The sequence below is a fragment of the Podarcis erhardii genome, assembly GCF_964252035.2.
Source record: "Podarcis erhardii genome assembly, chromosome: 12".
Lineage (NCBI taxonomy): Eukaryota > Metazoa > Chordata > Lepidosauria > Squamata > Lacertidae > Podarcis > Podarcis erhardii.
The window spans coordinates 40173735-40453119 of record NC_138513.1 but is presented as its reverse complement, the minus strand read 5'-3'; the positions used below and the strand labels follow the sequence as shown (position 1 = coordinate 40453119).

The 279385-nt window shown below is 43.7% G+C and overlaps 5 protein-coding genes and 4 long non-coding RNA genes across 11 annotated transcripts; 4 read left to right on the top strand and 5 right to left on the bottom strand.

Moving 5' to 3' along the window:
• Positions 1–38207: 38207 nt before the first annotated feature.
• Positions 38208–39254, bottom strand: TMEM158 (transmembrane protein 158). Its single transcript, XM_081834703.1, has one exon. It carries the CDS (start codon positions 39180–39182, stop codon positions 38295–38297), a length of 888 nt encoding a protein of 295 aa, XP_081690829.1. The 5' UTR covers positions 39183–39254; the 3' UTR covers positions 38208–38294.
• Positions 39255–98857: 59603 nt separating this feature from the next.
• LOC309325658 (uncharacterized protein) lies at positions 98858–106686 on the bottom strand. The gene is made up of 8 exons (XM_081833879.1): positions 106659–106686; positions 104887–105055; positions 103944–104042; positions 102176–102245; positions 101809–102007; positions 100990–101142; positions 99762–99819; positions 98858–99114 (listed from the first exon to the last, which is right to left on the bottom strand). Exons 2-8 carry the CDS (start codon positions 105052–105054, stop codon positions 99007–99009), a joined length of 855 nt encoding a protein of 284 aa, XP_081690005.1. The 5' UTR covers position 105055; positions 106659–106686; the 3' UTR covers positions 98858–99006.
• A 199-nt stretch (positions 106687–106885) lies between these two features.
• Positions 106886–177923, top strand: LARS2 (leucyl-tRNA synthetase 2, mitochondrial). The gene is made up of 21 exons (XM_081882005.1): positions 106886–106992; positions 110166–110421; positions 110870–110998; positions 114666–114757; positions 115676–115736; positions 118649–118738; positions 121447–121590; positions 132393–132500; positions 132891–133050; positions 137082–137186; positions 139201–139316; positions 140887–141170; positions 144471–144569; positions 146127–146264; positions 150191–150294; positions 152091–152273; positions 155637–155806; positions 159693–159770; positions 162382–162493; positions 172743–172870; positions 177237–177923. Exons 2-21 carry the CDS (start codon positions 110188–110190, stop codon positions 177414–177416), a joined length of 2715 nt encoding a protein of 904 aa, XP_081738131.1. The 5' UTR covers positions 106886–106992; positions 110166–110187; the 3' UTR covers positions 177417–177923.
• On the top strand, positions 170750–171849 carry LOC309325833. The gene is made up of 2 exons (XR_014150055.1): positions 170750–170958; positions 171010–171849. It is a non-coding gene; the product is annotated as an uncharacterized lncRNA (long non-coding RNA).
• Positions 175268–177230, bottom strand: LOC309325798. Its single transcript, XR_014150017.1, has 3 exons — positions 177057–177230; positions 175890–176730; positions 175268–175745 (listed from the first exon to the last, which is right to left on the bottom strand). It is a non-coding gene; the product is annotated as an uncharacterized lncRNA (long non-coding RNA).
• On the bottom strand, positions 177773–186127 carry LOC309325823. Its single transcript, XR_014150045.1, has 2 exons — positions 186098–186127; positions 177773–178351 (listed from the first exon to the last, which is right to left on the bottom strand). It is a non-coding gene; the product is annotated as an uncharacterized lncRNA (long non-coding RNA).
• Positions 186128–203769: 17642 nt separating this feature from the next.
• LIMD1 (LIM domain containing 1) lies at positions 203770–244425 on the top strand. Of its 3 annotated transcripts, XM_081882062.1 has the most exons (10): positions 203770–203900; positions 204637–204797; positions 204982–206482; positions 225998–226099; positions 234726–234793; positions 236784–236846; positions 237775–237905; positions 239397–239448; positions 241276–241344; positions 242676–244425. In XM_081882062.1, exons 3-10 carry the CDS (start codon positions 205003–205005, stop codon positions 242811–242813), a joined length of 2103 nt encoding a protein of 700 aa, XP_081738188.1. In that variant the 5' UTR covers positions 203770–203900; positions 204637–204797; positions 204982–205002; the 3' UTR covers positions 242814–244425. The 3 variants fall into 3 exon arrangements, with proteins under 3 accessions (XP_081738188.1, XP_081738189.1, XP_081738187.1); XM_081882063.1 differs by lacking the exon at positions 204637–204797; XM_081882061.1 differs by having other exon boundaries at positions 204637–206482.
• Positions 244426–245586: 1161 nt separating this feature from the next.
• Positions 245587–278970, bottom strand: SACM1L (SAC1 like phosphatidylinositide phosphatase). The gene is made up of 20 exons (XM_081882111.1): positions 278724–278970; positions 271769–271866; positions 270192–270266; positions 269465–269592; positions 268761–268910; positions 267914–267973; positions 265615–265648; positions 264193–264294; positions 262506–262591; positions 262088–262174; positions 260738–260806; positions 260578–260657; positions 259204–259302; positions 255847–255985; positions 255231–255300; positions 255061–255133; positions 253445–253538; positions 252806–252898; positions 249577–249634; positions 245587–247639 (listed from the first exon to the last, which is right to left on the bottom strand). The coding sequence occupies exons 1-20, from the start codon at positions 278762–278764 to the stop codon at positions 247503–247505; spliced, it is 1773 nt and encodes a 590-aa protein (XP_081738237.1). The 5' UTR covers positions 278765–278970; the 3' UTR covers positions 245587–247502.
• Positions 255993–257096, top strand: LOC309325801. The gene is made up of 3 exons (XR_014150020.1): positions 255993–256851; positions 256942–257017; positions 257053–257096. It is a non-coding gene; the product is annotated as an uncharacterized lncRNA (long non-coding RNA).
• Positions 278971–279385: the final 415 nt, after the last annotated feature.

The window sequence follows — 279385 nt, the reverse complement described above, 5'->3', positions numbered from 1 at the left end:
ATACTGCTGCGGTGGGAAGGTAAACGGCGTTTCTGTGCACTCTGATTTCTGTCCTGGTATTCTGTTGCGCCAGAAGAAGTTTAGTCCTGCTGGCCACGTGACCCAGAAAGCTGTCTGTGGACAAACGCCGGTTCCCTTTGCCTGAAAGCGAGATGAGCGCCGCAACCCCATAACCGCCTTTGACTAGACTTAATCCAGGGGTCCTTTAGATTTACCTCTTTTATTATTATTCCCTACTCCCTTCCCATGGATAGTGTTTTCGAGGTTACCAGCATGAGTTTGACCAAACTGCGGGAGGCAGTGGAGGACAGAGGTGCCTGGCGTTCTCTGGTCCATTGGGTCACAAAGAGTCGGACACGACTAAACGACTAAACAACAACAACAACAACAACAACAACACTCCCTTCCCTAGCCCCTGGATACTGTGTGAATTTTCCTAAGTATAGTTGCTCGGTTTTCACTTGGCCCCCTTCCTCCTTTCCTTGCCCTCCCCTTCTTGCTCCTCTCTCTCTCTCTCTCTCTCTCTCTCTCTCTCTTAGAATCATAGAATCATAGAGTTGGAAGAGACCACAAGGGCCAGCGAGTCCAACCCCCTGCCAAGCAGGGGGTTTCTCACTCTTTTCTCTTTCTCTCTCTGTCGCTCCTGCATTTTCCTAGCTGTTTTTAGCTCTCCCTTCACCCCTTCCGCTTGCCACAAAAAAAAGTCATGAGGCAATTTTGACCTAACGAAAAAACATGCACAGTCATCATCAGTAACCAACTGGGTGACAGAGTGCATGATTAATGGAAGTGTTGTAAGGGGGATTTTGGAGGTATGGAAGAGACATCCGCGGTCATCTGGTTCAAAAGCCCTTCTTGGTGCCAGCATCTGTCATGTCCAGAGCCTTTCCTATCCTGGAAGAATATGGTCTGCTGTGATGGGAGCAAAGAATGCTCATTTATCAGGCAGAGAGTCCAAAGTTCTTTCGCTGCCTATAAGCTTCTAAAATAAGGGGCGTGTTGTTTACATTATAATAAACACAAGCTGCCGAAATAAATGAAATGTACAGTGGTACCTCGGGTGAAGAACTTAATTCGTTCCAGAGCTCTGTTCGTAACCTGAAACTGTTCTTAACCTGAAGCACCATTTTAGCTAATGGGGCCTCCTGCTGCTGCCGCGCCGCCAGAGCACGATCTCTGTTCTTATCCTGAAGCAAAGTTCTTAACCCGAGGTACTATTTCTGGGTTAGCAGAGTCTGTAACCTGAAGCATCTGTAACCTGAAGCGTATGTAACCCAAGGTACCACTTTACCATGATTTACAGTAGGAAAGGGGGTGGTGGAATATCATGTGAGTCATTATCCAACCTGACCTGATGTACTAGCAAATAGTATGTGGTTTTGTTGAGTTTTGACTGAGCAATATCTTGGGAAAGAGAGGGTGACTTTAGATGTGACGGGGAGGCAGAAAATGCAAGTTCCTTATGCTGCCCTGCCTCCTCTGTGCTTCTCTGACAGGCCTAAAACAGAAATTTGCCATCTCTTCCTACCACTCTTGCCCCCAAGTAAAGGTAAAGGGACCCCTGACCGTTAGGTCCAGTCGTGACCGACTCTGGGGTTGCGGCGCTCATCTCGCTTTACTGGCCGAGGGAGCCGGCGTTCAGCCTCCGGGTCTTGTGGCCAGCATGACTAAGCCGCTTCTGACGAACCAGAGCAGCGCACGGAAACGCCGTTTACCTTCCCACCGGAGCGGTACCTATTTATCTACTTGCACTTTGACGCGCTTTCGAACTGCTAGGTTGGCAGGAGCAGGGACCGAGCAATGGGAGCTCACCCCGTCGCAGGGATTCGAACCAGCAACCTTCTAATCGGCAAATCCTAGGCTCTGTGGTTTAGCCCACAGCGCCACCCACGTGCCCCCAAGTAGACATGTGCAAACTGGCATGTTCTATTTCTAGAAGTTCTGCTTCTGCTGTGACCTTAGGGGAAGGCATAACTCACTGCCACAGAGCATCTGTTTTGCATGAGTAAGGTCTTGCGTTCGATCCCTGGCGTTTCTTGGTAGGATAGGAAATGTCGCCAACCTTGATGAAGAAGCTAAAGCAGTTATGATACATTGGGCTAGAGATTTTGGTTACAATATTCAACTTTCATCTTGGAAAAAGTTATGGAAAGAGGAAATAAAATTTAGTGCATGCTTCTCGTTGAAAGAAAACTATATGAAAATGATGTGTTGTTGGTACTTAACACAGAGTGAAATTGCAAAAATGTACAAAACGAGCTCAAATTTATGTTGGAAGGAAGGTGGACGTGTGCACTGGTAAAGTGTTTCAGGGAGATGATATATAATGAATTTTAAAAAATGTTTAAAAACACATTTGTTAAAAAACCAGAAGCCTTTTCGTTAGGTATTGTCAGGGAACTGACATCCGAGCCAGTAGTGGAGGCAAGGCTCCCAAGCGATGCCGGAGAAGGGCCCAGCAGGGAGAGAGGGAACTCATCGACTGGGGAAGGAAATCAGCGTAACACCAGGGATAAAGGGGGGCGGATGGGGGAATCGGCGAGGGGGCTCCAGGACTCTTCACCGGAGACCAGCGGGGAGAGTACAGGTCCTCCGCTACCCACACCCACCCTGCGCAGAAGACTTCCGCGCAGGGAAAGTAGGTGTAGACTTGGCGTCAAAGAACTCTTTGCTGGAAGAAGTTCAAGAAACGCCCACTGACGGATTCTGCTAGCGACTGAACAGCCACGAAGTGAAGGGCTGTCCAGCCAGGAAAAGGTTTAACCAGGCAACCTAGCCAGGAGTGGCGGCAACTTACGCACGAGCAACCCCATATAACCATTACAGGTATAATAGGTGAAGAGGTATCAAGAGAAGATAAAAGACTTCTTATATATGCAACAATGGCAGCGAGAATGCTACTAGCCCGGAGATGGAAGGAAGAAGTACCAACAAAAGAAGAATGGCAGACGAAACTGATGGAGTATGCAGAGATGGTGAAACTGACAGGGAAGAGCTGAAACCAGGAAGATCAAGTATTTTAAAAAGACTGGAGTGAATTCTTAATTTGTTTAAAAGACCACTGTAAACAGTTAAATCATTGGCAGGGATGTAATGACACTTGTAATGTGGAATTAATTATGGGTATATAACAGATGGACAATGGTAAAAGATGCAGTGATTTTAATCTTTAATATGGAACCCATGGAAGGAGGTCTGAAGGTTCAAAAGAACCTTTTAATGTTTGAAATGGTGCAGTTAAAATGTATAAAATTGTGAAAAAAACCTATAAAAATATTTAGAAAAAAGAAATGTCCCCAACCTTGAACCCTGGAGAGCCATTACCAGTCAGTATCATCAATACTGAGCTAGGTGAACTAATGTCTAAGGAACTAATGTCTTAGATACTGTCTAAGGCATCTCCCTAAGTGACAGAGAAATGGAAGTCAAAAAGCCCAAGATACTGTGGGAGATAGTAGTCAAAATCCAACAATGCATATTCTTGCTGGTTACCGGTAGTAAGTTTAGGCACCAACAACCATAGAGCTGTATTACTGATAGGCAAAGACTCAGCTCATAGAAATGTAATTGGTAGAGAGGGCTCTGTGTGATGTCATTTCCCCTCCTCTACTGGGAGGGAAGGAGCCTATCTAATTTCCTGTTCCTCTCCTCCCCGCCCCCTTTGTCTTCGACCAGCCATGAAGGAAGACATGCCTTCTGCTAGCTCTGCTTTTACTGTAAATGTAAGTATTTTACCTGCATGTGAAGCCACTGAGTAACTTTGGCATGTAAATCACTGGGTAAGTCATCATTTAGTGACTCCTAGCTGAACTTCTGAGTTGTTTCCATGGAAAAGCATTGAGTATGAGATGGTGTCAGGTGAAAGATGAAGCTCTGCGTGAGACAGTGGCTCTTGGGTTTCTGCACATTATTAAATGAGCTGCTCCGTCAGTGAAGGCTAGTTGCGTCGCGAAATTAAAGTCTAGGCTGTCAGGTGTATTTTTAGAAGAAGAAGAGTTTGGATTTGATATCCTGCTTTATCACTACCCTAAGGGACACGGGTGGCGCTGTGGTCTAAACCACTGAGCCTAGGGCTTGCTGATCGGAAGGTCGGCGGTTCGAATCCCCACAACAGGGTGAGCTCCCGTTGCTCGGTCCCTGCTCCTGCCAACCTAGCAGTTCGAAAGCACGTCAAGTGCAAGTAGATAAATAGGTACCGCTCTGGCGGGAAGGTAAACGGCATTTCCGTGCGCTGCTCTGGTTTTGCCAGAAGCGGCTTAGTCATGCTCTCCACATGACCCAAAAAAACTGCGGACAAACGTCAGCTCCCTTGCCCAGTAAAGCGAGATGAGCGCCGCAACCCCTGAGCCGTTCGCAACTGGACTTAACTGTCAGGGGTCCTTTACCTTTACCTTTAAGGAGTCTCAAAGCGGCTAACAATCTCCTTTCCCTTTCTCCCCCCCAACAAACAGTCTGTGAGGTGAGTGGGGCTGAGAGACTTCAAATAAGTGTGACTGGCCCAAGGTCACCCAGCAGCTGCACGTGGAGGAACGGAGATGCGAACCCGGTTCACCAGATTACGAGACTACCGCTCTTAACCACTATACCACACTGGCTCTCAGATTTTAGATCATAAGATAATGCAAATTTTCAAATAAGGGAGGGGGAGGCAACCTAAGGTCCATGGGCCAAAAGTGGCCCACGGGGGTTGTTTAACCAGCCCATGAGCCACCCCCAAAGCAAACCGCCCACTCAGAGAGTCCCCACGCGCTGCGCTAAACAGGCGCAGCACGGCGTGGGGACTTACTTCTGTGGTGCCAGAAATCATGCCTGCACATGCTCAGATGCTGAAATTCACATCTGTGCAGGCACAGGCGCCAGAAATTGCGGCCGCGTGTGCGATCAAGCCCACAGAGGGATCTCGTCTGGAGTGAACCAGCCCAGGTGAGGTAAACCTTGCTGACCCCTGGATAAGAGGAAACACCAAATCTTCTTGATCTCTGGACATAATTCTGGCTCTTCTTTAAGCATTAAAGGGAGGTACAGAATATCACTTCCTTTAGCTTACCGTTTCTGACAATTGTCGATGAATAAAATCTCTCACCTTTTAATGAACACTGGAAAATGACAATTAAACTTGACTTAAAGCAGCAGAATGTGGGAAATCGTTCTAAAGTAATGACCCAAGAGGTTGAAATATATTGTAATTACAGGCAGCAGGACGACAGTGAGCAAAGGGTAACTTTTTACATGCAGGAACAATTACAGATTGTAGGAAGTATTGGGCTGGGTAATGATTTCTCAAGGGAACAAGCGAAACGCGGCAACTTGATTAAAATCGGGCTCAGAAGCATATTAGTGCAATTTGGAATATAAAGATTTATATCAGGGCTAAGAAACCTTTGACCATCTAGATGTTGATATATCCTAACACCCATAAGCTCTAGCCAACCTCGCCAATGAGAGCTGGAATCTACCAACATCTGGAGGGACATTGGTCCCCCACCCCCTGCTTTTTATACAGGATATTGTCCAAACAGTGTTTCCTCCAGCTGTGAAGTGCTTGGATTTAAGCTGTCTGGAGAGCCCTCTCCACTGGTGTGTGTGTGGCATGGGAGCTACATCATTTTCTATGATCCCATGTTGCTGAGACCATTTATGTGAATTAAATCACACGGCTGAAACCACTTGGAGAAGTCACACTTAGGCTGGCATCCTTTCTGCTGGAAAGATGTTGACCAGGTGGGAAAGAGCTGCGTGACTGGTCCCACAAAACAAGCAGTGGTTTCATTCATACACACTTTCCAGTGGCACGGAATCACACTGTATGGAAGCAGATCCCATGAAGTTTATGTGTATATGAAGATGGCCTTAGAAGGTTTGTGAGATGGGATGTTTGCCTTTTCCCATGGTTCCATCCCGTGCCATTTTGGTTAATTGATTTGTACATGAGATTACTTAAGCCAGTTTAATGACTTTGTTACTCCCCTCTTGCTTTTCTTTAAATGGGGGAAGGGATGCCCTGCATTTGTTATATCTATCTATCTATCTATCTATCTATCTATCTATCATCTATCTATCTATCTATCTATCTATCATCCATCTATCTATCTATCTATCTATCTATCATCTATCATCTATCATCTATCATCTATCATCTATCTATCTATCTATCTATCATCTATCTATCTATCTATCTATCTATCTATCTATCTATCTATCATCCATCTATCTATCTATCTATCTATCATCTATCATCTATCTATCTATCTATCTATCTATCTATCTATCTATCTATCATCTATCTATCTATCTATCTATCTATCTATCTATATCTATCTATCATCTATCTATCATCTATCATTTTATTTATAGTTTTCATCTATATACATTACAACAATTATTCAACCATAATTTTAACATCTTCGACTCCCTTCCCCCTCTTTCTGCAGTTCTTTACATTTATTTTGGTCTTTTGCTGCATCCTCTAAATGATCTTAACTTATTCTTTTATTCATCTATTCTCATATATATCTCATTTTCTACACTATTTACTGGGTTATTATCATTGAAGGTTGCGTTTGCAGTATCTTAATGTCCTGTTTCACTGTCTCTTTTCAAGGGGAATTTATTAAATTTTTTTTCTTTTCATTTCTTGTAAAATTTCTTGTTTTTTTCCTGCTCTCTTATCTTTCTCTGGTTCACGCTTAGCTGTATTAATAATAATAAAAAAAACCTACCGCTTTACTCGCATCCCAAACCACCTTTAAATCTGTCTCATGGTTTAAATTAATTTCAAAATAATCCTTTAAATTTTTTGCCCCCTTTCCTAAAATTTAATACATTTTCATTTCATCTCCATCTCATACCTGTTCTTAATTCCACTATTATAGAGTTGTGGTCTGATGATGTTCGTGGTATCATTTCTACCTTCTTTACCTTAGTATACAAGTCTCTAGAAGGCCATACAGAGTCTATTCGGCTTGCAGAATTCTTCGCGCTCAAATAAAATGTCTATTTTCTATCTCTTTGGGTGTTTTTCTCTCCAAATGTCCTGCATTTGGGCTAGAAAAGACTCATCTCTAAAGTCCTTGACTGACGTTGTAGGCAGTGTCATTGTTGACAGTCTGGAGTTGGATAGACCAATGGTCTGACCTTTGTTCCACCTCCCTAAGTGTGGCCGGTAGCACCATGATGTAGAAATAACCACCTTATTGAATTGTCCTGCATAATTTCCTGTACAAAAATACTAGAGCCTGATGAAGTGGTAGCCACGGCAATGAATGACTGAGTTCCTGTTGCAGTATTAAGCTTGTTTCCTGAGAAAGAAAGCCCAATGGAAATTAATGGCATCTGCTTCCAGTAAATAAATTTGTAATTGGATTGATGTTTTAATAGAATTGTGTCCAAGGCTGCAATCTTACAGTAATTCACCTGGGTTTAAGTCCTAGTGAACACAGTGGAATTTGCTTCTGAGTAGACACATAAAGGATTGCCCTGTAAGGGTTACTTCATCTGTGTCTTTCATCTCCTACGTTTAGCTAAAAACTGTTAAGGGAAGAGCACAAACAAGGTTTATAGCATGGGTAGACAAACTAAGGCCCGGGGGCCGGATCCGGCCCAATCACCTTCTAAATCCAGCCCATGGATGGTCCAGGAATCAGCGTGTTTTTACATGAGTAGAATGTGTCCTTTTATTTAAAATGCACCTCTGGGTTATTTGTGGGGCATAGGAATTCGTTCATTATTATTATTTTCAAAATATAGTCTGTCCCCCCACAAGGTCTGAGGGACAGTGGACCGGCCCCCTGCTGAAAAAGTTTTCTGACCCCTGGTTTATAGAGTGGTGCAATCCCTCTTCCCAGGGAACTCTGAGAACTGTAGTTCTGTGATGGCAGGCTTCCTCAACCTTGGCCCTCCAGATGTTTTTGGCCTACAACTCCCATGATCCCTAGCTAGCAGGACCAGTGGTTAGGGATGATGGGAATTGTAGTTTCAAAACATCTGGAGGGCCGAGGTTGAGGAAGCCTGTGTGAGGGGAATAGGTGTCTCCTTACAACTCTCAGCATCTTTAACAAACTACAGTTTTCAGGATTCTTTGAAGGAACGGTGAGTCTTTAAAGTGATATGCTTTAAAGGTATGGTATAATAAAGGAAGGTTGGACATTAGGAGAAAAGTTTCAATAGTAAAAGTGAAACCAATCTCTAGTGGGGTGAGGTCTTTGTTGAAGTCTTCCAACAGAAGCTGAACAACAGGTCTGTTAGGGATGCAGTGCTCTAGTTCTGAATTTTTATTGTTTATTTTGGAACAGATGCCCTGCCGTCCCCCCTCTCTGATTCTGTGAAAACAGCTTGAGTGCAAATGTGTTTGCAAAAATGGTTTCTGGTTGCACTAGAGCAGGGGTAGGCAACCTAGGGCCCGGGGGCAGGATGCGGCCCAATTTCCTTCTCAATCCGGCCCACAGACGGTCCAGGAATCAGTGTGTTTTTACATGAGTAGAATGTGTGCTTTTATTTAAAATGCATCTCTGGGTTATTTGTGGGGGCTGCCTGGTGTTTTTACATGAGTAGAATGTGTGCTTTTATTTATAATGCATCTCTGGGTTATTTGTGGGACATAGGAATTCGTTCATTTCCCCCGCAAAATATAGTCCGGTCCACCACAGGTCTGAGGGACGGTAGACCGGCCCACGGCTGAAAAAAGTTGCTGCCCCCTGCAACATATTCCTGGTGACTTGAACTACACATTTATATGGTGCAAATTGTGGTTAAACCTGGCTATTCACCCGTGCCATAGGGTGCTCTTGCTGCTACAGATGGCAACTGTTGAACTGATCTGGGCCCTCAGAGCAAGCCCAAGACTTTTTGCTGCCTGAGGCGAACGGACAAATGATTCCCCGCCCCTTAAGACGCATAGAGCCGGCCAAGTTATTTTGGTACCTGAGGCAGAAAATCCCACAAGTGCTGTCCCTGGCAATAAAAATACAATGCTAATAAATTAAATGACAAGTCATTTGCTGCTGTTTCCTGACACTGAAAATCATCCGCCTGAGGCAGCTGCCTGATAAGTCCATGCCAGACTTCCAGAGTTCAAAAGGCTTCAGAGCACTTTTGCAGCACCGTCTTTCAGGCCAGCACTGCTTTCATTTCAAGAATACAGGCAGCACTTAGCCCAAAGACTAACATCTTTATTGTTGTTGTTGTTTTCCCAAAAAAATTATTGATTTTCACAAAATTAAGAAACACACTAACAAATAAACAGACAAACATAAATCATAGCCTTACTGAAACTAAACTTCTTAGCATTGTTAAGTGACTTCCTCGTATCCCCCTAGTTGAATTTCAATGCAAATCATTTTAACGGTTTTCCAAATCAAGGTTCTTATAATCTTAACTTAATCACTTAACATCGCTCTTTCTTCCCAATTCAGCATTAAACAATAATTCATCACGTTACTTATCTAAATCCTAAGCCTAACTAGTAATTGCAAGCTTTTTCCAATTAATTTAACTTAACATATTTAGCCAAAAAGTCATTAAATCTCATCCATTCTTCCTGATACTCCTCCTCATTCTGGTCGCGGACTCTTCTGGTCAGGTCGGGTAGCTTCAAAAAGTCCATCATCTTTATCTGCCAAACATCTTTATTGTTTATTATTGTATTGCACCATTCTGCGTTTGTATCATTAAATAGTCCCCCTTGAAGCAGTGATGTCTGTATGTTCTGCTTTCACCACAACGCTGCTGTTGATCAGACACATTTTACTCTCTGGGCTGGAGCTCAAATGGTCCCCAACCAGGGCCAACACTTTAGACCGGGGGTAGTCAACCTAAGGCCTGGGGGCCAGATGCGGCCCAATCGCCTTCTCAATCTGGCCTGCGAACAGTCCAGGAATCAGTGTGTTTTTACCTGAGTAGAAGGTGTTCTTTTATTTAAAATGCACCTCTGGGTTATTTGTGGGGCATAGGAATTCGTTCATTTCCCCCCCAAAAATATAGTCCGGCCCCTCACATGGTCCGAGGGACAGTGGACTGGCCCCCTGCTGAAAAATGTTGCTGACCCCTGCTTTAGACTAGCACAGCAAGACACCAGTTTCTTACTTCATGTTCCTATTCTCCCTGCTGCACTTTGTTGTATGGTAGATCTGGCACTGCACAACAATAATAATGTTTTTTTAAAAAACTCCCTGCTGTTAAAATGTTTGTCAGCATTTCAAAATTCCTGCACAACAAGCTGTGAGTGTGTATTTGATTGAGGCCTTATTCTGTGCTTTTACTTAAAAATATAACTCCAATAGTAGCAAAAGTCTTAAATTAATAATAGATTGGGTTTTAAAGTAGACGGATGATGATCCTTTACTAGGCATTAGTTGGGGTTTGGAACTTTCTGAGATTTATTTTTCCCTTGTTTTCTTTTCCGACTCCATGTCTGAGACAAGGAACGAGGCATCATTAAAGAGGATTACATAAGAGGAATGGCACCTTCAAATCTGCAAGACTTGAGCGCTGCTGAGCTGCAAAATTGCTACAAACAACACTTGTTCCCATTGTTCCCTAATGCAGCTGAAAATCCCAAGCTTCTTCGCTATGGCTATTACAGGAATCGTTCGCATTTACTGAAATCGTTTATACCTTTTTCTCTTAGAAGCTTTTCTATTTTGGAGGCAACCTTTACCTGCTGTTAAAATTCCAAGAATCTGTATTTCCTACGTGTTGTTTATAGGAAGATCGCTCAAGCCTTACATACAGAGGTTGAGTAGAACTGGTTTGTGCGCAACTTGTCTACACATGCACTGCTAGCTTATGTAATCGCTGATTCTTCCCCAGAGACAGGAGTCTTGTCACCCTAAGCCAACAGCACAGGGTGGAAGGACTGTAGCTCAGGTGTGGAGCACATGCTTAGCATGCAAAGGGTGCCAGTTTTAATCCCTGGCATATCCCGGTAAGCGGCTGTCAGGTAGACAATACTGAGGGAGATTAACGAATAGGTCTCACCTTATATAAAGCAGATTCCTGCACTCAGTGCATAAAAGAAAATGACTGGGGCAACAGTCCTACTTTTGTTCTCGAACAGCTTAGTTGTCGAACAAATCAGCTCCCAAACGCCGAAAACCCAGAAGTAAGTGTTCCAGTTTTCTAAAGTTTTTTGGAAGCGGACGTCCAAAACTGCAGCCAAACTGGAAGCCATGCCTTGGTTTTCATACGGTTTGGGGAGCATAGCTGTCAACATTTCCCTTTTTTTAAGGGAAATTCCCTTATTCTGAATAGGAAAGGGAAAAGTTGACAGCTATGTATGGGAGTCAAACGGACTTCTGGAACAGATCATTCATTCCTTTTTTTATTTGTATTCCGCCTTTCCACAGTTAAAAAACAATGCTCAAGGCGGCTTACAGCATAATAAGATTAAAAAAGGTAAAGGGACCCCTGACCATTAGGTCCACTCGTGGCCGACTCTGGGGTTGCGGTGCTCATCTCGCTTTACTGGCCGAGGGAGCCAGCGCACAGCTTCCGGGTCATGTGGCCAGCATGACTAAGCTGCTTCTGACGAACCAGAGCAGCGCATGGAAACGCCGTTTACCTTCCCACCGGAGTGGTACCTATTTATCTACTTGCACTTTGACGTGCTTTCAAACTGCTAGGTTGGCAGGAGCAGGGACCGAGCAACAGGAGCTCATCCCGTCGCGGGGATTCAAACCTCCGACCTTCTGATCGGCAAGTCCTAGGCTCTGTGGTTTACAAAAGTCATAAACAATATATAAACCGCAACAAAAACATACACAACCAAATGGGAAACAATTTCCTCATAAATCAAAATCTAAAAGTAAGAATACAGCATTAATCTCACAGTTTAAAATGACATAGGTAAAAAATAACAGCAATTTAAAACAAAAACAAAAACAAAACAGCCCTCAGCCCAGCAGCGACAGCAGCCCTTTATAGAGCCCATCAGGCAGGTGGTGAGTGGCAGGACTGGGGCCCTCAGGCGCTGAGCAAGGAATTAAGTTCGAGAACCAAGGTATGACTGTAATTTCCTCCATCAATGAGAGAGAGACTGTGTTTACTCCAAAGTAAATCACATTATGAGTATTCTAAGCTATAATAATAATAATAATAATAATAATAATAATAATAATAATAATAATTTATTATTTCTACCCCGCCCATCTGGCTGGGTTTCCACAACCACTCTGGGCGGCTTTCAACAGAATATTAAAAACAGAAAAAACTTCAAATTTAAAATACTTCCCTAAACAGGGCTGCCTTCAGATGTCTTCTCAAAGTCAGATAGATGTTTATTTCCTTGACATCTGATGGGAGGGCGTTCCACAGGGCAGGTACCACTACCGAGAAGGCCCTACCTTAGATAACTTACATTTTTTCCCATTCTTTTGTAAAGTTTTTGTCCTCTTGGTTTCTGAGTGTTCCTGTCAGTTTTGCCATCTCAACATAGTCCATCAGCTTGGTTTGCCATTCTTCTCTGGTAGGGAACTTTGTCTTCTTTCCATCTCTGGGCTAGTAACATCCAGGCGGCTGTTGTTCTGTACATAAAAAGTCTTTCCTGGTCCTTTGGAATGTCGGTACCTGTAATTCCTAATAAAAAAGCTTCTGGTTTTTTAAACAAAAGTTATTTTAAACATTTTTTTTTTCATTTTGTTATATATCATCTCCCAGAAAGCTTTTATCACCACGTATGATAAAAGGTATGGGACGCGGGTGGTGCTGTGGGTAAAACCTCAGCGCCTAGGGCTTGCCGATCGAAAGGTTGGCGGTTCGAATCCCCGCGGCGGGGTGCGCTCCCGCTGCTCGGTCCCAGCGCCTGCCAACCTAGCAGTTTGAAAGCACCCCCGGGTGCAAGTAGATAAATAGGGACTGCTTACTGGCGGGAAGGTAAACGGCGTTTCGTGCTGCGCTGGCTCGCCAGAAGTGGCTTTGTCACGCTGGCCACGTGACCCAGAAGTGTCTCCGGACAGCGCTGGCCCCCGGCCTCTTGAGTGAGATGGGCGCACCAACCCCAGAGTCTGTCAAGACTGGCCCATACGGGCAGGGGTATCTTTACCTTTACCTTTATGATAAAAGGTACCTTCTTTTTCTTTACATTTCCAGCAGATATGTGTACTTGTCCTATACATCAACTTGTCTGTCCTTAAGCAGCTGTGCTGGCTTCTAGCCTGTCCCTGACCCTGCTGCAACCACCGTTTCAAACCAGGAGCATATATTCTGAGACACACCCTTCTCTGGTAGTCTAAATTTACAGTGAGAGCACTGATTTTTCTACTCTGCCCCAATCCTTGTAAGACATCCTTTTGTACAGGAAGCTGAGAATATAATAATTGTGAATTCAGAAGCATGGGATCTTAATTTACATTGGATTAATTGCATGGCATGCAACAATGTGGTCTTGTGCGTCTGTAACGTAAGAAGCTCGTAAGATGATGAGGCAAGCCTTAAAGAGAGGATGTGATGAAAGAGGCCCTAACGGATGCAGGGTTTGCTCAGAACACAAAGCATGTTGCTTATTTTGCAAGCCGCCAGATGTAAAATGCAGAAGTTGTAGTCCGACGGAACGCTGCGGGGGTTTTCAACCTCAAAATATTCCTCCTCGAAGTTGCTGGCATTCAGCTGGAGAATTGGAGAGATTTTGCTTTAAATGCCGATTGAACTAAAATTCTTCCCCATCCCCAATACAGATGTATATGTCCCTCAGGCTCTTTTGCAGTCTTTCACATATATACTGGTACAATCCTCCATCTCTCAATCTGTTGTGTACACAGACACTTTATTGAGCAACCACCAGTCCAGCAATAATGAAGCAAATGCCCGCCACCAGCTGCATGAGACTGGTAGGTAACAAAGAACCATGTGAATGGGCAAATGCCCGCTTTTCCTTCCTCTACCACCATCCCCTCAGCAACCACAAACTTCTTACGAACACACAAACCACGCGAACAGGTTTGGAATCAGGACTGTTGCTTCCTACCCACCAAGTGCTTCTTACCTTATAAAACACTTTAAAAATGTTTATTCCCATTTCAACAGTGCAGACACATTTTTAAAGCTACGGAAACACCCAGCTACAGTCCACCAAGGATTATCCTAATGCAAGTCTAATCCACCCTCCATTATTTGTTGCAGAGCTTTGGGGGTGGTAATTTGCTCTGGATTTGCTAGTAATGTCATCTACAGTGGTGCCCCACAAGACGAATGCCTCGCAAGACGAAAAACTCGCTAGACGAAAGAGTTTTCCATTTTTGAGGTGCTTCGCAAGACGAATTTCCCTATGGGCTTGCTTCGCAAGACGAAAACGTCTTGCGAGTTCTTGCGAGTTTCCCCCCTTTTTTTCCTTTTTCTAAGCCGCTAATAGCCGCTAAGCCGCTAATAGCCGTGCTTCGCAAGACGAAAAAACCGCAAGACGAAGAGACTCGCGGAACGAATTAATTTCGTCTTGCGAGGCACCACTGTAATATCTAACCAGAGAGCCACTTCATGTTGCCGCAGGAACAGCGTTTTATCTCTGCTACCTTCTCCAGAAATGTTCAACCCAGAAGGCATTTAAAGAAGAAGCAGAAACTCATATCTGATGATAATGATGATGATGATGATGATGACGACAACAACAACAACAACAACAACAACAACAACAACAACAACAACAACTTATTATTTATACCCTGGCCATCTAGCTGGGTTTCCCCAGCCACTCTGGGCGGTTCCAACAGAATATTAAAATCACACTAGAACATCAAACATTAAAAACTTCCCTAAACAAGGCTGTCTTCTAAAAGTAAGATATTTGTTTATTTCTTTGACATCTGATGGGAGGGCATTCCACAGGGCGGGTGCCACTACCGAGAAGGCCCTCTGCCTGGTTCCCTGTAACCTCACTTCTCACAGTGAGGGAACCGCCAGAAGGCCCTCGGCGCTGGACCTCAGTGTCCGGGCTGAATGATGGGGGTGAATGCTCCTTCGGGTATACTGGGACAAGGCCATTTAGGACTTCAAAGGTCAGCACCAACACTTTGAATTGTGCTTGGAAACATACTGGGAGCCAATTTCAGGACCAGTGTTATGTGGTCCCAGCGGCCACTCCCAGTCACCAGTCTAGTTGCCGCATTCTGGATTAGTTGTAGTTTCTGGGTCACCTTCAAAGGTAGCCCCACATAGAGGGCATTGCAGTAGTCCAAGTGGGAGATAACTAGAGCATGCACCACTCTGGTGAGACAGTTAGCGGGCAGGTAGGGTCTCAGCCTGCATACCAGATGGAGCTGGTAGACAGCTGACCTGGACACAGAATTAAGCTGCTCCTCCATGGACAGCTGTGAGTCCAGAAGGACTCCCAGGCTGCACATCTGGTCCTTCAGGGGCACAGTTACCCCATTCAGAACCAGGGAGTCCTGGTCACACAGGACCTTCACCACCTTCACTGGTTCTGACTTAAAAGAGAGGTAGAGCTGGGTATCATCCGCATACTGATGAACACCCAGCCCAAACCCCCTGATGATCTCTCCCAGCGGCTGTATGTAGATGTTGAAAAGCATGGGGGAGAGGATGGAATCCTGAGGCACCCCACAAGTGAAAAGCCAGGGGAAGATAGGCCACCATAGCTGTTCTGTGGTGCAACATGCCATCCATTCCTAAATAAACAAGCTTTAATCATTCCAAAGGACCATCTCTTTCCCCAACCAAATATTGTATATCCATCCTGCATAAAGAACTGCAGAAAAAAACACATCATGTGGCTTCTTTAAAAACTGTCCACCATGTGCATGAGGGATGTCAAGTCCTCCCTTGAAATGTACTCCGAGTCGAGAGTGGATTTCATGCTCTTTATTCAGCTTATAGTGGTGAGGAGGAATGGAAGTTCCCCCAGAATGTCTGCTTTATATATTATTTACACAATGGGCCCCACGTGATTGGCTAATTCCGGGATTCACCTGTAGGCCAATCAGGTTGCAGATTCACTTCCACCTGGAGCTGGATTGGGTGGCTCCTGTGGCCCAATCAGACTGCTGCATTCTGGACCCTATTGTTCTAGGACCAACCAGACTGCTGCCTTTTGGATCCTATTCAATTCAGTACATAACATCCCCTTTACATTGTGTCTGCAGTTAGTATAGATTCCGCCCCGCCCCCAATATCGGGATATCAGCTCTGCTCAAGGCATGACGATTTTCAGCAAAAATCCAGGGGGAAAGTGACTGACAAGGACAAGAAATATCAAAAAGAGAATAAATGTCCACACAGGAAGAATAATGATACAGTATGAGATTTTCACTTGCAGTGTTTATAAATTATTTAATGTGTTAACACAAATAGAAGTCAGAAATATTGCAGCTGGTGTATAAGGGATTAATATTATGATGGGAAGGTAATTGAAATTAATAAGAACGCAGAAATAAAGTAAATCATCAAACCAGCTCCTAAATTACATAATTTGGTATTGGAATGATTTGTATTTGGAATTGTATTTTAATTGGCATTGTTGTAATGAGGCTTTTATTGGATGTTGTGACTGAAAACTAATAAAAATTATTATCAAAAATAGATTTTTTTCTCTTCCTGACAGACATTTGAGTAGTTGATTGGCTTGCTCTAAAATGATTGTGAAATGTTCCCAGGATTACCTAAGTGGGAACATTGATTGCTGATTATGTTGGAATTCCAAAATGTTCTCTCTCTTTTAAACAAATACCTTGAAGGCATGTTTATCCCTGAATAGAGCTTTGTTTTACAAGGAATGCCAAAACTCCTGCCAACCCACTAAAGGCTGGCATAGAACCAAGATTAGTCATGAGGAAAGCTTGGAATACGTACATACAGCCATATCAGCCATCGTCAAATTCATTTAATCCAATAACATCTACATCAGTGACATACAAGAAGAACAACATGAAAAAAACAATACAGTTGGATGAGAATTAAAATTGAATTAATGAATCAATTTATTTTGATCACTGACCAGAATGGAGAATTTAAATGTAACATACACCCCCCACAAACTACAGATTTGGGTTGTCTCCTTCACAGTCCCTGAAAATTAGAAGATTGGTGTTTAGATATTAGTTTTACTTATAAATCTCAGGAAACCACAAATATAGAATCAATTCCTTATTGGAAGCATCTTCATTTGGCTCATCCCATGTCCCCAGTAACACTAATTAAAGGATTGGTATCAATTCTTGTTATTAAATGAATTGCTAGGAACACCATCTCCCCAAAAGTTGCCACTGGGAGTGGAAACATGTATTTTTATGTTTTGTACAGAGGCAGCATTTGGGGGACAAATTGGGGTTGTTGTTGTTTAGTCGTTTAGTCATGTCCGACTCTTCGTGACCCCATGGACCAGAGCATGCCAGGCACTCTTGTCTTCCACTGTCTCCCGTAGTTTGGTCAAACTCATGCTGGTAGCTTCGAGAACACTGTCCAGCCATCTCGTCCTCTGTCGTCCCCTTCTCCTTGTGCCCTCCATCTTTACCAACATCAGGGTCTTTTCCAGGGAGTCTTCTCTTCTCATGAGGTGGCCAAAGTATTGGAGCCTCAGCTTCAGGATCTGTCCTTCCAGTGAGCGCTCAGGGCTGATTTCCTTAAGAATGGATAGGTTTGATCTTCTAGCAGTCTACGGGACTCTCGTAGAGTCTATGGTGCGGGAGTCTCCTCCAGCACCATTATTCAAAAACATCAATTCTTCGGCGATCAGCCTTCTTTATGGTCCAGCTCTCACTTCCATACATCACTAATGGAAAAACCATAGCTTTAACTATACGGACCTTTGTTGGCAAGGTGATGTCTCTGCTTTTTAAGATGCTGTTAATACATGATAAAAACATTGGTATAGTGCCACCTAAAGATAATTGTGAGAGTAGATTCTTGATTCAGTTCAATTTTCTTTATTGCTTAAATTATTTTTAAAAAACACATTTTTTAAAAAAGCTAACATAAAATTCCCTCATCTGTCTTTAATCACTTAGTTCTACTTTGTGCAAATTTGTTCGGGATCGTATACAGTACTTCATTGCAAAGTAGACACACAAAGTCAGTGGTGTAGCAGACAGAGTGTTGGGCTAGGATATTTTTTATTACTATGTTTGTTTTGTTTTGTTTTATGTTTTGTTTTGTTGTTTTGTTTTGCTTTGTTGATTGAATTTATATACCGCCCCATTACCCACTGGTCTTAGGGTTAACGGAATACGGAATACCGGAAATTTATTCAGGGTCAAATTTCCTCTCAGGAATTGGAGCTCACTCTGAGCTCCATTAGAGGAAAGGTAAGTTTTTTTAAAAGGTGCTCAATAAATAAAGTCTCCTGTCTGTCTGTGTTTGTTCAGATTCAAGCATTCATAAATAGGGAGATGGAAAAAAATCAGGGCTAAAGTTGCAATACTATACACACCCCTACCTGGGAGTAAGTCCATTGAAGCCAATAGGGCTTATATCTGAGTAAATAAGTGTAGGATTGCGCTGTAAATATGAACAACCTTGGAGTGCATTCAGATGTGGGGAATATTGCATTGGTTTTCCTGACTATAATGCTAATGCTTCTGTCTTGTTTTCTAATGCTGTTTTCACATGGCCAATACCTGTTGTGTTATGGAATTGTGGCTTTTTGACCGATATACTGGCAGGTCGCATTAAAATTTCATTAACACCAGTTGGCAAAGTGTGACACGACAATGAACGTAACTGGATGACATCACACATCAGCACATGCCCCAAATTTCATCAGTTTACTTCCACGATTTTCTGGGTTAATGATAATAATAATAAATAATAATAATAATAATAATAATAATAATAATAATAATAATAATAATAAATTTTATTTATACCCCGCCCTCCCCAGCCAAGACTGGGCTGAAGGCGGCTAACAATCAATAATAAAAACAATCAATAATAAAAACAAGTTGATTAAAATACAACTTAAAAAACAAGATTAAAATAAAACATTAAAATGCAGCCTCTTCACAGGAGGAGAAAGGAAAAAAGAAAGAGGGGGAGGGAATCGAATTGATTCTAATGGGGCTTCAAATGGATTTTTTTTTACAATCTAATGAAACAGAAATGAGTGTTAAACATACGCTATATTCGACTGGAAGTAGCTTTTACATCACGTGAAAGCTGAAATACAATGCAGAAACAAACATTCATGGAAACAGAATAAATTACTTTGTGAATGCAGCCAGTTATAATAATTTTAAGGTCTTATGTATATAAAATAGATGTTCATAAATGTACCAAGCAAACCCATACAAATATGTAAACCACATGTCTGGAACCCACAGAAAAGTCCTGAAACCATTTTCTCTCTCCCAAAATGACCTCAAATATTTCTCTGCAAGGCCGAAGGAAATGGGAAATCTCCCCATTGTCTCTTTCACAAATCCTGTCTTAAGGGCACATTTAGGATATGAATAGGGTGTGAGCCTGTGGCCTGTGGCCTGTGACCTGGATTCAGGAACTGAGTAACAAGAGTGGCCAAGCTGCCCAGGTAATCCAATCAGGTAACCTGGCCGACAGGAAGAAACAACACACCCAGATTTACACCCCTTCTGTGATGGATGTATGATGTTTTTCAGGGTGGTCTTGAGCTACCAGGGTGGGCAATTTCAGAGTCTATATAAGGGCTTGCACACCTTTGTCCTGTGTCGTCCTCTCTCCGTGTGGCAGGAGCACCCTGTTGCAACAGCTTTAATAAAGGTCAGGCTTATAGCTGCTTTGCTTTTGCATATCCTGGTCTGGTCTCTGTTCATTTCCTGATCAGTTTGAGCCTAAAAGGTACGCTCTCTCTGAAGGTCCAGTCTTCCTTAAGAAGCTGAACCCTTAGAAGGGACCCCATTTTTATTCTTATTTCAAGCCAGCGTGGTGTAGTGGTTAAGAGCGGTAGACTTGTAATCTGGTGAACCGGGTTCGCGTCTCCGCTCCTCCACATGCAGCTGCTGGGTGACCTTGGGCTAGTCACACTTCTCTGAAGTCTCTCAGCCCCACTCACCTCCCAGAGTGTTTGTTGTGGGGGAGGAAGGGAAAGGAGAATGTGAGCCGCTTTGAGGCTCCTTCGGGTAGTGATAAAGCGGGATATCAAATCCAAACTCTTCTTCTTCTTCACTCACAAGCGCTAATCTCCCTCCACTAGCAGTGACACACTTGCAAATACAATGGAACCTCGGGTTGCAGACGTAATCCATGACAGAGGCATGTCCACAACCCGCAGCATTTGCATCCTGAAGCGCCGCGTCTGCGCAGGTGCGATTTGGTGCTTCTGCGCATGCGCAAAGCATAATGTAATGCTTCTGCGCATGCGTGAGCGGCGAAACCCGTTCCGGTACTTCCAGGTTTCCCGTGGTCCGCAACCCGAAAACACGTAACCTGAAGCGTCTGTAACATGAGGTATGACTGTATATTCAAAGCAGCCTCTGAATTATGACAAACGTGGAAATCACTTTAAATGATGCTTCCCCAGCCTAGCACCTTCTTGATGTCCCAGACAGCAAATCCTTTCTGTTCCAGGCAGCAGAGAGTATCTGGCAGTTGTAGACCAAGACATCAGAAGGGCTCCTTTGTTGTTGTTTTTTTGTTGTTTTTAAATAATATTTATTAAGATTTTGGAAATTACAAAAAGAAAAAAGAAAGGTTAAACATACAAAGACAAAAACACTACATAAAACATTAAATTAACAAAACAAAACAAAAACAATTAAAAACACTTCCAATATTTTCAATCTTAACTTTCATACACTTGTTTCATTGACTTCCTCAACGCCTCCCTTTTTGTATTCCACTTCAATTAACTATTTCAGCAAGTCCTTTCCATCTTCATCTATTTTCTATCTTATAGTTAGTTTTAACATATTGTAACCTAGTTTTTTCCCTTTTAATGCATTAACAATTTATCTGTACCTAGTTCCTTCTAACATTTCTGCCAAAGCCATATAGCTTCATTCCACCTTTTTTCTAGCATTCATTAATTTTACAATATTTCCGTAAATAATCTTTAAACTTTTTCCAATCTTCTTCCACCGACTCTTCTCCCTGGTCTCGGATTCTGCCAGTCATTTCCACCAGTTCCATATAGTCCATCAACTTCATCTGCCATTCTTCCCGGGTGGGTAAATCTTGTGTCTTCCAATACTTCGCAATGCGTATTCTTGCTGCTGTTGTTGCATACATGAAAAATGTTCTATCCTTCTTTGGCACCAATTGTCCGACCATGCCCAGGAGAAAGGCCTCTGGTTTCTTCAGAAAGGTATATTTAAATACCTTTTTCATTTCATTATAAATCATCTCCCATGTACCTTCAGTCTCATTACATTTCCAACATTTATTTTCAGGCAAGTGGTAAATTTTTGCAAGCTTGACTGGTGTTATGTACCACCCGTAAATCATTTTCATTACATTCTCTCTTAGGGCATTACATGCCGTAAATTTCATACCTGTGGTCCATAACTGTTCCCAGTCAGCCATCATAATGTTATGTCCAACATCTTGTGCCCATTTAATCATAGCAGATTTCACCGTTTCGTCCTGAGTATTCCATGTCAACAGCAAGTTATACATTCTTGACAGATCAGAAGGGCTCCTTTGTTGGGAGAGGCTGTTTTAAAGCATAAGTTTTAATTCAAACGATCTGGCTTCCCCAGACTTTAAATCGCAGGCGTTGCGTTCAGTTCCCATCTCTGTTGCCGCACAAAGTGCGGCTAGAGAGTTGATGGTGTTAAATGCGTTTGCACGCTATTCCAGAGCACAAAGGATGATTTGGCTCCTGCTAAAGGCAGGTTGTCTAGGAAACCAGAGCTAAAGTTGCTATTCCAGACCTGAGCCAGAGAAGAGACACATTACTGAATGCCACAAAAAATGCCTATACTGTAGGTGTTTTGAATTATGGTGGGGAAGAGTAAAAGGATCAGATTTCATCTAAATTGTATCCAAATGTGAAATAGGACTTACATTGTCTACTGCCTTGTGATCTTTGGATGAATTCTAGCATAGTAATTTAATTAGCAATAACAACAACAACAACAATAATAATGTAGAAATGCTAAAACAGGCAATTAGGGGTGAAACAGGGTTCAAATTGCAACTTGGAGCATTCAAATTGAGCATTCACATGCTGTTTCTTTCCACCATAGCTGTCAACTTTCAGATTTGAAAATAAGGGATCAGCAGCCTCACCTGTCCTGGGGACAGTCTACGGGAAATCTAACAATCCTGGACAGCAGCGGGAAGCAGCGGGAAACGGCGCTGGGATAAGGGAATTTCCCACAAAAAAGGGGAAGGTTGACAGCTGTGTTTCCCCCCCACACCCCTGTCACTCAAGATCTTGCTCCCAGACATCATTATAGCATCTCTTCCTAGACCACATGGTTTACTTACGTCTCAGTCCACATGACGTGACACTACCCTGTCTCTCCACAATATCAAACCAAATACACAGTATGTTGAAGCACAGGTGGTGCTGTGGTCTAAAGCTCTTGGGCTTGCCGATCAGAAGGTCGGCGGTTCGAGTCCGTGCGAAGGGGCGAGCTCCGTCCCAGCTCCTACCAACCTAGCAGTTCAGAAGCATGCCAGTGCAAGTAGATAAATTAGTACCACTGTGGCGGGAAAGTAAACGGCATTTCCCTGCGCTCTGGTTTCTGTTACGGTGTCCCGTTGCACCAGAAGCGGTTTAGTCCTGCTGACCACATATCCCGGAAAGCCGTCTGTGGGAAAATGCCGGCTCCCTCGGCCTGAAAGCGAGATGAGCGCTGCAACCCCATAGTCGCCTTTGACTGGACTCAACCGCCCAGGGGTCCTTTTTCCCCACACTGCCAAGTCTGTAACTGACTCAAAAGGCTCCCACATATAGGGTATTTATGACACATGTCTGTCTTGAGAGACAATGGAGTGTGTCTCTGAGGGTGAAGTTAAACCATGGTATTAGCAGCACCAAAGTGACCTCCCCAGGGGCAGGCCTGGGCAATGTGTAAGGAGGTTCTGGGCTGCCCAGATTACCAAAGACCCCATTCTTGGCCTTGCTGAGAGCCATCAAGCTTGGCTGCAGGAGTTGCTGGAAGGAGACGTTCAAGGCACCATCCAACTGTCTTAGGGTCTCTACTCCAGGTTACTGTACTCCTTAGCCTTTTCTTCTCCTGAAGATATCCCACAAGGCAAAAAGAGTTTGGATTTGATATCCTGCTTTATCACTACCCGAAGGAGTCTCAAAGCAGCTAGTATTCTCCTTTCCCTTCCTCCCTGAAATATCCTCGGAGTTGAGAGTGGATTTCATGCTCTTTATTCAGCTCATAGTGGTGAGGAGGAATGGAAGTTCCCCCAGAATGCCTTATATACATTATTTACAATGGGCCCCACGTGATTGGCTAATTCCCGGATTCTCCTGTAGGCCAATCAGGTTGCGGATTCCCTTCCACCTGGAGCTGGATTTGGTGGCTCCTGTGGACTAATCAGACTGCTGCATTCTGGATCCTATTTTTCTAGGACCAATCAGACTGCTGCCTTTTGGATCCTATTCCACTTAGTACATAACACTCGCCCAAGCACTCTGTGAGGTGAGTGAGGCTGAGAGACTTCAAAGAAGTGTGACTGGCCCAAGGTCACCCAGCAGCTGCATGTGGAGGAGCGGGGAATCGAACCCGGTTCACCAGATTACGAGTCCACCGCTCTTAACCACTACACCACACTGGCTCCCAGAGGTTGAGGATCAGAGTTTTCCTTCCAGAGGGGCTACTTTCCCAGGTTGACGAGCCCCATCAGCCTCCAGAAGGACTACTGATTTAAATGTAGCATATATCCTACCTTTCAGTTTCTTAAGGCGACTAACAGAATAAATCAAAATAAAATTTGAGCTCGTAATTTTAAAATGGAGTAAGCAGATATGGTGGCCAGAAGCATGTGATATGGACACCTGTGGTTTAACTTGCTTGCTGGAGTTTCCCACACTAGTCTGTCTGAAACAGATATCTTCCTCTGCATGTGGCAGTCCAGTGGCCTGGGCTGAGGAAACTGACCTGTAGATAGCTTATATATAATGTTCTCCTCAGCAGTTGGGAGGGTAGCACTGAACTCGGAGGTTTTCCGTCTCTTAAATCTAGTTTCTAAATTTTCCTGTCATCTTTTTGTTATGAACGTTTTTCTGCTATCCTCATATTTTGATAGCTTCGTGTGTTTCCCTTTGGATTGCTGATGTCCAGAGAATTCTGTTCAGTACAGAACAGTTCTTTATAAAATCTGGCATCTAAGCATTTTTGCCCGAACATCAGGCTGGATTTCCAAAATCTGGGATTTTAGAAAGTATGGCATTCAAGTGGAAATTTGCATGTTTCAAAGGAGGAAAAAAAGCCCATTTCATGGCAGAACAGAATGTTCTCTCACCCCCCACTCTCGGCTTTTAGAGGGTGCTTCTATTGAGGAGGAAATTATAGCTAGCTGAATAACAAGATACTGTGCCATAAGAGAGTTTTAGAAGCATAGATAGAGACTCTGTTACTGTAACAGTCATGTGTGTCCTTAAAAAAAAAAAAGTTCATTGGCAGATAAAGACTCCCTATGATGCAGCTTCAAAATTGCTCTGCAAAATACAAGTAGTCACATATTAATGTTTGCTGTAAAGTAGGAAGAAAATGTAGCCTTGGAGCTGGATTTTGATTACAGTATGAGTCTCTCTATAATCATACCCTGCAAAGTCCAATTGTCTAATTGGAGAACAAGCAGCGCTTTGCACATTGCACTCTGGGAAATAAGCACTATTGAAATGCATGCTGGGAATAACAGTACTCTTAATTTCTCATGTTGGTCATTATTTTCCAAACAACAATGTTCCTCATCTTACTCTGCCTCTAATGCTATTGGCGGGGTTTTACATCGCCGGCACCAGAGCAGCTAATAGCAATGGAATTGGTTGCAATTGCTTGAGGTCCACAAATCTGAGCAAAGTGTACATTTGGCAAATAATTATTTACTAAACATAGCTAATTTGTATTTCCATGATACGGATTTGAAAGAGTTTTGCTATTTTCTGTTGCTTCGTTCTTTGTCTTGGCGTGTCTTTACGTAACCAGGACTCTTTCAAATTTCAGGGAAAGGGAGAATTTTTTTAAGGGAGAAGAAGAAAGCGATGTTTAGAGGCCTGCTGTTCAAAATTAAGGCAATTGGGAGTGTGCTTTAAAATGCGTAATTGCAGAAATGTTACCGACACATGTTGAACAGTCCTTGTAGCAGCCTCTTCGCAACTTTATACCTGTCCTGTCTCGCCAGAAATTTGAGTTATTCCGAACAGAAGTAAGTGCAGCCCTCATCAAAAACTCTGTGGGGAAAATACCTGAAAATGCCATATTTTATGGTGTTCAGTGAACATAGATCTGTTACCATGGAGATAAGTTTGACAAAGAGTGATATGCATGATGATTTGCAGGCACCATCGCTGAAGGAGAGCAATCCCTACTTGTGCAACTCCTGACCCTCTTACCTTAAAAGAAAGAAAAAACCCACAGCAAGATAACTCACATTCTCCCTGCCCTTAATTTTATTATTTTCATAATCATCATATTCTATATACATTTTAGAAACAAAGATTACCCATGTTTATCCCCATAGGCCCCAGAAGTACATTATAAAAGCCTGTACTTTTGTAAATAACAGTATCCATCTGCAAAACATGTTGTTATTATTTAATCCACAAAATAGTAATAAAGCTTTGGGACTGTTCTTTGGCTTTCTGGAGTATTTGTGAACGTAAACCTCTACCATTCCTCTTGCCAGTCTCTTTTTAAAAATAATTTTTTTAATTGATTTTCAAAAATAAAGAAAGAAGAGGAAGAAAAAGAACAAGAAGAGAAAAAGAGTAATGTTACATCAAAATATCATAGAAAATTCCACATATTGAGATTGCTCTGAATCTCCTGACTCCACCCCCCCCATCCCCTCCTTGGGTCCTCTGATGTGTGTGAGAAAAATGAATGCTTAGGGCATTCACCAATGCTCTTTAAAGTTATGCATCAAGTGGTTGGGGAAATGATAGCAGTTTTCTGGGAGGAAGGGTCTCCAGTAGTTAGGGGAAGCAATCGTCCTATAATGGTGTAAATAACATTGAAGAGTAATGGAGCCCTGTCATTCATTTCCAATTGTAAATATACACAATGCACATCTTATTAACTGAATTTACAGTTGGAAAGTTATGGTCATTGGTAAGTTGAAATTAAAACTATAACCCAATTATATTTGCTCTTTCAAAACTCGATTTTCCTGATCTGTAGGCAGAAAGTAAATCTCAATTAAATTGATGTTTGCTACAAATACAAAGTGTAATAAGAGTACAAATATTGTCCACTGGCTATTCAAACTGTTATTGAAGTGCATATATTCATGTTTATGATCTGAATACTAATCTGGGGATATCTACAATAAAAATGAAATTAATAGAATTGAGCATTGCCTGAAATCATTGCAGATTTCTGGGTCGGTGGGTGAGAGACACAGAAAAGCTACAGGCTTGCGAGGTGTGCATATTTTAACTTCAATGAAGTGTCATTCCCCACCCTAAAGTGTGGTTTGGATTAGGAACAGTTGCATGTGAAATGGCTCCATATAATTTGGGGAATTTAAGTGTAATTGTGAGCAACAATGATACTAGAATGATGGGTGACTCTAGTCTCTAGCCCTATTCAAGAACTTACACTTATACATTTCTCTTTTTATATATGATAATTTTTATTAAGTTTTCCATTTAACAATCCAATCATATCACATTAATTATTCCAAAATATACCAATACATATTATATAGTCCGAATATTTTGCCAAATTTTAAATTTTGTTGGGGGTTCCCATGTTTCGAGCTCAGTGAGGATCCAATCATTTAATATTTCTACTGCTGTTGATGTTCACAAATCCCATCTTCCAGTCTTCTTGTTGTTATCATTTTTCTTCTTAATAACCTCTGAGTTGTTTCCGCAGGCGAGTTAAACCAAACATTGTTATATTTCTGTGTGAACTTTGTAAGGCTCTACTTAAATCACCACACGCTGATCCAACAGTCCTGCTCAAGCAGCAGGCGCCATTTTAGTCTGTTCCGATGTAATAAAGTCTAAGTGTCTGCTCATTAATTTTCCCAGACCAGTTGCACCATAAATCAGTCTTTTACACTTATACATTTCTCATTATGGAGATGGAGTTACATACCACCTCTTTCCTCCTGCCTTCTGTGCTGGGCTCTTGGGAACACAAAGGAGGGGTCTGTACCAGCAAGCAAGCCCAAGGGTCACCCAATATTGTACAGTACTCACCTAGTACTGAAATGAATCCCAGCTCCTGTTTTTGTATAAAGCAAGCCGTCGTGTTTGCAGTTCCAAAATGCCAACGCGTCGAAGGGTTTGCGTGGCCCTACTCAAAGTGTTCGCTGTAGGGGCCGCCTCTACAACACTTAACCTAGCATCCTCTGCAAGGGAAGCGGGCAGAGCAACAATCAGAAGCATAGCATGGGCTCTGGCAACCCACGCTATGCCACTGGCAACAATAATACCCTTGCTTCCCTCTTGATCAGTGATGAGGTCCCTGTGCCATTCCAGCATGGCTGACGGTCAAGGACAGTCTAGTGCAGCAACATCTGGGAGTTCCCTATTCCTGTTCTAACTACAGAGGGTGACCAAACCAGGTTACCTGTCCCTGTATAGGCCCACATAAGACCACTTAGATCACCTGGGGAAATTCTACTCATGGCACCCTACAGAACACCATAAGGCAATAACCCAAGAATGGGCATGTTCTGCTATTGCTCCTGCATTATGGAATGAACTCCCCTCTACACTATAAGGAACAACAACCATTTGCTGCATCAGATGCGTTGGAAAGACTTTTTACCCAGGCTTTCCCTGATCCATTAGATCGGACTCTGTTTTGTGTGTTTGAATCCCCTGCTACTGCTTCATATACTTTTATACACTTTTATCCCACTGTTTTTTATTGGTTTTGCTGCACTTTGGTTCTAAAGAGAGCTTACCCCACTAAGAGATTTTTTTAAAAGATATTAAATAAAGGAAATAAACCTGCTACAGCTGACTCAAAGCAGCCATGTTGCAAGGGATAATTGAGAAATTTTCAAAATAGTATGGAAAACAATTCTGATGTTTCCATCCCTCTTTCCACTGCATTGCTAACCCCAAAATTTCCTGCGATTCCACACAGAACCAGGTTTGATGAAGACTGTGTTGCGGTGTTTTATTGTTGATATACACACTCCCAATACATAAGACAATGGAATATACTGGACATATTCTTTCATTGCCCACAAACCTGGACGTGTAAATTGAAGTGGTATGACATATCCTCCACAAGCATTGTTCTGGGTACTGAAATGCACAGATGGGCTCCATAAACAACAAAGACAAGCCGGCCAAATTAACATTTGCAATCTGTAGCAACATCCTCGGTTTGTTGTTATTAATGGTATGCGCATTCGCAGTGACGCTTTTTCAACAATGGCTCAGAATGCCACTTGGTGTGCAGGTTTATTAGTAAATGTGGCTGCTTTTCTCAATCCATGCATACTTTAGCCATAAGGTTTCAGAAAAATATCGAAAACAATTTATTCAGTGTCAGTAGTCCACGTTCCCAACTTGATAACATGGTAAAGGTAAAGGTACCCCTGACCATTAGGTCTAGTTGTGACCGATTCTGGGGTTGCGGTGCTCATCTCGCTTTATTGGCCGAGGGAGCCGGCGTACAGCTTCTGGGTCATGTGGCTAGCATGATTAAGCTGCTTCTGGCAAACCAGAGCATTGTACGGAAACGCCGTTTACCTTCCTGCCGGAGCGGTACCTATTTATCTACTTGCACTTTGACGTGCTTTCGAACTGCCAGGTTGGCAGGAGCAGGGACCGAGCAACGGGAGCTCACCCCATCATGGGGATTTGAACCGCTGACCTTATGATCGGCAAGTCCTAGGCTCTGTGGTTTAACCCACAGCACCACCCGCGTCCCAATAACACAGTAAGCGGAGGTAATTAAAAGGTGGATTTATTTCAAAAACAAACAGATAGCGCCGGACAGCTCTAACAAAGCCTCCGGCACCATTACTCAAGATGACCCTTCTGAAGACTCCTTCCGGTGTTGACAGAAGATATTGAACTTACGACCCTTACGTCTCTTGTTTTGCTTCCTATCTAGCAGCCCTCCAATTCACCGTCTCTTTGGACATAGTGAATCAGGGCCAATCTCTTCCTGTTCTGAGAGGCTGTCTCTGAGACTGTTTGTTTGTGCCTTTTTGTGCTTCCTACGAGCTTTGGCTGTGCTCCAGCCTGCTCCCAGCTACTGCCTCATCAGCCAGCCCGTCCAGGTCAGGAAGAGCTGAAGTCTGCAGCTGCCGGCTCTCCCCTGCCTGACTAACATCTAAGCCTCTCTGTTCCTGGCTGCTTTCTGCAGTTGTCTGCAAACCTTTGCTGGAGGCAGGCTCATTCCTGACATTCAGGTATCATCTTTTAATAGTTTGATCTTAAAATATTCTGCCCCGCAAGTCCTTACATTTGATCGCAGCACCTGCTGATACACACATGGCAGTCCAATTACCACTTTGACATTTAAGATAAGTGTCAGCCTGTAAACAGTTTCCACTTTCCAGGGATTATAAAAAGTAGGTGTAAGGATGTGTCACTGAACCTGAACATTAGGCTGATTGGCCAAAATCCTGGAGACCAAATTAACAGATAAACTGACAAGCTCAAGCTCTGTTAGACCGGATCTCATTTTCTTGTCTTAAAAAGATGTACCACGGGCAGCCCAATCTTATATGCTTATCTGGAAACAAGTCCCACTGAATCAAGTGCAATACCCTCCAATATTTCTCTATTGAAAATAGAGATGATGATGATGATGATGATGATGATACCCCACCCATCTGACTGGGGAGCTTCTAACACATAAAAAAATATAGTAAAACATTAAACATAAAAAAAAACCTTCCCTATACTGGGTTGCCTTCAAATGGCTCAGGGGTCGCATAACTCCATACCCTCCAATATTTATCTGATGAAAATAGGGACGTCCTAAGGAAAAGCGGGACATTCTAGGATCAAATCAGGAACCGAGACGGCTTCTGTAAATCCGGGACTGTCCCTGGAAAATTGGGATGCTTGGAGCGTCTGTAAGTGTGCAAGAGATTGCTGCCTTCGTGGGAGAGAGGAAAAAGGATAATGGCACTTTCCCAGCCCTGTGTAGAAATAAAAATGCAGATATACTGCTACAATATGAGACAACCACTGCCTTTGCAGCCCTTCTCCTACTAAGGACCTCTGATTAACGGAAGAAGTGGGCATTTAACTAAGATGAAGGGCTCTCTACAATCATTTTGCTAGTCAGATGTAAAAGATACAAAGGGCTTGATTTAATGGCTATTGCTGTACTTGAAACATCAGCAAACTGACTAAACTTTCTGCTTCTGTTCTAACTGTTAAAAAAAAAGTCTGCAGCAAGGTCTTCCTGATGTTTTTGGTCTTCAATTTCCATTGACTTCCATTTGCCAGCATGGCCAGTTGTCAAGGGTAATCCAGCAACATCTAGCAGGTCACAGGTTCCCATCTATGACCTTCACATAATGGTCCATTTTTGTAATGGGGTATGGGGTTGCTTGTGCGTAAAGCGCAAACTGCTCCGAGCTGAGTAGTTTGGACAAAACTGCCCCCCCCCCAGGCTGGACAGTCAGTACACCATGACTGTCTCAATCACTGGAAGAATCCGTCAGTGGGCGTTTCCTGAATTTCTTCCAACATAAAAGTTCTTTCACACCCAATCGTCGCCTCCCTTCTCTGCGTGAAAGCTGTCTGCGCAGGGTGGGCGTCCCCAGAGGAGGTCCTGTGCTCTCCCCGCTGGTTTCACTGGAAGAGTCCTGGAGACTTCTCTAGCCGCCCAGAGTGGCTTCTCTAGCTTCTCTAGCCGCCCAGAGTGGCTGGGGAAACTCAGCCAGATGGGCGGGGTATAAATAATAAATTATTATTATTATTATTATCTCCGCAGCTCCCTCGGACTCCCCTTTCTCCCTGGTGTCACCTCTATCTCCTTCCCCAGCGGAAGCGTCCTCTCTCCCTTTGCTGGTTCCCTCTCCAGCATCATCATTAGGGAGCCTCTGCGCCACCCTTGGCTCCAATGGCAGTTCCCTGACAATTTTCACATAGAGTGCCTGGTGGCACTGCAACACTACAAACATGAGCAACGGTGAGGCGTGGGTATCTTTCTCCCACTGCCCCTAACCCTGAAGACGGAGATTGGAAACATCAGTTTCTGCTTCTAAACTAATTTAGAGACCCCAGTGGCAAAGTTCCTAAGTTCAGGCTGTAAGATTAAACTCATTTGCCCCCTTCAAACAAGCCAGGATCAAGCCATAGTTTATGATGCTGGTTTGTTCACAAACCATAGTTTAAACAAACCATAGTTCTCCCAAAGTTGGATGTAGCAGAGCACTTGAAGTAGTTCAACAGTGAAGTGTATGCTCCTGCGTTCTTCTTCAAGGCTATGCTTCAATAAAGCTAAAGGTACCCCTGACCGTTAGGTCCAGTCACGGACAACTCTGGGGTTGCGCACTCATCTCACTCCATAGGCCAAGGGAGCTTCCGGGTCATGTGGCCAGCATGACTAAGCCGCTTAACCAGAGCAGTGCATGGAAACAACTGTTTACCTTCCCGCTGGAGCGGTACCTATTTATCTACTTGCACTTTGACGTGCTTTTGAACTGCTAGGTGGGCAGGAGCAGGGACCGAGCAACGGGAGCTCACCCTGTCGTGGGGATTCGAACCGCCGACCTTCTGATCGGCAAGCCCTAGGCTCTGTAGTTTAGACCACAGCACCACCTGCATCCAATGCTTCAATATTCCCCCTTTAATAAATCTTTAGTTAAAACCTCATCGTTTCACTTGTGTTGGTGCCCATCTCATGCCTAAGCAACAAGAGCATTCTGAGTGAATTGGTGGCAACGGAAAAATTTAAGAAGCACAAATATTTGTGTTTATACGTAAAAAGTGAGGTTTAGCAACTGGTTTCCCTGGGAAACATGAATATTCTTTCTAATGCCAGTATGCTGTAGTTCCTCTATGTCTGAAGAAGAGTGAGGTAAGGGGGTGCTATTGGATTGTTGTTTTTATTTTTATTATATATTTTGTGGTCTTATATTTTGATTTTATTCTTTGAATTGCCCTGAGATCCCTGGGTATACGTAAAATATCTATCTATCTATCTATCTATCTATCTATCTACAATAATGACCCAGAGCAGAATAATTTTTCCTGTAATGGGGGAAAGATTTGTTACCATTCCATAAACTAGATTTAAATAGAACTGGCTTCAACTAGATACATGGGCTAGTCACTTTCTAAAGCAGAGCTTTTCAAACTTTTCATGTTGGTGACCTAGTTTTTAGACATGCATCATTTTGTGGCACAGTAAATCAGTTTTACTAGCAAACTGGAGGTTAACAGAACCCATTTCCAGCTCTGGGAGAAATGCAGGGAGTGTTTGTGCAACACACTGCAGCCGACACACTCATGTGTCACGACACAGTTTGGAAAGCTCTGCTCTAAAGCAATGACCTTTATCCCAAGCTGGCATGGACAGTGCAGGAGACAATTCTGGACTAAGACTCTTTTAAAGTTTTCTTGAATATTCTCTTTTATTTTTCATATGAACACCACTCCTCGCGCTAGACTTCAACCAATGAAGTAAAAACAAAACGATCTTGTTAAATCTAACTCATCTACAAAAGATGGACTGTGTTGTTTTGGGCACATACAGAACATAGTAGCAGTGGTGGTGTTTTTTTATAACACCCTACTTGCCATATGTCCGGGTTTTCCTGGACATTTTGCCAAGTCAGCGAAAATCCACCTGGACATCATTTTCAAGCACATTTCTTAGCTGTGTCTGAGAAAATCCAGACACATGGCAGCCCTAGCAAAGGTTTTATTCATTATGTCTTGATATTTCCTAGTGCCACTTAAAGAAAGCCTGTTCTGCAAGCTCTTGGGTCTGAGTAAATTATTGCATGGATCCCTTGGTCCGGGGTCCCCAAACTAAGGCCCGCGGGCCAGATAAGGCCTGAGGGACTCGTTTATCTGGCCTGCGGCGATCCCCGCTGCCACCGCCCGCTCTTACTGGCGCTGTGCTGTGCGGCTGCCCACTTCTGGGTCAGAGGAGAACTGGAAATAGCTTGTGCGCATGCACATTATTTCCAGTGCACATCCGGGTCGGAGGAAGCCCGTGCACATTCACACAAGCTATTTCCGGTGCTCCTCCGACCCGGAAGTGTGCTGGAAATACCGTGTGCATACGCGTATGGGCATGCGCTCCTCCGCCCTCTGGCCCGCCACGCGATCGGCGCTGGAGACACCGGCCCGAGGCGCAGTAAGTTTGCTGACCCCTGCCTTGGTCTGTTCAACACCACCTTAAAAGAATTGTACGGACAATGTGATGTTGGCATATTATGACTCTCCAGCTTACCTCCTTTTCAGGGAACTGCTTTATAGAAAAAAATACTTTTGAACATTTTCACATGCAGTATTCTCTTGGGACTGCAGTTATTAGGTTTGCTTGTTCGCTGTCACCGCTGTATTTCTTTGGTCTTGATTTACTTCTTCTGCTTCGAGACATTTCCTCCACAACAAGGACATTTCAGTCCACAAGGCTTTTCAAGTAGATACAGTTCTCTCTTTTTGCTGTGTGCAATATAAACCTTAATGGGACCGTGACTCATGACTGAACCTGCTGGCAACTACTATAATAAATACAGCCAATTTCCTCTTATTTAATAAGCTTTGTTTTCTTCTGGTTTTGCCTTCCGTCTGTTCAAACCTTAATAAGCCAGGACATAATGATTGCGAGGGGAAGGGCCCACTTCTTCAAAAAAACAACAGCACAAAATTGTTCCTACCTTACATGGAAAATCCCCTACCCCTCTTTTCTTTTATATTCCACTTTTCCTCTAAAGCAGTGTTTCCCAAACTTGGGTCTCCAGCCGTTTTTTGGACTACAACTCCCATCATCCCTAGCTAGCAGGACCAGTGGTCAAGGGTGATGGGAATTGTAGTCCAAAAACAGTTGGAGGCCCTCAAAACAGCCTTACCAGGTAGACAAGACTGACTGACCCAAGGCCACTCAGTCAGTTTCATGGCTGAGATCTGAACCCAGGACTCCCAGGACCTATTTCAGCTCCCTGACCACTGCACCACACTGCTGTGTTCATCCCCACTCTTGGCTGCTTCTCATGGGTTGTGCCTGATTCTGTACTTCGTTACACCTGCTTAGACTTACTGCACTCAGTAGAAAAGAGGTGATCCTCTGCTTCTGTACTGTGGGAACTGAATAAAGGAATGGAAGTAGAGAGATGGCAGGCTTTATTCTGAGAAAACAGTTGAAATGAAGCCTAAAATCACAAGAGATTTCCATATATTTTTGCCCACACAGCCATTTGTGATATTGTAAAGTGCTCTTCTTGAAACAGCGCAATTTGCCACACTTCAGTAAAAATAAATAAAAAAAAAAGAAATGGAAAGGATGAAGTCTAAAGCAGCTTCAATACTAATCAGCCAGCTTCACTGAGTTCTCCTCCCATGGCGATGAGGGTATTGTTTTGTTGTTAGACGATGGAAAGGACATTTATCGCCAAATCTTCTCTGCCCACTTCTCACTTCTTTTTGCTGTTTATGCCCTTTCCCCTCCAGCCTGCTTTCTTTTGAAAAAGGCAAAGAATGACAGTTCTTCTGTTTTCTGTTGCTTATTATCGTCTTTAGCATTCTCATTTTGTATCTCTCTAACTTAATATCGCTTAGCAACACCAAGTCGTCCCTCAGTAAGCTGACACGCCAGTTTTCCCAGGGAATACTGTTTTATACTGAGCAAAATATAATTTAAGCTGTCATTTTAACGAAGGGCCATTTAAGGAAAGTGATTTTCATACAGGCATTTGATCTGCACAATCATGCTTTAGGGAACTTTTATCAACTCAAGTGGGTTTTGAGCCAATCTTTAGTGTTCTAAATCCAGATTACAAAGTCACTTTTTGCAAGGTTTTCCAGGATGAGGCTAACTGATCTGACTCTTCCTGGGATAGCTCAGTTGGTAGAGTGTAAGACTCTTAATTTTGGGGTCATGGGTTTGAGCCTCACATTGTGTTCTTCTACAAAACATTGTTTACTTACCTACAACCTGACACTATGGATTTATACGTACTCAGAAGTATTGTGGCATTTGGTTGTTTTTTATTTCAAAGCGTAATTAGCACTCCAGCCTAAGCACTAATGCGGGCAGTTCACCAAATTAAATGGAAGTTCCAACATGCAACAAATCAGGCTGTTAGTTTTACCCATGAAAGGTGGAAGATAATCGTAGGTGACAAACAGTGCTGTTCCTTTGAAATTCAAAAAGCACAGTCCAGTTTCACTGCAACATTTTTACTTCATTGGACTGTACCCTAAAACTACACAAGTTTATAATTTGCATTCGGAATTTAGAAGCTTCCAGGAGGATATCTGTCTATTTAGTCTGAAGCAAATGCCATTTCCTGGGACCCTACCATTTTAATTTTTGGATGCTGATCAATCAACTCAATTATAGAATGTGAAATAAGCAAATTGCTTGCTTTTCTTACGTTCTGGTAGAAGGATGCAAATAGCTCTAACACTTGACAGATTATAATCTGGTTAATTAAGAACACATGCCTCCCTTACTATCAATAGACTAATGGATCTGCCAGGTCTGAAGATTAGGTTGTCTGTATAGTTAAAGCTATGGTTTTTCCAGTAGTCATGTATGGAAGTGAGAGCTGGACCATAAAGAAGGCTGATCGCTGAAGAATTGATGATTTTGAATTATGGTGCTGGAGGAGACTCTTGACTCAGAGTCCCATGGACGGCAAGAAAATCAAACCTCTCCATTCTGAAGGAAATCAGCCCTGAGTGATCACTGGAAGGACAGATCCTGAAGCTGAGACTCCAATATTTTGGCCACCTCATGAGAAGACTCCCTGGAAAAGACCCTGATGTTGGGGAAGAATGAGGGCACAAGGAGAAGAAGACGACAGAGGACGAGATGGTTGGACAGTGTTCTCGAAGCTATTAACACGAGTTGGACCAAACTGCGGGAGGCAGTGGAAGACAGGACTGCCTGGCGTGCTCTGGTCCATGGCGTCACGAAGAGTCAGAGACGACTAAACAACAAGAAACATCCCAGTCCAGCTGTCGTCAATATGTAGTCAAGTCACACAAAACTGTTGAAGCTTGATGTATCTGTACATCTTTGTTGTACATATATCAGTTCAGATAGAAATCAGATTATCGCTGTAATGCATATGGAGGTGTTTATATAGGCGCACCCATATAATTTTGGCTGTTTCTGAATTCAAAAAAAGCATGTTTGTAGGAGCAGGGTTAGAATCCATCCTTCACTGCTACTTGCAAAGATCTTTTCTGGGGTGGGAAAACACTTCAGTTCTCTACCAGGAGTTTCTATTCTCAGTTTACGTAGCTGTGCTATTAGAAGGTACTCTAGGATCGATCTTGCAATCCCTTGTTAGCATATGGCACTATCAAAGTACGAGGGCAAACCAAGGACAGGATAGTAAGTGAAAGACTGTCCTCTTAAACTAAACACTATTTTAAAAAGTTAAATTCTATTTCTCCAAAAAAAAACAGTTCTCGAGGTGGCTCACAGTATATATTCAATTAACAATTAAAATAGATACAAGCATGAATGGAAAGCAAGTTTCTAAGTCCTCTTCGTCTCCAGCAAATGCCCCTCTGCAGCTGAATCGCCTGGCTGTTGAAGAGGGTTAGGATGTCCTCACTGGGTAGCCACTACAGAGGTCTCTCACAGCCCTAGTCCTGTTGGCGTTTGGTGGAGCAAAGATGTTAACTGCCAATGAGTTTTCACAGAATGCAGCAAAACTCACTTTGAAATTAAATCTGGTATTAGGCGGTGTCTTGGGGTCAATCACAGGTCAATGTGTATCACCATTTAAGTTGCCCACCAAGACAATGCCCTGCTTTTTTTTGCACTGCGTTATTATTGATAGTAGCATAAAAGATAGGTGAGTCCCTGCCAGAAACTAGGGATTGTTTAATCCTTTGAGCCACTCCATGAACTTGTAAATAAATCAGAAGTTAAAGTGAGTTCAAATGTTGTGACTTGCCATTACAGAAGAACTGAGGGTTTAATTATATTGGGTGGGTGCGAAAACATGTCTTAAGCCTTTTCCGTGCTGAGATTTGTGAAGTCAACCACTCTGAGAAAAGCAGACCAAAGTCTTAAAACGCTTCGACAAAGAAAAATATCTGTATTCAGAACCCAGCAGAATTACAATAGTAACCACACATTCTCTAATAAGAAACACACACATTGTAAAAGAGTGTTTCAACTCCCGGTTCTTCAGGAACAATATATATTGTATTAGCAAGTTTCAACCCTGCCCCAAAAAAGTTCCCTCTTTTGGTAAATAAAATCTTGCAGAGACAAAAGTGTATTCATATACAAATAAGTACTCTGACTCACAGCTACTTGCAAAGGGTTTGTGTGTGTGTGTGTGGTCTTTACTAAAATACTGACTTAAAAGAGTTTTAAATATAAAGCCAATACACAGGTTTTGGTCATTTTTCTAAAAAAAAAAAGATATGACTTTGAGCACACCAGAAATAGATCTATAACTCCCTTAAGTGAGCAGGGGAGGGGGGGATGGTCCCCCAAAAATCCCAGCTACAAGATTTCCACCCAAGTCCACTCTCTTCAGCACTCCACTTCAGCAACAGAAGATGGCTTTGCAGTGATCTACAAACTAGATTCCTTTTCAACACTACCCCCAAAAAGCATAGCAAGGTCAGTGCCCACATCAGACGCCCATCCACGGCAACGGATCCAACCCGAATTAGATCAGGAAGCGAGAAGGAGGCAGGGATGGGGCAGTGGTGCCAGATGACCAAATAGCCAGAGTTAGGCACCGGCCTAGGGCCCCCACGCCTTTTAGGGGCCCCGAGATCAAAACAAGATTGATTTGATCTCAAAGGAAACTGACAAATCAAGCTTTCAGAGTTCAGTGTTATCCCACTAGAGGGGACGGGTGGCATCCATGACAATGGATACGACCAGGATTCGACCAGGAAGCGAGGAGGAGGAAGAAGCAAAAGGGAGGCAGGGGCGAGGCAGTGCTGGATTGAGAAATAGGCAGAGCAGGCCCCCCACGCCTTTTAGGGGGCCCCCAGATTGATTTGGATAATGGCTTTCTGAGTTCAGTGTTATCCCACTGGGAGGGTTGCAAGATTTCGATCGCCGATGGGCCTCTTCGGGGTTTCATCCGGTACTGCATGGGGGTCATTTGGCGGCGGCTGCAGCTGCTCCAGATGTGCTTCCCGAGGCGGCGGCGGCGCTCCTCCTCTGCTCCATGCCGTTGGGCAGGAACCCGGCGATGATGGGCACCGGCCAGATGAGGGCGGCCACGCTCCACACGATGATGACGAGCGTCATGAAGCAAGCCACCAAGGTGGACTCGATGGGCTTTCGGTTCATCCTCCAGCCGGGGTCCCCCTTCAGCTCTTCCAGGCTGAAATCGAGGCAGCAGAAATGCAGCCGGTCGCCTTGCTGCTCCGGAGAGGGCAGGGAGGAGGAGGAGGAGGAGAGGGCAGAGGAGGAGGAGGAGGCTGCGGCGGGCGCCGGGTTGGCGACCCCCGAGCGGAGGCGCCCCACGCGCCTGCCCCGGGCCCAGCTGCAGCCCACGCACAGGCGCAGATCCTGCTGGACGCCGCCGGCCGCCAGCCCGACGTGCTCGATGAGCAGCGGCGGCGGCCCCACGCGGTGGAAGGCGGCCGAGAAGAAGGCGCGCCCGCCGGGGCCGCTGGTGGAGAAGAGCACCAGGTCGCACTGGAAGCCCAGCGGGCTCCAGCGCACCAGCAGCGAGCTCAGCATCTGGCGCTGCACGCTGATGTTGCACGGAGGGTCCTCGCGAGGCGGCGGCGGCGGCGGCGGCTGCTGCTGAGGCGCCGGAGGGCGGCGGTGGGGCGAAGGGGCCGCCGTGGCAGTGGGGCGCGCTTCTTCCCGCCCTCCCGAGGAGCCCGCCAAGGGCGCCGAAGAAGAAGAAGAAGAGGCGTTGAGGGGCGGCAGCGCCAGCTCGGACTCCGCAGCGGACCAGCCTCGGCACGGAGGCGCCAAGGCGGCGGCCAGCAGCGCCGGGAGGAGCAGCGCCAGCGGCGGCGGCGGCGGCATGGCTTAGAGCAGCACCCGGGGAGGCTGCATGGCGCGGCTCGTGGCCATGAGGGAAACGCGGAGAGAGAGAGAGCACGCTTCTCCCCCCCCCCGCCCGGCCCGGCGGAGAGAGGGCGGGAAAGCGGGGAGGAGACGAGCGGCTGGCTGGGTGGGTGGGTGGGAGCGAGCGAGGCGGGCGCCGGGAGCGACTTCGAGCCGCTTCTTCTCTGGCGCGCGCGCTGCGCCCGGAGCCGCCTCAGCCTCGTTGCGCCCGGCGCGAGTGGAGTGAGGGGTCTTCTGAGGGGGGGGGGCGGCGCGCTCCGTTCTCTCGCCGTCACTCCCTCCTCCTTCGCCACAGGATTCCCCTTCTCTCCCTCAGCCGGCGAGGATTCCCCCTTCTTTCGTCACTCCGAAGGATCTCCCTGCGCGCGCGCCCCACCCCACCCCCGCTCCTACGTGAAGCAGCGAAGTCCCTCGCTTGTCGCTCCCCCCCCCCTCCCCACAAAAAAAGAGGATCATTTCGCCTCACTGTTTTTCCATTTAGTATTAAATAGCGACATTTGAATTTAATTCTTAAGACCTTAACAGACGAAACCTGGTCATAAATATAAGCACCAATTCTGTGAACTGACCATATTTCCACTGTTATTTGTAGCGCAATACTGCTTATAATGTCGTATTTCATTTATAAATTGCTTTCTGGTCATTGACCGTATTAAAGATATTATTATTATTATTATACATTCACATCACCATTATCCACTTTACCGCTTTGGCTTTTCAGAGCCTATCCACTTCCTTCCCTCCCGCCTCATGGCTTTCAAAATTGTATCATTGCATTTTGTAGGTTTTCCAGTTCTAATTACACTGATTAGAAAAGAGCTCAAAATTCAAATAAATATAGAAAATTTCTCATTACCGGTCTTCAGACAACGCTGCTAGTGATGTTAATTGCTTATAATAATATTTCAGGTATCCTACAAATTTACTCCAGTCCTTTTGGAATACTTGAGCATGCTGGTTTCAGATTTTTCCTGTCAGCTTCTCCAGTTCTGCAAATTCCATCATCTTCATCTGCCACTCTTCCAGCTAGGGAGTTTGTTCATAGAGCAGAGTACATCCCCCCTTTTAAATAGCAGAAAGCTGGTTGCAGATTCGTTAGAATCTCGTTTAAGTTCTATGATTCCTGGTAAGACCCCTTTGATTCCCTCCTCAAAGAATAAAGACACAACAGTCTTCCTTTAAAAGTAATAAATTTACTCACTTTCAGTCATAGCTGTCAACTTTCAGATTTGAAAATAAGGGATTGGCAGCCTTGAAAATAAGGGATCAGTAGCCTCACCTGTCCCGGAGACAGTCTACGGGATATCTAACAATCCAGGATAGCAGCGGGAAGCAGCAGGAAATGGCGCTGAAATAAGGGAATTTCCTGCAAAAAAAGGGAAGGTTGACAGCTATCCTTTCAGTTCACACTTGGATCCCTGAAGGCAGGCTTTAGCTTAGAGTTACAGAAGAGGGTTTGAGTTCATCCCATATGGGAACTCCCCTGCATGTCCACTCTAGGCAAACAGGAAATGTTGTATTTGACTGCTTATGTTACATCTCACACCTTTCTATATTGCTCATCTTTAATGCGCTTCTCTTTTGCACGCCAACCCTTGTCCGCCTCAGGGACACCCCCGTCATCTTGACACCACAGTTGTACAACCCCTGGACTCACTCACTCCTCCATTAACGAATATAATATTTGCAACAGAGCAGACCATTTGAGAGGATGTCAAGAGGATGGAAATTTCAGGCACTGGTTCCTCTCCACACACACACACACAACTCCATGTTCCTGTAAAAAAATAACAATTAGTGGAGCAGTGATATCTTTAAAGATGGTGTAGGTCTCTGGGGTATACAAGTCAACTCCTAGGGGCCAAGGTCCTTTTGCCCCCCCCCTTAAAATATTTCAGGGGGCTGGGCACCCAAAATTGATGGGCATTGCCATTCAAATGGTGTGTGTGTGTGTCACATCATGTGATCAATTATGCTGGGCAAGGCTTCCCTGCCTCCCCCCATATTTTAGTCACATTGACACACCTGGAAAAAGGTCAGCAAAGATTTCTGACTCCCAATTGTTAACCAGTGGCTGCTTCTTCTCCTTTGGCAATCACTCGTAGCTGAGCATGACTGTCCATGAACACGGTCTTAACAGTGAGTCCATAAGTGACAGTGGAGGCCAATTCTGGATCCATGCATCCTTCTGCAGTGGGGACATAGGTTTCCGGGTGGAAGTTGATCATGGTGAGGGTTTTCCAAACATGCCTTCCTCTTAGCACATTTCTCCCTTTCATCCTGAGTTCAAGCATCTTCAACGCCCACAACATGTTTGGTAAAGGCTGCTCTCCGGTTGGAGCACTCGCAGGCCAGTGTTTCCCAGTTGTTGGTGTTTATACTACATTTTTTTAGATTTGCCTGGAGAGAGTCTTTAAACCTCTTTTGTTGACGCTTTCCATTTTTAAGTTCGGAATAGAGTAGTTGCTTTGGAAGGCGATAATCAGGCATCTGAACTACATGACCAGTCCAACAAAGTTGATGTTGAAGAATCATTGCTTCGACACTGGTGATCTTTGCTTCTTCCAGTACACTGGCATTAGTTCACTTGTCTTCCCAAGTGATGTGTAAAATTTTTGGAGACGTTGATGGAGGAGTTGGAGATGGTGTTTATAAGTAGTCCATGTTTCACAAGCATACAGTAGGGTTGGTAGTACAATAGCTTTGTAAACAAGCATTCTGGTTTCCCTGCGAATGTCACTCAAACACTCTGCACTTCAATCAGGAGAAAGCTGCACTCGCAGAGCTCAGGCGATGCTGGATTCGGCATTGTTATGTACTGAAGTTCTCACCCTGGGCCAGCAGGGGGGTACTGTAGATAGTTATGCAAATGAAGGATCGAAAAGTGACATTCAGTGATTGGATAGTTTTGTATGCAAATGAAGGATCGAAAAGTGATGTTCAGTGATTGGATAGTTTTAGAAAATGGCAACAGTTGCATTGTTCTGGAGCTCTATATAAGCAGGCTGACTGAGCTCCTCAGCCTAGTTCTGTTCTGGCATCTGAATAAAGAAGAGCTGTTTAAAGAATCACTGTGTCGTCTGACATGTTCGCCCACAACTTAACAGACATTGACATTGACCAGTGGCAACCATGACATAACAGACCATCCATTACGTTGCTGAAAGGAAGAAAGCTGGACCGCCTAAAGGTGCAGCTTATACTTTATAGAGGCCTTGATCCCTTCTCATATCTGACTACTTTGTGTTTCATAGAATCATAGAATCATAGAGTTGGAAGAGACCACAAGGGCCATCGAGTCCAACCCCCTGCCAAGCAGGAAACACCATCAGAGCACTCCTGACATATGGTTGTCAAGCCTCTGCTTAAAGACCTCCAAAGAAGGAGACTCCACCACACTCCTTGGCAGCAAATTCCACTGTCGAACAGCTCTTACTGTCAGGAAGTTCTTCCTAATGTTTAGGTGGAGCTTCCTAATGTTTCAGTGAGCTATTGTGCTGAGCACTGATTGATGGATTGTGTTATATGCCGCTTTTGCACAATGAGCTGTGGCCAAAGCAGCTTACAGCAAACACTCAAAACTTCAAAAACAAATATACAAATATGCAGTGTCTTTTAGTTGCTTACATTTGTTTAGAACTGCAGTACAAAAGCTCTAAATAAAATTAAAGGAATTGTCCTAAAACCCTGACCCCGCACTAAAGTAAGCTGTGTGCAGCTAATGACATAAGTAGACCTGATCCATGTGGGTGCCGATATAAAAAATAATGGCCACTTTGCTTTTCCCTTTGGTCTCTCCTGCCAAGAGCTGAGCCATGGTTTGGCTTAGTGTTATGTTTGAACATGGCTTTGTGTTTTCTCTCTTTCTGGACATTCAGATAGTGATACACACTTGGTCTATTGGGTCTTTTGCCATCACCCATTGCTCATCAAGAAACTGCCTTCCAGACTGTGTTCCTAGACTATCCTGAGACTTTTCTTCTTTTTCTTTTTTTGCAGATTAGGGGACGACACAGAGAGATTTACTTCAAACATGTATTTAAAGGAGATAATTTTAATGTACATGCAAATATAACCCTAAGCTATCATGGCTAATAGGCATTATCTCCACAAATTTAATTAAGCCTTTAACAGCCACTTATGCTCATTTCCGTCAGAAACATCCTGCGGAAATGAATTCCATAAATTAATTGTTCATTAGATGGAAAAACTGTCTCCTTTCTGTTCTTACCGACCGTCAGAATCACTGGATTACTTGAAATGATCATGTCCTAAGTTCAAACACGTTTGCTACCCATTTATGACTTTGTACATTTCTTGCTAATACATATGGAAATTGTTCCTTGCACTGAACATCCTTGCTGCTTCTTTCAGTATCTTCTTCAGTTCATTTAAATGTACAACTTTGTCTTTACATCGTAAAGCTTTGCACAGATCTGACAGGTGCAAAAGAGACACAGAGGCCAATGCAAGTTATCTATTAATAACCGATGGCTGGCGCTTCCCTCGGGATAGGGAAAAGAGCTGAGTGACTCTCCCACTCCTCCGAGACTTGGCTGAGGCTTGTAGAAGAGCAAGTTGCAACCTGCACAGCTGCAGCTTAAGCCCATCTCTAGGCTTGGACATCAGTTTTTCTGCAGATAAGCTCTTTCCTGCAGGAAGAGGGAAGGAAAGAAAGAAACAGGTCTATCGGTTTAAGAATGCATAAGTGACTTAGCTGTCAACTTACAGATTTGAAAATAAGGGACCAGCAGCCAAAATAAGGGACCTGCGGCCTCACCTGTTCCAGGCACTCCAGTCTTCCTGTCCTCCTGCAGTCTGGTCAAACTCATGCTGGTTGCTTCGAGAACACTGTCCAACCAACTTTGTAACCAGAGGTTCAACTGAATAGAATCTGAATCACATGCACCACAAGGCCTATGCAGCCTCAACTTAAGATGGCTCCCCGGCCTGGCTTTGCACTGCAAAGTTTGCAGCAGCACGTGCAACAAAATGGCGTCCAGCATTCAAAAACCCCCTCAGCTTGCATTAACTAGCCACACACAAGGCATGCAAGCTCCACCCCCCAGTCATTCTTAGACTTCTTATTGGGTGAGCAACACAGCCAAGCAACACAGTTGGAGCCTCCCTCCTGCCTGGCCGGCAGGGAGGGAGGGAGTGGAGCTGCTTCCTTTGAAATTTAAGGACATAATTTAAGGGACATCTATCAATACGGGACAGCAGTGGGACATGGTGCTGGAATAAGGGACTGTCCCTTCAAATAAGGGACACTTGACAGCTATGATAAGTGACAATTCAGCAAACTCTGTATATTATCAGATAGCCGAGGATACTTGTTTCTGTATGGGGGGAAAATGCCGTAGAAGAATGCCTTCACGACTTTGTGGCTTTTCTTTCTCTCAAACAAATCTGTTTCTGAAAAGACAGCTTGTTGTGAAATATATTGTTCAGAAATGATAGTTCCAGGAACTGCTAAGGATCATACAGTCCTATCCTTTGCCTTGCAGATTGTACATTCATTTATGATTCATCTTTGGAGCCTCAGAGCACTAGAACAATTAATTCCAGCATATGAGATTCAAACATGCAATTAATTACCAGAATAATAACATTGGCAATTGAATTAATGTTAGACTTACTTTAGTAAGGAAGCAATGTTATAATTTTTGTGCTCTTTTGGACATATTTCTTTGTAGCGGAAGAATTACTCATAATTTCTTCTTCGTAACCTTCCTCACAAAGCTCTAGAAAGGTACTCATGAAAGGATTATTAACAATACGGGACAAAGGGCCTAAAAGCATAGAATTACAGTATTATCTATTTTCCAAGAGTGTAAGAGTAAGGGCGACTTGTTCTATAGGTTGTGTGAATGACCAAACTTGGGTTTTGCATCACTTAATATAATGCTTATCATAAGGTTGATAAGCAGGTTGCTGACCTCAACCTGTAGATTTTAAAGGAATTTATTGGACTCCATACATTTGTATTGATAAAGTAGAAGTATAATACTTTCTGTGGAATTTCACTGACTGTGGTTAGCATAATAATTTGAAGGCTTATGTAATTACTGCAAGATTCTCTTAATGAATATCTCCCTAGCCTACCCAACCCTGACACACTTTTCTAGGAATGAAATAAAAGGAAATTTTGCCATGAAACAAACCCATTTTCGAACTGCCTGGTGAATAATTTCACTAATATATATTTCATCATCTCAGAACATAAGAGCACAAGATCAGACTGCTCGAACAACAGATCTCTCATCTGAGAGCCTACCAGGCATGTCCAAAGTCCGTTTTGGGGGCTTAATCCGGCCCGCCGGTTGGTTTAATCCGGCCCCTGAAAAACCTCAACAACTTCAATCCTAAAAAAAGGTTAACAATTTTGGTCAGCCCCCACGGCCCTTCCCGTCATCAAATCTGCCCCTCTTTGAAAAAAGTTTGGACACCACTGAAGGGTTAGAGTCAAAGAGTTCAAAAGAAGCAGAGAAGGGGGTGATGGATACTGACCCCCCATGCTGCTTCCATTGGAAAAGGGGCGTGGTTTAAGCAGCCTGGTTGCCCTGCCCCTTCCCATTGTGCCCTGCCCCTTTCCCTGCAAAGTGAGTGCAAAATGCCCTGGGGGGCAGTAAGCTTTGTAAGTACATCTTTGTAAGAAAAAGAAAAACATACAGGCGATACACACTTCATGCCAAGATGGCTTGCGTTGTGAAAATAAGCAATTGCATTGGGATTTTGTCATAATGGGTTGAGATAAAACAAAACAAATTCCTTCCAGTAGCACCTTAAAGACCAACTAAGTCAGTTCTTGGTATGAGCTTTCGTGTGCATGCACACTTCTTCAGATACACTGAAACAGAAGTTTCCAGACCCTTCTATATAGTGAGAAGGTGGGGAGGGGTATTACTCAGAAGGGTGGTGGGAATGGGTGATTGGCAGATAGCTGTGATGAGCCTGTTGACGACTCTTAACGACTGCAATAGGTCTTACAGGAAAAAGCAAGGGGTGAAAAGGTGAAAAATGGCTTTGTCATGTATAATGAGATAAGAATCCAAGGTCTTTGTTCAGACCAGGTTTCTCCATGGTTTTGAGTTTGGTGATAAGTTGTAATTCAGCAGCTTCTCTTTCCAGTCTATTTCTGAAATTCCTTTGTAGTAAAACAGCTACTTTGAGATCTTGTATAGAATGTCCTGGGAGATTGAAATGTTCTCCTACTGGTTTCTCTGTCTTGTGATTCCTGCCAATCACCCATTCCCACCACCCTTCTGAGTAATACCCCTCCCCACCTTCTCACTATATAGAAGGGTCTGGAAACTTCTGTTTCAGTGTATCTGAAGAAGTGTGCATGCACACGAAAGCTCATACCAAGAACTGACTTAGTTGGTCTTTAAGGTGCTACTGGAAGGAATTTGTTTTGTTTTGACTATGGCAGACCAACACGGCTACCTATCTGTAACTGGGTTGAGATAAGTGTGAATTCCAATTAAGAGTATCCATGGAACAAATGCCTTAATTGGGTAGCAAATGTTTCCTGGCGCTGTTCCAGGCATTCTCTTAAGTTCAAAGATTCCAGCTGAAGTGCTCCTTTTAAGATGCTGCTTGTCGTGTGCAGAGCTTATATTTCAAAATAGTCACTTATCAATCAATTAATCAATTGATTTAATCAATTAAATCAATTAAAAAATGTGTAAACTGATCAGTCTCAGCAATCAATGGATTGTGTGTTGCAACTGGCAAACCTCATTATTTAAGAGAGCACTCCGGTCTATCAATGCACCAAGGAGGTTCAGTCACCCACTGTCTCTCATTCACTTGAATGGAGAAACAACCTTTAGTTATTTCACAGCTCAGATCAAAATCCAATTAACAATTGGTCTTTTCAGTCTGCAATTAAGGAAATAACTGATTTACAGTGACTAGATGACACATGCGTTCAGCTCTCACCTTAGTGGATACCAATTTACACCTGTGCAAGTGAAAGAAGAATGTTTCTTTGATGTGCCAGTGAAGGACAGACTTAATGTAACCCCTTCAGCAACAAAGTTCATCCTCCTCTTGTTATGCAAATACCCAAAGTGATCAAGAATTGAAAAACAGAAAGAGAAAAACATGGCAAGGACAGATTTTTCTTTTCTCTGAATAGCTTGTTATTCACAAGGCACTAGCTGCTCTCCAAATGCACTATTAAGGAAAAATGTGTGGTTATCTAAGCTACAATAACTGACCATCTTTAACTTCATTTGTTTGAATACTTTGAAAGGCTGGGCTTATTATGGAGCAGCCTTTAATTAAGGCTGAGACAAGTTTACTCGATTTTAATTGCAAGTTTTTAAAGTTGTCGGTGGGGGGTTTTTTTTGCCTTGACTTTTTCAGTTAGCAAAGCAAATTTAGGATTCTCACACATTCAGTAATTTCCAACATGAATATTTACACTAATGAAAGTCCTAAGTAGGCTACAATGCACATTCTCACATTTCAGAAGTGCATTTGCTTATTTTACTAAAATGTTGGGAGTGTGACAGCTAGACAGCCCTGCCTTCTTTTAGCATACAGTGGGCTTTGGGGGTACTTTCAGGTGGGCCTCAGTGCCACTACCCATCCAGTACCTTCTTATTTGCCAGTTACAACCTCTGCATCAGGAAGATTTTGGGCATCAAATGGCAGGACAGAATCTCAAACAAAGTTGTGCCTTCCCAAGCCCACATTCCCAGCATGTTCGCACTCCTGTCTCAGCAACATCTATGCTGGCTTGGTCATGTCCACAGAATGGAAGATAGCAAGATCGCCAAGGATGTGCTCCACGGGAAGCTGGCTTCAGGCACCAGGCCTGTTGGCAGACCAACTCTTGTGCTCCAAAGGGCTGGCACAACATCAACCCCACCATGTGGGAATCCCTTGTAGATTACCACAGTGCCCAGAGAAAGTCACGTCATGTATCTATAGCAGTAACCAGAGGAGGAATGAACACTGGGAGCAGCTCAGAGAGAAGAAACACCATCATGCATTCTCAACAGTACAACTGAATGCCTTCACCTGCCCCAGCTGCAACAAAACATGTCTCTCCGATATCGGTCTCTACAGCCACAGCAGGCACTGTAATCAGGGCCGTCTTTAGCAGATGTGGCGCCGGGGTGCAAATATCCGCCCAGCGCCCCCAAATTACCACGGATAGTGTTGGGGTGGCCATAGCTGCACACTGCCAGCCATGGGGGTAGCGTAATTCTCCCCCATGCCGCTGCAGGAGAGCGATCCTCGCAGAGGCTTGGGAGTGAAGTTGCGCGCCCGCCAGCCATATGTTTTTGTATGCATTTCCATGCGCTGCTCTGGTTCGCCAGAAGCGGCTTAGCCATGCTGGCCACATGACCTGGAAGCTGTACGCCGGCTTCCTCGGCCAATAAAGCGAGATGAGCGCCGCAACCCCAGAGTCAGACAGAACTGGAGCTAATGGTCAGGGCTCCCTTTACCTTTATCTTTTTACAGCAGCAAGACTGCTATTAGCTAAAAATTGGAAATCTCAAGAAATACCAACAGTAGAAGAATAGCATATGAAGATGTTGGACTTTTTGGAGCTAGCCGACCTGACTGGAAGAATCTGCGATCAGAAAGAAGAGATCAAGAAGATTGGAATAAATTTAAGAACTATTTAGCCAAATATTGTAATATAAGATAATTAGAAGTCACTTGAAAATACGTATCAAATAGGCTTAGGAATAAAATAATGTTTTGTTAAGCATTATGGATTTTGAACACCAAGAAAAGACTAGTAAATTGAGGTAGTTAATTTTATTTTCAGAAAGAGGATATTGGAGAGCTGTTACAAGGGGATACAATGAAATTCAGTTAGGGGGGATTTGAGGAAGTCAGTTAACAATGGAAATTAAAATGAACTTTAGAAGGAATATGTGTTTATATTTTTCTTTCTTTTCTTTTTCTTTTTTAGTATTGTAATGTGTTTTCTTTTGTATGTTCTATATGTTATACTTGTTTAAATCAATACATTTTATGAAAATTTTTCAGCGTGGCTGGGGAAACCCAGCCAGATGGGCGAGGTATAAATAATAAATTATTATTATTAAATTATTATAGTGTGATATCACAGTCCTCTAATGGCAGAATATGTTGAAGAGGAGGCACTTCATAAAGGAGTAGCATTAACTAGATAAAACAGGGTTAACTGATAGCAGGCGTTTAAGGAAATAGAAAGCTTTGGAGATCCAGGAGAAAAAAATCCAGAATAAACTCATTTCTCAGAACAAACATATTCACCTTGTATGGATCTTTATATCAAATCACAGAATGGTAAGGCTCAATTATAATATGGCGTGGTATGTTATCAGGTAGTTGGAAATGTCAGAGGCCAAGTCTACATTTTAGGGGCATGCTTAATCCAAGGCGTCTTGTTAAACTCACACAAGCAAAAACAGGAATTGACAATAATCCTCTGCATTTTTATGGCATATCAGCAATGTCTAATTAGTCCCTGTGGGATTTCCAGCACACCATGACAGCAAGGTTATACTGACTTCATTGGTGCACTACAACAGAAAAGATAATCCAACAGAAAGATAAGGGCATGATAACTGGCCAAATGCTAAATAGAAATATTATTTTCCTGTTGCTTGTTGTTTACGGTACATAGCAAATACTAAATACGTCGTGTCAGAACTTCCATACACAAGATCAGAGATGCAAGGCAGGGATGCTGTGTTCAAATTTGCCCACCTTAGTACTTTCAATAAAACGTTGAGCTCAACTTTTCCGTTTGTTAAGGGTTTCTGGGAATTTGTTAAGGGTTTCTGGGGATAAACTACAGTGCTCATAATTTTTTTTGGGGGGGGGGGTTTAAAGGTAAAGCATGTTCATGGCCTGCTGGTTATTGAAACTGTGTTCAAATGACATTAGCCTGAGTCCATATCTATCCTGTACAGGGCCAGCCCAGGACGTTTTGCCACCGAAAACACTACCTCCATCCCATCCTCTACAGCCCCCCTCCCAGACAACAGGGAGGGACGGTGAGCAGGGTCTCTCGATTCCATAGTTTCTTGAGAACTCCAGGTGTTTGATGCCTTTTTCTTCATATCAGCCTCCACTTGAAAACCATCTGCAACTAAGACGAGGTGTGTACAGTGGTACCTCGGTTTACAAACGCTTCGGGTTACAAACGCTTCAGGTTACAGACTCCGCTAATCTGGAAGTAGTACCTCAGGTTAAGAACTTTACTTCAGGATGAGAACAGAAATCGTGTGGCGGCAGCGAGAGGCCCCATTAGCTAAAGTGGTACCTCAGGTTAAGAACAGTTTCAGGTTAAGAATGGACCTCCGGAACGAATTAAGTTCTTAACCAGAGGTACCATTGTATGTTTGTGATAGCCATTGCACATGTGCAGATGACAGCTTCACGAATAGGAGTTGGGGGCATGCCAAGTGTCTCTATTTTCCAGGGACACTCCCAATTTTAAAGAAGCCATCCTGGTTTCTGATTTGATCCCAGAATGTCCCACTTTTCCTTAGGATGTCCCTAATTTCATTAGAGAAATGTTGGAGTTATACAACCCCAGCGCCAAGGAGATACGTAAATTACAACCTTTAGAAGACATCTGAAGGCAGCCCTGTCTAGGGAAGTGTTTTTTGAAAATGTTTGACATTTTATTATGTTTTTAAATATGTTGGAAGCCACCAGAGTGGCTGGGGCAAACCAGTCAGATGGGCGGGATATAAATGAAAATATGAAGATGATGATGGAATAGGATGATCCTATTTTCATCGGAGAAATGTTGGAGGGTATGGCATGCATGCACAGAGAATGTTAACAGGCAATAAGCATTGGGTGAAGACATTTCCACTTCACCCAATGTGCCTTGGAATGCAGAATGGGCTGCATTTTAAACCATTAATGTGTGCATAGCCTAATTCCCTTTGATCAAAACTACTTATTTTTTATTTTTGTTGAAAAACAAGACTGGGACCCTGCTACACTTACGTGGATGGAATATGTAGTTAGCTTAAAAAATGGGGGGAAACCTATCTTCTCCCTTTTGATTGTTTATCAGAGTCAACAGAATCTTTCCTAGTGGAGAGAATTTAGGCCCTGTATTCCAAAGATTGGTGATATGATTCATGCAGTTAGCAACAAGGCCTAGGGATCTCTCGTGGGAGGGAAGGTGCAAAATATATGCAAGATGATTTCCACGGTTTATGAATACATATTTGAACACATTATCGTTTGCTCTTTAGAAAAAGCTCATTACGAATCAAATCATCGTTTCTTATTTTTAAATCATCGTTCTCTTTCTCTGGAGCTAAAGAATGCAGCTGACGATTATAGATTGAGCAAAACAGTTTCTGGGAACAAAGGTGGGAGAGACGCTTTTTTTTGTTAACCTTTACAGATTTCGGTTCAGCACAATCCTTTACATCTCTACTCTACTGAATTTAATGGTATTTGCTCCCAGGTAAGTGTGTACAGCCTAACAGTGCAATCCAATACCCACGTACCAGGACGTAACTGGGCCGTATATCTGGGCAATCACGTATAGGATTGCACTGGAAATGTATTATTGAATCTAGAATGAGCTGAAAACCCCACCATTCCCACCCAAAAGCTATGCAAGGGAGGTGAGGCGGCACAGAAACATAAATCAAACTTTTTCTGCTGTTATGCCCTCAGCTCTGAGATGCCATCTCATGGCAATGCAGGAAAATAATTTCATTGCCACATTCAAATCTCTACTCGCCCATGTTAAAAACCTGCTTCTTAGCCTAAACTTCCTCATAGGGTCATTATGAAACTACTGTATTTTTTGCTCTATAAGACTCACTTTTCCCCTCCTAAAAAGTAAGGGGAAATGTGTGTGCGTCTTACGGAGCGAATGCAGGCTGCGCAGCTATCCCAGAAGCCAGAACAGCAAGAGGGATCGCTGCTTTCGCTGCGCAGCGATCCCTCTTGCTGTTCTGGCTTCTGGGATTCAGAATATTTTTTTTCTTGTTTTCCTCCTCCAAAAACTAGGTGTGTCTTATGGTCTGGTGCATCTTATGGAGCGAAAAATACAGTATATGCTCCTAACAAGCAGAAAGCTGAATTCTTCAAAACTATAGAAGAGAAACTGTTTGATATTTGATAGCAAATTAATAATGATGGGTGACTTTAATGGTGTGGTGTCCCTAGATTTAGACTGATCTATAAGAAAATCAGACTCTAAAGAAGGGAAACTACCTAATGCTTTCTTTGACATGGTGGACAACATGGATCTAACTGATCTTTGGTGTCTCAGACACCCACTGGTCCGGAAATCCACTTTTTTCTCAAACGCAACAATTCTTCAAGGCCTGTTATGGGCTTTGAAGGACCTGACAACTAGAGTAAAAAAGGTTGAGATCCAACCAAGGACGTTATCAGATCACAGTGGTATTCTGATGACCATGGCAGGCTAAATGATGCGATACTACATCATATAGAAATTGTTAATAAGGGAATATATTCCCTACAAGAATTTTTCAAACCCAACCTTAATAAAGGAACAGATCTAAATATGGTTTGGGATGCCAGTAAGGCAGTAATGAGAGGCTTTTTAATCAAAAAAAGTGCATGCATATACACCCCCCCCACCTCCACACATCACAGAGGCTTGAATTTTGCTAGCCCAAAGATGGAAAATGAGCGAGATCCCTAGTAAGGAAGACTGGCAACTTAAGATGATAGAATTTGCAGAAGCAGCAGGTTTAACATAGAATAAGAGGGCAAGAAGAATCTTTATTCAAAGAGGAGCGGAAAATTTTTACTGAATATTTAGAAAACAATTGTGTACAATTGAAAACGCTGGCAGTGTTTAGATAAATTCAACAGTATGGTAAATATTTGAAGGATGTAAAATGGAGAAATGATTAGATTTGCTATAGTAAAATATGCAGGAATGATGATAAGTAAAATGAACCATGAAAGGGGAAGGAGGGAAGTAAATTGTTACATCATATTATGTAAAATGTTTATTTTGAGATGTATAAACTGAAAAATTAATAAAAATTGGGTTTTTTTAAATGCTAAATAATTTTATTTCATTTTTAACGGGGATGGGGAAGGGATGTATGTAGGAAGACACTTTGGGGAGATTTATGCCTTTACAAAATGAAAAACGTACATTTGTGGGAGTTTTTTTTTACAAACCAATTCAACATATTCTACCGGTGAGAGCAGTGCCAACTTGGCAGGAGTGTCCAGCTCTTCTGCCCCGCATGCCGCTGTCACCCAAAGCTCATCACATGTCAATCTCCTCGTCCCACTTGGCGGCGTCAGGCAGCTTCATGTTTTACCACATGAAATCAAGGAACGTGGAGGCCTGCAGTAACCGGCCCAGCCTCTGGAAGTGTATGGTAGGAGAGACTCCACAGCTGCTTTGATCCCTTCGTATTGCAAGAGGCTCTCTGACGTCTCATGCTTGAGGAGGGTTTCCACCACTGCCTGAGCCTCGAGGTAGTTTCACGAGTTTGTGTTCCACGTGATGGAAAACTTTAGCACAGCCTCTTTCTGGTCTTTCCGAAGCTTCAGGAGGTTCTTTCCCAAGTCTTCTTTTCCATTAGCCTCCTTAAGAATAGCAGGTCCGACCCAGAGTGATCCAGCACTGTCAGAGGGTGGGGTGTTGGATGAGCAGAGGCAGGAAGAAAAAGAGGTTGGGTAGCAAGAAGGAGAGCAGTGAAGAGGCCTAGGAGTAGAGAAGATGGACGTACTGGGCTGACTGTATCTTCCCAGGAGAAGTTAGGGGTGGGGTGCCTTTGGGTAGTGATGTATGGAAGTGAAAGCTGGACCATAAAGAAGGCTGATCGCCGAAGAATTGATGCTTTTGAATTATGGTGCTGGAGGAGACTCTTGAGAGTCCCATGGACTGCAAGAAGATCAAACCGATCCTTTCTGAAGGAAATCAGCCCTGAGTGCTCACTGGAAGGACAGATCGTGAAGCTGAGGCTCCAATACTTTGGCCACCTCACGAGAAGAGAAGACTCCCTGGAAAAGACCCTGATGTTGGGAAAGATGGAGGGCACAAGGAGAAGGGGACGACAGAGGACGAGATGGTTGGACAGTGTTCTCGAAGCTACAAACATGAGTTTGACCAAACTGCGGGAGGCAGTGGAAGACAGGAGTGCCTGGCGTGCTCTGGTCCATGGGGTCACGAAGAGTCGGACACGACTAAACGACTAAACAACAACAAACAACAAGCCTTTGGGTGCAGGGTGCAAGCTGCTCCTTCTCAAAGTGGCTTGCCCACCTGATCTCTCCTGCTGCCTGCCCACGCTCTGCAGCAGAACCCACACGAACGTCCTTCCCCACATGGAAGCCACTTGTTAAGAAACACCCCTGCGTCTCCCAAGTGACCTAGAAGCAGCCTGGCATTAAAACAACAACAACCAGCTAGGTAAAACAAGAAAATCTTTAATAAAATAATAATAATAATAATAAAAGATTTCAGACAGGATCTCTCCCAGTCCCACCAGGAGATGCTGAGGTGAGACTGCCCCTTCGCGGGTTTTTCAGCCCCGGCCGTCGAGGTGGAGAAGGGGAAAGGGAAAGTGGGCGTCGGTCGGGACGTGCTGGGGCTGGGCGTCGCCATGTTGGGTGCGCACAAAGCATGCTGGGCCAGAAGGGGGAAAAGGAGGCTGAGAGTGGTCGTCAATGGCAACTCCAGTCGGCCGCTTCCCCTTTTCCTGTTTACGCTGGAGTCTTCTTTGGCTTGCCATGCCTGCGGGCTCTCTTCCGGCCAACGCTGCCAATGACAGATCTTAAAATCTTGGTGTCGGTGAGATTCGGAAATCGCAGCACCTTGCGCCTGCTGGACCTCCTGAGCGGAGCGGGTTGTGTCTTGCTCCTAGTGAAGTAGGGCGAAATGTGAGGAGTGTTGCAAGCCGGTGCAGAGGCAGAAGGTCTGGCCGAGATGGTAGAGCACGGCTCCTCTGCCAGGGGCGTCTTCCTAACCCAGTGGAACACCAGTATCATACGCCTCTTAGATGGGTTGGACATGCTGAAGAAGGTGCTGGACCGGGGGTGACTTCAAGACCAGGGTGACTTCAAAGCGGAGGACGCAGCAGGCAGTTCCCTCTCAATGGGGCCAAATCCAAGGAAATGTTAGCTCCAGTCCTGTTAAATCGATCCAGCAATTAGGAACGTTAAATAAGGAATTAATTCCTCAGGCAGTATGAAAAGACTCTATGTGGCTTTTCAATAGCGGGGAGCTCCCAACTACTGCCACTGTTGACAGCCTGTTGCCCCTTAAATCTGCTTGAATGGGTTATGTCACAATGGTTGCTTAAGCCTTCATCAGGTGTTTGTGAGCATGAAAATGCTGTTAGGAGTTTCAGCAATGAAGGCTCAGGCATAACACACTGTTTGAAAGTCTGAACATTTCCTCTTTTTTAAAAAAAATACCAAATTTATATACCACTTTTATAATTTATATACAAATTATTAGGAGAGTAAGTTAAAAATATACTGTAGTTTATTAACTTATAGGCTAGTTTACATACTTCATTCCTTCTTCTACTTCTATCCCACCTTTCCTCCACAGAGCATATACACTTCGGCCTCCACCTTCTCCATTTTATTCTGACAGCAATATTGTGAGCTAGGGCCAAAGCTCAGTGGTAGAACAACTGCTTAGCATGCAGAAGGCATCAGGTTCAGTCCCCAGCATCTCCTGGTGGGACTGGGAGAGATCCTGCCTGAAATCTTTTATTATTATTATTATTATTATTATTTATTATTATTATTATTATTATTATTATTATTATTATTATTTTAAAGATTTTCTTGTTTTACAGAAGTATGTGTAATGTCTCTCGTATTTTTTCCATGTAAAATTTTTAGAAATCAGTTTCATTTGTTGAAACATTGGGGGGAGGTGTAGGGGGGGGGAAGATGGGGAGGGTTGGGTGGCGATGTTTCTATTTTGCTTAATGTATGTAGGGTTTGGTGGCAGCGTTGCTCGTGCAGGTTCTCTGCTGTTCATAGCCTAAGTTACAGGAAAAAAGGGGTGGGTGGGTGGGTGTGCTGTGGTCGAAACCACTGAATCTAGGACTTGCCGATCGGAAGGTCGGCAGTTCGAATCCCCGTGACGGTGAGCTCCCGTTGCTCTGTCCCAGCTCTTGCCAACCTAGCAGTTCAAAAGTGCAAGTAGATAAATAGGTACCGCTGTAGGGGGAAGGTAAATGGCATTTCCATGCGCTTTGGCACTCGTCACGGTGTTGTGTTGCGCCAGAAGCGGTTTAGTCCTGCTGGCCACATGATCCTATACGGCCTAGGACCCTCGTACCTACAGGACCGCCTCTCCTGGTATGCCCCACAGAGAAACTTATGGTCTTCAAAAAAAACATCTTGAAGGTCCCAGGCCACAGAGAAGTTAGGCTGGCCTCAACTAGAGCCAGGGCTTTCTCAGCCGCGGCTCCAATCTGGTGGAACACTCTGTCACAAGAGACCAGGGCCCTGCGGGACTTGACATCTTTCCGCAGGGCCTGCAAGACAGAGCTGTTCCACCAGGCCTTTGGCCAGGGCACAGCCTGACTCCCTCCCTCGGCAATCTTCACGGAGCTCTGGCCCAATGGTGGCCAGTGGCTTTAATTTAATTAATTTTATAATGAATGATTTTAGAATGTTGTTTGTGCTGTACTTTTGTACCGTTTTATTGTTGTTAGCCGCCCTGAGCCCGGCTTCGGCTGGGGAGGGCGGGATATATATAAAATTTATTATTATTATTATTATTATTATTATTATTATTATTATTATTATCCAGAAAGCTGTCTGTGGACAAACGCCGGCTCCCTTGGCCTGAAAGCAAGATGAGCGTCTCAACCCCATAGTTGCCTTTGACTGGACTTAACTGTCCAGGGGTCCTTTACCTTTTATCCTTTTTGCATGAAAGAATGTAGACTTGCCACCTTTTCTTACATTGCCACATGGGAAGCTGCTTAAGAGATTTCTACTCCAAACTCAGCTTTTTCTGCATCTTGACACACCTGGAAGTTGTTCTCCAACCAAAACAAGGAAGTCATCTTGCTTTTCTGCCATCGTGCTTTTGTGGTGATATGGCAGACAGCAATAATGCAATAACTGTGGGGGAACATTACAGAACAACTCTTAAAACAGACAGTCTAGTATAAATCCCACAAGTTTTTCCCTCTGAGAACCTGCTTACCATTTAGGGTGCCATGATTTTGTGCTGAGATATCGCTTGGAAAAAAGTGCTTTTTGGGGGGATAGCAATCTCATATGGCACGCCATATTATGTAAAATGTTTATTTTGAGATGTATAAACTGAAAAATTAATAAAAATTGTTGTTGTTTTTTAATGCTAAATAATTTTATTTCATTTTTAACGGGGATGGGGAAGGGATGTATGTAGGAAGACACTCTCGGGAGATTTATGCCTTTACAAAATGAAAAACGTACATTTGTGGGAGTTTTTTTTACAAACCAATGCAATAACTGTGGGGGATCATTACAGAACAACTCTTAAAACAGACCATCCAGTATAAATCCCACAAGTGTCCCAGAAAAACCAGGACATCCCTTTTTTCTCTCTGAGAGCCCAGTTACCATTTTGGGTGCCATGATTTTGTGCTGAGATATTGCTGGAAAAAAGCACTTTTTTGGGGGGGGGGGGGAATAGCGATCTCACAGGGCACGCCAAAACACACCTTTTCGGGTGTTGTGAAAGCAGATATTTTGGGGCTCCATGATGTCTCACAGGTCACATGACTCGCACGGACAGGAAGACACCTGTCCCAGTTTTGGGATTCAACTTGTTGAAGGATATGACATGTCAATGACATGTTGCAGAATATCTTCCCCCCCGCCCAAAAAACACCCCTCCACAACCCACCAGTCTGGAAGGGCTCTTTGAGTCAAAGGAAACAGACAAATAAAAGTGTTCTGCTGCAATGTAATGGTTCTGTTTTGCATCTCTCAGTGCTTTCATATGCGTCTTTCCTTGCCAGTGCTGTGCATGGTTCTCAAATTACTTGTCCCAGCACAGAAAACAGATTGTGAACTATTGCTGCAGACAGCTTGTCCTTTCATGTTCTGCATCATGCAGAACAGAAAGTATTTGTACTTTGAGCCTGAAAGCGATAATCGCTTTCTGATCTGCAGCTGTTCCTCTGAGGAGTTCATCCTGCTCCCATCTTCCCCCTCATAACGCTTAGAATGATGCTTTCCTAGTACCGATCGGCCCATTTCTGTGAATTTGTTGTTCAAATTCCCAGCACATGTGCTTTGCCACCCTGTGTGAAGGGGGATCTATGGCTCAGCGCATGTTTCGCAGTCATATTTTAATGTCATATAAACATTAGTAGAGGGAGGGATATTCTTCTGGGGGGTAAAGCAAGGTGATGGGTTCTCTTTCAAAGCAGTTCATCGTTTTGCAAGGGCATTCATTGCACGGCTAGGACTTTGCTTAAAGGTTGAAAACAACTTGCTTCGGTACTTAGATGGCATCAGAAATTTACTAACCTCACAAAGCAGAATTTATGTTAATATTGTGCCAGTTAAAGCAAAGTTTATGCCATTAGCTGTGATTAGGTTGAATCAGCTCTGTTAAATATGACTCAGTAATGCAGATCCTCTGGATAATAGCATGTGTGGGAGAACCACAGGTAGAAAATTATGAGAACCTGAGACACTGTTAAAGACCTTTGACTCTTCATCTAAGCCAATTAAGAGTTCAGGCTGGGATCTTTACTACAAAAGTGTTTTGAATGGTTTGCGTATCTTATGTAAAGCAAACACTCGACAAGCAAGGGGTGGATGTATCCATATCATATGTTTTTCTTGTTGGTGCAAAAATATATATATGTACAAAAGGAGAATTCCCTGGGTGCCAAAATCCAGGTTTGGGGCAAGTACTCTTCTGTGAGAGAACCTCAGATGACAAAGTCACAAAATATGCAGCAAAGTAAAACATAGAGATATAGGTTTTTAGACGTTTAAAATATGCCCTCCCAAGAGAGTTCCAAAGTTTCGCTTTTCCCCCAGCATAGGAAACTACTACACATTTGGCAAGTTTAAAATTGGTTTACTTACACAGGTATCCCCAAACTCGGCCCTCCAGCTGTTTGGGGACTACAATTCCCATCATCCCTGACCACTGGTCCTGTTAGCTAGGGATGATGGGAGTTGTAGTCGCAAAACAGCTGGAGGGCCAAGTTTGGGGAAACCTGACTTACAAGCTCTTCAAATGTCAGATTCATGTGCTTTTCCATACATCAGTCAGAAAAGTTGCACAGGCAGTAAAACTTAGCTTAGTTACAAAGTGGTAAAAGTTCCTAGATTCCTGGTACAGGAATTCAAGAGTGGAGCAACCAGCTCAAACCTCCTCACACACTGAGTTTCTCAGGTAGACTGGGGAAAACAATAGGCTTGATTACCTATTTCCTCCCAAAGTAAGGGGAAGTGACATAGCTAAACCTGACAGGACAGTTGACTCTGTGGTATTAACCCCTTCATGCATTAACTAGACTTAGGCATGTTGGTTATATGAGGCTGATTTCTGAAAGCCCAGGAACATATTTCGAAGTCCTTTAGACAATAATTCAAGCTTGCATTGAGTGTATGATTCAAATGTGTTAAATAGTGCTATTATTCAATTTCTTACCTTCTCTTCATCATAATGTCCCCAGGGCAGGCTACAACAATATTAAAACACAATATTGAAATCAGTTAAAACACACAATTAACATGTATCTCCTCCCCCCTACCCATGCCTCACAACCACTTCTAAATTCCCATTATGTTAGAATAAAACACACATACACACACACACACACACACACACACACACTTCAGTGTGCCAGCCTTTTTGTTAAAAAGAACCACTCACTTAAATCTTAGCACCATCATGACTTCAGGAACAAAATGGAATTGCTTGGGCTGCCCTGCTGGTAAAAAACACATTTACTGGGGAAGAAGTGAGATTTAGCTGTAGATAAGGATAATCTATTTTTAAAGGTACAAATAATAAAATGAGCATTTTATAACCGTGTACTGTACATATTTAGCCAGCCGCCCCCAGACTACACAGACTATATTTTTAAAAAATGAGAAGAAGAAAGAAAGAAAGAAAGAAAGAAAGAAAGAAAGAAAGAAAGGATGCTGTGGCAACCAACGTTAGTCCTGGTGGGCTTTTGTGGGCTCATGTGCTGATGTTGGACCTGTTTGTCACTGCTGCCATCACCTGCCACTTTCTGGATGTCCATAGGTGGGTGATGGACTTTAGCTCAGAGGTCCAGTCTTAGCTGCACCACTGACCAGAATACGAGGATGCAGCAAAGGTGGTATATGAGGGGCCGTAGGTGGAGCTTCTGGTCAATCGCAATCAATTTTTTTATCCTGCTATGGCTGTATGCTAATGCAATAAAGGTTTGATTGATTGGTTGATTCTGGTCAATCGCGGGTAAAGCGTCACAGAAACATTGTCTTACCTCAGACAACATAACTATAAAAAGGTAAAGGGACCCCTGACCATTAGGTCCAGTCGTGACCGACTCTGGGGTTGCGGCGCTCATCTCGCTTTATTGGCCGAGGGAGCCGGCGTACAGCTTCGGGGTCATGTGACCAGCATGACTAAGCCGCTTCTGGAGAACCAGAGCAGCGTACGGAAACGCCGTTTACCTTCCCGCTGGAGCGGTACCTACCGTATTTTTCGCTCTATAACACGCACCAGACCATAACACGCACATAGTTTTTAGAGGAGGAAAACAAGAAAAAAAATATTCTAAACGAAACAGTGGATGTATGAATTTTGTGGTTCATGCTGTGGCCACAGACATGTGATCTGACAGTGAGTTTGGAGTAGCCCAATGCAAAAATCCTGAGGATCCATGTGGATCCATGCTTTGTAACCATGGAGGAGGGACGGAAGGGGAACCATGGATCCTCTGCTCACGACTGCAGCAGATCCCCCCCGCCACCCGCAGGCATTCGCTCCATAACACGCACAGACATTTCCCCTTACTTTCTAGGAGGAAAAAAGTGAGTGTTATGGTGCAAAAAATACGGTATTTATCTATTTGCACTTTGACATGCTTTCGAACTGCTAGGTTGGCAGGAGCAGGGACCGAGCAATGGGAACTCACCCCGTCGCGGGGATTCGAACCACCAACCTTCTGATTGGCAAATCCTAGGCTCTGTGGTTTAACCCACAGCGCCACCCACGTCCCTAACACAACTATACACAGGTGAAAATTAGCAAAGATGTATAGAACTGCTTCAAGTGTTTGTTGGAAATGCAAGGAGAAAGGAGGGCACATTCTACCACATGGTGGTGGACATGCAAGATAACAAAAGCATTCTGGGAAATAATTTACAATGAGTTGAAAAAAATGTTTAAAATAACGTTTGTTACCAGAAGCTTTTTTGCTTGGTATTCTAGATACAGAGATTCCGAAGGAGCAGAAACGACTATTCATGTAAGTGACGATAGCAGCGCGGATACTACTGGCCCAGAGAGGGAAAGAAGATAAAGCTCCAACCAGAAACGAATGGCTGGTGAAGATGATGGACTACGCTGAAATGGCGAAATTGACTGGGAAAATCAGAAACCAGGAAGACAAGAATTTTAAGAAGGAATGGGGAAAATTTATAACGTATTTAGGAGAACACTGTAAACAGCTAAAAACTTTGTCAGGATTTGAGTAATGCTTGTAATATACGAAAAACTATGGTAAAAATGGATTTTTTTTTCTTTAAAAAAGAAAAGAAAATAAGAGAAGCAGTTGGGGGAAAATAGATTGATAATGGTAACTGTAGAAGGGCAGAGGGGAGTTGAAGGATTCAAGGAATCTTAAATGATGATGTGGATGTTTCTTTGAATTTAAATTTGTTATGAAATACTTAATAAATATATATATATATTAAAAAACTATACACAGGTGAAATGCTGACTAGCTAACAAGGTTCCCCTTGCTGCTTTTGGTGACCCATCGCTGCACATCTCATCCAGCAAAATATTCAGGCCACGGGGAAGGGATATAATTAAGCGCATTGTGGTTGCTAAGCTACAACCTTCCTTGATCCTAAGCGCTCCTGCATTGACCTATAAGGTGAATGCACAACAATTTCTACCTCCTTCTCCTGAGTGCAGCAACAATACCTTCAAATGGAGATTTTTTTTCATTATCACAGTTGGTATCTGTATTGGATGCTGTCAGGGACTGTGCTGAGGAGGGCTGCACTGAGAAAGAATGGTGGGAGCCACCCCGTCCCCCCTGATCCTGAATCTACCCAGGAGCAGGCAGGAGGACAGCATAGATCTGGAACAGCGGTTTGCAGAGGGTCATAGTTCAGAAGGCAGTAGCTGGGAAATACTGGATGGGGAACAGCTAGGAGAAGAAACACTAGAAGGGAGCGAGTTAACAGATTCACAGTCTCTGGATAGTATACAGTGGTGCCCCGCAAGACGAATGCCTCGCAAGACGAAAAACCCGCTAGACGAAAGGGTTTTCCGTTTTTCGAGGCGCTTCGCAAGACGAATTTCCCTATGGGCTTGCTTTTCCCCCCTTTTTCTAAACCGCTAAGCCGCTAATAGCCGCTAAGCCGCTAAGCCGCTAATAGGGATGCTTCGCAAGACGAAAAAACTGCAACACAAAGAGACTCGCGGAACGAATTAATTTCGTCTTGCGAGGCACCACTGTACATCCCTCTTTCTCCAAAGACCCAGAGAGCTCAGAGAGTGTAGGAACAGAAAGCACAGAGGCTAAAAGCTCAGGTTACAAGACGTAGGAGTGACGTAGATTAATAGGGACGGAAGGGGGAGTGAGCCTTAATTGGGAGCACCGCCATTTCTAGGAGATGTGTTCTTTTTTATCTCACTGTGATTATTAACGAACTAACTGGTAAAACATTTCTTTCATTTGATCTTTTTATTTACTGCCACAGGGGGAGGAAGCCAATTCCCCAAAGCCTGACAGATGTTGTTGTTAATTTATATACTGCCCCATACCTGCAGGTTTCAGGGGCCGAGGGGTCTTTGCACCCCCCCCCCACTAAAATATTTGAGGTGGCTGCCCCCAGTTGTTGGGCATTGCCATTCAAATAGTGTGTGTGTGTGTGTGTGTGCACGCTGCATCATGTGATCAATTATGTGCGGTGGGGATTACCTGCCCCACCCCTAATATTTTATTCAAGCTGGCACACCTGAGGGGATGTGAATTGTTCTCATGTATCTCCTGCTGACATTGTTTTAAAAGGCTCATGTCTATATATAACGGGTTTTTCAAACTGTTTTGTATATGCAGCTGTTTAACTGTTCTAGATAGATATAACTGTTTTATACATGCTTTTATTATGGTGTAAATTGCTTCAGGATGCCTCAAGGGAAGCAATTCATGAATGAAATAAACAACAACAACAACAACATTGTCAGACAAAATTGAAGTTTGCTTGGGGGGGGAAAGTAATTTTGGGGTAAACTTAGAACACCCCTGCACCGATTTGGGACACAATATCCAGCTTTCAGACTGGGAAAGGTTATGGAAAATTGATTTGAAATTCATGGTGTGTTGTACACTGAAAGAAAACTGTATGAAAGTGATGTACCGATGGTATCTGACTCCCAGTAAGTTAGCAAAAATGTATAAGACAGCTACAAATATCTGTTGGAAATGTAAAGAAAAGGAAGGCACCTTTTATCATAGGTGGTGGTCTTGTAATAAAAGCATTCTGGGAAATGATATATAATGAGATGAAAAAAAACAAAAACAAAAAGAGCCTTTTTTTATTAGGAATTATAGGTGCTGATATTCCAAGGGAGCAGAAAAGACTTTTTATGTATGCCATGACAGCCACTCGGATGCTGTTAGCCCAGAGATGGAAAGAATCTTCTCTACCAGAGAAGAATGGCAAATTAAACTGTTGGATTATGCAAAAATAGCAATGCTGACTGGGAAACTCAGGAACTAAGAAGACCAAAACTTTTAACAAAGAATGGGGAAAATTCATAATTTCTCTTGGAGACTACTGTAAGCAGATGAAAATATTTGAGGACTGCAATAACACTTGTAATGTAGCAAGTACTATGGAGACAATGGAGTTGTATAAAACATAGATTATTTGAAAAGATGCAGCAAAAAAGGTAAAGGGACCCCTGACCATTAGGTCCAGTTGTGACCGACTCTGGGGTTGTGGTGCTCATCTTGCTTTATTGGCCGAGGGAGCCGGCGTACAGCCTCCAGGTCATGTGGCCAGCGTGACTAAGCCGCTTCTGGCGAACCAGAGCAGCGCACGGAAACGCCGTTTACCTTCCCACCAGAGGGGTACCTATTTATCTACTTGGACTTTGACGTGCTTTCGAACTGCTAGGTTGGCAGGAGCAGGGACCAAGCAATGGGAGCTCACCCCGTTGCAGGGATTCAAACCAGCGACCTTCTGATTGGCAAGTCCTAGGCTCTGTGGTTTAGACCACAGCACCACCCGCGTCCCAGAACAGGTTTAATAATAGGACCCATGTGGGAAATTCCTGGCTTGGCAATTGAAGAAGAGACAAAAACTAAATACGGTGACAAATTTAGAAGTGGACGGAAAGAACATTAACAATCCAATTGAAATTAGAAGAGATATTAGAGTATGAAAAGGAATGGAATATGGAATTTGTTAAAAAAAATTGGGAAATAAGGGAATGGAGTTGCTGACGGGATAATGAAATTAGAATACAAAACGGTGAGGTATGAGGAAGTCAGGGAAATTAGGTTGAGAAAATAATTTTTGGAATTATACTTGTTGTTTTTTGTTTGTGTTTGTCTTTATTGTAATTGTTTTGTATTGGTATGTTTTAGGGGAAAATTCAATAAATATTATTCAATAATAATAATAATAATAATAATAATAGGACCCATGGAGGGAAGGTGGGAAGTCCAGAGATTCGGAGGAATCTGTAAATGTGTATGTGTATGATTGTATTGCTATAATTTTATACTTGTGAAGCCAAATAAAAATTATTTTTTTTTAAAAAAAAAAAAAGAACATCCCTGCACTGTCCCAAAACAATCCTGTTCTCATAGAGGCCAGCCCAGATGCTTATAGGAAGGAAGCTGGCAAGCAAGACCCGAATGCGACCATACTCTCCTCATCTTCAGTTTCCAGGCAAGTCACATTCAGAGACACCCTGCTTCCGACAGTGATTGAACTTGCAACTAACAAGATTTCCATGCAACTAACAAATCTTTTTGCATAACCAACAAGAAAAGCAACACTTGCCAAACTGTTCTCAGGACCAGACAGAGTTCAAAATAAACAGTACCGCAGTGCTTGTTTTATTTATGCACATATATTTTATACAAGCTATCAGAATTGCAATGTCAAAAGCACATCTTTTAAAGAACAGTCTGTTGCAGCATTATCCCATCATAGAGTCAATTCATACCACAGCTGGCTGCGTTTTGATCATCCAAAGCATTCAGCAATAGCTTTTAATACATTTAGCTAACGTTTCTATATTGAGCACACTTGAAATTCATCCTGGGCCAAAAAAGCAAGACAAGGATAATGCTGCTATCTTAAATCTGGGATGTGGGTGTTTTGGGCACACAGATTCCCCCCCCCCCCAGATTAGATCAACAATGCCAGCTACAACAAATTGGCACCTTTGTGCAAATTGACCCCCCTTAACCTGGAATTAGCATATGCCCTCCAACATGTCTCTGATGGAAATAGGGACGTCCTAGTCAACAACAAACACCAACAATTTTATTATTCATACTCCACCCTTCTGACTGGGTGGCTTCCAACATATATAAAAATAATAATAAAACATTCAGCATTAAAAAAACCTTCCCTATACAGGGCTGCCTCAAACACTTCTGATCTTACATTATGTGAGAGACATAGCAGGTGAAGAGACAGGGGAAAATGCAGTTTTAAAAAATATATTGGCTGCTTCTTTTTCATGTAAATGCTGCCTCTTTCCTGGCACCAGGCATCTTCTAAACCTCTTTTGTGTTACATTGATTTCTCAGCTCTGAATAAGGGTAGGAAGTGAGTGAGCAGCATTTTCTTTCTCTTCAGCCACCCCCCTCTGCCACCCTGCAGAAGGTAAATAATCTACATTTTTTCCTTGAATGCAAGAGATTCCCTGCTGTTTTAGAAAAGGGTGAGAGGGAAATGATAGAAAACGTGTGAAACTGTAAAGGTTACAGGAACGTGAGTGAGAAGAGCACAGGCTTAGATGTTCAGGTCTCTTCATATCATATTTTTTAAAAGCACAGGAGCAGATCATGTTTTCCTTCCTGTTCCCCGAATTGCAATAGCTTTAAGAGCCAGTTGTAAATACATAACATAAATGCAACATAAATGCATGTCGTAATCTACAAAACGGTTGCAGATCTCAAAACTTGCCCTATTTCCACAACTGTCAGTCTTATGAGCATTTATTGGGGTGTTTAAAGGGGGTAGCCCCCTCCGCCTTGACTTCTTTCTGGGGAGAATAATTGGCGATGAAACAAGCTATATCTTTAACTTATATGCAGAATTCATCATGCGAAAGGCTGGACTGGATGAATCCCAAACCAGAATTGAGATTGCCGGAAGAAATATCAACAGCCTCAGATATGCAGATGACACAACTTTGATGGCAGAAAGTGAGGAGGAATTAACCTCTTAATGAGGGTGAAAGAGGAGAGCGCAAAATATGGTCTGAAGCTCAGCATCAAAATAACTAAGATCACGGCCACTGGTCCCATCACCTCCTGGCAAATAGAAGGGGAAGAAATGGAGGCAGTGAGAGATTTTACTTTCTTGGGCTCCATGATCACTGCAGATGGTGACAGCAGTCACAAAATTAAAAGACGCCTGCTTCTTGGGAGAAAAGCAAAGACAAACCTAGACAGCATCTTAAAAAGCAGAGACATCACCTTGCCAACAAAGGTCCATATAGTTAAAGCTATGATTTCCCCAGTAGTGATGTGTGGAAGTGAGAGCTGGACCATCAAGAAGCCTGATCGCCGAAGAATGGATGCTTTTGAATTATGGTGCTGGAGGAGACTCTTGAGAGTCCCATGGACTGCAAGAAGATCAAACGTATCCATTCTGAAGGAAATCAGCCCTGAGTGCTCACTGGAAGGACAGATCGTGAAGCTGAGGCTCCAATACTTTGGCCACCTGATGAGAAGAGAAGACTCCCTGGAAAAGACCCTGATGTTGGGAAAGATGGAGGGCACAAGGAGAAGGGGACGACAGAGGACGAGGTGGTTGGACAGTGTTCTCTAAGCTACTAACATGAGTTCCAAAAAGAGAAAAAGAAAAGCACATACAGCTGAAAGGAAGCAGGAGAGCATTCTTCCAATGTTCTCCTTCAGTGCTACACATTTTGAAAGGAGCAGGAGCGAGGGAGGCCATCAGCCGCACAACATCATGATTGTGGAAGGAAATATGAACCCCTGTGACTATGTGGGCGGCGGGGGGGGAGGGAATAACAAAAGAACCAGCTGCATGCTTGGGCTTAAAACGTGGGGCTTTGCAGGAGAGATTCCAGCAGGAGAGATTCCCCAATAGCAGAGTCTAAACACACAAAAGTCAAGTAGCAATATAGCATTAGGAATATAGATTGTTAGGCCCTTTAATGTCGTTTAGTCTGTTTGCAACCAGCGCTTCTCTCATCCCACCCTTCTTGCAATGAACTGACCACACACCCTGTTAAGTAAGTTTAAAATCCTTTACTTACAAACGCCTCAAAGATCAGATTCATGCATTTATCCAAGCGGCAGCAAGGAGACCACAGGCAGTTTTTATTACAGATATCAAATCTAGACTTCAGCAAAGCCCCATGCCTGGCTCATAGAATCCACAGGAGCCTGCTTAGTTGTGCGGTGTCATTTTGATAATAAATAGACCACGACTGCTGACAGTTATCTTTAAACTAATGTAAAGAAAAGGGCTGGACACACGTCAGTGAAGGAGGAGAGGGATCATCCAACAGAGAAGAGAAATGGGCAAAAATTGCATTCACTGCAAAAGGAGGACTCCCTGTAGAGAAAGGTGATTCACTGCCCACGCTTCTACTTGCTTATTCTGAGATTTGGGTAGAATCCAGAGTAATATAATTTGTTGTGTGAGTTCTGTTGTATTTTGGGTTTGTTTTTTTTTTACAGTAGGCTCTACACCCCAGTGTGAAAGGTAGAGAACATTATAGATTTGTGCCACAACTCCCACAGAAATTTGAGAGAATGAAAAGGAGAGGTACTGAATTCATTAGACATCAACACCTTATCTATAGCAACAGAGAGAAAGACAACAGTGACATGACTTGGCTATTGAAAAGGGAGGAAAGAAATGGTTTAAATAACTTGTACTGATAGTGCATACCCTCCAACATTCCTCAGATGAAAATAGAGACATTTCTCACACACACCCCCACTAAACATCCTCAACCCCATTTTGGGTTGTCGTCCCCCCCCCCCGGAAAGGGGGCTTCCTTCCATCCGAGAATCGGAGCTTGTCGTCACAGGCAGCCCCCTTCAACGGTCTCCCACCTGGCAATGCCAAGAGTCCGGGCAATATGGCACCCAGGAGATGGCAAGGGATGGTTGGATCACATCCCACAAGTAAGTGAGGCTGTGGGTTTTTATGGCGCCCCCTAGGTAATCCCGCCCACCCGCAGACATCTGAAGGTAGCCCCGCATTCGGAAGTGTTTTTTTTATATAATAATAGTTTTATTATTTGTTCCCCTCCCATCTGGCTGAGTTGCCCCAGCCACTTTGGTCGGCTTCCAACAAATAGAAAAGCATTATGATTATGATTATATATTTAAACTTTATTTAACAGTCAGCATTAACCTACACAACAATACAGAACGATACGATATATACATCAGCAAACACTAATTTTACATATATCTACTTTACAGAAAAGGAAAGAAAAAGAAGAGAAAAGAAGAATAAAAAAGATTAAGATAAATAAAAGTAACTTCTGATTATTGCTTTCCCAGTTCTTATCACGATTACTACTTTATTATTTATCACCCTAATTTTGCAAGTATCATTTTCCATTCTTTATGTACCTTCTGCATCGGATATCCTCTAACTCTCCCTGTCATTATTGCCAGTTGTATATATTCTATCATTTTGATCGGCCATTCGGTTTTTGTAGGGATTTTTTCACTTTTCCAGTTCTTTGCTACCAGAATCCTGGCTGCTGTTGTTGCAGACACAAAGAGTGGCCTGACATTTTTTAAAAAATTCTGTTGACATACTGAAATTAAAAAAGAAGGCCACTCTTTATGTATGCAACATACATAATTCTAATAGCAACCTATTGGAAAAATGAAAATACACCTACAAAATCAGAACGGCAAGTTAAATGGTTAGAGTATCTGCAAATGGCAAAAATGACAGGGAGGATAAGAGGATATTTGACGCAAAAAGGTAAATCAAGAATGGATTATATTTAAGGAATATCTGAAAAATTGCCGTGACAGCAAAAAAACTTCCTGGCAGATCTTGAATGAGTCTTGCAATATATAGATAATGTATGCAAATTTAATGTTTCTATTTAATTTAACTCCTTTTTTCTTTTCTTTTTTCTTTTTCAAAAAGATTTAAGAAAATAAGATAATAATATGATACTGTGTAAAATACAACAAGTGTAATTTAGGGTTTTAGGTCTTTTTAAAAAGAAAATCTTGTATTTTTAATCTTTGGTTGTATGGGAAGGGACACAAAGTGTGTACATTGTTGTATAATTAGTGACATATGTTTAATAAATATTTGTTTTTAAAAAATAATCTGTTGATATTATTCCTACTAAGAAGGCCTCTGGTCTTTTTATGAATGAGAATTTAAGTAACTTTTTAATCCACTGTATATAGTGTCCCCAAACTCTCTAATTTTCATGCATTCCCACCACATATTCAAGACCCTAGACTGTGCTTTTATACCAAACTTCCTTTTTTCCCTGTGTATATTGTAATGTTTTATTGTTGCTATGGCTATCGGCTAGCGTGAATAAAGTTTCTCTCTATCTCTCTCTGTGGTGTGGTGGTATTATTATTACAGTGGTGCCCTGCAAGACGAACGCCTCGCAAGATGGAAAACTCGCTAGACGAAAGAGTTTTCCGTTTTGGAGGTGCTTCGCAAAACGAATTTCCTATGGGCTTGCTTCGCAAGACAAAAATGTCTTGCGAGTTCCTGCGGTCCCCCCCCCTTTCCCCCCTTTTTCTAAGCCGCTAAGCCGCTTATCCGCTAAGCCGATAAGCTGCTAAAAGCCACTAAACCGCTAATAGCGCTAATCCGCTAAGCCGTCAATGGGCTTGCTTTGCAAGACGAAAAAACCGCTAGACGAAGAGAATCGCGGAACGGATTCTTTTCGTCTTCCGAGGCACCGCTGTATTATTAATTGAGGTTATATACTGCCCTATACTGGGAGCTCTTAATTGTTGCGCTGTTTTAATGTACTTGTACATTATATATTTTAACTATGCATGTTTTAAACCTGTTGTTTTACTGTAAGTTTTAATTCCAGGTAGCTGTGTTTCTGCAATCATTTTGAGTGTCATTTTGCTGTTGTCCTTTCTTAAGATACTATCTCTGCCTTGTATGGAACCAGTCTAGATGACTCTGTGAGCCCCCTTCCAACTCTGTGATTCCATGAGTCCTTGACTGTTTTGGTATTTCTCCTTGGAATGAAAGTTGGTAGCTTGATAATAAATTATTAGCAGCATGGTACCATTGTGTAGTCGACAGCTTTGCATGCCCTTTCTTGGTAGGACCCAGCCAGAACAGCACCCTCTGCAAGGCTGCTGAATTCTGCACTAGCTGAAATTTCTGAACCATCTTCAGAGGCAGCCCTACGTATAACACATTGCAGTAATCTAACCTAGAGGTTACCAGAGCATAGACAACAGTAGTTAGGCTATCCCTGTCCAGATAGGGGTGTAGCTGGGTCACCAGCCAAAGCTGATGGAAGGCACTCGGGCCATTGAGGCCACCTGAGCCTCGAGTGACAGCAAAGGATCCAAGAAGACCCCCAAGCTACAAACCTGCTCCTTCAGAGGAAATGTAATCCCATCAAGAGCAGGCTACCTCTCAGCCATCTGGTCTAGGGAACCACCCACTTGTTAGGTTTCTGTGTGTTGCCACTGTGCAGTGCTTGGAGTCACAAGACTCTGTTTTGCATTCCAGACTGTTGGAAGTCTCACGGAAGACAGGAGACGGATGTGATGTTACTGGCTTCTCCTGTTCCTTTGTTTTCCCGGTTGCTCTCTGCTTTCACAGAGAGAGGATGTATTTTCTGTCTGCGTAGTTAGAAAGAAAACTCTTAGCAATGTAGCTCACATTTCTCGTCCTTCTGCTGTTTTGGATACTCTGCTGAATGAGGGAACATGCCTGGAGCCTTATCAAAGGCTCAGGTCGTTAATCATCGTCAGAGGCAATTCCGGAGGATGAGCTTTTCCAGCTCGGTCGTAGCGGAGGCTCCGACACCACTAACAGGGCCTCTGTCTGATCTGGATTGAGCTTCAGTTTTGGGGGGTCTGGGGCATGTCCATTAAACTTTGATTAGTTTAATGTTAAGTAAACGTCCAGTGCGCTTCCAACGCCATAAGTCTTATCTCAGCAGCGAATTTCGTGCAGCGGCTGAAGGAGGCAGGAGAGTCAGTACCTTTTATAAATGAAGAATCCTGGAGCAAGCACTTTGGAACTCAGGGAAAAACTTTATTCACAAAAGCAAAAAAACCCTGGCGATAAAGCACACATGCTTTTATCTCCGGCATAAAGAAAAACTTTACTTTAAACTTAACTCATATCAGCAAACACGCCCATGGCCACAAACTGAGTCTGCGAGTCAGGTCAAGGGGGGAAGGGGAGAAGCATGGTGAACTGACTATTTATACAAACCAACTCACATTCCTGGATGCTTAATGACTTTCAGCTGCTCAGTGATTAGAGCGACTTGTTACCTCTTAACCCTTTAAAAAGGTAAAGGTAAAGGTACCCCTGCCCGTACGGGCCAGTCTTGACAGACTCTGGGGTTGGTGCGCCCATCTCACTCAAGAGGCCGGGGGCCAGCGCTGTCTGGAGACACTTCCGGGTCACGTGGCCAGCGTGACAAAGCTGCATCTGGCGAGCCAGTGCAGCACACGGAAACGCCGTTTACCTTCCCACTAGTAAGCGGTCCCTATTTATCTACTTGCACCCGGAGGTGCTTTCGAACTGCTAGGTTGGCAGGCGCTGGGACCGAGCAACAGGAGCGCACCCCGCCGCAGGGATTCGAACCGCCGACCTTTCGATCGGCAAGCCCTAGGTGCTGAGGCTTTTACCCACAGTGCCACCCTTTAGTACCAATTAAATGGGAGGGAGAGAACTTGACCTCAAAGGTGGCTGCTTTTCCCTCATCTCCCAGGTCCTAGTCCAACACGGTGCACTGAAGCTCTCTCTTTTTCATTTTACAAGATTTATATACCGCTTTATTGTCACAAAACCTCAAAGCTGTTTGCAAAAAGAATAAAATGATAAAAACCATCAGTTAAAACACATACACACAGGCAGGATCCCATTGCTGGACTTGATGAGAATGTGCCACTTTTACAGATCTCCAGAAGACGACATCCTCTCCTGCGACCCACAGATTGGTTCGAGAGATCCAGCGGCAGCCGGCACCCCCAGGCCTTCCAGCCCACCAGCACATGATTCCTTCAGTAGGACACCCGAGAGAAACGTGGATCAGGGCCTCCAGGAAAGTCAGATTCAGGATCCCCAGGCAAGAGAGCAGCACAGTCTGAAATCCGGTATTTTTCCATGGATAAGACACCCCCATGTTTAAGATGTCCCCTTTATTTTGTTTTTATTTAGATTAGCTTTTTAGCTCTGACATTGATTTTTGTATTGCTTTTTCCAAATTTTCGTTTCATCTCAAAAAATAGCTTTGTAATTGAGGGTTTACTGTATTGTGGTTTATGTTTTGTATTTGATATATATGGGGGCACCAAACTCTTTAGAGCGCTTAGGGCCTCTAAAGGTCTTGATCCAGCCCTTAGTGATGCTGGCTAGCAGCCCTGAAAGCCTCCTCTGCTCCTGCCATAAGATTTGGGGTCATCACAGCTGGGGAAAAGATCTGTCCACAGGCCACATAGGAAAGCCGGATTCTGGAGAAGGATGCTAGGGAAGAAAGTGGCATGCACTGAAATAATTTGCCGCTCAGGAGCTGCCGGCTTTCAGTAACAAAGGCGCTCGGATTTCCTGAATTTTGGGATCTGCCTGGTAATTGTTTTTTTGCCTTTCTCTGTGCAGAAGGGGCAAGTGAGAGCCGGCCTCTCCGGGGCCTGCTCAGGTGCCTGAAAGAGATCACTGCATGGGGCCCCAGTCCATGCAGCCCCTCGTCATCCTGCAATTAGAAAAGATTTCCCCCAGTGGTTTTATTTGATCTGTTTCCGGTATCTGGCATGATTGAGGCCATTATAAGTATTACAGCATGAACAAACGCTCAAAAGTTCCAAAGATCAGCGTATTGCAATGATGGCGTTTTCGCACCTCTTCTTTTAAACCTACCAAAAAATGTCAGATTTTTGGATAGACATAGCAAAATCAAAGCCTTTCAGAGTGACTTTCATTCCCCCCCCCCCCCGGCCATTCTTAATTTCTTTGTCCATTTCCCCACTAAAGCAATGCTCCATATTTTGCTGAACCAGTAAGCTTTTGTAACTGGCTTTCATAACTTTCCCGAATTGTGCAATCCTCAACCTCACTGCTGCAAACTTTGCTTTTTAAACCTATTGTAATGGTTATAAGGGGTTGCTCGTGCGTAAGTTACCGCCACTACTGGCTAGGTTGCCTGGTTAAACCTGTCTTGGCTGACAGCCCCTTCACTCCGTGGCTGTTCAGTCGCTGGCAGAATCCGTCAGTGAGCGTTTCTTAAACTTCTTCCAGCACAAAAGCTCTTTGACGCCAAGTCTACGCCTACTTTCCCTGCGCGGAAGTCTTCTGCGCAGGGTGGGGTGGGCAGAGGAGGACCTGTGCTCTCCCCGCTGGTCTCCAGCGAAGAGTCCTGGAGATCCCTCTCCAATTCCCCCAACCGCCCCCCTTTATCCCTGGTGTTACGCTGATTTCCTTCCCCGGCCGATGAGTTCCCTCTCTCCCTGCTTGGCCCTTCTCCGGCATCGCTTGGGAGCCCTGCCTCCACTTCTGGCTCCGATGTCAGTTCCCTGACACTTATGTTGTTCCAGGGGGAATTATTCAATACCACTAGTTTGGGTGGGAGTCTGGCTCTATATTTCCCCTCCAGATGTTTTGGACTGCAGTTCCCATCAACCCCAGCCAACAACTTGAACACCCAAACCCTTATATTACAGCTTGAGCTGCAATCTGTGTCCTTTCCACCGTAAGTGTGGGCCTGTTTCTCTATGACATCATTTTCAGGAGATGGCACTGAGGTCTCGCCATCTGCATAATAGCAGATTTCAAGATCTTGGTCCTCATCAAACCTCTTGTGTGTGAACATCTGGTTTTCTGTATTCCACCCATGGTTCTGTGTTTGGACACCAGAGGCTTACTTTGTGTAGCTACAAAGTGAGAAGATTGTGGGGGGAAACCACTCATGAACCAGGAGCTGTGTAGGTAGCGACACCCAGCTGGTGGATATCAAGTACAAATTTCCATCCTTAAACTTCTTGCATAAAAATACCCAGAGTATAACTAATATTTCCTGTGGCATTACATGAGCATATGGATTTCAATTTTTCTAACAGTGCTTTTGCTCCTGAAGCTGGTTGAAAGCTCAAAAACATGGTCATTGTGGGACTCAAGGAAGGCATGACAAACAAAAATATTCCTTAATACATTCTGGTGTAAAAGCCAATCTTATGATTTAGAGGGAAGCCTGTGTTAGGGCTCTCAATGCCTGGAGCTTGCAGTCTTTATTACAGGTGTCAAATCTAGACTTCAGCAAAGCCCCATGCCTGGCTAATAGAATCCACAGGAGCCTGCTTAGTTGTGCGGTGTCATTTTGATAATAAATAGACCACGACTGCTGGCAGTTATCTTTAAACTAATGTAAAGAAAAGAGCTGGACACACGTCAGTGAAGGAGGAGAGGGATCATCCAACAGAGAAGAGAAACGGGCAAAAATTGCATTCACTGCAAAAGGAGGACTCCCTGTAGAGAAAGGTGACTTACTGCCCACGCTTCTATTTGCTTGTTCTGAGATCTGGGTAGAATCCAGAGTAATATAATTTGTTGTGTGAGTTCTGTTGTTTTGGGGTTGTTGTTTTTTTACAGTAGGCTCTACACCCCAGTGTGAAAGGTAGAGAACATTATAGATTTGTGCCACAACTCCCACAGAAATTTAAGAGAATGAAAAGGAGAGGTACTGAATTCAATAGACGTCAATACCTTATCTATAGCAACAGAGAGAAAGACAACAGTGACATGACTTGGCTATTGAAAAGGGAGGAAAGAAATGGTTTAAATAACTTGTACTGATAGTGCATACCCTCCAACATTCCTCAGGTGAAAATAGAGACATTTCTCACACACACCCCCACCAAACATCCTCAACCCCATTTTGGGTTCCCTCTCCCCCCCAGCAGAGCATTTCCTATCAAACACCAACAGGACACAGCACACATGCTCTCCACAGTCCAGGGGGAAAAAACCTTAATCCAGATTTTATTTTATCTTATTCTCTGGTAGATTTCCAAAAAGAAAAGCACACACCAATAAATGGCTCTCTCTTATGGGAGAGCATGTTTATCCCCATTCTTTGGATCTAGGATCCAGCCAAGTCGTCGTTATTATTATTATTATTATTATTATTATTATTATTATTATTATTATATTTGATATCCCGCTTTATCACTACCCGAAGGAGTCTCAAAGCGGCTAACAATCTCCTTTCCCTTCCTTTCCCACAACAAACACTCTGGGAGGTGAGTGGGGCTGAGAGACTTCAGAGAAGTGTGACTGGCCCAAGGTCACTCAGCAGCTGCATGTGGAGGAGCGGAGACGCGAACCCAGTTCCCCAGATTACGAGTCTACCGCTCTTAACCACTACACCACACTGGCTCTCCATATAAAATGGTATTATATAAAATGGTATAGAAATAAAATAAAAAAAATAAAAATTCTCGTGGAAAGTCTGAAGCAAGTTAATTCATCCCAGGCCTGCTCTCTCCTCAGGGCAGTCTTTAGCACATGCGCCACTGGGGCGCTCCCAAATTTAGTACAGCCCCCAAATTAAACATTATTTTCTTAATAATTTATCTGAACAAATTTGAACTGTGTTATGAAACTAAAATGCAATTTGCAATGCTTCACTCGGGGCCAGCGGCACCTTTGACACGACTAATCTCACGCAGGCAGGCAGGTGGCGAAATCAGTCATGACAAAGGTGCTGCTGACCCTGCCGCTACCGCATAGCAGCTCAATACAACACGTAACATAATATTTTGATGTAAGAGTTAATTTCACGTGCACGGTGCCATTGAGAATGACAAGCGCCGTCATTGAGTCTGACAAGCGCCGCCGTTGTGAATGACAAGCGCCGCCTCGTCTTTGGTAAATGAGCGCACAAAGTCAAAAGTCCTTTAATGAAACAGTAGGTATACATTTCGGTAACACCTAGGTACAGTGGTACCTCGGGTTACATACGTTTCAGGTTACAGACGCTTCAGGTTACAGACTCCGCTAACCCAGAAATAGTACCTCGGGTTAAGAACTTTGCTTCAGGATGAGAACAGAAATCGTGCAGCGGCAGCGGGAGGCCCCATTAGCTAAAGTGGTGCTTCAGGTTAAGAACAGTTTCAGGTTAAGAACGGACCTCCGGAACGAATTAAGTACGTAACCAGAGGTACCAATGTATTTTTGTATTTTGTTTTTCTAGCTTGATCAAAATTATTATTTCATAACAGGTAGATAGTTAAGAGCTTAGGCGGCTTCAGAGGCGGGCGCCCGGCGGCCCCAGAATTTGGCGCCCAGGTGCCCCACACCTCTTGCACCCCCAGGTAAAGACGGCCCTGTCTCTTCTCTGCTGCATGGTTTAGTCACGGAATACATTAATTTAGTTCAGAGCCATATTTCCCTCCCCTCCCTTCCCTCCCTTCACCTCCAAATTAAAGATGTGCCAGAGAGATGGTTTTTAATCTGTTGCCTTGGAGTTTAATTTGATGCTTCCTGGATGCTGTATTATTATATGAAAGAGTAAATAGCAGCAACTATTTACTTTCTCTGTGCCTTCCATTATATCTGGCACCTCTGCCCTTTCCCTCTAAAACAAATAAGGTTCATCTTTTGAGTCTCGCAACGCTTTCCCAACCCTTGTAATTGCCGTTACTTACCTCAGAGCCACTCATGTCCTTGTTTCTGTTTCCTAAAGGCTTTCGAATGAAAGATCGAAGAAATACAGTACATTAATGTGTGCTTCTGCTTTTCATGCCCCTCGGGGAAGTGAGAGAAAATAAACGCATGAAGTAGTAAGCACGCCCTTTTAAGGGTTAGGCTCAAACACCGTTTTAATTTCCACACTATTGGAAATTAAATGACCAGAGTCATTGTAGGAAATTTAAATTTATGGCAAATGATGTAACCGTTTATTAAATATCAGTATTAAAGGAGATTATATATTTGTGATCTTTTAATGATTAATGTAATCATTAAAAAATGACAATGAAAAGAAGAGCATTTTTAACCAGAAAAAATCCTCTCAAATATCACACTTCCATAGTTCATATTCCAGTAAATAACAAAACACATCCAACTCTCAGAAAACTTTGTATTCCTTCTGTGTATCTAATCATTCAGTTTATCCAGTTCTGCAATCTCCAAACATTTCAATAGTAACCATTCCCAAGTAGATGGAGCTTTTGGATTCTAGTTACATGACTACACTGCTGCTGCGGCGGCGGCAATTAACAAAATCTTAATTAAACATTTCAAATCTCCTGGGAGATCCTCCATCCAGTTAACAAAATCAGCACCAGAGGGTGTCTGAACCCTGTTGTTGCTATTATTGTGCAAGGGATGAGGGTGGCACTGTGGTCTAAACCACTGAGCCTCTTGGGCTTGCCGATTGGAAGGTCAGCAGTTTGAATCCGCCCAACAAGTTGAGCTCCCATTGCTCTGTCCCAGCTCCTGCCAACCTAGCGGTTCGAAAGCACACCAGTGCAAGTAGATAAATAGGTACCGTTGTGGTGGGAAGGTAAATGGCATTTCCGTGTGCTCTGGCTTCTGTCACGGTGTTTCCATTGCGCCTGAAGCGGTTTAGTGATGCTGGCCACACGACCCGGAAAGCTCCCCATGTCCACTCAAAGAGCTTCAATTTCCAGAAGTCCTTGGGAAGAGGGATTGACTGTTGGGGTTGGGGACCATTACAGTGCAAGTAGATAAATAGGTACTGTTGTGGTGGGAAGGTAAATTTCTGTGCGCTCTGGCTTCCGTCACGGTGTTTCCATTGCGCCAGAAGCGGTTTAGTGATGCTGGCCACACGACCCGGAAAGCTCCCCATGTCCACTCAAAGAGCTTCAATTTCCAGAAGTCCTTGGGAAGAGGGATTGACTGTTGGGGTTGGGGACCATTACTGTTTTAAGTGGGGTGATACTGTTTTAAATGCTTAGTGTAGATAGGGCCTAAGTGAGGAGCTGAATATCAGATCTTCACCCATTTCCCTTCCAAGATAATGACACCCAATTCTGTTTCCCATCACAGTCTAAACTTTCACCTCCATCAGCATTTTATAGTTTTTGGCCCACAAACTATTTCCCCCAGGTTGTCTGCTGCCTGCCCTACCATACAGGGCCCAGGGTGTCAGACAAAAGGATTTTTTAGTGAAAATAATGAAACCATGGAAGTATCCAGCCACACCCGCGTTGGACCATTAAACCCTGAGGTTAAGAGTCTCATGCTCTACCCCAGCTGCTTGCACATAATGGAAGAGTGCAGCAGAACAGCCCCTCTGTAGAGAGGTGGCAACCTTACAGCCCATTATGCAGGAAAATGTCAATTGATGCCTGTTATGTACTGAGTTGAATAGGATCCAAAATGCAGAGTCTGATTGGTCCTAGAACAATAGGATTCGGAATGCAGCAGTCTGATTGGTGCACAGGAGCCACCCAATCCAGCTCCAGGTGGAAGTGAATCCGCAACCTGATTGGCCTACAGGAGAATCCCAGAAATAGCCAATCATGTAGGGCCCATTGTGTAAATAATGTATATAAAGCAGACATTCTGGGGGAAATTCCATTCCTCCTCACCACTATGAGCTGAATAAAGAACATCTCGACTCCAAGTATATTTCAATGCCAATGAAAGCTACTGCTTAAAGAAAGCCTTCTTGGTTTTTTAATAGCTGTGAATCAAAGGATGCCGTGGGAATCTACCCCCACCTACCAGGATACTGACATGGATGATTTTTTGAAAATAGGGGCACTCAGGTGGGGTCTTCCGTGCCAGGTGTTGGGGAGCCTATCCAAGAGTTGGCTCTGAGCACACAGCACAGGCTTCCTGTCTCCTCAAAGCCAGTAGCAATTTGTGCTGGCTAGCCACCAATAAAAATCAGAGGCAGAAAAGAACCTAGAGTTCTTCATCCGCCTCTGCTCCTTAGAATGAAGTGTTCTGTGAAAGACAAAGCTGTGTAACACACACACACACACACACACCGCATCATACCAATGCTAGGTATGTGCGAAGGTTGCATTCAGATACCATCTGTGCTTGTTTCTCTGCAGTCAAAACCTCCCATTCCAACGAAAAAAATTAACTCCCTCACTATTGCTGCTGCAAACAGTTACCAATGCAGCATAAAGGGATAACTGAAGAGAGGCAAGGTTATTTTTAATAATAATAATAATAATAATAATAATAATAATAATAATAATAAATAAATTTATTTATAGCCCGCCCATCTGGCTGAGTTTCCCCAGCCACTCTGGGCGGCTTCCAATCGAGTGTTTCTGTGCGCTGCTCTGTTTCTCCAGAAGCAGCTTAGTCATGCTGGCCACATGACCTGGAAGCTGTATGCTGGCTCCCTCGGCCAATAAAGCGAGAAGAGCGCCACAACCCCAGAGTTGGACCCAATGGTCAGGGGTCCCTTTACCTTTCTAACTAGCAAACATAGGGCTAGGTAATACATGAAGGGGGGAAAACCACAGAGCTGTGTTCCTAGACTGAGTTAGGTCACGCCCCTCATCTGGAAGGAAGGAAATCAAGTTTCCTCCTTTGTTCATTTTGTTTCTCACCATGTGAACTAGAAGCTCAGACCATACGTTTAGAGCTATTTCAGCATATTTTTGTATCCCAAAATTTCTGCCTGTGTTTACTTGCTGCTGCATGGGTAAATGCATGAGCCCATGGACCTAGGCAAGGGAGGGACAGCTGCCCCCCCCCATCAAGAAAATCAATTAAAAATACATAGCAAACTGAGGTTCTGCCCCCACCCCTAACAAAAGGCCTGCTCCCCCTAACAAAAATCCTGGCTATGTCCATGCATGAACCTACCTTTTGGAAATTTGTAAGTAAAGAATTTTAAACTTACTAAAGTGTGTGGTCTGTTTAATGCTAAGAGGGGTAGAAATGGAGAAGCTTTTTAGCATACTGTGACTTTAAAACTCTGCTGGGGGCTCTTATGGGAGAACATGTTTAGCCCCACTCTTTGGATCTATGATCCAGCCAAGTATTTTATTAATTATGATCACAAGGGTGATCTATATCTATTTTCTTCCACAGGACCCAGGGTCAGGTTCTGTATAAGGTAGCATGCTATGTTCCTATGTGTTTGCTGCAAACAATGCAGAAATCATAGGAAAAAACGTTCTGTAACCAGAACTCCAGGAAAGCCCAGTTTAATGAGTAGGTTGACATGTTTATTCATTTAGGCTTAACTAGTTCCTGTTTTAACTAAGAAAATGTAGAAGGCAGCTGCAATATGTCAAGCAGCTGGAAACTACCCAACCAGAATTATTCCAGCTGAGAAAACGTTAAGAATTCCCAAACAAAACAGCCGCGCTTATTTTTTTCTTTGTTTATTAGAACATCATATGATATATGCCTTTTGGCAAGAAAGAACAATTTTACAATCCTGAAAGAAGAAGGGAATATATATATATATATATATACAAGCGGTACGTTTGTTCAAAAGGCAAGCTGTTGATGAATTCCAGTCCCTTTGCCACCTACTGTCACATTTTAAATTATGCAACAAAACTAACTAATTTTACTGATAAATTATCAAGGTATTAACATGTGCAGAAGCAATTCAAATGCCTGCTCAGAAGCCCTCTCTGGAGACTTTCCCAACCATTTTCAGTATTCTAACACGTACAGTCGAATCCTGCTAATTAACCAAAGTGCCTCCAAAGATTTGAACACTGTACCAAATAGATGCACAAAGCTTGGGTAATTCATCCTTAGCTGTGATCTTTGTTTCCTTTTGATATTTTAATTCCCACCCCTGCCAGTGTCACTCATTTTTTATTTTTATTTTTAAAGAAAGCTGGTAATAGCTGGGACCCTCAACCTGCTCCCACAGTGATGCTTCTGCCAAGCAGGAGAGAGGAGGTACCATTAGTGATTTCCGCCATCCACCTACAGTTCCTTGTGCTCCCCCTCAAATCTGGTCCAGAAGATAATAGATACCTCCTGGGCTACTTGAGAGGTGGCCTAAGGTGCTGTAGGAGGGAGAACTGGGTATGTACTGAATTGAATAGGATCCAAAATGCAGCAGTCTGATTGGTCCTAGAACAATAGGATTCAGAATGCAGCAATCTGATTGGTCCTAGAACAATGCAGCAGTATAATTGGTCCACAGGAGTCACCCAATCCAGCTCCAGGCGGAAGTGAATCCGCAAACTGATTGGCCCACAGGAGAATTCTGGGATTAGCCAGTCACGTGCGGCCGATTGTGTAAATAATGTATATAAAGCAGATATTGTGGGGGAACATTCACTCCTCCTCACCACTATGAGCTGACTAAAGAGCATGAAATCCACTCTCAACTCTGAGTATATTTCAGAACTGGTGATAAATATCTCCCCTTGCTGCCATCAGGATTCTCGGGTCCCCATGGATCTTGGTTCTGCCCGTGAATCCAGGGAATCTAGTTAGCATCAAAGCCATTGTGCTCAGAATCACTACCATTAAGGATCTGTTTCCACCTGGCTTCTTCCCATGCAGTCACAGCTCACACCATACATTTAAAGCAGTATGATACCACTTTAAAATATCATGGCTTCCCCCAAAGAATTATGGGAGCTGTAGTCTGTCAAAGGTACTGACAGTCAGGGGTGGCCCGATACACTTTGGTGCCCGAAGCAAAAATGGCTCCTCTGCCTACATCACGATGGAAGGCATGAGGCTCTCGCAAATAATAATAATAATAATAATAATAATAATAATAATAATAATAATATAATTTATTTATACCCCGTGTTGTGTATTGAGTCAAAGGATTTTATATCTGTATGATTATTGTCTGTATTTGCATGAGGGTAAAGTAACTGCCTTTTGGTTCCAGAGGGTACAGCTACTATTGGTTCATTTAAGCTGCTGTATTTGGATCCTCTGTCTTATTGGTTGCCTCCAAAAGGCAGGACTGTGATTGCCTGATATTGTTCCCTCCAAAATGTATCCTTTCTAGCGAGTTCCCTGTCCCTATAAATGTAGCTCTCCCCTCCTCAAGTCTCAGTCTTGTTGCTTTTAATAAAGAAGTGTTACTAGAGAACTGTCTCCAGCATATTATGTCAAGAGAGCTGAAATCACAAACCCCACGTCACAACAACTGGCGACGAGGATGGGATCCGGAATGCTGAGGAGCGGTTAAACGCAGCCCTGCCTCAGAGTCCGGATTGTAGCTAAGAACAAGACTCACTGGCCAGCTGAGAAGACGACCCTGCCCACAGGACAATGGAGAGTCCAAGGGTATTGGAGCCCTTCCAGCCATCAGAGCCCCACACGTGGGAAGACTACGTCGAACGCTTCGAGTTCTTTGCAGTGGCTCAAGGGATCACCGATGCCAGCAAAAGAAGGGCCACATTCCTGAGCTACTGTGGGCCTGAGACCTTCAAGCTGGCCAAGGCATTGCTTGCCCCAGCAAAGCTAAGTGAGACATCTCTCAAAGATATTCTTGCCTGCCTAACAAGCCATTTAGCGCCTACTGAGACCAAGATGGCCCAGCGGATGGAGTTTCATAAGAGGCAGCAGCGTGCTGGGGAGTCTGTATCTGCATTTCTAGCTGAACTGCGGAAGCTCGCTCAGCACTGCGACTTCCAAGATCTGGAAGAGACTATCCTGGATCGGTTTATCGGTGGTCTGAGCAGCAAGAAAGCCAGAAGACGCATCGTGGCTAAAGAAGAGGTTACCCTTGCTTCAGTCTTGAAGGAGGCCACCGCCATGGATAATTATGAAAGAGAGGAGCTTGATGCCAGTCGCAGGGCCCCTAAGCCACAGGTAGAAGTTGCGCATGCCATGGAAGAGCTAGAGGCTACTCCGAGCCAGAGCCCAGTCCGTGGGGTCGAGTCAGTGCGTCAGGCCTGCACAGTGCACAAAGATCACCGAGGCAGGTGCCCTGGTTGTGGCGGAAACCATGAGCGGAAGAGTTGTCGTTTCCGGGATGCTATGTGCCGGACGTGCGGAAAGACAGGTCACATTGCCAGGGTCTGTAGATCGGCGGCGTTGGGAGCGACAGGAGCACCTAGACTGGAGCATCGCAGATCGCCCACAGCAAACCATGTTCTAAAGGACTGCCACTACATAACGGAGATCAACGGGAGGGTCGTGCAGTTTCCAGCGCAAGGCAAGGCACACGTCAAGGTGAAGATTGAGGGTCAGCTGTGCGACATGGAGGTGGACTCCGGATCTGGATTCACTATCGTGTCGGACCAGACCGCGAGGACATTCTTCCCCAGGGGTAAGTTGCCCCCTCTGGAGCCCTTCCCGGCAACTTTGCAGTCATACTCAGCGGGCCGCATCCATGTCATGGGAATGTGTGCCGTGAGAGTACAGTTCCGGGACAAACAGGCAGTACTCAAACTGGTGATTGCGAAGGGCAGTCGCCCCAGTCTCCTGGGCACTGACTGGTTTCCCGCCCTGGGACTGAGTATATCAGGGCTTAATTCAATCCAAACCTGCCCTGAGATGAGCGAGGCATTATGCAAGGAATTTGCTGGTCTCTTTAATGGAAAACTGGGTTGTTATAAAGGGCCCCCAGTTGACTTCGAATTGGACCCTGGGGTGGCCCCAATCCGACTCAAACCAAGGCGAGTGCCATTTGCACTGCAACCCAAGATCGAAGCAGAGCTGGAGAAATTGGTCAAGCAGGGAGTTCTCTCACCCGTGGACTCCGCTAAGTGGGAGACTCCAATTGTCACGCCCCTTAAAGCAAATGGGGAAGTCAGGATCTGTGCTGATTACAAATGTACTATCAATAAGGCACTCAGGGGAAACTCATACCCCATTCCAGTCGTATCACATCTGTTGGCTAAACTGGCTGGGGGCAAGGTGTTCGCCAAAATTGATCTGGCGCAAGCTTACCAACAGCTGCCAGTAACCCCACAATCAGCGGAAGCACAGACTATTGTCACACATAAAGGGGCGTTCAGAGTTAACAGATTACAATTTGGAGTTTGTGTGGCCCCAGGGATTTTTCAAGGGCTCATGGAACGCCTGTTAAGAGGTCTGCCGGGGGTCTTGCCATTTTTTGATGACATTTTGATTGCTGGAAAAGACCCACAGGAACTGGTTGCGCGTGTCCGTGCAGTGTTGCTCAAGTTCAAGGAGGTGGGGTTGCAACTAAAAAAGGAAAAATGCAGTTTTGGGGTGCCAACTGTGGAATTCTTGGGGTTTAAAATTGATGCATCAGGCATCCACCCCACAGATGCTAAGGTTAAGGCCATCATCGAGGCACCACGACCACAGAACAAGACGGAGTTGCAGTCATTCCTGGGACTTATTAACTTTTATCATTCGTTCTTACCCCAGAAAGCTTCGGTAGCTGAACCATTACATAGACTGTTGCAGAAAAAGAATGTGTGGCGATGGGGGCAGGAGCAGCAGAAGGCTTTTGACTCCTTGCGAGGAATGCTGAGTAGCAAGAGCGTCCTTGCTCATTATGATGAATCGAAGCCGCTGGTCCTGGCATGTGATGCCTCTCAATACGGCCTGGGGGCGGTGCTGAGTCATAGGGAACCGGATGGGTCGGAAAAGCCCATCTCTTTCTATTCCCGTACGTTGTTGCCCACGGAGCGCAACTATGCTCAAATTGACAAAGAGGCACTTGCAATTGTGGCAGGAATCAAAAAGTTCCATGATTATGTGTACGGTCGTCATTTCTCCATTGAAACGGACCACAAACCACTGTTGGGGTTGTTCAACCCGAACAAACAAACGCCACAAATTCTCTCCCCCAGAATGTTGCGTTGGTCTATATTCCTGAACGGGTTCCAGTACACCTTGACCCGTGTGCCAGGAAAACGGTTGTGCCACGCTGATGCGCTGAGTCGATTGCCTCTTCCTGGCGGGAGCAATGAGGATCCTGCTCCAGCGGAGCACATAATGATGCTGGAAACACTTCCGGGGGCTCCTGTAACGGCTACTGATATTGCTGAGAAAACGAGGAAAGATGCTGTTCTCTCCCGTGTGCTCACTTGGGTGGGGAGGGGGTGGCCAGGTGGTCCGCATGAAGACAAATTCAGGCCTTATGCGACAAGGCAGCACGAGTTATCCATGCATAAGGGTTGTCTCCTGTGGGGAGATAGGGTGATCATCCCAGCACCACTGAGAAACAGGGTTCTTGAGACGCTTCACATGGGACACCCGGGAATGGTCAGGATGAAGTCGCTAGCCCGATGTCATGTGTGGTGGCCTGGAATGGACCAGAACATAGAACAATGGGTACGAACATGCAAGGCATGCCAAGAGGTGCGGCCAGAAGTGGCCAGAGCACCAGTTCACTGGTGGGAGCAGTCCAGATCTCCATGGAGCCGGCTGCACTTAGACTTTGCTGGGCCATTCCAGGGGAAGGTCTTTTTGGTTATCGTTGATGCATATTCCAAATGGATAGAAGTGGCGATGGTCCCTAGCATGGCATCAGCTGCCGTAATCAAGGTGTTGAGGCAGCTGTTTGCAACCCACGGGTTACCTGAGACCATTGTATCAGATAATGGGGCAGCTTTTGTATCCCAAGAATTCAGGGCATTCTTGGCTGATAACTTCATAAGAGGGGTCACATCCGCGCCCTTTCACCCATCCTCCAATGGGCAGGCGGAGCGCATGGTAAGAACAGCCAAAGAATCCATTGCGCGCTTAATGGAGGGTAACTGGTCAGCTCGCATCGCGCGAATGTTATTTTTGCAGCATGCGACGCCGTGTACTGCGACGGGCAAGTCGCCAGCTGAGCTGCTCTTGGGTAGAAGATTGGTAACGGTGTTGGATTATGTCCACCCGGATAAAATGCCAAACCGTAATTCAAGAGCAAACCCCCAGGCTGAGACTGACACAACAAGGTATTTTGCCCCTGAAGATCTGGTCTGGGTGAGGAACTATTCACGAGGTTCGTGGTGGGTGGCTGGTGTGGTCACCCGGGCTAGTGGACCTGTGTCCTATTATGTGACCTTGGAAAATGGGCAAGTTTGGAAGAGACATATAGATCAGCTGAGGCGCCAGGCGCTCAGCAGGGAGGAGTCTGATAATTCATCCCTGGCTAACGACGCAGAGTTGCAAGACCAGAGTGAAAATGGCCCAGAGGTGCAATCACCAGGGGCTTCAGTAAATGAACCAGGGTCTGCTAGTCCTCAGGATGACGAGGTACAGGTAGGGGACCCTGAGATGTCTGGGACTCCATCTGTTCCTGACGAAACCCCTAAAGCAGCACCCCTACCACTGGTGACACCCAATCCAGAACCGGCAACACCTGTTGTCAGGAGATCAAGTAGAAGTTGTAGGACCCCACAGTACCTGAGAGATTACGTCTGCTGTGCTCACTAGGGGGGGAGGGGTGTTGTGTATTGAGTCAAAGGATTTTATATCTGTATTATTATTGTCTGTAATTGAATTAGGGTAAAGTAACTGCCTTTTGGTTCCAGAGGGTACAGCTACTATTGGTTCATTTAAGCTGCTGTATTTGGATCCTCTGTCTTATTGGTTGCCTCCAAAAGGCAGGACTGTGATTGCCTGATATTGTTCCCTCCAAAATGTATCCCTTCTAGCTTGTTCCCTGTCCCTATAAATGTAGCTCTCCCCTCCTCAGGTTTTAGCCTTGTTGCTTTTAATAAAGTGTTACTAGCATATTATGTCAAGAGAGCTGAAATCACAAACCCCACGTCACAACAGTCATTTAGTCGTGTCCGACTCTTTGTGACCCCGTGGACCAGAGCACACCAGGCACTCCTGTCTTCCACTGCCTCCCGCAATTTGGTCAAACTTATGCTGGTAGCTTTGAGAACACTGTCCAACCATCTCATCCTCTGTCATCCCCTTCTCCTTGTGCCCTCCATCTTTCCAAACATCAGGGTCTTTTCCAGGGAGTCTTCTCTTCTCATGAGGTGCCCAAAGTATTGGAGCCTCATCTTCACGATCTGTCCTTCCAGTGAGCACTCAGGGCTGATTTCCTTAAGAATGGAGAGGTTTGATCTTCTTGCAGTCCATGGGACTCTCTAGAGTCTTCTCCAGCACCATAATTCAAAAGAAACTCAGAATAGCAGCAAATAATTCCCAGCACAGCAGTATTAGCTGAAGGGTTTCAGGTATTTGGGGCTGGTTTTGGTGGGGTGAGATCTGTAAGCAGCGTCCAAAATTAGCCAAGCACAAGGCGATTTTGCAAATAGTGTTGTTTCTAAATCTGGGGTGATCCGGCCTGTGAGAGTAATGGCCTATCGCAGCAAGTCTTCCATAGGTTATGTAGATCCACAGGGTCTCTAAAGAGCAGTGGGAACCAAAAGAGTGATACATGGCAAAACTGACGTCTATCACGTGGCAGTTGTGTTGCTGTTGCTGCAGTGGTGTAACAAGGGTTACCAGGGCCCGGGGCCATATGGAGGGGAAATGGATGGAGCATAAATGCACATTCAACTGTCCAATGGCATCCACACCACCTAGGACGTTGTAGCCGCAGAGATAAGAAAAGAAGAGTCATTCTGTTGTCTGGAGAGGTCATTTCCTGGTTTGCATGGAGACGCTGTTTTCAACAGAGCCCAGCAATGCAGACATGCAGCTATACAGTGGTACCTCGGGTTACGTACTTAATTTGTTCCGGAGGTCCGTTCCTAACCTGAAACTGTTCTTAACCTGAAACACCACTTTAGCTAATGGGGCCTCCTGCTGCTGCTGTGCCGTCAGAGCACAATATCTGTTCTCATCCTGAAGCAAAGTTCTTAAGCCGAGATAATATTTCTGGGTTAGCGGAGTCTGTAACCTGAAGCGTATGTAACCCGAGGTACCACTGTATTGAGGCAGCACCAGGTGTTTAAATTTTTGCGCCCCTAATAATTTTGAGCCCGGGGCAACAGCCCCTGTGGCCCCTCCATGTTATACCACTGCATACAGGAGACAACCCTAGATACACGGGGAAAGTGAGGCAGACACATGTATTAGCCAGTCTTCAGGAAACTGTGGTGTTATAGTCATATGATAAGGAATGTTCATCCTAGTTACAGAATATCTTGCCCAGTTGTCTGGAAGAGAATCTCTCTTCCAGAAAAAGGCTGTCAAAACAGCTGTTCCCTCCAACTGCACATTCCACTAAGGAAAAGACTTATTTGAACGTGGCATGAAATTCAATAGAGCCCTGTGAAACATTGTTGGAAGGCCAGCAGTAAAGGAAACATGGAATGCAGGGGTGCTTAATATGGCATTTCTAATAAAGTGATTTTTTTTAAAATCCACATTAGCTTAACCGTAGCACAAATATCCATGCCATCCAAACCTTAGGTCGTGTCCTTTTATTTCCAATATCCTCTCATTTCTCAATGCTAGCCACTCCTTCATCCACATTAAACAACAAGCTGCAAAATACAAATTTAGATTTGGTACACTCGAACTGTAAGTCATTAGCTATAACAGGCATTGTTTGGAACAAAAACATCATTCTGGGCAATATATCCATCTTTATCACAGATATTCTACCCAGTGCCGAAGTTCTGCCATTTATTAGACAGACGAAAATGTGGGTAAGAGTCATTTAAATCAGCCTGGTTTATTTTTATGCTGACAATTCCACTTATACCCGGATTTACTTTGCAACCAGACAGGTGCTTTCAAATCTAAAGTTAGCACAATGACCTTTTCCATACAATAATAAGCTCTTCTCCCTAACTAGCCAATTGCAATCAAACACTGGCAATTGTATCGCCTTTCCCATGGGATGTGAGCTCTATCATTCCCAAAACCTCTTGCTTGAAATTTGCATTTTCCATTAACAGTTGGCAGCTTGAAGACAATAATAGTCTCCAACTTCAGCTGCCACAAAAGACTACAGTAGCTGCAACTTAAGGATAGAATTTTCTCAGGGAGGGGGCTCAGCAAAACAAGATAATAGCACGCCCACTTACAAGAAATAATGCAGGAACAATTCACAAGTTTATGATTGCAATTAACCAAGCTATGGTTTCCATTTTCTGCCAGCTTCCATGGTGCAGGAAGATGTTCAGATTGCTCTGCCCAAGTGAAATCAACAGGTTTTATCTCAAGATTTCAGTCGCTATAATTACGTTTGGGCAGCGCTAGAACACAAATATCTACTTTGGACAGCAACACTTAAATTCAGAACTAGAGAGTATAAAGGTAAAGGGACCCCTGACCATTAGATCCAGTCGTGACCGACTCTGGGGTTGCGGCGCTCATCTTGCTTTAATGGCCAAGGGAGGCGGCGTACAGCTTCTGGGTCATGTGGCCAGCATGACTAAGCCGCTTCTGGCAAACCAGAGCAGCGCATGGAAACGCCGTTTACCTTCCTGCTGGCGCGGTACCTATTTATCTACTTGAACTTTGACGTGCTTTCGAATTGCTAGGTTGGCAGGAGCAGGAACCGAGCAACGGGAGCTCACCCCGTCGCGGGGATTCAAACCGCCGACCTTCTGATCGGCAAGACTCAGCATATGAAAGCACCAATTTGAGATTTTCCCTTCACTTAAGCCACTTCATTGTCTGCCTCTTACACTTTGAGCACCCCATCACACAGGAAAATGAGGTTGTGTACACACGCCTGTTTACTCTGCACCCAGTGTGTTCCCACCACTGGTTTGGGGGGAGAAGGTAAAGGACCCCTGGACGGTTAAGTCCAGTCAAAGGCAACTATGGGGTTGAGGCGCTCATCTCGCTTTCAGGCAGAGGGAGCCAGCGTTTGTCCACAGACAGCTTTCCGGGTCATGTGGCCTGCATGACTAAACCACTTCTGGCGCAACGGAACACCATGACGGAAACCAGAGCACACAGAAACGCCATTTACATTCCTGCTACAGCGGTACCTATTTATCTACTTGCACTGGCGTGCTTTCAACCTGCTACGTTGGCAGTTCTGTCATGGTGTCCCGTTGTGCCAGAAGTGGTTTAAGTCATGCTGGCCACATGACCCAGAAAGCTGTCTGTGGGCAAACGCCGGCTCCCTTGGCCTGAAAGAGAGATGAGCGCCGCAACCCCATAGTCGCCTTTGACTGAACTTAACCATCCAGGGGCCCTTTACCTCCTTCTTTTTTTACGTTTTTTTTTTGGGGCGGGGAGCATACCACACAACGTTAACTGTCAATATGAACAGGCAGTATGCTGCAGTGATAAAAATAAATGCAGTAGTATTTTTACTTTTGGGGAGAGGCACTTGTGAGGTTTTCTAGCCTTGGGTCCTATGGACCCTGACAGGTGTGAGTGGGTGGCTATCATTTGCTGTTTTACCCCAAGCCGGCTTGCCCTGGGGTGGGGATGGAGGTGCAGTTTTTGACAGTAGCTATGTGTCTGCTGAACCCCATGCTGAGTTCTAGCACCTGCTGTGTGCGTGGTTTGCCGCAGAAAATCCAGCCTGGCCAGGAAACAGACGGAAACCCCCATCCAATTTAATTTCTCTGCTATTTGCTTTTCTCCGTTCTTTTACGCCACCCTGCCATGTGTACTTATCAGAGAGAGAAGGTTGAACTTTATTTAGCATGTCTATTCTCCTCTTGAAAAGGTTACTCTACTTTTATTTTCACTGCGCGCTGTGTGCCATGCAGGTGGAAGGACGGGCAAGCTTGCTGGAGAGGTTTTCTGCCACAGTACAGTCGTACCTTGGAAGTCAAATGGAATCTGTTCCGGAAGTCTGTCCGACTTCTAAAATGTTCAAATACCAAATCGTGCTTTCTGATTGGCTGCAGGAAGCTCCTGTAGCCAATCAGAAGCCGCAGAAGCCCTGTCAGACGTTCGGGTTCCAAAAAAACAACAACATTCACAAACCGGAACAATCACTTCCGGGGTTGCAGTGCTCAGGAGCCAAAATGTCCGAGTTCCAGGGCATTCGGGATCCAAGGTATGACTGTATTGCCTCCCCTACATTCTCGGCTCCAACCTAATCTAGATACATATATCTAAACCAAACCCATATTGAGTGCAGCTACCCCACTGCACTGGGTCATAGCTGTCAACTTTCAGATTTGAAAATAAGGGATCAGCAGCCTCACCTGTCCTGGGGACAGTCTACGGGATATCTAACAATCTGGGATAGCAGCGGGAAACAGCGCTGGAATAAGGGAATTTCCCGCAAAAAAATGGGGAGGTTGACAGCTATGCACTGATTATGGCTGGTCGACACGAGTGTATTTTATTTGATCCAGCCATTAAGCCAGAGGTTCAGTAAGTCAGCTATCAATGCTGATGGTGCTGCATTGCGTAATGTCAGGTTGATGCACAGGAAGATCGCAGCCTTCTGAGATGATCTGGCTGGCATGCATCAAGAGCCAGGAGGAAAGAACAGAAAGAGAGATGGGGCAGGAAATGGTTTGTGGGGAAAAGGCGCCTACACCAGCCATCATTGCACCACTGCTCAGAATGGAAGAGAGGGCAGGTGTCCAATCCTGGCATCCAATGAAATCTGGGCATGTTTGGCAGCGGTGTTTAGTGTAGCAAATTCAGAACCAGGCAGAGGGCCTTCTCGGTAGTGGTGCCCTCCATGTAGAACACCCTCCCTTCAGAGGTCAAGGAAATAAACAACTATCTGACTTTCAGAAGGTATCTGAAGGCAGCCCTGTACTGTATTGGGAAGTTTTTAATGGTTGGTGTTTTAGTATGTTCTGATATATGCTGTGGCTGGGGAAACCTAGCCAGATGGGCGGGGTATAAATAATAAAGTTGTTGCTGTTGTTGTGCGAACAGTAACAGAGCAAAAGGAGCAAACAGTATTTTATGCATTGTGGATTTTTGAGGGCATATTTACTGAGATATTTCATAAATGCCATAGGAAATGGTGGCAGGTGCAGTGACACCTCCAGGCCCCTGGCTGGTGACCCAGTTTCAGCTGAATAAAGTCTCGGTTCTTTAACCGTCCCATTTACCAATACGGAGAAAGGGATGAGAAAGGAGGCGGGAGTATACCATGCTTCAAAATGCTTTTGTGAAGAAATGTGAGGATTTTTGATGGGACAAGGGCAAAAGGGAAAGCTAAGATAAGAAGCAGAATGATATGATATCATAAATAAATGAATAAATAAATAAGTAAGTAAGTAAGTAAGTAAGTAAGTACCTCGTGGAAGGTGCTGTGGTCTAACCAGTGTTTCCCAACCCTGGGCCTCCAGCTGTTTTTGGACTACAACTCCCATCATCCCTAGCTAGCAAGACCAGTGGTCAGGGATGATGGGAATTGTAGTTCAAAAACAGCTGGAGGCCCAAGGTTGGGAAACACTGGACTGAGCCTCTTGGGCTTGCCAATCAGAAGGTCGGCGGTTTGAATCCCTGCAACAGGGTGAGCTCCTCTGCTGCTATGGTTTTGCCAGAAGTGGCTTAGTCATGCTGGCCATATGACCCGGAAAAACTGTCTGCCTGTAAAGCGAGATTAGCACCACAACCCCAGAGTCGTCTGCGACTGGACTTAACTGTCAGGGGTCCCTTTACCTTGCCTATCTGTCTGCGTTGCCCCAGTCACTTTGGGCAGCTACCAACATATATAAAAACATAACAAAACATTAAAGATCGAAAAGCCTTTTAGTGACTGTTGCCACTAGAATCCAGAAAGGACAAAGCAGATGTAGAAAATCCAACACCAGGATTCTCCCAAAGCCACTCGTACACTTGATATTCTTATTTGTGAGCATTCATATACAGATGCCTCAAGAGACCAGCTGACCTTTTGATCTGCACACTTAAGTTACTGAAGATTAGGAAGGCAAAGCTCAAAGCTTAAGAAGCAGAGCTTGTCATGTTTGGAGAGATTTTCCTTTTCCTCCCTCTCCTATGTACGCAGCATTTTCCTATAAACCATTCTTATTATGTGCACTAGCATCATCCATGCCCACTCTCAAATCCTTGCCTCTCAAATCCTGCTACCCAGAGTACCACTACGGCCATTCTGCCGTCACCTTTCAGAATCCGGAAGTTGCTTGACCTTTTTCCTGTTTACAGACGGATCGCGGATTCTGCACTCCCTGCCCCTGGTGAGGACCAGGGGGCAGGAAGCTCATTAGAAATGCCATTCAAATGTATTAAGGCCAGCAAAGGCAGTTTGTCAGCTGTGCATCCTGGTTGGTACAGTTAACTATAAAGACAAAAATGCATGTATCAAAACGCGAATGACAGAGCTCAGCAGTACGACTCAAACTATCAATGAGCACACTCAAAAAAATAAAATAAAAAAAATACACTGAAGCCACTGTGTTTTGTGATAAAAACAAGTATTGAAAGCTGTTAAAGCCTAAATATTCTTTTTTCAGTTTGTGTTCATTTTATTTTTTTCTATAATTTTTGTTAAATTTTCTGTTTTACATTTTAGAATATTCATTTAAACAACCTTAAAATATAAATGACCTCTTTCCATGGTTCATTTTGCATAACATAAACCCCTGCATATTTTACATAAACTTAACCATTCAGTATTCCATTATAACATACATCAAGACTTATTTACATTGTTGAATTTATCTTAATGCTGCCAACGTTTTCAAGTTTACACAATTTCCCCTCATGTATTCAATAAACATTTTCCAATCTTCTTTAAAGGTATGTTTTTTTGTTCTCTTATTCTATGTCTTAGGTCCGCAAGCTGCGCATATTCCATCAGTTTAAGTTGCCATTCTTCTTTAGTTGGGACTTCACTCGTTTTCCATTTTTGCGCTAACATAGCACGGGCCGCAGTAGTGGCATACATAAAAGGTAAAGGTAAATGGAACCCTGACCATTACGTCCAGTCGTGACTGACTCGGGGGTTGCGCGCTCATCTCGCTCTAAAGGCCGAGGGAGCCGGCGTTTGTCCGCAGACAGCTTCTGGGTCATGTGGCCAGCATGACTAAGCCGCTTCTGGCGAACCAGAGCAGCACACGGAAACGCCGTTTATCTTCCCGCCGGAGCGGTCCCTATTTATCTACCTGCACATGACATGCTTTTGAACTGCTAGGTTGGCAGGAGCTGGGACCGAGCAACGGGAGCTCACCTCGTCGCGGGGATTCAGACCACCGACCTTCTGATTGGCAAGTCCTAGGCTCTGTGGTTTAACCCACAGCGCCACCCGCATCCCAGTGGCATACATAAAATAACCTTTTTTGACACCCGGGAATTTCCGTCTGAATTATCCCCCCAAAAAAGGACCCTGATTTTTCTGGGAAAGTACTTTTAAATATTTTTTTCAACTCATTATGAATTATTTCCCAATACTCTTTTACCCTTTTACAGGTCCACCACATTTGATAGAACGTACCCTGAGCCTCATAAATATTCTTCTTTGGTTGAAATCTCTTCCTCTTTCCATTTCTGTGCATGTAAGATTCTGGCTTCAAGTTGTTGCATACATAAAAAAATTAGTCAGCTTCTTCGGAACCTCCATCCCAATTTTTTGTTGTTGTTTAGTCGCCTCCGACTCTTCGTGACCCCATGGACCAGAGTACGCCAGGCCCTCCTGTCTTCCACTTCCTCCCACAGTTTGGTCAAACTCATGCTGGTAGCTTCAAGAACACTATCCAACCATCTCGTCCTCTGTCGTCCCCTTCTCCTTGTGCCCTCCATCTTTCCCAACATCAGGGTCTTTTCCAGGGAGTCTTCTCTTCTCATGAGATGGGCAAAGTATTGGAGCCACAGCTTCAGGATCTGTCCTTCCAGTGAGCACTCAGGGCTGATTTCCTTAAGAATGGATACGTTTGATCTTCTTGCAGTCCATGGGACTCTCAAGAGTCTCCTCCAGCACCATAATTCAAAAGCATCCATTCTTCGGCGATCAGCCTTCTTTGTGGTCCAGCTCTCATTTCCATACATCACTACTGGGAAAACCATAGCTTTAACTATACAGGCCTTTGCCAGCAAGGTGACGTCTCTGCTTTTTAAGATGCTGTCTAGGTTTGTCTTTGCTTTTCTCCCAAGAAGCAGGCGTCTTTTAATTTTGTGACTGCTGTCACCATCTGCAGTGCTCATGGAGCCCAAGAAAGTAAAATCTCTCACTGTCTCCATTTCTTCCCCTTCTATTTGCCAGGAGGTGATGGGCCCAGTGGCCATGATCTTCGTTTTTTTGATGTTGAGCTTCAGACCATATTTTGCACTCTCCTCTTTCACCCTCATTAAAAGGTTCTTTAATTCAAACGGCTATGGGTGTTTTGAGAATCACCAATTTAAATTTATTATATATCAGGGCTGCCATATGTCCGGAAAATCCTGAACATTGCCAAAATTTGGTTGCCGAAAGTTGCATCCGGGTGGAAATTTTGGCAGCCGTATAATATGTCTGGGGAAACCCGGGCGTATGGCAACCCATTGTGTAAATTAAATGCTCATGTGCAGCATAGACATTCTCATATACCCACCACTCAACTGCCCTGGGCAGGCAGCCTCCACCATAGACTCCACTGCCATTGTGGTGGACCTCTGCCAACATGGTATTCACAGAAGTGGGTGCAGCACATCCAGATGAAGACCCCGCACTTCCGTCAGCCACAGTGAGGCTGCGATGCAAAGATTGTGCAGGCAGAAGTGCAGTGGATCGGGAGGAAGGGGTGTTAAAAAGAGATGGGGCAGGCCTTGACAGAAAGAGAGCTCAGACCAGGTGTGTGGTGGGAGAAAAAGGACATATCAGGAGGAGGGGGTGATTAAGAGAGGGCAAAATGTCAAAATGTTTTTGGGATACAATCATACCTTGGAAGTCGAAAGGAGTCTGTTTGGCTTCCAAAACGTTCAAAAACCAAAGCGTGGCTTTTGACTGGCTGCAGGAAGCTCCTGCACCCAATCCGAAGCCGCGGGAGCCCCACCGGACGTTCAGCTTCCAAAAATAGTTCGCAAACTGGAACGTTCGCTTCTGGGCTTGTGGCATTTGGGAGCCAAAACGTTCAAGAACTAAGCTGTTCGAAAACCAAGGTACGACAGCATTTGGCAAAAAAAAAAGGGGGTCAACAACTGTTGTGTCCAAATTTTCACTTCCTGAACTATGGCAACCCTATTATATATCATTTCCCAGAAGCCCTTGGCCTTTTTACAGGACCAGCACATATGAAAAAAGTGACCCTTCCATCTGTTTTCATTTCCAACACATAATTGATACAGTCTTAAGACATTTTGGCTAATTGATATGGTGTAAAAGAGCACCTATGCGTCATTTTCATATAGTTTCCTTTCAAAGTATAACTGGCAGTAAATTTCATATCCACCTTCCATAACTTCAATCATGCAAACATATCAATGTTATGCCCACAGTATAATCTTAACCAAATCATCTTTTGTTTCCCATTCTAATAATTTCTACATTTTAGAAACCAGTTTTTCCTTTACTCTCCAACAATGTCATTTCAAAGTCTGATCTTTATAGGACAGAAAAACTAAAGCCCTTCTCTCATTACCCTTTTAAGAGTGTTGGATCCACTGAAATACTCTTCCTGAACTCATCTGTAGTATTAAACCAGGGCCTACAGGGGAGAAAACTGAAATTATTTCCTATAGGAGTCTCATCCCTTGTCTGAAATTAGAATAGTACCACCACAATAGGTGTACAGGGTGACCTAGACCGTGTGACATTTTAGGAGTGGTGTGGGAGGAGTCCACATTGCAAAAATTAGCCTTTGGGGCCTTTAGACAGCCATTTTGTGTTATGCCATGCCCTCCAGGGTAGCCAATGTCTGACTGACACCCACAGCGCTATCCAGCTTCCGCATTTGTCTCCAGATCTATGCCACTTCATAATCCAGAATCTTGGCATTCCATCCACAAGCTTTCATCAGAAGCTACAGAAGATGTGCAAGTACAAGGCATATTCCATTGTCAGCTTACCTGTTCAGTAGGCCTTTTGGATGAAGCAGTTGTGAAGAATAGGGAAGAGGTAGCCTGGAGCCATCTGCTATGAAGCTGACAAGCTTTCGGTGCAAAAATCTTAGCTCCTATTGTTAGACCATTCTCACAATTTTGAAAAAAGGGAAACTTCCTATAGCGGGCGGGGGGGGGGGAGGGGCCAGGAAAACCCAAACTATTTTTGGGGAAATAAGAAGATCCATTTTCATTTCCCTGTACCAGTTGACATCCATTCCTTTCGAAGTTAACTTGTGATGCAACTTTTGCAGGGCTAAAAGGCAAAAAAGCACATAGTCCTGGCCTCATATTAATAAGTGAGAAAAGTTTTTTATTAGTATGGAAATTAAATAAAACCAGTGCTTTTTAAAAGTATGTATAATTCACTTGGCTTTGGATAGCCACGAAGAGCTTACCCTGTGAGCAATGGAGATACCACTCAAAACTTCAGGCATCTTAAATATTTAGTATCCATTGTCTTCAGTCTAAAACACCTACAGCGAGTAGCATGTGATACAAAAGCCCTCTTTCCCTCATACTCTGGATTTATGTTGTCCATGGATGATGGACCATCAAGTCTGATGGTCAATAAGGCAGCTTCCTAAGTTACCATCATAAACAGTGAAGGCCACATGGAACTAATAGATTTAAGCAGAATCCCATTGTTAAAATGTTTGGTAACAAACAGGAAGTTGCAGGCTTTCACAACTGTAAAAAAGAAAGACGTTTGCTTTTGAAACCTGTAGTAGACAGCGCCTGCATGTCTGCAAAGGATCCAGCTGCTGCAATGGGACTAGCAGAAAGTTGCCTAGAATGATCACCCGGTCCAAAGAACAGGTGAAACAAAATAAGGTGTTCTGGAAGTCTTAGAGAGCAACTGTTACCTAGCCTTCGGGAATACAGTGGTACCTTGGGTTTTGAACGTACTCTGTTCCAGAAGACTGTTTAAGTTCCGAAACGTTCGAAAACCGAGGCACAAAGGGCAGTCTGCCAATTTAATAGAGAAAATTGAGAAAAATAACATATACACTCAGCGGAAGCTGTTAAGACTTCTGAGGCGTGTTCAAAAACAGAAGCATTTACTTCTGGGTTTATGGCATTCAAAAATGAAACGTTTGTCGATGGAGACGTTCAAAAACCAAGGTACCACTGTACTTCCTTCAAAAAAGGATGCTAGGCCTTGACGCAGAACTGTCAGCCAGCAAATGGGGAGGGAAATCAACAGGCTAAACAGTCTTTTCTGTTCAGAATATGGTGGCAGGAATGATCCAGTATTTATTTTCTATTACGTTTATTACAACACATGAAAAAAGGTTAACAGGACACACTGTGGACTAGATAAAAACATTTATCTGGTTACTATCATAGAGCTCCTTGGATCTCCCTAGTCCGTTGCTGCCAGTTCCAACTTTCTAGGTACTCCTCATCTCTCAAAAGGAGCTGGGGAATGAACAACCAAAGGATGGAGGGGACGCAACACTCGGTCCATGCCAAGCTCTCCACTGGCCATCTGGGAAAGGATCCCATCCACCTAAATGAAAAGAAAAGGGAAATGGGCAAAAGGTTGCCATTCACAAATGGAACAAATAATACTCTCATTCTGGCTCAAGAAAATCACCATTTTATAGTTCAGACTGGGGGAAATAAATACAGTGGTACCTCTAGTTGTGAACGGGAACAAAAATACAAAATACAGGGAACCAAATACGGGAACAAAAATACTGAATAGAAAATACAAGGAACAAAATACGAGAACAAAAATACAAAATACAAAACGATCGGCAAATGCAACCATAAAATAATTTAGCACCTTATGGTTGCAAGTTAAAATTTCTGTAGATTGCATTTTAACACAGAGGTCTTCTGTTGTTGTTGATCAAGGCTGGCAAATTATTTTGTGTGTATAAATCTGTTGCTTAGAGTGGTATACCCAGGCACATCTTTGTTGTTGATGATGCGTATTTGTCTCTTGATTTTTCTCCCAGGAACTCAAGTCCATGGACACTGTCTTCCTCTTCCCCCTTTTATCTTCCCCCAAAGCCTGTGTGGTGGGTCTTTTCCTAAGCACCCTTAGCATAGATCACCCTTTTACCACCTTTCCCGCACCTTGGCCTCTCATCCTGCTGCTGCACAACTGCATTTGTCTGATGGATGCCAGCACTGCTGCCGGGGACTCACCCGCTGGGCATAAGCCTGGTCCTCTTGGGGCTGGTACAGCTTTTTTATCTCAAAGGTCCTGCAGAGCCACGGGAGGGTGGAAGAGAGATGTTAAGCACTAGGTAAGTGGCAGGATGTAACCTCACTGATCTATCCTAAGCTAACTCCCCTCTACTACAACAACCATTTCCAAGCAAAAAAAGGGGTGTGTGTGGAGAAGAGACCGACTTGCCATTCTGCACACAAGGTCTCAACTGTCTTATGAAAGAAAGAGGAGCCACTAATAATAATTTAATAATAATGATAATTCATTATTTATTTATATTTATGGGCCTCCCCAGCCACTCTGGGCGGCTTCCAACAGGATATTAAAAAAACACACACACACACACACAAAAATCAAACATAAAAAAACTTCCCTAAACAGGGCTGCCTTCAGATGTCCTCTAAAAGTCAGTTACAGATAGGTAGCCGTGTTGGTCTGCCATAGTCAAAACAAAAAATTCCTTCCAGTAGCACCTTAGAGACCAACTAAGTTAGTTCTAGGTATGAGCTTTCGTGTGCATGCACACTTCTTCAGATACACTGAAACAGAAGTCACCAGACCCTTCTATATAGTGAGAAGGTGGGGAGGGGTATTACTCAGAAGGGTGGTGGGAATGGGTGATTGGCAGATAGCTGTGATGAGCCTGTTGACGACTCTTAACGGCTGTAATAGGTCTTACAGGAAAAAGCAAGGGGTGAGAAGGTGAAAAATGGCTTTGTCATGTATAATGAGATAAGAATCCAATGTCTTTGTTCAGACTAGGTCTCTCCATGGTTTTAAGTTTGGTAATTTCCATAGGGCAGGCGCCACTGTCGAGAAGGCCCTCTGCCTGGTTCCCTGTAATCTCACTTCTCACAGAGAGGGAGCCGCCAGAAGGCCCTCGGAGCTGGACCTCAGTGTCCGGGCTGAACAATGGAGGTGGAGACGCTCCTTCAGGTATACTAAGGCGTTTTCTGATCACTATTCATTTTATCTGCAGGACGTGTGTGAAAATCCAAGCTTCTCCTGGACAACGCACAGTTCTCAAGTACCAGCCTTTCTGAAACTTCACATAGTTCATGCATCGCCCACTGTCCCATCCATCCATCCCCCAAAACCAAAACCAGAGGCACTTGATCGCTTTACTGAAAGAGTCAGGCTCCGTCATATTTCCCCTACATGTATATAGTCTGGAAAAGGCAGCTCTGTGGATTCTTTATTCACCTCCTTCTGTCTTTAGAGATGTCTCCCCCTGCAAGGAATGATGACTGAGACATACTCCCCCGAAGAAGGGTCTGGCCCTGGGACAAAGTAGCCCGGTTTCTTTTCATTTGTATTTGCAGGCATGTGGGACATCTCTTTGGCTTCTCCCTGTTCCTGTGATGGTGAAACAGGAACGGGTTAAAGGTGGAATGGGGAAGGGGATCCACAAGAAGGAGAGGAGCCAGCGATACCACGCTCCTTACAGGGTCCTTGCTGAGGGCTCACATTCATCCAGTCCTTTACCAACTGCACTGGCTCCCGGTGGAGTACAGGGTCAGGTTTAAGGTGCTGGTTTTGACCTTTAAAGCCCTTTGTGGCCTAGGACCCTCGTACCTACGGGGCCGTCTCTCCTGCTATGCCCTACGGAGGACCTTAAGATCCACAAATGACAACACTTTGGAGGCCCCAAGTCGCAAGGTGGTTAGATTGGTCCAGGGCCTTTTCAGTACTGGCCCCGACTTGGTGCAACACTCTGTCACAAGAGACTAGGGCCCTGCGGGACTTGACATCTTTCCGCAGGGCCTGCAAGACAGAGCTGTTCCACCTGGCCTTTGGTTTGGACTCAGTCTGACCCTTATGCTTCCCTCCCCTTATGCTTTTGATCTATGGGCTACTTTTAAAACGAGGCTGCGTTTTAAATTGCATTTTAACCTGTATTTTAAATTGGGTTTTTTTTTTCTATTATGTTTTTATTGTAATTTTACTGATGTTAGCCACCCTGAGCCTGGCTTTGGCTGGGGAGGGCGGGGTATAAATAAAATTTATGATTATTATTATTACCTGAGCACACAGCTCTCACAGATGTAGTTGTCGGAGAAGCCATCAGGGACAGGGCTCGTGAGCGGGGTCAGGTGAAAGGGGAGAATGTTCTCCCCATCCTGGACGCACACAGAACCTCCGCGGAGCAACAGAGGAGCCCAGCTGGACACGGGGTGGTACAGCACCATGCCGTGAACCACACACCAACCATGGATAACATCTAAAAAAAAAGGAAAAGTAGGGCCGGCTTAATCTTGCCCATCTCAGCAGGCCTGCCTTCACTGATATTCTTCAAACCCCGTTCTGCACAGCCTCAGATTCCTCCCACCGGTCTGTTTTTAATTTCAAGACTTAAGTAGAGCCCCTTCCTTAAAATAAAACTAATCACCTGCTTTCTCTGCGGAGGGCTCAGTTTTTACATCCTTGGCCAGGTCCAGAGGAGGGACTGTCAGAGGGGTCTGGAAGGGGGGGGGGTGTTAGTGTTAGTGACAGTTCAGCTTCACCCCTTCACTCTCAACTTTATGCTTTCCCTCATCCCCTAAAACCATGACTCCCCCATGACTAAAGTAGGAAATTTCCCCTTTTTCTTTGCACTATTTTGGACACTTTATCATATGGTTACCAGATTTTTTTTCAATGAATCCGAGGACCCTTTTTTTTTTTTTTTAAGCTGAGTAGTAACAGGGAGTCAGTAGTGGGGATGGTGAGGCAAAAGATCCAAAACAAGCACACATGCATATTGTATAAAGGTGCAAAGCCCTTCTTTCGCACCCTGTGAAACATATATGCACAGGGTTTTTAAAATACTGGGCAATGGCCGCCCACCCACAACTCCCGAGACTCCCCCGATCAGTCAAAACAAAGGGGGCAGGAGATCCGTACTGCTGGACGTCCCCAGTTCCCCTTCAGCAGCGGCGGCAGCCAGCAGCCTGGAGCCAATCTGGTAGTGCAGTTGGCTCTGGCTGGCTTCAGGAGCTGCTTGCTGCCGTGGCGCCGGCCAGTTTGCCTCCGGGAAACCTCCATATCTTGTGCGCAACACATCATATGGGAACTTCTGGCGAGGAAAAATGGCGGGTGCCATGGCAGCAAGGAGCTCTTGAACTAAGCTGGCTCTGGGCTGCTGAGGCTGCCACTGCCATGTTTCCTGGGGACAGACTTGCAAATCTGGGGACATTCCGGGGATGGAATTTGTCCAGGGACAGATTTGCAAATGCGGGGACTGTCCCCGGGAACCAGGGATGTTTGGTAACCCTACTTTATCAGTTCCTTTCTACTCCCTTCAGCTTTCTTCCACCTCAGAGGTAGGGAACCGTCAGCCTACGGGCTAATCCTGGCCCGCCAGGGGTTCAATTTGGCTTGCAAGGCCATTTCCCCCAAGCCACACCCATCTGTCAGTCAGCTGATGTACGGCAGTTGATGGGCAAGTTCAATTCTGCACATGCGGCCAAAACTTTGCTGGCCTTTGGCTTGCCAAGCCAAGGCCTGCAATGGCATTTGTTCCAAGGTTAACTCCGCAGATGAGCCTATAGTTCCTTACAATGCACCTTGGAAACTCCACAGAAGGCATTTTGACGAGCAGGATAACCCACCTGTCAATCATGTAATCCTTCTCTGCATTGCTCCTAAAGGTTTAGGTTGCTGCACACTGCCTTGACCTGATGTTTTGCAAGGGAGTGGTTTATAAATACTTTTCCAAATAAAATAAACAAATAAAGTCACAATGACGTCAGGTGCTTGACTGGTGGGATGTCTCAGCCACCAGTCAAATTTGGCCTGTAGGGAGGAATCAGATAAAGATCTTGCCCTAAGAGCCAAGAAGGTTCCTCACCCCATGTTCTACCGCCACTGTTAGAGGAAGTTTGCTTCTGGAAACCAGTTGTTTGGAACTGCAGCTTGGGAGAGTGCTGTTGGACTCAGATCTTGCTTTTGAGTTTCCCATTGACATCTGGTTGGCCAACAGAGTGCTGGACAAAACGGGCCTTTAGCTTGATCCAGCAGGGTTCTTCTTATGTTCCATTGCCCTAATTTTCTTATCCCACCCAGAAACCAGGATCTTATTTCTAACATAGACTTGCATTTCCCCACTCCATCCGTGGCTGATCTATGCAGCATATGGATATCTGAGGCCCCACCATCTTTGACCTGGAGCTACTTACCTCAGGATCGTGGAGAGTCACGTCACTCTTACTTGTTTCTTCTGCTCTTGGCTCAGGGTCTCTGTGAAAGGCTTTCAACCTTTCCACAAGTTCTGCGTTCTGGGCAGCAGGGTGGGGTCGGGGACGGGTGGAGAAAGGGAAATAAGTATGTATTTAACCCTAGATCTGGGCCAGTTCCAGGTTTGAGACATTCCTGGGCACAGTGGAAGAAGGCTTGCCTGGCAAGAGAGGCTTGGTAGCACTGGGAGCAGTCAGCTCCCCACAATGCCACAAATTGGAGGGCATTGTGGAAAATAAATATGGCAGCTAGCTGCACCTAGTGAGGACACTGAGCTGGGAAAAGATCATACTGTATGTCAGTGTTGGGCTGTGACAGGGCATTCGGCTCCCAACCCAACCAGGTAAATGATGCCAGTCTATTTATCAGGGATAAATTATGACCACAGGTTCATAATTTAACAGACAGAATACCAAAGGAAATAAGGAATAGGTAAGAGGAAAGCAACCTTTGGAGTAGCTGCTCACTGTTATTATTAATTTGCTACTCATCTTCCTCACACGCATCTGAAGGTGTTGTACAAGACACAATAAAAACAACTAAAAGGCAGCAGAAATATTTAAGAAAATAATGTAATGGAGATATATAGCCAAAACCCATTCATCCAGCTGGGAAAGCATGTCGGAACACAAAATGTCTTTAATTATTAGCAGCTAGATATTGCCACAAAATGTATTCTGCCTTAGGCTGAGAGAATGGCTGCTGCTGCTTGTGAATAGACAGGGCTTCCTGGACTGAGAAAAGATTTCCTTCATCACTGTTCACAATGAGGATATAACCAAACAGAAATTTGGAAATGTGCAGTCTCTTTTCCCACTTAACTTCCAATAGTAGGATGAGGACAGGGCAGGAAGTTCGGTATGAACTGTGGTGGCGTCCCCTCACCTTCCCTGTAGCACGAAGGCCAAACTTCTTACACCATTGTTGCAATTCCGTCCTTTTCAAGGTGTTGTAATCCAAGGAAGCAGAACCACACGAAGAGTCCCCCTTGATCCTCATTTCAGGAGGAGTCTTGGATGCCAATTTGACAACTCTGCGGCTCTTTCGAGACATCCTAAGCCAAGAGAAAGAGGAAGAGAGAGAAATAGAGGGAAATAGTATAGCGAGCCTCCATCTCTCCTCATCCAAGGTGGTCAGCATAAGGCAGCCTTTCTCAAGCTCAGGTCCTCAGATGTTGTTGGACTACCCAACATCCCTAGCTAGCAGAACCAGCGGTCAGGGGCATAGCCAGGATTTTTGCTGGGGGGGGGCAGAGCTGAGCTATCTGCAATGTGACTGGTCAGTTAGTTAAATATTTTTATTTATTTACTGGATCTGTCCCCCCTTCCCCTCTGGCTAGGCTCCACAGGGGGGAATTTGATTGGGGGGGCAATTTGAGAATGAGTTATTAACAGTGAATGGCTTTTTAGGCTTCCTCCATGTGAACAGGAGCTCCTGTTTTGAATAATAAGAATTATATGTCACAAGGGAGGGGGGTATTAGGATTTTAGAGATGCTTAGGTGGGACATGGCGCAAAAAAAATGTTGGGAACCACCCATGTTAGCAGTCTGGGGTGATGGGAACTGTAGTCTAAAGATGCGGGTGGCACTGTGGGTTAAACCACAGAGCCTAGGACTTGCTGATCAGAAAGTCGGCGGTTCGAATCCCCGCGATGGGGTGAGCTCCCGTTGGGCGGCCCCTGCTCCTGCCAACCTAGCAATTCGAAAGCACGTCAAGTGCAAGTAGATAAATAGGTACCACTCCAGCGGGAAGGTAACAGTGTTTCCGTGCGCTGCTCTGGTTCGCCAGAAGCGGCTTAGTCATGCTGGCCACGTGACCCGGAAGCTGTACTCCGGCTCCCTCGGCCAATAAAGCAAGATGAGTGCTGCAACCCAGAGTTGTTCGCGACTGGACCTGCCTTGCCCCACCCTCCGGCCCTGGGTCTCCTCATAAGGAAGCTGTGCCTGGAGGAAGAACTGTGAGGGGAGAGACTCCATCAGGCAAGGCCCCTTCCACCTGCCTTGCTCTACCCTCTACTTCTCAATATGTATTGTATTGTTTTATGTACTGTGGCTTGCCGTTGTTTAATTGATTATAGTTTAGATATTATTGTAACTGTTGAGTGTATTTCTATTTAACTTTTATATGTTGACATTTTTATTTTATACTATTCTAATGATTGTTGAATGTTACTTTTTTGATGGAGGTTGCCTATTTTAAAGTTATGTTTTATTATCACATTTTTGTATTGCTTTAGATTGTTATAATATGTACATTTTTTGTTTCTTCAGCTTGTAAACCGCCTCGAGTATTGTAAGATAGAAAGGTGGTATACAAATTAAAAATGATGATGATGGTCAGGGGTCCCTTTACCTTTAGGTGGGACATGGCCAGAAAAAATATGTTGGGAACCACCCATGCTAGCAGTCGGGCATGATGGGAATTGTAGTCTAACAACATCTGGGGACCCAAATTTGAGAAAAGTTGGTACCATGGGCACAACCAGGATTTTGTTGTGGGGAGGCGGGCAGAATCTCATATTTGTATTGATTTGTATTGATAGGAAGAAAGGGCAACGGCCCCCTCTTGGCTACTACGCCCTTGGCTGGTACGAGGCGCCGCTGAACTACAATTCTCCCTATCTCTGATCAGGGGAAATGCGAGCCCCACAACACACCAAGAAGGAAGAGCACGTATGCTTCCGCCCCACCAGTCCAACTCACCTGGCGCGCGGCGCCGCCTCTCCCTGCGAAACGCTCCGCAGCGGCCGGAACCTCCTTTTTCAAGCGGCGCGCGCTGCCCCGCCCCGCCCCGCCCCGCCCCGCTCGCCAGCTGGCTCCCCGCTGGGCCACGCCCCCTCGCCGCCGGGTTGCCCGCGCGCCTGCGCACTCGCGAGGAGGGCAAAGATGGCGGCGCCCTGCCGGTCCGAGGCGTGAGGGGGACACACATACACGCGAGCCGCCCCTTGGCTGGAACTCGGGCCCCGAGCCGCCTTATCTCTTTTCTCTTGGGTAAACAAGCACGGGGGGGGGGTTGTTTCACGGGCACGTCTCTAGGCGGCTTGCAATAGACATCAGCTAGGAATTTATTATTATTATTATTGTTATTGTTATTATTGTTGTTGTTGTTGTTGTTATTATTATTATTATTATCATTATTATTCTATTCAAATCAAATATCTTTAATACGGTCAATGACCAGAAAGCAATTTATAAAAATGACATTATAAGTAGTATTGTGCTACAAATAGCAGTGGGAGATATGGCCAATTCACAGAATTGGTGCTTATATTTATAACCAGGTTTCGGCTTTTAAGGTTTTAAAAATTCAGTTCAAATTATATTATTATATTATTATTTTGGGGCGCTTTTAAAGTTGCAGTAACTCCCCCCCCCCCGGCCTTCGTCTGAAACGGGGCTGCGGTAAGGAGGGGGAGGGAAGCGGGGTGTGACAGGATCGTGTGCCCCGTTGTGGTACTGGAAACAAAATTCCTTGGTTGGGATAGATATGCGCTCAAGAGGGGCCCTTTTTTCTTTAAATAGGTGTATTCCCGCCCCCACTTGCTAAGCTGCTATTTGGAGCTTGAGGGGGGAGGGTCGCGGGTGTTTAAAACAAAACGAAGCAGATTCCTCAAAGGTGGAAACCTGCTGTGCATGGGATCCTTTTCTCTTCTTTTTTTTAAAAAATTGATTTTTATTAATTTTTCATTAATAACACTCCAATGTGGGCCACATTATTACAATATCAAATCATTATACAATTTATAAAGGCACTTATATATTCCAAATTAAGCAAATTGTGTTCCTGTATTCTGGTCCTCCGGAGATAATCATTCTTAAGTCCTGCACGTAATTTCATATAAGATCCAAATATAGCAATTCTGATCTTAATCCTTTCTTCTCAGCCACTGTTGTATTGGGATCCTTTGCTCTTCACGTGTGGGGCAGATCCTCTGCAATATAATAATTTATTATTTATACCCCGCCCACCTGGCTGGGTTTCCCCAGTCACTCTGGGTGGCTCCCAACAGAATATTAAAAACATGCTAAAGCATAAAGCATTAAAAATGTCCCTAAACTGATAAGAGTTTTCCTCCTTGAACCTAAATCTTTCATTTGAGCCTAGGCTTAGCTCATAGAACCTATGTTTCAGTGTTGGAGTTCATCAGCTATCGCTGGAGTCAGTGAATAATAATAATAAGAATTTTGTTATTTATACCCCAACCATCTTGGCTGCGTTTCCCCAGCCACTCTGGGTGGTTTCCAGCACATATAAAAACGTAATAAAACGTCAAATGTTAAAAACTTCCCTAAACAGGGCTGCCTTCAGGTGTCTTCTAAAAGTTGAGTAGTTATTTATCTGTTTGACATCTGATGGGAGGGCATTCCACAAGGCGGTGCCACCACTGAGAAGGCCCTCTGCCTGGTTCCCTGTAGCTTCACTTCTCGTAGTGAGGGAACTGCCAGAAGACCCTCGGAGCTGGACCTCAGTGTCCAGGCTGTACAATGGGGGTGGAGATGCTCCTTCAGTTATACTGGCCTGAGGCCGTTTAGGGCTTGAAAGGTCAGCACCAACACTTTGAATTATGCTCGGAAACGTATTGGGAGCCAATGTAGGTCTTTCAGGACTGGTGTTATAGGGTCCCGGCAGCCGCTTCCAATCACCAGTCTAGCTGCGGCATTCTGGAGTAATAATGACTTTAATTCAAGAGAGTCCAGTAGCACAGCGAAGATAATGACACACAGTGGTGCGTCTTTGGTTTTTATGGGCTTCACTAGATAGCTAAATTGTAACCCAAAGCTGGTAGCTAGAAATATACATAGGCAAAGAGGGGGAGATAATAAACTGGCCAAAAGGCATTTAAATCCCAGAATCATAGAATTGGAAGGGATCCCAGGGGTTATCTGGTCCAGTCCCCTGCAGTTCAGGAATCTCAACTACTTCATTTTGCTTTTAAATTGTATGCCACCTTTCTATATTACTATACGCAAGGTGGTTTACAGCAACAAAATAAACAACAAAGAACACACTCCCTATTATAATAATCTGATCCTATACAGAAAGTCATAATAAAACGTAAGTTTAAAATGGAACATGTAAAATAAATATTCAATAACCTATTAGAAAATAATACTACACAATAAAATTCTCAAAATATCAGCAAATAATGAAACAGAAATTCACTCTTAACAATTACAGTAAATAATTACTAAACAATAACTGCAAGTCACAATGCCTAAAATACCGCAATACATTCAAAACCATGTAAAAGGATCAAATTGAGAAACAAAGACGCACAACTTATAAAATTATTATTATTTTTAAATCCCTGAACTCCTCCCTTCCCGGCTGCTGCTTCTGTTCTTAAAGTCATGGCCTGAGAGAGGCTGATGGCTCAGCTAGTCTTGATTGAGGGTTGGGGTGACAAGGCTCTTTCTTTGCACTTCCTCGCTGAGGAAGCTGACTTCTGCTGAATTATTTTAGAGTATTTCTGTAGGTTTTCCTTTGCTGGGACTTTTCCAAACAACTTCCAGACAGGAGCACTCTGCTTAAAAACCTCTAAGGAAGGAGAGCTCACAACCTTCCGAGGGAGTCTGTTCCATTGTCAAACAGCTCTTTGCTGTTCGAAAGTTCTTCCTGATGTTTAGTCAGAATCTTCTTTCTTGTAACTTGAATCCATTGGTTGGGGTCCTACCTTCCAGAGCAAGAGAAAAGAAGCTTGCTCCATCTTCCATGTGACATTCCTTTAGATATTTGAAGATGGCTGTCATATCTCCTCTTAGTCTCCTGTTATGCAGGCTCCTCTTATCCAGGATTTCACCTGTATTGCTTCATTTTAAAGAATAAAGACACATCAGTTTTCTTTTCAGAGAGGTTTCCCATAATAAAATAGAAATAACACTGGCTACTATGCTGTCATACAGCAGCAAACAATATCACGGTTCCGAACAATAAGACTCAAAATTCATTTTCCTGCCTCTGCAATCTTAGAAAAGTTTTCATGTGCCTCTTAAAAGCACAGAGGAATGCAACCTCATCAGTCTATTGAGCCTACTGTTGTCTTTAAATGCGATTGTTTTCATTCCTAGAAGCCTTAAGAAAGGAAAACACTATTTTGTTAAAATAGAGAACAAGGCTGCTGGTTACCACAATTAAGTTAAGATCATTCCATTTTTTCTTACAGGGCTTTCAACAAAAGCTGCAAAATGTGGTTCATTTACCAGAGATGTCTCATGTGTCCCAAACACTGGAGAGGACAATTAGATGGATCATTCAACCCAGTTAAGTGGGAGAAAAAGCTAATTCCAAGATTCATTCGGTCCATATTCAGCGAAACCGGGAAGTGGGAAACAAGCTATAAAGTGGAGACTAGGAGGGAAGTTGAAAGCTGGTGGCATTCCAGAATAAAGGAACAGTTCGACCAAACTTCAGAAATAGATGTAAGGATTATGGCAAAATTGAACATGCGCTCTTGAATTCCTTTTGTCCCCCTGTATTAGGTGCTCTTAAGAAAGTTAATGGCCGTATACTGCGGCACAGCTAAATGGACTTAGGATTTCGCCCATTGCATTAAATATAATAGCATATTACCTGCTTCTCAATGGAGGTGTCTTTTTAGAATATTGAATTAAATTATGAGAACTTGTAATTTAATAAACAAAGTTTACTGCTCATAAGAAAGGTGACATCCTTTTTGTTGTTATTTTCTGATTTGCTGGTCAAAGTGCAGTCCTATTTTTAAGATTTCTTTAAAAATTGGGGGTTAAAGACAAAAGCGTGATTTGTAAAAAATATTAAATGTAAAAAAAAAAAATGTAGTTTAAAATTAAACTCCCCCCCCCCAAGTTCTATCTTGCATACTTTATTTTTGCTTATCATTTTGTCTAGAAATCAAGGCAAAAGTTTTATGTCCTGTCAATGTTTCCATATCCTTCTGGGAAGTTGCATATGGGCCATGTTCGAGTCTACACCATAAGCGACACGATAGCACGGTTTCAGAAAATGAGAGGATTTCAGGTAACTATTGACATTTGTTTGGATAATATTTCAGGTGCTTGGAAATGAGTGGTCTGTTTCTTCTGAGGACAGTCAAAACACACTTAGGAACAGGCCGAGCCTGAAACCTTTATTTAATGACAGCTAATCACAAAGCACAAATTGGGAGGACCTTAACGAGATAATAACGGAATTAGGGGCTGTGTTATAAGTAATTATTCAGCATATTCCTCGCTTCAGATTGCTTGTGGTGTTCTCTGCCTCTCTACTCCACTCCGGCCCTTTCTGCTAAAAGTGGCATACTTATCCTAATATACATCAACCTGGGCATATAACAAATACTTCTTCTGCATAGGTAATGCCTGATTAAAAAACTGCACAATTTGCAAACTTGCCGTATTTTACAACTAACTGGCACAAGAGGGAGAGCAGACAAACCAGGAGAGGGTGGCTTTGCACCATCCCGGTCCCTGCGTGGTCTGCTTTCCCAGCCGGCAAGAGCATGTGTTTGCACTGCAATAGTTGCTTGACCTGTGTATCATCTGTCTGCAGGCAACAGTGTTGTTATAATTTGTAGTGTGTGTGTGTGTGTGTGTGTGTGTGTGTGTGTGTATGTATGTATGTACTAACCGAGTGAATGCAGCTGGGGTTGGGGTGTGGTCCAGGGCCTGCCTTACTATAACAGCAGCCCTGCTGCAGGCAGCGACATCAGCCACTTTGGGGAGATGCAGGGGCAAAGGTGTGTCGTGCTGTCAGTCAGGCTGGCTATAGAACTGTAGGCTAGGTGCTGCTTGAGACAGTCCTGTGACTCTCAACCGGGGTGAGAGCCTGGCTGATGGAAAACTTGGTTTGTTGGAATAACCCCTGAGTGTGAGAGATAGGGGGAAGAAATCTTGACTTCTTTGGGAGCAGCAAACTGGAACCTGAGGTTTGGACTGTTTCTTCTTGCAGCAAGAGGAGCTAAGCAGGAACAAAAGAGCTGAGTGCAGTAGCACACAGGACATTGTAGTTAATGCAAGACAGGAGCCATAGCTTAGCACAGGGGTCAGCAAACTTTTTCAGCAGGGGGCCAGTCCACTGTCCCTCAGATCTTGTGGGGGGCCAGACTATATTTGGGGGGGGGAATGAATTCCTATGCCCCATAAATAACCCAGAGATGCATTTTAAATAAAAGCACACATTCTACTCATGTAAAAAGACCAGGCAGGCCCCACAAATAACCCAGAGATGCATTTTAAATACAGTGGTACCTCGGGTTAAGTGCGTACTTCATTCCCGAGGTCCATTCTTAACCTGAAACTGTTCTTAACCTGAAGCACCACTTTAGCTAATGGGGCCTCCTGCTGCTGCCGCGCTGCTGCTACACGATTTCTGTTCTCATCCTGAAGCAAAGTTCTTAACCCGAGGTACTATTTCTGGGTTAGCGGAGTCTGTAACCTGAAACGTATGTAACCCGAGGTACCACTGTAAAAGGACACATTCTACTCATGTAAAAACACACTGATTCCTGGACCATCCACGGGCCAGATTGAGAAGGTGATTGGGCCGGATCCGGTCCCCGGGCCTTAGTTTGCCTACCCATGGCTTTGCATGTGCAATTGTGCCCTTTGTCTGTAACAGGAATAGCCCACGTGGGTCCCTCTGGATATGGCTACACTATCTCTGATCATTGAATATGCTGCCTAGGAGATCACCACTTTGGTTATCCCTGATTCATGCTGGCATTACTTTAGCCGATCAGCTAAAGGTTGTAGCCCTAATACAAATTCAGTAGACTTTCTTACTTGCAGATCTATGCTACTGGATGACGACGCCAGTTCCAGCAGCGAGGAATAGTGATTCAGAAACTGAGGGACTGGTGGGAGCATTCCATATGTTGCCTTCTACATTTGTATTCCCCTTCCCCTTTGCTGCTTACAAATTAGGAAAAGAACTGTCTCTGTAACTTTGCCCACCATATTTTATTACTTGAAATTGAAGCATTGACACCCTCAGTTCCAGCGCATCCCTGGTCTTATTTGCACTCCCATCTCTTTGAATGCTGGCCTGTCACAAGTTCAGCAAAGTGCATTTTTATAACACCTTTTAAATCTATTCACAATCTGGAGCTAAAAGACACTTGGAAATGATGTCTCTCCACCCCCAACCCCCCAAATGTATCTTGAAGGCTACATTAGTCTCCATGGTAACAGATAAATACATCTGCTTCTGAGATTAATCTATGGATAATTGAGAGTAGGCTTGAAATGGTTTTTTCCCTAATGTATTTTGTTTCAATACGGTTAACTCTACAGTAACAGCTAAATACATCTGCTGCAGAGACTAAGGAATGGGCAGTAGTCCTTCTTACACAAAGGTCCACAGGATGTATATTTATATAATATACATAAGTGGCCACAGATTTGGGCTTAGTGTTCTAGTCAGCCATTTTTGTACCTTGTATTTCCATTATCCCTTTCCCAGGTCTTTCTGGCATGTGCAGAGAATTCAGAAGGGGGGGGGTGTTTTATGTCTTTGTCCTGGAACTTTACAGGGTGTGCTTCACTCCATCTATTAACATGAATATTTATTAAGATGCTAAATGAAAGCAAGGCACCGCTCAGTATACAAGCATTGGCTAAGAATAACCAAATCTGGCATGCAAACTACTGTTGGCACCTACTTGATGTGCAGTGGAGAAAACCTTATTTGTGAGGCTTACAATGCACTTTGAAATGTTGCTCATTAAATACTCTTCCTCAGTCTCTTGCGTTGTTTCCCTGGAAGTGTGAGATTGACGCATTAGCAGAAAGAAGGCCTACTAGAACAATAACTAATACTTCATACAGTGCTTAATATAGCAAGATCACACTGCAAATTTGCTAAGATGCAGGTTAAATACAATAGCTAAAGTCTGTTCAGGTTTTTCTCCCCTTGCAAATACAGGCAAAGTACTGTATAAACTTTCCATTTAATCTAATCTAATGTGGTGTTTTTTTTAGCATAATCAGTGTAGGCTTGGGCCTCACAGTCGAGTGAACTTTTCAAAGACCTGGAGATGTGTTTGCCTATCCTTGATAAATAGTAATTAATTCCTGCTGGGAATTGCTCTAAAAGTTTAATTCTAGCTATCTAACGTGCTTTACAGTATTGTTGCGCTCTTAAAACATTCATTGTCGTAATAGCAAAGTCTTCAACAGTAAAGTCTTTAACAGCACCAATGTCACGTCACAATAGAAGTGTTAATAAAGGCACTTTGCTCTGCTGGATACAGTATTTCGATAAATATATCTTTTAATTTCATATAAAACATATATCTATTTTAAGTTATGCTTTGTACCTATTTTAAATCATAGTCGTGATGTGCTCTACCTCTGCTCTTTCCAGCTTAATCAGATCTAATTTAAGTCCAACTCCAACCTATTATTATTAGTTAAATTTGTATACAGTACTACCTTTTTTTGGAGAGGTGTTATGCATGCAGAGTACACGAAGGGCAGGCTTGATTCTTACTAGATTTTTTTTTTTTTAAGTATCCTGTACATTGCGCTTAAAGCTAAATTGTTTGTGACAGGCACAGACTGGATGATTCAATGAAATAGCAAAGATGCTGAATTTTGAAAAATGCTTCATTATTTTGAGCCCTGGAGGTGTTGCTAAATCCACTCTGGAAAGTGACAAAGGGTGACATTTCTTATTTTTGTTACAGGTGATAAATCCAATGGGATGGGATGCGTTTGGATTACCTGCAGAGAATGCGGCAATTGATCATGGCTTGCATCCAGCAGACTGGACACAAAGGTGTTTGTTCTTCTTGCTGCTTTATGCATGTGTCAGTTCTGAAGCAGAATATTGCTGCTCTTGCTCCTTTCCATGTTCTTTTAGCCTCTGCTCTACAGAAAATACCCCAGGTTAGAGAGATAAGCACCTAGCAATGTCTCTGTCATTAGAACAGTGGTGCCTCGCAAGACGAAAAGAATCCGTTCCGTGATTCTCTTCGTCTAGCGGTTCTTTCGTCTTGCGAAGCAAGCCCATTGATGGCTTAGCAGATTAGCGCTATTAGCGGTTTAGCGGCTTTTAGCGGATAAGCGGCTAAGCGGCTTAGAAAAGGGGGGGGGGGAGGAAGAAAAAAACCCGCAGGAACTCGCAAGACATTTTCGTCTTGCGAAGCAAGCCCATAGGAAATTCGTTTTGCGAAGCACCTCCAAAACGGAAAACTCTTTTCGTCTAGCGAGTTTTCCGTCTTGCGAGGCATTCGTCTTGCGGGGCACCACTGAATTTGTCTATAACTGTGCCTGGTACCAACACCTAGGATTGTGCATACTTTCTCTAGCTCATCAGGTATTAAGCCATGCTTTCTCTTACATAGGATGATACAACTGTGTGAATGCATGAGGAGCATCAGTTACACACTATGTATGTAGGAATTTGCAGCTCACTCTTCCCATATTGGACCAGAAATAAGATTTTTTTTCTTAAAATTGTGTCACTCATATTAATATTAAAAAATGATTTGGTTTTAGTTAATCTGTAATTGAAATGGGGTTCAGTAAGTAGCAATCTGGCAAAGGATTTTTATAAAGTGAATGGTGGATGAAACTCTGAGGCCGTTTAAGTTGACCCAGTGCAAGTTGGAGGAGTTTAGGAGCCTTTTCTTGGGAGCAGTTGTCTCTGAAATATTCTTTTCTGTTTAAATATGGATTTTATTTTGTCTTTCAGTAATATTCGGCACATGCGAAAGCAGCTTGAAGCGTTAGGCTTGTATTTTAGTTGGGATCGGGTAAGCTTTTTTTCTTTTAAGATGTATACTTCATGAAACTTGCCGTATTTTTTGCTCTATAGGGCGCACCTGGCCATAGGGCGCACCTAGTTTTCAGAGGGGGAAATCAAGGGGGAAAATATGATTCCCCCCACCCCCAGCTCTGGGAGCAGCGGACAGGCTGCACGTAGCCTGTGCACTTCTCCCAGATCTTCTCCCTGCTATTGCGGGAGTTGGAGGAATTCCCCCATCTCCCGCAAAAGCCCACAGGAGCCGCGCACCCTTTAAAGAGCGTGCGGCTCCTGCGGGCTTTTCTACCGAGCTTGTGGGGCTGGCGGTGAAAGCAGCGCTTGTGGGGCTGGGGGGAAAGCAGTGCTTCCCCCCACCGCCAGCCTCCAAACCAGGTCCGGGAGCAGCGCGAAGGTGTCGCACGCCTTCCCACTGCCTCCCGAGAATGTGAGGCTGGCAGTGGGGGGAAGCGCTGCTTTCCCCCCAGCCCCACAAGCGCTGCTTTCACTGCCAGCCTCAAAGACCAGACTCTCCTGGCTTCAGCGAAAGCAATGCAAACCCTCCGGAGCGCAGGCTTCGGAGGCTTCGCGTTGCTATCGCTGAAGCCAGGGAGCCTGCATTCGCTCCATAGGACGCACCAACATTTCCCCTTAATTTTTGGCGGGGAAAAAGTGCGTCCTATAGAGCGAAAAATATGGTAATTGTCTGTGCATTATTGAAGTGTGTGTGTTATAAGTGTTTCATATCGTTAACGTGCATGAATTTGAAGTCATTTTTAAGAAAGTTCTTCTCTAGGATGAGTTTACTTACTATTGTTGTTTAAACCTCCTAGTTTCTTGTCTCCAAGTAACATACGTTGATAAAAATGTACATAATTGCATTATACCATAGACGAGGGCAGGAATTGTGTAACACATTAATATTCCGTACAACATTTTAAAACACACACACAAAGCGACCCCCACATAATAATGGTGGAAAATATTGGCAGCACGCTAACAATAAACAGAACAATACACCCACCCACTCACCAGTGGACAAAAATAGAAACTCAGCGCTGACATCCCCTCGCTAGCCGAGGAGTTATGACATGCTTTATGACTTACGATGTGATTATTTGTTACACGAAGCGCCATCAATGTGCATGACCCTCTGTAGGGCACAAACGGACAGGTCCCTGATGCAAGGAGCTTACAGTCTCAACACAGGAGAAGCAGTGGAGGAAGGCGAGAGAGGTGGGGGCAGGGCTAAAATAAAGAAGCAATATGCAGCTGTTCGTTGCTTGTACTGGGGCTGAATTGCAGCAGGGAATGAGAACTAGGGGGCTGAACTGTAGGGTTAGGAGAGAATGAGTGATAATGATGACAATATTATTTCTTAACCTACACCAGGGGTCAGCAAACTTTTTCAGCAGGGGGCCGGTCCACTGTCCCTCAGACCTTGTGGGGGGCCAGACTATATTTTGAAGAAGAAAAAAAGAACGAATTCCTATGCCCCACAAATAACCCAGAGATGCATTTTAAATAAAAGGACATACAGTGGTACCTCGGGTTACATACGCTTCAGGTTACATACGCTTCAGGTTACAGACTCTGCTAACCCAGAAATTGTACCTCGGGTTAAGAACTTTGCTTAAGGATGAGAACAGAAATCGTGCTCTAGCGGCAGCAGGAGGCGCCATTAGCTAAAGTGGTGCTTCAGGTTAAGAACAGTTTCAGGTTAAGAACGGACCTCCGGAACGAATTAAGTACTTAACCCGAGGTACCACTGTACAGTATTCTACTCATGCGGGCCGGATTTAGAAGGCAATTGGGCCAGATCCGGCCCCTGGGTCTTAGTTTGCCTACCCCTGACCTACACACTGTGCCTTGCACAGTGCATGAGATTAACAAAGGGGGAGCCCTGCCATCAGGCTTGCAGTCTAAATAAGCACATGAGGCAAAAGGCAGAGTATAAAAAATGGCCAGAGAATCACTTGGTAGCTGATCATTTGTGTCACTGGTGAGAAGCTCGACTTGTTTCCTCTTCCCTGAACCTAGAAATCTGTTTGTGCTGTTATGCTTTGCTCACAAGTGATATCAAGCCTCTATCAGAGTTGCACTTTAGTAGGCAGTGGTGGCCGGTGCCCCTTGGTTCTTGTAGAGCAGAAGGGCACGGAGGCCAGCAGTCGTTGGAGCCAGAGTCAATAGCAGGCAGAGCCAACTATTTCATACCTGCTGAGCTCTGTGATGGTAACACTGAGACTGACAGCCAGTGCCAACCCCTTGAACTGAATGTAAGTAAAGACAGCAGGCAGTTGGAAGCTGGCTAATGACAGGCTGAGGTTGGTGGGCAAGTGCCGCATTCACACCTCATGAAACAGTCTCCTCTGTTAGTGAATGAACCACTTAGAATCATCGAATTGCAGGGAGACGTCTAGACCTTCTAGTCCAATCACCTGCTTGATGCAGGAAATCCAGAGTTGGTGCATTCTCCCAGCAGGTGGCTCATCATTGTCTGGTTCCATTGTCACACTGCTCTTGCCTTCAAGAATGTCGAACCAAAGTGTACTCTCTTGTCACTTACTCCCTTTAAGCTTGAGAGGATGTGTCTGTGCTGCCTGCTGTAGCCCTATACATCGAGCCCAGTAATATAAATACGCTGTAAAGGCTTTACTGACTCTGCCAAGAAACTTACATTGCCCCCTGCTCTCAAATTGTGAAGCAACAGTGTATGGGTTTAGGCACACTTAAAACTGTGACAGATTGTGGTCATGGATTCCCCTATCTACTTAAAATGGCTTCCTTGATTTAGTGGGTGATATAAAGGACTGCTGTATATTCATTAGAGTGCACACGGAATATTGAATCAGGTGGTCATCTTTTGAATGAACCACTTATTGTTCTGAGGAACCAATACTGAAATTGCTCTTATTCTGTTTACAGGAAATAACCACTTGTTTGCCGGAGTACTATAAGTGGACACAGTATCTTTTTATTAAGCTTTATGAAGCGGGGTTAGCCTATGAAAATGAAGTAAGTTGAACTGTGTCTTTTTATATTATGGATATGCCTTTAAAAGCTTTGGGTGATTATTGCTTGTGTGGTGACTTTCAGACATACAGCTGTAGAAAACTGTGTGTGTGTGTGTGTGTGTGTGTGTGACAGAGAGAGCGAGAGTGCCTGTGGTGTTCTATGTTGCATAAGATGATGATTATAAATTTTTCTACCCCCACTCTTCTGAATTACTATTTCCAAAGCAGCTAATGATGCAATCAAGCAAATAAATAAAACACAAACAAAATAATGATAATGATAATGATAATAATAATAAAAAGCAAATAAAAATAGCACAACAGTAAAATCAAGAATATAAGTTGTCACAGAAAACCAATTTAACCAGAATTTTGAAGGCTAGCGTGTCCAGTAGGCAGGGGCACTGCAATCAATAAAGCTTTCTTCCTGGTTTCTGGTGCCTCAGCTTTGAAGGAAGATGAGCATCTGGAGGAGGGCATTGGCAGACATATAGTGGGAATAGATGGTCCTTCAAGTTCCTGGGTCCCCAATACTTTAAATGTGAGCATCTGCAATTTGAATCAGCTTGGAAACAGCCAACCAGCCAGTGAACTTGTTTGAAAGCTATTGAGAGATTATCTGACTAGCCAGTCCTTGAACTAACAGAAACGTTCGAACCATCTTCAGAGGCAGCCTCATATATAATGCATTTCAGTAGTCAAACCCAGAAAGTAATGGGAAGCCAGCTTGCTGTGGCTGGTTTAGTTCTGTGTCGGTAATAGTAACCTATATTAATGTGACTCTTGTGGGCTTTGTGGGATAATTTTTTTTTCTGTAGGAGGCTTTCTAATTTGGCAAACGAATCCCTTCACTCCATGGACTTCAATGTCCCAAAGGAGGTCCTACATTCAAAAAGCAATATTCTTCCATTGCTGAAATCATTGGGGGACCTTTTTTTTTTTTTTTTGTTAATATAAAGCTATGTTAGTTTTGGAAGCGAAGATATGCCAGATACATGCTGGAAAGAATTGGGTATTATTTTTTTCCCCACAGCAGGACATGCACATGTAGTCATTCCTGTTATAGGAGTCTGTGGAAGTGAGGCTTTGCAACAGGTCAATCTCATAAGCCCTTGAGCAGTAGTGGGTGCAGAAGCCAAGGGCAGGATTTTTTCAGTCTGTCTAGGAATCTAATTGCGAGGCAACCAAAAAGACTTGTCTTTATAGGATGTCTTCTTTTTATATACACACATCTGTAAAGAGAAGAGTCTGTGAAGGAATGAGTTTTAGAAGCAAGTGTAAAGGATGATGTGGTGAAGCAGAGAATGACTTAATTTGAGTGCGGGATCAGTCGTGCAAGCTCTTTTCAAAGGCAGAGTTCAACTCCGCAGCGTTCAAAAGAGTAGAACAGAAGTAACTCCTTCTGAGAGCATGCGGATTGCGTTTGCTGTCCTCCATTGCAGACTGCCTGCTAGCAAACTCTGTGACTGATCAAATCATACTATGCAATTCGTAACAGATTATTCCGCTGCGTAAAAAAAGTAATGTTTTAGCCCCACAATGTTTTGCTAGCAAGCTGTCCAGTGCTTAATTTGTCCAATTCCTTTTATTAATTTTTTAAGAACAGTAAGAAGATACCTCTCGTCTCAGGATATAATTTTAATACCACAGTATTCTGTGTATATGTCCATCTGCTGGCACCCTCTGGAACAGCGTAGGGGAGAAACGTCAGTGAGCCACACTCCTCATGTCTGAGTAGAGCTTTAGCTCACATAAACAAGGCTATGGATCCAAACCAATGCTCTGTTCAGTACTGAACAGAGTGGGCTTTTAATAATACATGTAACCTTTAATTTCCCTTGGAAGGCAAAGGTTAAGATGCTGCTGCTACAGGAGAGATGAAAGGTGCTTCTGTTCTTCTATGATACATTCCCATTCATTTGGAGTTGGTTTAATTTACATTGTTACATTATCCTGCCAGCCATCAGGTAATACACAGAAGGCTGTGCATTGTACAGTAGCACCATGATACCTTCTTCACAGTGGTAATGTGAACAGTGAGATCATTTGTGTAGGAATAACTTCAAATATGGCTCTCCTCATTTATCTGTTATCAGATATAGCAATAGAAATGCCACTTGAACCACCAAATCGTTTCTACATGACTTACCTTCTCTTCTTAAAAATTATTTATTAATTTTATTTCATAAAATTTGTATATTTTCTGAATGTATAAAACCTCAAAGCAGTTTAAAACATGCTGCCAAACAGTATATTTGTGTGACTAATTTGTATACAGTAAGCCTGCAACTTATGCGCTGGGGATCGCGCCCAAAGTCAAAATTGCATATAGTGAAAACACATTTGGTGCAGTGGCAGGTGGGATTGCCAAACTTCTCCCCCCCCCCAGATGCCTGCCCACTTTCTGCACATTTTTTATTTAATTTATGTTTTTGCCAAGTGTGTATAGCTGAATGTGCACGAGTTAAATGCGTGTAAGTTGCAAGCTTACTGTATCTTCATCCAGTGAATAGAAACAAAGACATTTAAAAGGGCATCAGATGTCGATCAGCCAAAAGCCTGGTTAAAGAGGAACGTTTTCGCCTGGAGTCTAAAGGTGTATAATGAAGCGTATTGTGTACCCAACAGCCCACTAATAACTCTGCATTTTACTGACATGCTTATTAATGCCAGAATTCCCTCTCAATTTGATTCCTGGCATCTTTTTAGGCAATGGTTAATTGGGACCATGTGGATCAGACTGTTCTTGCTAATGAACAGGTGGATGAAAATGGCTGTTCGTGGCGTTCGGGAGCAAAAGTGGAAAAGAAATACCTCAAACAGTGGTTCATTAAAACATCTGCCTATGCAAAGGTGTGAGTATAAATTATTTTGCAGAAGAGACCCTCCCGTCAAAGTATTTTTCCCGATCTGTAACAGGCTTGTAGGTTTCGGTGGTATGTAAGATCATTTTCTCTTCCTGCTGTCGATAAGTGTCTGTCATTATAACTACGGTGCCATTATAACTACGCTGCTACAAAAATGGATAGAGTTACATCATTATAATGTAACTACAGCACCATTTAGTTTTGGCCTGTTTCACCTTTAAAGAACATCTTGTGATGTAAATGTGTTCAGCTGGCAGGTCACGCTAACATAACTTTTAGTATAATCCAACGTTTCCCCCCCAGGTTTGTTCTATTTGGACAAAAACATCTTTCTGAGCGTGAAAAAGAGAAACTGAATATGTGTGATGCATGAACCTTTTTAGAACTATTTTTCTTGGCAATATTTTTTCCCCTCTCACTGTGACAAATCGGGAAGATGACTTGACTTGTAAAACTGCAAATACAAAATTTAAAATAATTTTGGAGTAAAACTTCCTGAGCGAGTACCATAAGCCCTGTCAACATTTCACAACTTTACTTCCTTCTACAGCCTCTCCAGTGCTTTCTACGGTGATTTTAACACAGTGGCGTAGTGTGGGGGGTGCAGGGGGGGCCGGCCGCACCGGGCGCAACATCTGGGGGGGCGCGCTTGCCGCCTCCGGAGTCGCCGAAGAGCCTCGGGCACAGGCTGTTGCAGAGCCCCATGTCTCGCGGAACGGACGAGCTGTGTGCACGTCCGGGCTGAAGGCGTCTGGCAGGCAGCGCAAATTACTTGCCTTGCCCCGGGTGCTGACAACCCACGCTACGCTGCTGTTTTAACAGTTAGGATATGGGTGGTTTAGTCAGTGTAGGAGCCATGGGCTGCAGGTGTGTGGCCCTTTTCTCTGGAACGACTAGCCTAAGAGACAGCTACAAATCAAAAGTCCCCAGTTTGCAACTCGATTCTGCCATGAACTCACTAGGGAGCCTTAAGGAAACCTTTTCCTGACTTATATTATAGGGTTGTTGTAAAGATTTCAATAAGATAATGCATGTGAAGCTCTTTGAACACTTGAAAATGCTATACAGATCTTGTTAATGGCACGAGACTGCATGAAGTTCAAGGAAAGCCTTTAGCACGTTGCTTACAGCCTTTGGTGCTTTCATCGTCTTTATATGTTACGGAGAATTCAGCTCGGTTATGTATCTGCTCTGTGTCGACATAATCTTCTCTTTACTGGTTATTTTATTTTTGCTACCTTTTGCTAAAGCCACATAAGTTATGCTCAAGTAGTTATGCTAACTATGTGCAATTTTTACTGGATTTCGGTGTTTTTTTATTTTATTTTTCAGACTTTTTTAATAAAAAAAGAGTCTAATATTAATTATGTATTTTAAGACTGTAATTATTTTGTTTCTATAGTTACAAGAATAATGTATGCAGAATCCTTGAAAAGTCTCATACTTCACACGGGTTTCTGCTTGGTTATACAGTATTTGTATTGAAAATACTCCCATTTTGTCTTAAAATCTAAGAGTTGCTTATTTTGTTGCAAACTCTATGGGAGAATTTCTTTTATAGTTACATACATACACAGACACACACACACACACACACACACACGGGGGGGGCGTTAATGTGCATATTTCTGTCTAGCCCTCTGTTGTTTAAAGTTGAGGGACACATCCTTCATTACTACTCACTGCTAGTAGTTCACTTACCAGAAAGTTGCAATCAAGGATCTGAGTGGCTCTGAATTTGAATGAGCAAGTGCTCTCTTCTCTGTTTGTCAGGTATGAAGAACGTGTTTCACTTGAGAGCTGTATTCTGGGATTTTTTTGGGGGGGGTGCATGCTAGTGGTGGGCAGAGCTAGAGCCCAAAATCAGTGGATCACCCCATTTTCTTTCTCACTCTCTGCCACCATATTCCTCCTCCTTCCCCTTGCCCCCTGCATCATGAAATTAGGCAAGGTATAGGCCATTAATTCAGCAAATCAAATAGGGAGTTGAAAATCTGTAGCAACTTTGCTCTGTTTATGAGGATCAATATGTGAATGAATGTACAAGTCTGGGAGGCTAATGGAAAATATCTAATTCCTGAAGAGCCCTTTGGGATGGTGATTTCATAGTACACCAAATGATATAGACATAGGCAAACTCGGCCCTCCAGATGTTTTGGGACTACAACTCCCATCATCCCTTGCTAACAGGACCGGTGGTCAGGGATGATGGGAATTGTAGTCTCAGGTGTAGCCAAGGTGTGTCCTTGGTAAGGAGAGGCCTTAATCCTAAGTGCTGGTACAGGCAAGACACTAAGGAGAAAAAATGGCTAGAGAGGAGCAAGGTGACTGTGAGTTCCTCTCCAGGAGCCTCTCTAGGAGTGAGGAATTGGTGCTGCAGTCTTGCTAAGTCAAGGACTGGTGAAATAAGTTTGGTGAAATAAGTAGGGCTTATTGCACAGTAAACTTGGGTGGGATTGTGGTATAAATCTATTTAAATTCAGCTGTTTGTCAATTAACTGTCTCCACGATATGGTAGCCCCATCTTGTGGAATGAAACTTATAGTTCACCTCTTCTCTCGCAGTTAAAATCAGACTCATAGCTCTTTCGTAGACCATCTGCTACAGGTTGTAGGTCAGGCTGCAGACTGTGATATAAAAGGTGATAGAAAAAAATTTTCTAGGCTATCAGATAGCTTCACTTCATTATTGTCTTACAAAGAAATATTGTATGGCGTTTGGAGTGGTCATTTTTCTGATGTTCGCCTTGTATTAGTTTTTCAATTGACATAAGAAATTAATTTAATGTGATTACTGTTAAGCTTTAAGGCTGTATATATAATGCCATGATAGTGTTAAAATTCTTATTTTCAGAGCAGGGTTTTTAACTATGATAAAACTTTTTTTCAACCTGGTGTTTAAGGAAAGGGGATCTTTGGTATTCATCTCTCTGATAAATGATACATTTTTCTCTTCCATACACTTCTACTGCTCATATTGTTTACGTGGGTTCTCACAATGCAAAGATCCTGAATAGAATTTGAGCTATTCACTTCTGGACACAAATCTTTTCTCTTTGCAACATCTCAGATCTGTTTTCAATCTAGGTCATCCTTTTGCTAGATTTGCCCAGCTCTATAATTCCCTCATCTCTCTGTCTCTTAGCAACTGGTGCTGTTGACTGCCACTTCCAAACAATATCAAAATTTCCTCTTGTGTTTCTGGATTCTCTTTAATGGATGCTCATCTTCATAAATTTAATCATGGGCTGTTCTACTGCTGCCTCTTTTTGTAACGCTCAGTTGTAAATGCAATTCTTGTTTCTCCACTGTTAATGTAAATACGCTTGTCATATCTGAAAAGTTGGCAAAAAAATCCCCAACTTTTAAATTGTTTTGTACATGAAGATTTAAAGGTTTTTGCTTTATTTTTCTGTTATGAGTTACAGTTTCCTTTTCCTGATTTACTTAACATATTTGCATTAGAATCTGTAAGGTTGTTGCTTTTATTTTTGGATGCATTTGTCGCCATACTATCTACTTTGGCCTCAGAATGCTCATTTCTAGAGCTTTTTTTTATTCTAATAAGGGGCATCATCTCAGTGCTATCTTGCTTTGCTAAACGCAAGCTCATTTTTTGACCGGCATTTTGTTAACCTCAACTCAATTGCCTTCTTCACTAGTGCTGCTTCCTTGCTATCCTTCCTTGAGATAGGAGTATTGGTTTGCTATCTAGTTCCAGCCATTCTAAATTTTGGGTATTTTTTCCTGTGGCCCAGTTCAGAGAAAACAATCACAGTCTAGTGAATCATGAACTATCAGTCCAGTAACCATCCAGTAATGTTCCTATACACTCCTCCTTCACTCCTTAACTCATTGATGTCTTAAGCCACAGCTTTCTGTGACTTCTGAACTGTGGTTTAAGGTCTCCCTCAAAACCAGGATTCTGGTTTAATTGTCTGACTCATAAGGGATCCATGAAACCCAAATTTCCTGGCTTGTATGTCCTGGGAAACTGTGGTTTAAGAAACCAGGCAAACTTTCCCAGAGCTTGGGCACATGAGGACAGGAGACAGTAGAAATGGCAAGGAAGTAGTATATGGGACACACTGATTGTTACCAGGCCAAGAAACATGCTTTTTTGGGGGGGGGGGACCAGGACCATTAATGTGGCAAATACGTATAATGTCTATTTTGAAAAAGGACAATAATGTTATTTCTATATTCTGTCTGATTACAGTTTGGCACTGCAGCAGCTAGTCATGAAATCTGTTCCCAGAGCAATATAAACTCATCTCTTTCCTTAATTTTTTTTTTTTTTTAAATCTGCATGTTTTAAGCCTTGTGAACCCATTAGTATTTTGAAGCACCATTTTAAAACACGGCTTGTCTTTTTCATGAATGGGTCACTCCTAGCCTCAGAATAGTCTGTGCAGTGTTCTGACTTCTTGACTCACCTTTTCACATAAAAGCTTGGTGTTGGCTGTGGCTTCTGCTTTTACATACCCCTGCCCGATGGTGTGGATTGCTCTGACATTCATTATTTTCATTTCTGAGAACAAATTATGACTTGCTGTTTCCTTTGCTCTCTTAGTAGATTATGTGAGTGCTTCTTACTGTTGATTTGCTCTTAATGTGTGCTAAATTCCATTGTAACCTTTAGCTACATCCTTATTTCTCCATCAGACTCATTTCCTTATAATAATAATAATAATAATAATTTATTATTTATACCCCGCCCATCTGGCTGGGCCTCCCCAGCCACTCTGGGCGGCTTCCAAAAGAATATTAAAATACTATGATACATCAAACATTAAAAGCATCCCTAAACAGGGCTGCCTTCAGATGTCTTCTAAAAGTCTGGTAGTTGTTGTTCTCTTTGACATCTGGTGGGAGGGCATTCCACAGGGAGGGCGCCACTACCGAGAAGGCCCTCTGCCTGGTTCCCTGTAACTTGACTTCTCGCAGTGAGGGAACCGCCAGAAGGCCCTCGGTGCTGGACCTCAGTGTCCGGGTAGAACGATGGGGGTGGAGACGCTCCTTCAGGTATACTGGACCGAGGCCGTTTAGGGCTTTAAAGGTCAGCACCAACACTTTGAATTGTGCTCGGAAACGTACTGGGAGCCAATGTAGGTCTTTCAAGACCGGTGTTATATGGTCTCGGCGGCCGCTCCCTGTCACCAGTCTGGCTGCTGCGTTCTGGATTAGTTGTAGTTTCCGGGTCACCTTCAAAGGTAGCCCCACGTAGAGTGCATTGCAGTAGTCCAAGCGGGAGATAACCAGAGCATGCACCACTCTGGCGAGGCAGTCCACAGGCAGATAGGGTCTCAGCCTGCGTACCAGATGGAGCTGGTACACAGCTGCCCTGGACACGGATTTAACTTGTGCCTCCATGGACAGCTGTGAGTCCAAAATGACTCCCAGGCTGCACACCTGGTCCTTCAGGGGCACAGGTACCGCATTCAGGACCAGGGAGTCCTCCACACCTGCCCGCCTCCTGTCCCCCAGAAACAGTACTTCTGTCTTGTCAGGATTCAATCTCAATCTGTTAGCCGCCATCCATCCTCCAACCGCCTCCAGACACTCACACAGGACTGTCACCGCCTTCACTGGTTCTGATTTGAAAGAGAGGTAGAGCTGGGTATCATCCGCATACTGATGAACACCCAGCCCAAACCCCCTGATGATCTCTCCCAGCGGCTGCATGTAGATGTTGAAAAGCATGGGGGAGAGGACAGAACCCTGAGGCACCCCACAAGTGAGAGCCCAGGGGTCTGAACACTCATCCCCCACCACCACTTTCTGAACACGGCCCAGGAGGAAGGAGCGGAACCACTGTATGACAGTGCCCCCAGCTCCCAGCCCCTCAAGACGGTCCAGAAGGATGTTATGGTCGATGGTATCAAACGCCGCTGAGAGATCCAGCAGAACCAGGAAACAGCTCTCACCTTTGTCCCTGGCCCGCCGGAGATCATCAACCAGTGCGACCAAGGCAGTTTCAGTCCCATGATGAGGCCTGAATCCCGACTGGAAGGGATCCAAATGGTCCGCTTCTTCCAGGCGTGCCTGGAGTTGTTCAGCAACCACTCGCTCAATCACCTTGCCCAAGAATGGAAGATTTGAGACTGGGCGATAGTTGGCCATCGTGGCCGCATCTAAAGATGGTTTTTTAAGAAGTGGTTTGATAACCGCCTCTTTCAGTGGGTCTGGGAAGGCTCCCTCACGGAGGGAAGCATTCACCACCCCACGAAGCCCATCACCCAGTCCTTCCCGGCTAGCTTTTATAAGCCAGGATGGGCAAGGATCAAGGAGACAGGTGGTTGGTTTCACTCGTCCAAGCAGCCTGTCCACATCCTCGGTGGTAACAGATTGGAATTGATCCCATGCAATTTGACTAGACAGGACTCTAGCACTCTCCCGCCCCGGCCCTGCTCCCACGGTGGCGTCTACCTCTTCCCGAATCTGAGCGACTTTATCTGCAAAAAACTTTGCAAAATCATTGCAGGAGATCATGTGGCCCGTACTGGGCCCCGATGTAGCAGGTGGTTCCGCTAAATTGCGGACCACCTGAAAAAGTCTCCTGCTGCTGTTTTCTGCAGATGCAATAGAGGCGGCGAAGAAAGTTTTCTTCGCCGTCGCTACCGCCACTTGGTAGGCTCGACATTGAGCTCTAACCTGTGTCCGGTCAGCTTCAGAATGAGTTATCCGCCACCGGCGCTCTAGCCGTCTCAACGATTGTTTCATTGCCCTCAGATCCGTGGAAAACCACGGGGCTCTCCGGGCTCCATGCAATCGGAGAGGGCGCTTCGGAGCCAAACAGTCAATAGCCCTGGTTAACTCCACATTCCAGCGGGCCACCAGGGAATCAACTGAAAGGCCATCAACATGGGATAAAGCATCCCCTACCACTCTCTGGAAACCATTTGGATCCATTAAGTGGCGGGGGCGGACCATCCGAATCGGTCCCACCTCCCTGCAGAGGGGAAGGGTCGCGGAGAAGTCCAGTTGCACCAGGAAGTGATCTGACCATGGCACTTCTTTTGTTTCACTTTTAGTTAGTGTCAGATCACCAACATCCGTAGAGGTAAACACCAGGTCCAAGGCATGTCCGCGGCTATGGGTTGGGCCAAACTTATTCAGGGACAGCCCCATGGAGGCCATGCTTTCCACGAAGTCCCGAGCGGCCCCTTGTAAGGTCGTGTCGGCATGGATATTAAAATCCCCTAGGACAACCAAACTAGGCGTCTCCAGGAGAACATCCGCCACGACCTGAAGCAGCTCGGGCAGGGAATCCTTGGTGCAGCGGGGAGGTCGGTACACCAAAAGGAATCCTGTACTGCCCCTATTGCCCAACTTCCAGAACATGCACTCAGAAAACTGGGTCTTCCCAATAGGACGCCTGGTGCAAACTAATGACTTCCTAAAAATCACTGCAACCCCCCCTCCCCGCCCACAAGGCCTGGGTTGCTGTGCGTAAGAGAAACCTGGTGGACAAGCAGCGGCAAGAACAGGCCCATCTGCTTCATTCAACCAAGTCTCTGTTACACATGCCAGGTCAAATCCTCCATCCATGATCAGGTCATGGATGGCAGTGGTCTTATGAATCATTGACCTGGCATTGCACAGCAGCACCTTCAGGTCATGTGGGTATCCCTTGCTGATTCTAGTATCCATCTGGTCAGGACCAGACCTGGAGGCAGGGATAGTCCTCAGACAACGACTAAACCTGCCTTCTCTGTAATGACATGGTCTGGTCTTAGCGTAACTCCTCCTCCTACCCGAGATCACTGAGATCGGTTGTCCCAACGCATCCCCCCCTGTGGAACATGCCGCAGCCATTTTGTTGGCTGGGACCCACTCCCCGGCAGCCCTGACCCCTCCCCTTAAAAACAAAATAAGGCATTAAAACAATAAAAACAAAACAAAAAAGAAACCCCAAAAAACAATACAAATAAAAAACTGTAAAAATTACAATCCATCAAAATCAAACAAATTCCCAACTAAACATCCATCCCACCCCCACCCCACCCCTGCATATACAATAATAATAATCACAATAATAATAATAATAAAGAAATAAAAAGGAAAAGGAAAATTTTAAAACATTTTAAAAAGAACTCTGCACCCCTCCGGATCCCCCTGGGCCGCAGCAGCAGTGACAGCAATCGTCCCTGTGAGGCCTGTCAGGCCCCGCCCCGGGCCAGATGGTGAGTGGCAGGAGGAGCAGGGCCCTCAGACACCCAGCAGGAGAGTCCTCCTGGGCAGCAGAGTCCAGCAGTCCTTATGGGCCTTCAGGCCCCGCCCCGGGCCAGATGGTGAGTGGCAGGAAGGAGCAGGGCCCTCAGACACCCAGCAGGAGAGTCCTCCTGGGCAGCAGAGCACAGCAGTCCTTATGGGCCTGTCAGGCCCCGCCCCGGGCCAGATGGTGAGTGGCAGGAGGAGCAGGGCCCTCAGACACCCAGCAGGAGAGTCCTCCTGGGCAGCAGAGTCCAGCAGTCCTTATGGGCCTGTCAGGCCCCGCCCCGGGCCAGATGGTGAGTGGCAGGAGGAGCAGGGCCCTCAGACACCCAGCAGGAGAGTCCTCCTGGGCAGCAGAGTCCAGCAGTCCTTATGGGCCTGTCAGGCCCCGCCCCGGGCCAGATGGTGAGTGGCAGGAGGAGCAGGGCCCTCAGACACCCAGCAGGAGAGTCCTCCTGGGCAGCAGAGCACAGCAGTCCTTATGGGCCTGTCAGGCCCCGCCCCGGGCCAGATGGTGAGTGGCAGGAGGAGCAGGGCCCTCAGACACCCAGCAGGAGAGTCCTCCTGGGCAGCAGAGTCCAGCAGTCCTTATGGGCCTGTCAGGCCCCGCCCCGGGCCAGATGGTGAGTGGCAGGAGGAGCAGGGCCCTCAGACACCCAGCAGGAGAGTCCTCCTGGGCAGCAGAGCACAGCAGTCCTTATGGGCCTGTCAGGCCCCGCCCCGGGCCAGATGGTGAGTGGCAGGAGGAGCAGGGCCCTCAGACACCCAGCAGGAGAGTCCTCCTGGGCAGCAGAGTCCAGCAGTCCTTATGGGCCTGTCAGGCCCCGCCCCGGGCCAGATGGTGAGTGGCAGGAGGAGCAGGGCCCTCAGACACCCAGCAGGAGAGTCCTCCTGGGCAGCAGAGCACAGCAGTCCTTATGGGCCTGTCAGGCCCCGCCCCGGGCCAGATGGTGAGTGGCAGGAGGAGCAGGGCCCTCAGAGAGTCCTTATATTGAATCTCTGCTCCTGTCATTTAGCTAGAATTTTATTTAGTGATTTGTGTGGGCTTACTAAGCTCTCACAAAGTATAATTTCTGCTTCTTTTCTTTCCACAAGATTGGATTGCGTGCCCATTCCATTAAATTTACCCCCAGCGGTCAACCAGGTGCAGACTGACTTTAGTGGCCAGTTTGGTGCTAGCATTAAAGAGCAGCCAATTGTCTATTTTTGAGGGGTTTTTTTCTTTTTAAATGCTATAGGGCAATGATAGCCTTACAGTTGTTATAGTGGTCACGGGTTATGGGAATTGGTGTCCTCCCGATCTTGAGGGGCTACATGGAGGCCGCCTCTGCTGTAAAGGGATGCCCCAAGCACCAAAAAGTCTTGGACCATATCTTTTGCTCTTCTTTTGCTTCTTTCATCATGTGTTTAATGTTGAATAGTGTCAGGACATTATTCAAATTCCTTATGCCTTTGTGCACATCATACATTTAAAGCACAGGCACCTGTTCCCCCAAGGAATCATGGGAACTGCAGTTCACACCACAGAGCAACAAATCCCATCATCCTTAACAAACTGCAGTTCCCATGATTATTGGGGGTTGGGTGTGGTTTAAATATATGATGTGTCTGGGATTATTATTATTTTTGTATTACTGACTGTATTCATGCAGTTTCTCACTGAAAATGTACAGTGGTACCTCGGGTTGCATATGCTTCAGCTTACAGACTCCGCTAACCCATAAATATTACCTCGGGTTAAGAACTTTGCTTCGGATTAAAAACTTTGGGGTGCAGCAGCAGCAAGAGGCCCCATTAGCTAAAGTGATGCTTCAGGTTAAGAACAGTTTCAGGTTAAGAATGGACCTCCAGAACGAATTAAGTACTTAACCCGAGGTACCACTGTACTGCATTTGAGTGACCCAGGACATATCTGTGTTATTTCAATGGTTTCACTGAAGGCTACAGGACTCAACTCATTTACCTGATCCTTGGCTTATTCCTTTTATTTAATGGGCTTGAGTTTGAACTGCTTTGCCTTTGTAAAAACTGCGCAAGGCTGGTGTGTTCCATATTTGTGGAGACTTTTTTGAGCAAGCACTTAGTTTCTTCAAACGTAGGATGGCCATCTATAGAGAAGAGCCAGGGTTGGGCAACCTTTTTTTCTGTTGAGGGTCACAGATAATCTGTCAGAGGTCACACGTTGACTATGAGTGAAGCCAGATCAAAAAAATACATGGACCCCTTTTTTCCTACCACCCTCTATCGTCTCTCCCTCTTTCTCCTCACCCTATAGGCTACTATGGGAGAAACAGATCACTTCTACCACAGGTCTGAACTGATAGTTTGCAGGCAGCTTTTGAAATTAGGCTGAAGACCATATGAGACCACAGATTGCTTTATAGCATACCATGCAAATTCTTGGTGTCATAAGTCAGGGGAAACAAAGCAAATCCCCCTTAAAAAAAAAGGAGTGGGAGAATATTCCTTCCTGTCAGGTGGAGAATGTGTGGAGGAAGAAGCAGAGACAGGATGGGGCAAACATCTTCCACCCACGTTTCAATGCCGACCATTTTCTCTGTTTTTGTTGCAGGCTTTGCTCGATGGTTTGTCAGATCTCCCCAAGTGGTATGGAATAAAGGAAATGCAAGCTCATTGGTTAGGAGACTGTGTTGGATGCTATTTTGAGTTCATGCTAAAGGTGAGCAAGTCCCTTCTTGGTGATGAGATATTCGTGCCATAATCTGCAGGAGACTGAAAACCATTAGGAGTAAAACTAGAAATGTTAGCAATTACCTGTGGGAGGTGGGTGCAAATGAAGGCTAGGGATCTTTTAGTCTGCAAGGCTGTTTTGCTCAGAACACATACCCCTGAAACCGTAAGTGACATTGGCGTGGGGCATGCAGAGACACGGCTGGATTGGCTGTGTGACTGAATTCGCCATTGTATCCTCAGATGTGGACTGTGGCCTTTGGAACTGATTCTGAAAAATGTCTGTAGAATTCATAAATGCAAGCTGGGGCCTGCAAGTGAAAATTGTGCATGTTGCTCTGGAGGAAATTGCAGTAACCCTTTGCCTGTCTTTTGTCAGACTAATAATAACCCTACAGGAGAGACGATATCAGCCTATGCATGCACACCGGAAGCCATTTATGGTGCATCCCATTTACATATCTTGCCTAATCATAGACTGTTACATGGAAATAGCTGTTTAAAGGAAATCTTCCGGAAGGAGCTTGTCCCAGGAAAAGGTGAATCTTTCTTTCTTTCTTTCTTTCTTTCTTTCTTTCTTTCTTTCTTTCTTCTGGTAGTGCTTGATTTACTAAGACTAGGCAGTTGCTTGTGGAGCTTAACATGGTCAGGCTTGTGCAAAACAATTCACATGTAATATTTTTTAAACATTGCAGCATGCCTTTTAAACATGGCAGCAGCCTGATCTTCTCTGTAAAGATAAGTTGCTTTGACTGAGAAACCAGACTAGAATCCAAGGCCCTTATTGGATTAGTACCTTGTAGCAAGTGAAAACTGCTGAACCACCAAACTACAGAATTTCATTCCAGGAAAACAACAAAGTATTGTGACACCTGAATATTAAGAAATTGCTGTGGTGTAAGGGTCCCCCCCCCCCGTAGAGTCCACTTCAACATATGTATAGTTTCAGTTTACAGGGGTTTGTGTGTGTGTGTGTGTGTGTATTAGCTTATGCACACATTCATGCATGCATGAGAAAAGCTTTGTGTAATGGTTCTAGGGGTTGCTCGTGCGTAAGTTGCCGCCACTCCTGGCTAGGTTGCCTGGTTGAACCCTTTCTGTCTGGACAGCCTCTCATCCGTGGCTGTCTCAGTTGCTGGCAGAATCCGTCAGTGGGCGTTTCTTGAACTTCTTCCAGCAAAGAAGTTCTTTGATGGCAAGTCTCCTCCTACTCTCCCTGCGTGGAGGTCTTCTGCGCAAGGAGGGTGTGGGCAGCGGAGGACCTGCGCTCTCCCCGCTGGTCTCCGGTGAGGAGTCCTGGAGCCTCCTCTCCGATTCCCCCATCTGCCCCCCTTCTCCACTGGTGTTATGCTGCTTTCCTTCCCCAGCAGATGGGCTGCCTCTCTCCCTACTGGGACCCTCTCCGGCATCCCTCTGGAGACTTCCCTCTACCTCTGGCTCTGATGGCAGTTCCCTGACACTTTGCAAACAGCAAAATCAAATGGCCGTTACATACAAGACATACAGTTCTGGGCCAATTCAGTATAAAGCTGAAATATATATAAACTGAGCATAATGACCATTTGCAACAGGAGCAAAACAGCAACACGGTCATCCTAGTTTTGCTCTGTTAATTAACACTTGCAATGGGAGAGGAGACCATTGTCTGAATTCAATGGAATCACACTTCTTGACAAATTCTAATGCAGGAATTGTATTCTGGAGTCTCCATTTGAAGTTTTATTTGTTGAAGAACGTAGCTCCTTCGGTGGTGCCCAAGGGCAGCAGATACCGTGCTAGCGGCTTTTTGCCCCCTCTGGCAAATTGGCACGTAGTGTAAGGTCTGACAATCAAGAATCCCTGACTTCAGATTTGCAGCACCCTACAGTGTACAATGAGGCAGTGTGTGGCAGTAGCGAAAAATGCAAATTTAATGCTTGAAAATAAGATGGCTAGTATAATAATGCCTTTGTGTGAATTATTGGTGCCCCTGCATTTGAAATGCTGTGCACACTTGCAGTTGCCCCATCGTGAAAAGTACATTGTAAGGCTAGAAAAGATGAAGAGTAAGCAGCCAGAACAGTTAGGGGGCTGGATCACCAGCTCTGTGAGGTTTTTGTTCCCCATTTAAAGACTTGCTAAAAGAGAAGACACTGAGAGCCAGTGTGGTGTAGTAGTTAAGAGCGGTGGACTCGTAATCTGGTGAACCGGGTTCGATTCCCCGCTCCTCCACATGCAGCTGCTGGGTGACCTTGGGCCAGTCACACTTATTTGAAGTCTCTCAGCCCCACTCACCTCACAGAGTGTTTGTTGTGGGGGAGGAAGGGAAAGGAGAATGTTAGCCGCTTTGAGACTCCTGAAGGGGAGTGATAAAGCGGATATCAAATCCAAACTCTTTTTTCTTCTTCTTCTTAAAAGTGTATAAAATTATGCACTACTGTATTGGAGAAAGAAGAGGGAGGGTGGGCATAGTCTTCTTCAGCCTATGATAATATTAGAACTTTGGACCATGCAGTGAACTTGATTAGGAATAGCTGGGGGACACAGGAAAGGAAGTGCTTTTTAACCCATAATTAATCCACTGTCACAGGATGCTGACTATTGGCTTAGATCCCTTGGGGGGGGGGTGCAGACGTTCATGAAAGAGAAATTTATTGGCAACTGTTGGCAAAGTAGAGCCTCCATTTGCAGAGGCAGTATACCACCAAATACCACTTGCTGGGGAGCCAAGACTGTTGCCATTGTGCTCTGCTTGTGGGCTTCGCAGAAGCATCTGGCCAGTCTCTGTTGGGAAATGGCATGCTGGACCAGATTCAGCTTTGGCTATCGTATTGTGGTTCTTGGGCCTTGGCTGAAAGGGGTTGCAACCTTCCTCTCTATTAGGAAATAGAGAGAGAAAATAGGAATAATAAATATTAGAGTGCTAAGAAGATCGGAAGAAATTTAAAGACTATTTGAATAAATATTGTAATATTAAAGATATGTAATCACTTGAAAGAATCAATTAGGACTAGGATTAAATTGGGATTAAATAAATAAATGAGAAAATGTAAGATAAGAAAAGTTAGGAAATACTATTATAACTGCGATATTGTTTTAGGAAATAATGATATTGGAAACTGCTATATGTAATTACTAAGAAACTCAGATGGAAGAGATTTGAGGAAGTCAAGTAATATGTTTATCAAGATGGATTTTGAGTAATTAATTAAGTTTCGGTTTATGTGGTGATTTGATGTATTTTATGTTTTATGTTTTTTTCTTTTTTTCATTTTTCGTTTCATTCTTTTTTTTCATTATTGTTGGGGTTTTTTCTTCTATGTTTATGTATGGAAAATAATAAATATTATTTTAAAAAAAATAAATAAATATTAGAGTGCATGCTTGTCTAAACAAGATGATCAGTAGTAACTGAACAAGAGAATCTTACTTCTGAGTATTTTTTTGTCCACTTTATCTCTTGGCAGCAAGGGTGGGCTCAATTAATAATAATAATAATAATAATAATAATAACAACAAATTCATTACTTAAACCCTGCCCATCTGGCCACGACTCCTCAGCCACTCTGGGCAGCTCCCAACAGAATATTAAAATCACAATAAAACATCAAACATTAAAAACTTCCCTAAACAGGGCTGCCTTCAGATGTCTTCTAAAAGTCAGATAGTTGTTTGTTTCCTTGACATCTGATGGGAGGGCGTTCCACAGGACGGCTGCCACCACCGAGAAGGCCCTCTGCCTGGTTCCCTGTAACCTCACTTCTTGCAGGGAGGGAACCGCCAGAAGGTCCTCGGAGCTGAACCTCAGTGTCCGGGCTGGACGGTGGGGGTGGAGACGCTCCTTCAGGTATACTGGGTTGAGGTCATTTAGGGCTTTAAAAGTCAGCACCAACACTTTGAATTGTGCTTGGAGAGGGGTACACCCCCCCCCCCCAGAGGGCAACTGGATCCAGGAAGACTGGGAGATGGCCATCACACTCCTGTTGGCTGGAATAGAGCATTGTACAGTACCCTTTTATCACGTAGAAGTAAAAAGGGCATAGAATAGCAGCACCTAGTGAGAGACCACAGAATTGCATTTCATTGAGAGAGAAATTGCAAATGCCAGCTAGTGATCGAACATAGAATGAGATCTCTTTAAACCAAAGAACAGCAGACAATTCGGCAAAACAAAAAGAGACAATCTTTCAAAAATGGCATAAGAGGGAAAGCTTTCCAGTATAATGACAAAATATATGCTGCCTTTTACATTTTGTTTTTGTTTTTGCTTTTATTTAGATAATCATTTCCTTGCACAAATATTTCATGTATTCTTGGAGAATGGTAATTGTTTTTTCAGGGGGTGGGATAATTGAAGCGTGAGGTTCACATTGGGAGAGAAATCTTTCAAAAGTGCAAGAAGCTTTGTTTCCATCAGAAACTAATTAAATTCAGAATTATTGCTATTGATTCTAGCAGACTAAGACCGGATCTTCAAGGGCTGTTTCATTAGGTTTTTAGTAGCACAAGAGAGCAGCAGTCTCTCTTAGCAGTAAGTGAACACTCTTGGCACAATGTTCCTATTATTATGATCTTTGCTTTTTTTTTGTAGAGTCTCTTACTTCAGTGACAGCTCTGAACTTGCTCACCAGTCAAGAGATTCCTGTAGTCATTTCCGCCAAATCTGAATTTGAAGGCTCTGTCGGTACTAAAATAGGTGAGTACAGGAAACATATTGAACAAATAAGGCTTACGTAGCTGAAACTGTAAAAATGGTTGTATCTGGGTTCTAGAAGCATCCATGGAAGGGAAAATAAAGGTTGATGTATTAAGCACTGCTAGGGTTGCCAGAGTCAAAGCTGGTAAACAGTCATATACTTTAAATTTCCCATGCAGCTGCTTCTGCCTGTTTTTCTGCTCCTGATTTGAAGGTTTGCAGCTCTAGAATTTGCTACCACAAGATGTAGATTAGCCACCAACTTGGATGCCTTTAACAGGGATTAGACAAATGGGAGATAACGCTATCATGGGGAAAATGAGTTTCGGCATGCCCCTAAATGTCGCCTGCTGGAGACTGAGAGGGCTATTGTGCTCATGGCTTGCTGGTGGGCTTCCCAGCCGAATCTAGTTGGCCACTGGGAAATGAGATGCTAGACTAGAGAGCCTTTTGTCTGATTGAGCAAGGCTGTTGTTCTGACTGTTCACCAGCTTTCAGTCGGGCAACCCAAAGTACTTGAGACACATGTTTTTTTATCATTCAGAGCAATATTACCCAAACTTGGGCCTCCAGCTGTTTTTGGACTACAGTTCCCATCATTCCTGACTTCTGTTCCTGCTGGCAAGGGATCATGGGAGTTGTATTCCAACAACAATTGGAGAGCCACGTTTGGGAAACACTGATTTATAGTGTATGCCGTCCACCTGATATAATTGGTGTCCTGTATAAAAGATTAGCTTGGTATGTGTCTTGAATTCATTTCATAAACTTCCAAGTTGATTTCTTTTCAGTGAAATGGTAAAACAATGCTTTTCCATTTTTAAACAACAATCATCTAAACTTGTTAACCTTTCCCCTCTATTTATTGTTGTTTTCCAGCTTTTGACATACACAAGAATGTAATTTGAAGCTTTGAGCCATTAGTTAAAATAGGGGTGGGGAAACCTGTGATAATCCAGATGTTTCTGGACTGTGGTTCATATCATCCTTGAGCTTTGGCCACAATTTCCAAGGCTAATGACAGTAAGAGCCCCCTAACATATGGATGGCCACAAGCTCCCCTTGAATTAAAATGTTATATTCAAAATGTAAAGTAATAGAATTAAATTAATCAGTACCCAAACATCAACATTAATTCTGATTTTGATGACAGAGATCCAAAAACTCACAGAAGTGTTTTGCCCTAGGAGGTGTGGGTTTTGGATTTTATTTCATTTTTAAAAACATCTCACTGCCCCCTGCAGTATCACAAATGTCTTTGAAGCTCCCCTCATTTTCCAAAGCATATTTGCCATACAGCATGGGGAGCTGCTCTGTCAGAAAGATGCATCTAACCCACCTTCCTTCATCTCTCAGAAGTAATGTCACCATGCTTCTTTAGATCTAGCCTTTGCTTTGCAGTAAGAGAAAACCTTGCAAATAAATGCGTTGAGATTTATTTCGCTGCAGGAATTTAAAGTTCCAGTGCTGGCTAATATGGAAACCAGGGTGAGAAAAGAGAGGCTGCATCTTGGAAAATATAGAGCCAAGATGTCAATGACAAATTAATTTTATCAATATGTATTGAATTGAATCGGCCAAGGGCTATAGAGTTGAATGCAGAGAATATTGTTCTAATGGAAGAGGAATTGGGAGTCAGTTTAGATACATTTTGATTTGGAAGGTTGATTTGTAGGCTGAAAGGAATAGAGAAACATAGGTTGAAGAGGCTGAAAGTATATGCAAGAAGTATATACTGTATTTTTCATGTATAAGACGCCCCCTATTTTTGTGGCAACAACAAATCACCAGTCCACCCTTGGCACTATCCGTGTATATGACGCCCCCTAATTTTTGACATTATCTTTTGGGGGGGAACATAGTCTTCTACATGGGAAAATACGGTAGTTAGCAATGCTGCCTGAAGTCTGAATCAGAAAGCTATTTGATTGCATTTTCATTTAAAAAACCCAAAGGTGTGAATCTTATTTGAAATCTGTTTAAGAAACGCTTTCATTTTATTTTCCCTTCCAAGGAATCCCTTGCATTAAACCAGATGATGCTGAAGTTGCTAGGAATTTGGGTCTGTCGTTTGAGGAAGTAATTGAAACGCTGCCAGATGGTTCAGAGAGACTGATCAACTCCAGAGAGGTTAGTGTACTCCTGTGAGTCTCAACCTTCTCATCCCCACTCCTCCATGGGAACAAATGACAACCTTAAAACTCACACACAAACATGTAACCAGGTATTTGATTTTTACATGTTAGGCAATTATTAAAATGTGCAAAACAGAAAATGAAAGTGTGAAATTAATATAGATGCAGACATACATGGTTTGGTTTAAATCCTTCAGGCTAATGCACTTCCTTTTTTTTCTTTTCTTTTTTTATTAAAGATTTTCTTGATTTACAAAGGCTAATGCACTTCCAAACTCTGCAGGGTGTAGGAACGTAGGTTCTGGCACTGCATGGATTCTGCTTCATTTAGTTGGCACCAGAGAAAGAACTGAGCCAGATCTGGCGGCTTCCACTGCTGGCTTTTATCATAGTCATCTGATATGTACTAATAGAAGATAGTGATTAGTATGAAAATACTAAACTCTGCTTTAGCACTACATGTATGAGCTAGAATGAGCCTGAGCAAAGCCTTGGTCTTGCAGACTTTCTCCTGCTGCATAGATGGGACCAGGACTTCTGCCACATGCATCCTAAAATACTTTTCTAAAATCCAGGTTTCTTCTTATGTACAAAAATGTTTTGCTGGGACGTGGGTGGTGCTGTGGGTTAAACCACAGAGCCTAGGGCTTGCCGATCAGAAGGTCAGCGGCTTGAATCCCCGTGACGGAGTGAGCTCCCGTTGCTCGGTCCCTGCTCCTGCCAACCTAGCAGTTCCAAAGCAGGTCAAAGTGCAAGTAGATAAATAGGTACCGCTCCGGCGGGAAGGTAAACGGCGTTTCTGTGCGCTGCTCTGGTTCGCCAGAAGCGGCTTAGTCGTGCTGGCCACATGACCCGGAAGCTGTATGCCAGCTCCCTCGGCCAGTAAAGAGAGATGAGCGCCGCAACCCCAGAGTCGGCCACGACTGGACCTAATGGTCAGGGGTCCCTTTACCTTTACTTACAAACATGTTTAAAACAATCTCTTTAAGTTGCAAAGCAATACAGCTTCATAGTATCGCTTCTCAGCCACTTGCCCAACAGAGACTTACTGTACTTTTATTTTTAAAACCTGTTTAGTGCAGGACCAGAAACAAATTGAAACAATTGCTCTAGGGCAGTCATGTCCAAACTGGTCGATCGTGATCTACCAGTCGATCGCTGTGTGTCCCTGGTTGATCTTAGCTGATCACCCCCCCCCCAATAAAAAGCTCAATAGTAGATCACTGCCAGTTTTTTATAGTGGGAGTAGATCGCAGTCTCTTGGGGGTTGGAGATCCTTGCTCTAGGAGATTAAAATAATTGTTCCAGGAAATTCACCTGAAAATGCACACCAGACCACCATGCCCAAATCCAACAGAGCAGCTGCCAGGAGTGGCCTGATCATTAGACTGCCGGGAACTGAGGCTCGAACAGAAGATGAAAATGGAGAAAATTTGAGAGACTATTAGGACTTTGGATAGAATTCCATTCTCTTGACTATGGGTGGTGGGACATATACATATACCATTACTGTGACTACCGTTGCAGTGAGAACATTGGAATACACCAACATCTGTCGTTCACAGTTCACAGGTATGAGTAGACAACAAGCGTTAAATGCCATCACTCAACAAGCCAAAAATAAAGGAGTAGGAGGACACTTAACAAGCAGTAAATTGAAAGATTGGCTGATCTCGCGGCAGCGTTATTGGGGGACGCCTATTCCAATCATCCACTGCCAGAGTTGCGGTCCTCTTCCTGTCCCTTACAAAGACTTACCTGTGCAATTGCCCATTGTCACATCCTTTACCGGAAAGGGCGGCTCGCTTTTGGCTTCTGCTTCACACTGGGTAAACTGCTTGTGTCCGAGGTGAGTGCACATTTTCTTTACAGCTTCTGGTCAGTGATTTGGCTGGAAGAGGAGTAAATTTTGTTTCATTTTTTTTTATTATTACGGTTAAACATTTGATTGATGCTGTGGCTTCTGGTTTTCTTTAAAAAAAAAAAAAGAGAGAGAACAGAAAACTAAAGCTTAATGTCCTACAAATCTGACTATCTCACCCCAGTGTACCTTTGTGCTATTACTTCCCAAAGCATTGCCTTCTGTGAAAGTGGAGAGCAGTCTCAGGTTCTTTCTATTCACCAGTTCTTTTTATGCAGAAAAAAGATCTTAACTGCAAAAGGCTGTGTGTCTGTTTCTTCTTACTGCTGAGCTCAGTCATTAGAGGAACAGGGTTTTTCTTTGGAGGGAAGGCGTTGTCTTCCTCTTTATAGCAAGGTTAGCTGTATTACTATTGGAAACGGAGTTAAGGCAAGCTCTGTGGGCTGTTTTTCGTTGGGAAATGGGGAGATCTTAGTTCACTTCTCTTGCATGAGTCTGGTGCCAGGGCTGCTTCACGTATTTCTTCTTTTAAGTGTGAGGGCAAGGAGGGGTATCATTTGTTTTTATTTGCTGCAAGTAAAGGGATCAGGAATCTGCTGCTCTGTGTACCAAAAGATTATTTTACTGGAAAATGGTAAAGTGTAAAGTCACCTAGGATCGCGGCTTTTGGTTTAGATCTGAGCTTCTTGTTGTTTATGTCAGGCAGCTATTTGTATTAGAAAGGAGTTTTATGCAGGCCAGATTTAAGCCTTTTGTTTGCTTGGTTCAACAGAATCTAATTCAGATTTGCAGAATTATATTTTCATTAGGGAAACTAGATCTGTATTCTCCAGGGTCTGGTGGATGGCTAATGCTTGGTGGAAAGGATCTGAATTTATCCGTATCCTTGAGAGACTGTTTCCTCATCATGCGTATAATGGAACATTGCTCTCAGCAGAGTTGACATGATGAATTCTCTATTGTTAGGCTGCCTTGTTGGAGTTGTTAAGTGATCTCAAGTCATTCACACTTCAGAATATAGAAGCAGTAAACCTGTCACTTTCTCTGGACATTCGAGAGCTAGTGAATAGATTATTTTTGGTAGTGAGGTACCTCAGTGCTGTGACTCAGAAAGACTCATTCCATTTTGTTGCTGTTGCAAAAGGCAAATCTCAGCCAAGAAATTCCTCTTAATAAATGTCTCACTTTGGAATGGAGCCAGAAGTACAGTCGTACCTTGGAAGTCAAACAGCTTAGTTCCTGAACGTTTTGGCTCCCGAATTTCATAAACCTGGAAGTGACTGTTCCAGTTTGCAAACTATTTTTGGAAGCCGAACGTCCGACAGGGATTCCGCGGCTTCCGATTGGCTGCAGGAGCTTCCTGCAGCCAAGCAGAAGCCAGGCTTTGGTTTTCGAACGTTTGGGAAGTCGAATGGACACGGATTCCCTTTGACTTCCAAGGTACAACTGTAATTCCTTTTTTAAAATGTACGAAAAGGTGTCACTTGGTGATTCCTGTGTTCAGCAATGTCTAGGGATTAAGAATTGGAAATTGATTTCAATGCCACGTTCAACTTAGGCCATTTTGAGATGATGATAATAATGAGCAGTTACTTTGAGCACCTGCCTTTTCTAACCACTCCATGCTTATCTACAAAAGAATCACATGAAGTTGACATACTAGTTTTTGTGCACTTCTTGCTTTTTACATGGTGAAGCCTTCAAACTTGTCATTCCCCACCCTCCATCTTGGTTTTTTGTATTTGTGTGTGCATGTGCGCACACACATACACATGTAATCTTTTAGCAACCATGTTCAACCCACATGCTTTTGGGAAAGAGGATTGCCCAGAAAGGATTCATACAAATGGAGAGACAAACATATAAGATACTATGCCCTGGCTACACATCCATCTGAAAGCTACAAGAATCAAATGTTGGCTTTCTTCTCTGCCTACAGATGACTATCTCACTCACCCAGCATTTTATTAATCAATAAAGCCCAAAATTCTGTAACTGTGCAAGTAGTCTCTTGTTTAGTCCAGTGGATCTTGGAATCAAAGAAACATAGAATTGTAGAGTTGAAAGGGACTCCGTGGGTCATATAGTCCAGCCCACTGAAATGTGGGACTCTCAACTGCATCATACATGACAGATGGCCATCCAACTTCTGCTTTAAAATCTCCAAGGAAGTAGAGACCACCACTTCTCATGGGAGTCTATTCCACTGTCAAACACTGTCAGAAGGCTCTTTCTGAAGTTTAGTTGGAATCTCCTTTCTTGGAAGCCATTAATTTGGGTCCTACCCTCCAAAGCAGGAGAAAACAAGCTTGCTCCATTCTCCATGTGACAGCCCTTTAGATTTTTGAATATGTCTATCCAATTTACCAGGCTAAACATAAGCTGGGACTTAAAGGAAAAAGAGAGCCATCTGCTCAGTATTTTGAATGAGCTTAAACCAGACTAAGTTTGTTGGTGTGACTTAAAATACTTCATCCGGATCCAAACTAATTATCGGTGTATTGTAAATCTACACACAAGTTTATATCCTTATAAAATGATAGCAAATCTTGAGTAATAGCATTTATGTTCCACGTTTTACTGTTGTAAAAGGCTTCAGTGAACACTCAGCTGGGAGCAAGCATCCACCCATTCTCAGAGGAATAGATTTCTGCTATTCCTTTTGAGGTTTCGGGGATCCTACAGTGTAATGCTGGTAAAAGGCATAAAGTACCTTGGTGCTTGGGAAATCTGGAGGGCTGACAGTAGTTTGAAAGAATAAGAGATCACTGAATTGACTCTTGAAAGGTTCGTTCATTTATGACTCATTCATGCAAGTTGTAAGATTTAGGACCAATTTGAATTCCTATCCGTTCAGATTAACGGGGGGTTGCTGGATTTGACAGTAGGAATGAATGAATCTACCCATTTTGGTTTTTCATTTTTCCAGTTTTAAGTTCATTTCATCAGATGCAAGAATTTAGAGAGAGAGAGAGAGAGAGAGAGAGAGAGAGAAGGTGTTACTGGCTTATTCACATTTCTGATTTCTCACTTCTAATAAGATTTGCAAAGCAGAGACTTGTAGATCTCGCCTCTGCTGGGATCTGTGAGCTCTGACTTTGCATGCCCACTTATAAGCTTGGCTTATACAACAAGTGAGCATCGCAGATCTGTAGCTTGCAAATTGGCTGTTAATGCGGCTTCAGTCTCATAAGGGACATCATAAAAAAAAATCGTGCAAACAAAGCTCCCCAGATGGCTAGCTTTTATCTCTGCAGAACCCTAATAATTATAATTTGTGTTCCTCAGGTGCAAGCAGCCTGCAAAAAGGGAAACGGACACCATGGATACATTTGTTGATTCAGCTTGGTATTACTTAAGGTACACTGATCCTCATAATTCTGAGAGGTAAGTAATTTAGGCAGCCTGCATTCAAGCAGGCTGGTATGTAATCTTATAAACTGGTCCCGTTATTCATAGCTCAACTTGGAAGGAGTGGCAAGGCTCTCCTGTAGATAATCCTTAAGTTCATACTGAACACAATAAAAAGATGATTGCTATGAGGGGTCTGTTTTTGTTCTGCCAGTGGTGCCCTTTCCCCAGTATACAAAGGAGTTAGCCTGTTGGTTGTTTTTAAATTGCACCACTTAGCTCATCTTCTGACATGGTGCAGTCCTCTCACCACCTCAGAATGCAGTGTATTTGAAACCACCTTCTTGTCAAAACCTCCCAGGATCTAAAGAGCTCATCATCTGTATATTTTTGCAAGTGTTTTTTCTTCCTGTCTGTCTGTTCATAGGTTTGGAATGTCTCTCAAGTTATCGTTGCCAAATTTGGCATGAGGGTTCCCAAGGTGGGGCAGCATTTTTCTTCCGTGTTGGGACACCGGCCCCTATTTTGAATCAAGATGGTCAACCGAAATATGATTTTGCCAGTTTTTTGCCATAGGTTCAGCTGCCTCTTGAGGTATCATCACCAAACGTTGTCTATGTTTGGACACTAGGCACCATTTTGAATCAAAATGGCAGACCAGAGTAATCCTAGTTAAACATTGGCTCCCTCCACAGATTGATTTCATCATGGGTCAGATTGGAGTTGGTGCGCGTGCAGCCCTAAAACTTTCAAATTACACTATCCATTTAAAAATCAACGCCTTGTTTTGGGGATGGATTTTAGAGTCATAGCTATCTCACTGTACACCTGCAGGAATGTTAAGAGCAGGAATCAGAGTCCATTCAGTTAAGTCTAGAGTTAACCTGTTTAGAGGGTTTATCACACGTCTACTGTTTAAACAGTTGTGTTTGTTTCATTCAGAGTAGAACTTTTACATTACAACAGCTTTGTAGTTTTAAGCACATAAAGGTATTCCTACGTGACCTCACTGATTGTAAACCTCTTGTTGGTCGGATATACAAACCTGAATAACCCCAACAGATTGTAAACAGATAAAAACATTAGCAGGATCATTGTAATAACCTGCAGTTTCACAAGAGTATATATTTACAGTAGATAATTAAATGAGCAAGTTAAATGAATCTGGATATGCAGAAGATACTAAAAAAATAATAATTAAGGAACCACAGAAAGAGGGGGAAGAAAGTCAAATTTTGAAATGTTAAATTGATTGTAAAAGTAATGAAATGTGTAAACTTGGAAAGTATAAATAAAAACTTAAAAAAACAGAGCTATCTGATACCCTTTGCTGTCATTCAATTGCACCTAAGCAATACGAAGATTTGATTTTATCATGAAGTGTTGTTTGGATTACTACAGCCACTGAATCTTTAGGATGGATTTTGTTTTAATATAATGAAGTCATGTTGCCCCCTGCTGGTAGCATCCAAATGTTTGCTCCTGTAAGCCAGTCAAATCCATTTGTATTGATTCTTACTAATTGGAATCATTCTAACTTTCCTTGGTCAGCTATGCTTCTTCTCATTACGCATTGGTTGTTTTCTCTATTAGACCTTTTCATAAAGACTTGGCAGATCACTGGATGCCTGTCGACCTGTACATTGGAGGAAAGGAGCATGCAGTTATGCATTTATACTATGCCAGATTCTTCAGCCATTTTTGCCATAATCAGAAGATGACTAAACACAGGTAAGTGCGAGAACAGTGGCAGGCTTAAGTGTAATAAAAGCTTGCAGGGGAAGCAAGGGCACTTGTATACAACACTTCTCATTGTATTTAGGCTTTGTACACCTGGTAGATTTTCTGAGAACTGATGGTAGTAGTATTACAGAGCTGCCAGTACCCATTTTTCGGTATTGCAGTAGTCTCTAGTCAAACTGGTTTTGCAGATTTCTATAGGGCTTCAGGGGACGCGGATGGTGCTGTGGGTTAAACCACAGAGCCTAGGACTTGTCGATCAGAAGGTCGGCGGTTCGAATCCCCGCAGCAGGATGAGCTCCCATTGCTCGGTCCCTGCTCCTGCCAACCTAGCAGTTCAAAAGCACGTCAAAGTGCAAGTAGATAAATAGGTACCGCTCCGGCGGGAAGGTAAACGGCATTTCCGTGTGCTGCTCTGGTTCGCCAGAAGCGGCTTAGTCATGCTGGCTACATGACCTGGAAGCTGTACGCTGGCTCCCTTGGCCAATAAAGCGAGATGAGCACCGCAACCCCAGAGTCGTCCACTACTGGTCCTAATGGTCAGGGGTACCTTTACCTTTATACGGCTTCAGACAGCACCTGCAAAATAACGGCAACAAAAACCAGTTAGCTCCCAACAGCACTTTCAGGATTACTGGAGAAAAGAAACATGCATCTCAGTGTAACTGTTCCAAGACCCCATAGCTAGTGTCTGTAATTGCCTCCCATCCTCAGATACTGCCACGGAGCAGGTTTTCACCTATTTTAAAGGGTTTTTTGGAAAAAATATGTACCGTATTTTTTGTCCCATAACACTCACTTTTTTCCTCCTAGAAAGTAAGGGGAAATGTCTGTGCGTGTTATGGAGCGAATGCCTGCGGGTGGCGGGGGGGATCTGCTGCAGTCATGAGCAGAGGATCCATGGTTCCCCTTCCTTCCCTCCTCCGTGGTTACAAAGCATGGATCCACATGGATCCTCAGGATTTTTGCATTGGGCTACTCCAAACTCACTGTCAGATCACATGTCTGTGGCCACAGCATGAACCACAAAAATCATAAATCCACTATTTCGTTTAGAATTTTTTTTTCTTGTTTTCCTCCTCTAAAAACTACGTGCGTCTTATGGTCTGGTGCGTGTTATAGAGCGAAAAATACGGTAAGTACTGGCAGAGAGCACTCACGCAGGGGTTCTGTTCCTGGTCCCCACGTGCATCGGTGGAGCCTTATAGGCTTCCTCACCCCATTATGCCCCTACACCCTCTGTTCTGCCTTCTTCCGGGTCCAAAAGCACCTGCGCATCAGCGATCACATGTCAGTTGGATGCTCCTGAAATCGTTGCCACCTGTAATGCTTTCTTCCTTATTGCAATCATGTTACCAGGTCTGTATCATGTGACTGATTCTGAATTGGGGTGTTTTCTGTTTCTCTTTAAAAAATAATGAGACGTACTTTTTGGTCCTTCCTTTCCCCCTCCCCGGAGTATTTTTCAATTCATATCCTACACAATGGGGCGGACTTTGCCTGAGGCCCAGTCATTGTTGCAGTGAAGCTATTTTAATTGAGGTGATTTTGGCAATAGAAGAAGGAGGCCAGGAGCGTGTGGAGTAGCAGAGCACTATGAACTGGGGAATAGATAGATAGATAGATAGATAGATAGATAGATAGATAGAGGTCCAAGAATGACTGCTTAAAGAAATAATGGAATCGTACATTGCACTACAGTATGGATAATATCTCAGAATAAAACTGGAAGCAAGCTCTTCCCAGTATGTGATCTACAAAAGCAGCTAGTTTGTGCTTCTACATGTGGCCATGAGAGGGTGCTGTTACTGTTGGTGAATAACTGAGCAATAAATTTAGGATAGATGTTGTAGAAGGTAGAGTTCATTGTGACTAAGCACTGCTTGCTTTTCAGATTTTTGCAGGCTCTTCTTAGGCACATGTTCCTTCTGTTTCTCCCTCCCAAATCTCCCATACAAAAAAGATCTGCTTTCTTTTTTTTTTTTTTTTTTTTGTTACTCCCATACATGGTAAAATATTTTGTGCTTCTAACCAGCATCTGCCCCTGCAAACAAACATGAGCCGAAATCTCATCTTGTATCAACAAGGGAACTTTTGTGAATTAACACTATGTCATCAAACATAAACGTTCCCTGAAAAATTACCTCTGACCAGGAGACTTGCCCATTTCCTCCCCCCCCCAATGCTTTTCTTAAGTTGCCTTTCCCATGTATGGTAAAGTGTGGCCGTTTCAGACAAACGCATTTTTAGTGGAGAGGAACCTTTGCAATGGGTGAGCTGCTGTCCTTAAGCAGACCACATCTGGAATGCTGTGTCTAGTTCTGGGCACAAGTCAAGAAGGATATTGACAAGCTGGAACGTGTGGAGAGGAGGGCAACCAAGATGATCAAGGGTCTGGAAACCAAGCCTTATGAGGAACGGTTGAGGGAGCTGGGCATGTATAGCCTGGAAAAGAGAAGACTGAGAAGGAGATATGATTGTTGTTGTTTAGTCGTTTAGTTGTGTCCAACTCTTCGTGACCCCATGGACCAGAGGACGCCAGACACTCCTCTATCTTCCACTGCCTCCCGCAGTTTGGTCAAACTCATGCTGGTAGCTTCGAGAACACTGTCTAACCATCTCGTCCTCTGTCGTCCCCTTCTCCTTGTGCCCTCCATCTTTCCCAACATCAGAGTCTTTTCCAGGGAGTCTTCTCTTCTCATGAGGTGGCCAGAGTATTGGAGCCTCAGCTTCAGGATCTGTCCTTCCAGATATGACAGCCATCTTCAAATATCTGAAGGGCTGTCACGTGGAAGATGAAGCAAGCTTGTTTTCTCCTGCTCTGGAGGGTAGGACCCAAACCAGTGGATTCAAGTTACAAGAAAGGAGATTCCGACTAAACATCAGGAAGAACATTATGACAGAGCTGTTCAAAAGTGGAATGAACTCCCTCGGGAAGTGGTGGCCTCTTCCTTCCTTGGAGGTTTTTAAGCAGAGGTTGAATGTCCATCTGTCCTGGATGGGGGTTCCAACTCTGCATTTTTATGATTCTGTGAGTTCCCTGGTAGAAACCAGACTGATTCTTTGGGAATCTGGCTTTTGAATTGCTGTCCCTTGGCCCTTGCAACAGCTCCTACCTTTTTTCATCTAGACAGCTATGTGTTCTCTCATTCATTTAGAACATGAATTTATATGTATTTACAAACAGGTTGTGAGCTGCTTGGGGAGACTCTTGGAGCAGGTCACAAAAGTTTTCTAAATACGCTGAAGCATATTAAAGCAACAGCAATACAAAATCAAATTTATAACAGAGCCAGTATTACAGTGGTTAAAACACAGTACTAAAACATAAGAATAGCCTTGTTGGATCAGACCAAAGACCTACCTCTAGCTGAGTGTTCTGCTCACACAGTGGCCAGCCAAATGCCTATAGGAAGGCTGCGATCAGGGCAGGAGCCCTTTCCCATTCATAATCTTCAGCAGTTGATATTCAGAGGCAGACAGAAGATGGGAAAGGCTGTGCAAATTAAAAGGGCTTCTCCTTGCCCCCAAAGTCATTGTGCTTGGTACCAGGCAGTTTTCCATAGGGAGGATATTCCAAATTTGGGGAGCGACCACCAAGGAAGCTTGATCTTCAGTCACTAACTGCCTCTCCTCCAGAGGCAGGGAACCCAAAGGAGGGTCCATGCAGGTTTTCTTGGGGCGGGGAAGTGGTCCCAAGCCATTTGAATGCCATGCTCCCTTTGGTTGACACACAGAGAACAAAAATAGAGTGAGGCCAGCTTTTTGAAGATGGGTGCAAATTTCAGGGTGGCTCAAGATCTCTGCTCCTGAAGTATTCAGCCTGATGTTCCATCACCAAAACTTACATGTATACAGTATGTTGAAAGTATGTTTCGACTGTTATTTTCAGCAGAATTATTTTTATTTGTCCTCAGAGAGCCTTTTCATAAACTCTTAGTTCAAGGTATTGTCAAGAATCGGACTTTCAGGCTAGCGACAACTGGGCAGTATTTGAAGAGAGAAGAAATTGATCTTACTGGTAAGTGAGTCTGTTACGGGCATTGCATTCCTCTAACTATATCCTAAAAATCAAATGACCACTTTTGGGAAAGATCATTATTTGGCAGAGTACATAGAACTTGGCAACAATAGGTAGCTGGTTCTATCAATTATAGTGGTGGTTAAAGGTAAAGGTAAAGGGACCCCTGACCATTAGGTCCAGTTGTGACCGACTCTGGGGTTGCGGCGCTCATCTCGCTTTACTGGCCGAGGGAGCTGGCGTACAGCTTCCGGGTCATGTGGCCAGCATAACTAAGCTGCTTCTGGCGAACCAGAGCAATGCACGGAAACGCCGTTTACCTTCCCGCCAGAGCGGTACCTATTTATCTACTTGCACTTTGACGTGCTTTTGAACTGCTAGGTTGGCAGGAGCAGGGACCGAGCAATGGGAGCTCACCCCGTCACAGGGATTCAAACCACCGACCTTCTGATCGGCAAGTTTTAGGCTCTGTGGTTTAACCCACAGCGCCACCTGCGTCCCTATAGTGGTGGTACCATGGCTCAAAAAACAATATTTGATCTTACTATGCTGGGTTTCCCTCAGTGAGATCACAGGACCCCCCCCCATCTAGTCCATTAAAACCTCTGAACAATTTTCCACAATATTTATGTGGACAAGGCTTTCTCTAGCTTCCCAAATCTTGCTGTAATCATATTAAGGGAAGAAATAGACTGCACACACTGATGCTAGAACTGAGTTGACTATATATGATGCTGTTTTGGTCAGTGGAATAGCAAGGCTTTCATATATCCAGCAAGGTATTCTCGGTAGATGATTGTGGATAGCTGAATAGCATTTTATATGTTTATCTGGAAAAGAGTACTGCATGTTTTGGTCTGATGTCTGTGCAGGAGTGTTCCTATATTTTACGTACGGATGAAGCAGATTTAAATTATTTGGAGTGTTCATGCATTGAACCGGAAGCGTGATAAGTGGAATAGAAACTCATTTGCTCTTCCACTCCCTGCTACAGTGGTGCCCCGCAAGACGGAAAACCCGCTAGACGAAAGGGTTTTCCGTTTTGGAGGCACTTCGCAAAACGAATTTCCCTATGGGCTTGTTTCGCAAGACGAAAATTTCTTGCGAGTTCCTGCGGGTTCCCCCCCCCCCTTTTCCTAAGCCGCTTATCAGCTGATCCACTGATAAGCCGCTTAACAGCTGATCGCTAAAAGCCGCTAAACCGCTAATAGCGCTAATCCGCTAAGCTGTCAATGGGCTTGCTTCGCAAGACGAAAAATCCGCTATACGAAGAGCCTCACGGGACGGATTAATTTCGTCTTGTGAGGCACCACTGTACTTCCTTCTAACATCCGAAGCACTGACTTACATAAAAGCGTTGTTTTGTGAAGGACATTCACCAGGATGTTTAAAGGATGTTGCTCTTCTTGGTCCCTAGAAGACAATTGCTTTGGATCAGGGAGAGCTAACCCTGGGGAGACCATTCCACAAACAGGGAGCCCTGGTGCCTTTGAGAATTAATAGGTCAAAGCCAGCATTTTGAATTGAGCCTGGAAACTAATTGGCAGCCAGTGCGACCAATGCAGTCGGGCCAGGACTATATCCTCAGATTGTCCTGCCTTTGAGAACAACCTGGCCACCAAATTCTGTACCACCTGAAGTTTAAAAACTGTCTTCAGAGGCAGCCCCACATAAAACATGTTGCAGCAATCCAATTGTGTATTATAATTGTGTGAGAAGGGATTGAAAGCAACCAGTTCTTCTTTAAACATGTAGAGCAAAAGCAGTTGTTTTTTTCTGTGTTGTTTTGTGTTTAGGTCCTGAACCTGTTCACATAAAAACCAAAGAGAAGTTACAAGTGATGTGGGAAAAAATGAGTAAATCCAAGCACAATGGTATTGAGCCTGAAGAAATGGTCCAGAAGTATGGAATTGATACAGTCAGACTCTACATCCTGTTTTCTTCCCCTCCAGAGCAGGACATCTTGTGGGATGCAAAGAGTAAGGCACCCTCCCAGCACCCAAATTCTTCTTTTTCCTTGATTTGCGTTTGCACAAAATGCCTTTAAGGTCTTAGATCAGGGGTCGGCAAGGCTTACCGGCCATGGGCTGGATCACTCGCGCGGAGATCATCCGTGGGCTGGACTGGCACAGTGTGACGCCGGAAATCACGTCTGCACATGTCTGCGTTGCCGGAAATCGCGCATGCGCAGAAGCGATTTCCGGTATCTGTGCGTGTGCAGACGCGATTTCTGTCACTGCTTGGTGAGTCCCCGCACCACACTGTGCCAGTTTAGCGCAGTGCGTGGAGGACTTGACCAGCTGGCGGCTTGGTTCAGGGGCAGCTGGTGGGCCGGATCTGGCCCACGGGTCACACGTTGCCAACCCCCGGCTTAGATGGTTGACAAAACCCGCAGATTGATCTAGACAGTGCTTTTCACCTTGGGCAAAATATCTCTTATAGGGGTTTTTTTTATAGTTACAGTGGTACCTTGGTTCTCAAACTTAATCCATTCTGGAAGTCCGTTTCAAAACCAAAGCGTTCCAAAACCAAGGCGTGCTTTCCCATAGAAAGTAATGCAAAATGGATTAATCCATTCCAGACTTTTAAAAACAACCCCTAAAACAGAAATTTAACATGAATTTTACTATCTAACAAGACCATGGATCTGTAAAATAAAAGCAATAGACAATGTACTGCAGTCACACAATCAATCCATCAGTCAGTAGCTGAACTGGGTCTACACAGTCACAAAAACAAAGCAAAAAACAAAACAAAATAAATAGCAAAAACAGACAGATCTCAGTGTAACACTCAAAATGGAAGCCTTGCACTCAAATTGGAAGCGTAACACTCAAATCGGAAGCGTGGTGCTCAAAACGGAAGTGTGCCACTCGAAACTGAGCACGTTCGGCTTCCGAATAAAGTTCGCAAACCAGAACACTTACTTCCAGGTTTGCAGTGTTTGGGTTCCAAGTTGTTTGAGAACCAAGGCACCACTGCACTACTTTTGCAGTTTTACTACAATACATGCTATCTGTGAATTGTCATAGGAACAAGCATAATCTACGTCCAGTTGTTTCTAAATCGTGGTGAGTTTGGGGATGATATTGGACATCTGCGATCAGACTTTCCCTGCGGGTTATCCCAATCTAAATTTCCCTCTGAAGCTTCTGTTGGCACCGGTGTGGAAAAAATGTGAACATAAAAGATACCTGTAATTTCCCCCCTGCTGCTAGCTTAATGACAGCTTGGGGGGGGGGTGTTTAGACCAAGAAAACTACATGAAGGGAAGCGTTAACTTGCCCACCCTGCCCCCAGCTCCACTTCTGTGATCAACGCCAAAGCTTCCTGCATCTGCTTTAACATTCATTTTTAATAAGTTGGGAGATCGGATTCCAGATCTCCTATGTTATAACCAGTTTCAGCCTTTTAGAATCATGTGCTGTTGTGATGTGCTTTGCTTTTTTCCATGGCAGATTTGCAGATTTAAAAACAAAAAGCAGCGATTGTTTGCTTTCTGTTTTGAAGACATTTTGGATACTATATGAAGGATAAGCGTTAAGGATACTTTCAAAGAGGGTTTTTACAATGTCAGATGTGATGACTCAGTGACCCTAGTCCACAGTCTGTGCTGAACCTTATTCATTCCAATGGCAGACAGGGTCAGGCTATATCATCACAAGTGGGAGACGGTTTTATTCTATTTTTATTTGAAAAGTGGCTGAATTCAAAATGAGCACGTGTTGTGCAAACTGTTGTACTATCTCCATTTTTCCTTCCATTTTTTATTTTTAAAAAGTTTTTTATTTATACATTTCAAATTTATACATATCATTAGTTTTACAATCCATTTAACATTGTGAAATGTGACTTCCCCCTCTTTCTGTGGGGAAAGATAGCAGAGGGGGGACTGGTGATTTGTGGCAGCAGCCATCAGGAGATTGGCAGCTGTGATTGTTCATGTGGTTGGTTGCTGAATCAAGGCTTGCTGACGATTTGCTTTGGCTGTGGCAATTGGGCGGTCAAATTTCTTCTGCGGCGAGGCATCCGTGCAGGCAGGCAGGCTGTAGAATGATTAGCGGTGGTGACCCCATCCATTTTTCCTTCCAGTTTAGCACTCCAGAGATACCCTCTGGACAATAACACCTGCCTATTGGATTGTCTCTTTCTAATCTAGTCTTTAGATTTCTTCTTTCTTTCTGGGCTTTAAATTGAACGCCTGAGTCGTTGAAATTGCTGAAGTCAAATTCATATAGCCTTGTGGGGATTGGGCTTCCAAAAGCACAGAGCCCACACATGGGAGAGGAGCAGGATTGCACCCATGCTCTGGTGAGCAACCTGGCTGCTGAATTCTGCACCAGCAGCCTTTATCTTTGCTCTTCAAGCTGCACCACTTGAAGCTGCATCTTCTTTGACCTCTCTGGTGAGAAGAGTTACTTGTGTTTGTCATCACTTTACATCAATGGTGGAAGGGACCTTCTCTGTTAAGGCATTTCTGTCACTAGGCATTCAGCCCAAAAACAAAAAGGAAAGTACTTCTGAATAATAATAATAATAATAATAATAATAATAATAATAATAATTTATTATTTGTACCCCGCCCATCTGGCTGGGTTTCCCCAGCCACTCTGGGCGGCTTCCATAGAAACCAAAAATACACTAAAATATCACAGATTAAAAACTTCCCTGAACAGGGCTGCCTTAAGATGTCTTCTGAATGTCAGGTAGTTATTTATCGCTTTGACATCTGATGGGAGGGCGTTCCACAGGGCAGGCGCCACTACCGAGAAGGCCCTCTGCCTGGTTCCCTGTAGCTTTGCTTCTCGCAATGAGGGAACCGCCAGAAGGCCCTTGGCGCTGGACCTCAGCGTCCGGGCAGAACGATGGGGGTGGAGACGCTCCTTCAGGTATACTGGGCCGAGGCCGTTTAGGGCTTTAAAGGTCAACACCAGCACTTTGAATTGTGCTCTGAAACGTACTGGGAGCCAATGTAGGTCTTTCAAGACCAGTGTTATGTGGTCTCGGCGGCCGCCCCCAGTCACCAGTCTGGCTGCCGCATTCTGGATTAGTTGTAATTTACGAGTCACCTTCAAAGGTAGCCCCACGTAGAGCGCATTGCAGTAGTCCAATATATATTTGAATATTTCAAATATAAAGTGTAGCTGCCATAGCAATAAGGTAGTGAATTTATTTTACTCTGGTTGCAAGTTGTATGTTAAAGTATTGCTAGCTTCAAAACTGTTAAATGCTGACCAATTAAAAGGGGGAGAACTCTTTGTCTCACTTCTTTTTCTCCCTCTGAAAATGTTATCTTAACTCGTGCTAATGAAAACCTCTCTCTCCTGTCATTTTTCATTCAGCTGATGCAATCCCTGGGGTGGAAAGATGGCAATCTCGCCTCTGGAACTTAGCAACCAAATTTATTGAAGCTAGGAATTCTGGAACTCTGCCAAGTCCACCGCTACTGAATCAGAAAGAGAAAGCTGAAGCCAAGCATATCTGGGAGCAGAAGAACAGCACTGTCTCTGAGGTTAGAAAGAATTCTGGCTATTCTAAAAATGATGGAGTCATTTTTGTTTTTAGTGATGTTTTGTCCGTTATCACACTAAACTTTAACAATATAATGTTATTTTTATTTTAATAGAATATAGAGGGGAGTGTTATAACCCCCCCAACCCACTCACCCTCGTTACCGTTAAATGGATAGTGGTAATATGTAAGTTTGGGCCCGTCACACCAAGAAGCAGGGGAAATCATGCCAAAGTCACAGTTTGGTTTGCCATCTTGATTCAAAATGGCAATCTTCGTGCCAGGTTTGGTGACAGTATCTTAAGAGGCAACCAAACCTATACCCCCAAATGGGTAAAGTCACAGCAAAATGATGTGTCAGTCTACCATCTTGATTCAAAATAGCGGGCGGCATCCAAACATCAACAAAAAGTGCTGTCCCCACCTCAGAAACCTTTGTGCCGAGTTTGGCAACAATCTCTTAAGAGGCAGCTGAACCCATAGAAAACAAACAAATAGACAGACAGACAATTCACTTTCCAAGATATATAGTAGATTAGCCTTCTGATTACTTTTCTCTACTGCTTTTAAAACGCCCTCCTTTTTAAGCCGGGGAAAGTAAATGTGACTCCATAATGGCATTTGATAATGATCCCCGCTCCCCAGATGTGAAAAAGCTAGAAGTGTTATAAAGCAATATAGAGGAATTGTCTCTCTGCGTTTATAAAGACTAAGTTGTTGCTCTGCAGGTAATATAGCAATGTTACGCTCTATAAATTCCATAAGTGCTTCCATTTCTTCTGTTTTGTGTGGCACAGCTTGAAGCACCGATAAAGAAAGCAAGAACAGTTTCTAAAATGCTGCTGGATGGTGATAATCCTTATCCCACTGCACAGCCAGGCACACTTAGATCTACCATACATCATCTTTATTTTAAAAGCGGAAGATAAACATCTAGCAGTAACTTCCTTGGAAGCTTACTCAGTCTTAATTATTTGAGACAATTTCCAGAGGGGTTAGTTTTCTTCACCAGAAACAGATTCTTGTGGCACCTTAAAGACCAACAAATTTATTGTGCCATAAACTTTCACAAATTAATGTTGACATAGGCTTTCATAAACTACAGTCCACTTAGATTATGTCATAATGAATTTGTTAGACCCTAAGGTGCCACAAGAGACTGTTTGAGAAAAGGCACAGCCATTCTGCCGCTTCCAGCACCTACTGGAGAACAAATGATTTAATAAGGCACAATGTTTTCACATTTATCACATTCAGGTTTCACTTCTACATCTTCCTCTGGCCTGCGCATGTTATGCCAGACCCCACTCAAAAGGAAATCATTTGGTCTAGATACCTGTGGCTGTGGCATGGTCTCCTACCAGTGTGTGAAAAATAAAAGGGTGCCATACAATATAGGTTTTGATAGCATAACATTGGATCTTGGCTGTATGGGCGAGACGAAACCATCAAGTAGAGATCTGATTCTGGAGGATGACAACAGTTCTGAACTACACTAGAGAGAATTACTGGTTTGATAAACTGAGTAAGGATTTTTCAGTGGTGAATCCTGAGGAGATGAATGAACATAAACATCATTAATAATAATAATAATAATAATAATAATAATAATAATAATATTTATACCCCACCCATCTGGCTGGGTTTACTCAGCCACTCTGGGCGGTTCCCAACAGAATATTAAAAACACAATAAAACATCAAACATTAAAAACTTCCCTAAACAGGTCTGCCTTCAGATGTCTTCTAAAAGTCAGGTAGTTGTTTATTTCCTTCACATCTAATGGAAGGGCATTCCACAGGGCGGGTGCCACTACTGAGAAGGCCCTCTGCCTGGTTCCATGTAACCTCACTTCTCGCAGTGAGGGAACCACCAGAAGGCCCTTGGCGCTGGACCTCAGTGTCCAGGCTGAACGATGGGGGTGGAAACGCTCCTTCAGGTATACTGGGCCGAGGCCATTTAGAGCTTGAAATGTCAGCACCAACACTTTGAATTGTGCTTGGAAATGTACTGGGAGCCAGTGTAGGTCTTTCAGGACCAGTGTTATGTGGTCCCAGTGGTCTCTCCCAGTCAGCAGTCTAGCTGCCGCATTCTGGATTAGTTGCAGTTTCCGGGTAACCTTCAAAGGTAGCCCCACGTAGAGCACATTGCAATAGTCCAAGCGGGAGATAACCAGAGCATGCACCACTCTGGCAAGACAGTCTGCAGGCAGGTAGGGTCTCAGCCTGTGCACCAGATGGAGCAGGTAAACAGCTGCCCTGGACACAGAATTGACTTGCACCTCCATGGACAGCTGTAGGTCCAAAATGACTCCTAGGCTGCGCAACTGGTCCTTCAGGGGCACAGTTACCCCATTCAGGACCAGGGAGCCCTCCAAACCAGCCCGCCCCCTGTCCTCCCAAAACAGTACCTCTGTCTTGTCAGGATTCAACCTATGAAGCCTATCAAAGATGTGTTTTCAGTCAGTTTGTGGTTGAAGCCTCATGATCGTTTATGCCTATGTGCATAAAGCATCGTACCTATACTTTGTACCTATAATAATATATAATTTATCTGCAATAATATATATTTTACACAAAATTGTACTTGAGGCCAGTATGTAATCGGGAATCTTCTTATGAAGCAAGTCTTTCCAGGGAGGCACAAGTAGTTGTTTTTGACTGTCCAAATCCATGTTTGTGAATGTTTTGCCAGGATTCAAAGAACTAATTCAGGTTTGCCCAGATTTCTTTAGAGAAATTTTCTATAGAAATTTGTCTTGAGAAATATTCAAGCTTAATTAAAATAAAAATGGTATAGCTCAAGCTGCTTTTGAAACCTTCCTCCACTTTAGAATTATTTTGCACATTTGCTAGTATGGGACTAATCCTAGTCATACACTATAGGTATTTTCATAATACAGTGGTACCTCGGGTTAAGTACTTAATTCGTTCCGGAGGTCCGTTCTTAACCTGAAACTGTTCTTAACCTGAAGCACCACTTTTGCTAATGGGGCCTCCTGCTGCTGCTGTGCCGCTGGAGCACGATTTCTGTTCTCATCCTGAAGCAAAGTTCTTAACCCGAGGTACTATTTCTGGGTTAGCGGAGTCTGTAACCTGAAGCATATGTAACCTGAAGCGTATGTAACCCGAAGTACCACTGTAGTCATTCATCTATAGAGATCTTAGGATGAAGGACTGTTTATAAATACTTTTAATAAATAAGTATGAATAATGTCTATAACAATACTATTATAACTTTCATACAGATTGTCTGTTAAGATAGTTTTATACAATTCATGCAGGTCCCGCTATCAGATTGCTTGTTATCTGAACACAAAGGATTATCCCCAAACCTTGCTCCGCAGGGGGTTGACTCAGATACCCAAACAGCTGGGGTTTGCCCATTTCCTTACTTGTTTCTGTTGTGCTGGTCGACAGCAGCTATTTTTCAGGCAGAAACCATTGGTAGAAGAGAGATTGGACATAACAATTTTTCTTGTAGGGCTCTTGCGGATTGGCTGCAGCAGTTTCAAGCAGAAAGCTTGGAGAGAGGAAGCATGGATGAGAAATGTTCCCATGGGAAATAATAGAAATCATCAACATGTGAATGTTTGCCTAATGGCCCATTTCATGAGAACTCATTGTGTTCTGATAGTGGGACCTGCGTGTATATAGAACCAGTTCTGTAATTAAAAATGGACAGAAGGACTAGTTGGGATTAAAAATGTGTTGGATCAATAAATTTCTGTTTTGACTACCCCATTGCATTTCTACTTCCAGCGTTTATGCAGCACCCTGTTCGTTTCAATAAAGGGATGCCTCGACATTGTTTAAATAAGCAAGAATTGCAGAGCTGTAGTAAATTGAATTAACCAAAGAGAGAACATTTTTCTTTTGTGCAATTAGGTAACCGAATTCTTCCAGGATGATTTCTCATTTCATACCGCAATTGCTCGACTGATGGGCCTCAGTAACACTTTGTCAGTGAGTATACCATGTAAATTATCATATTTTAATAACTTCTTTTACGGTACTGATGTGCACTACAGATCCATGCTTAGCAGCAAGGGTGCAGCTGGTGGTTTAAATGTACTAAAAGCTTTTTGTTTTTGCATTTCCCTAAGATCATTTTTATCCATAGTGCATTTTCCCCTGTTGTTTTGGAATGTTTGAAATTCTCCTTTTTAGAATTGCTAAAATATGGCATTCCCAGTATCATGAAGACCAGTAATAATTAATCTAATATCTAACAAATCTTCATCCTTTTTAATATTGTAAATTAGAACATATATTGCAGTCTGTTTTGTTTCCCCTACCTTGGAAAACAATTGTTTTGTTTTACCTTTTGAAGAAAATTGAAATTTAACTGAGCTAAGACAGCTGTTGACTATATCACCTGGCAAAGATTGTGCATGTTGAAACTGAAACTACAGTATCCTTGGGTCTAATGTAATAACAAGGCCTTTCTCTATAGGCCATGTGTTCACACTCTTAACAGATTGGTGGGTACAGAATAAAACCTAAGAGCATTTAAGTAGTGTGACAGCACAGTTTTTAATCTGCATTTGAGAATATCGACTATCACACCCACCTGAAACCAGGAAGTAGGAAAGCTAAGATTAGAACAAGCCCAAGAAGGTTTACTTCATCAGAAAGCAGTGAAATCTGTTCTTATTTCACTTTTGAAATGATCCTTTTGCAGTAACTGTAGTAGACACACACAGTGTTACTTAAAGGAGTCTGATGATGAATGCTTCTGATAGATCCGTAGGCAGCTGTCAAACAAGTTGTTGGTGTGATAGGATTCCTAGAAGGAATGCCAACCTGCCAACGAGGCTTTTCATGGGATGAGGGCTTGCTGTGCGGTTAGGTGGGAGATTATGTGCATTTAATAAATGGATTTTATTTCTTAATTGTTGCACACAAACTGCATACCTCCTCTGAAGCTAACAAATTGAGAACCTCACATTTTCCATGTACATGTACAGCGCCGTATTATGCCCCTGGGGAAAACGTGCGTCTTCGGCCAATCAGAACCTCTTTTGCTATTCTGATTACTGAGTGGAATACAGTTGCAGAGTATCAGAGGCACCTCTTGTTTTCATGTTAATTACAAGCAAGACAACTGTCTATTCCAGTCACTCTTTGAACTTTTTAACTGTATTTATTTAGAACTGGAAAGCACAGCAGGATACATCTAACCACAAACATCTGATTGATTGATTGATTTGATTGATTGATTAGTTTATATACAGCCCTTCATCCAAAGATCTCAAGATGGTTTACAGCATAAGATGTGAAATAAAACTACAAAGTACATAATAAAAATGAGAACAAAAACAAAACAAACACATAATTGCACCCACAAGTAGCAAGCAAATCTATTGCCCTGCAGCAATGCCTTTTTTCCCTTTCTGTGCATTCTTTAGAGTGGGCTAGTGTATCTTCAAATCCCCACTTGGCCACTCACTGGTTGACCTGGGACTGCTCAGTGTCTCTTAAGCTACCCTATCTTACAGAATTATTGTAATGACGTGGGTGGCGCTGTGGGTTAAACCACAGAGCCTAGGGCTTGCCGATCAGAAAGTTGGTGGTTCGAATCCCCGCAACGGGGTGAGCTCCCGTTTCTCGGTCCCAGCTTCTGCCAACCTAGCAGTTCAAAAGCACGTCAAAGTGCAAGTAGATAAATAGGTACCGCTCTAGCGGGAAGGTAAACGGCGTTTCCATGTGCTGCTCTGGTTCGCCAGAAGCGGCTTAGTCATGCTGGCCACATGACTCGGAAGCTGTACGCCGGCTCCCTCGGCCAATAAAGCGAGATGAGCACTGCAACCCTAGAGTCGGCCACGACTGGACCTAATGGTTAGGGGTCCCTTTACCTTTACCTTTACCTTTACCTTTACCTTTACCTTTACCTTTAAAAAGGGGGAACCTCAAGCTTCTTTGAGCAAAGGCGAGATATAAATGTAATAAAGAAATAATGCCCAACAACTAACATTTGTTTTCCATTGCCAAAAGAAATGGTGACCCTTGGAAAACTCCCTCTCCTACAACTCTGCATCTGGTTTTTTTTAAGGCTAACCCTGTAGCTTTATCTAGGGGGGAAAGAGCTGGAATACTGACAAGCAAAGCACAGACCCAGCCAGAGCTATCCATCTTGCCTAGCTTATCTCTCGCATTTACAAACGGAATTAGGAATTTATTTAGTACTACAGCAGTGAATTCCAGTTTCCAATGTACTTTTTGAGGCTCTAATCCTATAAGCTGATCTTCATAAGCATTCTCTGGCATCCGTACAGAATCCCAAGGGCTTGCTTTTGCTGAACGCTTAGCAGTATCCATTAACTTTTCTGAATTTTCTGTATGCGTGTGCGTTATGCATATAGCTCTCTTTCTCCATGGTTTTGCTGGCAGAAACATTACGGCTGTCTTTAACATCTTCCTGTGAAAAGGAAATACTGTTTTTCAAGGCACAACTCTTAATTCACCCCCCCTTTTTTACTTTCATACTGTCATTTTTCTTCCTGAGTGGCTGCTTTATGAAGTGTTTACATTTTACAATCCATTCTTCTCCCTCCCTTTCTTTCTTTTCCTGTAGCAAGCCTCACAGCCGGTTGTTCTTCACAGTGCAGAATTTGAAGATGCTTTGGCAACTCTTTTTGTCATGCTTGCCCCGATGGCCCCCCACATAAGTTCAGAGATCTGGAAAGGTAACTTGCCCAGTTGTGAGCTTGTTTGTTTGCATTCGTGACTTAAACAATTTGATTGTGCCTGAATGAAACTGTTTGGGGTTAGAGGCAACTAATATCTGTTAATAATTGTTACAGGGGTCATTTTTAGCCTTTCTGACATAAGGATGCTGTTTATAGTATGAAATTGTTTTAAAATAAATAAAAGATAGTGTTTGCATATACAGTGGTACCTCAGGTTAAGTACTTAATTCGTTCCGGAGGTCCGTACTTAACCTGAAACAGTTCTTAACCTGAAGCACCACTTTAGCTAATGGGGCCTCCTGCTGCTGCCACGCCGCCGGAGCACGATTTCTGTTCTCATCCTGAAGCAAAGTTCTTAACCTGAAGCACTGTTTCTGGGTTAGCGGAGTCTGTAACCTGAAGCGTATGTAACCTGAGGTACCACTGAACTACTGGGGGGGGGGCCACAGGCAATCTCTGTGCCGCTTCTCACAATGCAAAGCAGAGGTGTCTGTCCAGGAAGTCGGGTTGCACAGAGACGCTGGGCACTGGAAGGATGCTGAGAGCATTCCAGAGCATAGCAAAGGCAGCTTTCGGGAGCATTTGCTCTCGGGCGCAGAGGAGGCCAAGAGAAAATGAGGATCATGAGGGGCAGGGGTGCCAACTTGAATAAAATAGGGGTGGAGCCAGGTAAGCCACACCCCACATAAACGATCACAAGACGCGGTGCCCAGGCACCATTTGAATGGCCATGCCCATAGACTTGGGAGCGGCCCCTTCAAATATTTCATGGGGGGCCCCAAGAGACTTCATCCCTTAGGAGTTGGTTTCTGTGATGAGGGAGGGAAGAGGAAGTGTTAGGGAGAAAAGAGAGCACAAAGGGAGTATTTGAGGTGGAGTGTCAGGGAACTGCCATCAGCTCAGAGGCGAGAGGTGGAAGGGCAGTTGTGTTATAGGGAACCTCTGAAAATCTTGTGAAGCAGTTCCTCCTCCGGCGAGGAGGAAAGCCCCACCTCCGGTGGAGAGGAGATGCAGGGACCAGGGGATGCTAGGGAGAGCTTCAACACCGAGCCTGAGCAAACTGGAGGGGAGGGAAGTACCCCTTTGCCAGCGCCCAGTCTGCGCAGTAAGCTTCGGCGCAGGGAGGGAAAGAAAAGGCTGGGGGTGACGTGACTTTTATGCTGGGGGAGTTACAAAGACTGACACTCCCAGATTCTGCTAGCGATTGAGCCAGACATGAACTTACGATTCTCTTCACTTCACCAAGAATAAAGCCTGGAAAAGGCAGGTCGGAGTCTTGCCTTTTTGCTCTTGAGCAACCACACCAGCACCTGACATGGAGGAAAGGAAAGCAAAGGAGCGAAAAGTGGTCTGAGGCTGCTTACCACCAGTGGTGGGCAGTAAAAGAGGGGAAGGAAAGATGGAACAGGCAGGGATGCTGAATCATAAAAAGCAGGAGGCTGGCCAGAGATGAAAAGGGGGGTAACAAAACCCTTAGTTGGGCCCTCAGTAGATGGTCCTTTACAAAGAAGGGACTAGGTTCTGGGATCTTAGGTAGGGGAACATTGACAACCAGATTTCATATTAATTTGAAGAGTGGTTATTGAACAAACAGCAACACTGAAGCATCCGTAAAATTAATACAGCCACACAAACTAAACCAACAAATAGGAAAGGAACAAAGCCCACATAAGAACCAGAACAGAAAAGAGCTAAATTCTGAACCTTTGTCAGTAAGGGTCTTTGTCACAGTAAAAACTGTTGTTGGTGCTTTAAAGACTGGCACACTAGTTTGGCCTCCACTTTCATTGAATGCTCACTTTATTGGAGTGTGGGTTGTGATCTGCAGAACTTTGACACGGTAAATGTGTTAGTCTCTAAGGGCTTTAGATTCTGTTGTTGTTGTTGCTACTGATGCAGCTACAGACTAACACAGTTATCCCTCTGGGTACTGCAGCTGCAAAGGTTCCTGCAAAACCCACTTTCCCCCCTTCTTTTGGACATCTCGACCCACCCTTCCCCTTCTCCAGTAGCTCTTTCACATCCGTATTGGCTTGGTCTAGTCATTTAATGTAACGTAATGTGAAAGCTCTGTTTTGCTGCCCCTTTGACTTCTCAACATCCTTCAGGGATAGGGAGGTAGACCAAAATAAGTAAAAGAAAATAATGAAGTAGCTGTACAGGAAATCTTGTCGGGGGGGGGGAGCCTAAGAATAAAATATCTTCCTCCTTAAAACTCGGTGGCATAAATACTTTGCCTTCCGCATTAGGTAGAGACTTTCTTGCTGCATGTCAAGCACCCCCCTGGTGCACAGCCTCAATTTGTTCTGTCTTCCAGGAATAGATGAAAAAACTGTCTCAGTTCACGTCTTTTACTTTTCTGGGTTGTGAGAACCGCTAGTGTCCCACCCCAGCAGCTCCTTGTCTATGTGATGGGCATGCTGAGCATCTAAAACTCTGCGCTTAAGAGGGGTCCTAAGCACACATGGACCTATTTAATTGGAAGATCCTGCCACATTCATACACACACCCATTCCATGATTAAAATGGGGGTTATTCCCCATTTGTTGTCATCAGCCATTGTTGTCATCTTTGCTCATCACAAAATACCGTATTTTTCGCTGTATAAGACGCACCTAGTTTTAGAGGAGGAGAACAAGAAAAAAAATATTCTCCCCCTCTCTGCGCAGCACCTCTCCAGCAAAGCAGCAGGAGAAACGGAGCCCCTTCCATTTCTCCTCCCGCTTCGCTGAAGGGGTGCTGCGCAGCTTTCCTTCTGCACAGCGCCTCTTCAGCACTCTTCAGGTAGCTATCCTTGAAGCCAGGAGCGCTCCGGAGGCTTTGCGTTGCTTTTGCTGAAGCCATGGAGCCTGCATTCGCTCCATAAGACGCACACACATTTCCCCCTTACTTTTTAGGAGGGGAAAAGTGTGTCTTATAGAGCAAAAAATATGGTACATTTTTGATTGTCCAGCTAGCACAAGCTATTAAAAGAGAAATCTTAAAAGAGAAATCTCAAATGTATTTTTTTTGTGATGAGCAACGATTACCCGTGACGCTAGCGAGACCACCTTAGAGAGGGGATTTTGTTTGTATTTTACGCCACCTATCGTTTTTCTCCTTCCTCTCGTACATCTCCACCACTAATCTTAATGTAGCTTCTTTATTTGGGGGCCCTGGTTTTGACTGTATATTTCGAACAACCCACAGATGTTGCATGCTCTGGCCGTGCAGACGCAGGGGGAAAATGGGCAGAATTCTCTCGATATTCTATTTATTTCTCGACCACCCTTCATCCAAGGATCACAGCATAAAAACACAAAAATACACGCCATCGTGACCAGCACAAACAATACCCTCTCCCCAGTTTAAAAGGCCATAGATGGCTTAAGTAGCCAAAGGAGTTAACTGGTAGTTTCTGCGCCCCCCACACCCATGAGGAAAATGAACCCATCAATCTTGCTGTTCTTCTTGTGCAAGAGTTAGGGCACAAAGGGAGGGGAGATGGCAGGTGTTAAGCAGCGATGCTGCAGGCTGGCTTTGCCTTCAAGGTAGCTGGGCACTTCTCAACATCTTTATAATTGTATTTATTCAGTGGGGGCTTTTCTACTTGAATCTCATTGGTTGTTGAAAGATTTTGTTGTTTAGTCATGTCTGACTCCTTGTGACGCCATGGACCAGAGCACGCCAGGCACTCCTGTCTTCCATTGCCTCCTGCAGCTTGGTCAAACTCATGTTGGTAGCTTCGAGAACACTGTCCAACCATCTCGTCCTCTGTCGTCCCCTTCTCCTTATGCCCTCCATCTTTCCCAACATCAGGGTCTTTTCCAGGGAGTCTTCTCTTCTCATGAGGTGGCCAAAATATTGGAGCCTCAGCTTCAGGATCTGTCCTTCCAGTGAGCAGTCAGTGCTGATTTCCTTCAGAATGGAGAGGTTTGATCTTCTTGCAGTCCATGGGACTCTCAAGAGTCTCCTCCAGCACCATAATTCAAAAGCATCAATTCTTTGGCGATCAGCCTTCTTTATGGTCCAGCTCTCACTTCCATACATCACTACTGGGAAAACCATAGCTTTTACTATACGGACCTTTGTTGGCAAGGTGATGTCTCTACTTTTGTTGAAAGATAGGGTAGTGTCTTGGGGTTTTTTTTTTTATTTAAAAAAATGCTGCTGTGCTGCCTTAAGAAAGAGGGAGCTGCCATATACGGAATCAGCCCATTGGTCCATCTGTCTCAGTATCGCCTATGCTGATTGGCAGCGGTTTTCCAGGGTTTAAGGCAGGGAGTCTCCCTCATCCCTACCTGGACATGCAGGTGACAGATAACCTGGGATCTTCTTCACACAAGGCAGATGCTGTTCCACTGAGCTGACCTTTCCTCTGCCATGTACTTCGGAGTGGTTTGTGCCTTTGAATGACACATGCCAGTCAAGCAGCTTACCAGTTAGGAATACCTATCTTTTAATGCAAGAGGACAGAGGCTTAGGTCTGTCTAGCAGTTCTCGTTCCGTAGTAGGAAATACTGATCACTGGATTTTGAATTATTATTTTTTGAAAAATCTGCTGGCTGAGAGAAATAGCAAACAGGAAAGCATACACTGGCATTTATCCAATCTCATATTAAGTTCTTTGAACTGCCCTCAAGATAAATGACTTTTTTGTCTTCCCAGGATTTTGTGGCAGGGAAGTGTTTACTGCATAATTCTTACATGCCCAGCACATCAATAAGGAGGGGGCTATGGGAGTTCAGGCTTGTACATTATGTTTCGTACTTATTTACCCTGTGTTCCACTTGGCTGAATTATTTCCTAAGTGCTATAATGACCTATGAGGACTTATTTCATGTTACCTTTGTGTCTTGCTCTGTTCTAGTAGCCTGCCTTGAGCTAATAGATTTTAGTGCCCCTTGTTATCCCTATGTTACTAGGAGCTTCAAATCATATTTCAAAAAGCAGCCAAGCATAGCTTCTGCATAAAAAAGAATATTTTAGTTATCTGTGATCAGCAGGCCTAATATATGGGCAGATTCCCTCCTCTGCTAGGAAGAAGGAAATTCTTCAAGATAAGCCTTTCTTTGGTCATGGTATGCATCAGAAGAGCTTATGTAAACCCATTATTGAATTTTCCCAGAGTCCTGCTCTTACCTACAGGGTTTAAGGCATCACAAGCATCACAATCAAACAAAAAAAGAGAAAAAGACAATAAAAAACAACACAATCCAACAGGACAAAAAAGTACAATAAAAAACATAAGAAAAAATAAGAAAAAACAAAAAAACAAAGAAAATTTAGTTTTTTGCTTATTATCTTTATAACCCTCTTTCCTGACTTCCTCGCATCTCCCTTTTCTGTGTTCCCCTTTACACAATCAAATTCAGCAATTCCTTACCCTCTTTCAAATCTTATTCAATATTATACATTTCAACCTATTATGACTCCGGTTTTTCCTTTCCTTTTAAATCCATTTTTACATGTTCTTTATAACTTAATCCCTTATATCATTTTGTTTAATTTTGACATAATTTTACTCTGGTCTTTTCACCCTTTTCTTTTAAAACATTTTTGCATATTCCTTTTAACTATGTCACTGATGCCATATTATCTTTATATCCAACATCATTTTAGCATTCAAACATTTTACAATGTTTTTGGAGATATTCTTTGAACTTCTTCCAGTCCTCTTCCACCGACTCTTCTCCCAGGTCTCGGATTCTGCCAGTCATTTCTGCCAATTCCATATAGTCTATCACTTGCATCTGCCATTCTTCCAGGGTGGGCAAATCTTGTGTCTTCCAGGGTTTAAGGCATTGTGGCTGGCATTTAAAACCCTAAACCATGAGGGAAAAGCATACCTTCCAGGCCACCTCCCCCAGTACAATCAAATCTTTCCTGAAATCTTAATTTTTAATTCTCCATTTTTTACATGGCTCAGTTTTGTTTGTGATAGTTTGTTTTGGTTTTAATGTTTTCTCGTTTGCTCTTCGTGTCTCCTTTTAAATTCAGAGTGCTCCACTTGCCCACGTGTCATCCCTTCTGCATATGCACTGCCAAAACATGTCACTCAGCCTTTTACTGCTGGCCAGAGTTCACCAGACTGATAACTTGGCAATTTGCAAATGTGAACAGGATGAGGAAACCGTGTTTCCTTCCTGGAACCTTGCATCTGAGTAACATTCAGACACCACATATAAGATACTTGACTGTTTGCGAAATAAAATATTTTTTCTATCCAGATAAGGATGTAAGATTACTGGATCTGGAAGGCTTTATGTTATGCTAGGAGTCCCATCAAGAAAAGTTACTTTGCTAAAGATACATTAACAAGAGTGAAGTCTTCTTTACTTTCATTTAAGATTTTCCTATTTGTTTTGTGTCGGTTGTTTTGCCTGACCAGTTTTCACAGTCCTCCCACATGTGGGCACAACAAATGAAGGGCATTAGAAGTACTCTGCCGAGAATATATGTGTCATGTATATATCCCATATAAGTGATCTACCTGCTTTAAGTTCACGCTTATTTTGCAGGGTTGTGGGGCTCTGCTTGTTGTTGTTTAGTCGTTTAGTCGTGTCCAACTCTTCGTGACCCCATGGACCAGAGCACACCAGGCACTTCTGTCTTCCACTGCCTCCCGCAGTTTGGTCAAACTCATGCTGGTATCTTCAAGAACACTGTCCAACCATCTCATCCTCTGTCATCCCCTTCTCCTTGTGCCCTCCATCTTTCCCAACATCAGGGTCTTTTCCAGGGAGTCTTCTCTTCTCATGAGGTGGCCAAAGTATTGGAGCCTCAGCTTCACGATCTGTCCTTCCAGTGAGAACGCAGGGCTGATTTCCTTCAGAATGGATAGATTTGATCTTCTTGCAGTCCATGGGACTCTCAAGAGTCTCCTTCAGCACCATAATTCAAAAGCATCAATTCTTCAGCGATCAGCCTTCCTTATGTTCAAGCTCTCACTTCCATACATCACTACTGGGAAAACCATAGCTTTAACTATATGGACCTTTGTTGGCAAGGTGATGTCTCTACTTTTTAAGATGCTGTCTAGGTTTATCATTGCTTATCTCCCAAGAAGCAGGAGGTGAACAACCTTTCTCAGCAGATCTTGGTCGCTTGCCATGACCCATTTGTCACTGTCTCACTGACTACGGAGGTTAAAAGTAGAGGTAAACGGAGATAAAAAGAGAACTTATCTTTTGTGGACACAACTCCTCTGCTACTCCTCCTCCACTGCTCAGCATACCCAGTCTTCAAGGCGGCGTTTCTAATCAGCAGCAGGCTTTCTCAGCAGAAGGTTTGAGTATCCTTGTTAATTGGCCAACAGTGGAGATAGAACGGTTAAAACTTCTAACAGAGGTAAAATAGTTAAAAGTCTAATAAAAACAGCTATAAAAGGCTGTAAAAGGCTATAAAAGGTTTGTAATCCAGGAGGGTTCACGGAGGAGAAGTTGTTACAGCCGCCATCTTGGGCTCCTCCTCCCTCAAGCAGGAGTCTTTTAATTTTGTGGCTGCTGTCACCATCTGCATGATCATGGAGCCCAAGAAAGTAAAATCTCTCACTGCCTCCATTTCTTCCCCTTCTATTTGCCAGGAGGTGATGGGCCTAGTGGCCATGATCTTCTTTTTTTGATGTTGAGCTTCAGACCATATTTTGTGTTCTTTGCCTAAGTAATAAAGAAAGTTCCTTCTGTGCACACTATCCTGTTTTGCTGTGTTTGATTGTCATTCTTGTTCTTTCTAGATGGTGTAAAAGCCCCTCCGTATGATTTTTGGCCTTGGATTAAGTTGGTCAGAAAACTAGTTTAATTATCTGAATTCCCCCCACCCTCAAAGAATATATTCTGTGGAGTTCAGTCATTGATGTTGTTTTTTACATTGTGAAGTTATCGAGTTCCTGGAACAGAACCCAACGTTTCAGCTATATCTAGGTATCTGGAAGGAGATTTTGAAATCTGGAAACTTTTAAAATATTTTTAAGAAGTTTGACAAGTAATCCCTAATTCTGTAAAATCTTTCTTTCTTCAAAGTAAGCTCTCAAACAATCCCAGACATGTGTGGTACCTCAGGTTAAGTACTTAATTCGTTCCAGAGGTCCGTTCTTAACCTGAAACTGTTCTTAACCTGATACCACTTTAGCTAATGGGGCCTCCTGCTGCCGCCACGCCGCCAGAGCACGATTTCTGTTCTCATCCTAAAGCAAAGTTCTTAACCTGAAGCACTATTTCTGGGTTAGCGGAGTCTGTAACCTGAAGTGTATGTAACCCGAGGTACCACTGTACAGTCAAACCTTGGTTCTTGAACGGCTCTGTTTTGGAACATTTTGTTTACTGAATGCCGAAAACCTGGAAGTAAATGTTCTGGTTTTCGAACGTTCCTCAGAACTTGAACATCTGACGCAGCTTCCGCTTGGGTGCAAGAAGCTCTCATCGGTTGTCGAATGTTTCGGAAGTTGAACGGTCTTTTGGAACGGATTACGTTCAACAACCAAGGTTTGATTTTGTAGAATTGTGACTTTTTTATAATTACGTTCAACAACCAAGGTTTGATTTTATAGGATTGTGACTTTTTTATAATGTTTATGAATATAGGAAGTAATGAAAACTCAATTCACCTTGGAGCTACGGATGGTAACGATGGCTTCTGTTTGGGTTCCAAAAGTGAGAATTGGCACAGGAAAGCAAATAAGCTAAATAAACAGAAACTTCCAAGTTTTGAAAACTACTTTGTTTTAGCTTTCCTAAGTGGCATCGTTTCACAATTTTGTACAGTATGCCTTCAGTTAGCAGTTTCTCATCAACAAATCTCAAGGCTGCAGTGTTGCTGTTGTCCCAGAGTTCTCCTCCTGTAAGGCTGTTGTTTTTTAATGTTACATATCTGGATTCGCCATGTCACTGATCTCTTATTTTTTTCAGAAAGGTGAGGGATGGAGGGTTTGTTATGTTGTGAGAAATCCCAGTTGAACAGAAAAATAAGGAGTGGCCTATAATTGCATGTTTTCTGCTTTCCCATCTAACATGTGATGTCTAGGAAAGAACTGAGCTCATTTACAAACGGAAAAGTCCTAACCAGAAAGGGCCAGCAAGAAAAATGAATCACTGTTCAAGCAGCTTATTGCTTTCCTTTACACTTTGAAAAGTTTCACGCATGCACTTGCGATTGAGACTGCTTAATTTTGCCACCTGACTAAGTACATTGTTGGAAAACTACTCCACACAAAGAAGACCACGTGTTGTGGCTGCACAGAGAACTTGTTTCTAATGAATATTATCAAGTTTTTGTTTTGATTTGTTGCACACTGCCTTGGCTGAGTTACAAAAAAAAGTGGTTTAAAATATTCAAGTGGTTAAAATAAAATTGGCTGCCACAAAAAAAAAAAAAAATATTTTATGTCAGGCTAAGGACTCAGTGTCCAAAACAATTTCTGTGATTTACAAAAAGCTGAGTATCTAGCTTTTAATCCAACAGACTGGGGTCATGAGCCAGCTAACATTAGGTAGTTCATTTCAGCAGGACAGAAGATTAGCATGTATCTAACTTTGACTGGATAATGCACTATATTTTGAAAGTATTATAGTTTTCTTTTGTCATCATAACAATCTCTTGCAACGCAGTCATGTAAATAGTTCCTCGGAATACAGTCCCATTATGTTTGGGGCTCACTCCCAAAAATATTTGTTATGCAGCCTCAATTAAGCTTTAATGAGTAGATATATTTGTCATGTTCCTTGTGAGCTGTGGCTTATAGGGGGGTGGTTTTGTTCTGTTTTTATGGTATCATGTACCATAATGTACTGAGACCTGCTGGTATAGGGCATATATAAGTTCAGTAAATAAGTTTCTAAATGTGGTGTAAGTCGCCTGGAGACAAACTTCACATGACAAGCAGCTAACAAGTCTAATAAGATTATTATTATTGTTATTATTATTATTATTATTATTATTATTATTATTATTATTATTATTATTACTACTACTACTACTACTATTAAATCCCCTGTCCCATCTGTTAAAGCCCTTTAAGAATAGCATAGGACAATTTTTTTCATCTTCCCTTAACCTATTGCTTGAATTTCAGATAGCAGAGCTATTTTGCTTTCTTTGGTTTGTGATGCGCAATCTGGTACACATTCAGCTTACAGGATGTCGGCTGTTCTGTGCTAAAGCAAACTCCCAACGGTTCTGCTCTGGGCAGTGCTTAAACGGAGCAAGCAAACTGCGAAAACAAATTTCGTTTCGTTTTAAGTACAAGCAATCCATTGATGTTGTGTTTCAGGCTTGTCTCACGCTCAAAACAAACTTTGCACTCATCATCTCTGGCACATGGACGTATTGCAGCAGTCCTGGCCTACGGTGGACCCAAAGTCTGAACAGCTGCCAGAAATAGTGCAAGTCTCCGTTCTGGTAAGAACATGTACTCTTCCTTTGGTTGTGATTGTAAGATTTGTAAATTTTCTTGCATCACCTATCAGGGGGAAGGTTGTATGTTGGGGAGGGTAATTTTGCTGCTGTTAAGGCCCAGCAGATTGTCTTCGAAATAAACTCAGCAATGGCAGAAGCGTAGGTTTCAAATGAACAGAAGCCCTCACCTCAATCCCGCCTCCCCAGTTGGTTCAGTTAGTGATTACTCTTGTGTTTTCTACTTGGAAAGTCATAGCTTGATAACATTATGTTTGCAGACTGGGAAAAGTTGTGGACCACCGACATGAAGTTTACTTCATGTAATGCCTTAAGAGAAAATATTATGAAAATGATCTATAGGTGGTACATGACCTCAGTCAAGCTTGCAAAAATTTATCACCTGCCTGATAACAAGTGTTGGAAATGTAAGGAAACTGAAGGAACATTCTTTCACCTTTGGTGGACATGCCCAAAGGTTAAGGCTTTCTGGGAAATGATTTATAATGAACTAAAAAAGGTATTTAAATATACCTTTCCTAAGAAACCAGAGGCCTTCCTTCTGGGCATTGTCGGCCAAATAGTGCCAAAGAAAGATAGAACACTTTTTATGTATGTAACAACCACAGCAAGAATACTTATCGCAAAGTATTGGAAGACACAAGATTTGCCCACTCTGGAAGAATGGCAGATGCAAGTGATAGACTATATGGAATTGGCAGAAATGACTGGCAGAATTCGAGACCTGGGAGAAGAGTCGGTGGAAGAGGACTGGAAGAAGTTCAAAGAATATCTCCAAAAACATTGCAAAATGTTTGAATGTTAAAATGATGTTGGATATAAAGATAATATGGCATCAGTGACATAGTAAAAAGAAATATGTAAAAATGTTTTAAGAAAAAAAAGGGTAAGACCAGAGTAAAATTATGTCGAAACTAAACAAAGGATATAAGGGATTAAGTTACAAAGAATATGCAAGATTGTATTTAAAAAGAAAGGGGAAATAGAAGACATAATAGGTTGAAATGTATAATACTGATTAAGATTTGAAAAAGGGTAAGGAGCTGCTAAATTTGATTGTGTAAAGGGGAACGCAGGAAAGGGAGATGTGAGGAAGTCAGGAAAGAGGGTTATAAAGATAAGAATTAAAAAACTAATTTTTCTTTAATTTTTGTTCTTTTTTACTTTTTCTGTTATATGTTTTTATGCTGTGTTTGTTATGTTGTTTTTACTGTATTTTTTTGTTGTTTTGTTTGATTGTAATATTTGTTTTACTACATAAAACCAAAATAAATATTTAATAAAAAAAAAAAAGGAAAGTCATAGCTTGCAGCCTTAATACAGAGTCAGGAGTAGCTGGCATGGAAGGGCTGCAGCGTGTAACCACTCCTGACAGCAGGATTTCTGCAACTTACTAGGACCATGTGAGGACTGGGCAGTAGCAAGGAAATACCAGTGCAGAATTGGCTCCGCCGGTGTGCTGACATCACCCCAATCTTGCCTGCTCCTGCACCAAACCGTTAACCAGTAGTGATGTCGCTGTCAAAGGACTAACACTCCTCCTTCATGTCAGCCACTCCTAATCAGAACATTGGTCCACCTGGTTTAGTATTACCTGCCCTCACTGGCAATGGCTCTCCAGGGTTCCAGGCAGAAATCTCTCCCAGCCATATCTGGAGAGCTATTTCCAGCTTGGTTTGTGTGCAGAGAGTTTGGGTAACACTACTGCACTCCAGTCCGTCCTTTTAGCAGCTCTAGATCTAGTCGATGTGACCTCGGGAGTGGAAGTGGCCCATATCCAGGATGGGATTCAGAGACATGGGGTGGGAGTTGGGCCGTGCCAAGGGACTGTGTGGAAACAAGAGGACCTGGTTGGGCCTGGGACGTTCCCCCACTGGTACAAAACCCTACAGAGAAGTCTAAGCACGGTCTGACATGGAAATAATTAGAGCATTAATTAAACCTGGTCCTGTGTTTACCTGCTCACATTGCACACTTTTGTTGCCACTGTTTGGGGCAGGAAAGTGACCTGCTTGGTCATAGGTAAAGGTAAAGGGACCCCTGACCATTAGGTCCAGTCGTGACTGACTCTGGGGTTGCGGCGCTCATCTTGCCCGGCCGAGGGAGCCGGCGTACAGCTTCCGCGTCATGTGGCCAGCATGACTAAGCCGCTTCTGGCAAACTAGAGCAGCACACGGAAACGCTGTTTACCTTCCCGCCGGAGCAGTACCTATTTATCTACTCGCACTTTGACGTGCTTTTGAACTGCTAGGTTGGCAGGAGCAGGGACTGAGAAATGGGAGCTCACCCTGTTGCAGGGATTCGAACCGCTGACTACCTGATCGGCAAGTCCTAGGCTCCGTGGTTTAACCCACAGCGCCACCCGCGTCCCGCTTGGTCATGTAGAGGCACATTATTTTTGCGGGGGGTGGGGCAGACACTGGGTTGTCATTTGCGGCGGTAGTTTCATGTATACAAATCAAGATCAGCAGGTGAAATAATATCTTGTTCCAGATTTTGCATTTACAAAGCTGCACAAGTGTACTGACATTCTAAGTCCCACCTTGACATTTGTGCCAATACCTCGGGCTAATGCCATGCTGCTTACCCATACAGTTTTAGTTCTGTCGGTGTTGATATCATGCTCTGTTGTTCCATTTGTGTCTGTCAAAGGATCAGCATGAAACAGGTCACTTCTCCCTTGCCTTCTGTGCTGTAGACCTAATGAAATAAATATCTGATTTTCTGTTGCGCCAGGCGTTATTGCCATGTTTCGTCAGTTACAGGGCATCATATCATTTGGCACTGCATTTTTTAAAAAACTGGTGCTTCCTTGGTGGCACATTAATAGCCTGGAATTGAAAAATTGGATGCAACCTGTCTTCTAGGGCAGTGTTTCCCAACCTTGTGCCTCCAGCTGTTTTTTGGACTACAATTCCCATCATCCCTTGCCACTGGTCTTGCTAGTCAGGGATGATGGGAGTTGTAGTTCAAAAACAGCTGGAGGCACAAGGTTGGGAAACACTGTTCTAAGGCACACTCTTGTTCACAGATTTTATGCCATTTAGATTTCATCTCCCCACGTCCAACCTTCTCACTTTTCTGTAACATCTTTTTTGTAAAAACTTTTCTGTTTTCCCTATAACGCCTTCACTCAGGTTGACCCTTGTCTGTATTGAAGCTGGTACTTTTAACTTGTCTGGAAAATACATTGATAATGTACAACAGGAAAAGTTGGGGTTTGATCTTGCTTAAAAACTAACCAGTGTCTACTTAGTGACTGATTCCTATGTCAGATTGAATCATTGTTAAACCCTAGTTAACTTTAATTGAAATAGGTAGTATTCCAGGGCAGACTGCCGAAATAGTGGACACTCCACTCCTCCTCAATCCTGTGACTTCCAGGAAACAAGCAGGTTTACATCTGGAGAGAGACAAGGCACAAACTTAGGTTTTCATGACACAACAAACCCAAACCATGGTTTGTTTTGCAGCAGAACTGCAGGAGGAGTCTAGCCCACATAATTACATCTGCATGCACTAGCATGCTACTCATTCATATGAAGCCATAGTTATTCTAATGAGGCATGTGAACCAAGCTGGCTTCTCATTACTACTAATATAGTTCATTCGGGAGAGTTCTATAATCTCAGGGTCGTAGATTCAAGCCCCATATTGGGCAAAAGATTCCTGTATTGCAGAGAGTTGGACTAGGTGACCCTCATGGTGCCACCCAACTCTGTGATTCTGTTCTACGATTCATTTATTCTATAAGACAGCCTCTCTGACCTTTTACGCATTACTTATTTTTAAAACCAGACCCAACTGGATTGGCTAAATTAGCCCAGGGCTATACATGTGACTTGCTGATCAGAAGGTCGGCGGTTCGAATCCCCATGACGGGGTGAGCTCCCGTTGCTCGGTCCCTGCTTCCCCCCAACCTAGCAGTTCGGAAGCACCTCAAAGTGCAAGTAGATAAATAGGTACTGCTCCGGCGGGAAGGTAAACGGCATTTCCGTGCACTGCTCTGGTTCACCAGAAGCGGCTTAGTCATGCTGGCCACATGACCTGGAAGCTGTACGCCAGCTCCCTCAACCAATAAAGCGAGATGAGCGCCGCAACCCCAGAGTCGGTCACGACTGGACCTAATGGTCAGGGGCCCCTTTACCTTTACCTTTATACATGTGATAACATACAGTAACAAAAAGGCAGACTGACGCAAGGTAACAGAAGTCTAATGATTGGATTGAAAGTTCTAAATAATACCTGAATTATTTATCTAGCAGATAGTGGTAAACGGACAAGAAACCTGAGGGCCCATTTGTAGACATCTCCTTTTAGTTCTCATCTCTGTCTCCTTTCCCCCTTCCAGATCAACAACAAACCCTGTGGAAAAGTTGGTGTACCTCAACAAGTATCCCGAGACGCAGAAGTAGTTCGTGAACTGGTTGTTCAAAGCAAGCTGGGGACTGAATATCTCCAAGGACGCACCATTAAAAAGTTCATATTGTCTCCTAGAACTGCGCTTGTCAACTTCCTTATCCAGGAATAGCTGGTAGCCGTATTTTCTTAAAACTGCCTGTTTATCACTTTCCATTAAAGAGGGGGAAAAGGAACTCGACCATATTCTCCAACCAAGATGCTGCAGAGGGCAGAAAAATTAAAGCGTTGAGTGATAAAGAAGCAAAAGCTAACTTGTATATAATCAATGAACACGAGCACTTCTGCAATTATTTCTTTGGAAATCATGTACAAAAGCTGGCTTTCGTTTTTATCACTGTTGCTAAATACGAGCGAAAGTGTTGCTGTGAGTATCTGGTGCAGGGATAAGCTGTAATGCAGTAAAATGCATCCTTCTTATTCTTGTTTCCCTGTGCAGAAATATTTTGGGAGGGGGTGTTCTTTTAATAATAATAATAATAATGAAATATATTTTCAGTGTATTGTTACTGAAAGTAATGTACACTGCTGTAATCCATCCCTTTCACTGATCCTATTGATAACCATTCAGCTTGGTTAATCAGTCTCAGCATTCATAATAAAATGTGTTTTCTACTTTCTTGTTTATTCGAGTACATCTTTGCTATATTTTCCACCAATTCCCACAGAGTTCACCAGCATAAAACAAGCTAATGAAAATTAATTCTAGGCAAAAAAACCCCCACAACTCCTCTGTTTAAATTAGTCTCCATGTTTCAAAACAGCATGCTGGTAGTAGATCAAGTCCAAATATTGCAGTCTTGCCAAGGGACATCCATACATGCCGGTTTTGGTCTTTTGTTCAGCTCTGATTCTCACACAGATTTAGATGTTTGGCTAAGTTGTTATCTTGTCTGTGCACTTTAAAAAGTGGAAATAAAAAATGAGGCGCCTTTCAGATATGGAGAGTCAGTGATGTACTTCCATAGCATGTATAGCTGTTCTCTTGAACCAGTTCAGCCACTTGGTTTAGTACAGTAAGTCGGTTGTTCTAGACACTGGAAATTTCTGTAACAAAAAGGAACAGGTTTCCTGGTTTCACTTCTTTGCCATCTCAGTTCACAGAGCTTAGTGTACAATCTTATTGGCAAACCACGAGTCACAAGTCAGCTCTCTGTCTTGACAATTTGGAAATCAACCCAATAATGTATGGCCAATATTTTTAAGCCTTTAATCCATGGAACTCTAAAGGGCAATCACTACAAGTAGATATTGTTTCTTGTGGTGGCGGGTGGCAATTAGAGCTATCAAAACCAGATTCTCACAGTGGCTGAATTTAAACAGCTGTCTACCTTGAACAGCATTTCAGAAGCTCCAGGAAACACAGACTAGTGTGTAGCCCAACATTGCCTGGCCGCTGTCGTGCCACAAACTTCAATATATTTACCGACCTGAGCATGTGTAAATAACCTTTTTGTATTTTGTATTATTGTCAGGAGTTACCTCAGCCTTCGAAATCTCTGGTCCAATTCCGTCTTGAGCATGGCTCTCAAAGAATTATCTTTGGTTTATTGACATTTTCATTTTAATGAAGATTGGCTTACTGTATTTTTCGCTCCATAAGACGCACTTTTTTCCTCCTAAAAAGTAAGGGGAAATGTGTTTGCGTCTTATGGAGCGAATGCAGGCTGCGCAGCTATCGCTGAAGCCAGCAGACCGAGAGCGAGAGCTGTGCAGCGCCTCTTGTTGTGCTGGCTTCCCAGCGAAGCAGGAAGCCCTTACAGAGCCCTTCCGTCCCTCATCCTGCTTTGCTGGGAAGCCAGCAGACCAAGAGGTGCCGCGCAGCTCTCCCTCTTGCTCTGCTGGGTTCAGCAGAGCAGCGCCTCCTCAGCGAAGTGGGAGGAGGAAAGTAAAGGGCTCTGTAAGGGCTCCCTTCCTTTCCTCCTCCCGCTTCGCTGAAGAGTGGCGCTTCGTCTCACCTGCCTCCTTCGATCCCCCCAGCAGGGACCACGCTGCTAGGCGACCAGCAGATTCAGCTTCCCCAAAGGGGCGGATGGACCGGCGGCTCCTTAGCCTGATCCTCCCTCCTCCTCCCTCTTCCTCTTCTTTTCCCCAGCTGCCTTAGGCTTCTCTCAAGCCTTCCTGAGAGCCCGGCTGCCCCCTAAGCCAGTGCCCGGATTGATTCCTCGCAAGCCCCTTGACGTGCCGGAAGCGGCAGCGGCAACCCCTGGCAAGGCTCAGGAGCGCTCAAATGGGGAGGGGCCTCAGATTCAGAATATTTTTTTTCTTAGGTGTGTCTTATGGTCGGGTGCGTCTTATAGAGCGAAAAATACGGTAGTCCTGTCGACTTGGGCATTCAAAAATCTGATCCAAAAGTCTCTGGTGTCAAAGCTGAGTCAATGTGGAAAAGGAGACCATAAGCACAGGTTGTGCCTGTTATGGAGAGTATACCGTATTTTTCGCTCTATAACACGCGCCAGACCATAACATGCACATAGTTTTTAGAGGAGGAAAACAAGAGAAAAAATATTCTAAACGAAACAGTGGATAAATAATTTTTGTGGTTCATGCTGTGATCTGACAGTGAGTTTGGAGTAGCCCAATGCAAAAATCCTGAGGATCCATGTGGATCCGTGCTTTGTAACCACGTTTTAAGTGGGGAAGGAAGGAAAAGCACTCAAGGGACAAGGAACACCCGTGGGGTGTATGGCGAAGGATGCTGCTAATAATGCAGGAGAGGAGTTTAAGGGGAGAAGGAACACACGTGGGGTGGGTGGAGAAGGATGCTGCTAATAATGAAGAAGAGGGGTATAAGGGGAGAAGTCTCCTCTTCCCTCCCGCTTTGCTCCTTTAAAGAAGCAGGCTCTCTGTCCCTCTCTCCTCTCCACTCCGCGGCTCTTCTCCCGCTTTGCTGTTTCAAAGCGAGCCACGGAGGAGGGAAGGAAGGGGAACCGTGGATCCTCTGCTCACGACTGCAGCAGATCCCCTCCGCCACCCGCAGGCATTCGCTCCATAACACGCACAGACATTTCCCCTTACTTTCTAGGAGGAAAAAAGTGAGTGTTATGGTGCAAAAAAATACGGTACTTTGTTTCATCTAGTGTGGCCATATATTCTATGTCAGAGCACAGTCTTCTATTTGAAGAACTGTTCAGCCTTTCTGCCTGGCTTAAAGATAAGGAACCATAAGAACAAAGGGCAAGAGAGACCAGTTTCCAGCTGGACAACAGAATGAGCCAGCTGCAGTTTTCCTCACTTTTGGTGAGCTCTGTTTACAGTTTCATAATTCTAAATCTATATCCATACCAGTCAACATATGCAGATGTTATGCAAATCTCCCCTTTTAGCCTTCCTTTTTGACGATGCATAATTTGGCACCCTAATTTTAGCTGGAATTTAAATAATGTGTTTTTTCACTGTATGCATTTGCATACAGAAACTCCATTAGCTATCAGGCACAATTGTTATAAAATAATAAGCCAGTCTTAACCTTTTGATTCATATACACTCTTGAACGGTGGTGATTTAATAAAATATCTTCACTGTTCAGGTGGGGAAGGAAAAAGGATCTTAAGCTGTCAGCCATCCAAGTGTTGAATCAAGTGTGCAATCAGAATTATATAGAGAGAAATGAAACAAGACTCTGCCCTTTACACTATTTAGAAGTAAATTAGAGGATCATTTTTAAGTGTTTTAGATCCCCCATTGCAAAGGCTCATTGCAGGCTACAATATAAAAACAATAGAAATAAATATCAAAACATGCAGTATGAATAAAGTGCCAAAATTCCTGAAAGTTAATTATAAACCCCATTCCTCTATGCTTTTTTCCCCTGTTGGGGGTTATATTATTGGAGATGGGGAAAGGACTGGCTCTTTGTGCTATGGAGAAAGAATCATCAACAACATTGGTTGATATTGACTGCTATATATTTGATGACTTTTTCACCCTGCAGATTTGTTACTGGTCCTTAGAATGAGAATTGAATTTAGATCTGGCCTAAAAAGATAATTCCTATGCTTCAGAAGCCATAAATTCTTAATGGTGCTAGCTAAAATAACAATGTCCCATTGTTACAATAACTCCCTCCACCCTGAGCTTATCCATGTGCACGGTTGTTTGGGCCTCTATTCGCACAACCAGTTTTCCCCCATCAGAAAATACTTCCCCTTGTGTGTAATCTAACATCTTGTTCACCATTGCAGGGGAGGGGAGGGGAGGGGAACGCTAGACAACATGCTTTGCTTTCTCTGTCTCCAACTTGGAGTGAAAACAACAACACACAAGCTATTTGAAAAGTTAATTTCTTTTTAGTAACCGTAGCAAATAGCCTTGTAAAAATGAATTCCCTTAGGAAGCTTCCTCCTCTGCCATTTCTCCACAAAAGGAGAAATGTTGGAGATGGTTGTTGGGGCCAAATAAGAGTTTGCTTTCCACTGTAGGACATTTCCCTAAACCCGGTCCTTTTTTCCTTTTTTGCAAAACCTTTTTGCAGTAATCAAAATAAACTTGAAAAATGTGTCACTTTGGCAGTGCTTTGCTGAAAGTTCCAGAATTTCTCGCATGCTGTATTGTTCCGGGGCTTGGACTTGCCTCGTAAGCAGCACGCTTGATTAGAGAGGGCTGAAAGTTCACAAAATTGCCTTGGTGCATTTATGTTGTTTGCAGCACGGACAAGGAAGAGGGGTTGGGGGAGGGGCTCAACATCCTGGACTTCAGGCTCCAAATGCATGGAAGATAAAACACGCTCTCTGGAAAGAGGAATTATCATTGGCCAGTTCAACATTCCTAGACCAACCTAGGGTCCATATACCGTATTTTTTGCTCTATAGGACGCACTATTTCCCCTCCAAAAATTAAGGGGAAATGTGTGTGCGTCCTATGGAGCGAATGAAGGCTCCTTGGCTTCAGTGATATCAACTTGAAGCCTCCAAAGGGCAGAGGGAGCGCAAAGGGCAGAGGGTTGCTTTCTCCGCGCACCGACCCCTCTTGCTCTCCAGGCTTCAGGGATAGCCGCCTGAAGCCTTTGGAGCAAAGTGGGAACTCACACTGTGCTCCAAAGACTTCGCAACCTTCTTGCCGCTCCCAGACCTGTTCTGGGAGCTGGGGTCGGGGGAAGCTCGGGCTTCCCCCGCCCCAGCCCTGTGGCTAAAAACGAAGCCAAGACAGTGAGTGGGATCCATCCCGCTCGCTGACTTGGCTTCTGCCAAATCCGCGCGCAGCCTCACCCGGCTGGAGAGGTTGTGCGCAGCTAAAGAGGAAGCCAAGACTTGGCTTCTTTGCTTCTTTGCTCTTTGGGGCTGGGGGGGGGAATAGGATTTTTTTTTATTGATTCCCCCCCCCCTAAAAACTAGGTGTGCCTTGTGGTCCAGTGCGCCTTATGGAGCGGAAAATATGGTAGATAGAAGCCTCCTAGTATACCTGGCTACTCAAGAGTTTCCCACAAGCATCTGATTGGCCACTGTGAGAACAGGAATGCTAGACTAGATGGACCACTGTCCTGATCCAGTAGGTCAGCAGTTCTCAACCTGTGGGTCCCCAGATGTTGTTGGACTACAACTCCCATCATCCCTGAGCTCTGGCCTTGCAAGCTAGGGGTGATGGGAGTTGTAGTTCGACAACATCTGGGGACCCACAGGTTGAGAAAGGCTGCAGTAAGCTGTTCTTGTGTTCTTGTAGGATGCAGGCAGAAGCAAGGGTGCCCAAAAAGGAGCAAAAGCTGGCTTGGCAATGACTGGGTGTACTCCTCACTTTTCAAGCAGCTACCACCAGTATCCTAAAAAGAGGGCCATGTGTGAAAAGACAATAATGCAATACAGTGGTGCCCCGCAAGACGAACGCCTCGCAAGACGGAAAACCCGCTAGACGAAAGGGTTTTCCGTTTTGGAGGCGCTTCGCAAAACGAATTTCCCTATGGGCTTGCTTCGCAAGACGAAAATGTCTTGCGAGTTCCTGCGGGTTTTTTCCCCTTTCCCCCCCCTTTTCCTAAGCCGCTAAGCCGCTTATCAGCTGATCTACTGATAAGCCGCTAAACCGCTAATAGTGCTAATCCGCTAAGCTGTCAATGCGCTTGCTTCGCAAGATGAAAAAACCGCTATACGAAGAGCCTCACGGAACGGATTAATTTCGTCTTGCGAGGCACCACTGTACATACAAGGTAAGCTGGTCAAATGTAATGGTTAGTAGAATGATGGGAGAGACAGGCAATCACCATTTCCACCTACACATCAACAGCCAACATGCTGGATGGCCTTGCTAAGGTGTGAACACATCAGATATGATTTTGGTAAATAATGGTCTGAACAATCAGGAAAAGTGCTACAGAATACTACGGCTGCAATTTTAAGTGCACTTTCTGCGACATAAGTGAGTACAGTCGTACCTTGGTTTTCAAACTGCTTAGTTCTCGGAACGTTTTGGCTCCCAAACGCAGCAAACCCTGAAGTGACTGTTCCGGTTTGCAAACTATTTTTGGAAGCCAAACATCCAACGGGGCTTCCGATTGGCTGCAGGAGCTTCCAGCAGCCAATCAGAAGCCGCGCTTTGGTTTCCAAACATTTTAGTAGCCAAACGGATTTCTGGAACGGATTCTGTTTGACTTCCAAGGTACGACTGTACTGCATTCAGTTTTAAATTAAGGAGATCACAGACGCCCGGAGTTGTAGAGTTGGAAGGAACTGCAAAGATAATCCAGTCCAAACTCCTGCATTGCAAGAATCTTTCATCCAACATGGGACTCAAATCCACAACCCTGAGATTAAGAGTCTCATTGAAGGGCTGTTGTTAAACCTGATTTGCCCATTTATTCACTCTTCCAAGATGGGGTGGGAAAATCTGTCAAAATATAATGTATTTTAAAAAACTTATTTTATTTTTTTAAAATCCAGAAACTTCAAGGTCTACTTCCTACTATAGTAGCTTATGAAATAAAAATAATTTTGTTCAACTTATTTTTTTAAAGCCCCAACAACTAGTATTAGCGATAATGTACCAGGTGAGTGACAAAGACATGTTAGCTTGTGGTTAAGGAAAGAGAAGTGGCCGTCAATAGAAATTATATTTTACAAGTGGGTCCTGCAACAAATTTCTGCAATATGGAGTGTTCAGGATTTCAGCCACTCCTGAAATCAGTCTGTCCCTTGTCCTCCTTTCAGTATTCTATGGCCATTTGAGCATGTTCAGTTATCATTTGAGCTGTTAAAGTTCCCACTGATTTTTTAAAAAACAGTTTTAGGGATTCTCCCAAGCCTATTGCTCTTGGTTCATGGGTGATACCATTCTGACCATGTAAGCAACAACACCCAAATCTTGAATATCAGAAGTAGAGGGAACAATGCAGCCAAAAATGTTACAGTGACCCAAAAGGGCATCACTGGTCTCTGCAAAGGGTTCAAAACTTTCTACAAAAATAATTAGCAGAATCTACCAGGAAATTTTGTCCATGCTCCATTTAAATAACTAATTTTCTGGGGGATTGTGCTTTTTGTGTGTGGAGACCTATGGGAGTTGTGTGAAAATATGAAGGAAAATGTTAGCTCTAAAAATAACCTTTGTGTGGGAGGCGTGATATCAACAACTGATCAGCACAAATCTTCCCAGGCCCCCAATGTATTAACAATGTCTCTCAAGTCCATGCCGACTGTGTTAAGTTGAATTAACAACAGGATGACAATGTTGCCTGACAATCCTTTCAGCCAAGGACTGTTGCAACACAGAAATCATGGCAGTACAAAATGTAGACAGCACGGAATGGAATTGGCATGATTTTCCAAAACAACGTAATTCTGGGAAATGTTTAGCTTAATTCTCTCCCTTAGATCTATTCTAATAATTGGCATTTCTCCGAATGCCACGGATGTCAAGTTCAGCAAGTACAAACTGGGATTGGTGGAGGAAAAGGATCTGCCCTAATGAAATGATAGGGCTGTTAAGTGAGAGCCCAATTGATCCAGCTGCTATTGTTGGCGGAAAGTTGGAACGAGCCCATGGAGAAGCAGAAAGATGATACAGGGCAAGTCTCAAAAGCTGAAGCAGCTTGTTGCTTAGCGTTCAATACACGGTTTCCCTGCTAGGAATGCTACCATCCACAGTTTATACAACTGGGTAAACAGTGAGAGTGATGATGGATTGCATGTCTAAGGTCCCAGTTTTTCAGCTAAATAAGACTGCAAACTGCTGCTGGTCCTTGTTACCCATGTGGACCACTCAAAGATCATTTGGGCTGAAGTCCTCCACACCTCTTCGGTCGATAGGAATTAGAATCATGGAATTGTGGAGTTGAAAGGGTCATCTTTTGCCCAACATGGGGCTCAAACCCATAACTGATATCAAGAGTCTCATGGTGAGCTAGTGGTCAGACTGGCTGAATTCAAACCATCGGAATTTGCTCCTTTAGTGGCGATGAACAGCCTCAGAAATTGCAGCTCTGATAGGAAACAACAAGCAAGGGAGAAATAGGTACCTGAGTTATTGAAAGCCCAACATGTTTCAGAAATGGGAAGTTCCTTCTCTGGGGGCAATCTAAAACCAATGCTACCGCCACTTGTGAAAAACCTACAAATACTCATTATAAAGTAGGTTCTAAAAATGAAATAAAGACCATTTATATATACAAAACCAAACAATTTATCATTGTGCCTCCTTTTTAAACAGTGTTTCTTATAGCATCCATGTTAAATCTCTAAATACAAATGCTACACAAGGGAAATGGGAGAAACTTTACTGATGTCACTATTAACATAAGAAGCAGCATACTGAAACAGACAAAAACTAAAAAGACTCAAAGCTCTGTAAGTAGTAGCTGACTAAACTTACCTTCTTGCTGAAGAGCTTTCAGGCTGATTGTCCAAAGCAGACTCTAAAGGGAAGACTTGTAACTGATAGGTAGAGCACATTGCTTTAGCTGCAAGTTCAATCTCTCACCTCCAATAAAAGGCTGAGGTGGTGGAGATGTTTGACCTCTACCAAAGTCCCTGAAGAGCTGCAGGCATTCAGAAAAGACATTATTTGGCTAGATTAACTTCTAGCCTGACTATACAAGGAAATTTCCTATGCTTTAATAGACTGTAATCCTATGGTCATGAAGCTCACATCAAAAAAACTAAGATCATGGCCACTGGTCCCATCACCTTCTGGCAAATAGAAGGGGAAGAAATGGAGGCAGTGAGAGATTTTACTTTCTAGGACTCCATGATCACTGCAGATGGTGACAGCAGCTACGAAATTAAGAGACGCCTGCTCCTTGGGAGAAAGGCAATGGCAAACCTAGACAGCATCTTAAAAAGCAGAGACATCACCTTGCCAACAAAGGTCCGTATAGTTAAAGCTATGGTTTTCCCAGTAGTGACGTATGGAAGTGAGAGCTGGACCATAAAGAAGGCTGATTGCCAAAGAATTGATGCTTTTGAATTATGGTGCTGGAGGAGACTCTTGACTGCAAGAAGATCAAACCTATCCATTCCTAAGGAAATCAGCCCTGAGTGCTTACTGGAAGGACAGATTGTGAAGCTTGAGGCTCTAATACTTTGGCCACCTCATGAGAAGAGAAGACTCCCTGGAAAAGACCCTGATGTTGGGGAAGATGGAGGGCACAAGGGGTAGGGGACGACAGAGGACGAGATGGTTGGACAGTGTTCTCAAAGCTGCCAGCATGAGTTTGACCAAACTACGGGAGGCAGTGGAAGACAAGAGTGCCTGGCATGCTCTGGTCCATGGGGTCACAAAGAGTCGGACACAACTAATCAATCCTGTGGTCAACAATGACTTTGGTTTTATTTATATACCGCACCAAGCTACTTTAGGGGCGACAAATCAGAAACATTTCTACTGTTAAGGGATCTCGACTGGGCTCATCAATCAGCATCTGCATTCCTGTCTTAACAAGGAATATTTTTATTCACTTACTACATTTATTTATATACCACCTTTTCCTCCAAGGAGCTTAAGGTGGTATACATGGTTCTACACCTCCCCATTTTCATACCCTTCAACATTTCTCCAATGAAAACAGGGATGTCCTATTTAATAATAATAATAATAATAATAATAATAATAATAATAATACCCTGTCCACCTGACTGGGTTGCCCCAGCCACTCTGGGCAGCTTGCAGCATATATAAAAACGTAGTAAAACATGCCTTCAGATGTCTTCTAAAAGTTATGTAGTTATTTATCTCCTTGGCTCAGGGGTTGCCTAACTCCCTCCAACATTTATTCAATGAAAGTAGGGACATTCTACCATACCCACCGACATTGTTTTGATGAAAATAGGAACATCCTAAGCAAAAGCAGGACATTCCAGGATTAAATCAGAACCCAGACAGCTTCTAAAAATCTATCAATCCCTGGAAAATAGGGACACTTGGAGGGTCTGCATTTTATCCTCACAATAACCTTTTGAGGTTAGGTTAGGCTGAGCGATGGTGATTGGCTCAAGATGAGCTTCATGTCTGAGTTGGGGTCTGAATCCTTGCCTCCCAAGGTCATAGTCCAATACTCTAATCATTACACAACACTGGCTCTTTTATTTTGCACTTTGGGTGTGATTAAACCCTGGAGAAAACTAGCAGATTATAATGGAAAACGTCTAAATATAGCCCTTTTATTTGGAATAGGCAAAATCACAGTTGTTGTTTTTTTAAAGAACATTGTCATTGAGAACATTTTGCAATGAGCATCACCCTTCCAAGAAGCAAAAAATTAAATTTTCCTCATCTACAATTAAGAATTGAGGTGTTAAAAAAGCCTTGTTCCAAGGTAGACTTTTTACGTGGCTCATATGAAAATAATTCTCAATATGATGATTCCAAATTAAACAGCAGTTGTTTGGACAAGTGCTTGGAGTTTAATTTATTCTTATGAATTTTTGAGACTCCCCTGGTTCTACCTCATTTGAACTCCAAATTGCAATCTACCTGCGCAGATTGACAGCGCTGCAGCTGCAAATGAGTTTACTTTGCAATCAGAGGAGTGTGGCAGAGAATCCTTTTATGCCCAAATAAACAGGTGAAAACTAGTCTAGAAATTGCTCAAGGAGTAATCCGCCCAGTGACTGGAGCCACGGGAACAAGGCCTTAAAGCTGTTTAATGAGTGAGAGAATTGGCACAGTTTCTATAGTGTCAGTGTCTAAGGTGGCCACTTAATGCACTGGAGAAAGAGAGAGAGATACGGATGGGGGGGGGGGAGAATGTATCATAAATAAGAGGATAGATATTTGCATAACATCCACATGTGCTGCTTTATATGCATAGCTTTCAATTTAGAAATAATTGCTATTGTAGAGGCTTAAGCAGTGAATACACCTCACCACAGACCCTTTTCCAAGGACAGTCCTGGATTTACAGAAGCCATCCTGGTTTCTAATTTGATCCCAGAATGTCCCACTCTTTCTTAGGGGGTCCCTATTTTGATTGGTGAAATGTTGGAAGGTATGGAAGGGTGTGTTTTTTTAAGGTGACCCAGAAACTACAATTAATCCAGAATGCGGTGGCTAGACTGGTGACTGGGAGTGGCCAAAACCACATAACACCAGTCCTGAAAGACCTACATTGACTCCCAGTACGTTTCTGAGCACAATTCAAAGTGTTGGTACTGGCCTTTAAAGCCCTAAAAGGCCTTGGCCAGGTATACCTGAAGGTGTGCCTCCACCCCCCATCGTTCAGCTCGGACACTGAGGTCTAGCGCCGAGGGCCTTTTGGCGGTTTCCTCCCTGCAAATCGTGAGGTGACAGGGAACCAGGCAGAGGGCCTTATAGGTGGTGGCGCCTGCCCTGTGGAACGCCCTCCCATCAGATGTCAAGGAAATAAAAAACTACCTGACTTTTAGAAGACATCTGAAGCATAGCTGTCAACTTTTCCCTTTTCTTGCGAGGAATCCTATTCGAAATAAGAGAATTACCCTTAAAAAAAGGGGAAAAGTTGACTGCTAGAATATACTATGATCTGAAGGCAGCCATGTTTAGGGAAGCTTTTAATGTCTGATGTTTTATTGCTTTATTATTATTATTATTATTATTAATATCATTAATTCTGTTGGGAGCCACCCAGAGTGGCTGGGGAAAACCAGCCAGATGGGTGGAGTATAAATGATGAAATTGTTGTTGTTGTTGTTTTATTATGTTTTTATATAGGTTGGGAGCGCATTATTGTTATGAACTGGCAGGACGATGGGGAGGAAGATGAGGAAGAGGATCCCAGTGAGGGGTGTAGCTGGGACTGGGACACACCAGGGCAAGCAGGGGACAGGGAAGGAAGTATTCACTGGAGAATGGAGAATGGCAAGGGAATGGGGGTCAGTTCACAAGAACCAGAGCAGCAGGACCCATCACCAGAGCCAGAGGGACCCCTGTCTCCACAAACACAGTGGGCTCTGAGGCATAGGCAGCAGCGAGAGGGGCAGTCCAGGAGGCTGAGGCAGCTGTTGTAAACAAAAATTGCCCTTTTCCCTTATGGGGTATCCAAGAACCCATATAGAGTCCTTACATAGGTTCCCTATTGGTAGGAGAAAATAACAGAGGCCAACCAGAGAATATTGAGAAGCAAAGCAGCTAGTAAGCTTGATCTTTACTGATCTGTTGCAACAGGGTGCCTCCTTCACACGCAGGAGAAGGAGGAGGACCCCGAACCAAGGTGTGCCTGCCCTTATATAGACATTTTTAATTGCCCGCCCTGTAGATCAAGACCACCCCCAGAAATATCATACATACATCACAGAAGGGGTGTAACCTAAGACCACCCCTCAGATACATCATACCTACATCACATAAAAGGCGGTCTTAAAACAGAAATTTGAATGCTGTTTTTCTCCTGTCTGGCAAGTTACTTGATTGGATTGCCTGGGGAGCCTGGCCAGTCTTATGTAATGATAAATACTTAGTTCCTGGGCCAGGTCACAGGCTCACACCCTATTCATATCTTAAATGTGCCCTTAAGACAGGATTTGTGAGGAAAGAGACAATGGGGAGGTTTCCCACTTTGACCTTGCAGAGAAAACATTTGCTCAGTTGGGGAATCAAAAATGGTTCCAGGTCGGTCTTCCTGTGCTGATACACTATGTATGTGCTTCGTTGGTACACTTATGAACATTACCATACATCTAAGACTTCAAAATTCCTATCACACAGCCAAGCCCAGCTTCCTAGCTGACCAGGTGAGGCTCGCTAGATCTGGGAGGAGGTGTGTGATTGCTCTGCTGGATTAGGTTTGGGACAGGTGAGGGTCACAAGCCTCATCAAGCCCAGATGCTGCAATCAGCAAGCAAAGTGTAAAAGGGAAGCAGAGCTGAGGTGCTGTGTCTGCTCTAACACCCATGTTGGTGTTAGACCTCAGCTTGGATCAGTGCCGGATTAAACCCTGTGGATTCCCCTAAGCGGTCAGAATCTCAGGCCCACCCCTCCTCTATCACATTGAACTAAGAAAGCTTGTTTGTAATTTGCTTTCCAGGTCAAATCAATGTTATTTTGATCTTTTGTTGCAGGACTCCGGCCTCTAGGCTGCTGCCTATTTGGTAATCTGGCACTGGCTTGAATGCTCCAGGATTTCTGCAGGATTGTGCTTCAGTTTGGACTTTGGACACGTGGGTTGACCTTGGACTGGGAACTTGCCACCAGGTAGGCCAGGAGTTCAGTATTATTATTATTGTTGTTGTTGTTGAATAATATATCCCTATTTTCAGTGTGTTGCCATAGTAAGGAAGACTTTGCCCACATGACCTAGGTTCCAGCACTCTCTTCTGTCCAGGAGCTAAACTACTGGTGTTGGCTGGCCGTGTTCCCTAAATTCACAATCAAATCTATTAATTTAGCTACGGCTTTCGTTGTGTTCAAGGCCGGGGTGGAGGACACACAACCATTTAAAGTGGCAGCGTGCATTTTGGAAGTATTTTTTTTTAATTCCCATTCCAAGCACTTAGCAATGGCAACAGAGTGGCTGAGGAAGCCCAGCCAGATGGGCAGGGAATAAGTAATAAATTAATATGATTATAACTGGGTCTGTGTCACATAAGGGGTTAAACTTGGGCCCCATCTGCACTATGCTTCTAAAGCAGTATCATACTGCGTTAAACAGCCATGGCTTCCCCCAAAGGATCCTGGGAACAGTAGTTGAAGGATGCTAAGAGGTCTTAAAAGACCCCTATTCCCCTCAGAGAGCTATGCAATTTCCAGAATGGTTTAACAACCAATCCCTCTTACCAGGGAACTCTGGGAATTGTAGCTCTGCGAGGGGAATAGGGGCCTTCTAACAACTTCACAGCACCCGTAACAAACTACAGTTCACAGGATTCTTTGGGAGGGGGAAAGCCATGGTTTTGAAAAGAGAAATTCAGGGTCCCTGGGACAGGTTTCTCCACACATTCCTGTAGATTTTCCGGCAGGTCAAATACACTCTTTCGCAGCCTTGATAAGCAGCAATAAATGGCAAAGAGCCCAGTGGCTTTAATTGGGTCTCACGTCTCGTTTTGCAAACCATCCCTTTGCTTTTTAAAAAAGCCACCATCAATATACAGTGGTTCTCGAAAGCCTTGGTACTCGGACATTTCGGCTCCCGAACGCCGAAAACCCAGAAATAAGTGTTCCGGTTTTCAAACGTTTTTCAGAAGCCGAACGTCTGATGTCTGCTATGGTTTCTGGGGTGCCAGAATTACGGATTACGTTTGAGAACCAAGGTACCACTGTATGTTTATTTGTAGGCCGCTCATAACATATCATATGAACAGCAACAAATGTAACAATTCCACCCCAACACACAAATTAAGAACAATTACGCATGTCAATAAATACAGAATATACACCCATGCAATTGAATGGAAAGCAAGATAAATAAGCTAAAAAAATACTTCCTCATCTCCTGACTTGTCTCCTTAACAAACAGAAGTTAAGCATTTAATGTTTATCCCATGCTATGGAAAACACTTTCACCAGAGATTTGACAGGCACCCTCACTCCTGGCTTTCAGGCTTCTCTTGAGTCCTCCATAGCTGTTTACCATCTTCTTGAGAAGCCAGGCATTTTATGAGTTATTTCATACTCCTTTTCCCCCCAATGGTTTTTCATGTTTTATTGTCCTCGTATAGCTGTGCAACACCCTGAAGTTTTACGAGATGGCAGTATATAAATGCTTTTTATAGATAAATAAATCCTTTACCCACAGCATAAACGATGCAATCCCACACTACATGCCAGGGTGAAGTTTTGGGGTTGTTTGGGTGGAGTTTGTAAGTCGATCCCATGTATTCACATAGAGTTCTCTGGTATGCCAAGGTACAATTTCACTTTGTCTCAATGGCAACTGGAGCTAAGAAGACAGAGCAATCACTTGGCCTTCAGGAAACCAGATAAATTCTTCAAATTCCTCTCTGGGAAAAGGGTCACATTTGTTCATTCAAGGTTGGAATGAAAATATTGCCCCCTCCACCCACCCACTAAATCCTTCTTTAGGCTATTTTGGGTCTCCCCCCCCCCCCCGTTTTTTCCCTTCTCTGTGTACATTTGCACTGTACATGAGCGGATAGATTATTTGCACTAATCAGAAGAGGATTTACGGTAAGTTTCAGCTAGTCACTATGGCAATCAGGGGGGAAATGTTTGAGTGAGACAAACAGGAGGAGGACCAGAAATAGCAGGGAGGTAATAGGTGGCGCTGTGGTCTAAACCACAGAGCCTAGGGCTTGCCGATCAGAAGGTCAGCGATTCGAATCCCCGCAATGGGGTGAGCTCCCGTTGCTCGGTCCCTGCTCCTGCCAACCTAGCAGTTCGAAAGCACGCAGTGCAAGTAGATAAATAGGTACCACTCCGGCAGGAAGGTAAACGGTGTTTCCATGCGCTGCTCTGGTTCACCAGAAGTGGCTTAGTCATGCTGGCCACATGACCTGGAAGCTGTATGCCGGCTCCCTCGGCCAGTAAAGCGAGATGAGCACCACAACCTCAGAGTCATCTGCGTCTGGACCTAATGGTCAGGGGTCCCTTTACTTTTAATAAGGCTTCTGATTGTTGCGTCTTGAGGTGGGAGTGGGATTGTATACTTTCCGCAAACCTGGAAGTGAGTGTTCCAGTTTGCAAACGTTCTTTGGAACCTGAACGTCTGATGGGGCTTCCGTGGCTTCTGTAGCTGCGCCTTGATTTCCGAACATTGTGGAAGTCGAATGGACTTCCGGAAAGGATTCTGTTCGATTTCCAAGGTACCACTGTACTTTGGAAATGATCGTGCGCAAAATGATAATGCGTTGTTATTGCATTCAACCTGATCAGTCCCCATTATGCACCTTTAATCCAAGCCTGCAACATTTCGTTTGCTTGTAAGACACTTTGGGTTGCCCTGGGCAAGAAAAAGCAACTAACAGTTTTAATAATTTCAAAGCAAGAGATAACACATTATAATTGTGCAAACCTAAATATCTGGTAAGTGCTTGAATCCCTCTCGATATCCTAAAAGACGGAAGACTGGCAAAACTCTAAAACAGACTTCTAGGTCAAATGTGAAGCGATGGAGTGTTTTCTGTATTGTCTGTGCATGTATTGTTTTACCCATTGCTGATCTAATCCTTTGTGAACAGGAAGGAAACGTATTTTACATTGTTAACGAAGGCCAAGGGGGTCAGCAAGAGACAGAAAATAAGATGGCTGTTTCCTCCACACAAGTGATGCAACTTTGCAAAGGCTACTCATTCAAGCTCTGTCTGCATGATATGTCAGATGGAGAGAAGGGGGGGCGGGGGAGATGTGCAAAGTGGAGAATGATTCAAAGCAAACAAAAATAGAGGAAATGATTCTACAAGAAGCCAAGGGGTTTTTTTTGTGTGTGGGTGTGGGTGGCGGTTATTTTTTGCTTTTTTGTTTCGAGGTGGGGCAAATTGTGTAACGTCACCCTTCCAGCAAGCCAAGGCAGTTTGCAATCCAATTAATGCTAGGCATGACCTAATTAAAAAGAAACATTTAAAGAGGTCCACTAATTTCAATGGGGCAGGCATACAACCTGGTCCTATGTATCCTTACACAGAAGATGTCCTATCTTGTTCAATGGGGGACTCATTCACAAATCTATTTTTTAAAGCATGACACTTTTCTTTTAAAGGAATAATAGCCGTGGGAACCTGATCCAGCACTGATCTCACTCAGGTTTCCCACTGACAATTCTGGCTGCAAATGTGCAGGAATGAACAGCAATGGGCGGGGTGGGGGGGTGGGGAGAGATATTCAACAGGGAACCTATCCAGAATATGTTGAATTGGGGCCCCACAGTTACATTTCCTTGAAAACAAACATAGCAGCATTAAGCACCCCTTTTTAAAAAGCGGGATTCATGCAATGTTTAATTTGACCCTTAATGAAAAGCAGAACTTTCCTGTTGATCTAAATGGAATTTAAAAGGGTTTACCTAAAGTCCTCCTCTATGCATTTATATGTTACGTGCAGAGACATGTAGCAAAAGCCCAGCGGAGATGCTTTAGATGGGAGAAACTTGAGTTAGGGGAAGGGTTAAAGATACAGCCCTTGTCACTCCAGATCAGCCTTTCCTGAGGCTGCTTTTGCTTTGGCTGGAATGTGCCCAAAATCCTGATTCAAACCTTCAATTTTAACCAGGTGAATATCGGTCCGTACATGCAACACCGGCCAGCATCTAAAGGAAGCGTGAAGCTTCAGGCTTATTTTCCTTGATCTACAGCTTGTCATGCTTTGACAACCTGCTTCTGAACAGAGTATCATTTTGAGATACAGCAAGGATGAGCATGAACAGTTCAAAGTTGACAAAGTTAAGAATTCCAAAGAGCCCAAGCTCTTTGCAAGGTGCTACGCAGCTTTCGTTTTGCCCGTTGGGTTGTTGTATCCATGGTGCCTTAGCCTTAGCAGAAAGCACTTCCCCTCAGCCTCAGGAGAGGGTGATCTGGAGAGACAAATTCTGGGGACCTGGTTTTCCCCAATCCATCTTTCCAACCACTACCCTTTGTCCTCTATCTAGGGAGTTCCTGCAGCTTTTCAGGTGAGATGAAGGGTCTATGTGGTTATGGGAGAAACTGGGTGCAATAAAGGCAAAGCCACCATTGGATATCACCCATCACAGAATAATAATAATTTATTATTTATACCCCACCCATCTGGCTGGGTTTCCCCAGCCACTCTGGGAGGCTCCCAACAAATAATAATAATAATAATAGAAGATAAAACATCAAACATTAAAAACTTCCCTAAACAGGGCTGCCTTCAGATGTCTCCTAAAAGTCAGATAGTTGTTTATAGCATTGTAGAGTTGGAAGGGACCCTAAGGGTCATCTAGTCCAACCCCCGGCAATGCAGGAATCTCAGCTAAAGCATCCATGACAGATGGCTACCCGACCTCTGCTTAAAAACCTTCTGAGTGAGACCATTCCACTGTCAAACAGCTCTTATGGTCAGAAAGTTCTTCTTGATGTTTAGTCGGAATCTCCTTTCTTGCAACTTAAAGCCATTTGTTCGAGTCCTACCCTCCAGAGCAGGAGAAAACAAGCTCGTTCCCTCTTTCATGTGACAGCCTTGAGATATTTGATGATAGCTGTCATATCTCCTCTCAGTCTCCTCTTTTACCCAGCTCCTTCAACCGTTCCTCATAAGGCTTAGTCTTTTGCTTTCTGCTTTCAGCAACCACTCCCGTATAAATAAAAAGGTAAAGGTACCCCTGCCCGTACGGGCCAGTCTTGCCAGACTCTAGGGTTGTGCGCCCATCTCACTTAAGAGGCCGGGGGCCAGCGCTATCTGGAGACACTTCCGAGTCACGTGGCCAGCATGACGAAGCTGCTTTGGTGAACCGGCACCAGCACAGCACACGGAAACGCAGTTGACCTTCCCGCTATAAAGCGGTACCTATTTATCTACTTGCACTTAGGGGTGCTTTCGAACTGCTAGGTGGGCAGGAGCTGGGACCGAACGATGGGAGCTCACCCCGCCGCGGGGATTCGAACCGCCGACCATACGATCGGCAAGCCCTAGGCACTGAGGTTTTACCCACAGCGCCACCCGTGTCCCTGCTCCCGTATAAATAGTCCATAGCAAAACAAGCAAAACCAAAATTAAATATCAAAGTAAAAATATTGTAATGCACACTTCCATGGCATCATGTCACATGCTTAGTGTATCTATAGGACAGACCAGACAAGACACTGGATTACAATTGGAGGCCCTGTTGATTAAAAGGTAATTTAGAAAAAAATAGTCATGAGGGAGAGGATTGGGAGAGAAGGGTTTTTATCCTTTCCCCACATGGCATTTTGCTGTTATAAATTGGGTTGCTTGTCCACACTTCCGCTTGTTCTGTGTTCCACACTTCTGCATAGTTCCAAGCAGCTTTCTGCTTGTTTTGCACTTTCAAGGCATAGGTCCATGCAGTTTTAGGTCACGGGCGGCGCTGTGGTCTAAACCACTGAGCCTCTTGGGCTAGCCGATCTGAAAGTCGGCGGTTCGAATCCCCTCATTGTTCTGTCCCAGTTCTTGCCAACCTAGCAGTTTGAAAGCATACCAGTGCAAGTAGATAAATAGGTACTGCTGTGGCGAGAAGGTAAGCGGCATTTCCATGCACTCTGGTTTCTGTCACGGTGTTCCGTTGAGCCAGAAGTGATCTAGTCATGCTGGCCACATGACCTGGAAAGCTGTCTGTGGACCAACGCCGGCTCCCTCGGCCTGAAAGTGAGATGAGCGCCCCAACCCCATAGTCACCTTTGACTTGACTTAACCATCCAGCGGTCCTTTACCTTTTCCCCTTTACCATGCGGTTTTGCCTTTGGCCCACCGTTTCCCCCAGAAAACCCGATATTTAGCACTAAAATGGAGCAAACATCAAACTGGAGAAAACCCAGTTGTTTGCTCCAGTTCCGCGGTAAACAGCAAGTTTTCCCAAGGGAAAGTGGCAGGGCAGGCGGAAGTCTGGATGAGCCCTAAGTTATACTCAAACCCACCTGGATAACTTTTGGCCTGCTGATTTTGATAAGTCTAAGGTAAAGGGACCCCTGACCATTAGGTCCAGTCATGACCCACTTTGGGGTTGCGGCGCTCATCTCACTCTATAGGCCGAGGGAGCCGGCATACAGCTTCCGGGTCATGTGGCCAGCATGACTAAGCTGCTTCTGGCAAACCAGAGCAGCGCACGGAAACGCCATTTACCTTCCCGCCGGAGCGGTACCTATTTATCTACTTGCACTTTGATGTGCTTTTGAACTGCTAGGTGGGCAGGAGCAGGGACCGAGCAATGGGAGCTCACCCCCATCGTGGGGATTCGAACCGCCAACCTTCTGATAGGCAAGTCCTAGGCTCTGTGGTTTAATCCACAGCGCCACCCGCATCCCTTGATAAGTCTACTCTGAGTAAAACTTAGTTGGATGTGACCCACCTCTTCCCATCACCTGCTGCTATTTGCCCTGTTTGAGCCAGCACCTGTGTCGTGTACCTCTGTATGTTACCAGAGTGAGCAGGTACCTATTTATGGCAACAGCAATTCACCTAAGGAAAACGGCACTGAGAGCATAAGGGTTAGCCCCTCTTTCCTTGAGCGATGGTCCTAGCCCCCAGCCCCCAGCCCCCCAGTCCTTCCTGCTGTTTTATAAAAGGAAGCTCAAGAGACAGGATCTCCATTTTCATCCAATTTGCCTTTCTGTGTGCCCTGATGGTGGCTATTTTTAAACCATGACATGCCCCTGTTCTCCTCAGAGATGTAAAGATCCTCTGTTCGGGTTTTGTGGCAGGGAAGAAAGAAAAGCGTTTCCTGAGCGTTGTGGGGGTGGAGGAGAAGGCATTCCACTTATGGAAGAAGCTTGCTTTCCCTTCCTTATTCTTAGTTGTTTCGGAGTAAGAAAAAAAAAAAAGAATGTGTAATTACTCTACTGCTTGCTTAGTTTTTTTATGTGCATCTTTGAAGAAATCGCTCAGTCTGTGGCATTAGTCCTGCTGCTTTTGTGGAAGAACCAGTTTCTCAATAGAAGCCTTTTATTGCCAAATGCAAATCGCTAAGCCACTCTTGTGTTTGAGTGCCTGGCAATATAATCTCTCTGCCCAATGAAGTAAACACATACAAGAGGAAGTCTGTTGGTGGGTCAGTAGCTTCCTGTTGCTCCTGAAGATTTTCCAATAATTTGTGTGGTATGGGACCTTAGGGGCCACCATGAGCCACACCCGAAACCTGTAGAAGTCCTGATAATTTTTATTTTTATTTATTTAAGTCATTTGTATGTCATGGGCGGGGGGGGGGGGCAAGGTCATGAAAGAAATAAAAAAAATACAACAAATTAAAATAATGAAGATAATGATTGAAAGAATGGGCTTAACTGTGGCTGGAACATAGATTCCATGTTTGTTCTGCCAATAAATAATAAATTACAATGGTTGCAGCATTGTACATTGTTTCTAATGCCTATAATCCTAACAAGTGGATCGCCTAGCAGGGTGGACCATTAAGAGAACCAAGGAAAAAGGGGGCTCTGTGCCAGATGACAAATGAGTGGCACCCCTTCAGATAGTTTGAGGGCAGAGTTTGCTGTTTTCTGAGCAAGAAGCTGGGGGGAGTGTTCAAAACTCTAATTGTTCTAGGCGCATTTTGCGACAAGGAATTACAGCGGTACCTCGGGTTAAGTACTTAATTCGTTCCGGAGGTCTGTTCTTAACCTAAAACTGTTCTTAACCTGAAGCACCACTTTAGCTAATGGGGCCTCCTGCTGCCGCCGCGCCACCGGAGCATGATTTCTGTTCTCATCCTGAAGCACTATTTCTGAGTTAGCGGAGTGTGTAACCTGAAGCGTATGTAACCTGAGGTACATTAGCGCGAGCAGTTTCTGAGCTCTGGGCACCCAAGATTTCAGATTAAAACTGCAGAGTGGAAGGAAAGGAGGGCCTTTTTCTGCCTCCCCATGTCCAGCTGAAGACTGGAGAAGAGACCCACTTAAGAATATTAGGGGGGGTGGGCAGGGGAAGGACTGGACCATGTGAAAAACGAACAAAATATTTTAGCTGCAGTTTATTCATTTTCAGCTTTGTTCTATTGTTATAAACAAAAGTGTGCCTAGACATTCCGTTGTTGCACCCATAACTTAGGTTGAAAGTGCCGTTTAGCTCCTAGCTTTCATATCTCGGTTTCTAACACTGACCCAGAGGCAGGAGTTGTGGCTGTGCGTGGGCTGGCAGTCAGGTATCGGATCAAGTAAACAGGAATTAGAGCCTAGGGGCAGGAGGTGCAGTAATGGGCACGCTGGAGGTAAGAGAACAGGCTGGACAGGTGAAGGGCAGGGTAGGTGCAAGATAAATTCTGTGTTGCGATTTCTTGGAACAAATTGCTCAGACTTGAAGGGCAGGGGTGGCAAGGTGTTAGAAGAAATTGCATGCTTGAAGCTAAAAACAGTAAAGCAGGGAAAGATGTGTTGAGGTTTATAACAGCAGACATTTCTCCTATGTTGGCTGCATTGAACTTTATTAAAACGCCAGGTCTTTTAATGTCAAAATCCATCAGAACTTCTGAAAGATGGTCAACCCTTGCAAACTGCTCAATACCTGTGCGTGCCTTTGGTACTTTCGGGTAAAACTTCACGAAGCATATATGAAGCTTTATGGCAACCTGATTCATCAACCCACCATAATCCTGAATCTTTCTGCTTCTGACAGCTGCTAGTCACTATTTATGCTCTCATGTTTGGCAAGGATAAACTAGGTTTGGAGCTACCTGGCCTTTCCTTTTGGATTGGATTGGAATCCTGGTGGGGTTGTCAGATGAGATGGGGTATCCCTTTCCTATCCTGTCTTCCCTAAGATCATGGGTAGCCAACGTGGCAATTTCCATATGTTGTTGGGACAGAACTCCCATCAACACCGGATAACGGAAACTGTAGTCTTCCAAAATCTAGAGGGCTTCTACCCCTGCTTTGTCATGCTCCTCACAAGCCGGTTTTCTTCTGTCATATGCTATGCTGCTACATCTGTGCACAAAAGTGTTTTGTGTGTGTGTGATGGAAATTGTCCCAAGAACTTTTCAGAGTTGCTTGCAATTGTTGTGTTTGTCTTTATCAGGAAAGGAAAGCCTGCATATATATTTGAGCAGGATCCCTTGTCTAGTGAGGTTTCATTTTAGTTGTGCAGACATCAGCTTCATTTTTTCCACTGAGACAGATTCACAGAGGGCGCTAAACGTCCTCGTGGTTTTCAAGCACAGTCCTGCAGGCAGCTTTGTTCTCTTGACAAATCGGAGCAGGATTAAACCAGGTGGTTGCTGGGTTTTTCCTTCCTTCCCTCCATTATTTGCCATTAGCAATTCTGTGCATAGGAAATTCCTTTGTTCAAAGCCTCAGTCTGATTAATCAGGCAGGTTTCTTAATAAAATCAGTAATGTTTGATTTAAGGGCAGCAATTATTCTGTGAAACAAAATATCACTGAGTAGTACATAGCAGATGGGAAAAATAAACAAGCATGTTTGCACACTGAGCACACTCATAATTTGCTTATATATTGAAGGAAATACTTGCTTTATTTCTCAAAACACGGTTTTATCATCTAGACATGACAGGATCAATTCAGCCATGCCCATATACCACATATGTTTTGGATTACAGCTCGGGCTGCAACCCTAACTCAATTTACCTTGGAGTAAGCTCCACTGAATTCAACTGGACTTCTGAGTAGACATGGTTAGGTTGGAGCTGTTAATTTTTTATCCCTTCCTTTCCTTGTTATCTGATGATGGGCATATGAGCTGACTCAGTTGGAAATCTGTTAAAGAGTGATTGCATTTCTGCGGAATTTGATAAAGGATGCATCGATCATAATGAATATGCACATGGAATCAGCCCATTGCAATATAAGGCATTGTCAATTGTATATTGCATTGTCAATGCAATATACCGGTACTCTTAGTGTTGGTCCCAGCACTGGCCCAATACATTTTGGCACCTGAGGCGAACCAGGAAAGAAGGGATGAGTGAAGATTTGCATCAGGAACAAGGCAGAGCAGGGATCAAGTCAACCTTACTTGATGGTTGAACTGAGAATCAAAGGGTGTCATGGGGGCAAGGAAGGGGCCCGCTCTGAATCGTGCTAAGTATTGATAACCCCCTCCTCCACAAATTTGTCTAATCCTGTTTTAAAGCCATCCAGGTTTGTGGCCATCCACAGTTTGCCTACGTTGCCTGAATAAGTACTTTCTTTTATCTATCCTGAATATTCCAACATTCAGTTTCATTGGATATCTATGAGTTCTACTATTATGAGACAGAAAAACTGTTCTCTAGCCACTAGGGAATCAAGCATGTAGACAGAATGTGAGGGAAACACAGGGCTTTCTTGCTATAGACAGAATGCATTCAGAACATTTTGTCTGATGCTTTGTACTTGGCAAAATGTCATGTCCATAAAAATAAAAGTACAAGGGAATATGGGAACCAGCCAAAAGAATAACGAGAACGTAGGTGACCTAGTCATTCAAATCTCTGCTCAGCTTTGCACAAGTAACGCTCACAGCTCCCTAGTATGTAAAATGTGGATATCTCAATACAATCCTGTACCTGTCTACCCAGAAGTAAGTCCCACTGACTTTAAGGGGACTCAGCTTCATGTGTGACTATAGAATTGCAGCCTTAATGACCTGCCATACATGTTTCTTTTCAGAAAAACCTACAGAGCACTTTTTCTAATTAAAGTTCCTGTAGAAATAATAGGTAAACAGAAAACAGATTCAGGGCTGTCATACTGAGAGCTTAGTTTGGCATATTCAAGTCTTCTTTGGGCAAATGAAAATTCTCTGTTTTATTTGTGATTTGTGATTTGTTTTAACCTAGTTTTTAGGGAAAATATTAAATGATTTGTTTGTATTTTTGCTGGGTTTACATAAAGCACATGGAGATCCTTTTACTGAATTGAAGATTATAATATTTTTATTATAAATAAAAACATATATTTGTGCTGACAGCAAGCCCTGGTGGGAGCAGCTGTACTAGAGTTCCCATTTTGGGCAGGGAACAATCAAGAGGTTCCTAGTTGTTCCTTTGCATCCATGTCTCTACCTACCCCACACCTGAAGTCACATATCAATGACATCAGCTGTAGGGCAGGTGAGCAGTTTGGGAAAAATGGCCTCATGGGCCAAATTGGGGCTTGTGCCAGTCCTAACTTGGTCCATAGGCTCGAGGGTCCCTGCTTCTCTTTTAAGGAATGAAAGCTTTACCAGTTACTATAAACTGAAGCAGTGTGAATTATAATGACTTGGGCATGACTTGGATGGCAGCATGTGCCCCAGGGACTTCCAAAAGAGACACTAACGTCTCTTCACACTCCATGAACAATATGTGCTGCTCCTGGTGGTGTCAGGTTGCGCACAACTCACTTCCACAAAACAGCATGCTCAACACAAGACCTTGGTGGACCGTCATCTTGGTCTTGGTCCTTAGCTTCATATTCACCTATACCCTTTTGCAGGGCTATTTTTCTAGAAAAAGAGGTGCTCACGACAGACTTATCCCTTGTTCTCTTAGAAAGGCAATGGCACTCACCTGAGAGGTGCAGGAGCTGAGCTCCAGCTGGGAAAAAAACACCCTGCCCTTTTGGATTTGGAAGTCAGTGCAACTAATTCTGCACCCACAAAAATGCTGTTTATGGATAGGAAAACGCAAGGGAAGGAGCAAGGGAAGGAAGCATTACTTGCATGTGCATAAAAGCGGTGCCTTGTTAGTGCAGTGGTTCTCAAACTTTGTTCTCTGGGCCAAACTTTTGGAATATTTATTTATGTACAGTATTTATTTAATTTAGATACCGCCCTAAACCCCGGGGGTCTCAGAGCAGTGCACAGAATAAAATCAAGATATAAAACCACAAAATAAACAATAAAAAAAACCAAATAACGCCCCCAAAAACACATTTTAAGAGGGCATAGGGTTTTTAATTGAATTTATATAATAAAAATCTACTTGCGCCACACCAATTAAAAAATTATTATTATTGATAAGAAATACATTGGAAAACAGGAACAACTCCTAGCATTGACCTGGGACTGTCTACAGTTATCCCTTGGTGCTCTCGGCTCTCATTTTGGAAAGATACCTATCCATATTCGGAGTGACGCGAGACATGTTTCAACTGCACTGACATGTTTAAACGTTTCTTTAGTTGTCCTTGATAGTATTTCGGGACGGGCACTGAGAACCGTTTTCTGTGCTGGCTCCGAGTAAATCACCCCCGGCTGGAGGCTGCAAGCGCTGGGAAGGGAGAGCAGGGCGCTTTGGGTCCCGCTCCAGCTCCAGCGCTGCCTAACCCGGGTGTCCCTCGCTCCCTCTTTCCCTTTCAACCACGTTGCAAAGACCTGTTCGCAACTCCTCCCCGCCGGCCTGGGCTCCTCCTCCTCCTCCTCCTCCTCCCGCCGCCGCCTCCTCCTCCTCTAGCCTGGCACGGGAAGGCGAGGGGTTGTGGAGCGAGCGAGAAAGGGAAGAGGAGGAGGCCGGAGTGCCTCGGCGGCCCGAAAAGAGCGGCGCCTCGGAAGGGAGGAAGGAAACCTCGCCACGGCCCTTGGCGAAGGAGAAGCAGCGCGCCGTCCTCCCCGCTAGCGCAGCCGCGAGAGCTGGGGGGGCGGGGGGGGGGAAGGAAGGCGAGAAGCTCGTCTCCCCCCGCAGAGCAGGCGGAGTCCGCCCTCGGGTGAGTGAGTCAGGCGGAGAAGCACCGCGGCAAAGGGTTGGCGCTGCCCGCTGCCTGCGCGCAAACTAGCAAGCGAGCAGAACTTCCGCGCGTAAAAAGTTTGCGCGTAAAAGGGTCTGCGCGCGCGCTGCTCCAAGTGGCCTCTTTCTCCCCCCCCCCCCACGCGAGGGAGCGGGAAGGAGGGGGACATTCTTGAGGAAGGCGGGGTGGCGAGGAGAGAAATCTCCTTTTCCAAGTTTGAGTCGGGTTGGGTGGGCGGCGAAGGAGTGGCGAAGGTTTCCCCTCTGCTTTGGCGGGGCCGGAATCTGGAAAGCGCGCGTTTCCTTCCTTCCTTCCTTCCTCCACAGTGGATAGGAACCTGCGCGCGGCTTCCCCGGAGCTGCTCCTGTTTCCTCTGGTTGGAGGGCTTTTCCTGTTTACTCCACGCGCGCGGCGACCCCGTGGGAACCCCAGAGTCTCGCAAGGTTGGAAGGGACCCCCCACCCGCAGGGTCATCTAGTCTAACCCCCTGCAATGCAGGAATCTCAACCAAAAGCATGCACGAGAGATCCTCTGTTTAGAAACTTCCTTGCACCACCCTGACCTGACCCCAAAAAACACTTGCCGACCCACAGTTTGTCTGCCCCCAAGGTTAGCCCAAGAGGTAATCTCCTCTGGCAGTAGCAGGGGAGAGAATGAGTAAGTTTTGGTGAGATTTGCGCTAAAACACCCCTTTGTCCTCTATTTATTATTTCAGTGTTTTCCACCAAAGTGAATAAAAGCCGGGGAAGCCTGAAGAAGCATTTCTGTCAGATTAAAGCACAAAGAATTGGATCTTGCCATTTTTTGGGGGGGATACCCTCTGCAATTAAAAGTTATCTTGTATAACCTGAGGAAGAGGAAATGTTTTAAGAACAGGTTTGGGGACCTGTGTTATTGTTGTTTTTCTACTTTTTCTCATAAAATATATTAATTAAATTAGTTTTACATGGGATGTTTTGGATGCCTTAAGTAGCCCCATTGGTTGCTGAGTGGAAATCTTGAGCTGACTTGAGCACTTAAAATACCATCGCTTTGGTTTTTCCATCCTGCTTCTTTGTAGGCACAAGTGAATCTTTACAAAATGGACAAATACGATGACTTGGGTCTGGAGGCAAGTAAATTTATAGAAGATCTCAATATGTATGAAGCCTCCAAAGATGGGCTCTTTCGAGTAGACAAAGCGGTTGGGAACAACCCAGAATTTGAAGAAACGAGGAGGGTTTTTGCTACCAAAATGGCCAAAATTCACCTTCAGAAACAGCGAGAACAAGAGGAATTGGTGAACTCAGCCTCGGGGGCTCCAAATGGCGGGGCTGGTTTTGGCATTCAGCATCTGCTCCCAGGCCACCCTGTGGCTAGAAGCACTGCAGGAACAAATAAACTGCATTCAGTAGAAAATATAGCAAAGCCCCCTCTGGCTACACCGTCAACCGTGTGTGCAGGCCATCAACTTGCCTTCCCAAACCAGCCCCAAGCGCATGCTGACGGAGAGCGAACAAAGCTATACCAGGATGACAAGAGGTCCAGCGATGATTACGGATACAGTGAAAGTCTTGGGGGCTCAGACGTTTCTGGAGGACATAGTTATCAGAGAGCAGGTCAGCTGAACCCATGTAATCCTAAAACATCTTTTTGTTCTCTTTCTCATGAGGAGCCCAATAACAGTGATAACCGGGCAAGCCTTCAAAGTTGGGGAAGAGATGCTGGCAAGTTTTCCAGCCCGAAATCCAGCCTGGGCCCCCATTTATGGTCCAACGTTAATCATGACGAGTCGTTGCAGAGAAGTCCTACAAAACCTCAGGCAGATCTCCATTCATACCAGCAGCCACGAAACTCCTCCTACAGGTCTTCAGAAAGCGGGTATGGAAGTCAGGAAAGCAGTGGCGAAGGCCCGGGGCTTAGCCAAAGCTATGAGCCGAATCCAGGTTGCCCGAGATCGTCGTCTTTCTCTAAGGCCTGTACCCCGTTGTCCTCTTCCACTGGGTTTGGTGATGAGTTGCCTGCAGAATATTCGCAGCAGAGGTCTCCATCGTTCTCTGGACGCTCTTCCAATCGATCTGATGATTTTAACCCAAACTGTGGCATGGAATTGTGGGCTTCTGGTACTCCAAACAAAAGCAATGGCAATATTCAGTCGAGGCATAGTGACAGTACTCAGCCTTCAGTTTCCGGCCTCCTTCCTGCTCCCCTACCTCCAAGTGTAGATTATCAACAAACTAACACTCATCCGAAATCGACAGGTCATTTTGTAGTCCACGGTCAAAATCACAGGCTCAATTGTGCTGGGTCTGGCATGAGTCCCGAGCAGAATTCCATCTGCTCAACATCTCATGGGCCAATGATTTCTGATGTTCCGAAATCTCCTTTTAAAGAGGGCACCGCCACTCTGCGGCATGACTCTGGTCACCAAGAAACCACCGCTTCTGCAAAAATAAAGCTACCCTGCCAGACACTCCTTCCTCAGCAGGAACAGGGTCCATCCTCAGCTGAATTAAAATTAGAAGCTCTTACCCAGCGCCTGGAGCAGGAGATGGATGTTTGTCCAAAGGTTGACTACTTTGGTAGGTATATGTGTTCTTACACTTAACAGCGCATTGGTTTTTTATTTATATGTTCATTGATAAAAGCTACAGTATTTTGCACCTGCAGGCATATTTCTTGTGTTGTTCTTTTCAGTGTCAGTAATCATGGGGAGCAGCTAATACTTTTCAAATTATGTTTACCAAAAGCTACAATTTTAATATAAAAACTTCAGTAGAAAATGATAAGCTAGAGAAAAAGGGAATGGAAAGCGTATTTTAGAAGCAAGTTGATATACCAATTTTAATGTCTCAGTGGCTGCAGTTAATTTATGCTGTGTGTCGGATTATAGCTATTATTATTTTAATCACTGGCTTTAAAATAATCTGATGGCGAAATTGATTAAATAGTGTTTCGTTCTCGCCCCGAAAAGGCTGACTAGGTTTGTCCAAAGCAGTTGCCGGTTTGGGTGACAACCTGGAAAAATGCTGTGTGAAAGAAACTGGCCGATTGTAAGTGGCCTTTAGTTCCATGGAAGTGAATTAAGGATCATGGCACCAAGGCCACATAATATTGTATCTTGTACAATACTGTATTGCTTTTAAGCTGTATTCTGTTCAGGCAACCAAGCTCATCATCCAGTGAACCCAAAAGTACTGGGATTTAAGAAGAATTGTTGGGAAATTGTCCCTCGCTGGCAACTAACTTGTGGGTCGCTCTGAACGGTTGATGGGGCAAGGAGTCAAGTCTCATCCCTTCCACTCTGTTACCAAGGAAAGTGACTACCTCTCATGCTCCCCACTCTCTGGAAGAGGTTGGGTGATATAGAACAATAGAAATGGGTCAGCATGTAAACTGAGAATGCTCCCCAGAGAGGGTGCCCTTTTGAACGAACCCGAGACTTTGTGTATGGGGCAGCCAGCTGGGCCAAAAAGGATTCTGTGGGGCCCTTTCATGACGCATGTCCCTTGCCTTGTTCTTCTGCAGCCTCTCACATGCAAGAGGACTTGCTTGCTCCCTTGCCAGTAGACCAGCTGAGTGTGCCCAGTTAGATTCAGTGCCCAGGCTGCCACTTGTTGAACCACAGGTTAAAGAAGTAATTGGGCCGTTGGCTCGCCTTACTTAGTCGTCCTTCTTTGTTTTCTACTAGCAGGTGCTCAGCATATTTGGTGTTTTCTCATTAGGGTGCGTTCTTGAGGAGGCTTTAAATCTGTTATCATGGTATGCTCATTATGCAATTCTGACAGTAGTAGCTTATGTATTTTTCCATTTACTTCTTTGCCAGGTGGGGCACTGACCTTTAGAGTAGCTGAACAGCAGGCCTGTAGCTTAATGAGTAGAGGTTACCCATATGATTGCAAACGGTGCTGGCTTTATTGAAAACGGGAGATAATTTTGCCACTAATTATGCATGCCTCTTTTACTTTTCCAGTGGTAAATCGTAGGGCTAGGTGTCCCAATTATAACAGCATCAGTACAGTGAATCCATCGCTCTTCTATCTTACTTGATTCTTACATTTAAAAAGCTTCCAAGAGCGTGCAGATAAGAGAACGTCACATTGCTACTTACATTTTTTTCTAGCCTTACGGTTGCTGTCACTTAACAGGGATATGGTAGGCCAGGGCAGTGGCATAGCGAGGGCTGCCAGTACCCGGGGACCATGCGGAGGGGTGGGTGGGAGGGTGCACATTCAACTGCCTAATGGTGTTCATGTCACCCAGGAGATTGCAGCCACAGAGGTAAGAAAAGAAGAGTTATTCTATTATCTGCAGAGGTCTCTGACTGCTTTGCATGGAGAAGCCGTTTTCAGTGGAGCCCAGCAATGGAAGCGTACAGCTGTGTTGAGGCTGTGTTGAAATTTTGTGCCCCTAACAATTTTTGCACACTATTGGGCCCTCCACACTATTGGGCCAGGGTAGCCAACATGTTGTCCTCCAGATGTTGGACTACAGGCCCTATCAGGCCCAGCTACCATGGCCAGTGGTACCAGATGATGGGAGATGTGATCCAACAGCTTCTGTTTCTGAAAGCATGTAATTCCTGCTCTATAATTGCCAGGAAGGTTCAACAAATCATTTTCTTGAGCATAAAAATAGCCTTCTTGGGTCGGCCCAAGGTTTGTCATCGTCTCCAGCATTCTGTGGCAAGCTGGATTGTGTCTAGCAGTTCACAAGTGGACCATGACAGTAGAAGTCTTTCCCTGTGGTCTCCAGCTGTAGACCTGTGTTGTTAATGCCACATGATAGATGGAGAGGCCAGTCAGTTAGCTTGAGATTTAAATTTAGGATTTCCCTGCACATAGGTTAATGTTCATAACCACTATGCTACACCAGCTTTCTTTTGGTGATGGACTCAAAAAAAAATTTTTTTTAGTATTAAGACAAAATAGTTCTTATCTCAGGAAGATGCTAAATTGTAATTGGGAGGTTTGTGGGGCTGCACAGTTTAGCTCTTGTCTAGGTAAAATTGAAACTAGGGCATACCAGATTAGGCAAGGACTGTGATTTAATATTCTTAGTTATTTCCTAGAACCATTAATGGTAGGCTAGGCCCCAGTTCACACAGTTGCTTTGGGATTTTACTTTTTCATGCAGTTGCTCATCTATGCTGAGGTTTGGTTGTTTTTTGGGGGCGCAGCAAGCTGAAAAATTGTCCTGAGCGCAAGATGCAGTTGTTTCAGACAGTCTTCTTTCTAATCATGGGCATGATGCAATCTGCGCAGAATAAGAATCACCTGGCGTCAAGAAGTGGTCATGTGAGCTGTATTTTGGATTTTGCTTTTCTAAGGAGTGAAGCTACACGTTGTGTGGAAACCAGTCAGGCTGAATGACAGTGTATAAATGTGCTCCAGAGAAATAGACGTGTACCAATATAGCACGTCTAAACTTGGGGAGTGAGTTTTGACTTCTGCCCTTCACTAAATAGCATTGCGAGCGGAATACTTTGATCTCCCTGAAAGCATGTAATGAAACACAATAGTAATTTTGGCAACAGAAGGTCTAGACAGTGGGTGTGTAAGATTATTTTAATTAATGTACTTGTGGGAAAGAGGAAAGCTGAGGCTACTTCAAGTCCCCTTGGAATCCAATAATAGACCCCCACCACCTTAGGAAAAGCCTGAGAAGGATGTAGGGGGCAGCGTCACTGACGAAATATTAGAGAATGTATACAGTTGACTCCAGGCCTCTTCCAACATAAGGCTTTGCTCTATAGGACTATTTTCAGAACGATTCTGCCAAAGGAAAGAGCATGGGAAACATTCTTTTGGAATTGAAATCCTCTTTGTGTTTGTTTGTTTTCTGGAGCTGCAAAGAATGCAATATCTTGATCGCACTCTCTCTCTCTTTTTTCTTCCCTGGTGCTGGGTGGGGAATCCACATACATTTAATTTCTGGAAGAATATTTTCTGTGGCTAGGTTCCAGACATGAATGGCAGGACTCTTTGCATCCACAGAAGTCTTTTGATCCAGAGAAGGAATGCCAGTGGCGGAGTAGTCGATGTCCGCTCATTTTCCCCACCCCTGTGCCCCCTAAAAATGTGCTCCTGAGAGTTGGAGCAGCCTCAAAGGCAGTGCTGGAGGCTGCAGGTGGGAGTGGCAAAAATGGCCTTTCTGCTCTGCCCTTCTTGTGCTTTCCTGAGCAGAACTCCACTAATGGGATGCTACTGCTGGGGGCGGGGTCTGGATCCAACCCAATGTGTACTTTTCTGGTCTAGTAATTCTAAAGGCACACCCATGAAGAAAATGTAACGTAGGAATTGCTTCCTGATGACATATATTTGCATGGAATACACTGGGAAATTCGTCGCTGTAGAATATTGTGTCCCCACCCCTTTAATCTCCTGATAGTTATTTAAGTGTAAGTGGCAGAATTGGTTTTGAACACGATAGGAGCATTGAGTTATCCAGAGCTTTGGTGTATGTTGCACATGTGGGAATTTTCAGAGCAAGCCTAGTTTACTCATTCTACAAGTGCAAGTGTGTGTGCAGCAATTGCATCCTAGTTTGTGAAAATCAGGAAATGGAAACATGAGTGGTATGAAAGTCGTAGCTGAAATGATTTAACAACAACAATTTATTTACAGTGGCAGAGGAAGGGGGTGCGGGGTGTGTGATCCACCCTGGGTGTCAACACTGGGGTGTGTGTGACAAAATGACAAAAATGTGAGTTTAAAAAAATAATTTAAAAAATTGGGATCACGAAACTTTTTAGTTCAATCAACACGCGTAACTAAACGTGGCTGGCACTGGGCGCCACACCGTGGGGGGCTGGCACTTACCGTGGGGCCTGCAGCATGCCTAAGCCACGCATCTCTCCTGGGAGTGACATGGTGGCTTGGGCACCTGCAGGCTCCTTGCTGCCTAAAACGGCAGTGTTGGGCTTGTGTCTGCCCACCGCCTCTCCCTCAGCCTCCCTACAGCTGAGGGGGAGGTAGCAGTGAGGCTCCACGTCCCATGGGCAGCTCGCCCTGCCCCTGGCTGCGGGTTGCGCACACCGCAATCGGGTGCTCAAGCGGCTAGCTACGCCGCTGATTATTTATACCCCACCCATCTGGCTGGGTTTCCCCAGCTACTCTGGGCAGCTCCCAACAGAACATTAAAAACATGATAAAACATCAAACATTAAAAACTTCCCTAAACAGGGCTGTCTTCAGATGGCTTCTAAAAGTCAGATACAGTGATACCTCATGTTACAGACACTTCAAGTTACAGATGTTTCAGGTTACAGACTCCACTAACTCAGAAATAGCACCTCGGGTTAAGAACTTTGCTTCAGGATGAGAGCAGAAATCACGCGGCGGCAGCGGGAGGCCCCATTAGCTAAAGTGGTACCTCAGGTTAAGAACAGTTTCAGGTTAAGAACGGACCTCCAGAACGAATTAAGGTCTTAACCCGAGGTACCACTGTAGTTGTTTATTTCCTTGACATCTGATAGGAGGGCGGGTGCCACTACCAAGAAGGCCCTCTGCCTGGTTCCCTGTAACTTCGCTTCTCGCAGGGAGGGAATTGCCAGAAGGCACTCGGAGCTGGACCTCAGTGTCCAGGCTGTACAATGGGGGTGGAGACGCTCCTTCAGGTATACCTGGCTGAGGCTGTTTAGGGCTTTAAAGGTCAGCACCAACACTTTGAATTGTGCTCAGAAACGTACTGGGATCCAGTGTAGGTCTTTCAGGACCGGAGTGATGTGGTCTCGGCAGCCACTCCCAGTCACCAGTCTAAATGCTGCCGCATTTTAGCTTTTATTAGTGTGTTAGTTGCAAAAGGCAACACATTTGAAAACAGTAGTTTTGTATCTTGCCAGCATCCCTTTTTAACTCTTAGATGGTTTTTATTTGGAACTAAAGATAGGAAGAGAATGGGGTGGGGAAAACTTCTGCTCCCCTGTCAACATTTACTTCCCACAATCTTGTGAAAAACCAGAGTTTAAGGTATATTTCTGTGTAAACACACACGCAGTCTGATCCAAAGAATATTTGAGATGCAAACAATTTCTTTTGAGGTCTAGCATGCTAAAACTACCTGCCAGTTCAGCTGCAACACACACATGCATGATAAACCCTGTGTGGTAGGGCAAAAGGATGGAAACGCCAAATGAAGTCAAGGTTTTTGATGACTGGGTTAGAAGAAAGAACCACGGTTCGTTCTTGTGTGATATGGGCTGCTTTGTTGTCGTTTTCATAAAAGTCCTGCAAGAAGGCTTGTAAGAGAGGATTTATGGAACTAGTTGGCTCAGCACTTGGAGCAGGGGTCAGCAGACTTTTTCAGCAGGGGGCTGGTCCACTCTCCCCCAGACCTTGTGGGGGGCTGGACTGAGAAGGCCCAATCGCCTTCTCAATCCGGCCTATGGACGGTCCGGGAATCAGTGTGTTTTAACATGAGTAGAATGTGTCCTTTTATTTAAAATGCACCTCTGTGTTATTTGTGGGGCATAGGAATTTGTTCATCCCCCCCCCCAATAAAAATATAGTCCGGCCCCCCACAAGGTCTGAGGGACAGTGGACCGGCCCCCTGCTGAAAAAGGTTGCTGACCCCTCCTCTAGCACACTCACTGCCTGTAGAATTCTGTCGGTGATATTTTATCTGCACAATCAGAATGAGTTTCAGGAACCCAAAAGTTGTATTGAAAAATACAACTTTCGAGCCGTCTGGCTCAAAAATGGCAACAAGGCATTCTGTTTTGGCAACTGTAACCCTGGTTTAACCAGCCATTTGGCACCTAGCTTATATATCCGAGTTCCTAACACTGGCTCCAATGTAATGTCTAGGTGCTGTCCCCCCCCCCCCCAATTGGGATTTTTAAAAAAAATATTTTTATTTGTTGCATTTTTCTGTACCAATTCCTATTTTGAAGAATAAAATTCAAAGCGGTTTGCAACACATTAAAGCATTAAAAAATCCCAATCCAGAATAAAACTAATTCAAGCTTTTTTAAAAAAAAAAATTCAGATCCTTCTTTAAGTGACATTTTGCCTTCCACAATTGGCAACCAGAGATTGCCATGTGGTTGCAATTGGACCCGCACCAATCACAAAATGTGCCTGGCACCTGGCTAATTTCGAACACTGGCCCTGCCTATTCTTAGCCAATCTTAAAGGTGAAGGTAAAGGTACCCCTGACCGACTCTGGGGTTGCGCGCTCATCTCGCTTAAGAGGCCGGGAGCCAGCGCTGTCCAAAGACACTTCCGGGTCACGTGGCCAGCGTGACGAAGCTGCTCTGGCGAGCCAGCACCAGCACAGCACACGGAAACACCATTTACCTTCCCGCTATAAAGCGGTACCTATTTATCTAGCCAATCTTACCTTTGTTTAAACCAGGGGTGCCCCAACTTTTTTTCAAAGAGGGCCAGATTTGATGAAGTGAACATTCGTGAGGGCCGACCAAAGTTGCTGAGCTTTTTTAAGGATTTTACCCCAGGACATATACTGCCACGGGGGCTGGATTAAATCAACTGGTGGGCCGGATTAGCCCCCCCCCCCATGGACTTTGGACATGCCTGGTTTACACAGAATGGTACAGCATGAGGTATGTAGAGTATGCTTTTACTTCTGGCTTAAATCCGAGAGCATATAATATGCATTTCTGCATTTTGTGTACATACAACAAAGTAGAAACCAACAATTTGGTTCACTTTAACTCATTGATGACCTGTGGAGCCTCCAGATGTGTTGGGACTCCCAGTCAGCATAATAACCAACGTTCAGGGATGATAAGAGTTGAAGCCCAATAGTGAAAAATCTTACATTAGCAAGAGTTTAATGAGGAGGCTACCACGATAGTCAGACACACCCAAGCAGACATTTCAACCTTGTTAGTAACTCAGAATGACTAGAGTTCGCTTAATGTATTATTATTTTTTAAATGATGGGAGACAGTTCTTTTTGCAAGTTTTCTTGAGTGCTTCAGAAAGTTGAAATAAAGTTGTTGATTTTGTTAGCGTTGTGGCTGAGACTGTTGGCATTTTGAATCATTTCAGAGGATCGAGTTTCCATTACTGACAGCTCCTAAGCTGCTGACGCGTGGGCCTCATGAGGTGGGGTTTTTCCCCAGTGACAACATTTCTTGTGATTTATGATGAAGAAACCAAGTCTGATAAGAGCCGAGGCATATTTTCACAAGGCATGTTTTCAGTCCTGCTCTGCTCCAAAGATTCCTTGTTCAGAAGCTAAGATGCAAGTCAGGCATTTACTTTCCACATGATGCTAAAGGCGAACAGAGGCATCTTTGTGCGGGGACAAATTGCCCTACAACTAGAAAACCAAAGTGAAAATTATGAGTTGCTTCTGTTTTCCTCTTCAAACATTATGGCCATTCTACCAGGGCTCTGAAGAGTCTGAATGTATGAACTGCCCGTCCATTCAGATGCAGAGGTTGTGTTCTGCCATGTAAACAAGTATTGTGGGTTGCACAGAATACTAGTACAGATGTACACGTCTTGCTTCCAGCTGCTGTTATGATGCATTACAGAGGACTATAACCTCGATGCAAGAAGAGACTCATACTGACACACAATATTTTTGCACACACATGTGAACTGTCAGCAGTAAGTGGAGGACACAAAGATTCCTAGTTTTTAGAAATCGTTCTCTGCTGGGTTTCCTTGGTCAGGGGTTGCCCTTTTTTTAAAGAAATAGCTTGTTTCCTTTATTCACCTTGACCACGACACTATTGTTCATATTACTATTACAGTAGTACCTCGGGTTACATATGCTTCAGATTACAGACTCCGCTAACCCAGAAAATAGTACCTTGAGTTAAGAATTTTGCTTCAGGATGAGAACAGAAATTACGCAGCGGCAGCGGCAGGAGGCCTCATTAGCTAAAGTGGTACCTCAGGATTCATGTGAAGAAAAGACCTCCAGAACGAATTAAGTTCTTGACCCGAGGTACCACTGTAAAAGTATTTAAGAGAAAAACCTCCTCACAACAGCTTCCATTGATCAGCATACAGTATAAATAATAATCTTCAAAAAGCAATACGGCAGTATTACTAAAAATTAGTATAAGAACCAGCACTAACACTAAAAGCACATCAAGGCCTGCAAGAACACTAAGAACTGATCAATAATTGTAGCTACAATCACTTCATAAGATCAACAATCTGAGCAAGCATCCTGTTTAAGAGAATGCAGACGTTCTTATTTATTAATTATTATTAATTATTGGTTTTTCACAATTTTATGCGTTTTAACTTAACCATTTCAAACATTAAAATGAAAGGTTCTTTTGAACCTTCGGACCTCCCTCCTCTCCATGGGTTCCATATTTAAGATTAAATTTACTGCATCTCTTACCATTGTCCATCTGTTGTATGTCCATAGTTACCATAGTTAATTCCACATTACATGTGTCATTACATCCCTGCCAATGATTTTAACTGTTTACAGTGGTCTTTTAAATAAATTAAGAATTTTCTCCAGTCTTTTTAAAATACTTGATTTTCCTGGTTTCTGATCTTCCCCGTCAGTTTCGCCATCTCTGCGTACTCCATAATTTTTGTCTGCAATTCATTGTTTTGTTGGTACTTCTCCTTCCATCCATCTCTGGGCTAGTAGCAAAGAATGCAGACGTTCTTAAAGGCTTTCACGGATGGGGCAAAACATCCCACAAATATAGAGTCATCGCCGAAAATGCCCTCTCTCTAAGCCTGCCAGTCTGGCTGTGTTCACAGATGGGCATGTGAGCAGGGCATTGGATGTATGATGGACAGGAGTTGTTTTTTAATTATTGTAATTTTGTAATACAGAAAATATTTGGAACAGATATGATCTAAGAAGGGAGAGAATTACCGTATTTTTCGCCCCATAGGACGCACCGGCCCATAGGACGCACCAAGTTTTTTGGGGGGGAAATAAAGAAAAAAAATTATTTCCCCCCCAGGCGCTTGTGGGGCCGGCAGCGGGGAGAAGACCAGGTCCGGGGACGCGCTGCGCCTCCCTGCTGTCCCCGGAGCTTGCGGGGCAGGCGGCGGGGAGAAGCACGCGTCTCCCCGCCATCAGCCTCCCAACCACATCGGGAGACAGCGGGATGGCGGCGTTCCGCCTCCCCGCTGTCCCCCAACTTTGTGGGGCTGGCACTGCGGCTCTCCTGAAGCTCTCCAGGCTTCAGCAAAAACCTGCATACACCCCATAGGACGCACACGCATTTCCCCTTCATTTTGGGAGGGGAAAAAGTGCATCCTATAGGGCGAAAAATACGGTAAATGAAAATTATACAAAACAAGAAAAAGGACCATATGAAATAAAAGTGCAGAAAGGTTTATGTGGTCCTTGCGAGTACATACTAGACTGCAGGTTCTTCAGCAGACTGGAGAACTACACATGATTACGCTATGTAATCTACTTCCCTATACAGTGGTACCTCGGGTTAAGAACTTAATTCGTTCTGAAGGTCTGTTCTTAACCTGAAACTGTTCTTAACCTGAGGTACCACTTTAGCTAATGGGGCCTCCCGTTTCCACCGTGCCGCCGGAGCACGATTTCTGTTCTCATCCTGAAGCAAAGTTCTTAACCCGCGGTAATATTTCTGGGTTAGCGGAATCTGTAACCTGAAGCATCTGTAACCCAAGGTACCACTGTAATAGCATGCAAAATAAGGATGTCTTCTCAAAATGAATGGGCTCAAAAATTAAATGCCCTTGTACTGTTCATACTTCAGTTTGGAAGGAGGGAGAATACACAGTATTGATAATAGAGGTGAGCAATTGAACACAACTTGTTAGCCGTTGCTGAGCATCAGATACTGCTCTAAGCAAGTCTCAAATTTAAACGTGCTCAAGAGCAGGATTTCATTGAACTTGTTTTTATCTTTTTTTAAAAAAAAACATTGCTCCTGCTGTTGGCAGCTCAACTGTGGTCAGCACAAACTCTGAGGCCTTGTGTTGTTGCGACCCTCTACTAGCAGGGTTCAGTTTATTTTTGGTGTAGATAGGTTGGGAAGTGTGCATTCCTCATGAGAATGAGGTGTGGTCTGTGGATGATGAGAAATCCATGCAAGGGGTATTTGAAAGGAGCCCATTGTGAGTTCCTGACCAAAGGCATTAATGTAGAGAAACGGTTGCACTGACGCCCTGAAAAGATGAAGAGGTCTGGTGTTGTATGAAAAAAGTTGTGCTTCGTTGCATTCTGAATTTCTGAGCTCACTGTGTGGCTCATGATGACTATGCTTTAATCCGTTTAGTCGTTTTAGAAATGGTTGCCCTTCAGAAACGAATAGGTTCAGTCTTTAATTTATTTATTTTTAATCTCTGCATTACAAAGGATTATTCTCCTGCCTATATATGATGGGGGTTAATTAAAAAGAAAGAGGGCCCACAAACTTAATTTTCATGGTGACAACGATTTATAAATAGCCAACTTGTATGAAAAGTAATTTTAACCATAATTACAATTAAGCCTATTGTGTTTTGTTCAACAGAACAGGTGTGAAATGAAAAAGGATTGAGGTTAGGCAGGGTTTGCTGTCAGCTATAGGGATGCAGGGACGCGGGTGGTGCTGTGGGTTAAACCACAGAGCCTACGACTTGCCGGTCAGAAGGTCGGCAGTTCGAATCCCCGCGACGGGGTGAGCTCCCGTTGCTCGGTCCCTGCTCCTGCCAACCTAGCAGTTCAAAAGCACGTCAAAGTGCAAGTAGATAAATACCTTCTCCAGCGGGAAGGTAAACGGCGTTTCTGTGTGCTGCTCTGGTTCACCAGAAGCAGCTTAGTCATGCTGGCCACATGACCCGGAAGCTGTACACCGGCTCCCTCGGCCAATAAAGTGAGATGAGCGCCACAACCCCAGAGTTGGTCACGACTGGACCTAATGGTCAGGGGTCCCTTTACCTTTACCTATAGGCACAGAATAGTTGAAAGCAGGGTGTTTATGCTAGATAACTGCTTTAGAAGCTAGCTTGAAGTCATTATGCAGTCTAATAGAGAATACATCATTGCTACTCATGCTGCTGCTCATGTTTAAATAGCCTCACCTACATTTGGCTTCTGAGGTTTAAATAACTCTGACATAGGAGCAGAGGTTCTGGGGTTGTTTTTTTTAGTTGTGTGAATGGAAACAGCTTGGTGGTTAAGAAGAAGATTTGCTGCTGAATTAATATACCATGCCAACATTCTTTTGGTGCTCAGTCACTTTTGCAGAGATGCTCTGACTAAGTGAGGCAGCGAGGAAGGTATGTTCCCTCTCACATGCTTAATGTATGAGGCAGCATTGCAGTAGTCAAGGCATCATCTGTGCTGAAGATTCCTTTATTAGGATGGGCCACAGCTGGAGAATTGGCCAGAGAGACAAGACAGCAGTCAGTAGATGGGAAGGGGAGAGCATGTCTAATGTTGCTGACTATATCTATCTTGTGCAGGAATTTAAATTGGCATGATGTCATTGGCTACGATTAAAGGCATTTGTGTTATCACTTAAGTAGAGTAAGGGCCAAGATGCAGCTAGTGGACATGCCAACCAATACCTGCCCTGGCTCCCACATGTGAATACAGGGTATTCAACCTCCCAGATCAAGTATTCCCAGTGACTTTAATCGCTACAGTGGTACCTCATGGTACAGACCCTTCAGGTTACAGACACTTCAGGTTACAGACTCCGCTAACCCAGAAATAGTACCCAGGGTTAAGAACTTTGCTTCAGGATGAGAACAGAAATTGGGCAGTGGCAGCAGCAGCGGGAGGCCCCATTAGCTAAATTGGTACCTCAGGTTAAGAACAGTTTCAGGTTAAGAACAGTTTAAGGATAGATCAAGTTGCAGATTATATGCTTCGGGAGTTCAAAGCAGAGCTCTAAGGTTAGGCACAAGACAAGACATTGTCTCAAAACCTGACATGCCCCCTTTTGTTGTCCTTTCGAAGAGCAGGGTGGGCACAGCCATTTGCTTGTTTGGTTTCCTGGATGATGGGTCTGAAAAAGCCAAGGGTTGTTAGGAGCCCCATATTCCCCTTCACAGGGCTACAGTTTCCAGAGGGGAAGTCTGGGAACTGTAGCTCTGTGAGGGAAATGGGAATCTCTCAGCATCCTTAAACAAAGTACATTTCCCAGCATGCTTTGAGGGAAAGCCGTGGCAGTTTAAAACGGTGCAATACTGCTTTAAATCAAGGAATCAGTTATATAGAATTGTAGAGTTGGATAGGGACCCTGAGGGTCATCTAGTCTAGGCCCCTGCAAGGCAGGAATATGCCTGCAACCATGGCGTCATCTGCATCATACTCTAACCAACTGAGCCATCCAGTAAATCCAGTAAATAGTGCAGATGGGGGTTTTCAGTCTCAGGTATTTTCTCTGGAGAATGGTGTGGGTTTTGTTGTTGAAGTTGACGGTATCCCCCGAGCCCTCTGAAGCACTACTTCTGCATTTAAGAAAAATCACTGTAACCTTTCTGGGTAAAATTCCCCGTTTGATGGTTGACTTCATAATCTTGTGACACCAGTTTTAATGACTCCATTATATTGCATTGTTTTGATAAAAGTAGCAGATAGTCGCCCTCCGCCCCCGGTAAAAGGTAAAGGACCCATGACAGTTAAGTCCAGTTGCAGACGACTCTGGGATTGCGGTGTTCATCTTGCTTTACAGGCTGAGGGAGAGGGCGTTTGTCCGCAGACAGTTTTTCCGGGTCATGTGGCCACTTCTGGCGAAACCAGAGCAGCGCACGGAAACGCTGTTTACCTTCCCACCGGAGTGGTACCTACTTCTCTACTTGCACTTTGACGTGCTTTTGAACTGCTAGGTTGGCAGGAGCAGGGACCGAGCAACGGGAGCTCACCCCATCGTGGGGATTCAAACTGCCAACCTTCTGATCGGCAAGTCCTAGGCTCTGTGGTTTAGACCACAGTGCCTGCCACCTGCGTCCCTCCCCCACTGGTAGTGCTATTCAAAACCCTAGCGAGCCTTATTTCTGTTATCAGAATAAATTTGTTTTCAGATAAAATGGGCACACGGTGTTTGGACAAAGCTGTATGCATCTAATGGAGTTGCAAAATATGGCATGCGCTTTCAATTTGACACTGCGGTGGGACAACACTAGAGATGGATAGATCAGTTTATTTCCGGTCCATGACAGTTTTGCATATATTAATTTTATTTCCACATTTACCAGTATCTGCATTTTAAAAAAGGCCTTCACAGAAATTTGTACTTAAAGATGTATTTTTGTCCTCAAATGCACATTTAAAAATGCATTTTGGTACTCACCGAGAACTGTATCACAAATTTCTGATGCATACAAAATCTGAAGAATAATTATATTCCAATCTGCATATTAGTCTGGGAGGTGTGGATGAGGCCACTGCTTCAAAACGCACATAAATTAAATTCCTCAAGCATCTTTACTCAGAAGCTGGTGTTCATGTTGTTTTATGAAGTGCCTAATCATACTTGATGCTGTAAGCATCTAAAAATAAATAGTCTTGCCTGTAGGCTTACAGTCTAATCAAGGACAAGGCACGTTGAGAAGTAAAGGCAAGAGAAGGTGGAAGAAGAGTCACATTTGAAGAAAAGTAAAGTAAACACATGTCAGAGGACACGATTGTAGGAAAATCAGGTGTTGGGTGAGAGGGTATTCTGATGGCAGGAAGCTGCAATGGACATAGAAATGCAAGCAAGAGAATAGAGAAAGTCAGGTTGTTCATCATAAAGCTTAGATTCTGAGAAGAAGCATATAAAAATGGGAAAGAATAGGTTATAAAGGAGAATGCTATAGTAGAATTAAGGAGCGCTAGTAGAATTGAGGAGCGCTAGTAGAATTAAGGCCTGTTCTACACAGAGATGATATTTTTCTTTTCTTTTCTTTCCCGTTTGGTTGCAAAGGATGATATATTGTCTACTGTAAAAGATATAATAATTTGACTCTTACAGTACATAAAAAATAAACGTTGCTCTCAGCTTGAAGTAGTTCTTTCAGGCCATATTCCAAGTTGCACGATTGATCTGCGTATTTCACAAGAGCAGATTTCCTGCACGCTACTAATCCTGAGATTGCACGGCACGGCTGCCTCCTCAAATCTTGGTCGGCCTTCTTTCACTTGGCTGATGTAAACAATGGTGAGATGGCTGGTTTCCCCCCTACTCTTTATTGGAGAAATTGGGGGGGCGGGTTGGACTCTAGTAGCGTACGACAGAATACATAGCTGTCTTCTGTCTGCCACTTAAGTGTTTAATTTGAAAACCCTCGTAACAAGCGAAGTCGAGTTGCATCACAAGCACATTTAACTTGCAATAATGAAGGTAGACACTCTTGGCTGCAGCTTCATCCCAGTCTTCTGCCGATGACTCTCTCTGCCTTCCTCATTTCTCCTCGTTGCTCACATATGGAGATGAGGGGAGGCAGCAGAAACAGAGAAAGGGACTTTCTCCTAGCCACCAGGTAAAATGAAAGGTAATTTTGACTATATGCAATTTTTGCATATATGTGGTGCTTCTGGAATGTAACCTGCACATGTGACTAGAATGTAATTGTACTTGTTCATGCACAATATGCAAGTAAATATACCACTGCAAAGTGCCCCAGATTTTGGTACTTCTTAGGAAAGAATTGATGATAAATCTGGCACATTGGAAATCCTGAACGTCCAAAGGGAGCCATGATGACAGCCCAGTGGGATTTGGCATATTTCTTTTCTTCCTTAATGGACTTACAGTGGTACCTCGGGTTACAGACGCTTCAGGTTACAGACTCTGCTAACCCAGAAATAGTACCTCGGGTTAAGAACTTTGCTTCAGGATGAGAACAGAAATCATGCGGCGGTGGCAGTGGGAGGCCCCATTAGCTAAAGTGGTACCTCAGGTTAAGAACAGTTTCAGGTTAAGAACGGACCTCCAGAACGAATTAAGTTCTTAACCCCGAGGTACCACTGTATTTACCCCCAGAATGCTTATCAAACAAAGAACTTACTACTGGTTCCATTAAGTCTGTTTCCAGTGTAACACACAAGAAGGAGAGAAACAACTGCAATGGTAAAGTGAAAGCAGTGTGCAGGCACTTAGCAGAAGAGTGGAATTTGGTGTATGTCCATTTTTGGGTGGTGGAAGGAAAATAAAGCGAATGCGCTGTCTTGTGACAACATCTTCTGCAGTCACAAGATCCAAAAGGCTCTTGCCGTTCAGCTCAATACATCATATGAATGCTGGGCTTGTGTCCTTTTAGTAAACGGCCCTGAGAATCGGGCCCACCCTAATTCTCTGCGTTGCCACCAGCAGAAAACATCTGTTCTTCGATCTGGAAATTACTGCAGGAAACCAATCTGGCATGGGATACTGAGTCATAGTGAACCTTCGTTTCAAGAAATAGTCTGGGAAAGGGAAGAGCTGTGGACTTGGTACTCTTCCCAGTAGCTGATTTATTGAGAAATATCCAGTGCTGGAGAGAAGTAAATCACGATTTAAATTAGCTGCCTCTCTAGAGGAATCTTATTGCCACTCCCCAGATTATGATTTCAAGTCTTGGGATGTTCTCCCAAGTCACTTGTGAGAAACAGATGAGTAAACAGAGGAGTCCCTAGGTTTTCTTTGATATCCGTATCTGCCTTCGGATAAGTCATTATGCATTATGATTTGGAAAAGTACTTGCAATAAAAAACTAAAGAAACCTTGGAAGCAGCTCTTATTTTGTTTTATTGTTTTGATGAATCAACATGTGCATGATAAAAATCTTGAGTTTTTCATATATCACATAGCAACACACTCATTGGAAACCACAGCCAATCCCTGCTCTCTGATGAGTGTGACCTGTAATGATGCACATGTTTCCAAAAACCTGTTCCTCGTATTCACACTTCACAGTTTTTTGTTGGTTTTTTAAAAAAATATTTTTATTAAAGTTTTCTTGGTCTACAGAGGTATGTGCAATGTATTTTTTCAAGTTACGTGTTGAGCTGTGTATGTGATAAAGGAGAGCCATACCGGGGTGAAGGTGTCTTCTTCTATTTGTCCCTGTGTCAGTTTCAGTTTATTGGTTAATTTTTCTAGTAGGGCTGTTTCCCATACTATTTGGTACCATTGGTCCATGCTTACTCCTGACAGGTCTCTCCAGTGTCTGGCTATGGTGTTTCTGGTTGCTGAGAGAAGGTGGGCTATGAGTTCTTTGTGATGTGAGTGGGCATTATTGTCCTGGAGTATGTTTAGTAGAGCCAGTTCTGGGGTGATTTCTAATACTTGCTTAGTTATTTTACATATTTCTTGTATGGCTGTAGTCCAAAATAGTTGGGTTTTGGGGCACTCCCACCACATTTGTATGTATGTGCCTGTGGAGGTGACCCTCTCCAGCATTTTGGTGAGGTTCCTGGGCGTATTAGTGCTAATTTCCTTGGTGTTAGGTACCACTTGTTGGTGAGTTTTCTGCTAGAATGATCTTTGCCAAATGCTTGTCCGGATAAACATCTGAGTGAGCAAGCAGATGGAACACAGAGAAATCCTTGGTTGGGTCTGTATGTGCCTTAAAGGTTTAATAGTAGGCCGGTGTTGGGAGAGGGATTGGGGGAATCTGTTGAAGGGAGAAGAGTGCTTAACCCCATCCCCTATTCCAATAATAATAATAATAATAATAATAATAATAATTTATTTATACTCTGCCCATCTGGCTGGGTTTCCTCAGCCACTCTGGGCAGTTTCCAGCAAAATATTAAAATACAATAATTCGTCAAATATTAAAAGCTTCCCTAAACAGGGCTGCCTTCAGATGTCTTCTAAAAGTCAGATAGTTGTTTATTTCCTTCACATCTGATGGGAGGGCGTTCCACAGGGCGGGCGCCACTACCGAGAAGGCCCTCTGCCTGGTTCCCTGTAACCTCCCTTCTTGCAGGGAGGGAACCACCAGAAGGCCCTTGGAACTGAACGATGGGGGTGGAGACGCTCCTTCAGGTATACTGGGCCGAGGCCATTTGCTGCTGTTCACTCCATGAGACAAGAAAATTCAAATACCCATCTGTTATTTTTTGAAGAAGGCGAGATCCTATCACAAGGATCATAATGTCATAACTATTCTTTATATATGTAAAATAGCATTCCTGTTGAGATATGACAGGCACCCATCATTTGTGTTTTGTGGAAACAGTTGAAGTCCTATTTCCCAGTTGGATGAATGGGTCTCCGCCATTTTGATTTGGTTTGTTCAACATATCTGCTGGTTTTTGTGTTGTTTTGAACTGTTTTTAGCTATTTTTTACTGAACATTACCTTGTGATGCTTGCATGAAAGTGATGGATGATGACGGCTATAAATACGTATATAGCCTTAGAAGCAACAGACAGTACTTTTATTCACGGCAAAATACTGCTGGTGCAATTAAGAGGGGAAAGACTTAATTGAAAGACCATACTTTCACAACCCCTCCTTCCTCCACACCTTTTAGATGTAGAATATTCACTGTAAACTGAGGAGGCAAGTTTTGTAGGGTGTTTTTTTTAAAAAAGGTATTGAATGCAAACCTTTTTAAAAAAAATCACACGTTTTTCAACATGTGGCAGCTGCAGAGGACCTTTGATCAAGAGTAGCAAATTAACATAGGGTTCTTTTTATTATTATTGTGCAACACCACGGATTCCCACGGTTTTTGCAAAAGAGATTTGAAAGCTGTTCCCACAACTGCTTCAGCTCTCCACACTGCTGACAAAGCAAACCTCTACAAAGCACCTTAACTGCTTACGTTGTTTTGCATGTTGTTTTGCCCATAGGTGTACAAGCATCTCAACCAGTACTGTTAATTGGAAACTCCGCAGAAGAGCCATTTCTGACTTTGACCATATTCTCTCTGCCTTACTCCTGCTGACTTAGTGTTTTGATGTCACAGATGCCCTAGTCTGGCAGATTTGGGCCTACCAGTCTGATGTCAGAGCAATTAGCTTTGACCAGAAGAGCAATTTGACAGGGCCTTTTGAAACTTGTAACTTCTGAATTTTGAGGTCTGTGATCAAGCTACATTAAAATTAAACCCTAGAATGGCATGGGTTTTCAAAATACGCCCTTCTGGTTCTATTTGTTTTGGAGCTTCCAGGTCAGTGTTTCCCAAACTCCGGTTTCCAGCTGTTTATCTGACTACAGTTCCCATCATCCCTGACCACTGGTCTTGCTAGCTAGGGATGATGGGATTTGTAGTCCAAAAACAGCTGGAGACCCAAGTCTGGGAAAACACTGTTCCAGATGGAAATGGGTAAGAACATACCATATGTATTTGTGAAAGCAAAAACCAGAATACAGAAACTATCTGTCTGTTTGTCTGTCAGTCTGTCATCTATCTACCTGTCTGTCGATCTATTTTTATTGAATTTATATACCGTCCTATACCCACAGGGTATATGAAACGCTTCCTAATGTGGCCTTGAAATGAGGATAAACATGTGATTTTGAAGGAAGAAAAAATCCCCTTATAGTTGAGCCACTTTGTTCTTTTGGCAATTGGCAAAAAGAAGAAGAAAAAGGGTGCAACTTTCTACTTGTTCACATCAAGCTACCTAAGACAGTAATTTTAAAAAATAAATCTGTGAGCACTATTAGGGTAAACAGATCATAGAAATGAACAGAATGTGCTTCAGATAAGTGAAACAATTTTACCTCCTAAAAGTATGTTTGCTTGTTCCCAGCTATCTGCCTTTATAAATAAACTAGTACATTGAACACCCTTATGCTTTTTATGTTTGGAACTATGTTTTCCCACCAGCTTGGTTTCTAAACCAAACCATAATATACACCTGCCTCTCGTGGTGTATAAGACAGAGTTGTTCCGCCTGGCCTTTGGCTTGGAGCCAATTTGATTCCCTCCCTCCCTCTCTCTCTTTTTTTTTTTCTTTTTTCTTTTCCTTCTCCTCCTGCGATGAGGCTACATTTTAATATTTTAATGTTCCATTATTTTAATGTTGTATTTTATTTTTGTTTTTAAGTTGTAATCATTCATCTTGTTTTTATTTTGCTTGTAAGCCGCTCTGAGCCCGGCCTTGGCTGGGGAGGGCGGGGTATAAATAAAAAATATTATTATTATTATTATTATTGTGGGTATACTCTATTTCTCCCATGCTTGGATTACTACTTAAGTGTTATGGAGTCTTCATCTGACCTGTGTTTGTGTCTTCTTTAGGAACCTGCGTGAAGTGCAACAAAGGTGTATATGGCGCAAACCAAGCTTGCCAGGCAATGGGGAATCTCTACCACGACGGGTGCTTTACCTGCGGGGCATGTAGTAAGTATCTGTTATATCAAGGTAAAGCTTCTCTGTTTACAGCCGAGACAAGATTTGCAGAAAACGTGTGCCTTGCAGTGAAAAAAATGAGCACAAACCTGATGTCAGAGGTCAGCAAAGTCAGGTATCTGCTGATCTCCAAAACTTAGCAGAGGCTCCTAAAATGCTGCCTTAACTCTTCATCATTTTTTTTCTTTCACATGTGCACTTCTGCAGATATGCAGGAGTGGGGAGACCTAGGCCCTCAGCACTTTTGCATTCCTGGCACAATCTTTGCCTCCTTTTAATTAGGAAGGGATTTTTAATTGCATGGTGAACTCCTGGAACATCTATCCAATCTTCCCACATCTTTGTCTCTTCTTTTTGATTATGACAGCCAACTTCTTCAGTCACATTCTCCCCAGTTTTGGGGCCAGAGCCAATACATTGTTGACCATCTTCAGCAGCTGGACTGAGGAAAATATTCAGCCAGTGGGCTGAAAAATTGGGTGAACAACCTCCTTCTCATACTGGTAGATGGGACTCCAATCAGGAATTGGGAAATAAGCTTCTCTGATGTTAGATTGGTGGTTAGATTTTCTCTTCCCCTGCCCCCCCCATTTCATAGATGGAAGAGTAAACATTTTACAGAGAGTTAGCAAGTGTTTGGAGTCCTATAATAATACGTTTATGGTTCTGCTGGAAATAGAGAGCATTCCACTCTCATGGTCTCTGTCTCTTTCGATTGAGACAACTATTTTAGTCATACCTGTTTATATTTAGTGGGATTTTTTGTTAGTGTGTATTCAGTGGCAGTAAAGGCCACCTGGCTCTTTAGTATATATACTTAGGATCTTGTACCTCACTTTCCAAAATAGGGATTCCATTCTTTCTTGTACTCATAGTTACGATAAATGCTTCACTGTTTCCGGGAATGCGTTTTATATAAATCTCTAAATTTACTCATGCCTTGCAGGCTTATATAAGCATCTCTTCAATAATAGTTGAAACACAAGCTCTTGTCATCTTACACCGGTTTCGCACAGGCTTTTCAGACTTCTACTTTCAGGGAACCTTTTCATAGCAACTTGTCCACTGGAGAACCTCTGAAACTTGCAAAGGGTTCCAGTGTGAGATGTGGGGAGTCGACACCTCATGCAAACTGAATGTGTGCCAAAGAATACACCTCATGGCTGGCATTTTGGAGGGGAGAGATGTAGCTCAGAGGTATAGAATCAGATTTACGAACCAGAAGCTTCAGGTTCAATCCCTGTGTCAGGCAACAGTGGATCCAACCCCCATGGCAGGTTGTCAGGAACAGATAAGACAAGGAAAAGTACCAACTGCTTTTTATTCAGTATTCACAGAGAGAGGCTTGGGAATGCAGCCACTTGGAATAATGGCGTTGCCACAAGTGAGTCTCCACTATCTCCCTCTCCTTCATGTGTCATCACTACGGGTGCTGAGAAGTGCCTTCTGCCTTTGAGCTCTTTACTCTCCTACTTTCAATGCTTGCTGGGTTCTGGAAGAGGGGGGTCTGGAATGCTTTCTAAAGATGCTGTGTCCATCAGTTGTTCTTCCCCCCCTCCTCTGGTGTTTCTTCTTCCTCCTCTCCCATTATTTCCCAGCTTTCCCCCTCATCTGCCTCTGAGCTGTGATCTCCCTGTTGTAATTCTGAACTGTCATCTTCTTCTCTGGAAGGGTCAGGCTGGGGAGGCGGTCTCCACCATTCCTCCTCTGACACCCTGGCGTCTCCAGCTACGGCTAGGAGAGAGCCCTTCCTCAAACCTGGAGAGCTGCTAGGCAGTATAGACCCAGATGTGGAGAACCTTTGGCCCGCCATAGGTTGCTGAACTACAAACCCCATAATCCCTAACTGTTGACCAGGTCCTTTGGGGCTAATGGGAATTGTAGTTCAGCAACATTTGGAGAGCCCAAAGGTCACACCTGGTGTAGACAGTACTAAGCTAGATGGGGAAAAGGGTTCTGACTCCATATCAGCTTCCCATGTTCCTATGAACACTACTACTGGTGGACAAGCTGTCTTCCCAAGGGGCTTGTCTGCTTTTAGTGACCTTCTCCTTTGGGAAACTGCCATGTCCCAGGCCAGACGACTTGCCCAACGGATCCAAGTTACAAGAAAGGAGATTCGGACTAAACATCAGGAAGAACTTTCTGCATGACAGTGGAGCACGTTGGCATGAATGGCGTTATCTGATACCATAGATTCCCTTTTAAACCTAAACTGCTCCCATGTCCTCATCTTGATTAGGCTTCTGTTTAAAAATATTTAAATAAGTGGGCTTAGCTGCCCAGAGCTACAAATGTTCTAAATTCTACACTATAAATAGGTTGTACCCTTGGAAGTAAACCCCATTTATTTCAGTCACACTTGTGTGCAAAAAAAGTATGCTTAGGTTTATATGGGGATTTGTATTTTGGCACTGAGGATAAATGCACTGCATATATAATTAGTATTATTCCGTATCAAATGAATGTCGGAGTTAATCCTCTCTAGGTGAATGGGACTCTGCCATATTTTGCTAGCCTTTACAAGGCTGTTGCATTGGCATTGCCCTCAGTAAAAATGCAAATGATAGATCTGCAACCTTAAAGTGCCCAAGGAGTCAACAATCAAATTGGAGCTCTCAGGCATATTTACATGGGTTTATTGTGAAGGACTCTTGAGAGTCCCATGGACTACAAGAAGGTCAAATTGATTCATTCTGAAGGAGATCATCCCTGAGTGCTCACTGGAAGGACAGATCGTGAAGCTGAGGCTCCAATACTTTGACCACCTCATGAGAAGAGAAGACTGCTTGGAAAAGACCCTGATGTTGGGAAAGATGGAGGGCACAAGGAGAAGGGGACAACAGAGGACGGGATGGTTGGATAGTGTTCTCGAAGCTACCAGCATGAGTTTGACTAAACTGCGGGAGGCAGTGGAAGACAGGAGTGCCTGGCGTGCTCTGGTCCATGGGGTCACGAAGAGTTGGACATGAATAAAGGACTAAACAACAACATTGTGAAGGACACCTGTCCTCCCTACTTCATATGTTTTCTACAGAAGATTGCATTCTTCAGAATGCAGCTAACTCAGTTGCCACATAAACTTGTGTCACTATCCTGTATACAGGAAGTCGCTTTGTATTCTCCCTTGGACAGACTTTTATAACTTGAGGGCTGGTTTAGGAGGCAAGAGCTATGGCTGAGGACTCCAGTACTTGGGTTTGCTTCAGGAATTGCTCATGGGACTGGCTGTAACACACGACGCCTCATCTTCCCTCTGACACAAACCCTTTGCACAGGAGAAATGAGGTCACATCCCTTTTTGCATGTGGCTGCAGAAGCAGTTTTTGCAGATCAGCAGCTTGGACTTGCTGAAGGATCAGTAAAATCGCTCTGCTGGATGCAGGCCACAATTCATAAGACAGGTACACTTTACCGCGTCACAGAAATAAGCATTGAAAACCATGTAGTATATTGTTTCACCTGCCAGAGACCCTTTGATATTAGTCTAGTTTCACACATTTGTTTGGAACGCAAACTCTTCCCAGCGATGTCGTATAAGCCACATAGACTTGGCATTTTCGTGTCATATGTTTATCATATTTTGAGCTGTCTTGAACCATGAGGTCATGATAGGAACGATGAGAGCCAAGGAAAAAAAGTGCAGAGGAAGTACTCTAAATGACTGAAAGAAATTAGGGGGGAGGTAAAAGGCTTAGAAACGAAAAAGAAGACGTTTGACATGCATGGGAACTGATGTTCCAGATGTTAGGTAAATCATAAAATCCACAATTGGAGCCTGAAGTTTTTCACATCTTGGAAAGGGGGTGAGTTATGCCAGCAAATAGAAATGGTAGAATTTTGTTCTTTTGGTGTTCTGTCCTTAATAACAGAGGTGAGAATGATTCTTGAGGAAAGGGATAGTACCTTCATCAGAGGAGAGTTGGAGTCTTTTTTGTAATATAGTTCTTATTCATTTTCATCTTTAAACATGGTTTAACATGGTTGCATTGATGTATCTTTGTTGACATTAGAGCATTATGCTTTTGTAGCATTATACATGACTTCTGATGTAATGAGTTTCCAGGAAAACATTAGAGAATGTGAGATAAGCAACGGACCTAGTTTTATTTCACTGAACAACCCCCCCATATACTTCTGAGGTGGAAAAGTGGGTGTAAATGCTTTTAATTAATGAAAATCCCCTTCACTCCCCCCCCCCAAGATGTCAACTCAAAGCCAAAGCTAAAGCTAGATTCACCATAAAACTCTATCATTCCATGGACCTTCACCTGGAGTACAGTTGGGATGATTGCTCTCAGAATTAATATTTAAAATACTATTTTCAGTTTCCATGAACTTCGAACTTTTCCCAAATCCCCGCTGTACATTTTTTTGGGGAAATGTATTGAGTACCTAGCTAGTTATGTTAAAATCTTCAGAGATCTAACTCAAATGCTGATGAGAGACATGTTCTCTTGTCTGCCTTGTTGGCTTGGGCTTGTTTTGGTTTCTTTTTGAACTAGGGTAATAAGCATGGGCAGAACCAGTACAAAAATAGGAAACAGTCAAAAGTCCAAGGGATTGATGCTGACCACAGGGAGGCTGGCAACTGATTTGCTATTTGCCTGATGTGGGTTCAGGAGCATGTTCAGACCGAATAAAACATCTCCTTTGACGTAAATGAAACTGAGTACCACAGTGCTCAGTGGAGTTCTTTTTGGTAATCTGAATTTTATATTACAGAGGTCCAAAGTCCAAAATTCATTTTGATTATATGGGCCCTGCTGTCCACTGGATAATAAAGAGGGGGCATCTAGAAGATAAAAACATGCTACTGTTAAGTCTTAAGTATGAGGGAATGAGGACTGTTGCTTAAATGGATCAGCCGTGCACAAGCGACAGGCATCAAATCTTTAATTACAAACTGCAAAGGGAAAACGTGTCCTGTAATTACAGTCAGTAAAAAAGGACAGTAGAAATACCAACGTGGTTATTTCGTGCATGAACTCTGGCTGGCAGTGAAATGGATGAGTATAGCAGACAGTGGACTTGAAGTATTGCTAGGAACCAAGAGTTCAGGACCCAGCCTCTCTGTAGTAGTAATTAGCTGTCTCTGGAGAAGCCCATAAATTAAGCTGTCTGACATTTCTATGAGAGGACATCATAGTAAGCAGAATTTACCCTCAGTGCATGTCTTCAAAGAGGTATGCAGGTGGTCTGATGCAATAAAGCACAACCTCTGTCTCTTGAGAACCGTATTATGTCTCTCAAGTAAGAGAATGTCTTATATTTCAAAATATCACAGCTTCATAAGAATGAAAAGAGCCTTATTTTAGAATACTGCAGCTCCACACATCACATTGCTTTAGGCTGAAATCCTATAACCACTTACTTGGGAGTAAGCTCTTAGTGGTGCATATTCTGAGAAGGCTTGCCCTGACTTTTTAATTTTATTTTTAACTGTTAATCTGGCCAGCTGCGTTGGCTCCAGTCGTCTGCACTTCAATTTTTTAATTTTTACATTCAGACATATTTATGCGAGACAGTGAAGCAAAAGACTCTTGGGATTTGGCCCTTATAAAGCTGCAGGCACCTTTCATCCAAGATTTGATATTCTGTTAAGTGGTAACAGAACATAACAAACAGTGCAAACTGCATCGTTCTGTCATAGCCCACATCATTGCTGCCAAGTTTAAAGACAGGCACAATGCAGAATTTCTGTTAAGTGACTTGTGCCTGTCACATAAGTGGTAGCTATCCAAGATATGTCCTTTTTTTTCCAGTGAGAGCTTTCATTGCCCAGAAAAATAATCTGAAGTGGGAGTATTTCATGTGGTTGCAAAGTCCTCCCTTCACTTGCTTTTCCTGCCCTTGTGAAAAGTATTGGCTGTAAAAAGCCAAAAAGCCTTCAGACAGCTGCTTGTTTTGATAACCGCTTGAGCTTTTTAAACCATTGAATTGAGACCCAACTGGCTTGGGTTCCTGAGGCACATTTTCTTTTGTGACTTGCAGGCTAGTCCTTGAGATTTGGACCCAGAGTTTTCAGGGACATCTTGCAATGTTCCAGTAAAACTGCATCTCTGCATAGAGGGATGGAGAAACTCTCTGTAAATGTGGAATTCAGTGCCCAGAACACATGAGCCTTAGCAGAATATGAGCCATACACATTATCAGGGAATAATTTGAGCTATAGTTTCATGAGGTGAGCCCCGGAATCAATTATAAAACCAAATAATATGTAAAGTGATAAAATGGCTATGTGCAGGTCCAGTTTGCTTCTGATAGCTCAGTGATTTATTTATTTCAAATATCCAAATAACACAGATATTCTGGAAGAGCACTGTTAGTTGTCCCCCATGTTTCAGAGGCCAAATTGGCCTCAACCAGAAGTGGGGCATTTATTGCTGTGGAATAATAATCCAGCAGAGATTCAGCAGGCATCCTGGCTTTTGACTTTCAAGCTTCTCTTGAAATATATATAATATATAATATATAATATATAATATATAATATATAATATATAATATATAATATATAATATATAATATATAATATATAATATATAATATGCTGACAGGCATATGCAGATGTTTAAAATGTCTCTGGAGTAGGAGTAGCCAGTCATTTTAATGATTGTTTTGGCTTGTTTTTAAATGCTTTCATGTTGTTGTACACTGTTCTTGTGCTTTGCAAGGGGACGGGGTATATAAATACTTATATAAACAAACATGTATCCTTTCCTTCATTGGTCAGGCAGCATTCCTAGGGTTTCTTACGAAAGGATTTTTTAAAAAAAATTACAAATGTTGCAAAACCAAACCACAAAATAGCACAACTTGTGGTAAAGAATTGAAGCAATAAAAACACACACAACAGCTTCAAACCGTGCAGCTCGAAAAGTTGGCAGTGTATAAAAGCTTAGGAAGATATTTTTTTTAAAAAAAAAATAATAATTTTGCCCAGTACTGAAATGATAGTTAGGTGTTGAGGCATGTTCTTTGGGGAGCACATTCCCCAAACAGGATGTTACCTACCTGGTTTGGTACCTACCTTAGGCAGCAATCCTAACCCCGGCTCCTGACCAGCAGGGCTACCCCGCTGAGTGTATCCAATGGGGAAGAAGGTATCGAGGGACCAACAGATTGCAGGTCATGTGACAGCAGTGGGTCCAGCTTGGGTCCAAAGCATTGTGCCCTGGAGCTCTGCGCTCAGAGTGTCATGCTAGCTTCCTTCTGCAGGACAAGGCTGGCAGTGACCAGCAGCGATGGGCAGTAGGACAGTTGTGCCCAGTGCAAACCACCCTTCCCTGGGACAAAGGATCTTTGGAGGGTTCCACCTGTTGCATCCTCTGCTTTTATATATTCATATCCAACGCTTCTAAGCTCCTTCATTATTCAGAAGGCTTACTATCAGCGGAGCAACACCAGATACAACCCATACAATTTGGGTCTTGCACTGGGAATATTTAAAATTAAAAGGTGGACATTTACAGAATCATTTTATACCACAAGGTCTGAACATCTATTTTTTCCTGCCTTGACAAGAGGCGCCATCTGGTGTTAATGCGATGAGCCAGGTATAGGGAAATGTTTATCTCCTGCTCTCGCCACCTCTGTATCCTTTAACGCATTCTCTTGAATTGGCAAATTGTGACCGACATAATTGGTCACGGCCCTTGCCTAAAACGGATTGCAAAGAGTAGTGCTGCTCCCATTTTATTTTATTTGTTTAACGAGCTTTTCACATTTTCTAAGATGAGAAAGTTGAGCGTGGGAAGGAAGAATGAGATGGACAGAAGTGTGGGGCTCATGTTACAGGTTAGAGTCGAAAGCCAGCACCAGGTTAAATGGTGCTCTAAAGTAGGATCATAGGGACGCGGGTGGTGCTGTGGGTCGGCAGTTCGAATCCCCGTGATGGGTTGAGCTCCCGTTGCTCAGTCTCAGCTCCTGCCAACCTAGCAGTTTGAAAGCATGTCAAAGTGCAAGTAGATAAATAGGTACCACTCCAGCGGGAAGGTAAACGGCGTTTCCGTGCGCTGCTCTGGTTCGCCAGAAGCGGCTTAGTCATGCTGGCCACATGACTCGGAAGCTGTACGCCGGCTCCCTCAGCCTATAGAGCGAGATGAGCGCTGCAACCCCAGAGTCGGCCACAACTGGACCTAATGGTCAGGGGTCCCTTTACCTTTAAAGTAGGATCATAGGATTGTAGAGTTGGAAGGGACACTGAGGACCATCTAGTCCAGCCCCCTGCAATGCAGGAATATGCAGCTGCCCCATACGGGGATCGAACCTGCAACCTTGGCGTTATCAGTACCACGGTCTTAGCAACTGAGCTATCAGAGCAAATACTTCCTGTGTGCACCTGTGCAATATAATGACAGCACAGGTCCTAGCTTGGAGTTACGCTATAAATTAAAAATCCCTGAATGGTATATAGCCTTTGCTTCTTCATGCTACAGTTCTGCAGTAAGGAATTGTGGATGCACACTAAAGCACAGGGCAGGATCGCGGCATCTGTCCTAGCGTTCAGTTGCATCGAAACTGCATCTTTATTTCTGGCTTCCATTGGTGGCATTCAGATGTTTTATTTATTGGTCTTTGATCATATTCCCCCCCCCCTTTTTTTCCCCTTGCAGGTCGGAAGCTGAGAGGAAAAGCCTTTTATTTTGTTAATGGGAAAGTGTTTTGTGAAGAAGACTTCCTGGTGAGTAAGCTGCAGGCTCTTGCATGTTGTTGCTCCTGGAGGGAATGCTAAATGAGGTTGAGGATTGCAGGGTGGAGAACCCACTGGCAATGGGTCAGATTATGTGTCCGACAAGTTGCTAGAGTGTTGGATTTTTAAATAATAATAATAATTTATTATTGATACTGCGCCCATCTGGCTGGGTTTCCCCAGCCACTCCTGGCGGCTCCCAACAGAATATTAAAAACACAATGAAACATCAAACATTAAAAACTTCCCTAGTCAGGGCTGACTTCAGATGTCTTCTAATTGTCAGATAGTTGTTTATTTCCTTGACATCTGAAGAATAAGGCATGAATTAACACCCCTTCTTATCCGTTGTGTCTGATTAAGCACCTTTGTGAAAGCAGAGAGGATCTTAAATGAGGCAATCAGTACTGATGACTCCCCACCCCCACCCCACCCCCAAAAGAATTGCAGCATTGTGATTTGTACTTTTCCCTTACTTGTCCTTAGGGACTGAAATGCAGGTGCAAGATTCAAGTATAGATTCTAGATTTTTCTTCACACAGTCCTCATGTGTACCTATCGTAGCTGGAAAATAAATAAATAAATTATTTGTAAATCTAGGTGTATTGCAGATATTAATATTGCACAGTTTAAAGCAACTGGATGCATGAAAACCAGCTCCTTTTTGGAAATGAAACATTGTCAAGGCCCGTAAAGGTAAAGGGACCCCTGACCATTAGGTCCAGCCGTGGCCAACTCTGGGGTTGCAGCGCTCATCTCGCTTTATTAGCCAAGGGAGCCGGTGTACAGCTTCCGGGTCATGTGGCCAGCATGATTAAGCCACTTCTTCTGGCAAACCAGAGCAGCGCACGGAAACGCTGTTTACCTTCCCGCCAGAATGGTACCTATTTATCTACTTTCACTTTGACGTGCTTTCGAACTGCTAAGTTGGCAGGAGCAGGGACTGAGCAACGGGAGCTCATATTTTTAATTAAAACTTCACTTGCTGAACTTTCTCCAAATCAAAACCAAAACATCTAATGTTGCATCCAAACAGTTCTGTAAGACATACGCCAGTCCAAAGCATAGGCTCAGCATTTTATAAATTACGAAATATTCCAAACAGGGGTCTGTCTCTCCTTTCAGCATCCATTTTGCCTGGAGCTGTTTTCCTGGAGAGCTTCATTTTCATTCTCACTCTCCCTGAGTCTGAGAATAAAGACTTTAGCAACCACCCTTTTGAGATAACAAACTTGACATTTGATCACTCTCATGTGTTCTGAGGTTAAAACATCGGGTCAGAGCTACCTGAGAACAACAACAACAACCCATTAAGGAGCCCAGAGACCACTTCTTGCTCTTGGCCTCCATGGAAACTTACAGTCAAAGCCTTTCACCAATTCCCATTTCAGTGTGAATTAAACCAGTTATACTTAACATAGCGTACTGTTTATTCATGCTGCTTTTACTACTAATGATTGGGCAATTACTGAGTGGCAGTAATTGGACAGTCATATATTGGCTACATAATATATAATTATGAGATTATGTCTGAGATATAAAGGAGCCTCATACGTATGAGCTTGTCCACAAGGGTTGTTTATACACTGTGTTATTAAGCTGACAAGTGGTTTTCAAGGCCGCCCTAGTGTTCACATACGTTATTTCAGCAAGACTTAATCCAACCTACTGAGGCAAATGAGTGTCTGAGGTCGAGGGCCAGCTAAAATGTTGCTAAACTGAGGTTAGAACTGGGGATTTATCCTCTTCATTGTCTCTTCATTGTGCTAGCGCTTGGGAATATGTTTTGTTTTTTTTTAATTGAAGGAAGGAAGCTTTTAAAGAAAGTAATAAAAGCTGTTTTGGGGGGAATCATGTGCCCAGAGACATTATAGTGTCTATGTACCCTGGTCAGCTAGCCTTATTCCAGTTAAGAAAGTAGGAAAATGTTGCTCATGCTTTTACTCAAAAGGTTTAAGCATACTTTCTTTTCCCACTCCAGTATTCAGGCTTCCAGCAGTCAGCTGACAGGTGTTTCATATGTGGCCATTTGATCATGGACATGGTAAGTGACCTTTGTGTGTGGAAAACACGCTATGGAGGGAAAGTCCCCGTAATTTTAGAATGACGTCCCAAATGGAAAATATAAGAATGAAATGTTGCTGCTCTATGCCACCCACTTCTTATTGTGTGAGGAATAAGGAAAATGAGGAAAGCAAACTAAATCCAATTGTGTGCTTTTGTCTTGTTTATAATTTTTGTGTGTGCATTTTTTAAGGTATGCAGATGCTCACATCCTGTAAAACAAAATATGTGGGAGAGTGCTGATTTCATTTTTTTCTGTAATCTTTTGTGATTGCACATGATTCTTAATGCTTCCACTGTAGCCTCTCTAACAATGGGGAGGGCTTTTGGAATGCAAACGAGGGTTGTTGGCTGATTAACGAAACCCTAGTCAGTCGCTTAACTAAATGGTTCTGCATAAACTTATATGCCAGAAAAAAACAGTCTAAACCCAGATGTCACATGCAACTTCCAGCCTAACTTGAATCAAGAGCAGCCCTTCGGGGCATAAAAATAAAGGCATTTTAAATCTTACCTGAGTTTTCTCGCAATAGTTATTTGGAAATTCTATTCTCTTTTTCTGTGTCCTGATTGAATTCACTCTTCCTGCCTGCTCCCTGTCTTTTCAGACTGGGTGCTGTTTCGCTTGCTTCAAATTCTACCGGAATTCCGACGACAGAAATTTGCTCTGTCATTTCTGCCTCTTGCCTGTAATTTCCTACCAAAATTGCTCAAATTAATTACAGGATTCCTGATGTCATGGCATGGTTGCTGTGAAGCAGAGCACCATTAAGGGAACAATTTGCAAGCATCCTTATGTTGTTGTAATCGTTATATATTCCTTACACTCCTTTGCAATTGCTTCTGTATTGCATTTTTTTAAAAAACTGAATGCTCGTTCAGAAGCATTTTCCTGTTTCTTATTGCAGATTTTGCAAGCTCTGGGGAAGTCGTATCATCCTGGCTGCTTTCGCTGTGTGATCTGCAATGAATGTCTGGATGGAGTGCCGTTCACAGTAGACAGTGAGAACAAAATCTACTGTGTCCGAGATTACCACAAGTAAGGGGGAGGGGAATCTAAACAGACGTGGCTGTAAGCAAGAGCTGCTGAAATCAGTGTGATTTGCTTGCAAGTAAATATGTGTATTCACAGGAAGGCAGTATTGCTTGCTGATCATGAAGGTGCATCAAGTAATGTAAAAATTCTAGCAACCTATATTCTCATCGGGATGTGGGTGGCGCTGTGGGTTAAACCACAGAGCCTAGACTTGCTGATCAGAAGGTCGGCGGTTCGAATCCCCATGGCGGGGTGAGCTCCCGTTGCTCGGTCCCTGCTCCTGCCAACCTAGCAGTTCGAAAGGACTCCAGTGCAAGTAGCTAAATAGGTATTGCTCTGGCGGGAAGGTAAACGTTTCCGTGCGCTGGTTTGCCAGAAGCAGCTTAGTCATGCTGGCCACATGACCCGGAAGCTGTACGCCGGCTCCCTCGGCCAATAAAGCAAGATGAGTGCCGCAACCCCCATAGTCGGCACGACGGGACCTACCGTATTTTTCGCCCTATAGGACGCACTTCTTCCCCTCCAAAAATGAAGGGGAAATGTGTGTGCGTCCTATGGGGCGATGCAGACCCCCCTTGCTCTCCAGGCTTCAGGAAGCTATCTGCACCCCGAAGCCTGGGGAGTGCTGAGCTCAGCACGCCCCAGGCTTCGCACAGCTCTGCGCAAGCCGTGGGAGAGCTGCGTGAAGTCGCGCAGCTCTCCCACGGCTTGCAGAGAGCTGCCTGCACCCAGAGCTCAGCGCCCCCCAGGCTTCGGGCTTTGCACAGCTCTCCGCAAGCTGCAAAGTCGCATAGCTCTCCCACGGCTTGCGGATAGCAGCCTGTTCTGGGGGCTGGGATCGGGGGAAGCCTGGGGGGGAAATATTTTTTTTTCTTTATTTCCCCCCCAAAAAACTAGGTGCGCCCTATGGGGCGAAAAATACGGTAATAGTCAGGGGTCCTTTTACCTTTACCTATATTCTCATCATCTTCTGCCCTTAGGACAGTGATAAGCAGATTTCAGGCTTCTCAGATCTGCTATAATCCCAAGATCCAGTAACTAGTCAGGTGCAAATGACACGCAGTTAGAATTAAAGAACAGGGTCCAGGAATTGGTTTTGAAAACCAAATCTGCTCATAGTCGTTTCACACAAAACGCCACACCTGGCTAGTTTTCTTCATTTGCGCAGCCTAATTTAGGTGCAACAAGTAGCTTGCTGTTCTCAAAACAATTTGGAGTCAGGAAACCCTTGCCAATCTACTGCAGCAAATCGCTCAAGAGATTCCCAGTGGATTCCAACCTCCCTTTTGCCCCCTTCTGCTCTAGGAGTCCCTCTGCCCAGCCTTTTCCCACGCTCCCATTTTCACTAGAATTGGGAAAATGCGAGGTTGGGACCCCGGGGTGCTTTGGAGAATGTGAAAAATGTTCAATCCCCATTGAAACAATATTTTTAAACGATTCAAATCTGGGTTCTCTTTCATGTTTGTAACTTGCCTTTTTTTGTTTTTTATAAAGGGTTTTGGCGCCAAAATGTGCAGCCTGTGGCCTTCCTATTCTGCCAAGTGAGGTAAGTGATTTATATTTTTTGCTTCTACCTTTTCTCAGTAATGAGACGCGGGTGGTGCGGTGGGTTAAACCACAGAGCCTAAGGCTTGCTAATCAGAAGGTTGGCAGTTCGAATCCCCACAACGAGGTGAGCTCCCGTTGCTCGGTCCCTGCTCCTGCCAACCTAGCAGTTCAAAAGCACCAAGTGCAAGTAGATAAATAGGTACCGCTCTGGCGGGAAGGTAAACAGCGTTTGCATGCGCTGCTCTGGTTCGCCAGAAGCGGCTTAGTCATGCTGGCCACATGACCCGGAAGCTGTACGCTGGCTCCCTTGGCCAATAAAACAAGATGAGCACCGCAACCCCAGAGTCGTCCACTCCTGGTCCTAATGGTCAGGGGTACCTTTACCTTTATACGGCTTCAGACAGCACCTGCAAAACAACGGCAACAAAAACCAGTTATTTGCAGTAGTCTTATTCTAAGCTCTGTGTTGAAGCATGGCTAGACCACCTGCCCTTAGAGCACTTAGATCATCTGAAGAACTTCTCCTTATGGCACTGCCCCCTGCAGAATAACCTAGGGTGGTGACCTGGAAACTAGCATTTCCCCCCCTTCTCCCTGCTCTGTGGAATGCCCTCCCCTCTGCCATATGTGACACAGCAACCATCTGTTGCTTCAGACATCTTTTGAAAATTTACCTTTTTCTTTGGGCCTTCCTTGACCCATAGGATCAGACCCATTTCATTAGTTTTAGGCTGTTTTTTTTAAAGAGGAAGGTGTTGGGTTTTTATTTTGCACAAACCGTGTGCCACTAAAAAAACAACAAGAACCCCAAGTGCTTTAGAAATGCTTTTAAATAAACAAATGTCTGTCAGTGGAATATTAGCAAGGCCCCCAGTCTTGTGAAAGATGTGAAGAGCTCCTAACTGGAGTCATAGATAGATTTGACAAAGGCTGCTGTGGCACTTGAAAAACTAACAGATTCCTTGAGGCATGAGGTTTTATAGATGGATCTCTGTAGACAAGTCTTTAAGGTGCCATTCCTCTGGTTTCCATTGGTTTTGATGGAATTTAGACAAATCTTAACTTCTACCGGTTTGGATCCTAAGGATACAATCCAGCAAAAGTTTGTGGCACCTAACCCCCACTTAAATAAATGGAACTGCAGAGCTGAGTTACAGTCCTGTAACCGCAATCCTAAGGACACTTGCTAGAGAGTAAGGCACATTTTAACTCAGTGGGACTTGCTTCTGAGTAAACATGCTCAGGATCATCCAGAAAGCTGTGCTGATTTTAGTGAGACTTAGATGCACCTAACACATCCAAAATCCTCATGCCCTTCCACCTCCAATTTGGAAAGAAAAATCTTCCTCAAAACCAGAATAAGTTATGCACAGCAATCAAATGCATGTTCAGAGCCTTATGTCACACAATAAACTATTTTACATGTGTGTTCCTTTGCACAGAACTTTGAATGCACAGCTCTTTTTTGCTATTTGCTGACCTAAAATATGTGAGGTATGCTTGGAATTATTGTTCCAACAATAACACTTGAGAATGTTTAAATGCAATGGGGTATCTCCTGTAAAATTTTGTCTTTGCTTAAATCAGTGTGATCAGGGATTTTTCTTTTTAGCGTGTAGACATTTGGTTTGTCTCACTTGGGCTGGGACTGCCAGACGTTTTCAGAAATCTTGTGTTTAGGCATTCGTTTCATCCTTCACTTTGCCCTAAGACAGTTTCACGTGGCCCAGAGCAAATTCCAAATTAGTTCATTTCAGCCCATCTCTCCTATTTATTATTTAAAAAAAACACCTTTTGTCTTTGTTTTGTGCCTTAATGTTCCCAGGGATCCGATGAGACTATACGTGTTGTGTCGATGCACAAGGATTACCATGTGGAATGTTACTGCTGTGAGGTAGGCCAGCTGTTCATTACAGACACAATATAAAGTAAATACAAGTAGCAAGTATATGTAGTTTTAAGACAGTTGTTTCTTAACCGCTAGAGGGTATCCTGGACTGACCACTGGTTTGATGGGAGTTGAAGTTCAACATCATCTGGAGAGCGACCAAATTGGACACCCTTGATCTGAAATAACTCGAAAGCAGTAGTTTGTCATTCACTTCCAGATGGGACACCAGTAAATAAGGAGGTGATCCTTCTCACACGAATAGGATGTACAACGGGCAATTCTTACGTATTTCCACAGTGAATTTTTTTTTTTTGCTTCATATGGGGTTAATATGGATGTCAGGACCTTGATTACCCCCCAAGAGGCTGTTAGTTTTAGCTTGACTAGCTCAAGTCAAGGCATAACGCTGCCGGTCTCATAAAAACAAGAGATTGTCTTCAGTAGTCAGTTTGACATGCCTTTCAATAGGCCACAGAAATTCTGTCTAACCCCAAGCCATGCCAATTGTTAAAATAACACCAAGATTAAAGATGTACCCCTAGTACATCGCTCAATTTTACTCAGACTTAAGTTGGTCCATGAATTTCATTGGGCCTAATCTGAATAGGGACATGGGTGGCACTGTGGGTTAAACCACAGAGCCTCGAACTTGCCGATCAGAAGGTCGGCGCTTCGAATCCCCGCGACGGGGTGAGCTCCCATTGCTCGGTCCCTGCTCCTGCCAACCTAGCAGTTCGAAAGCACATCAAAGTGCAAGTAGATAAATAGGTATCACTCCGGCGGGAAGGTAAACGGCGTTTCCATGCGTTGCTCTGGTTCACCAGAAGCGGCTTAGTCATGTTGGCCACATGACCCGGAAGCTGTACGCCGGCTCCCTCGGCCAGTAAAGCAAGATGAGCGCTGCAACCCCAGAGTTGGCCATGGCTGGACCTAATGGTCAGGGAGTGAATAGGACTAACTTGGGATACAACTCTCTGTAGTTTTGTCCATGTGTAAAGTCCAAAACTTGCACGTTCATAACCTCCTGAGAGGTTCTCCAGCCTAGGCATCCTTGCTGAGTTTAGAATTTAAAACACATACACACCTGTTTCAGCATAGAGCAGTTGTGCAGAATCTCAGTGGAGCGAACTGTTTTAAATCCTCATGCTGTTTTGTTTCACGGGGACAGAATCAAGTTTTCCTTAACTGGGAGCTAGGAATTGACTATTAATCTATACTGACACTCTGGGCTGGGGCTGCTGATCAGAAGATTGTCCATAAACCTCGGAAAGGCCTCGTATTATGGCTGGTGCACGTCCTGAATAGCAGTTCTGTCCCTTTCGTTTCTCACGTAGGACTGCGGCATGGAACTCAACGACGAAGACGGACATCGGTGTTACCCCCTAGATGACCACCTGCTCTGCCATTCCTGCCACCTTAAACATATAGAGAAAAGCACAACTCATGCGGATGCTTATGTACACCATTTCTAGCCAGTTCTGCCAAACTTCCCAGAAGCCTGCCAAGGGAAGGGTTTTCGCAGCTGTCGTTTTTGAGGTGCGTATCTACCTCAGCTGGCGATTTGCAGCGAGAAGATGAAGGAAGAGGCTCTCTTTTTTTCTTTCTTTTTGGCCTTGTGCATTGTGTGTGTGGCAATTGCACACAACCAAAGGATTTGTTTTCGTTTCGGACAAAAACTTACAGTATTAGCTGGAGTGATTTGTGGCTCCTTGTGTGCTCCCCCCCCCCCCCTCTCTATTTTTTTGCTGGGAGAAAGTGGCGGGAGAGACTGTTTTCTTCTCGAGTCATTTGAGAGGAATCTTTAGCAAATAAAATCACAACAAATACCCTTTAAAGGACACAAGAAAGTGCCACAAATAAGTGACAATACACCCGCACGTCTCATTTTGTGGCTTCTTGTTCTGATAGTCAATCAGGGAAACACAACGTCCAGCCTGCAAGCGAATCTACATACTGAGCAGAATCTCGTGATGTTTTTAATTTGTGGTGACCGAGGTGTAATCACCTGCCTTTCCTTACAGTGGTGGAAGTTACCCTATTGTCCTATCCTATTGCATGCAGGTTGGAGGGGCTGATCTGCCCTCACCATTCGTTCTAGAAACCCAGCTCTACTTTATACCTGTTCCCACAGCTCAGCCACCAGCAAGTGTTGTTGTGGAGTAGGGGCAAAACATTGCCACTTAACTTCACAACAGGGATGGTGATGATGAGATCATCTCCCGGGATGCTGCTATTTGCTAATCCTCCGCAAGTCAGATAAATAAGCTTTTCTGTGAGGAAAAACCCATCGAACAAGGCAAGCCGAAGAGAGAGGCAGATAACGTCAGCATGCAAAGTGAAGGGTAAAACTGCCACTCTTGTTTTGAAAAACCCCATAGATCCGTTGTTGTGGCCAACTAAAATGTCACAAAATAGGGAGCTGAGAGTTCACTGTAACTCTTCCACCAGGCTGGATAGTAAACAAGGTAGCAGGGGATGTGGAAAATACTGGCTTGGTATTGAAGCCATAATGTCTGCATTGGTCAAATACTTGTTTTTGTTCTATCATCTTGGAAGAGGTTGGCTGCGGAGGCTGTCACGAAGAGGGCTGCACTTCAGAGTTTACTGTGCCACTGGCATTGCTGTGAAATGAATAGTCACAGTGACTCAAGAGCACAAATTTAAGGTTAGCGCAGCTTGCTGCTCTTTAATAGCCTCACTTATTTTGAGCACTTGGAACAATTTGAGCCTGGGTAGAGCTTTAGGGTCTGTTCTACCGGCCACTGCCTGACCGGGCTGCCAAATAATCAAGACTAGGATCTTCTATACTGTTTAGGAAGAATAGATTAACACCTGTTTTTGTCTTGGAACTCCTGTGCCTTAAATCCTAACTTTTACAAGTAAAGTATGTGTTTAATACATTTGACATGGGCTTTGGAATATGTGAGTGTGTGTACACTTTAGTTACTAATTCTTGGGATAAACTGAAGCGGATGTTAATTTAATTAATGTTAATTTTAAAATGTTTGCCCCAGAAGTCAAGGAGTTGGTCACCCTAATACAATCCAAGCTTACTGAGTGCCAATAAACTAATTCTGCATCAGCGCTTTATGTGTGCTCAACTTTTGAGAGGCCTTTGTAAATATTTTTTCCCACTGTGAACTTATAATTGCGGTTATAGCTGATTTTCCTCCAAGCTCTAAGACCTGGTGCTTTTTTTAAATACTTGGTTTTCTGGTTAAGCTGTAGCACCTGATTGAGCTCCATATGCAAACTTGTGGATCACAGATCTTGAATTCTCTCCCTTAGGTTGCACAGTCACTGTTGTGTTAAAAATAGAGTGATTTCCTGTAGCAAAAGCAATCGGGCATCATGAAAGCAGGTGGGTCTGGTTCCTTTATTACTTTCAACACGCCAGCTGTTGTATCTGAGAAGCCAACAGATCTGCCCAGATGGTGTTTGGATGCCAGCTCGGTGTAGCAGGCCATGTCATGGAAAATCTTCATTACAATTGTGATGGGACGCTCTTATTTCCACCTTCAACTGCTTGCCATCTTATCCCTTTGGGCTGGGCATGGGCAAGTGGCCTTCTGTATGCTCAGCCATGACCTTAACTCTCTGACTCCCATTCTCAATCCTCACATTGGAGTCCTATAGATACAGTTGCATGGTGTAGTTTTATATTGCATCCTAAATTAGCAAAGTAGAACCCACAAGGAAGAAAGGGGTTATTGTGATTTCCGGGGGAACACAAGCAGTTCATACTTTCATTTTCAGCTATTTCATAAATCCATGCAACGTGAGCTTCACCTATTTCGACACGGTGCAACAGATAAGGTGCTCTTTGTATTTCAACTTTAAAAATGATTTAATAGGTATGTGCTTTTATTTTATTTCCTTCACATTTTAACTTGCATCCTAAATGCATTTGAGCTACTGTTGTTTTTATTTCAGTCCTTCAGCTAAAGTCCTCCATACATGATTAGCTAAACGTATTGGGTATTTTGCAGCATACATTAGAATCTTTAAAATGGCTGCATGTGGAAATGGGGTAAGTTGGAGGTCATGCAGAGCGTTAAAAATACCCAGAGTCCATGAGTATTTTCACAACAGTTCTTTCCCCTCCAAAGATGGCAAATTACGTAATACAATCCAATGATGTCTAGCAGAATATGGCTAGTCTGTAGCTATTCATCTTCATTCTGCCTTTAACCACAGTCCCAATACACATTTTGTCCTTTAATTAATCAGGATTCAGAGACAGAATTCAGTATTTAGAAAAGATGGAAGTTTTATTATTGTTTGAGTACACTGTGTGGACTTAGAAATGCAACCTCTTTGCAAAGCAATGGAAAACAGACATCCTTCCAAACCTCAAGCCTACAGAAATTTAGTTCTTTTCTAACAATGCTAGCTGCCCAAATTTTCTTCTTTGTTGCAACAAGTTCTTAATGGGAAGTGCATCAGAAGGACAAAAGCAGGAGTCACTTAAAAAATGATCTACTAATGAACATTAAATCAAACATTTGATGCAAGACCTTTTTTATATTTTCCACGCATTGAAGTGGATGACTTGGATTTTAGTTTTTGAACTCTGCTGACTGTTTTTTCCTCTGCAAACAAAAACTGCATATGTTATTACAAGGACTGTGAGAATAATATTGAAACAAACTCAGAGACCCTCAAGCATTCAAAGGTTAAAATGAACAGTTGCTGTTTCCGTACGGTACAGTATGTTCAATTGTCATACAATGAAAAACTGCACAGCAAGTTGTGTTTTAGCTTGGAATTACCAACTGCATTAACCCCTAGTTGTCTACATGTCCTCCTAATACTTAAATTCATAATTGCAATCTCGACTATACAGCTGTAATTACAGGAAGTATAATTAAACAATTCACAGTACCTGAAGCTGATCCATGTCTGGTTCTGAACACAAGTAATTAGAAAATGGTTGACAAAGTAGTTTTAAATTGGTCCTTGGATTTAGATCATCTAGTTTTTAATATAAAGCTTGGAAGCACTAAAGTTGAGACACACATTTATTGATAACCAGCACAAGGCTATTCTTAGAGCTTAGTAGTTTCCAGAGAAAGTTACAATTGTAGAGAAATATAATTACGGCATGCACAAAAAGCAAGCTGATGTTGATCCCAAGTGCAAATATGGAATTAACTTCCCTTCCCCTCCCCTCCCCTCCCCCAAAATGCATCAAATGTATATTGTCTTCCACAGATTACCCCTCCTAAAACCAAGGCAGCATAAAGCAGAAGGTGGTTAGCCAAATTAATAAGAAATGCCTTCTGCGTTTGAGACTCTTCGGAAAGAAGCAAATACTTTGGACCTTTAGCGTAAGAGGGTTCAGATAAGTAGCTTTACATTCTTTGATTCCATTTACATCTTCTTAAGAGACAAAACAATCTTTAATCACACTGAAGTTTGTCATCTACGTCTTCTAAGGACTGTAGTCATTAAAGCAGCACAGGACATGTTCCAAACAGAGTCAGTCCTCCCGACAATGATTTAAACAGAATATTGCATCAGCAGTCCCAGAAATGGCAGGAGAGACTTGCCTTTAGATAAGGGAGCACGAGGAGAAAAATATATTGGGGGGAGACACACACAAATACATACAACCCTGCGCTTGATACATCGACTTTTCTCCTGGCCACAAGGGCACTCAACAGAAGTTTAATTAAGCAGCAATTGTTGATATTGTTAATAAGCAAGGCTTTTTACTAGTATCAGATAATGTAACCTGGTTGTACCCTAGTAGTGGCTAGATCGCTAAGTAACGTCAGGAGAACAGCGTCTTTTTTTAAAAAGGCTGAGACATCTCAAAAGATTTTACAATACTACATTCATGGGTTGTGAAGCTTGGCACACCCTTTTTGTGAATCCAGTTAACACCCTGTGGGACCACGGTGCAAACTGGCTTTCATCTCTTAATCCTTGTGTGCAAGCTCTCCAGTAAATGCAATACTCCTAAGATCATTGTGACTATAGAATCAAAACGGCGAATCCCCTCCACCAAGTAGTAAGTTCGATTCAATTTTTCACCCTGCAAAGATGAAAGCTAAAAAGAAAAAAGACCACGAGCTTGTGTGGAAAGCAGATCAGTAGAGGCTCCAGGTACTGGTTGAGGAGCCATCCCTACCAAGCTGTTTTCCACACACACAAATTCAGTCCATCTTCTCCTTCTGAACCAGCCTGGGCGCATCTACGAAATCCTTGCCGTTGTAAAGGATGATAGCAAGAGTTCCAAAGCTTGCGCTTCCCCAGAAAACCACGTAGGCCAGGGTCTCTGTCCAGGTGTCACCTGTGGACACAATAAATTGCTTTCAGCTACGTACAAGGACTATTAAGAAACCATATTAGCAACCAAAAAAAGAGAAGCCTGCTAGAATTCTGAAGTGCAATTTCAGATCTACAAATCTGAGTGTTCTTCCCCACACGCCGCTAACGTATTTATTAGTGGTGAGAATATTTTCATATGTATGAAGGTGACATTTGGGAACCTGAAGGGTGATGGAGAGTATTAGGAAAACATACAGCGGGTGGTATGGGCCTTTGCAGAAAACGTATTGTGAAACAGAGCACATGGCACAGCAAAACACTGGAATGCAAGTGGAGTTTCCCACAGCATCAAGGGTGAGGAAATGGGGGCTCCACACAAAAGCAGCCAACCCTCCATGGGCCATTTCAGACAGGCAAGTGGGGGTCCACCTACCTAGCACAAGGTGATCTTAATTTCAGCCCGCAGCTGCAAAGGAGGAATCGGGTGCACACTAAGGGCACTCGCCATTCTTCTTTTGCAGGCACCATTAGGCACTTTGCAGCAGCCATGATTTGAATTTCCCACTGACTGATGACAACAAGCATATTAAAGGTGTTCGTCATTTGGACGCACCTGAAATGCTCCAGTCCAGCTTATGAGGGAGAATATTTGATTCAGCAGGGGATGCCATTAAGTGGCCCATAAAGGTAAAGGGACCCCTGACCATTTGGTCCAGTTGTGGCCGACTCTGGGGTTGCAATGCTCATCTCGCTTTATTGGCCGAGGGAGCCGGCGTACAGCTTCCGGGTCATGTGGCCAGCATGACTAAGCCGCTTCTGGTGAACCAGAGCAGCGCACGGAAACGCCGTTTACCTTCCCGCCGGAGCGGTACCTATTTATCTACTTGCACTTTGACGTGCTTTCGAACTGCTAGGTTGGCAGGAGCAGGGACCGAGCAACGGGAGCTCACCCCGTCGCGGGGATTCGAATCACCAACCTGCTGATCAGCAATTCCTAGGCTCTGTGGTTTAACCCAAAGTGCCACCCGCGTCCCTAAGTGGCCCGTAAGCCATTGTATATCGTTATAATACATCATCACTGCAATTCCTCCCTTCTATTTTAAAGAAATATTAACTTTCTTTAGGAAACATGATTTTGACCTAGGACATAGCACTGATAATACGTATCTGAAAAGGAGAAGAAGAGTTTGGATTTGATATCCCGCCTTTCACTCCCTTTAAGGAGTCTCAAAGCGGCTAACATTCTCCTTTCCCTTCCTCCCCCACAACAAACACTCTGTGAGGTGAGTGGGGCTGAGAGACTTCAAAGAAGTGTGACTGGCCCAAGGTCACCCAGCAGCTGCATGTGGAGGAGCGGAGACGCGAACCCGGTTCCCCAGATTACGTGACTACCGCTCTTAGCCACTACACCACACTGGCTCTGGTAATGGGGCTCTGGTTATTTGGCCACCTAATCATTTTTACTAAGTCATTGCAAATACAGAGGTTAAAATCAGCTCCGCTGTAGTTGAAATTCAGCTCCTAAAACTTGAACAATAGGATTTCTTGGCTACAAAAGTTTTTCCTGCGTGATATACCCTTTGTTCTTGCTCTACATTTGCAGCAAATGAGGATTAAAACTATAGGCAATCTCTGTGTGGAAGATTCTGCTTTGGAGCAGAGGACCAGCCTAGGCAGCCTGCTGGTTCTATGGTCCAATGATCCTATGCTGCTTCAAGGGGTTTTTCCTGGAGTACACTGAACTCCTCACAAACATGAGGCTAGTCATCAGATTTTGTGACTTGTTTGCTACGATACTTGTAAATTCTCACCCACAAACTGCCCGTGTCTAGCTCTGATGATACCCAACTGCAGAAAGAGCTCCTATAAAAACCTCTCGTTAACTTCCAAGAAGCTACTGCCATTGACTTCTGTACAATATTGCTGTGAATTTCACGCACAGGTCAGATGATCACTTACCAGCCATAAGCAAGCAGATAATGCACATTGAGAAAGCCACCACCATAATAATAGGCAACTGAGAAAGAAAATGGGGGGAAACAGAATTAAAAGACAATACATAATACTGTTTCAGTTATACACAAAGTAGAGAATATGGTGCTAGCACATCAGTCATCTTAACATGCCAAGCTGATCAGAAACAGAAGTTATTCTGAGCATACCCCATTTTCAGAAATGTTTCATACACCAACAAATTTACTGTGGCATAACTCTCAGGGTTTTGTCAGATGCAATCAGCTTCAGACAACAAAACCTTACGCCTTTAAAATACAGGAGGAATCCTCCTTTGTTGTAGGAAAAGCTAGTCACCGCATCTAACTTGCTGCAATGTATTAAACCCTTTTGTGCAGCACAAAGGATATTGTATGGGACTTTTGGACATTAAACATGTGCTACAGAAAACAAAAAATGTTCATTTCTGCAAAGTTTGCATGAGTTGCAGGAACAGGGTTTGAACGGGTGCGGACACTGGTTCCAGAACAGCTTGGTTGTATTTGGCTCCATGAAAACTTAGTGAAGTTGGACGAGGAACAGGATTTTTGCCCTCTAAAGTTCTGCCAGCCCTTCTGATTCCTGCTCATTTCCTCCCTGTGTGCTATTTTCACCAGAGTCCATCTCACTCCCGCTGTTTCTTGCATTACCCGCTGAGCTCACAAACCGTATTTCCAAGCACCAAAGAACAGCTCTGTTGGTGGAGCAGGAGCCTGTTGATCTTGGGGTGATGGGTTCGAGCCCCACATTGGGCAAAATGTTCCTCGCATTGGAGGGGGTGGACTAGATGCCCCTCGTGGTCTCTGATACTCTACAATTCTATGATTCCATGGCGTGGCCACACAGGCATTACTTCCCACACCCCACCTTTCTATGCCTGGCACGATTGTGATGAGCCTTAGGCTTGCATGCTTCCTCTCACGCTATGCAGAAATGAATGACTGCCTAGGAACCCTACATACGCCATATCGACTTCTGAAGAAAGGTAACACGTATAACAAACAAAAAAACAGTGCGTATTGACTTCCCCCTGCTCTTTAGATGTATAGAAAAGTTTCAGTATTGCAGTTTACTGCCTGGTACCTGTAAAGGCAAAGGACCCCTTGTCAGTTAAGTTCACTCAAACGCGACTATGGGGTGTGGTGCTCATCTCGCTTCAGGCCGAAGGAGCCAGCGTCAGATCATGTGGCCAGCATGACTAAACTGCTTCTGGTGCAATGCAACACTGTGACGGAAACCAGAGCGCATGGAAATGCCATTTACCTTCCCGCCACAGTGGTACCTATTTATCTACTTGCACTGGCATGCTTTCGAACTGCTAGGTTGGCAGGAGCTGGGGCAGAGCAATGGGAGCTCACCCAGTCGTGAAGATTTGAACCACCAATCTGATCGGCAAGCCCAAGAGGCTCAGTGGTTTAGACCACAGCTCCACCTGCATCCCACTGGTGCCTGTAACTGTGTAGGAAGATGTCTGTCTTTAGCCCATGACAGCAAAAACTAAAGCAGAGCATCCTCCTGTCTCCACTTGCCTGGATTTCCAGGGGGCTACGGAGAGGTCACAGCACTAGGGTTAGCCAAGTGGGCAGAGGCTACAGATGACCAATCACCTTCCTATCTTATCTTCATTTGGTTGCAGGTGGCCGATAGCCAGGTGCAAAATGTGCCTGGTGAATTTCGAGCACTGCTAATTACAGTCACAGAAATCATGTGGGTCAGGAAAGCACACATCTCAGGCATCACAGACAGGGGTAAAGAGGTGGGTGTTTAGGAGACGTGTGCAGACCAGCCCTTGCTAACCTGGCATCCTTCAGATGTTTTAGATGACATCTCTACAAGCACAGCTGGCTGAGAATTGGGAATTGCCGTCCAAAACATCTGGAGGGCGCCAGTCTGCTGAAAGCTGATCTCTGTTCTGCCTGCCACACATTCTGCAGCATTAAGGTTAACAGCAGATATTGTGAAATTCACACACGCAAAAACCCCTTTCCTTGCTTCTCTGTGCAGAAATCTCTACAGAGAACAGCTGCTAATGCTTGCCCACAATTCCAAGCGCACCTGAAGTTTTGCTAATAGCGCTTCTATTTTTAGCCTCCTTATTGATCACGAGCAGAAAACAACAGCTAGCTCCCCAATGCTCACACAAGTACTGTGACAGCTGTGAAAAGCCGCGTGCGGGAAGCCAGCCGAGGGATGAGCTGGGCCCTCAGTAAAGTCACACCTGCAATTCCACTGCTGGACCATCAGAAAACTGCCCAAGTGGCAGGGGAGAGTCTGGAGGTTCAAAGAGGGTCACCAGTAGCTCATTCCCTCCCCCCGTACACTTTACATCTCTGAGGCTTATTTGGAGTGCTGCTGAAACAGCACAGGCAGTTACTGCCTCAGTTTACGGTACAGGGAGCAGCACCAAAACAGGGGAAAGGCGCCTCTTGTGCCAAGAGCCTAGCACTCCATCCTATTCTGCTCAGCTGCAGAGAACAGGATCAGTTCTATTTATCATGGCCACTGTATACTGTAGAATGGTGTCATAGCCAGGTTTTACATGCATGAAATCAGAGCTCAGATCCCTGCTGGACTGTTTTGCACGTAACACTAAGCCATGTTCTAGTGCTATATGGAAAAGTTCTGGGCTTGTGCCCTCCCCACTCCCAGCCAGCCAGGAGGAAGATTTCTGCCCAGTTAACTTTCAGCTTCAAAGAACGCCAACACTGCATGCAAACCAGAAATCCTTGTTTAAAACCAACAGTGGGTTCCTGCTAAACAAGCCAACATCATTTGTTTAGTAATTAACCGCTGTTTGTTTTTCAACCAGGATTTGGGGTATATGCAAAGCCACGATTCTGTTTCAAAGAAAATAAACTCGGTAAAAATCTTCCCCATTGTTATGCAAGGGGAGGAGGGAACATGAGGTGAGATGCTATCCTCTGGACAGCAAGTAACTATCTCCCAATTCTGCTTGAGAGCCCAGGAACAGAGGGATACAAATCCAATACTGGACACACAGGTTTTTTTTCACTAGCCCCAAATGTAAGCCATGAAAGTTGCTCTACTCTTTGCAAAAGCCAAACCAGGACTTCAGTTCCAGTAAGTAAAATATAAAATACACGCAACCACAACACTTTGCTAATCTTAGCCTGATTCAACAAAGTTTAAATAGTGTTATATAAAGATAAGCTCACAAAAATGGAAAAGCCCTTACAGCCAAAAATTTCCAGTCTTTCTGCACATGAAGAGGACTGAGAGAATCTACTTCATCCACCGAATAGTTTCCAAGAAATAGATCTATAGCGTCCTGCAAAGCAATCCAGAGTTAAACGGTTGAGAATCAAGTCCCATATTAACCCACTCAGCACTGCCAAAACCCACCCTCCAGTTACTGTACTCTGCCCATTGGTCATCTAAAAAGTTGCAACTTCTCTGCTCCTTTCCTTCCCCACTTGCAGGCCATCTTTCCAGTGACTTCAAGGTGCCTCTGATGAAAGGTCTCTTCTCCCAGTTCTATACATTACACCTATGCTTTTCCGAATGCCGGGATCCGCTTGCCATTTGCTGGCTTGTCAAATGTCATGTCCCTCTCCTTTGTTGCCTCCCTCCTTCCACTTCTTGGAATCCTTTTCAACATGACAGTAGCCAAGTCCTCACTGCAATTTTTACAACTGCCTGATCTTCTCACCACACGCTGGAATCTCCCGCTTCTCCAAAATTAACTGCCTTGTGCTACATGACCCATAAGCCCTGGGGCAGTGACCACGGCGCTTTTCGTTCCTTTCAACGCACAGCACACTTTTCAAGCTAAATAAAAAGCAACTGGAAAAGCCAAATGCTAGGAAGTTCTTACCTGTCTAAATCCATCAGAAAAGTTGTTTTTGTAGTAGCGAATGAGTGAATTCCAACCATCCATCAGGAGACCCCACTGAGTTCTCTTCCCAGTTCTATTAAAAAAAGAAGACGACTTTATTACAGAAAAATATAATAAAAGCAGACATTTTCAACAGGGAAAATTGAAATCTGTTGCTTATAAGGAACTGGTCTAATATTGGTAGTGGTAGGAACACCAGGGAGGGGTGTGTGTCTACCCCCAAATTGAAAAGGTAGGCCTCAAATCCTCTAGCCTTTCTTTTATAACCAAAGCACTTTCTCCACTTCAACCTAATTTTCCCCTCCCCACCACCACAAAGAGTTACCAAGGGCTCCACAGTAAGGCCTCATGATTTCAAAAATAAACCCTTCAGAGAGTTCCTCCCTTTCATGCATTTGCACAAATAGTCCAGATACTAGCATGGACTCTATAGCGATGTTTTATCCTCATTTATTCAGAATCTGGACAAACGATTCTTATCAAGGTTGTATTTAGCCTGAGAAAATATGCAACTGATGGAGGAATTTAGCTGTGGAACAGCTGCCTGTATAAACAGCATACGACAAAGATACTATTTTCATTTAAGATTGTAGCAAGGGAAGTTGCCAAGAGCAGTAAAAACGTGGAAAGTTACAGCCATTCACATTATAAGCCTAAATCAGGGTGGTCCAACATGCGGCCCCCAAGGCCTTTTGGGTGGCCCTCAGTAGCATTTGACAACCTCACAGCCTTCATGCTGCCTTCCCAAAGCTGGGAAAGCAAGATGCTGGGATTTGGGAAGGTGGCTTGAGGGCTCTGACAGGGTCCTAGAGTCCACCTGCTTCCCAAAGTCTAGTAGTGCTTTGCCAGCTTTGGGAAGGTGGGAGGGCTCTAGGACCCTGCCAGAGGTATGTGTCAAATTTTGGCCTCTCTACCCCCACAGGACAAGGCAGTGTGCAGCCCTTGGGTTCCATGTTAAAAAACTCTTGTGGCCCATTTGGTATGAAATGTTGCACCGCCCTGGTCTAGATAAATAAAATAGAAGCACTAAGTAACAGAGGTAGCATTTTCTACACAGCATATTTGCTTTGCTGGCTTTATGCTATTTTATAGTTTTATTCTGCTTTTCTTTTAGTGATTAACTGCTGCACACTGCTTTGAGAATCCCAATAGCTTGGTTGAACGAGATACAATTTTTTCAAATTATTTCTAGCTAAGCCTCAGGGTCCCTTCACACTCTATGATTCTATGTACCGTATTTTTCGCTGTATAAAATGCACCAGACCACAAGACACACTAGTTTTTGGAGGAGGAAAACAAGAAAAAAAATATTCTGAATCTCAGAAGCCAGAACAGCAAGAGGGATCGCTGCGCAGTGAAAGCAGCAATCCCTCTTGCTGTTCTGGCTTCTGTGATAGCTGTGCAGCCTGCATTCACTCCATAAGACGCACACACATTTCCCCTTTTTAGGAGGGAAAAAGTGAGTCTTATAGAGCAAAAAAATATGGTAATACGCAGCAACTATGGAAGCCTGTTCAGAGTGTCTGAACAACAGGTAACTGCTCTTAGTGAAGTTACAATACATTTTCTCCCAAGAAAGATTGGTTCAAACTTGCCTTGTGTAGTCTGTCTTTAAGGCACCCGTTCCGGCGTATTGTTTGGCACATGCATTCGCATTATCGGCCCATGCTATGAACAGAGAACATTTTTTATTTCTTTAAAAAGAGACTCCAAATAAGATGCTCATAAAAGTAAGGTCGATTTGGTGACGAAAACCAAAACCTACCGTTTTTATAAAGCTTCTCAAATTCTGCTTGTTCTTCAATCCTCTGCCCAACATGCAAAACGCCTAATCTCTACAACGACAACAGAAACCGTTACTGTATAATAATAATAATAATAATAATAATAATAATAATTAATAAATAAATAAATAAATAAATTTTATTTATACCCCACCCTCCCCAGCCAAGGCCAGGCTCAGGGCTGCTAACAAGCAATAATAAAAACAAGTTGAATGAAGACAACTTAAAAACAAGATCAAAATACAACATTAAAACATTGAAACATTAAAATGCAGCCTCATCACAGGAGGAGAAAGGGAAAAAGAAAGAGGGGGAGGGAATCAAATTGACTACAAGCCAAAGGCCAGGCAGAACAACTCTGTCTTACAGGCCCTGCAGAAAGAAATCAGAAAACTATGAAAACTGGACCATTTCAATGTGCCAGAAAAAGCACGTTCCAGAAACCTATAAACTTGAAAAAGGAGCTATGCATCTATGTAGACATTTGCACCATGTAAATATAGAATATTTTGTTTTATCAAATTTCTAGAAGGCCAGCAACATCCCTTTACACGCAGCTTTTAAAGGGAAACGGAGAGACTAGGAGGCAATCATCACCTGAAGTTGTGCTTGGAGAGAGCGCCGTGCCAGAAGGCTTTGAATCACATTCGTCCGGTCCAGGCAGTCCATACAATTACTGCGGAATGTCCCTTCCTGCTGCATCACCACCTTCCCATCAGAATCAACCAGAAAGTAGCTGAAATGCACAAGGGAGCTTGCCTAAGAATTCACAAAATACCACTTTTACATTTTTTGTTGAAACGCTACTACAGATGTGGAATCAGCAAAGAAAAATACAGCGGTACCTCGAGTTACATACGCTTCAGGTTACAGCCTCCGCTAACCCAGAAATATTACCTCGGGTTAAGAACTTTGCTTCAGGATGAGAACAGAAATCGTGCTCCGGCAGCGCAGCAGCAGCAGCAGCAGGAGGCACCATTAGCTAAAGTGGGGCTTCAGGTTAAGAACAGTTTTAGGTTATGAACGGACCTCCAGAACGAATTAAGTACCGTATTTTTCGCTCTATAACACGCACCTGACCATAACACGCACATTGTTTTTAGAGGAGGAAAACAAGGGAAAAAACATTCTGAATGAAACAGTGGATGTATCATTTTTGGGCTTCATGCTGTGGCCACAGACATGTGACCTGATGGTGAATTTGGGGTGACCCAATGCCAAAATCCTGAGAATTCCTGTGGATCCATGCTTTGTAACCACGTTTTTGCACCATTGCAGCCCCAGGCAACAGTGGGTGCGTGATTTTTTTGGTGCAGGCTGTAGCCATGGACATGCTATGTGATCTGATGGTGAATTTGGGGTGACCCTATGCAAAGATCCTGAGAATTCCTGTGGATCCATGCTCTGTAACCATGTTTTTGCACCATTGCAGCCCCAGGCAACAGTGGGTGCGTGATTTTGGGGGGGCAGGCTGTAGCCATGGACATGCTATGTGATCTGATGGTGAATTTGGGGTGACCCAATGCAAAGATCCTGAGGATCCATGTGGATCCATGCTTTTTAACCACGTTTTTGCACCATTGCAGCCCCAGGCAACAGTGGGTGCGTGATTTTGGGGGAGCAGGCTGTAGCCATGGACATGCTATGTGATCTGATGGTGAATTTGGGGTGACCCAATGCAAAGATCCTGAGGATCTATGCTTTGTAACCACATTTTAAGTGGGGAGGGAAGGAAAAACACAGAAGGGACAAGGAGCAGGAGAGGGGTGTGCAGAGAAGCAGCTGGCTAAGAATGCAGGAGAGGGGTAGGGAGGAAAGGAAGGCAAAAGTTTTCCCCCAGCCAGCCAGCCAGCCAGCCAGCCATCTCTCTCTCTCTCTCTCTCTCTCTCTCTCTCTCTCTCTCTCTCCCTCCCTCCCTCCCTCCCTCCCTCCCCCTCTCTCTCTCCCTCCCCCCCTCTCTCTCCCTCCCCCTCCCCCCTCTCTCCCTCCCTTCCCCTCTCTCTCCCTCTCCCCCAGCAGCACCGGAGCTTGCCTGGAGGGGAGGGGCTTTCCCTGCTCTTTGTTCCGTTTCAGCAAACACAGCAAGGAAACAGAGGAGGGTGGGCAGTAAGACCCTGAGGCAGAATGCAGGAAAGCAGCCGCTTCCTCTTTTCAGTTTTCCCTTCTCCGTGAAGCGCCGCGATTTGATTTTTGCCTGGCGATTTGATTTTTGCCTGATTTTTCGGCTCCAGGGACCACACATTCGCTCTATAACACGCACAGACATTTCCCCTTCCTCTTTAGGAGAAAAAATCTGCGTGTTATAGAGGGGAAAATACGGTACTTAACCTGAGGTACCACTGTATAAAAAATTCTCTAAGGACAGCTTTGCTGGCATCCCAAACGATCTTTAAGTCAGTCTCCTTATTTAAATTGAAATCGAAAAATTCTTTTAAAGTCTTAATTTTATGGCTCAATGGTCTAGTTAGACAGGAAAATTTGTGTTAAATTGCTGTTTTAGGGGGTGTTTTTCATCATCTGGAATGGATCAATCCACTTTCCATTACTTTCAATGGGAAAGTCCGCTTCAGGTTAAGAATGCTTCAAGTTAAGAACGGACTTTCGGAACCAATTAGGTACTTAACCTGAGGTACCACTGTATTTATGATGGTTTTCCAGAATTTTTTTTAAAAAAGAAAATAATCCCAAAACAATCTCCTTAACTTTAGAGTTTTCCCACAGACTCTGAAGTATCGCTGCTGGTTAACTGTGCCATGAACAGGTTTTGCTTAGATCACAAAGGTTGCAATCATCTAACTATTTAATCATTCTACTTTTCATTTCTCTTACTACAAAACCTGCCAAGATGTGCTTTTTAATATCTTTCAAGACCAGATGTCTGAAATTACTGCCAGGATCCCCAGAGAAGGAAAGCTGTTCTACGTGCCCAAGTGATTCTGGACTTGTTTCTTGAAAGCAGCCTCCAGCCCACACAGCAGGCCATGTTCAAAACCAAGGAGAGACCCAAAAGCTGCTTGCGATACAGCATAAATGTTTGTGAATTAAAGTAAAAAGATCACATACTCTTGGACTCTAGACCCTGGTTCACTAATACTCAGAGCCTGTTTTAGAGGAGAGACAAACCAGGGCAAGGCAATAGTTGGCTGCTGCCCACAATGCATCTGGAAAATGCATTTTCTCATTCTCATGAGAAAACAAGGTTCTCATTACAGAACCCGGGTTAACGTTTCATCCTTTTCCTTCCGTTGAAATTTATAAGATGTCCTACTAAAAGCTATGTGTATTATTTATTATGACTGATCTTGAACATCCAGACTAAATTCTTATTCAAAGAGCAGTGTTTTAAAAGGAAGTGTTCCGTTAATAATAAACACGTCCCAGGAAATCAAAGGGCTTCCTGTTCCATAGAGAAGTTTTAATCTTGTTAGACATGGAATTCAATTCTGAGTTTTCTGCTGGTTAGCCTTTGGAGATTTATCTACTCTCAGAAATAAAAATGTGCTAGCTTTGTAACCAAGCGCAGTTGTCTCTGCTTTAAGATTTTAAATGGAACACATCTTTGCAGTGAACACCAGCTTTATATTTAAAAAATGGCCAACTATGATGATGCCATACTATCAAGATTCTTATACCGTTGTGTAGATATGGAAAAAGAAGCCACACAAGTTCAGAGGATCTAGTTTAGGTAAATCTAAAGGGAAGTTAAGTTTCTATTAAATCAATGCAGTTAATTTCGGCCCAGATCACTGACTGTTCATATAATTTTCCTTAAGAATCACTACAACCATGCAAATTTCTTTTGGACTAAGGCAGCAGTTTACTTTCACTGTCTGCTGTGTACAAATCAAATTATTATGTAACGTCCACTAACCACAACTAAATGCCAGCACAGTGCAGTTGCGTATGACATGACATTTGTGGTGGTGGTTGTTGTTGTTTAGTAGTTTATATTACCTCAATTCATCTTGCTGTTCAGCTAGTTGATCCATTAAAATCTGGAGCCGATCCCACCTCATATGACTGCATTCTTTGTGGAAATCGAATGCTACATATCTGGGCAGAGAAAGCACATGAGAGTTAGGAAGTTAGTATCTGAATTGGGATCCGTGCAGCGTACAGGGTGGGGGAATGGAAGGAGGGGGGTTGCAGCAGATAAAAGGTCAGAAAAATAAAAACTTGCATTATTAAGCAGCATGAGGTTCCCCTGAGAAAGCATTTTCTCAAAAGGTACCAAGCATCATATCTAACTATGAAACAGGATTTTGCTTTTGGGATGGACAAAGGTCTCTGTTAGCAGGGGAGAAAAGTGGAGCTCGGAACTGTACAAAAGATTTTTAAAAGCATGCTCTGCCCACCTAAAAGGGTTAGTTGTTGAAAGATAACTCTTGCCAGCTTCACATGAAAGTGTAATGTGTTTTTTTCCAGAGTGAAAGGTTTTTGTTGGTGGGGTGTTTTTTTTAGTGCAAACTGTCCAGTGAACTTAGGCCTTTTAGGTTGTGGTGTGTTCAGTTTGCATTTTTCTTTCCAATTGGTAAAACAAACAAACTTTCGCCTGCAGTCTTCTCCAGCAACAGGCTTATAATCCTTAATTTCCCCTCCCCCCAAAAAAAAATCCAAATCAAAAGCCACACAATGGCACTCTTGCTTCTTGCCTCTCCTACCGTATGACATGACCACCCTTATAGTTGATAGTTTGCTTGGAGGGGATCTTCCTCCATCCCAGGACAGCCAGCCACCTACCATTTTCATGGATCCCCCCACCCAGCCAACCATGAACTCTCGTAACAACCATTCTACTTCCATTTCTCCGTCTCTCATCTTTGAACTCCGATGGTGCTCTCAATATGGGCATGCTTGGAATTTGCACAGGTTTATTCTTTATTTGTCGTGGTCCAGAAGGGGGATTCAAATTTTCTGGAGCAAGCTTTGCCCTAGCACATTGTGTGTGTGTGTGTGTGTGTGTGTGTGTGTGTTCGCGCGCAAACTCATCTCTTATCCTGTCCTTAGACAACAGACAGGTGTGTTTTTGGGTCCCACACGATTCCTGTGACTGATCTGTTCCAATTGTTTTTAATTTCTGCTTTTAAACTATTGTAACCTGCCCTGGGACCTGTGGTGAAGAATGGGTGATAGACAAATTAAAAAGAGGGACAGTAGCAAGCCGTGCGGTTTCATTTAAAGTCCTTAATAAAATCTGTGCAACTACAGAAAACATGTTATCATTGCATTCACACAGAACTTGACATCTTCACATGCAGGTACAATTTTATGTCTAAACCAGGCAGTTTTTCTGATACTGATGCAAATACTGTTTCGTTTAGGATGTACCTGACCATTCCATTTCCCAAGCTGTTTACCATTTTTGAAAACGTTTGCTCAAGCGGCTTTTCTGAGCCCTTCTGGTTAACCTGCAAAGGAAGAAAAAGGTCACACGCAGCAGCGATAACATTTTCCTGAACTCAAATGTACAATTAAATTCAAATCTTACCAGGTTAACAATTATTTGCTTTCCATAGCTAATAATCTGACTGTCAAAGTGTCTTTGGAAGCCATCCATCTGAAAAAGAACATGGTACACTCTTTATTCAAAGTATTGGCCAAAGTGTCATGTTTTTGAGAATTTGTAAAAAGAAAGAATGGGGGGGGGGGACATGCTCAATATTCAGTAAACATAGCAAAGGAATATTAAAAAGGTTCAATATGCAGCTCCAGCTGTGCAGTATTAAAAGCAAATGGCAACACATTCATGACTACTACAGATGTTAGATCATGCATTCATTGTTGTTATATTCTGAAATTAGCCAGAAGACTCATCAACCATCTCTGCCTGCCTACAGCTTTTTATCCACCTCCTTCCACAGTTCTGCGTATACCTGCCCTGCCTCTCTTGATGTTGCTGTGTAACACCTTGAGCCAAACAGAAGCCTGTCGGCCCAGGGGGCTGGGGCAGAAAGACAGACAATAGAGGAAATCTTTTGATTTTGAACTCCTAGCTCTATTGACAAGTTTAAGACACTAACTAATGTGCTTTTACACAAAAGAACATTCCAACGGCTCTTTGTTGGAACAGATCACGAGGACTGGGCGATATCTGGTTTTCAGCATCAGCAGCTAAACATCATGATATACTGATATATCACGATGTCTAAAATAAGGATGGAACTATGTGGAGGCATTTGGCTGGCTTCACGGTTTTCCCCACATTGTGATTTTTGCATAGGATACGTGCACACACATGATGATTTGCAATATATTGCCAGATCAAATATTATGAAACCAATACGGATTTCAAACCAGTTTGGGACAATACAATGATGTATCTCCCAGCCCTATAGATCACTTTTTGAGCATTTCCCAGAAACTACTTGCTGCTTACAAAAGATTGTTAGCCTTTCAATGAGCAAACAATTAAGCAGGTGAAGTTCTTAAGTCCACATTAAATGTCAAGTGTTTGGTCTTGGTCTTACCAGGCACTCTTGCCTGGTAATTGGCATGCATCAAGGTTCAGGCATTCCCAACCAAAGGACCTTGTGAGGCAACGCCAGCCATCCTGTTCTTGACCTATAGACTGGCCCCAAGCTTTCTTGGATTTAAAAAAACCTCTTCAGTATAGAGTGGTTCAGGGAAAATTAAGGACTAAAGTCTGTCTTTGAAGATGAGAGGACTGCTGCTTCAAGAGAAAACCTTCAAACCATATTGAGGAATACCTTAGGGGAAAAACACTCTGCGGAAGAGCAGCAACCACCTTAGGGATTTTTGCAAATGCATACAGCCATTAGCACCATATTAATATTAAACCCTCGCTGCAGATGGACAGGAAAAAATAAATAAAACATACATGATTTACTGTTTTGCTGATCTGTGGCTTTGGTTTGTATTTGAGGTTTGGTCTCTGCGACCAGAAAAAAGGAATTGATCCACGTGTCTGGAAAACAAATGGAACAGAAAAGTGAAACATGCAATGCTATGTTATTAACACAACCTCCCAAATAACCTCTGCATCACATCTTTGAGGAGACTTGCATTAAGAGAGTAGAGGCAAAGACTAGTTATAAAAACCAAAATATAGGGCCTCCACTTTACTTTACCTTCTACACCAGATCAAAATGTTATCTGTCCACACAGGCTTTTGGTTAAATTTTTCAAGCTGTCTCCTGTGCTCCTTTTAAATTATCATTTGACTATGTTCCCTTAATTGTATTGTTCATCTTGATTCCTTTCTGATGAAGGGCTGTTGAGAAATTTCATAAACGTACCTGAACGAAAGATGCTTTGCTCCCATTATAATGTACTACCTGTTCCGTTTCTACGAAGTTTGCCGCATGTCCTTCAGAATCAATACCTGCCAGATTAAGCAATTCAGAGTTATACCTGACTGCCTATAGCTCAAAGCCTTATTATCCACATCCTTCCATTTCATCATTTCTGCATACTTCAAGTGCAATGAAACCAATAACTTCCAATAGGACACTGTGTCCTGCAGAGGATTATTTATGTTGCATTTTTGTGCATTCATAAAATGCTGCATAGACAGTGTGTTTCTGTTGCTGGGTACAGCAGCTCTCCAAGCATTAAAGGACGAGTAGTGGAAGATACTTCGCCACCAATGAATCCACTTTGAGATGATAATCGTAATCCAAGGAAAAAAACATGCAGTTAGCTCTCTGTATACACTGGGGCTTTTTGTTTCACAAAAACAGTTTGTTGAATAGCAGCAATTGCAGAATTGTGAGCGGTGCTGTTCCAAGGTAGTTGGGGGGAGGTCGCTGCATTGAGTTGCACTTGGCATGGAGGGACAGAGAGAGAATGAACCACCCCTTTCTTCCTTCCCCAAACAGCAACTATACAGACAAACTCCCCATTTCTGTGTGTTCAAGGCACACATGCACATCACCACAAACTGGCAATGAAAAGGGGCAAAAACGGCACAAAAATAGCAACCCCATAAGCCTTTGCACCAACCTTTGAGGCCTGTAGAGAGTTGTGTTTGAACAAGGAGGTTTGGAGGGAGAGACTGTGGGGGATTTTTTGTTTTTCAAAGGGTTTTTCAAGGCTGTTTTTTAGAGGGTGTTTGCAGGCTTTTTTAAAAAAATATTTTTAAATTAATTTTCACAATTAAACATTATCATCACGTAAGTACAAAAGAATAAACCACACACAAAAAATAGAAAATAAAACATTTTCACACAATATTAAATCCATATTTTAGGATTACTGAGATCCCTCAACAAAATGCAGGCTTTTTCAATGGTGTTCCCAATATATGCATTTTTACTTAAACGGACTGTGCCTTGGAACGTATGCCCAGTGTAAATGGGTATTTGCCGGCAGATTGTGTGTGTGTGTGTGTGTGTGTGTGTGTGTGTACACAGACACATATTTGCTGATTTGTTTATTTTTATATGTGCATTTTCCTTCCTCCAAAGAAATATACCGTATTTTTCGCCCCATGGGACGCACTGGCCCATAGGACGAACCTAGTTTTTTGGGGGGGAAATAAAGAAAAAAAATTATTTCCCCCCCAGGTGCGGGGCTGGGGTGGGGGAAGCCCAAGCTTCCCCCGACCCCAGCCCCCAGAACAGGCTGCCATCCGCAAGCCGTGGGAGAGCTGTGCGAAGTCGCGCAGCTCTCCCATGGCTAGCATAGAGCTGCCCGAAGCTTGGGGCGTACTGAGCTCAGCATGCCCCAAGCTTCTGGGTGCCGGCAAGCTCTCTGCTAGCCATGGGAGTGCTGCATCTCCCACGGCTAGCGGATAGCTTCCTGAAGCCTGGAGAGCGAGGGGGGTCAGTGCCCCTCCCCCTTCTGGGACTCACTTGCCAGGGAACTAGTATAGCAGTCCGTTGCCACTCAGTGAGTCATTTCTGGCCTTATGCATCATTAATATACACCTTCCCATCACTGAGGTAGCACTACTAACAACCATTCGTGGTGTATGTGTCTTACCTCTTACATAGTAGCGCACGCCTGCTCTGAAACAACTTCTTCGAGAAATAAGAATCCAGTCAAAATATTTTCCATTAATGGAACAAGAGTGCATGATAATAACTGATTGAAGGAGATGTGTTAAGGAATACACATGTGCACACTGACAACAACAGTAAATCCGATAAGGGAGCGATATCACCAACCTTTCTCAGAATGGCTGAAATACAAGAATACGGACACAGAGCTGGAACACACACCATTACTTCCTTGACAGTAAAGCTTTCATCAGCTGAACGAGGAGAGAGGCAATGTTCAGGTATTCCCTCTTCTCTGAACTTCCAGATCTGCTCTAGAGGATTGTGGGACTCTCCAGAGCAGATTTAGTGAATCACTAAAAATTGCTTATCTCCCCTTTCCACTGATGGGAGCCTTATCATCAGCTAAGAGTCAATGTTGGATACAATCCATGGAGAACGCATTTTCTCTATTTCAAACTTCTTAACACTGAAGTTAAGAGCAAGCAACTTAATATATATGAGTGCAGGCATGATTGAAAATACTGGGGGGTTTTTGGTGCTTTTGTTAGGAATAGAGGGGAAGAGAAATTTGCATTTCCCCTCAACTTCCAACTGGTAGGGAAAAAGAGATCTATCTGTATAAACATTTTTATGAAGAAGCCATTATGTTGGGACTTCAAACCAAACCTGACAAATAGTACTTACTGCACTGCGCACACACCCACACACTAACTAAAGTGAACTCCAAGAGCATATTATGTAGCCAAAATACCACAACGCACAAAGAAGCAGGTGGTCCAACCATGCTTGGGGGATCCCACAATACTTGAAAAGTTCAGAAAATCTGCAGAAAAACCCTAAGAGGCATCCCACCCCATTCCAAAAAACCAACCAACCAACCAACCAACCCACCCACCCACCAGACACTACTGAATGGCCATGTAATGCTGGTCAATTGTTTGGGGGAGAGGAGGGGAAGCCAACTGAAAGCTAGAGTGGGGGTTAGAAATGAAAATCAATGGAGTTTTATGGAAGAAGGCCTGGCTCAACACTGAACAGGAGCACTCCACACGTCAGCATTTTGGTCTCACCGGCTAATATCTTAAACACAAATCATGACCCCTTCTTATGAACAGCACAATTTTTTTATGTTCTAGCCAAGAAACAGTAAATAGTATTACTCAGCCAGCTCCTTTTCTCCCAGTCCCTGCAGTGCCTGGATGATGTTGTTTTTGGAGGGGGTAGCTTTTAGGATTAAGTTGGAAGTTTTAGAGGAGGTATTCAGAATTGTATATGCTAAAAAGCTTTGGCATTTCCACCTTCAAGTTGCTCAGGTACCTCATTTTGTAGAATGAGTGTGGAAGCAGCACTCTGCCAAGGCTCTAAATATTAACCGAATTGTGACAGAATCATGAAAAGATACATCCATGCATCACTGGAGTGGCAAACCTATGGATCTGTAAAACAAACATTTCACGGTTGAACCACCATATTTGAGTATTTGAAGACTTGCCCAAGCACTGGACATTTGAATGTCAAGAAATACAGAACTTACACAAACTAACAATACAGCATTTACAACATTTATTTACAGTAAAATGTCCTGTACTCACACTGTATGTGCTTAATGCCACCTGCTTGTAGCACACGGATCAATAATATACAGTGGTGCCCCGCAAGACGAACGCCTCGCAAGACGGAAAACCCGCTAGACCCGTTTTCCGTTTTGGAGGCGCTTCGCAAAACGAATTTCCCTATGGGCTTGCTTCGCAAGACGAAATGTCTTGCGAGTTCCTGCGGGTTTCCCCCCTTCCCCCCCCTTTTCCTAAGCCGCTAAGCCGCTTATCAGCTGATCGCTAAAAGCCGCTAAACCGCTAATAGCGCTAATCCGCTAAGCTGTCAATGGGCTTGCTTCGCAAGACGAAAAAACCGCTATACGAAGAGCCTCACAGAACGGATTAATTTCGTCTTGCGAGGCACCACTGTACCTTAATTATATCATGCTTTAGAATTTTGAGCCTCGCATATGTATTGTTTCAGTATCCTTTCAACCACCTTGGCAAGGTAGATGAAACTTACTCCTTATTGCATATGCATGGAAACAAGAAGGCCACCTGACACATTCCTACCAAAGTTGAGATTTGGCAGACAAAATGTGGAAGGGCAAAGCAAAGTAACCCCTTCTCACATGCAAGAGAAATAAACTTATACCTACACAGAAGAGGGATGTACAAGGGAAGAGTCTTGTTCAAAGTCTAAAAATAAGCATTCCTTAAAGGAACCTGTTTTCAGGAACTTATAAGATTTGGGATTTGTAAGATGAAACTGTTTGAAAAACACATTAGTTGTTGTAACTACAGTCGTACCTTGGATCCTGAACGCCTTTGTACTCAGATGTTTTGGCTCCCGAATGCTGCAATCCCAAATAATTGTTCCAGTTTGCAAACTTTCTTTGGAACCCGAACGCCCGATGGGGCTTCCATGGCTTCTGATTGGCTGCAGGAAGCTCCTGCAGCCAATTAGAAGCCTTACTTTGGTTTCCGAACATTTTGGAAGTCGAACGGACTTCCAGAATGGATTCTGTTCGACTACCAAGGTATTACTATATGTACTCCACCTTGAGCACTTTGGAGGAAAAGTGGGATATAAATGGAATAATAAATAAAACGAGTGGCTTTGATGTTTGCATTTTCTTCTCTTTGAAGTGAATTTTAAACTAAGAGTTTCCCCAATTATCTGCTCAGGTTCTTAGCTACAAAGCTACACTAGGCTCTTGGTTTAAGAAAATGTTTCCTATTACCTACCAAACTTATGGCTCAGGCAAAACCTCAACCTGGGACTTTGCGACTCTTAGCCCACCCTCTTAGTCATTGGTAAACAATGATATCTGCTCCATGGCTAAATGCCGTTGGCTCAGAGCATTAATTGTTGGATCGTACCATAAGGCAGCTAATTACAGAAGTAAGCATTTGTATGAACATAAAGAGCACAGAATAGGTGAGGTTTTTCCCCCTCCAACTGATAATAAAGCTGCAGGCTAGAAAGAGATTGTTTTCATCACTAACGGTTTCACAAGCTGCTATTTTGTTAAGCCGACAGTCTTAATGAATTGTTTGGCTCTCGGCAGCTGCTGTGACATCTCAAGGGAGATTTGTAGTATCTCTTGCAAAGGCAACGTTCTGGGAGCCACCTCATCCAGATCCATTGGCAAACACTGTATTAGCAACTTGCTTACTGCCTTTTCACTGCTGAAAGGAATTAGGGTGGTTAGCTGACCTGCGAGGAATTAATACCACGTCTTGGCAAGGAAAAACTGTATCCTTGCATGCATAATTAAGGACTCTTCTTAGTGAGCTGTGCAAGCCGTTGATTGAGTGAATTTGCTCTACACACATCTTAATAGGAGGATGGCTGACAAATTTAAGTTCTGAACCAGGGATTTGCCAAACACGTTTGGTTGGGAAACATGCCTAGCAACCCCCACTTTATTAAGGTCTTTTTCAACTAGCACAAGCACTAGTGTTTCTGCTCCATTTAAAATAAAGGCTATTGGTTTCTGTAACAGTTATTACTATATAGTTTGCTACAACCATAAAAGACTTCGCATTTTATCACCAGCTGTTCTGGTCACATGAACCCAAAAGCAGGCCAGCTTTTATAGCTGTGTTTCCCCTATCTTCAACATTATGGAGATTATGCTCAACAAAATGCATATACATTACCTCAGGCTGAGCAGCGAATTCTCTAAGGAGGTGCCCATTCCATACAAACCGAGGATCTGCCTGTAAGGAGTTGCACCATAGGGTAAATTTTAAACACCAAGGGTCTTGTTTGCTTTCAGACAATGCTTTCCTGAAATGTGGCAGTAAGCAAATCCCTTTCCCCTACCATCTAACAATTAAAGAAACACATGCCTCTCTTCCCCAAAAAGAGCAAAACAAATCAGATGGTAGATCAGTGGTTCGCAGAATAAATTCCCAAACTATCAATCTAAATTTTAATCAAATGGCTTTTGTTGCAAACAGGATATTACATAATAATACATTGCAACTTTTACAGTTTAAATAAATATTAAAAAGGTAAAGGACCCCTGGAAGGTTAAGTCCAGTCGAAGGCGACTATGGGGTTGCGGTGCTCATCTCGCTTTCAGGCCGAGGGAGCTGGCATTTGTCCACAGACAGCCTTCCAGGTCATGTGGCCAGCATGACTAAACCGCTTCTGGCGCAACACAACACTGTGACGGAAACCACAGCGCACAGAAACGCTGTTTACCTTCCTGTCGCAGTGGTACCTATTTATCTACTTGCACTGGAATGCTTTCAAACTGCTAGGCTGGCAGGAGCTGGGACAGAGCAACGGGAGCTCACCCCGTCGCGGGGATTCGAACTGCTAACCTTCTGATCGGCAAGCCCAAAGAGACTCTGGTTTAGACCACAGTGTCACCCATGTCCCTACAGTCTCTATTTACAGTTTAAATAAACATGCTATCATTCAGGTACTGAAAGACACATATCTTGTGTGTGTATATATATATATATTTAGTTGGCAATAAACTGTATCCTTTCTTACCCTTTCTAGCAAGCTCATTTCTTGGAACTCCGGGCTGGTATTAGCCAACCGTTGTAAAGTGTGCGTTAAGTCGTATGTCGTAGAGAAATAAAATCCGTCCACACTCAATACATGGCTAATCATTGATAAAAAGACTTTATTGTCCTGTAACTGTTAAAGAGGGAAAGCATTATTTGCAACGCTCTCTCTAATTTCCCCTCCTGGTTATTACAAGTTTCCTACAATATCCGACAAAGAGCTCACAGAGAAAGTGTTTCAAGGTTCTTCTTTTCAAGATAAAGCATTCTGTTGCTAAAATATAACCCAATTCCACCATACCAATGCACAGCTGTTTATGAGGAGTTAAGAACTTATGGTCCGGAGTAAAAGAACACTGTGTGCTCCTAACAGCAGCTCTGAGTGCAAGAAAGAAGGAATGGGCATGCATCAATTTTATCCTCTTAACTGCACTAAATTTTGTTCTGGAGGATGTCTTGGCCTTCAGAAGCAGCTCTACAGTGAAAGGAACATGCTGCAATGAGAAGGTATCCCCTCTGAGAAAAAGTGTCCCTTTGGACCCCAGCCTTTTTTGAATTCGCATAAACGCTCCATAAAAATAATGCCTGAACAAGTCATATTTTTTAACAAAGAGATCTATGCTCATTTCATCTCAAACATATTTCAAAGTAGCCGAAAGGTGTTTCTGTTACCAAATATATTCCTACCTGAATATCAGTTAAATGTAGCATGGTCTTTTTGTAAGAGAGGATGTCAAAGTCTGTTGCTTTCCAAACAACATGATTGAAAAATTCACCTACTTTTCTCTTTTTTGTTATTACAATAAGATACGTGCCTGTAAAACAGAAGGACTCTGGTTAGCAATACTGATTTGTCTTCTACTAATATAAGGCAGTTCTAGCACAAAAGAAGCAGGAAAGTTGGCAGGGACACTGAACTTCCTGCCTTGCTTCAAGTAGTTTACAATGTTTGTCATCACCACTACAATCTTGAGAGCTGGAATTCTCTTCTACCGCAGCACATGACGAAGCATGTTTCTGTTGTACTGCTCCATGTACCAGTTTTCAGGAGATTTACGGACATTGTGATTTTTAAACGATATTCCGGCTGCATGTACTCATCACAAATCGCCATTCCCAAAGACTGTCAAATAGCCAACCACAAATCTGAATGCTCTTTCACTTCAAAAACCATCATTGGGGGGGTGGGGTGGCTGAGCCCTCAACATAATGTGCTGCTTATATAAGCAAGACTTAAAACACAAAGAGGGAACATCAAAATATGCAATGCCACACATGCAGCCTAAAATAATGACATTCCAGCAGAGTGGTACCACATAACAATTCTGAATGTGCACCAGGCTCTTATTATAAGATCTCAAAATACCTGTATGACATCATAAATAATACTGCTTCATAACTGAAATTCTCATACCTGCCACTAGACGGATTGTCCCCAAAATGCCATATATTTGCCTGGTAACTGCTGAAGGCGGAATATCTTTCTTAACTGCAAAGGAAAAACAGGATACGCTGTCTCAGTATATCAGTATTAGATTTATCACATGCAGCCAAACACAATCCAATAAGATTTAAATGACCCTGTGTGCATAATAAATAGTTTAACATTACTAAGATCAAAACTAAAAACTTGAAAATTTAAACACATGGAGCTAACACTTATGTTTATTAGATGAATTTGGAATCATTCACACATTAGATGAGATTCTTTTCCCCATCCCCCACCAATACAGACTTGATTTACTGAAGCCTCAAGATCAGAGCTGTATTTGGCAGTTCCTGACCAATACTTTTACCTGTCTCTGCAGGTAAAAGTCTCAGTAGAGGATTTGTGAGTATGGAAAGGTGCATTTATTTTAGAAGAATTACCATCAACACTGGGGGCTACAGAGTCATAAGAACCAAAACACAACCAGGAAAATGATGGGGATGGGCGAGAATTATTTGTTACCATCAACAGAAAGTAGGAAATCAAAAATATGCAGCAATGCCACTGCTTTTAAAGGATGCAGATAGCCGGGGGGGGGGTAGTTTAAGAAGTTTAACTATATTTATTGACTGTTTAATCAAACAGTCAATCCCAGGGAATTACTAGTTCAGCAGTGGGTCTGGGAATCTATAACTAAATTGTTACCTCCTCATCAGACTGCAATTCCTAAAATTCTTTGGCGGAAGCCACAACAGTTATATGATAGAAATCAATGTAATGTACCAAAGATTTTTGAAATTACTTTTAATTGTTGGAGTAGATTCGGTGGCCTTTTTAGTGGCTGTGTGGAGTGGTAGGATTCCATTGTTTCTGTTCATTGTTTGTTTTGGTTGGTCTTTTTTGCCGTTGTTGCTATTGTAATGTTGTATATGTTTTTAACTGATTATATCAGATACTGTAAATCACCTTTTTGAATAAACAAATAAATAAAGATGTTCCACAAGAGCTGACAGGAAGCAAAATTCACCTAGCAGGTTTTAAGCTTATTCTACCATAGAGCATCCCTGCCACCATTTGATACGTACAGGAAAAACGTTAACGCAGAAAAGTTCTGAGTCATCGCTGCTTCTTTCCTTCCTTCACCAAATATTGATTCAGTATTGAATTGTTTCTTCTACTAGAGATGTATTGCAACCAGGAAGTGTGGTGTTTGTACAGCTAAAGCCAACTGGATTCATATACTGCTACACAATAAACAGAATTTCCTATAAGTTTCTATTCCAAAGCTCATTGCTTGAATAGAAGATTGAGAAACCTGCACATACATAATAATTTTCACAAACACACACTATTTTTTCAGAATGTACAGGTAAATGAAAATAAATTTGATCAGTCAAGAAATGTATAAACAGATATAGTATTACGGAGGAGGAAGGATAACTGATGGGTTTATGAGCCAGATTTGTGATGTTTTTCAGGTTGCTGGCTAATTTACTGTGTAGCTTAAAGGAAAATAATTTAAGGCTAAACTACAACATTTCCAAAGTGATGATGAAAAATACCTGTAAGAGTGACCTCTGTGGAGACTCTGTCAATGGAAAGTACGTCATTGGCTCCATCATCACAAGCTTCCACATAAAATCTTTCTGGCGTTATGTGCCTAAAATGCAAGAAATGTGCAAGATCACCACCAGACAAGCAACATCACTTTAAAATACTAGGGATCGCTGGAATTCTTATCACGATCACCCATAGGAAGAAAAGCTATATACCCATTATGCAAGACAGTAAACAAAGGCAGCAAGTAAAAAGCTCCAGTTTGGGGAAGAGCTGTAGTGGTAGAGCATCTTCTTTGAATGCAAAAAGTGCCAGGTTCAAACTCCAATATCTCTAGGTATGGCTGCGAAAGACTCTTTGTTTGAAACCATGAGAGAGTTTCATAAATGTACTACCGAGCTGGTTGGACCAATAGTCTGAGTTCATTTAAGGCAACATCCTATGTTTAGCATCAATATAGTCAAACATCATATCTTACTACTTTGAGGAAACTTTGAAAACAAAACATAAATTTGAAAGGAAGGAGCACTCTTCCTAAAAGAGGAAGATCTCTCACATGCGTAACATTCAATTTTTGATGTAGCTGAATTATCTCTGCACCTTCCAGTCCATCTCCCAATGCTTCATTGTGCTTCTCTTGATTTTTCCTAGACCTCCCCACTTTCCCCATGTGTTCTGGGCACTGGGCAGAACATACAATTTACAGGACATACCACAAAACACGCAACTAAATGGAGATACCACAGTGGATGAGAAATACGAGTTAAGAAGTCTGTAGTTTAAATATCACTTCTGAGTAAGACACAAAGAGTAAAAAATCTACTTTAAGTGTACAGTATTTGCTTTCTAACACTTTCTTTAAAAGAAAAAAAACATTCTGCTCAGAATGGCACGTGCTAATAATCTAACTAAATTACATTATTAGGCACAGATACGCATGACATGCAAATGATGCGAGATCAAACAATGGAATCACATTTCCATATTCACAGCAAATAGCAGCTATCCAGCAAAAGGAAAGAGCAACCAATTCACTTTCATTTTCAGCAAGGAAAGCATATGGGAGCCCATATTTTCTATTAGCAAAACAACTTGACAGCTTCAAACAGAGCAATGCAAGATAAGAAGTGGGGGAAAGCTGCCTTTGAGCAGCTGATTTAGGAGAAGGGACAAGGTATCTATGCACTGTTAAGCAGTGAGATTGGCAAAACAGAGTGAGAGGAGAGAAAGGGAGCGCAAGCCTCAGATGCAGTCATCCATTATGCTGGCAGAGGCCAATTACAAGGCACTCAAAACTAAGGACTGACAACAGGGAGGATCTCTGAGCAGGACTAAAGTAGGTAAGCCATTTCCATGCTTATCAGCTGGAAAATGGGTAGGGCCCCTTTCTGCTTGATGTTTCAGCCACCTGACTCCACACACTGTTTTCACAGCAGCAAGGTTTTTCCTCCCAGATAGAAATCTTGGAAGCGCAGAAATGTTAACTTTCCCCTCCTACTGCCTTTTTCCATTCCTTAGTCTAAGGTAACAGATATTGCTAGAACTTTAGACAGGCTATCAAATAGAGATACAAAGAAGAATGAGAAAAACCTGCAGAGCATCTTACATTAAAAAAGCACTAAAGAAGGATAAACTAAAATCTGAAACTGGCCGGTGGGTCTAAAGACTGAAACCTCTTCAGCTACTTGAGTATTAAGACTGTTCCATGTTCGGATCCTATTTCTATAGGTGCAGTACAGCTTAGGGCTAATTCCTGCACACATACCTTGCTTACAGTCTAGCACCGGAACTGTTGCAACTGAAAAGACAAGTGCTGCTTATGATGATATTAGTCATAAGAGCATCTTATCCGACGTTTAGCCATGCCAACCAATTCAGAAATGCACATCATTTAATGCTGGCATCATAAAATAAAATGATTGTGTACGAGCAAACACATGTTCCATCTGCTTTGTTCTTTGATTGCAATACATTATGATTGGATGGATTAATACGGAATTTCTCAGGGACTTTGACATACAAATTGCTTTACACTCCATCTCTCTTATCCTCACCAAAAATATAATAGAGCAACAGAGTCTCATGACTCCTTACTTAGAAGAGAACGTCACATTCCCAGGAGTTTGGCTCACTGCTCTCTCTCCCAGCCTGATCACCCAAACTCCAAACTCCAAAACCACATAACCCTCCTAACTAATAATCAGTTAGCATAACACAGGGCATTTACAAACTCTCTTTAAAATCTTCATAGTTATTTTCTCAATCAATTCTACTGCAATCACTTTCTGGGTTCATTAATTTGCCACAGGAGTTTAACTCCTGGCATGGCTCATTATAGCATCTGCCTGGAAAACAAAATAAGATCAAATTGGCCCACCTTTGTAACTTCCTTTGCATATCAATCTACAGTTGTTGTCACTCTAGATGGCACAGGAGACAACTGAATTCCCCAACTATTTCGTAGTATTTTCTTATTGTTGCCTGTACGATCATGGTGCTTTGATTCCAAAGCTGTGCATTTCTTTATTTTATTAACAAAGGCAATGAGGGAATGGAGAGGCCTTGTTTCTCACTGCCCTTGAATGCTACTGCTATAAATTTGATTCTGCTTGCATTTAAAGCCAAATGTGCAACTTCTGAAACAATACGAGAAGAGAACTATAGCCATCCTTCAACATTTGCACTTATCACAGTTTTGCAATACCAACCAATGTTTATAAAAATGCATCAGCAAAAGAGGATATCCTGTCTCCCTAGTGCAACCTTGACTTGGTATTTCTTTGCGCCTTCATGTACTTCATGCCTAGTTCTTCTCTTCCTTCAAACTTCACCAAAATTTCCAGGTTATGGGCCTTTTCTGCCTTTCCACTCTATCTCCAAAGTTATCCAGCAACAACTAGTAAGTTAAATAAATAAAATTAACAAGATACCAACAAAGGCTTGCTTTAAAACAAACCCAAAAATCAGCATTTGTTTCTTTTAGCAATATAACAACAGGCAAACATGTTCTTTAAAAATGAAAACTCAAAGTTATTCAATCTTGAGTTACCTAGATGAGCCAGTTTATATTTGAGATAAAGATCTTGCAATGAGGTCTTGTTTAGTTTTATGGTTTAGTTTCATAGGCTGCCAAACATATCTGGACGCATTTCAAATCACAAAATCCATGTATTATTTTCTCACTTGCAACCATCTCACAGAACGGGTAGACAATTCAGAGATAGACCTTACTGAATGCTTAATATTAATTTGGGATTTGCAGATGTAAGTCTTCTCTGCAAAAGCACCTTGCTCTTTTTCCAATTAGGGGGAAAGACATTATGCACTTAGTATTTGATGCTCTAATGGCATCTAAAGTTAGCATTGCATTCAGCATCCACTATCATTTCAGAATTCTTTTATACAGTTTCACTGCTCCAACCTTGATTTCAGTAATGTACATATTTCCATCATGAATGCTTAATATTATTCTAATACAGGAAGCTACTCAATGCCAGCAACCACAGATTGTCAAGAGAAGAATTCAAAAAAGGCACACATACTGTGCTGAGCAGTGCATCACCCATCCATCTTGACATTAACCTCAAACTAAAACGAGAATGAGGGCAGACAGGCCACATTACACTAACATTTATGCAACACCCTGAACAGAGGTGATTCTGCAAATTGTATAAAATGTTACATTTCAGTTCTACTTACGCTGCTCTGTGCGCTTCAAGTTGCCTCATGTCCCAATCAAATAATTTTCAATTGCATAACCCTTCTAAGTATCCCTCTTAACATAACTAACCATTTTTAAAGCAAAGCAGCAACAGCTTTCTTTAAAGAGAAAAAAAACCATTTCTGCATGTTCTCGCTCGCTATTCATCTGATTTTATTAAAGCTGAGATGCTGCCTGTCAAATATACCATGATCAAAAGAATGCCTTTTTCTATATGTCAGCCTACATTACTGAATGGCAAAGGCAAAAGGGACAGCTCTCTGTTCCAGGATCTGGGTAGACAGCTACTTAGGAAAGACACTGTCTATGCTTCATGAGAACTACATTTAAAAGTGAACTTTCATCTTCTATAATTGATCTGCTCACATTTAAAACACAAAACCTGCAATTGTTTGGGTTGTCCTTGGGGTTCCAACTAAGAGTCAAAGGTAAAATCTCTTGAATATTGTTCAAAAAGTGAAGGTCATAGGATAAAAATTCCATGTTAAGACAATACCTTTATCACTGACATTCATCCATATGTACATAACATATGTATAATAACTGACTGCAGTACTTTCAAATTTTCATATTACTGGTTTTGCAACAGTTTTTTCTGTTTCTGTAAGTTTCTCTTTATTTGCATGCCTACTATTTAAATACAAAAGACTTTAGTTATTAAACAGTATACAGTATAAATATTTTTAATAAGTAAGTAGATCGCTGCTGTTTGGTTTTATTAATGTGTCCTACTGAGCTGTCTTAATTATAAGCTTCATTGTTAAACTAATAGCAGCTAGGTGGGCACTTGCATATATTTTTGCATGCTCTCATCCTCATTTCTGCTCCGCAAAGCAGCCCATCCATTGATTAATCTACATGCTCTCTTGAAATATTTCACAGCAGAATGCAAACATGGCTTGAGAAAATAAAAACAGTAAATATAATTCCTGAGGAACCTGTAGCTGGTCAGGGGTACTGCAACAATGAAACAATCTTTCTACACTTTGCTTTAATGCTGGCACTCTAAAATCAGGGCCGGGGAAGCTGGTGTCCTCCAGATGTCATTGGTCTGGGATGACAGGGGTTGAGGGCACCAGATTCCGCATGCCTGCTCTAAAGGAAAAGCAGGATAGTCAAGGAACAATTGAATTAGCTTGTTGAAATTAAACTAAGGACACATGCAAGAAGAGGCCTGCATGCGCCTACCACTTGATCAGATAATGTCACAACTGAAAGATATATCAGGTTACACAAGAATTAAATGCCAACAGAAAAAGTGACTTTAAATCTAATCCCAGTGGAAGTTGCAGAAATTTTTGCAATCCCCAAAGTACTTTAAAGGCCTATTTGAAAACACAACCACCTATTATTATCTTGAAGTAATACAAATGACGACCCAGAAACAGAGTTCGATTTTGAACGATCTCCATAGTGATTAGGCACTTAATTATTAAACACACAGAAGACTGTGGAAATTAAATGTAACAGCAACGGTATACCTGAGAATTTAAACTCTAACCTTCTAATTGTGCATATTTAGAAGAAAGTTCCACTAATCTCATAGGTCTTCTTTCCATTTAGGTATGTTTTAAGATGAGGATGCTAGATCTCTTTTAACCAACACTAAAGATGTTTACAAAAGAATCTCCCTGGAGTACCCTGAGTCATCTTTCCGCCCAGAACCATATGTTCCCTTCCCTGGCATTTCTCATTTTGCTAGGCTAACCTTCACTTCAGACATCAGTTATCTTGTTCCTGCAGGCTATAGCGTTAGAAAGAATGCAACTGAGACCCCTTTTAACTTCATTATGAATAATACAATTACTAGAAAGACTGGCAGAGGTTGTTCTGCTTTTCAGGAGCCACAGTAAAGGCAGAATCACATTTGCAAAGAAACAATGACAGGAGAAAACAAAGAATGGACATGCAGAGTGAAAGTGGAGAGGAAGTTTAGGTAAACCAAGAAGCTGCTTCCATGTAAGAATTTACAGGAACTGTATGCATTGCAACGAGAGGACAGACAACGAAACCCTGAAATTACTATTTCTTACACAATGTAAATTTTTACATGGAAGAGCCTCCATATTTGTAAGGAATTATGTTTGCTTTACTATTCTTTTTTTTTTTTTTACTGTCTTACCCACCTCGCTTCTCCTTGGAGAAACAGACAGAATAGGAATTCAAAAAAATAAAATAAAATACAGTGAGCAACTCATTTCTACCGGGAAGTAGTTAGTTAGTCCCCAAGATGTTGCAGCCTAGTTGTTAATCAGAGTACATATTATTCAGGTGCAGGACCCAGGGTGAGAAGAGCAGGTGTGTGATTAGCAATCTGAGGGTCAGATTAGAGGCCTGGGATGTTTGTTGTTTAGTCGTGTCAGCCATGAAACTCTCTGGGCGACCTTGGGCCAAACACCTTCTCCTCAGCCTCACCTATTCAGAGAGTTCTTGCCGAGCGTAAAAAAAAAGGTTGATGGGAAAGACCTTGCAAGCAACCTATAGGCTGAGGATAGTTCAGCGGAGTGGAGCATGAGACTCAATATCAGGGTTGTAAAATGGGAAAAAAAATAAAAATCCTAAATTGCAAGGGATTGACAGTCCCTTCCAACTCAACAGTTCTATGAACTCTCTGGAGGAAAAACCGCACCAGAAAAAAAAAATGAATAAACGTTGGTGTTGTGGAGAGGGAAATACCCACTGAGAAGGAAAATGTAGGAAAGGCAGTGTGACCCTGTGGAAACGCCCTCAATGAGATGAGCAACTAGATAACCTTTAGAAGATGCGCAATGATGTGATGTGCAATGTTTTATTAATATACTGTGTGTGTGTGTGTGTGTGTGTGTGTGTGTTGGAAGCTGCCCAGTGTGGCTGGGGCGACCCAGTCGGAGGGGCGAGGTACGAACAATAAAACTGCTGCTGCTGTTGTTATTTAAGCAACATGGGGTGAGAGGGGTCGGAAATAGGAAAATAACCCAAGCTAGTCTGGTCGCGTCAGAAGAAATTTTTGGCGGGGAAATGAAGCGACGGGGAAGATGAGGCGAGTGGGAGGACCTGTTTTCCCTGTGCAAAGCGGGGGGGGGGGGGCGTCGTCGAAAGAGGGGCAGCCGAGGAGGGAAGCTCGGAAAATGGCCACGGAAGGGGAGGAGGAGGACGACGGCGGGTGGTGGGCACTGCGGGTCTGCCATTGGGACCGGGTGGTCTGCACTGCAGGGAGGGTTTTCCCCCCGGCCTCTCCCTCCCTCCCTCCGTCCACTCACAGCTTCAAGTTCTCGTAGGCTCCTGCCGCCGCCGCCGCCATGGCTGCCCCCTCAGCCGCTCGCCTCTCAAGCGCCGCCCGGCTCCTCCGCGTCCAGGACTCTCGCCTCACCTCTCCTCACCTGACGCGCCTGGGCCTTTCGGGACGGAGCGCCGCTCGGGACAAAGCTACTCGGAAAGCATTTCGGCGTCGGGCGAAGGCGGCGGCTGATTGGAGGAGGCCGCCGCTCAAGGCTACGCCGGCCTTACGCTCGGGGAGAGGGAGGGGGGGAAGAGGGCGGGCGGGAGCTCGGAATTGTGACGCTACTGAGGCGCGAGCTGCGGGCGACGCCGAACGCACCCCGAGCCCGGATTGGCCGCGAGATTCGCTTGGGCTCCGCCTCCGTATTAAAAAAAAAAAAAAAAGCTTCTCGCTGGCTACTGGCCGAAGCGAAGGCGCCTGGGAGGGTTTTGATTGGCTGGCTATCCCCCCGCCCATCCAATTGAGAGAGGAGTAAGATTCTGCGACGGATGAATTTAGAATATAGGCAGAGAAGCGTTCTCCACCAGCGGGGCCAGTGGCGCAATGGATAACGCGTCTGACTACGGATCAGAAGATTCTAGGTTCGACTCCTGGCTGGCTCGGCCGTACTTTTTATTTTTATTATTTTTATTATTTTATTTT

Excerpts from the sequence above, each read along its gene's own strand:
- LIMD1 (XM_081882063.1), top strand. The coding sequence starts at position 205,003 with ATGGACAAATACGATGACTTGGGTCTGGAGGCAAGTAAATTTATAGAA. Across the intron at positions 226,100-234,725 it reads CTTTACCTGCGGGGCATGTA|GTCGGAAGCTGAGAGGAAAA; the intron begins GTAAGTATCTGT and ends TTCCCCTTGCAG. Across the intron at positions 241,345-242,675 it reads TGGAATGTTACTGCTGTGAG|GACTGCGGCATGGAACTCAA; the intron begins GTAGGCCAGCTG and ends TTTCTCACGTAG.
- LOC309325658 (XM_081833879.1), bottom strand. The coding sequence starts at position 105,054 with ATGTCTCGAAAGAGCCGCAGAGTTGTCAAATTGGCATCCAAGACTCCT. Across the intron at positions 104,043-104,886 it reads GCCTTCGTGCTACAGGGAAG|AACGCAGAACTTGTGGAAAG; the intron begins GTGAGGGGACGC and ends CCTGCTGCCCAG. Across the intron at positions 99,115-99,761 it reads ACCAGGCTTATGCCCAGCGG|GTGGATGGGATCCTTTCCCA; the intron begins GTGAGTCCCCGG and ends CTTTTCATTTAG.
- TMEM158 (XM_081834703.1), bottom strand. The coding sequence starts at position 39,182 with ATGCCGCCGCCGCCGCCGCTGGCGCTGCTCCTCCCGGCGCTGCTGGCC.
- SACM1L (XM_081882111.1), bottom strand. The coding sequence starts at position 278,764 with ATGGCGGCGGCGGCGGCAGGAGCCTACGAGAACTTGAAGCT. Across the intron at positions 262,592-264,192 it reads CGTGCGCTACTATGTAAGAG|GTATTGATTCTGAAGGACAT; the intron begins GTAAGACACATA and ends TTAATCTGGCAG. Across the intron at positions 249,635-252,805 it reads AAGACTGGAAATTTTTGGCT|TTGCCTATTATTATGGTGGT; the intron begins GTAAGGGCTTTT and ends TTTCTTTCTCAG.
- LARS2 (XM_081882005.1), top strand. The coding sequence starts at position 110,188 with ATGTGGTTCATTTACCAGAGATGTCTCATGTGTCCCAAACACTGGAGA. Across the intron at positions 144,570-146,126 it reads GATCCTCATAATTCTGAGAG|ACCTTTTCATAAAGACTTGG; the intron begins GTAAGTAATTTA and ends TTTCTCTATTAG. Across the intron at positions 150,295-152,090 it reads AGAAGAAATTGATCTTACTG|GTCCTGAACCTGTTCACATA; the intron begins GTAAGTGAGTCT and ends TTTTGTGTTTAG.